Genomic DNA, 288,358 nt, shown 5'->3' with positions numbered 1-288,358 from the left:
ATTTCAATTGTTCAAGTCTTTTTACGAACTTCGATCAAACACAAATCACAAACCGTAAACACTTATGACACGCATTTTATATCGTTGGAAAGTCGGTTATTGCAAATGATGTTTTTGGTTGATGAAATGTGTTTAGTTGTGTTCCTATCTTGTCACTTCCCGAAGGCAACGATGATTTTGTTGTGTATTGCAATGCCTCAAAACATGGTTTTGGGTGTGTGTTGATGCAACGAACGAAAGTCATTTCTTATGCTTCTCGACAACTCAAAATTCATGAACGAAACTACACGACACATGATCTCGAACTCGGAGCCGTTGTCTTTGCACTTAAAATGTGGAGACACTATCTTTATGGAACCAAGAGTACTATCTTTACCGATCACAAAAGTCTCTAACACATCTTCGATCAAAAGCAACTAAACATGAGACAACGAAGGTGGATTGAAACCTTAAACGATTACGATTGCGAGCTTCGTTACCAACCCGAAAAGGCAAATGTAGTAGCCGATGCCTTAAGTCGAAAGGAAAGAGCGGTGCCTCTTCGTGTCCGAGCCTTAAACATCACCATCCACACAAACCTTAATAGCCAAATTCGGGTAGCCCAAGATGAAGCTCTCAAGGATGAAAACGTTTCACGCGAGCTCTTGAACATTCTCGTCTCTCGATTCGAAACTAAAGAAACCGGACTCCGATATTTCGTCGGAAGGATTTGGGTGCCTAGTTATGGGGACCTACGAAGTCTTATTTTAGATGAAGCCCATAAGTCACGATACTCGATTCATCCCGGTGCCAATAAGATGTACCACGACCTTAAACAACAATATTGGTGGCCGAACATCAAAAAGGACGTAGCTACTTATGTTTTCAAGTGTTTGACATGTTCCAAAGTCAAAGCCAAACACCAAAGACCGTCCGGGTTACTTCAACAACCCGAAATCCCGCAATGGAAGTGGGAAAGAATAACGATGGACTTCATCACCAAGTTACTAAAGACAACGGGCGGTTATGATACCATTTGGGTTATTGTTGACCGTCTCACTAAATTCACACACTTTCTCTCCATGAAGGAGACCGACAAAATGGAGAAACTTGCACAACTTTACATCAAGGAGATCGTAGCCCGACACGGTGTACCTTTATCGATTATCTCCGACCGAGATGGCCGTTTTTTTCTAGATTTTGGCGTACCTTATAAGAAGCATTGGGAACGCGTTTAGACATGAGCACCGCATATTATCCTCAAACCGATGGGCAAAGCGAATGCACAATTCAAACCTTAGAGGACATGTTACGGGCTTGTGTTGTTGATTTTGGAAAAGCTTGGGACAAGCACTTACCTCTCGCCGAATTCTCCTACAACAATAGTTATCACGCGAGTATAAAAGCCGCCCTATTCGAAGCGTTATATGGCTGAAAATGTCGTTCTCCTCTTTGTTGGGCCAAAGTAGGCGACGTATAAATCACCGAACCCGAACTCATTCACGAAACCACCGAGAAGATCGTTCAAATCCAAGATAGGCTTCGGACGGCCCGGAGTCGTCAAAAGTGCTATACCGACAAAAGACGCAACGACCTTGAATTTCAAGTCGGTGACCGCGTCATGTTAAAAGTCGCACCTTGGAAAGGTGTCATTCGTTTTGGAAAACGTGGGAAATTAAATCCGCGGTATATTGGTCCTTTCAAAATCTTGGAGCGTATTGGAACCGTTGCGTATCGTTTAGATCTTACGCCCCAATTGAGCTCCGTTCATCCTACCTTCCATGTATCTAACTTGAAAAAGTGTCTTGCCGAACCCGATATCGTCATCCCTCTCAAGGAAATTACTATTGATGACAAACTTCATTTTGTGGAAGAACCGGTTGAAATTGTGGACACCTCTATCAAGACATTGAAACAAAGCCGAATCCTGATTGTCAAAGTTCGTTGGAATGCCAAAAGAGGACCCGAGTTTACTTGGGAAAGGCAAGATCAAATGCAAAAGAAATACCCTCACTTATTCCCGATTCTGGAAACGCAAGATCCCGAGGAAGAAACAACGACTACAACGCCTACTTAAATTTCGGGACGAAATGTCTTTTAAGGAGTAGGTAATGTAACATCCCGCCTTTTTCCGCTTACTTTTCCGTTTAACTATTTAAATTCCATTATATGTTTATAACGTCTCCTGTTGTTACGCATTTTAAAAATATCCCGTTTAGGTAATTCACGCACCGCAACCGAACTCGAGGGACTAGTTTCGCCAAAGAGCCAAAGAGGTGACTAGCATTTGACTAGTCAACCCCACCCCCTTTCTTTTTCATTTTCATTTTCCTTTTCTTTCACTACTTCTCCATTTTCTTTCAATTATCCATTTCAAAGAATCATCATCTAAATCCAAGCTAGCGGGTGTCTTGCAAAACAAATTACATATTTGGAATCCTTGCAACTTCCTCTTCGATTCCATACCGATTTCATTACGTTTGGGTAACTTTCTAAAATCACTAGATTTTGTGTTCTTGATGTTTTTAACTTATAAAGTTGTTAATTAGTATCTATGGCTCAAGTCTAACATGAATATATGATTTATATGTTCGATTTTGTTATTTGAAGTAACAAGCTTGAACATAAACTTTGGTGTGTTTGATTTGGTGATTTGGTTGTGTGGATGATGTTAAATGTTATAAATGCATTTATTAAATGTGTTCCTAACATCACTAGCTTCAATTTGATGCGTAGGTTGTTTTAGAAAACTTCATAAACATGATTAGTGATTTTGATGCTGTTAGTTAGGGTTTGATAGAATTGAATGTGAACATTTAATGTATTGAATGCCATGAATTATGGTTGGTAAGTGGTTAGTTAGATTGTATGCTTGATTACCTACGAAACGGCGTGTCATATGTATGCATTTAATTCCCGAATCCTCTTTTGTGCATTTATGAACTTGAGCATTAAATGTTGGAAAGTTGGTTATTGCAAATGATGTTTTTGGTTGATGAAATGTGTTTAGTTGTGTTCTTTGTCAAATTAGCTTTCCAACGATATAAAATGCATGTCATAAGTGTTTACGGTTTGTGATTTGTGTTTGATCGTAGTTCGGAAAAAGACTTGAACAATTGAAACTAACCAGGCACCAGCACACGTTATGTGCCGCGGCGCGGCCAGCCTATGTCGCGGCGCGACATAAGGCGTGTCCAGGTTCTGACCTCCTTGGTCAAAATAAGAAAAATGTTTCACACGCTATGGACCTCCGATTCACATGAGACTTGTTCTAACATGCTTATATATGAATAAAAACCTCAGAAAAATAGTTCGGGACCCGACCCGAACGTGTTGACTTTTTCGTTGACTTTGACCGACCAAAGTTTGACTTTTTTGTCAAACTTAACCAAATGATTATGCAATCTTTCTAATTTGTTTCTATACTTGTATCTTGCATGAAACTTGACAATTTGATTCACATGCTAGATAATCGAGTCGTAACGAGCCATAGGACTAATTGAACATCTTTGACCTATCGCGTTTATCGTTATTGATACAACCTATTTGTTTAGGTTAAGACTAGCATTGTTCTTTGCACACGTTACTTTGTGAAGTACTTTTCATACGTGCACTCAAGGTGAGATCATATTCCCACTTTTACTCTTTTGAACTTACATTTGGGATGAGAAAACATAAACGTTTCTTTTTACTAAGTGAACACAAGTACAGGAAAACAAACATTCTACATACGAGTTTGAACAAAAATCCTCAATTAGATTATCATTAGTTACACTTGCCGGGTGTAAGCGAGAACTTATGTTATATGGCCATATGGGTTTGACAAACCCTCATTCAAACCGTTCGCTACCGTTTACGAATGAAATATATTTTCGAGAAACAGTATATGTTCTAACACTATTGTGATGAGGTTCTATGGAAGGAATGTTAAGCATTGATAATTGGGTGCTCGTGAAACAAACTTTTGGAATGTATTACTATAATATCAATGTTACGAATCTTGTGGTTCACTTGTACTTACTTACTTAAACCTATGATTTCACCAACGTTTTCGTTGACAGATTTTTATGTTTTTTTCAGGTCCTTGAACGTTTTGTGATACATGCTTCCGCTCATTACTTTTGATACTTGCTTGGATGTCGAGTATAAACATGCATACATGGAGCATCTTTTGGCTACTTTTAAATCGTGTCTCATAGATTTCAATTGTACTTATTACTTTGTAACGTAACTTTTGGATGAACGATTCTTGTAAACTTGGGAACAAATCTTAACTTTTGAAATGAATGCGACATATTTTCGGTCAAACGTCATTTCAAAAGTTAAGATTTGTTCCCAAGTTTACAAGAATTGTTCATCCAAAAGTTACGTTACAAAATTATAAGTACAATTGAAATCTATGCGACACGATTTAAAAGTAGCCAAAAGATGCTCCATGTATGCATGTATATACTCGACATCCAAGAAAGTATCAAAAGTAATGAGCAGAAGCATGTATCATAAAACGTTCAAGGACCTGAGAAAAACATAGAAATCTATCAACGAAAACGTTGGTTAAATCATAGGTTTAAGTAAGTAAGTACAAGTGAACCACAAGATTTGTAACATTGATATTATAGTAATACATTCCAAAAGTTTATTTCACGAGCACCCAATTATCAATGCTTAACATTCCTTCCATAGAACCCCATCACAATAGTGTTAGAACATACACTGTTTCTCGAAAATATATTTCATTCGTAAACGGTAGCGAACCGTTTGAATGAGGGTTTGTCAAACCCATATGGCCATATAACATAAGTTCTCGCTTACACCCGGCAAGTGTAACTAATGATAATCGAATTGAGGATTTTTGTTCAAACTCGTATGTAGAATGTTTGTTTTCATGTACTTGTGTTCACTTAGTAAAAAGAAACGTTTATGTTTTCTCATCCCAAATGTAAGTTCAAAAGAGTAAAAGTGGGACTATGATCTCACCTTGAGTGCACGTATGAAAAGTACTTCACAAAGTAACGTGTGCAAAGAACAATGCTAGTCTTGACCTAAACAAATAGGTTGTATCAATAACGGTAAACGCGATAGGTCAAAGATGTTCCATTAGTCCTATGGCTCGTTACGACTCGATTATGTAGCATGTGAATCAAATTGTCAAGTTTCATGCAAGATACAAGTATAGAAATAAATTAGAAAGATTGCATAATCATTTGGTTAAGTTTGACAAAAAAGTCAAACTTTGGTCGGTCAAAGTCAACGAAAAAGTCAACACGTTCGGGCCGGGTCCCGAACTATTTTTCTGAGGCTTTTATTCATATATAAGCATGTTAGAACAAGTCTCATGTGAATCGGAGGTCCATAGCATGCCAACATTTTTCTTATTTTGACCAAGGAGGTCAGAACCTGGACACGCCGTATGTCGCGCCGCGACATAGGCTGGCCACACCGCGGTACATAACGTGTGCTGGTGCCTGGTTTATTTCAATTGTTCAAGTCTTTTTCCGAACTTCGATCAAACACAAATCACAAACCGTAAACACTTATGACACGTATTTTATATCGTTGGAAAGTCGGTTATTGCAAATGATGTTTTTGGTTGATGAAATGTGTTTAGTTGTGTTCCTATCTTGTCACTTCCCGAAGGCAACGATGATTTTGTTGTGTATTGCAATGCCTCAAAACATGGTTTTGGGTGTGTGTTGATGCAACGAACGAAAGTCATTTCTTATGCTTCTCGACAACTCAAAATTCATGAACGAAACTACACGACACATGATCTCGAACTCGGAGCCGTTGTCTTTGCACTTAAAATGTGGAGACACTATCTTTATGGAACCAAGAGTACTATCTTTACCGATCACAAAAGTCTCTAACACATCTTCGATCAAAAGCAACTAAACATGAGACAACGAAGGTGGATTGAAACCTTAAACGATTACGATTGCGAGCTTCGTTACCAACCCGAAAAGGCAAATGTAGTAGCCGATGCCTTAAGTCGAAAGGAAAGAGCGGTGCTTCTTCGTGTCCGAGCCTTAAACATCACCATCCACACAAACCTTAATAGCCAAATTCGGGTAGCCCAAGATGAAGCTCTCAAGGATGAAAACGTTTCACGCGAGCTCTTGAACATTCTCGTCTCTCGATTCGAAACTAAGGAAACCGGACTCCGATATTTCGTCAGAAGGATTTGGGTGCCTAGTTATGGGGACCTACGAAGTCTTATTTTAGATGAAGCCCATAAGTCACGATACTCGATTCATCCCGGTGCCAATAAGATGTACCACGACCTTAAACAACAATATTGGTGGCCGAACATCAAAAAGGACGTAGCTACTTATGTTTTCAAGTGTTTGACATGTTCCAAAGTCAAAGCCAAACACCAAAGACCGTCCGGGTTACTTCAACAACCCGAAATCCCGCAATGGAAGTGGGAAAGAATAACGATGGACTTCATCACCAAGTTACCAAAGACAACGGGCGGTTATGATACCATTTGGGTTATTGTTGACCGTCTCACCAAATCCGCACACTTTCTCTCCATGAAGGAGACCGACAAAATGGAGAAACTTGCACAACTTTACATCAAGGAGATTGTAGCCCGACACGGTGTACCTTTATCGATTATCTCCGACCGAGATGGCCGTTTTTTTCTAGATTTTGGCGTACCTTGCAAGAAGCATTGGGAACGCGTTTAGACATGAGCACCGCATATTATCCTCAAACCGATGGGCAAAGCGAACGCACAATTCAAACCTTAGAGGACATGTTACGGGCTTGTGTTGTTGATTTTGGAAAAGCTTCGGACAAGCACTTACCTCTCGCCGAATTCTCCTACAACAATAGTTATCACGCGAGTATAAAAGCCGCCCTATTCGAAGCGTTATATGGCTAAAAATGTCGTTCTCCTCTTTGTTGGGCCAAAGTAGGCGACGTATAAATCACCGAACCCGAACTCATTCACGAAACCACCGAGAAGATCGTTCAAATCCAAGATAGGCTTCGGACGGCCCGGAGTCGTCAAAAGTGCTATACCGACAAAAGACGCAACGACCTTGAATTTCAAGTCGGTGACCGCGTCATGTTAAAAGTCGCACCTTGGAAAGGTGTCATTCGTTTTGGAAAACGTGGGAAATTAAATCCGCGGTATATTGGTCCTTTCAAAATCTTGGAGCGTATTGGAACCGTTGCGTATCGTTTAGATCTTACGCCCCAATTGAGCTCCGTTCATCCTACCTTCCATGTATCTAACTTGAAAAAGTGTCTTGCCGAACCCGATATCGTCATCCCTCTCAAGGAAATTACTATTGATGACAAACTTCATTTTGTGGAGGAACCGGTTGAAATTGTGGACACCTCTATCAAGACATTGAAACAAAGCCGAATCCTGATTGTCAAAGTTCGTTGGAATGCCAAAAGAGGACCCGAGTTTACTTGGGAAAGGCAAGATCAAATGCAAAAGAAATACCCTCACTTATTCCCGATTCTGGAAACGCAAGATCCCGAGGAAGAAACAACGACTACAACGCCTACTTAAATTTCGGGACGAAATGTCTTTTAAGGAGTAGGTAATGTAACATCCCGCCTTTTTTCGCTTACTTTTCCATTTAACTATTTAAATTCCGTTATATGTTTATAACGTCTCCTGTTGTTACGCATTTTAAAAATATCTCGTTTAGGTAATTCACGCACCGCAACCAAACTCGAGGGACTAGTTTAGCCAAAGAGGTGACTAGCATTTGACTAGTCAACCCCACCCCCTTTCTTTTTCATTTTCATTTTCCTTTTCTTTCACTACTTCTCCATTTTCTTTCAATTATCCATTTCAAAGAATCATCATCTAAATCCAAGCTAGCGGGTGTCTTGCAAAACAAATTACATATTTGGAATCCTTGCAACTTCCTCTTCGATTCCATACCGATTTTATTACGTTTGGGTAACTTTTTAAAATCACTAGATTTTGTGTTCTTGATGTTTTTAACTTATAAAGTTGTTAATTAGTGTCTATGGCTCAAGTCTAACATGAATATATGATTTATATGTTCGATTTTGTTATTTGAAGTAACAAGCTTGAACATAAACTTTGGTGTGTTTGATTTGGTGATTTGGTTGTGTGGATGATGTTAAATGTTATAAATGCATGTATTAAATGTGTTCCTAACATCACTAGCTTCAATTTGATGTGTAGGTTATTTTAGAAAACTTCATAAACATGATTAGTGATTTTGATGTTGTTGGTTAGGGTTTGATAGAATTGAATATGAACATTTAATGTATTGAATGCCATGAATTGTGGTTGGTAAGTGGTTAGTTAGATTGTATGCTTGATTACCTACGAAACGCCGTGTCATATGTATGCATTTAATTCCCGAATCCTATTTTGTGCATTTATGAACTTGAGCATTAATTGAGCATTAAATGTTGGAAATTCGGTTATTGCAAATGATGTTTTTGGTTGATGAAATGTGTTTAGTTGTGTTCTTTGTCAAATTAGCTTTCCAACGATAAAAAATGCGTGTCATAAGTGTTTACGGTTTGTGATTTGTGTTTGATCGAAGTTCGGAAAAAGACTTGAACAATTGAAACTAACCAGGCACCAGCACACGTTATGTGTCGCGGCGCGGCCAGCCTATGTCGCGGCGCGACATAAGGCGTGTCTAGATTCTGACCTCCTTGGTCAAAATAAGAAAAATGTTTGGCACGCTATGGACCTCCGATTCACATGAGACTTGTTCTAACATGCTTATATATGAATAAAAACCTCAGAAAAATAGTTCGGGACCCGACCCGAACGTGTTGACTTTTTCGTTGACTTTGACCGATCAAAGTTTGACTTTTTTGTCAAACTTAACCAAATGATTATGCAATCTTTCTAATTTGTTTCTATACTTGTATCTTGCATGAAACTTGACAATTTGATTCACATGCTACATAATCGAGTCGTAACGAGCCATAGGAATAATTGAACATCTTTGACCTATCGCGTTTACCGTTATTGATACAACCTATTTGTTTAGGTCAAGACTAGCATTGTTCTTTGCACACGTTACTTTGTGAAGTACTTTTCATACATGCACTCAAGGTGAGATCATAGTCCCACTTTTACTCTTTTGAACTTACATTTGGGATGAGAAAACATAAACGTTTCTTTTTACTAAGTGAACACAAGTACAGGAAAACAAACATTCTACATACGAGTTTGAACAAAAATCCTCAATTCTATTATCATTAGTTACACTTGCCGGGTGTAAGCGAGAACTTATGTTATATGGCCATATGGGTTTGACAAACCCTCATTCAAACGGTTCGCTACCGTTTACGAATGAAATATATTTTCGAGAAACGGTGTATGTTCTAACACTGTTGTGATGGGGTTCTATGGAAAGAATGTTAAGCATTGATAATTGGGTGCTCGTGAACTAAACTTTTGGAATGTATTACTATAATATCAATGTTACAAATCTTGTGGTTCACTTGTACTTACTTACTTAAACCTATGATTTCACAAAGTTTTCGTTGATAGATTTCTATGTTTTTCTCAGGTCCTTGAACGTTTTGTGATACATGCTTCCGCTCATTACTTTTGATACTTGCTTGGATGTCGAGTATATACATGCATACATGGAGCATCTTTTGGCTACTTTTAAATCGTGTCGCATAGATTTCAATTGTACTTATAATTTGTAACGTAACTTTTGGATGAACGATTCTTGTAAACTTGGGAACAAATCTTAACTTTTGAAATGAATGCGACGTATTTTCGGTCAAACGTCATTTTAAAACTTATGACCACGTAATGGGACCTAAGTAGCCGGCGCCGTCAATGGCGATTTTTTCGGGTCGATACAGATTAACCACAACCACCATTTTCAACTTCTAACACCATATGTTTTACCACAACAATAACCCATCGATCATCATCATCATCATCATGTTATTATTTGATCTCTTGCTTGATCATCATCACCAGTCACCACCTTTAACAACCTCGGGTAACTACCACTTTACTTATTTATTTTTTTCTGTTTTGGTTTATTGATCAAAACACCACCACACGAACCATGATGAGACAACCACCATGGACACCACCTAGATAACCCATCACTACATCACCGCCACTTTCATCAACGACAACCATGACCAACAACATTACTTTCTTCTTCTTCCCCATAAAAACGGTCACCACTTTTCTTTTCTCCTTCCTATCACCTTCGTGACCACCTTTCATCACCAATGAAAACCCTACTTCAAACTCCCTCTATTAATTTCTTATAACCAAAGAACCATGATTATCAACACCCTCGTTAACCCATGATCGCCACCTCTGTGAATCTTTCATCACCACTACGGCCATCATGATTTACCATCGTTAACCACTTCATCTCCAATCACCACTTTTCTCCATCTCTCTCCTAATCCTAGCCAAGAACACCACCACCGAATACCTCCTGCTGAGTCTGTTTACGATTATCTGTTTCAACAACATAAACCACCCCTATCTTTATTCTTCTTCGAGACTACTCAAATCAACCAAGAACCACCATCTTTTACTCTTCTCTCTCTTCTCTCTCTCCTCTTTTCAAACGAACACCTATCGCTAGAATTTCTTAATTCGAACCACCTCCATAAACCTGCAACTTTTGATCACTACCATTTCGGTGTTCTTCTGCAACAATTCTGATCACCATCACATTCGATCTCCAAACTGCTGCTGCGTTAAATTGTTCCTGTTTACAAATATTAAACTAAGCTTGATGAAGATATTGATCAAAGATCCTGATCGATAGTATTTTTCTTTTCTGCTTCCTAAATCGAAAACTCTACCATTATATATATTAAAGATTAAAGATACATCCTAGAAAAAGAGATAAGGTTTAAGGCTGCTACGTGATTATATTTTAATTAATATGGCCGACAAGATTACTAAACAAATAGACCACTTGCTTTATTCTATTTTCGATGGCTGTTTCCATATTTTTTTTAAAATCGAACACAACCGACTGCTATATGATCGAGTGCAGCCTTGGGCTTATTAATTGGTCTTGAAGGAAAACTTGTGCATTGGCCTGATTTGATTCTTGTTGGGCTGCCAATATTTCACCTTCTAATGGGCCGTAAATATATTTTATAGTTGGGCTAAAGATGCAGTTTTGGTATTGGACAGAAAAGAATGAGGAGAATACGGTGGTTCTATGCATGATGATGTAGTGATGCGGTATTGATGATGACCGTATAAAAATGATTATGATGATGAAGGAGGATAGGATTAGGTTAATCCAGATAATCACATGATGATAAATACGGTATAATTATTATTATGATTATTAGGATTATGATTAGATAATGATTATGATGATGATAACATGTGGATACCGTATGATAATGATGATATAGAATACTGATGAAGTTATATGATTAATGATGATGATGATGATAATGATATGATATAGTTTAGGAAATGATGTTGATATTAGTTCATGATGATGATGACGAAGTTATAATTTATGATTATGATTATGATTATGAAACGATTATAATTATGATATTGTTATAGAATTATGAGGATACATGGTGAGATGTTTAGATGGTGAAGAGGTTATGGGAAAATATTGGTTAAGATAGAGGAATGGTTTGGACGCGTTTGGGTTAGCGGGACGTCGCGGGTTCAAACCCGGACTTGGGCATTTTTTTAGGACTACTTCTTTAAGGTAGTTTACTTATTACTTATTATTATTATTATTATTATTATTATTATTATTATTATTATTATTATTATTATTATTATTATTATTATTATTATTATTATTATTATTATTATTATTATTATTATTATTATTATTATTATTATTATTATTATAATTTTTACTAATTTAATGTATATTATTATAATTAATATAAATATTATGAGTATTATTATATTTAATATGAACAAATGTATTAGTATTAAAGTTATTGTTATTATTATTATAATTATTACTTTTATATTAACAATATTATTATAACAAATAAATATTTTCCATATAAGAGTATATTTATTACAACTACCCTAATAGTTCATATAATTATATATATTAAGATTATATATATATATAAATATTTACATATTACAAATTATTTATTTTAATATAATATTAAACTATATAAATATTAACTATTTTAAATATATACAAATTTAATATATAATATATTTAATTTAAGATATAATATATAAATTTATTTGATTAAGAATATATGTATTAATATACATATGAATGATATAGGTTCGTGAATCCGAGTTCAATCCTACACTTGTTCAATGATGTTATATGTATTTTTACTACGAAATACAGTATGGTGAGTTCATTTGATTCCCTTTTACTCTTTACATTTTTGGGACTGAGAATACATGCGCTGTTTTTACAACTGCTTTATTAAATGCTTTTGAAATACATTTTGAACTGCGAATACATGAAATGCTTTTATAAATGTTTGACGAGATAGACACAAGTAAAACATTCCTCGAATGAATTATGTGGACGTGATAATTGCCACCATTGAATTATGTGGACGTGATAATTGCCACAATTGATATGAATATTTTTCTCTTGATTATTATTGCTTGGTAACCTAAGAATTAGGGAACATCACTAATTTTGAGAATTAGTGCACGCCTAATTCACGCGAATCCTAAAGGTAGCTACCGGGTTTAACACCCCCACCCAGAATGTTCACTAGACGGAAGAGCTAGTGGGCGTGGTGTTTAGTACTTCGAAGTTTATATGATTATTATACAGACGAGATGTTCTGTTTTAGGGATATTATTATGCGCATTATATGTTAAGGTCGGTTACCAAGCCAAGCTATGACAGAAATGAAAAGTGAATGTTATGTATTGAGAGAATGATTTTATACACAGGTTATGTTTATGTTATTTTTGTGCACGAGATATGTGTAAGGTTACTAAGATTTATGAAAAAGGATTTCGTACACGAGAAATGTGTACTGTATTTAAAAGATATCGCATGTACATTACAGGTGGGTATAGGATTCGGTCCCATTTGTACCATGCAGCATTTAAATCTTGTGGTCTATCAAAATGATGAATTTTATTGTTTACGATAAACTTATGAACTCACCAACCTTTTGGTTAACACTTGAAAGCATGTTTATTCTCAGGTATGAAAGAAATCTTTCGCTGTGCATTTGCTCATTTTAGAGATATTACTTGGAGTCATTCATGATATATTTCAAAAGACATTGCATTCGATTCATTGAGTTCATCAAGATTATTATCAAGTCATTCATAGTTGGGTATATTGGGAAATGGTATGCATGTCGTCAACTTTTGATGTAATGAAAGTTTGTCTTTTAAAGATGAATGCAATGTTTGTAAAATGTATCATATGGAGGTCAAGTACCTCGTGATGTAACCAAATGTAATGTATTCGTCTGGATAGATTAGGACGGGTCCTTTCAGTTAGTATCAGAGCGGTGGTGTTAGCGAACCAGGTCTTGCATTAGTGTGTCTAACTGATAGTTGTTTAGATGCATTAGTAAGTCTGGACTTCGACTGTGACTGCATGTCAAAAGTTTTGCTTATCGTTTCTAGTCGCAAATCATCTGCTTATCATCCTTAGAAAATAACCTGCTTATCATTCTTAGTCTAGACACATCTTACTGCAATGATTGCATGAATAGTGTATAGACAAAATTCGTATCTTAGCGTATCTGCTAATTCATATCTTAGCATATCTGTTACTGTAAACTTTGCCTGACATACTCCGTATACTCCTCTGTAATCTATGAGATCTTCTGTACTATACACAGATATTCTATGTAATTAGAATATCATCCGATATCTAAAAATCATTCCATACCGAAAACCCTTTTATCTAACCGTACCTGATGGAATCTTACAACTAGTTCGAGTCCCTCGAATTTCGACAAGTATTCCGACATGGATGTTCACCTAAGCTCCGAAAGCAGCGTCACCAGAATGAATCAACCAATCATCCATCCCCAATTTATCTGATGGGTTCGTAGCCTTCTCAATAATTGGAAACAAGAAGAAGGTGATCCCTTCCATCCACCACATTGTCCTCCTGGCGAAGAACCTGAAGCACTTACCCGCGAACCTGTTCGTAATACAATCTTCTCTCTCAGTTGCAGAGTAGCTAGACATGATTATATTCTACCCACAATTCTAAACCTTATTCATCTGCTCGTTCCGACAAACAATCATTCCGAAATAATGGAAGAAGTCAACGAGCTTCGCGCTTGAGTAATCAAATTTAGAAAATATGGTGCAAAACTTACTAGCTTCAACAACATCACCGGCACCAACAGTATCACCAATATCAATACCAGTACCACCAACAACCTAAGTTCAACATCTCACACCTCAACATCTCATTATGTACCTCGAGCATAATCATCAATCTGCGAATCGTTCTACATCATTTATCTTCGTCCGACATGGCGATTATGTAATCTCTAATGTTTTAGAGATTATATATTCTTGTTCTAATGGTAAATCAAATGAGTTTGATATCATATTGACTCATTAAATCCATGATTACATTTGAAGAAAATATATATGTATATATATATATATATATATATATATATATATATTTTTTTTTTTTTTTTTTTGTTTCATAAAGACTGTAATTAAAAATTCTTTTGTACAAATTGTTAATGGTGAAAATATTTTAACGGGTAGGTAATACCCGAGGAATATTTAGATTTCACCATAATAAGTTACACTGTACATTCATCGAAGCTGATTCAACAGTCATTTACTATCCTACTTACAACCACCGATATACGTATCCGTTCACCGCAGAATAACCATTTTCATTCAATTTCATATTTGGATTTTGACCTATCAAAATCCAACAAGTGGCATAATTAAGAAAACATATGACAAAATAAAATTTGTTAGAAACAGACAAATTAACTATGAGAAATTTTGTTAAAAATCCACGCTAACTGTTCCTAGCTAACTGTTAATCCCGTATTACCTTTTATTTATCGTAATTTATTTATCGTATTTTATTTATCGCAATTTTAATTCTCGCAATTTTATTTATCTTCATTTAATTTCTGTTATTTATTCTACGCACTTTAAATATCGAGACACGTATACAAAGTTTTGACATATTACCATAGACACTCTATATGCAGTAATGCTGGAGTTAGCTATACAGGGTTGAGGTTGATTCTACAATAATATATATACTTTGAGTTGTGATCGTGTCTGAGACATGTACACGGGTCACGATACGTATTAATTAATTCGAATATTATAAATTAAACTATATATGAATTATTGGACTGTTAACTGTGGACTATCGACTGTGGACTAATATTATTGGACAATTAAAATGAATTAAAATATTGATTATAACATATGAAACTAAACAATTCTTCAAGTTTGCCACTTGATTTCATTTTAAACCTCATTTGTATCTTGACAATTACAATCTGCGTTTAAATTTTTCATGATTCTTGAAAACACCTTAATCGGGAGAATGGACCAACCGCACTTCATCTACGTAAGAAGAGATTGATGCAAATAGTTATGCACTTGGAAACACTCAAAACCTGAGTAAACGTTTAACACGTATCGGTACTAGCTCCTTTGGCATTGTTATTTCCGAAAATAACAATGCAAATCCTTTTCAAATTAGTCAATTTTGTCACAGCTCCAACAAGTCAACTTCGACTTTTCGTTCGAAACCATCTTATTATAACCTTGATGTATACGTCGTCTTTTTGTCACCGTTACCGAAGAACCGTTTATATCTCACCAGGTTAGCAGTAGACTTACCAACAACTTCGTTGATCTTTAACTTTCTGAAAAATCATTATATTCATCGAAACCCTATCATATATTCACACGCACCTTGCAACGAGAATTGCTATACCAATTACCAGTAATCAGCAATCTGTATTTTGAATATCGCAGTGTTTCTACATCAACAGTTATATGTATACATATAACATTTATCTCTTAGAATTATGATCTTCCCTTCTGAAAGTCTGAAAAGCACCCAGTCTATGAATCAATACTATAAATGTTGAAAAAGTTGAATGAAGCAGCAAAAACGGTAAACGACCTTAACCATCAGAAGTTTGATAATAAAGGGTAGTATGTTGGCAACACTCAGAAAATTTGGAACTGAAAAAAAAAAACGGATTGAGCAAACTATAAAGGAGACTGTGGACAAATCACAAGGACTAAACCTATACTTAACGAATTCAGATGATTCTGTACCTGATGAACTCTTCAGCGAATATCATGCTCCTTATTTAATCCAAATCCTTGCGAAAGGATTTTCTTCATCAACCTCCGATCTTAGAAGTTCCAAAATATCGTCATAAATATCTTTGATATTTCTGAAGATATTTTCATAACTATCTTTATCTGAAATCAGTTACCCTTTCACGTTATCTGTATTACTCCATAAAGGAAACTATTAGTTTCTATATTATGTAAACCTTCAAGTTTAATTATGAATATTTTTGAAGTAGTGTTGGGAACTGATGCATGAGTTAGTATAATATAATGACACTTGATCAACGTGATTATATTACAGTAAGTCATGCTGAGTATCTAATGAAACGTGATGATTCACAGACCACAACGTCATCATGTGCCGTGTTACACGACTCTTACATTCAATCTAATCTCTAAACATATCAAGAACATATTATCTTGATAGTTCTATCTTTTCCATTGAATTCAGGAAATCAACCGTGACTACGTCACCGGTTAAGACGAACTTGCATTTAATCATTTCACTCTTTTGTGATAGCTTCACTCGTACGCTTTGAATAATCGAATTGTTTTATCCATATTATTCATTGATAAGAAAAATTATATTTATTAACTCATATTCTTCATGAAAACATTTTTATTGTTAGCCATGACCACCTCACTAAAATTTCGGGACGAAATTTCTTTAACGGGTAGGTACTGTGACGACCCGGGAATTTTCGACTAAATTTAAACTTAATCTTTATATGATTTCGATACGATAAGCAAAGTGTGTAATGTTGAGTCTCAAAAATTTTGAAACTATATTCATATAATCATATACCTTTGACTATGTCCTGACGATTCACGAACCTTTGTGTGTAAGAAAGTATGTAAATAAATATATAAATATAAGATATATACAATTATGATATACAAACCATATATAAATACTGATAAGTATATTTATGTATATGCAGATTTATATGAAACTGACATATACGTATATATGTCCTGATATATATACATAAATCAATATTTTTATTGTATTAATAATTAATAATATAATTGTACGTATTTATGCATAAAAGGATCAAAAATTCAGTTCACATCTCAATCAAATTTTTCTTTTTCTCCTGAATTCCTGTTAGACCTGTGATAGTATAGTCCATAACCATTATTAAAGTATAAACCTATCTCTTTCCATTTTTTTTTATTTTGTTTGATTCTTTTTGTCTGATTGATATCTTGTTCGATTTCTATTATACGTCCCTCTCAAGATTCAAATAGGATTAAAACTAACTTCCATGTCATAATTTAAATTCCATTATATATAACACCACCCTTTTATCCAAACCACTTTCACCTCCTTCTCAAATTATCACTTTTTACTATCTTTTTTGGTGAACCTACATCATCATCAACAATCGGCTTTCACCACCGATTAACCACAACCACCATTTTCAACTTCTAACACCATCGGTTTTACCACAACCATAACCCATAAATCATCATCATCATCATCATGTTATTATTTGATCTCTTGCTTGATCATCATCACCGGTCACCACCTTTAACAACCTCGGGCAACCACCACTTTACTTATTATTATTTTTTCTGTTTTGGTTTATTGATCAAAACACCACCACACGAACCATGATGAGATAACCACCATGGACACCACCTTGATAACCCATCACTACATCACCGCCACTTTCATCAACGACAACCATGACCAACAACATTACTTTCTTCTTCTTCCCCATAAAAACTCTCACCACTTTTCTTTTCTCCTTCCTATCACCTTCGTGACCACCTTTCATCACCAATGAAAACCTTACTTCAAACTCCCTCTATTAATTTCTTATATCCAAAGAACCATGATTATCAACACCCTCGTTAACCCATGATCACCACCTCCGTGAATCTTTCATCACCACTACGGCCATCATGATTTACCATCGTTCACCACTTCATCTCCAATCACCACTTTTCTCCATCTCTCTCCTAATCCTAGCCAAGAACACCACCACCGAATACCTCCTCTTGAGTCTGTTTACGATTATCTATTTCAACAACATAAACTACCCCTATCTTTATTCTTCTTCGAGACTACTCAAATCAACCAAGAACCACCATCTTTTACTCTTCTCTCTCTTCTCTCTCTCCTCTTTTCAAACGAACACCTATCGCTAGAATTTCTTAATTCGAACCACCTCCATAAACCTGCAACTTTTGATCACTACCGTTTCGGTGTTCTTCTGCAACAATTCTGATCACCATCACACTCGATCTCCAAACTGCTGATGCGTTAAATTGTTCCTGTTTACAAATATTAAACCAAGCTTGATGAAGATACTGATCAAAGATCTTGATCGATAGTATTTTTCTTTTCTGCTTCCTAAATTGAAAACCCTACCATTATATATATTAAAGATTAAAGATACATCCTAGAAAAAGAGATAAGGTTTAAGGCTGCTATGTGATTATATTTTAATTAATATGGCCGACAAGATTACTAAACAAATAGACCACTTGCTTTATTCTATTTTCGATGGCTGTTTCCATATTTTTTTTAAAATCGAACACAACCGACTGCTATATGATCGAGTGCAGCCTTGGGCTTATTAATCGGGCTTGAAGGAAAACTTGTGCATTGGCCTGATTTGATTCTTGTTGGGCTGCCAATATTTCACCTTCTAATGGGCCGTAAATATATTTTATAGTTGGGCTAAAGATGCAGTTTTGGTATTGGACAGAAAAGAATGAGGAGAATACGTTGGTTCTATGCATGATGATGTAGTGATGCGGTATTGATGATGACCGTATAAAAATGATTATGATGATGAAGGAGGATAGGATTAGGTTAATGCAGATAATCACATGATGATAAATACGGTATAATTATTATTATGATTATTAGGATTATGATTAGATAATGATTATGATGATGATAACATGTGGATACCGTATGATAATGATGATATAGAATACTGATGAAGTTATAGGATTAATGATGATGATAATGATATGATATAGTTTAGGAAATGATGTTGATATTAGTTCATGATGATGATGACGAAGTTATAATTTATGATTATGATTATGATTATGAAACGATTATAATTATGATATTGTTATAGAATTATGAGGATACATGGTGAGATGTTTAGATGGTGAAGAGGTTATGGGAAAATATTGGTTAAGATAGAGGAATGGTTTGGACGCGTTTGGGTTAGCGGGACGTCGCGGGTTCAAACCCGGACTTGGGCATTTTTTTAGGACTACTTCTTTAAGGTAGTTTACTTATTATTATTATTATTATTATTATTATTATTATTATTATTATTATTATTATTATTATTATTATTATTATTATTATTATTATTATTATTATTATTATTATTATTATTATTATTATTATTATTATTATTACAGTTTAAATTAGAAAGACAGAAGTAGAAGAGTGGTTTGGTGTGGTGTCGGGTTTTCGAGTGGTCTCAGGTTCGATTCCAGGCTGGGACATGTATTTTTTTAAGCTCCTTTCTAAGGTAGTCTAACATTTTATTTATTATTATTATTAATATTATTATTATTATTATTATTATTATTATCATCATAATTTTTACTAATTTAATTTATATTATTATAATTAATATAAATATTATGAGTATTATTATATTTAATATGAACATAAGTATTAGTATTAAATTTATTGTTATTATTATTATCATTATTACTTTTATATTAACAATATTATCATAACAAATAAATATTTTCCATATAAGAGTATATTTGTTGCAACTACCCTAATAGTTCATATAATTATATATAAATATTTACATATTACAAATTATTTATTTTAATATAATATTAAACTATATAAATATTAACTATTTTAAATATATACAAATTTAATATATAATATATTTAATTTAAGATATAATATATAAATTTATTTGATTAAGAATATATGTATTAATATACATATGAATGATATAGGTTCGTGAATCCGAGGTCAACCCTACACTTGTTCAATGATGTTATATGTATTTTTACTACGAAATACAGTATGGTGAGTTCATTTGATTCCCTTTTACTCTTTACATTTTTGGGACTGAGAATACATGCGCTGTTTTTACAACTGCTTTATTAAATGCTTTTGAAATACATTTTGAACTGCGAATACATGAAATGCTTTTATAAATGTTTGACGAGATAGACACAAGCAAAACATTCCTCGAATGAATTATGTGGACGTGATAATTGCCACCATTGAATTATGTGGACGTGATAATTGCCACAATTGATATGAATATTTTCCCCCTGATTATTATTGCTTGGTAACCTAATAATTAGGGAACATCACTAATTTTGAGAATTAGTGCACGCCTAATTCACGCGAATCCTAAAGGTAGCTACCGGGTTTAACATCACCACCCAGAATGTTCACTAGACGGAAGAGCTAGTGGGCGTGGTGTTTAGTACTTTGAAGTTTATATGATTATTATACAGACGAGATGTTCTGTTTTGGGGATATTATTATGCGCATTATATGTTAAGGTCAGTTACCAAGCCAAACTATGACAGAAATGAAAAGTGAATGTTATGTATCGAGAGAATGATTTTATACACATGTTATGTGTATGTTATTTTTGTGCACGAGATATGTGTATGGTTACTAAGATTTATGAAAAATAATTTCGTTCACGAGAAATGTGTACTGTATTTAAAAGATATCGCATGTACATTACAGGTGGGTATAGGATTCGGGCCCATTTGTACCATGCAGCATTTAAATCTTGTGGTCTATCAAAATGATGAATTTTATTATTTACGATAAACTTATGAACTCACCAACCTTTTGGTTGACACTTGAAAGCATGTTTATTCTCAGGTATGAAAGAAATCTTCCGCTGTGCTTTTGCTCATTTTAGAGATATTACTTGGAGTCATTCATGATATATTTCAAAAGACGTTGCATTCGAGTCATTGAGTTCATCAAGATTATTATCAAGTCATTCATAGTTGGGTATATTGGGAAATGGTATGCATGTCGTCAACTTTTGATGTAATGAAAGTTTGTCTTTTAAAAACGAATGCAATGTTTGTAAAATGTATCATATAGAGGTCAAGTACCTCACGATGTAACCAAATGTAATGTATTCGTCCGGATGGATTAGGACGGGTCCTTTCATACGAGTTAGAACAAAAAGCCTTAATTCAATTATCATTAGTTACACTTGTAGGGTGTAAGAGAGAACTTATGTTGTGTGGATCCATACGGGTTTGATAAACCCTCATTCGGACGGTTAGCTACCGTTGGCGGATGAAATGTAATTTTGAGTATAGTGTAGTTCTAACGCTATGATGTCGAGGTTTGTATACAGTCTAGTCTTGATAATTGGGTGCTCGTGATACAACAACTTTTGGAATGGTTTACTATTATTTCTATGTTATGAATCTTGTGGTTCAATATACATACTTACTAAACCTATGATTTCACCAACGTTTTCGTTGACAGATTTTCTCTGTTTTTCTCAGGTCCTTGATTGCTAAGTGGTACATGCTTCCGCACACTATTTTGATACTTGCTTGGATGTCGAGTATAAATGCATACATGGAGTGTCTTTTGACTTTATCTAAATCGTGTCGCATAGGTTTCATTTGTACTTAAACTTTGTAATGTAACTAGTTGTTGAACTACTTTTGTAAACCTTGAAACATCCTTATATTTGAAATGAATGCGACATGTTTTTGGTCAAACTTTGTTTTGAAGACTTATGACCACGTAACAGGACCTAAGTTAACGGCACCGTCAATAGCGATTTTTTCGGGTCGTCACAGATGGTATCAGGGCGTTGGGTGTAGGGATTTAGAGTTCATTGGTGTCAACCCCGAGTCATAGGGTACATTAGTGAGTCTAGACTACAACCGACATATAGACTTGAAGTAGGGCTTGCTTGACTACTTGTACATTTATACTTAAACTCTTCTATTCATATCTAACTCCTATTTCATCTTAATCTCACGTTGTTGGATTTGATTGACACACCATCTTGACTTTATGAGGTAATGTTAAATGAACATGTGAATTAGGGTAATATAATGACCGGGATTATATTAAGGTAACTCATGTGGACATTCCGACATTATAACATAAAGAATTTAGGGCAGGTGAACGAAAATTTTCTCTCTACCTTTATTCCATATCAAGATTAGTATTATTGAGAATACTAATCAACGATATTCTTCCGTTTTGAAGGAACAATGGCTCGCCGAGGTCAACGCAATACTCCTCCCGAAACTCTCGAACAAGCTCTTCAACGAATGATAGCCACTGCCGTAGATGCGGCCATGGCCGGTCACTCCTCCAGCAACAATAACAACAACCACAACAGCAACAACCATGGAGCCAATAGTTCAAATGATGGATGCTCCTACAAAAATTTCATGGGGTGCAAACCTCATACTTTCGATGGGACCAGGGGACCGGTTGCTCTAACCCGATGGTTTGAGAAAACGAAAGCCATTTTTAGCATAAGCGGTTGCCGGGACCAAGACAAAGTCAAGTATTCCACCCACACTATCGCCGGTATCACTCTCACATGGTGGAACATGTATGTGCAATCGGTGGATACCGATGAAGCCCATGCACTCTCTTGGGTCGATTTAAGAGAAAAGATGATCACCGAATACTTCCCACGTGAAAAGGCTCGAAGGCTCGAACACGAGCTAAGAAATTTAAAAGCGGTCTGAAATGACCTTAAAGCTTATGATCAACGGTTTGCCGAGCTAGCCTTAATGTGTCCAAACCTCGTGACTCACGAACCCCTAAGGGTTGAACTTTACATGGATGGCCTTCCTAAGAGCATTAAACACGGGGTAATGTCATCCAAACCCGCTAACCTACAAGAGGCTTTAAAGATGGCCCGACAATTGATGGAAACGGTGGATGAAATTGAAGTGCCGGCACCCAAGGCCGAGGATAAATCGGGTGGCAACAAAAGAAAGTGGGAAGCCCCCCAATCAAGTAACTACAACAACAACAACTTCGCCAAGAAGTCGTTCACCTCCGACGGCAACAAAGGTTATGTCGGAAATCTACCATTTTGTAACAAGTGCCACAAAAATCATTTTGGTGAATGTGGCAAGCCATTTTGCAAAAAGTGTTAAAGAAGTGGCCATGTGGCCAACTATTGTAGAAGTACTGCTCCCGTTACTCAAAAGGGGCCCAATGCATCAAAAACGGGTGTTTGTTACGAATGTGGCTAGCTGGGTCATTTTAAGAATGCATGCCCAAAGAAGAAAGCTAACCCCAATGCACGTGGCTGAGCTTTCAACATTAACACCTAGGAGGCCCGAGATGACAATGAACTAGTCACGGGTACGTTTCTCCTCAACAACTCTTATGTCTCTTATTTATTCGATTCGGGTGCCGATAAGAGCTTTGTATCCAAGACCTTAACTTATGCTTTTTGCGCTCCACCACACCCCCTAGGAACTACTTATACCATTGAAGTGGCCAACAGGAAACTATTGAGTGCCGACAAATTTTATCGGGGGTGTACGTTAAACTTATTGGGTAAAGATTTTGAAATTGACTTGATACCTATAGAACTAGGGAGCTTTGATGTAATAATCGGTATGGATTGGTTAGCCAAAACAAAATCTCACATCCTTTGTGATCTTAAAGCAATCCAAATTCCTATCGAGAATGGTGAACCCTTGATTGTTTATGGCGATAAGAGTTGCACCGGACTCAACCTCGTCTCGTGCCTTAAAGTTGAAAAATATCTTCGTAAGGGTTGTTTTACGATCCTAGCCCACGTTAAGAAAGTCGAGACCGATAAGAAGCATATGGATGATGTACCAATTGTTAGTGACTTTTTCGATGTATTTCCTGAAGAATTACCGGGTCTTACACCTCATAGACAGGTTGAATTCCAAATCGATCTTATCCCGGGATCCGCACCCGTTGCACGTGCACTGTATAGACTTGCTCCATCCGAAATGTAAGAATTATAAAGTCAAATTCAAGAACCAATTGACCGTGGCTTTATCCAACCTAGCCATTCACCATGGGGCGCTCCGATTTTATTCGTTAAGAAGAGAGATGGATCCCTACGAATGTGCATCGATTATCGTGAACTAAATAAATTGACGGTTAAGAACCGATATCCTCTTCCACACATCGATGACCTCTTTGATCAACTACAAGGGTCTTGTGTACATTTAAAAATCGATCTTTGCTCGGGTTATCATCAACTAAGGGTTAAGGGGGAAGATGTCTCCAAAACCGCTTTTCGGCCTCGTTATGGTAGTTATGAATTTCTTGTAATGCCATTCGGTTTAATTAATTCACCGGCAGTGTTCATGGATCTTATGAACCGCGTGTGCAAGCCGTATCTAGACAAATTCTTTATCGTATTCATAGATGATACCTTAATCTATTTAAAAAGCGAAGAAGAACACGAACAACACCTCCGACTCGTGCTTGAACTCTTGAGACAAGAACAACTCTTCACCAAATTCACCAAGTGTGAATTTTGGTTAAAGGAAGTTTAATTTCTTTGTCATGTTGTAAGCGATCAAGGTATTAAAGTCGATCCCGCGAAAATCGAAGCCATTAGTAATTGGGAAACCCCCACTACTCCTACTCATATTCGTCAATTTTTAGGCCTCGCCAGTTATTATCGTAGATTCATCGAAGATTTCTCTTTGGCTACACGCCCTTTAACCTCGTTAACTCACAAGGGAAAGAAGTTCATTTAGGCGGTCGAACATGAGTTGGCGTTTCAAACCTTAAAGAAAAAGTTAACCACCGCTCCTATATTATCTCTTCCCGAAGTCAATGATGATTTTATTGTATATTGCGATGCCTCGAAACATGGTTTTGGGTGTGTATTGATGCAACGAAAGAAAGTTATTGCTTATGCTTCTCGACAATTGAAAATTCACGAATGAAACTACACGACACATGATCTCGAACTTGGAGCCGTTGTCTTTGCACTCAAATTATGGAGACACTATCTTTACGGGACGAAAAGTACCATCTTCACCGACCACAAAAGCCTCCGACATATTTTCGATCAAAAACAACTAAATATGAGACAACGACGGTGGATCTAAACATTGAACGATTACGATTGTGAACTTTGTTACCATCCCGGGAAGGCAAATGTAGTAGCCGATGCCTTGAGCCAAAAGGAAAGGATGGAACCTCTTTGTGTCCGAGCCTTAAACATCACCATCCATACCAATCTCAATAGCCAAATCCGTGTAGCCCAAGATGAGGTTCTCGAAGATGAAAATATTTCTCACGAACACTTGAACGTTCTCGTCTCTCAATTCGAAGTTAAGGAGACCGGACTCTGATGTTTCGCTGGAAAAATTTGGGTGCCTAGTTATGGGGATTTACGAAGCCTTATTCTAGACGAAGCCCATAAGTCAAGGTATTCGATTCATCCCGGGACCAGTAAGATGTACCACGATCTCAAAGAACAATATTGGTGGCTAAAAATTAAAAAAGAACGTTGCTACTTATGTTAGAAAGTGTTTAACTTGTTCCAAGGTCAAAGCCGAACATCAAAGACCATACGGGTTACTTCAATAACCCGAAATCCCGCAGTGGAAGTGTGAAAGAATAACGATGGACTTTATCACAAAACTACTAAAAACGGTAGGCGGTTATGATACCATTTGGGTTATTATTGACCGTCTCACCAAATCCGCTCACTTCCTCGCCATGAAAGAAACTGACAAAATGGACAAACTTGCACAACTATACATAAAGGAAATTGTATCCCGTCACGGTGTACCCTTATCAATTATTTTCGATCGAGATGCTCGTTTCGCTTCTAGATTTTAGGGTGCCTTACAAGAAGCCTTGGGAACACGTTTAGACATGAGTACCGCATATCATCCACAAACTGATGGACAAAGCGAACGCATGATTTAAAACTTGGAAGACATGTTACGAGCTTGTGTAATTGACTTCGGAAAAGCTTCGAAAAAGCATTTGCCTTTAGCTAAATTCTCTTACAATAATAGTTATCACTCGAGTATTAACGTCGCACCTTTCGAAGCTTTATATTGTCACAAATATCGTTCTCCTATTTGTTGGGCCGAAGTAGGTGACAAGAAAATCACCGACCCGAACTCATCCATGAAACAACCGAGAAGATCGTTCAAATCCGAGAAAGGTTCAAGACGGCCCGTAGTCATCAAAAGAGCTATGCCGATGTTAGATGTAAAGATCTCGAATTCCAAGTGGGTGACCGCGTAATGTTAAAAGTCACACCTTGGAAAGGTGTAATCCGTTTCGGGAAACGTGGAAATCTAAATCTGCAATTTATTGGTCCTTTTGAAATCTTGGAGCGTATTGGACCCGTTGCTTACCGTTTAGATCTTTCGAGTCAATTGAGCTCCGTTCATCCAACTTTCCATGTATCAAACTTGAAGAAGTGCCTTGCCGAACCAAAACTCGTCATCCCTCTCGAGGAGCTTATTATTGATAACAAACTTCACTTCGTTAAAGAACCGGTTGAAATTGTGGACCACTCCATCAAGATGCTGAAACAAAGTAAAATCACGATTGTCAAAGTTCGTTAGAATGCCAAAAGAGGACCCGAGTTTACGTGGGAAAGACAAGATCAAATGAAAAGGAAAATTGGAAACACAAGATCCCGGGGAAGAAACAACGACCACTACGTCTACTTAAATTTTGGGACGAAATTTATTTTAAGGAGTAGGTAATGTAACAACCCGTCTTTTTACGTTTACTTTCCGTTAATTATTTTAAAGTCTGTTATTTAATTATAACATCTCCCGTTTACGCTAGCCTATTACAAATAATCGTATGATTTATTCACGCACCCACTTTTAAACTCGAGGGGCTATTGGTGTCAAGTGGGCAAACTAGTGACTAGGTCAACTAGTCAACCCACTCTTCCACCCACCTCCCACCTCACTTTCTCTTTACCCAATTTCTTATCTTCCACTACTTCCATTTTTTTTCATTATTTACAACTTAAAAGATTCATCATCTAAATCAAATCCAGGAAGCTAACATCAAAACAAATTACATATTTGTGATCTACTACTCAAGACCTTTAATTTGGTACCAATTTTATTACTTGGGGTAAGGTTTTCTAAAAACCCAAATTTCTCTAAATTCGATTTATGAACTTAAAAGTGTGTTAGTTAGTGTCTATGGCTCAAGTTTAACATGAATATGTGATTTGTATGCTTGTTCTTGTCATTTTGGTGTAACTTGCATGAATTTGAAAAATGACTAGTTTAATCTTGAGTTTTGGTTGATTAAATGTTGTTATATGTTAAAGTTCATGTATTAAATGTGTTACTAGCATCATTAGCTTCAATTTGATGTATAGGTTGGCTTAGAAAGACTCCATTAACATGATTGTTGAATTTATGATTTTTGGTTAGGGTTTGATAGAATTTAAAATGAACTCTTGATGCATTAAATGCTTTGTAATGTTATTGGTAAGTGTTTAGTTGTATTGTATGCGTAATTACCTACGAAACGGCATATCATATGTGTGCATTTAATTCCTGAATCATCAAATTGCATTTATGAACTTGAAGCGTTAACGATGAACATTCAATGATCATTCGACGAGGATTTAGTTATTGTAAATGATGGATTTGATTGATGATATGTATCTAGTTGTATTCCTTGTTAAAATACCTTTCCAACGATGTATGATATGCATTTTTAGCGTTTTCAGATCATTAATTGTGAATGAATGAAGTTTGGCTCGACACTTAGAAAAATTCAGCATTTCAGCACCTGGAGGACCCAAGTTGTGAGTGTAACCCAGGCCATTGCGAGCGTAACCCAGGCCATTGCGGGTGCAATCCAGGCCATTGCGGGCGCAACATTATTGGCTGTTAAAAGTCTTTTTGTGTTTTCACAATTCCATTCGTGCTTACTAGCAACTCCGATTAACATGAAACTTGGCCAGCATGCTTATATATGACTACGTTTTTATGGACAATAGTCGGATACCCGACCCGACCCCGTTAACTTTGACTTTGAATTTGACCAAGTTTGACTTTTAGTCAAACTTAACCAAAGAACTTATGAAATTGTTCTAACTTTCTTTTATACTTATATCTTGCATGAAACTTGACAATTTGACTCACATGCTATATAATTGAGTCGTAACGAGCCATAGAACTAATTGAACAACTTTGACCGGCCTCGTATTTTACCGGTATTGATACAACCTACTTATTTAGGTCAAGACTAGCATTCGTTCTTGCACACGTTTACTTTGTGAAGTACCTTTTTACTCGTGCACTCAAGGTGAGATCATAGTCCCACTTTTACGCTTTTACACTTATACTTGGGATGAGAAAACATAAACGTTTCGTTTTACAAAGTGAACACAAGTACAAAAACAAACATTCTACGTACGAGTTAGAACAAAAAACCTCAATTCAATTATCATTAGTTACACTTGTAGGGTGTAAGCAAGAACTTATGTTGTATGGATCCATACGGGTTTGACAAACCCTCATTCGGATGGTTAGCTACCGTTGGCGGATGAAATGTAGTTTTGAGTATAGTGTAGTTCTAACACTATGATGTCGAGGTTCGTATATAGTTAAGTCTTGATAATTGGGTGCTCGTGATACAACAACTTTTGGAATGGTTTACTATTATTTCAACGTTATAAATCTTGTAGTTCAATATACATACTTACTAAACCTATGATTTCACCAATGTTTTCGTTGACAGATTTTCTATGTTTTTCTCAGGTCCTTGAATGCTAAGTGGTACATGCTTCTGCACACTATTTTGATACTTGCTTGGATGTCGAGTATACATGCATACATGGAGTGTCTTTTGACTTTATCTAAATCGTGTCGCATAGGTTTCATTTGTACTTAAATATTGTAACGTAATTATTTGTTGAACTACTTTTGTAAACCTTGAAACATCCTTATATTTGAAATGAATGCGACATGTTTTTGGTCAAACTTTGTTTTAAAGACTTATGACCACGTAATGGGACCTAAGTTAACGGCGCCATTAATAGCGATTTTGTCAGGTCGTCACAATAGGTTAGTTGGTTGGTCATCCAAGAAAAAAAACTGTGTTTCTCTGTCAATAGCTGAGTCTGAGTATATTACTGCAGCTCATTGTTGTTCACAAGTTTTGTGGATGCAAACTCAACTTCTAGACTATGACTTTAAGATCACTAAGACCCCGATATACTGTGATTCACAAAATGTAATTTCAATTACTAGCAACCCGGTCCAGCATTCTAAGACCAAACACATAGATATTCGTTATCATTTCATTAAGGACCATGTTGAAAAGGGAGATGTAGAATTATTCTTCGTACCTACCAAAGTGCAATTAATTAGCAGACATGTTCACTAAACCTTTAAATGAAGTTAGGCCAAAGTTCTTGATTCAAGAAATAAGTATGGTTGAGTATAGTGCTTAATTCCTTAGTTCTATGGAGCCTTATACCTGAGATTTTGTGTTTAGGGGGAGTAGATAATTTTTAGTGGGAGCAACTGATTTCTTATGCTTTAGATATTATCATTTAAGGGGGAGCTTTTATTTCAATGTTAACTTTCTGGGCTTATATCAATAGTTACGATAGGGGGAGGTAACTGATTGATATCGTATTTTAAGGGTGAGTCATTAATTTTCTTAAGATAAATCAAGATGGTGATTTACTTAACATTAGATCACATTTTGATGGGGAGAAAAGGGAGAAAATGAAAAGAAAATTGTTTTTCAAAAGTGAATTCATAAATCTTATGGTTTCTGTAAGACCCTAAACCCAAGTGTACAGGTGTACATGTGAAATGTCCCGTTCTTATTGATTAAAAACGTTCCATATTAATTAATTTCATTGCGAGGTTGTGACCTCTATATGAGACGTTTTTCAAAGACTGCATTCATTTTTAAAACAAACCATAACCTTTATTTCATAAATAAAGGTTTAAAAAGCTTTACGTAGATTATCAAATAATGATAATCTAAAATATCCTGTTTACACACGACCATTACATAATGGTTTACAATACAAATATGTTACAACAAAATAAGTTTCTTGAATGCAGTTTTTACTCAATATCATACAAGCATGGACTCCAAATCTCATCCTTATTTAAGTATGCGACAGCGGAATCTCTTAATAATCACCTGAGAATAAACATGCTTAAAACGTCAATAAAAATGTTGGTGAGTTATAGGTTTAACCTATATATATCAAATCATAATAATAGACCACAAGATTTCATATTTCAATACACATCCCATACATAGAGATAAAAATCATTCATATGGTGAACACCTGGTAACCGACATTAACAAGATGCATATATAAGAATATCCCCATCATTCCGGGACACCCTTCGGATATGATATAAATTTTGAAGTACTAAAGCATCCGGTACTTTGGATGGGGTTTGTTAGGCCCAATAGATCTATCTTTAGGATTTGCGTCAATTAGGGTGTCTGTTCCCTAATTCTTAGATTACCAGACTTAATAAAAAGGGGCATATTCGATTTCGATAATTCAACCATAGAATGTAGTTTCACGTACTTGTATCTATTTTGTAAATCATTTATAAAACCTGCATGTATTCTCATCCCAAAAATATTAGATTTTAAAAGTGGGACTATAACTCACTTTCACGGATTTTTACTTCGTCGGGAAGTAAGACTTGGCCACTGGTTGATTCACGAACCTATAACAATATATACATATATATCAAAGTATGTTCAAAATATATTTACAACACTTTTAATATATTTTGATGTTTTAAGTTTATTAAGTCAGCTGTCCTCGTTAGTAACCTACAACTAGTTGTCCACAGTTAGATGTACAAAAATAAATAGATAAATATTATCTTGAATCAATCCACGACCCAGTGTATACGTATCTCAGTATTGATCACAACTCAAACTATATATATTTTGGAATCAACCTCAACCCTGTATAGCTAACTCCAACATTCACATATAGAGTGTCTATGGTTGTTCCGAAATATATATAGATGTGTCGACATGATAGGTCGAAACATTGTATACGTGTCTATGGTATCTCAAGATTACATAATATACAATATAAGTTGATTAAGTTATGGTTGGAATAGATTTGTTACCAATTTTCACGTAGCTAAAATGAGAAAAATTATCCAATCTTGTTTTACCCATAACTTCTTCATTTTAAATCCGTTTTGAGTGAATCAAATTGCCATGGTTTCATATTGAACTCTATTTTATGAATCTAAACAGAAAAGTCATAGGTTTGTAGTCGGAAAAATAAGTTACAAGTCATTTTTGTAAAGGTAGTCATTTTAGTCGAAAGAACGACGTCTAGATGACCATTTTAGAAAACATACTTCCACTTTGAGTTTAACCATAATTTTTGGATATAGTTTCATGTTCATAATAAAAATAATTTTCTCAGAATAACAACTTTTAAATCAAAGTTTATCATAGTTTTTAATTAACTAACCCAAAACAGCCCGCGGTGTTACTACGACGGCGTAAATCCGGTTTTACGGTGTTTTTCGTGTTTCCAGGTTTTAAATCATTAAGTTAGCATATCATATAGATATAGAACATGTGTTTAGTTGATTTTAAAAGTCAAGTTAGAAGGATTAACTTTTGTTTGCGAACAAGTTTAGAATTAACTAAACTATGTTCTAGTGATTACAAGTTTAAACCTTCGAATAAGATAGCTTTATATGTATGAATCGAATGATGTTATGAAAATCATTACTACCTTAAGTTCCTTGGATAAACCTACTGGAAAAGAGAAATATGGATCTAGCTTCAACGGATCCTTGGATGGCTCGAAGTTCTTGAAGCAGAATCATGACACGAAAACAAGTTCAAGTAAGATCATCACTTGAAATAAGATTGTTATAGTTATAGAAATTGAACCAAAGTTTGAATATAATTATTACCTTGTATTAGAATGATAACCTACTGTAAGAAACAAAGATTTCTTGAGGTTGGATGATCACCTTACAAGATTGGAAGTGAGCTAGCAAACTTGAAAGTATTCTTGATTTTATGTAACTAGAACTTGTAGAATTTATGAAGAACACTTAGAAATTGAAGATAGAACTTGAGAGAGATCAATTAGATGAAGAAAATTGAAGAATGAAAGTGTTTGTAGGTGTTTTTGGTCGTTGGTGTATGGATTAGATATAAAGGATATGTAATTTTGTTTTCATGTAAATAAGTCATGAATGATTACTCATATTTTTGTAATTTTATGAGATATTTCATGCTAGTTGCCAAATGATGGTTCCCACATGTGTTAGGTGACTCACATGGGCTGCTAAGAGCTGATCATTGGAGTGTATATACCAATAGTACATACATCTAAAAGCTGTGTATTGTACGAGTACGAATACGGGTGCATACGAGTAAAATTGTTGATGAAACTGAACGAGGATGTAATTGTAAGCATTTTTGTTAAGTAGAAGTATTTTGATAAGTGTATTGAAGTCTTTCAAAAGTGTATAAATACATATTAAAACACTACATGTATATACATTTTAACTGAGTCGTTAAGTCATCGTTAGTCGTTACATGTAAGTGTTGTTTTGAAACCTTTAGGTTAACGATCTTGTTAAATGTTGTTAACCCAACGTTTATAATATCAAATGAGATTTTAAATTATTATATTATCATGATATTATCATGTATGAATATCTCTTAATATGATATATATACATTAAATGTCTTTACAACGATAATCGTTACATATATGTCTCGTTTAAAAATCATTAAGTTAGTAGTCTTGTTTATATGTATATAACTCATTGTTAATATAATTATGGAGATACTTACTTATCATAATATCATGTTAACCATATGTATATCCATATATATATCGTCATGTCGTTTTTACAAGTTTTAATGTTCGTGAATCGCCGGTCAACTTGGGTGGTCAATTTTCTATATGAAACATATTTCAATTAATCAAGTCTTAACAAGTTTGATTGCTTAACATGTTGGAAACATTTAATCATGTAAATATCAATCTCAATTAATATATATAAACATGGAAAAGTTCGGGTCACTACAGTACCTACCCGTTAAATAAATTTTGTCCCGAAATTTTAAGCTGTTGAAGGTGTTGACGAATCTTCTGGAAATAGATGCGGGTATTTCTTCTTCATCTGATCTTCACGCTCCCAGGTGAACTCGGGTCCTCTACGAGCATTCCATAGAACCTTAACAATTGGTATCTTGTTTTTCTTAAATCTTTTAACCTCACGATCCATTATTTCGACGGGTTCTTCGATGAATTGAAGTTTTTCGTTGATTTGGATTTCATCTAACGGAATAGTGAGATCTTCTTTAGCAAAACATTTCTTCAAATTCGAGACGTGGAAAGTGTTATGTACAGCCGCGAGTTGTTGAGGTAACTCAAGTCGGTAAGCTACTGGTCCGACACGATCAATAATCTTGAATGGTCCAATATACCTTGGATTTAATTTCCCTCATTTACCAAATCGAACAACGCCTTTCCAAGGTGCAACTTTAAGCATGACCATCTCTCCAATTTCAAATTCTATATCTTTTCTTTTAATGTCAGCGTAGCTCTTTTGTCGACTTTGGGAGGTTTTCAACCGTTGTTGAATTTGGATGATCTTCTTGGTAGTTTCTTGTATAATCTCCGGACCCGTAATTTGTCTATCCCCCACTTCACTCCAACAAATCGGAGACCTGCACTTTCTACCATAAAGTGCTTCAAACGGCGCCATCTCAATGCTTGAATGGTAGCTGTTGTTGTAGGAAAATTCTGCTAACGGTAGATGTCGATCCCAACTGTTTCCGAAATCAATAACACATGCTCGTAGCATGTATTCAAGCGTTTGTATCGTCCTTTCGCTCTGCCCATCAGTTTGTGGATGATAGGCAGTACTCATGTCTAGACGAGTTCCTAATGCTTGCTGTAATGTCTGCCAGAATCTTGAAATAAACCTGCCATCCCTATCAGAGATAATAGAGATTGGTATTCCATGTCTGGAGACGACTTCCTTCAAATACAGTCGTGCTAACTTCTCCATCTTGTCATCTTCTCTTATTGGTAGGAAGTGTGCTGATTTGGTGAGACGATCAACTATTACCCAAATAGTATCAAAACCACTTGCAGTCCTTGGCAATTTAGTGATGAAATCCATGGTAATGTTTTCCCATTTCCATTCCGGGATTTCGGGTTGTTGAAGTAGACCTGATGGTTTCTGATGCTCAGCTTTGACCTTAGAACATGTCAAACATTCTCCTACGTATTTAGCAACATCGGCTTTCATACCCGGCCACCAAAAATGTTTCTTGAGATCCTTGTACATCTTCCCCGTTCCAGGATGTATTGAGTATCTGGTTTTATGAGCTTCTCTAAGTACCATTTCTCTCATATCTCCAAATTTTGGTACCCAAATCCTTTCAGTCCTATACCGGGTTCCGTCTTCCCGAATATTAAGATGCTTCTCCGATCCCTTGGGTATTTCATCCTTTAAATTTCCCTCTTTTAAAACTCCTTGTTGCGCCTCCTTTATTTGAGTAGTAAGGTTATTATGAATCATTATATTCATAGATTTTACTCGAATGGGTTCTCTGTCCTTCCTGCTCAAGGCATCGGCTACCACATTTGCCTTTCCCGGGTGGTAACGAATCTCAAAGTCGTAATCATTCAACAATTCAATCCACCTACGCTACCTCATATTCAGTTGTTTCTGATTAAATATGTGTTGAAGACTTTTGTGGTCGGTATATATAATACTTTTGACCCCATATAAGTAGTGCCTCCAAGTCTTTAATGCAAAAACAACCGCGCCTAATTCCAAATCATGCGTCGTATAATTTTGTTAGTGAATCTTAAATTGTCTAGACGCATAAGCAATCACCTTCGTTCGTTGCATTAATACACAACCGAGACCTTGCTTTGATGCGTCACAATAAATCACAAAATCATCATTCCCTTCAGGTAATGACAATATAGGTGCCGTAGTTAGCTTTTTCTTCAATAACTGAAACGCTTTCTCTTGTTCATCATTCCATTCAAATTTCTTCCCTTTATGCGTTAATGCAGTCAAGGGTTTTGCTATTCTGGAAAAGTCTTGGATGAACCTTCTGTAGTAACCAGCTAGTCCTAAAAACTGGCGTATGTGTTTCGGAGTTTTCGGGGTTTCCCACTTTTCAACAGTTTCTATCTTTGCCGGATCCACCTTAATACGTTCTTTGTTCACTATGTGACCGAGGAATTGAACTTCTTCCAACCAAAATGCACACTTTGAATACTTAGCGTACAATTCTTCCTTCCTCAATACTTCTAACACCTTTCGCAAATGTTCACCGTGTTCTTGGTCATTCTTTGAGTAAATAAGTATGTCATCAATGAAAACAATGACAAACTTGTCAAGGTATGGTCCACACACTCGGTTCATAAGGTCCATGAACACAGCTGGTGCATTAGTTAAACCAAATGGCATGACCATAAACTCGTAATGACCGTAACGTGTTCTGAAAGCAGTCTTTGGAATATCATCTTCTTTCACCCGCATTTGATGATATCCGGAACGTAAGTCAATCTTTGAATAAACAGACGAGCCTTGTAGTTGATCAAATAAGTCGTCGATTCTTGGTAGTGGGTAGCGGTTCTTGATGGTAAGTTTGTTCAACTCTCGGTAGTCGATACACAACCTGAATGTACCATCTTTCTTCTTGACAAACAAAACAGGAGCTCCCCACGGTGATGTGCTTGGTCGAATGAAACCATGCTCTAAAAGTTCTTGTAATTGGCTTTGCAGTTCTTTCATCTCGCTGGGTGCGAGTCTGTAAGGAGCACGAGCTATTGGTGCAGCTCCTGGTACAAGATCTATTTGAAATTCAACGGATCGATGTGGGGGTAATCCCGGTAATTCTTTCGGAAATACATCGGGAAATTCTTTTGCGGCGGGAACATCATTGATGCTCTTTTCTTCAATTTGTACTTTCTCGACGTGTGCTAGAATAGCATAGCAACCTTTTCTTATTAGTTTTTATGCCTTCAAATTACTAATAAGATGTAGCTTCGTGTTGCCCTTTTCTCCGTACACCATTAAGGGTTTTCCTTTTTCTCGTATAATGCGAATTGCATTTTTGTAACAAACGATCTCTGCTTTCACTTCTTTCAACCAGTCCATACCGATTATCACATCAAAACTCCCTAACTCTACTGGTATCAAGTCAATCTTAAATGTTTCGCTAACCAGTTTAATTTCTCGATTCCGACATATATTATCTGCTGAAATTAATTTACCATTTGCTAATTCGAGTAAAAATTTACTATCCAAAGGCGTCAATGGACAACTTAATTTAGCACAAAAATCTCTACTCATATAGCTTCTATCCGCACCCGAATCAAATAAAACGTAAGCAGATTTATTGTCAATAAGAAACGTACCCGTAACAAGCTTCGGGTCTTCCTGTGCCTCTGCCGCATTAATATTGAAAACTCTTCCGCGGCCTTGTCCATTCGTGTTCTCCTGGTTCGGGCAATTTCTAATAATGTGGCCCGGTTTTCCACATTTATAACAAACTACATTGGCATAACTTGCTCCGACACTACTTGCTCCGCCATTACTCGTTCCGACACCATTTGTTCCTTTCGTTCTATTAACCCCTGGTCCGTAGACCTCACACTTCGCCGCGCTATGACCATTTCTTTTACACTTGTTGCAAAATTTGGTGCAGAACCCCGAGTGATACTTTTCACACCTTTGGCATAGCTGCTTCTGATTGTTGTTGTTGTTGCGGTTATTATTGTTGTTGGGATGATTGTTGTAGTTGCTGTTGTTGTTGTTGTTGTTGTTGTTGTTGTTGTTGTTGTTGTTATTGTTGTTGTTGTTGGGCCGTTTGTTGTAGTTGCGATTGATATTGCGATTGTTGGGATAATTGTTACGATTATTGTTGTAATTGCTGTTGTTGTTGTATTGGTGATTCTTATCACCGTTTTCCTCCCACTTTCTTTTGACTTGCTTCACATTGGCCTCTTCAGCAGTCTGTTCTTTAATTCTTTCTTCAATCTGGTTCACTAGTTTGTGAGCCATTCTACATGCCTGTTGTATGGAGGCGGGCTCGTGTGAACTTATATCTTCTTGGATTCTTTCCGGTAATCCTTTCACAAACGCGTCGATCTTCTCTTCCTCATCTTCGAATACTCTCGGACACAATAGGCACAATTCTGTGAATCGTCTTTCGTACGTGGTAATATCAAATCCTTGGGTTCGTAACCCTCTAAGTTCTGTCTTGAGCTTATTGACCTCGGTTCTGGGACGGTACTTCTCGTTCATCAAGTGCTTGAATGCTGACCACGGTAGTGCGTACGCATCGTCTTGTCCCACTTGCTCTAGATAGGTATTCCACCATGTTAACGCAGAACCTATGAAGGTATGCGTAGCGTACTTTACTTTGTCCTCTTCGGTACACTTACTTATGGCAAACACCGATTCGACCTTCTCAGTCCACCGTTTCAATTCGATCGGTCCTTCGGTTCCATTAAATTCCAAAGGTTTGCAGGCAGTGAATTCTTTGTAGGTGCATCCTACACGATTTCCTGTACTGCTAGATCCAAGGTTATTGTTGGTATGTAGCGCAGCCTGTACTGCGGCTATGTTTGAAGCTAGAAAAGTACGGAATTCCTCTTCATTCATATTCACGGTGTGTCGAGTAGTCGGTGCCATTTCCTTCAAAATAGTCAAATGGAACAAGTTAATCATACAGAATATTAAGAGTAGTTAATAGTATTTCGTAGCATAATATGAACTCATTTATAAACGCTTTTTCTTCATATTAGCGTTTTATAAGTTTAAATTCGGGTAGTACCTACCCGTTAAGTTCATACTTAGTAGCTAATATACAATTCAACTACTACAATTCTATATGAAAAACTGATTATAATAATATTTCGCGTTCAAACTTTTATACAATATTTTACAAACTTACAATACCGCTTATTTTACATAAAGCATGAAATATAGCACACAATAACTTTGATACAAGATAGTTGTGAAGATAATTCTAGCTAGTACACAAGTTATTCAGCAAAGGCAATAAAGACACGTAATTCATACGTCTAGAAACAAGTCATGCATTCTGGTTTTACTAGGACTACTTCCCATCCTTGGTCTTGTGGAACATAACCGTTATGGCCATTGATAAGACAGCGTGTTGTAACGTCGTCAAAGGGACGAGGGTTACGTAATGCCCAACAGTCCCATAACAATCTAAAAACCTCATTTCTTACCCCAATTACCGACTCCGTCACTTGTGGGAACGTTTTGTTTAATAGTTGTAGCCCGATGTTCTTGTTCTCACTTTGGTGAGAAGCGAACATTACTAATCCGTAAGCATAACATGCTTCTTTATGTTGCATGTTAGCCGCTTTTTCTAAATCACGAAGTCCAATATTCGGATATATTGAGTCAAAATAATTTCTTAACCCATTGCGTAAAATAGCATTTGGGTTCCCCGCAATATATGCGTCAAAGTAAACACATCGTAACTTATGGATTTCCCAATGTGATATCCCCCATCTTTCGAACGAAAACCTTTTATAAACCAAGGCATTCTTGGAACGTTCTTCGAATGTCTTACAAACTGATCTCGCCTTAAATAGTTGTGCCGAAGAATTCTGACCGACTCTAGACAAGATTTCATCAATCATGTCTCCGGGTAGGTCTCTTAAAATATTGGGTTGTCTATCCATTTTGTGTTTTTATACTGTAAAATAGACAAGAGTTAGATTCATAAAAAAAAAATACTTATTAATACAAGCAATTTTTACATATATCATAAAGCATAAGCACACTATATTACATATATTACACCACACGAATACAACTATCTTATTCCGACTCGCTTGTTTCTTCTTCTTCAGTTTTGGTTCGTTTTGCCAAGTTTCTAGGGATATATGATGTTCCCCTAATACGAGCCGTAATTTTCCACATTGGTTTAGAAAAACCTGGTGGTTTAGAGGTTCCCGGGTCATTGTTACAACTTAAGGACTTCGGGGGTTGACGATACATATAAAGTTCATCGGGGTTGAAATTAGATTTCTCTATTTTTATGCCCTTTCCCTTATTATTTTCTTTTGCCTTTTTAAATTCAATTGGGGTAATTTCTATAACATCATCGGAATTCTTGTCGGAATCCGATTCATCGGAGAATTGGCAATCCTCCCAATATTTTGCTTCCTTGGCAGAAACACCATTGACCATAATTAACCTTGGTCGGTTGGTTGAGGATTTTCTTTTACTTAACCGTTTTATTATTTCCCCCACCGGTTCTATTTCTTCATCTGGTTCCGATTCTTCTTCCGGTTCCGATTCTTCTTCCGGTTCCGACTCTTCTTCCGGTTCCTCTTCGGGAACTTGTGAATCAGTCCACGAATCATTCCAATTTACATTTGACTCTTCATTATTATTAGGTGAGTCAATGGGACTTGTTCTAGAGGTAGACATCTATCACATAATATCAAACGCGTTAAGATATTAATATATCACATAATATTCACATGTTAAAAATATATAGTTTCCAACAAAATTTGTTAAGCAATCATTTTTCAAGTAAACACGGTCGAAGTCCAGACTCACTAATGCATCCTAACAAACTCGATAAGACACACTAATGCAAAATTCTGGTTCTCTAAGACCAACGCTCGGATACCAACTGAAATGTCCCGTTCTTATTGATTAAAAACGTTCCATATTAATTGATTTCGTTGCGAGGTTGTGACCTCTATATGAGACGTTTTTCAAAGACTGCATTCATTTTTAAAACAAACCATAACCTTTATTTCATAAATAAAGGTTTAAAAAGCTTTACGTAGATTATCAAATAATGATAATCTAAAATATCCTGTTTACACACGACCATTACATAATGGTTTACAATACAAATATGTTACAACAAAATAAGTTTCTTGAATGCAGTTTTTACACAATATCATACAAGCATGGACTCCAAATCTCGTCCTTATTTAAGTATGCAACAGCAGAATCTCTTAATAATCACCTGAGAATAAACATGCTTAAAACGTCAACAAAAATGTTGGTGAGTTATAAGTTTAACCTATATATATCAAATCATAATAATAGACCACAAGATTTCATATTTCAATACACATCCCATACATAGAGATAAAAATCAATCATATGGTGAACACCTGGTAACCGACATTAACAAGATGCATATATAAGAATATCCCCATCATTCCGGGACACCCTTCGGATATGATATAAATTTTGAAGTACTAAAGCATCCGGTACTTTGGATGGGGTTTGTTAGGCCCAATAGATCTATCTTTAGGATTCGCGTCAATTAGGGTGTCTGTTCCCTAATTCTTAGATTACCAGACTTAATAAAAAGGGGCATATTCGATTTCGATAATTCAACCATAGAATGTAGTTTCACGTACTTGTGTCTATTTTGTAAATCATTTATAAAACCTGCATGTATTCTCATCCCAAAAATATTAGATTTTAAAAGTGGGACTATAACTCACTTTCACGGATTTTTACTTCGTCGGGAAGTAAGACTTGGCCACTGGTTGATTCACGAACCTATAACAATATATACATATATATCAAAGTATGTTCAAAATATATTTACAACACTTTTAATATATTTTGATGTTTTAAGTTTATTAAGTCAGCTGTCCTCGTTAGTAACCTACAACTAGTTGGCCACAGTTAGATGTACAGAAATAAATCGATAAATATTATCTTGAATCAATCCACGACCCAGTGTATACGTATCTCAGTATTGATCACAACTCAAACTATATATATTTTGGAATCAACCTCAACCGTGTATAGCTAACTCCAACATTCACATATAGAGTGTCTATGGTTGTTCCGAAATATATATAGATGTGTCGACATGATAGGTCGAAACATTGTATAAGTGTCTATGGTATCTCAAGATTACATAATATACAATACAAGTTGATTAAGTTATGGTTGGAATAGATTTGTTACCAATTTTCACGTAGCTAAAATGAGAAAAATTATCCAATCTTGTTTTACCCATAACTTCTTCATTTTAAATCCGTTTTGAGTGAATCAAATTGCTATGGTTTCATACTGAACTATATTTTATGAATCTAAACAGAAAAGGTATAGGTTTGTTGTCAGAAAAATAAGTTACAAGTCGTTTTTGTAAAGGTAGTCATTTCAGTCGAAAGAACGACGTCTAGATGACCATTTTAGAAAACATACTTCCACTTTGAGTTTAACCATAATTTTTGGATATAGTTTCATGTTCATAATAAAAATCATTTTCTCAGAATAACAACTTTTAAATCAAAGTTTATCATAGTTTTTAATTAACTAACCCAAAACAGCCCGCGGTGTTACTACGACGGCGTAAATCCGGTTTTACGGTGTTTTTCGTGTTTCCAGGTTTTAAATCATTAAGTTAGCATATCATATAGATATAGAACATGTGTTTAGTTGATTTTAAAAGTCAAGTTAGAAGGATTAACTTTTGTTTGCGAACAAGTTTATAATTAACTAAACTATGTTCTAGTGATTACAAGTTTAAACCTTCGAATAAGATAGCTTTATATGTATGAATCGAATGATGTTATGAACATCATTACTACCTTAAGTTCCTTGGATAAACCTACTGGAAGAGAGAAAAATGGATCTAGCTTCAACGGATCCTTGGATGGCTCGAAGTTCTTGAAGCAGAATCATGACACGAAAACAAGTTCAAGTAAGATCATCACTTGAAATAAGATTGTTATAGTTATAGAAATTGAACCAAAGTTTGAATATGATTATTACCTTATATTAGAATGATAACCTACTGTAAGAAAAAAAGATTTCTTGAGGTTGGATGATCACCTTACAAGATTGGAAGTGAGCTAGCAAACTTGAAAGTATTCTTGATTTTATGTAACTAGAACTTGTAGAATTTATGAAGAACACTTAGAACTTGAAGATAGAACTTGAGAGAGATCAATTAGATGAAGAAAATTGAAGAATGAAAGTGTTTGTAGGTGTTTTTGGTCGTTGGTGTATGGATTAGATATAAAGGATATGTAATTTTGTTTTCATGTAAATAAGTCATGAATGATTACTCATATTTTTGTAATTTTATGAGATATTTCATGCTATTTGCCAAATGATGGTTCCCACATGTGTTAGGTGACTCACATGGGCTGCTAATAGCTGATCATTGGAGTGTATATACCAATAGTACATACATCTAAAAGCTGTGTATTGTACGAGTACGAATACGGGTGCATACGAGTAGAATTGTTGATGAAACTGAACGAGGATGTAATTGTAATAATTTTTGTTAAGTAGAAGTATTTTGATAAGTGTATTGAAGTCTTTAAAAAGTGTATAAATACATATTAAAATACTACATGTATATACATTTTAACTGAGTCGTTAAGTCATCGTTAGTCGTTACATGTAAGTGTTGTTTTGAAACCTTTAGGTTAACGATCTTGTTAAATGTTGTTAACCCAACATTTATAATATCAAATGAGTTTTTAAATTATTATATTATCATGATATTATCATGTATGAATATCTCTTAATATGATATATACATTAAATGTCTTTACAACGATAATCGTTACATATATGTCTCGTTTAAAAATCATTAAGTTAGTAGTCTTGTTTATATGTATATAACTCATTGTTAATATACTTATGGAGATACTTACTTATCATAATCTCATGTTAACCATATGTATATCCATATATATATATATCGTCATGTCGTTTTTACAAGTTTTAATGTTCGTGAATCGCCGGTCAACTTGGGTGGTCAATTTTCTATATGAAACATATTTCAATTAATCAAGTCTTAACAAGTTTGATTGCTTAACATGTTGGAAACATTTAATCATGTAAATATCAATCTCAATTAATATATATAAACATGGAAAAGTTCGGGTCACTACAACATGAACGTCGAATAATCATACTGAAACTGACAACTGAGATGGAGCTTGTGCGCGCCGCGCACATATAGTGGTGCGCTCAGCGCACCTAGTCTGCGACAGAATTCTGTTTTTTGATGTTTTGAGTTAAATGAAGGGCATTTTGATCTTTCACTTGAGGCCGGATGTGTGGCCATATTATCAGTTTTGGATCTAGTTTTGGACCACATTTCAAATCCACAAACACTCTCATTTCATTCTTAGAGAGAGAGAGAGAGATTTCTAGAGAGAGATTTGGAGATTTGGAGAAGAAAGAGTTTGAATTGATCAAAAGCTCAAGTGTTAAGGTTGTTTATCTCACTCTTGGCTACGTTGTGGTAGTATTGGTAAGTTCTAACTCCGAGTTTTCATAGTTTGATTTAGTCTTCATAATTGAGGTTTTGATTTGGGTGTTCTTGAGTAAACTCACTAGTTGATAATTGGGTGATTGAGTTAGTAAATGGTGTTGATAACCATTGTTGGTGGGTTTTGGATTGGATGATGAAATTGATTAGTTGATAATCATGTTTGGATGTGAAATCACTTGTTAACTTAGGTTATAAGTGATTATTAGTATAAACTTGCAAATGGGTGTTTTGACTTGAGATTAGGTCAAAATGGGTTTTGTGTAAATTTATGCAAGTAATGTGTTTTGATGATGAAACCTTGAGTAAATGGGTTGTTGGAACATAATCACTAGTCGATTGTGATTATGGGTATTTCGGGTGAGATTTTGACTTAGTCAAATTGGAAGTAAGTGCAATTGGGTTAATATTGCACTTATTGGTATTTTGGTTATAAGCTAGATTGTTTGGCTTATTTGTTGTGAATTACTTAGGTGATTTGCATTTGGACGATTAGGAGCTCAAGTGGGATTTCTTTTTAAGTAATCGAGGTGAGTGGAATATTTATACACTTATGTATATAATTTGGTTGCTTGCGTGCGAAGTGGTAAGTTACATCCGTTAGGATTCACTTTTCGTGGGCCACAATTGAGTTGGGAAAATATAGTGAGTGATATCCGTGTGGATAGCTCTTTGTTGGCTATATTCGGTTTGTGTATGTGGCGAGCGATTAACGTTTGACCTATCGCTCTTTGTCGGCCATGTGTGTATGTGTGTGTTTGGAATGTGGTGAGTGATATCCGAAAGGAATGACTCTTTGTCGACCATAATTGGAGGTGAGCATGTGACGAGTGATTAACGTTTGACCTATCGCTCTTCGTCAGTTACATGTGAGTATTTGGTTATGTGACGAGTGATTAATGTTTGACCTATCGCTCTTCGTCGGCCATATGTGTGTTTGGGTAAGTGGTGAGCGTTATCCGTTTGGGGATTCGCTCTTCGTTGGCCACTTATCGTGGGATGGTAAGCGGTTCCGCTTTTCGTCAGCCATCCTTGTGATTGAGGTAAGTGTTAACATTTCGGTTGCACTTTTTGTCGGCCTCATGGTGCGTAGTGGTGAGTGGTTAACGTATTTGACCTACCGCTCTTTGTCGGCCACGTACGCGTTGCGATGGGTGGTGAGTGGTTAACGATTTTGACCTACCGCTCTTCGTCGGCCACCATCGAGTCAAATGTGAACATTGTGTATGTTGGGGTGTGTATGTTTCGCTGGTATTGTACGTATTATTATTGAGATCTCTATGCTAATGTTGTTGACTTGTTATACGTACGATTATACGTTTATTGCGGTTTGCTAATGATTATTGTGTTGTTTGTGTAGGTGTATGCAAGTAATTGGATTATGTATGTATGCGTATAAGTATTGCATTCACTAAGCATTAGCTTACCCTCTCGTTGTTTACATTTTTAGGTTCGGAGGTGGACGTGACAAGGGTATGCTGGGGATTAGATGATTTCCCCTTTTGATGCTTGCTTGGATTACTTTTGGTTTTGACTTAGGATTGGGTAGTTTATCCCCAAACATCATGCTCGTGGTTGTGTTTGGAACTTAAACTCATGTAGTTGAAAACTTGTATTTTGTACGAAAGTCGTATTACGGCCGATGTGGGCCCGGTGTTGTAAATCTTTTTTTATTATTGAAACGTATTAGTTTTACATATTATAAAATGTTGGGAAAAGCATTTTGTCTAAAAGTGTCGGGAAGTGGGAGATCTTTAATCGAAAAATGATAAAACCGGACAGAACTGATCAGGCCTTGTGCACGCCGCGCACAATGGGTGGTGCGCGTCGCGCACCTTATCTGTAAAAAAATAAAAAAAAAAATTCGCGTTTAAGGTTGGATAACGGGTTGGGTTATTACAAGTGGTATCAGAGCATGGTCTAAGAGATTTAGGTGACTTGATATAGGCGCCTAGACTTAGACTTTTTGTGTGTACTTATTTGTTGCGAGACTTGTAGGATTACGTGTCGGTTCGGGTTTTAGCTAGTGCCTTAGCTTGTAGGTGAACTAGCTATGTATTGATTATGTGTTACTAATCATGTTGTTTTTGTGTTGAACATCTAGCGAGATGGTTGTTGTATTCATGAGCTCGGCATGGCGTGTGAGCGTAATAATGCTTCGCGACCATTATTACGGTTGCAAGCCAAGTCAAGTAAGTGATGTACAACAAGTATTGAACTAGATGTGATGTGAGAACGGTGTTGTATTTACTTGATTGTGATTATTGTTCGTGACGGTGTATATAAGTTATTCGTGTTGCGTTCCTAACCGAGTTCATTTCTTAGAATGAAGACGAGGAACGGACATGATAATGGTGATCAAGGAGAGGACTCCGAGTTCACGGCCAAGGTTGAGGCCATCTTTGAGCGTCAAAAGGCGGAGTTTACAGAGGACGTTAAAAAGATGTTCTTAGATATGATTGATGAGCAAGTTGTAGTGACCCGAACTTTTCCATGTTTATATATATTAATTGAGATTGATATTTACATGATTAAATGTTTCCAACATGTTAAGCAATCAAACTTGTTAAGACTTGATTAATTGAAATATGTTTCATATAGACAATTGACCACCCAAGTTGACCGGCGATTCACGAACGTTAAAACTTGTAAAAATGACATGACGATATATATATGGATATACATATGGTTAACATGAGATTATGATAAGTAAGTATCTCCATAAGTATATTAACAATGAGTTATATACATATAAACAAGACTACTAACTTAAGGATTTCGAAACGAGACATATATGTAACGATTATCGTTGTAACGATATTTAAATGTATATATATCATATTAAGATATATTAATATATCATAATATCATGATAATATAATAATTTAACATCTCATTAGATATAATAAACAATGGGTTAACAACATTAATTGAGATCGTTAACTTAAAGGTTTCAAAACAACACTTACATGTAACGACTAACGATGACTTAACGACTCAGTTAAAATGTATATACATGTAGTGTATTTAGATGTATTAAAATACTTTTGGAAGACTTCAAGACATATATCAAAACACTCATACTTAACGAAAATGGTTATAGTTACTTTCCCATTCTTTTCTTTCATCAAGAATTCTAGTCGTATTCTTACCCGTATTATACACTGCTTCAAAACGTACTTACTATGGGTATATACCAATAGGAACTAGCATGGGATTCCACTCTTGATTATGTCATGTATGACTAATCAATTTTAACTTCTACCATGAGCTAGTCAACTAACTAGAACTCCTTTTAACCCCACTCACCACTCACCAATTACCACTCATCATTCACTCCATTTCACTTCCAATTCTCTTTCTAATTCTCTCTCAACACACACACACTATTATGAACGTATTTTTCTAGTAGTTAATCATCATCTTCATCAAAAATCACTTCAAGAATCAAGCTATAATCATCATAGGAAGAACACTTCAAGAACACTTCAAAAATCCCTTCAAGTTTACTAATTTACTTCCAAGCTTTCTAATCCATTCCAAGTAATCATCTAAGATCAAGAAACCTTTGTTATATACAGTAGGTTATCTTTCTTATTCAAGGTAATATTCATATTCAAACTTTGATTCAATTTATATAACTATAAACTATCTTAATTCGAGTAAAAATCTTACTTGAACTTGTTTTTGTGTCATGATCTTACTTCAAGAACTTTCAAGCCATCCAAGATCCTTTGAAGCTAGATCATTTCTTGTCACTTCCAGTAGGTTTACCTACTAAACTTGAGGTAGTAATGATGTTCATAACATCATTCGATTCATATATATAAAACTATCTTATTCGAAGGTTTAAACTCGTAATCACTAGAACATAGTTTAGTTAATTCTAAACTTGTTCGCAAACAAAAGTTAATCCTTCTAACTTGACTTTTAAAATTAACTAAACACATGTTCTATATCTATATGATATGCTAACTTAATGATTTAAAACCTGGAAACACGAAAAACACCGTAAAACCGGATTTACGCCGTCGTAGTAACACCGCGGGCTGTTTTGGGTTAGTTAATTAAAAACTATGATAAACTTTGATTTAAAAGTTGTTATTCTGAGAAAAAGATTTTTATTATGAACATGAAACTATATCCAAAAATTATGGTTAAACTCAAAGTGGAAGTATGTTTTCTAAAATGGTCATCTAGACGTCGTTCTTTCGACTGAAATGACTACCTTTAAAAAAATGACTTGTAACTTATTTTTCCGACAATAAACCTATACTTTTTCTGTTTAGATTCATAAAATAGAGTTCAATATGAAACCATAGCAATTTGATTCACTCAAAACGGATTTAAAATGAAGAAGTTATGGGTAAAACAAGATTGGATAATTTTTCTCATTTTAGCTACGTGAAAATTGGTAACAAATCTATTCCAAACCATAACTTAATCAACTTGTATTGTATATTATGTAATCTTGAGATACCATAGACACGTATACAATGTTTCGACCTATCATGTCGACACATCTATATATATTTCGGAACAACCATAGACACTCTATATGTGAATGTTGGAGTTAGCTATACAGGGTTGAGGTTGATTCCAAAATATATATAGTTTGAGTTGTGATCAATACTGAGATACGTATACACTAGGTCGTGGATTGATTCAAGATAATATTTATCGATTTATTTCTGTACATCTAACTGTGGACAACTAGTTGTAGGTTACTAACGAGGACAGCTGACTTAATAAACTTAAAACATCAAAATATATTAAAAGTGTTGTAAATATATTTTGAACATACTTTAATATATATGTATATATTGTTATAGGTTCGTGAATCAACCAGTGGCCAAGTCTTACTTCCCGACGAAGTAAAAATCTGTGAAAGTGAGTTATAGTCCCACTTTTAAAATCTAATATTTTTGGGATGAGAATACATGCAGGTTTTATAAATAATTTACAAAATAGACACAAGTACGTGAAACTACATTCTATGGTTGAATTATCGAAATTGAATATGCCCCTTTTTATTAAGTCTTGTAATCTAAGAATTAGGGAACAGACACTCTAATTGACGCGAATCCTAAAGATAGATCTATTGGGCCTAACAAACCCCATCCAAAGTACCGGATGCTTTAGTACTTCGAAATTTATATCATATCCGAAGGGTGTCCCGGAATGATGGGGATATTCTTATATATGCATCTTGTTAATGTCGGTTACCAGGTGTTCACCATATGAATGATTTTTATCTCTATGTATGGGATGTGTATTGAAATATGAAATCTTGTGGTCTATTGTTACGATTTGATATATATAGGTTAAACATATAACTCACCAACATTTTTGTTGACGTTTAAAGCATGTTTATTCTCAGGTAAATATTAAGAGCTTCCGCTGTTGCATACTAAAATAAGGACAAGATTTGGAGTCCATGTTTGTATGATATTGTGTAAAACTGCATTCAAGAAACTTATTTTGTTGTAACATATTTGTATTGTAAACCATTATGTAATGGTCGTGTGTAAACAGGATATTTTAGATTATCATTATTTGATAATCTACGTAAAGCTTTTTAAACCTTTATTTATGAAATAATGGTTATGGTTTGTTTTAAAAATGAATGCAGTCTTTGAAAAACGTCTCATATAGAGGTCAAAACCTCGCAACGAAATCAATTAATATGGAACGTTTTTAATCAATAAGAACGGGACATTTCAGTTGGTATCCGAGCGTTGGTCTTAGAGAACCAGAATTTTGCATTAGTGTATCTTATCGAGTTTGTTAGGATGCATTAGTGAGTCTGGACTTCGACCGTGTTTACTTGAAAAATGATTGCTTAACAAATTTTGTTGGAAACTATATATTTTTAACATGTGAATATTATGTGATATATTAATCTCTTAACGCGTTTGATATTATGTGATAGATGTCTACCTCTAGAACAAGTCCCATTGACTCACCTAATAATAATGAAGAGTCAAATGTAAATTGGAATGATTCATGGACTGATTCACAAGTTCCCGAAGAGGAACCGGAAGAAGAGTCGGAACCGGAAGAAGAATCGGAACCGGAAGAAGAATCGGAAGCGGATGAAGAAATAGAACCGGTGGGGGAAATAATAAAACGGTTAAGTAAAAGAAAATCCTCAACCAACCGACAAAGGTTAATTATGGTCAATGGTGTTTCTGCCAAGGAAGCAAAATATTGGGAGGATTACCAATTCTCCGATGAATCGGATTTCGACGAGAATTCTGATGATGTTATAGAAATTACCCCAACTAAATTTAAAAAGGCAAAAGAAAATAATAAGGGAAAGGGCATAAAAATAGAGAAATCTAATTCCAACCCCGATGAACTTTATATGTATCGTCGACCCCCGAAGTCCTTAAGTTGTAATAATGACCCGGGAACCTCTAAACCACCAGGTTTTTCTAAACCAATGTGGAAAACGACGGCTCGTATTAGGGGAACATCATATATCCCTAGAAACTTGGCAAAACGAACCAAAACCGAAGAAGAAGAAACAAGCGAGTCGGAATAAGATAGTTGTATTCGTGTGGTGTAATATATGTAATATAGTGTGCTTATGCTTTATGATATATGTAAAAATTGCTTGTATTAATAAGTATTTTTTTTTATGAATCTAACTCTTGTCTATTTTACAGTATAAAAAAACAAAAATGGATAGACAACCTAATATTTTAAGAGACCTACCCGGAGACATGATTGATGAAATCTTGTCTAGAGTCGGTCAGAATTCTTCGGCACAACTATTTAAGGCGAGATCAGTTTGTAAGACATTCGAAGAACGTTCCAAGAATGCCTTGGTTTATAAAAGGCTTTCGTTCGAAAGATGGGGGATATCACATTGGGAAATCCATAAGTTACGATGTGTTTACTTTGACGAATATATTGCGGGGAACCCAAATGCTATTTTACGCAATGGGTTAAGAAATTATTTTGACTCAATATATCCGAATATTGGACTTCGTGATTTAGAAAAAGCGGCTAACATGCAACATAAAGAAGCAAGTTATGCTTACGGATTAGTAATGTTCGCTTCTCACCAAAGTGAGAACAAGAACATCGGCCTACAACTATTAAACAAAACGTTCCCACAAGTGACGGAGTCGGTAATTGGGGTAAGAAATGAGGTTTTTAGATTGTTACGGGACTGTTGGACATTACGTAACCCTCGTCCCTTTGACGACATTACAACACGCTGTCTTATCAATGGCCATAACGGTTATGTTCCACAAGACCAAGGATGGGAAGTAGTCCTAGTAAAACCAGAATGCATGACTTGTTTCTGGATGTATGAATTACGTGTCTTTATTGCCTTTGCTGAACGACTTGTGTACTAGCTAGAATTATCTTCACAACCATCTTGTATCAAAGTTATTGTGTGCTATATTTCATGCTTTATGTAAAATAAGCGGTATTGTAAGTTTGTAAAACATTGTATAAAAGTTTGAACGCGAAATATTATTATAATCAGTTTTTCATATAGAATTGTAGTAGTTGAATTGTATATTAGCTACTAAGTATGAACTTAACGGGTAGGTACTACCCGAATTTAAACTTATAAAACGCTAATATGAAGAAAAAGCTTTTATAAATGAGTTCATATTATGCTACGAAATACTATTAACTACTCTTAATATTCTATATGATTAACTTGTTCCATTTGACTATTTTGAAGGAAATGGCACCGACTACTTGACACACCGTGAATATGAATGAAGAGGAATTCCGTACTTTTCTAGCTTCAAACATAGCCTCAGTACAGGCTGCGCTACATACCAACAATAACCTTGGATCTAGCAGTACAGGAAATCGTGTAGGATGCACCTACAAAGAATTCACTGCCTGCAAACCTTTGGAATTATTGGAACCGAAGGACCGATCGGATTGAAACGGTGGACCGAGAAGGTCGAATCGGTGTTTGCCATAAGTAAGTGTACTGAAGAGGACAAAGTGAAGTACGCTACGCATACCTTCACAGGTTCTGCGTTAACATGGTGGAATACCTATCTAGAGCAAGTGGGACAAGACGATGCGTACGCACTACCGTGGTCAGCATTCAAGCACTTGATGAACGAGAAGCACCGTCCCAGAACCGAGGTCAATAAGCTCAAGACAGAACTTAGAGGGTTACGAACCCAAGGATTTGATATTACCACGTACGAAAGACGATTCACAGAATTGTGCCTATTGTGTCCGGGAGCATTCAAAGATGAGGAAGAGAAGATCGACGCGTTTGTGAAAGGATTACCGAAAAGAATCCAAGAAGATATAAGTTCACACGAGCCCGCCTCCATACAACAGGCATGTAGAATGGCTCACAAACTAGTGAACCAGATTGAAGAAAGAATTAAAGAACAGACTGCTGAAGAGGCCAATGTGAAGCAAGTCAAAAGAAAGTGGGAGGAAAACGGTGATAAGAATCACCAATACAACAACAACAGCAATTACAACAATAATCGCAACAATTATCCCAACAATCGCAACATCAATCGCAACTACAACAAACGGCCCAACAACAACAACAACAACAACAACAACAACAACAACAACAACAACAACAACAACAACAACAACAACAACAACTACAACAATCATCCCAACAACAATAATAACCGCAACAACAACAACAATCAGAAGCAGCTATGCCAAAGGTGTGAAAAGTATCACTCGGGGTTCTGCACCAAATTTTGCAACAAGTGTAAAAGAAATGGTCATAGCGCGGCGAAGTGTGAGGTCTACGGACCAGGGGTTAATAGAACGAAAGGAACAAATGGTGTCGGAACGAGAAATGGCGGAGCAAGTAGTGTCGGAGCAAGTTATGCCAATGTAGTTTGTTATAAATGTGGAAAACCGGGCCACATTATTAGAAATTGCCCGAACCAGGAGAACACGAATGGACAAGGTCGCGGAAGAGTTTTCAATATTAATGCGGCAGAGGCACAAGAAGACCCGGAGCTTGTTACGGGTACGTTTCTTATTGACAATAAATCTGCTTACGTTTTATTTGATTCGGGTGCGGATAGAAGCTATATGAGTAGAGATTTTTGTGCTAAATTAAGTTGTCCATTGACGCCTTTGGATAGTAAATTTTTACTCGAATTAGCAAATGGTAAATTAATTTCAGCAGATAATATATGTCGGAATCGAGAAATTAAACAGGTTAGCGAAACATTTAAGATTGATTTGATACCAGTAGAGTTAGGGAGTTTTGATGTGATAATCGGTATGGACTGGTTGAAAGAAGTGAAAGCAGAGATCGTTTGTTACAAAAATACAATTCGCATTATACGAGAAAAAGGAAAACCCTTATTGGTGTACGGAGAAAAGGGCAACAGGAAGCTACATCTTATTAGTAATTTGAAGGCACAAAAACTAATAAGAAAAGGTTGCTATGCTGTTCTAGCACACGTCAAAAAAGTACAAACTGAAGAAAAGAGCATCAATGATGTTCCCATTGAAAAAGAATTTCCCGATGTATTTCCGAAAGAATTACCGGGATTACCCCCACATCGATCCGTTGAATTTCAAATAGATCTTGTACCAGGAGCTGCACCAATAGCTCGTGCTCCTTACAGACTCGCACCTAGCGAGATGAAAGAACTGCAAAGCCAATTACAAGAACTTTTAGAGCGTGGTTTCATTCGACCAAGCACATCACCGTGGGGAGCTCCTGTTTTGTTTGTCAAGAAGAAAGATGGTACATTCAGGTTGTGTATCGACTACCGAGAGTTGAACAAACTTACCATCAAGAACCGCTACCCACTACCGAGAATCGATGACTTATTTGATCAACTACAAGGCTCGTCTGTTTATTCAAAGATTGACTTACGTTCCGGGTATCATCAAATGCGGGTGAAAGAAGATGATATTCCAAAGACTGCTTTCAGAACACGTTACGGTCATTATGAGTTTATGGTCATGCCATTTGGTTTGACTAATGCACCAGCTGTGTTCATGGACCTTATGAACCGAGTGTGTGGACCATACCTTGACAAGTTTGTCATTGTTTTCAATTATGACATACTTATTTACTCAAAGAATGACCAAGAACATGGTGAACATTTGAGAAAGGTGTTAGAAGTATTGAGGAAGGAAAAATTGTACGCTAAATTTTCAAAGTGTGCATTTTGGTTGGAAGAAGTTCAATTCCTCGGTCACATAGTGAACAAAGAAGGTATTAAGGTGGATCCGGCAAAGATAGAAACTGTTGAAAAGTGGGAAACCCCAAAAACTCCGAAACACATACGCTAGTTTTTAGGACTAGCTGGTTACTACAGAAGGTTCATCCAAGACTTTTCCAGAATAGCAAAACCCTTGACTGCATTAACGCATAAAGGGAAGAAATTTGAATGGAATGATGAACAAGAGAAAGCATTTCAGTTATTGAAGAAAAAGCTAACTACGGCACCTATATTGTCATTGCCTGAAGGGAATGATGATTTTGTGATTTATTGTGATGCATCAAAGCAAGGTCTCGGTTGTGTATTAATGCAACGAACGAAGGTGATTGCTTATGCGTCTAGACAATTGAAGATTCACGAACAAAATTATACAACGCATGATTTGGAATTAGGCGCGGTTGTTTTTGCATTAAAGACTTGGAGACACTACTTATATGGGGTCAAAAGTATTATATATACCGACCACAAAAGTCTTCAACACATATTTAATCAGAAACAACTGAATATGAGGCAGCGTAGGTGGATTGAATTATTGAATGATTACGACTTTGAGATTTGTTACCACCCGGGGAAGGCAAATGTGGTAGCCGATGCCTTGAGCAGGAAGGACAGAGAACCCATTCGAGTAAAATCTATGAATATAATGATTCATAATAACATTACTACTCAAATAAAGGAGGCACAACAAGGAGTTTTAAAAGAGGAAAATTTAAAGGATGAAATACCCAAAGGATCGGAGAAGCATCTTAATATTCGGGAAGACGGAACCCGGTATAGGGCTGAAAGGATTTGGGTACCAAAATTTGGAGATATGAGAGAAATGGTACTTAGAGAAGCTCATAAAACCAGATACTCAATACATCCTGGAACGGGGAAGATGTACAAGGATCTCAAGAAACATTTTTGGTGGCCGGGTATGAAAGCCGATGTTGCTAAATACGTAGGAGAATGTTTGACGTGTTCTAAGGTCAAAGCTGAGCATCAGAAACCATCAGGTCTACTTCAACAACCCGAAATCCCAGAATGGAAATGGGAAAACATTACCATAGATTTCATCACTAAATTGCCAAGGACTGCAAGTGGTTTTGATACTATTTGGGTAATAGTTGATCGTCTCACCAAATCAGCACATTTCCTGCCAATAAGAGAAGATGACAAGATGGAGAAGTTAGCACGACTGTATTTGAAGGAAGTCTTCTCCAGACATGGAATACCAATCTCTATTATCTCTGATAGGGATGACAGATTTATTTCAAGATTCTGGCAGACATTACAGCAAGCATTAGGAACTCGTCTAGACATGAGTACTGCCTATCATCCACAAACTGATGGGCAGAGCGAAAGGACGATACAAACGCTTGAAGACATGCTACGAGCATGTGTTATTGATTTCAGAAACAGTTGGGATCGACATCTACCATTAGCAGAATTTTCCTACAACAACAGCTACCATTCAAGCATTGAGATGGCGCCGTTTGAAGCACTTTATGGTAGAAAGTGCAGGTCTCCGATTTGTTGGAGTAAAGTGGGGGATAGACAGATTACGGGTCCGGAGATTATACAAGAAACTACCGAGAAGATCATCCAAATTAAACAACGGTTGAAAACCGCCCAAAGTCGACAAAAGAGCTACGCTGACATTAAAAGAAAAGATATAGAATTTGAAATTGGAGAGATGGTCATGCTTAAAGTTGTACCTTGGAAAGGCGTTGTTCGATTTGGTAAACGAGGGAAATTAAATTTAAGGTATATTGGACCATTCAAGATTATTGATCGTGTCGGACCAGTAGCTTACCGACTTGAGTTACCTCAACAACTCGCGGCTGTACATAACACTTTCCACGTCTTGAATTTGAAGAAATGTTTTGCTAAAGAAGATCTCACTATTCCGTTAGATGAAATCCAAATCAACGAAAAACTCCAATTCATCGAAGAACCCGTCGAAATAATGGATCGTGAGGTTAAAAGACTTAAGCAAAACAAGATACCAATTGTTAAGGTTCGATGGAATGCTCTTAGAGGACCCGAGTTCACCTGGGAGCATGAAGATCAGATAAAGAAGAAATACCCGCATCTATTTCCAGAAGATTCGTCAACACCTTCAACAGCTTAAAATTTCGGGACGAAATTTATTTAACGGGTAGGTACTGTAGTGACCCGAACTTTTTCATGTTTATATATATTAATTGAGATTGATATTTACATGATTAAATGTTTCCAACATGTTAAGCAATCAAACTTGTTAAGACTTGATTAATTGAAATATGTTTCATATAGACAATTGACCACCCAAGTTGACTGGCTATTCACGAACGTTAAAACTTGTAAAAACGACATGACGATATATATATGGATATACATATGGTTAACATGAGATTATGATAAGTAAGTATCTCCATAAGTATATTAACAATGAGTTATATACATATAAACAAGACTACTAACTTAAGGATTTCGAAACGAGACATATATGTAACGATTATCGTTGTAACGACATTTAAATGTATATATATCATATTAAGATATATTAATATATCATAATATCATGATAATATAATAATTTAACATCTCATTAGATATAATAAACAATGGGTTAACAACATTAATTGAGATCGTTAACTTAAAGGTTTCAAAACAACACTTACATGTAACGACTAACGATGACTTAACGACTCAGTTAAAATGTATATACATGTAGTGTATTTAGATGTATTAAAATACTTTTGGAAGACTTCAAGACATATATCAAAACACTCATACTTAACGAAAATGGTTACAGTTACTTTCCCATTCTTTTCTTTCATCAAGAATTCTAGTCGTATTCTTACCCGTATTATACACAGCTTCAAAACGTACTTACTATGGGTATATACCAATAGGAACTAGCATGGGATTCCACTCTTGATTATGTCATGTATGACTAATCAATTTTAACTTCTACCATGAGCTAGTCAACTAACTAGAACTCCTTTTAACCCCACTCACCACTCACCAATTACCACTCATCATTCACTCTATTTCACTTCCAATTCTCTTTCTAATTCTCTCTCAACACACACACACTATTATGAACGTATTTTTCCAGTAGTTAATCATCATCTTCATCAAAAATCACTTCAAGAATCAAGCTATAATCATCATAGGAAGAACACTTCAAGAACACTTCAAAAATCCCTTCAAGTTTACTAATTTACTTCCAAGCTTTCTAATCCATTCCAAGTAATCATCTAAGATCAAGAAACCTTTGTTATATACAGTAGGTTATCTTTCTTATTCAAGGTAATATTCATATTCAAACTTTGATTCAATTTCTATAACTATAAACTATCTTAATTCGAGTAAAAATCTTACTTGAACTTGTTTTTGTGTCATGATCTTACTTCAAGAACTTTCAAGCAATCCAAGATCCTTTAAAGCTAGATCATTTCTTGTCACTTCCAGTAGGTTTACCTACTAAACTTGAGGTAGTAATGATGTTCATAACATCATTCGATTCATATATATAAAACTATCTTATTCGAAGGTTTAAACTCGTAATTACTAGAACATAGTTTAGTTAATTCTAAACTTGTTCGCAAACAAAAGTTAATCCTTCTAACTTGACTTTTAAAATTAACTAAAAATATGTTCTATATCTATATGATATGCTAACTTAATGATTTAAAACCTGGAAACACGAAAAACACCGTAAAACTGGATTTACGCCGTCGTAGTAACACCGCGGGCTGTTTTGGGTTAGTTAATTAAAAACTATGATAAACTTTGATTTAAAAGTTGTTATTCTGAGAAAATGATTTTTATTATGAACATGAAACTATATCCAAAAATTATGGTTAAACTCAAAGTGGAAGTATGTTTTCTAAAATGGTCATCTAGACGTCGTTGTTTCGACTGAAATGACTACCTTTACAAAAACGACTTGTAACTTATTTTTCCGACTATAAACCTATACTTTTTCTGTTTAGATTCATAAAATAGAGTTCAATATGAAACCATAGCAATTTGATTCACTCAAAACGGATTTAAAATGAAGAAGTTATGGGTAAAACAAGATTGGATAATTTTTCTCATTTTAGCTACGTGAAAATTGGTAACAAATCTATTCCAACCATAACTTAATCAACTTGTATTGTATATTATGTAATCTTGAGATACCATAGACACGTATACAATGTTTCGACCTATCATGTCGACACATCTATATATATTTCGGAACAACCATAGACACTCTATATGTGAATGTTGGAGTTAGCTATATAGGGTTGAGGTTGATTCCAAAATATATATAGTTTGAGTTGTGATCAATACTGAGATACGTATACACTAGGTCGTGGATTGATTCAAGATAATATTTATCGATTTATTTCTTTACATCTAACTGTGGACAACTAGTTGTAGGTTACTAACGAGGACAGCTGACTTAATAAACTTAAAACATCAAAATATATTAAAAGTGTTGTAAATATATTTTGAACATACTTTAATATATATGTATATATTGTTATAGGTTCGTGAATCAACCAGTGGCCAAGTCTTACTTCCTGACGAAATAAAAATCTGTGAAAGTGAGTTATAGTTCCACTTTTAAAATCTAATATTTTTAGGATGAGAATACATGCAGGTTTTATAAATGATTTACAAAATAGACACAAGTACGTGAAACTACATTCTATGGTTGAATTATCTAAATCGAATATGCCCTTTTTATTAAGTCTTGTAATCTAAGAATTAGGGAACAGACACCCTAATTGACGCGAATCCTAAAGATAGATCTATTGGGCCTAACAAACCCCATCCAAAGTACCGGATGCTTTAGTACTTCGAAATTTATATCATATCCGAAGGGTGTCCCGGAATGATGGGGATATTCTTATATATGCATCTTGTTAATGTCGGTTACCAGGTGTTCACCATATGAATGATTTTTATCTCTATGTATGGGATGTGTATTGAAATATGAAATCTTGTGGTCTATTGTTACGATTTGATATATATAGGTTAAACCTATAACTCACCAACATTTTTGTTGACGTTTAAAGCATGTTTATTCTCAGGTGAATATTTAGAGCTTCCGCTGTTGCATACTAAAATAAGGACAAGATTTGGAGTCCATGTTTGTATGATATTGTGTAAAAACTGCATTCAAGAAACTTATTTTGTTGTAACATATTTGTATTGTAAACCATTATGTAATGGTTGTGTGTAAACAGGATATTTTAGATTATCATTATTTGATAATCTACGTAAAGCTTTTTAAACCTTTATTTATGAAATAATGGTTATGGTTTGTTTTAAAAATGAATGCAGTCTTAGAAAAACGTCTCATATAGAGGTCAAAACCTCGCAACGAAATCAATTAATATGGAACGTTTTTAATCAATAAGAACGGGACATTTCACAAGTAGTCAATCTAGTCAAGGAACAAGTTAAGGTTGTTCTCCGCGAAGATAATATAAGAAGGCGAGACTTCTACTACAAAAACTTCAAGGATGCTCAACCTCCCACTTTTGATGGCGAACGAGATCCGCTAAAGAGCAATCGTTATATCTCCGATATGGAGGGGGCCTTTCGTACTAGTGAGTGCCCTCTCGATAAGAAGACGAGGTATGGTAGTAGTATGCTAAGGGGTGACGCCAAGTTGTGGTGGGATGCGAAAATCCAACTCTATGGTGATGAACAATGTATGGAGTTCACATGGGATGAGTTTAAGAAGAAATTTTTCAAGGAGTACCGAACTTCGGCAGATCTTTCTAAGCTTAAAGACGAGTTGCGTGCTTTGAGGCAAGGGTCGATGGATTTAAACACTCTCAAATCCGTTTTCTTATCGAAGACCCAATTTTGCTCGGAGTATGTCGGGAATGATCATATGTTGAAGGAAGACTTTTACCGAACTTTAAATGACCACTACCAAGAGAAAATTAGTAGGAACGCGGTGAAAACTTTTGACGAATTGTTTGACATGGCGAAGGGTTTTGAGACGCTTGTCCTGAAGAGGAGTGGTTCTGATGTTAGTAAGCGAAAGTTCGAAACTACCGTGCATTCGAACAAGAAGGGTAAGAGTACTTCTGAGGGAAATGAAAGCGTGAAGAAGAGTGGTACCGGTGGTTTTATACCCACGTGTTATAATTGCGGACAACGGGGTCATTTGTCGCGCGGATGTACGAATGCGAAGTCTAACAAGGTCACATGTTTTAATTGTCGAAAGGAGGGACACCGAAAGTCGGCGTGTCCGGAACTAGTTGGTGATGCATGAGAACCTAACGATGATGTTTAGGTACTTTTCGATATTTCTTTCGAAATGTGCTTATGATTTTGTTTGATGCATTTTGTGTTAGTGCGTAGTGTAATGAGGGGTAGCGTTCCTTATGGAATTACCCTATGATGATGGTCGGATTGACGTGTGAGGGGCGTAAGACTTGGTGTTTCCAAGCATTCCTTAGTGTTGGGCGAAAGATTTTACTATAACAACCCTCATTTTTCCATCATGAAATGACCAAAATGCCCTTTGGGTTTTTCATTTGTTCCCCCGTGTAATCGATTTAGGGTTGTTATCCGTTACGACCAATGAACTAAAAATTTATACTTTCATTAAATGATCGTAATTATTATTAAAACCCTAATATGATATAAAACCCTAAACTTAACCTTACCTATTAACTACAAAACCCTAATACCATTTAATATTAAATAATAAACCCTAACCCTAATATTAAATTAATAATATAAAGCTACATGTATTATTAAAAGTGATATTATATAACCTTTAAGAATCAATATAAACTAATTGGAACCAAATAAAATTTATAAAAGTTAGGGGTTAATAATTAAATAAAATGTAACTCTAATATAAATAATATTAATAATAATAGTAATAAAAAATATATATAAAACACATAATCAATAAATAATGCCGTTAAAAAATATATATAAATTCTATAAATGATATGTAAATGCCGAGTAAAAAAAAGAAAATAAATATGTAATGCATTATATGGATCGGCTGTTTTAGATAAATTAGGGGAATATTAAACTTGATCACTAAGTCTTCTTAGTCCTAGTTAAACTCTAATTGTGACCTTAATCACCAAGCCATCCTAGTTTAATTAGGAAACAAACAACACCTATATAAACCCTCATGTATTCCTCATAAAATCACTACAAAATAACATGCAGAAAATTAGTCGATAGTTTCTGTTTCCTACCAGCTTTTCTGTCGACTATTATCCTCTTGTTTCCCTCCAAATCAAGTCGACTAAAACCCTTCCCTAAACCACCTGCTTCATCGATCAATAACCTTTCACCTGCAGTCTTCTGCAGTATATAAAACCCATCAAAACATACCTCTATTCAGCCTTCATTCGATCACCATTCAGTCTACTGTATCTGCTGCTTGTTCCTACTGTTTCTGTTCAACGAAAACAACCCTGAAATCAAGTAAGTTTGCTTCTGTTCCTGTTGTATTATTCGACCCACAACAGCCCATCGAAGTTTGATTATTTGTTGCTTCTTTTCTGTCTTTCTGTCGTGATCAAACAGCCAAGGATCCATTCTTGCTGCGTGTTTTTCTGTTTTCTTGCTGCTGAAATTCGCCTTGTACCTACTGCTGTGTTTCTGCTGTTGTTTGCTGTTTTTTGCGAGTTAGATCAGACCCAAGAAACCCTTTTGGGTCGTTGATTGTTGCTGCAGCTGCTTGGTTTCTGTTTCTGCATCGTATCATCATCATCCTAGGTCTCAATCTTAGTAAGGTATCCTAATAACCCTAGTCTAATTGTGCGTTTAAATCAATTACTTTTAAGATGATTAAAAAGTATTATGTTAAGTAATATGTTATGTATAAAGAGTACGTAATGAATAAGTATGAATAAGTCATGATGTTAGTTATTTAGTTTGATGTTATGATAAAAGTGTAATTATAAGATCTTGATTATGATAAAGATTTATGAATAAAGGATTGTGATTTTATGTAAGTGAATAACTAGGAGATTAATTAGTTATAATGAAAGATTAGTGTTTTGATTAATAAGCTAGATAATGATAATAGTTGTAAGATTATGATGATTAGTAATAAAGATAATGGTGATGATAAAAAGGTATGAACTAGTTTTATGATTATGATTTTATGTAGGTGAAGGTTATGATTAATAAGATTGTAAAGATTAAAAAGTGTGATGGTTGTTAATAAACTAGGTTAAAAGATTAAAAGATTATAAATTATGATTATGTATTATATAAGTAAAGAGTTGGAAGATTTAGTTAAGTATGATTTAAAAGGATTAGGGTTATAAGTTGGATAATACATATGGATAATAAGGATTAGAGTTAATGAATATGATTAGTTATTATCTTAATTAAAAAGTTATGATTTTATGTGATGATTAGGTTAAGATTATGATAAAAGGTTATGAATATCGATTAGTTAAGTAATTGTGATCATGGTATACGTGCATGCATGCATGCATACGTACGTATGTGCATGTATACATTATAGGTATATGTGTGTGTGTGTATATGTAAATATATACATACGTATATATGTATGTGTACATATGTATGTATATGTACGTGTGTATGTATGTGTGAATGTGTATTGTGTGAGTTATATAAGTTAGTAAATATAATAATAAAAAGTAATAAGTATATATCATCTTACACTTATGTATATGTAACACCTACACCTAATATATATATATATATATATATATATATATATATATATATATCATATAGTTATGAACACATACATGTATAATAATAAATAAAGAATATATATGTATGTATCATATAGGTATATTTATACATGTATACATAATAGTTGATTAAAGTAAATAATAATACTATTATTAGTATAACTTATACACTTATTTATAAAGTTACACTTAATAACACTAAGTATATTATCATTTATATAAATACAACTTTTCTCGAAAATGGTCACTGTTAATATAGTTTACTATATTAATAAACAAACTATATGTCTATTAGTCATTACCTAATCGAACATTATATCTCTAGGTTGAGATCTCCAATTACACTCCGATCATATAACTTGCGTGGAATATCTATCTGCTATTAAGGTGAACTTCATAGCCCTGCTTTTTAACTGTTTCTATTACTTATTTTGAACTTTGGGGTGAGACACATGCTTGCTTTTAAACTGTTTTACGCTTAGACACGAGTACATGAAAACTTTATTTTGATTAGTTCAAACTGTGCTAACATGCTTTGATTCATGCTAAATCCCTACCATGATATCGTTAATTGCTACGTATAAAGGCAAGCTTAGTTATTGTGAATAGCGCTATTGAGAGTGACGTCTCTATCCGGATGACCGTTGGTCAATGGATACATAATAATGATTCACGACACGAACGTGATGTGTTTAGGGTAACTTACGGTTAGTATCGATATCATATACACCAGCAATACTACCGAACTGATTAAACTTTATAATTAAATCTTACGGTCTAAAAACTTGGTTATTATTGATAAACCTATGTTGTTCACTCAACCATTTTTGGTTGACACTTTAAGCATGTTTTGTCTCAGGTGAAGATTGCTAAAGATTGTTTGCTATTTGGACTTTGCTGCTTTTGGAGTCAGCATATCATCATTCAAATTATTGCATTAGAACATTTTAGATTACATTTAAATTTTAAGGAGTCATTTGTAATGACTTAATACTTTCCACTGCTTATATTACATTGGTTTTTAATTAAGACGTCTCATATAGAGTCGTTCTCGTTTATACATACTTGTGTTGTGATATTGTGAAGTCAAATTTCCCCAACCCTATTTGGGGGAATGACAGATGGTATCAGAGCTAGGTTGTTATAGAGAACCAGAATTGCATTCTATGTGTGCCTTATGTGTTAGTTAGGTACCTTTGCAATCTATAGGACTATAACCTTTCCTGTTTTAGTTCTAGTGCATTTTCCCCTTACATTGTATTCGTGCTTTTGCATCATCCTTGGAACCTACCTAATCATCTCTCTTTCTATTCATTTAGGATGTCTCGCCTTAACCTGATCATCATTTCTGACTCCGAGGAATCCTACTCCGAAATATCTGTCCGCACACCGTCTTATGGACCCGTTTCCCCGCCATTTTCACCATCTCACCCAAACTATGTCCCTGCTAGTCCACCACACTCCCCTCATTTGGAAGAATCCCACACTAATGATAACTATGATGGGGATGACGAGGAGGAAGAGTTTATGGAGGAGATGATTGAAGAAGAAGAAGTTGAGGAAGAATCCAAGTTCGAGTCCTCTGTTCAAGGCAATGGCAACAATGGCGTACCGTGAAACCTTTCGACTATTCGTTCTCATCAAAGTTTTATAAGCTACCCGCCCCTACATACAAGAGTACTGAAAAACCTGGGCTCAGTAATATAGAAATGGTGAATGCTGATCTCATGAGCTACACCAACAGATTTCAAGAGTTTGCTCTCATGACTACTCCTGAGTATCTAGGGATCCAATGCTACATCAATGGATTGTCTAATGAAGTCCAAAGAGATGTTATCTTGGAGAACCTTAGCACCATATAAGAAGCTGCTTGCATGGCAAGCTATTTCATCGACAAACATAAGGAGAAAAAAGGTGCAAAAAGGAAGAGAGAAGGAATGGAGCAAGAAAATTCAAAAAGCAAATTCAACAAGCTTTATAAGGGAAAATTCAACAAGCTGTATAAGGGAAAACATCCTTATTGCAAAAGAAATGAGAGACATCATGAAGGATAGTGTAAGGCCAAGTGCACCAAGTGCAAGAAGGTGGGTCACATAGCCAAGAACTGTAGAGTTGTTATTCCATCAACCAAAACTCCAGTCACAAAAACAAATGCAACCATTCCTACTTGCTATAACTGCGGAGGAGCAGGGCATTTTCAAAAATCAATGTTCGGATAAGAAGAAGAATGAAGAGCCACAATGAAGAGTTGTTGGAAACCACTAGACATTTAAATTTTTCATTTTTATAGTGTTCTTTATGTTAGCATTTAGTACTTTTACATTCTGGAAGATTTCATTAATTTTCTGTAATACTCTGGTTATTTTCTTTTAAATGAATGAATGATGTTATTTTCTTTATTTTCTTTCATTTTTCATTGAATCATTCACCTCGAAGAAGAGGAATATTGACTAGATGACATAGTAGTAACCTTATGGAGTGATAAAAGTATGATTTAGAATAATATAATGACACTTGATCAACGTAATTATATTATGATAAATCATGCAGAAATCCTAATGGATCATGATGGAAATAAGATTTGATCAACCTTAGGACCATTGTGAGCCGTTACCTACTCCTTATCACTATATTGTCAACTAAAAATATTAACCCTAGATATCATATTATCCTTCACTTGTAAAATTATCCACGCCCGGTGCTGCACCTATTGCATAGGTACTGTACCGCTTAGCTCCATCCGAAATGAAGGAATCATCCAATCAACTCCAAGAGTTTTTGGAGAAAGGTTTCATTCGTCTTAGCTTGCCTCCATGAGGAGCACCCGTTCTATTTGTCAAGAAGAAAGATGGCACATTGGGAATGTGTATTGATTACCGAGAACTCAACAAGCTAACCATCAAAAATTGTTATCCATTCATGCATATTGATGACCTGTTTGACCAACTGCAAGGATCAAGTCTCAATTCGAAGATTGATCTTAGGTTGGGTTATCATCAATTGAGAGTCAATGAAGTTGACGTTTCTAAGACTGCTTTCCGAATCCGTTATGAGCATTATGAGTTTCTTGTCATGCCTTTTGGTTTAACCAATGCTCCTGCTGTATTCATGGATCTTATGAACCGTGTATGCAAACCTTATCTTGATAAATTCGTAACCACTTTCATTGATGACATCTTAATCTATTCCAAGAGCGAGAAGGAAGAACTGTATGCCAAGTTTTCCAAGAGTGAACTTTGACTGCGAACCCTACAAATTCTTAGACATGAAGTCAATAGTGAAGGAATACATGTCGATCCTATAAAAATCACCATTAATCAGAAATTTTTAAGAACTAGTCATGGAGGAAGTCCATAAGACTAGATATTCTAATCACCTAGGCTCTTTTAGCTAAAATTTCATGCAACATCAGCCCTTACTCAAATAGATCCCCACTATAATTAAGTGTAAATTTTGTTTTAACAAAACGTTGACCAAATGGTAATATTTAGTCAACACTTCCTGTTAATTAAAGTTCATACATTTCGCATCTCAAATCTTAAAATTTTCGTGCGGTTAAACGTTTAAAACAAAGCTCTATTCTTGTTGTTAAGATCCGTTGGAATTCACGTAGAGGCCCCGAGTATACCTGGGAACGTGAAGACCAAATGATACGGAAATGTCCACATCTACTCTCACCTGCTGATGCATCCAAGAAGTCTTCTTGAAACTTCAGGACGAAGTTTAAATTAACGGGGAGGTACTATAACAACCCTCATTTTTCCATCATGAAATGACCAAAATGCCCTTGGGGTTTTTCATTTGTTCCTCCGTGTAATCGATTTAGGGTTGTTATCCGTTACGACCAATGAACTAAAAATTTATACTTTCATTAAATGATCGTAATTATTATTAAAACCCTAATATGATATAAAACCCTAAACTTAACCTTACCTATTAACTACAAAACCCTAATACCATTTAATATTAAATAATAAACCCTAACCCTAATATTAAATTAATAATATAAAGCTACATGTATTATTAAAAGTGATATTATATAACCTTTAAGAATCAATATAAACTAATTGGAACCAAATAAAATTTATAAAAGTTAGGGGTTAATAATTAAATAAAATGTAACTCTAATATAAATAATATTAATAATAATAGTAATAAAAAAATATATATAACATATAATCAATAAATAATGCCGTTAAAAAAATATATATAAATTCTATAAATGATATGTAAATGCAGAGTAAAAAAAAATAAAATAAATATGTAATGCATTTATGGATCGGCTGTTTTAGATAAATTAGGGGAATAATAAACTTGATCACTAAGTCTTCTTGGTCCTAGTTAAACTCTAATTGTGACCTTAATCACCAAGCCATCCTAGTTTAATTAGGAAACAAACAACACCTATATAAACCCTCATGTATTCCTCATAAAATCACCACAAAATAACCTGCAGAAAATTAGTCGATAGTTTCTGTTTCCTTCCAGCTTTTCTGTCGACTATTATCCTCTTATTGAAATGTCCCGTTCTTATTGATTAAAAACGTTCCATATTAATTGATTTCGTTGCGAGGTTTTGACCTCTATATGAGACGTTTTTCAAAGACTGCATTCATTTTAAAACAAACCATAACCTTTATTTCATCAATAAAGGTTTAAAAAGCTTTACGTAGATTATCAAATAATGATAATCTAAAATATCCTGTTTACACACGACCATTACATAATGGTTTACAATACAAATATGTTACAACAAAATAAGTTTCTTGAATGCAGTTTTTACACAATATCATACAAGCATGGACTCCAAATCTCGTCCTTATTTAAGTATGCGACAGCGGAAGATCTTAATAATCACCTGAGAATAAACATGCTTAAAACGTCAACAAAAATGTTGGTGAGTTATAGGTTTAACCTATATATATCAAATCATAATAATAGACCACAAGATTTCATATTTCAATACACATCCCATACATAGAGATAAAAATCATTCATATGGTGAACACCTGGTAACCGACATTAACAAGATGCATATATAAGAATATCCCCATCATTCCGGGACACCCTTCGGATATGATATAAATTTCGAAGTACTAAAGCATCCGGTACTTTGGATGGGGTTTGTTAGGCCCAATAGATCTATCTTTAGGATTCGCGTCAATTAGGGTGTATGTTTCCTAATTCTTAGATTACCAGACTTAATAAAAAGGGGCATATTCGATTTCGATAATTCAACCATAGAATGTAGTTTCATTTACTTGTGTCTATTTTGTAAATCATTTATAAAACTGCATGTATTCTCATCCCAAAATATTAGATTTTAAAAGTGGGACTATAACTCACTTTCACAGATTTTTACTTCGTCGGGAAGTAAGACTTGGCCACTGGTTGATTCACGAACCTATAACAATATATACATATATATCAAAGTATGTTCAAAATATATTTACAACACTTTTAATATATTTTGATGTTTTAAGTTTATTAAGTCAGCTGTCCTCGTTAGTAACCTACAACTAGTTGTCCACAATTAGATGTACAGAAATAAATCGATAAATATTATCTTGAATCCATCCACGACCCAGTGTATACGTATCTCAGTATTGATCACAACTCAAACTATATATATTTTGGAATCAACCTCAACCCTGTATAGCTAACTCCAACATTCACATATAGAGTGTCTATGGTTGTTCCGAAATATATATAGATGTGTCGACATGATAGGTCGAAACATTGTATATGTGTCTATGGTATCTCAAGATTACATAATATATAATACAAGTTGATTAAGTTATGGTTGGAATAGATTTGTTACCAATTTTCACGTAGCTAAAATGAGAAAAATTATTCAATCTTGTTTTACCCATAACTTCTTCATTTTAAATTCGTTTTGAGTGAATCAAATTGCTATGGTTTCATATTGAACTCTATTTTATGAATCTAAACAGAAAAAGTATAGGTTTATAGTCGTAAAAATAAGTTACAAGTCATTTTTGTAAAGGTAGTCATTTCAGTCGAAAGAACGACGTCTAGATGACCATTTTAGAAAACATACTTCCACTTTGAGTTTAACCATAATTTTTGGATATAGTTTCATGTTCATAATAAAAATCATTTTCTCAGAATAACAACTTTTAAATCAAAGTTTATCATAGTTTTTAATTAACTAACCCAAAACAGCCCGCGGTGTTACTACGACAGCGTAAATCCGGTTTTACGGTGTTTTTCGTGTTTTCAGGTTTTAAATCATTAAGTTAGCATATCATATAGATATAGAACATGTGTTTAGTTGATTTTAAAAGTCAAGTTAGAAGGATTAACTTTTGTTTGCGAACAAGTTTAGAATTAACTAAACTATGTTCTAGTGATTACAAGTTTAAACCTTCGAATAAGATAGCTTTATATGTATGAATCGAATGATATTATGAAAATCATTACTACCTTAAGTTCCTTGGATAAACCTACTGGAAAAGAGAAAAATGGATCTAGCTTCAACGGATCCTTGGATGGCTCGAAGTTCTTGAAGCAGAATCATGACACGAAAACAAGTTCAAGTAAGATCATCACTTGAAATAAGATTGTTATAGTTATAGAAATTGAACCAAAGTTTGAATATGATTATTACCTTGTATTAGAATGATAACCTACTGTAAGAAACAAAGATTTCTTGAGGTTGGATGATCACCTTACAAGATTGGAAGTGAGCTAGCAAACTTGAAAGTATTCTTGATTTTATGTAACTAGAACTTGTAGAATATATGAAGAACACTTAGAACTTGAAGATAGAACTTGAGAGAGATCAATTAGATGAATAAAATTGAAGAATGAAAGTGTTTGTAGGTGTTTTTGGTCGTTGGTGTATGGATTAGATATAAAGGATATGTAATTTTGTTTTCATGTAAATAAGTCATGAATGATTACTCATATTTTTGTAATTTTATGAGATATTTCATGCTAGTTGCCAAATGATGGTTCCCACATGTGTTAGGTGACTCACATGGGCTGCTAAGAGCTGATCATTGGAGTATATATACCAATAGTACATACATCTAAAAGCTGTGTATTGTACGAGTACGAATACGGGTGCATACGAGTAGAATTATTGATGAAACTGAACGAGGATGTAATTGTAAGCATTTTTGTTAAGTAGAAGTATTTTGATAAGTGTATTGAAGTCTTTCAAAAGTGTATAAATACATCTAAATACACTACATGTATATACATTTTAACTGAGTCGTTAAGTCATCGTTAGTCGTTACATGTAAGTGTTGTTTTGAAACCTTTAAGTTAACGATCTCAATTAATGTTGTTAACCCATTGTTTATTATATCTAATGAGATGTTAAATTATTATATTATCATGATATTATGATATATTAATATATCTTAATATGATATATATACATTTAAATGTCGTTACAACGATAATCGTTACATATATGTCTCGTTTCGAAATCCTTAAGTTAGTAGTCTTGTTTATATGTATATAACTCATTGTTAATATACTTACGGAGATACTTACTTATCATAATCTCATGTTAACCATATGTATATCCATATATATATCGTCATGTCGTTTTTACAAGTTTTAACGTTCGTGAATCGCCGGTCAACTTGGGTGGTCAATTGTCTATATGAAACATATTTCAATTAATCAAGTCTTAACAAGTTTGATTGCTTAACATGTTGGAAACATTTAATCATGTAAATATCAATCTCAATTAATATATATAAACATGGAAAATTTTGGGTCACTACAGTACCTACCCGTTAAATAAATTTCGTCCCGAAATTTTAAGCTGTTGAAGGTGTTGACGAATCTTCTGGAAATAGATGCGGGTATTTCTTCTTCATCTGATCTTCACGCTCCCGGGTGAACTCGGGTCCTCTATGAGCATTCCATCGAACCTTAACAATTGGTATCTTGTTTTGCTAAAGTCTTTTAACCTCACGATCCATTATTTCGACGGGTTCTTCGATGAATTGAAGTTTTTCGTTGATTTGGATTTCATCTAACGGAATAGTGAGATCTTCTTTAGTAAAACATTTCTTCAAATTCTAGACGTGGAAAGTTTTATGTACAGCCGCGAGTTGTTGAGGTAACTCAAGTCGGTAAGCTACTGGTCCGACACGATCAATAATCTTGAATGGTCCAATATACCTTGGATTTAATTTCCCTCGTTTACCAAATCGAACAACGCCTTTCCAAGGTGCAACTTTAAGCATGACCATCTCTCCAATTTCAAATTCTATATCTTTTCTTTTAATGTCAGCGTAGCTCTTTTGTCAACTTTGGGCGGTTTTCAACCGTTGTTGAATTTGGATGATCTTCTCGGTAGTTACTTGTATAATCTCCGGACCCGTAATTTGTCTATCCCCCACTTCACTCCAACAAATCGGAGACCTGCACTTTCTACTATAAAGTGCTTCAAACGGCGCCATCTCAATGCTTGAATGGTAGCTGTTGTTGTAGGAAAATTCTGCTAACGGTAGATGTCGATCCCAACTGTTTCTGAAATCAATAACACATGCTCGTAGCATGTCTTCAAGCGTTTGTATCATCCTTTCGCTCTGCCCATCAGTTTGTGGATGATAGGCAGTACTCATGTCTAGACGAGTTCCTAATGCTTGCTGTAATGTCTGCCAGAATCTTGAAATAAATCTGCCATCCCTATCAGATATAATAGAGATTGGTATTCCATGTATGGAGATGACTTCCTTCAAATACAGTCGTGCTAACTTCTCCATCTTGTCATCTTCTCTTATTGGCAGGAAGTGTGCTGATTTGGTGAGACGATCAACTATTACCCAAATAGTATCAAAACCACTTGCAGTCCTTGGCAATTTAGTGATGAAATCCATGGTAATGTTTTCCCATTTCCATTCCGGGATTTCGGGTTGTTGAAGTAGACCTGATGGTTTCTGATGCTCAGCTTTGACCTTAGAACACGTCAAACATTCTCCTACGTATTTAGCAACATCGGCTTTCATACCCGGCCACCAAAAATGTTTCTTGAGATCCTTGTACATCTTCCCCATTCCAGGATGTATTGAGTATCTGGTTTTATGAGCTTCTCTAAGTACCATTTCTCTCATATCTCCAAATTTTGGTACCCAAATCCTTTCAGCCCTATACCGGGTTCCGTCTTCCCGAATATTAAGATGCTTCTCCGATCCTTTGGGTATTTCATCCTTTAAATTTCCCTCTTTGAAAACTCCTTGTTGCACCTCCTTTATTTGAGTAGTAAGGTTATTATGAATCATTATATTCATAGATTTTACTCGAATGGGTTCCCTGTCCTTCCTGCTCAAGGCATCGGCTACCACATTTGCCTTCCCCGGGTGGTAACGAATCTCAAAGTCGTAATCATTCAATAATTCAATCCACCTACGCTGCCTCATATTCAGTTGTTTCTGATTAAATATGTGTTGAAGACTTTTGTGGTCGGTATATATAATACTTTTGACCCCATATAAGTAGTGCCTCCAAGTCTTTAATGCAAAAACAATCGCGCCTAATTCCAAATCATGCGTCGTATAATTTTGTTCGTGAATCTTCAATTGTCTAGACGCATAAGCAATCACCTTCGTTCGTTGCATTAATACACAACCGAGACCTTGCTTTGATGCGTCACAATAAATCACAAAATCATCATTCCCTTTAGGCAATGACAATATAGGTGCCGTAGTTAGCTTTTTCTTCAATAACTGAAACGCTTTCTCTTGTTCATCATTCCATTCAAATTTCTTCCCTTTATGCGTTAATGCAGTCAAGGGTTTTGCTATTCTGGAAAAGTCTTGGATGAACCTTCTGTAGTAACCAGCTAGTCCTAAAAACTGGCGTATGTGTTTCGGAGTTTTCGGGGTTTCCCACTTTTCAACAGTTTCTATCTTTGCCGGATCCACCTTAATACCTTCTTTGTTCACTATGTGACCGAGGAATTGAACTTCTTCCAACCAAAATACACACTTTGAAAACTTAGCGTACAATTCTTCCTTCCTCAATACTTCTAACACCTTTCTCAAATGTTCACCGTGTTCTTGGTCATTCTTTGAGTAAATAAGTATGTCATCAATGAAAACAATGACAAACTTGTCAAGGTATGGTCCACACACTCGGTTCATAAGGTCCATGAACACAGCTGGTGCATTAGTTAAACCAAACGGCATGACCATAAACTCGTAATGACCGTAACGTGTTCTGAAAGTAGTCTTTGGAATATCATCTTCTTTCACCCGCATTTGATGATACCCGGAACGTAAGTCAATCTTTGAATAAACAGACGAGCCTTGTAGTTGATCAAATAAGTCGTCGATTCTCGGTAGTGGGTAGCGGTTCTTGATGGTAAGTTTGTTCAACTCTCGATTGTCGATACACAACCTGAATGTACCATCTTTCTTCTTGACAAACAAAACAGGAGCTCCCCACGGTGATGTGCTTGGTCGAATGAAACCACGCTCTAAAAGTTCTTGTAAATGGCTTTGCAGTTCTTTCATCTCGCTGGGTGCGAGTCTGTAAGGAGCACGAGCTATTGGTGCAGCTCCTGGTACAAGATCTATTTGAAATTCAACGGATCGATGTGGGGGTAATCCCGGTAATTCTTTCGGAAATACATCGGGAAATTCTTTTGCAATGGGAACATCATTGATGCTCTTTTCTTCAGTTTGTACTTTCTCGACGTGTGCTAGAACAGCATAGCAACCTTTTCTTATTAGTTTTTGTGCCTTCAAATTACTAATAAGATGTAGCTTCATGTTGCCCTTTTCTCCGTACACCATTAAGGGTTTTCCTTTTTCTCGTATAATGCGAATTGCATTTTTGTAACAAACGATCTCTGCTTTCACTTCTTTCAACCAGTCCATACCGATTATCACATCAAAACTCCCTAACTCTACTGGTATCAAATCAATCTTAAATGTTTCGCTAACCAGTTTAATTTCTCGATTCCGACATATATTATCTGCTGAAATTAATTTACCATTTGCTAATTTGAGTAAAAATTTACTATCCAAAGGCGTCAATGGACAACTTAATTTACCACAAAAATCTCTACTCATATAGCTTCTATCCGCACCCGAATCAAATAAAACGTAAGCAGATTTATTGTCAATAAGAAACGTACCCGTAACAAGCTCCGGGTCTTCCTGTGCCTCTGCCGCATTAATATTGAAAACTCTTCCGCGGCCTTGTCCATTCGTGTTCTCCTGGTTCGGGCAATTTCTAATAATGTGGCCCGGTTTTCCACATTTATAACAAACTACATTGGCATAACTTGCTCCGACACTACTTGCTCCGCCATTACTCATTCCGACACTATTTGTTCCTTTCATTCTATTAACCCCTGGTCCATAGACCTCACACTTCGCAGCGCTATGACCATTTCTTTTACACTTGTTGCAAAATTTGGTGCAGAACCCCGAGTGATACTTTTCACACCTTTGGCATAGCTGCTTCTGATTGTTGTTGTTGTTGCGGTTATTATTGTTATTGGGATGATTGTTGTAGTTGCTGTTGTTGTTGCTGTTGTTGTTGTTGTTGTTGTTGTTGGGCCGTTTGTTGTAGTTGCGATTGATGTTGCGATTGTTGGGATAATTGTTGCGATTATTGTTGTAATTGCTGTTGTTGTTGTATTAGTGATTCTTATCACCGTTTTCCTCCCACTTTCTTTTGACTTGCTTCACATTTGCCTCTTCAGCAGTCTGTTCTTTAATTCTTTCTTCAATCTGGTTCACTAGTTTGTGAGCCATTCTACATGCCTGTTGTATGGAGGCGCGCTCGTGTGAACTTATATCTTCTTGGATTCTTTCCGGTAATCCATTCACAAACGCGTCGATCTTCTCTTCCTCATCTTCGAATGCTCCCGGACACAATAGGCACAATTCTGTGAATCGTCTTTCGTACGTGGTAATATCAAATCCTTGGGTTCGTAACCCTCTAAGTTCTGTCTTGAGCTTATTGACCTCGGTTCTGGGACGGTACTTCTCGTTCATCAAGTGCTTGAATGCTGACCACGGTAGTGCGTATGCATCGTCTTGTCCCACTTGTTCTAGATAGGTATTCCACCATGTTAACGCAGAACCTGTGAAGGTATGCGTAGCGTACTTTACTTTGTCCTCTTCAGTACACTTACTTATGGCAAACACCGATTCGACCTTCTCGGTCCACCATTTCAATCCGATCGGTCCTTCGGTTCCATCAAATTCCAAAGGTTTGCAAGCAGTGAATTCTTTGTAGGTGCATCCTACACGATTTCCTGTACTGCTAGATCCAAGGTTATTGTTGGTATGTAGCGCAGCCTGTACTGCGGCTATGTTTGAAGCTAGAAAAGTACGGAATTCCTCTTCATTCATATTCACGGTGTGTCGAGTAGTCGGTGCCATTTCCTTCAAAATAGTCAAATGGAACAAGTTAATCATACAGAATATTAAGAGTAGTTAATAGTATTTCGTAGCATAATATGAACTCATTTATAAAAGCTTTTTCTTCATATTAGCGTTTTATAAGTTTAAATTCGGGTAGTACCTACCCGTTAAGTTCATACTTAGTAGCTAATATACAATTCAACTACTACAATTCTATATGAAAAACTGATTATAATAATATTTCGCGTTCAAACTTTTATACAATATTTTACAAACTTACAATACCGCTTATTTTACATATAGCAAGAAATATAGCACACAATAAATTTGATACAAGATGGTTGTGAAGATAATTCTAGCTAGTACACAAGTCGTTCAGCAAAGGCAATAAAGACACGTAATTCATACGTCCAGAAACAAGTCATGCATTCTGGTTTTACTAGGATTACTTCCCATCCTTGGTCTTGTGGAACATAACCGTTATGGCCGTTGATAAGACAGCGTGTTGTAACGTCGTCAAAGGGACGAGGGTTACGTAATGTCCAACAGTCCCGTAACAATCTAAAAACCTCATTTCTTACCCCAATTAGCGACTCCGTCACTTGTGGGAACGTTTTGTTTAATAGTTGTAGCCCAATGTTCTTGTTCTCACTTTGGTGAGAAGCGAACATTACTAATCCGTAAGCATAACATGCTTCTTTATGTTGCATGTTAGCCGCTTTTTCTAAATCACGAAGTCCAATATTCGGATATATTGAGTCAAAATAATTTCTTAACCCATTGCGTAAAATAGCATTTGGGTTCCCCGCAATATATGCGTCAAAGTAAACACATCGTAACTTATGGATTTCCCAATGTGATATCCCCCATCTTTCGAACCAAAGCCTTTTATAAACCAAGGCATTCTTGGAACGTTCTTCGAATGTCTTACAAACTGATCTCGCCTTAAATAGTTGTGCCGAAGAATTCTGACCGAATCTAGACAAGATTTCATCAATCATGTCTCCGAGTAGGTCTCTTAAAATATTGGGTTGTCTATCCATTTTGTATTTTTATACTGTAAAATAGACAAGAGTTAGATTCATAAAAAAAATACTTATTAATACAAGCTATTTTTACATATATCATAAAGCATAAGCACACTATATTACTTATATTACACCACACGAATACAACTATCTTATTCCGACTCGCTTGTTTCTTCTTCTTCGGTTTTGGTTCGTTATGCCAAGTTTCTAGGGATATATGATGTTCCCCTAATACGAGCCGTCGTTATCCACATTGGTTTAGAAAAACCTGGTGGTTTAGAGGTTCCCGGGTCATTGTTACAACTTAAGTACTTCGGGGGTTGACGATACATATAAAGTTCATCGGGGTTGGAATTAGATTTCTCTATTTTTATGCCCTTTCCCTTATTATTTTCTTTTGCCTTTTTAAATTCAGTTGGGGTAATTTCTATAACATCATCGGAATTCTCCTCGGAATCCGATTCATCGGAGAATTGGTAATCCTCCCAATATTTTGCTTCCTTGGCGGAAACACCATTGACCATAATTAACCTTGGTCGGTTGGTTGAGGATTTTCTTTTACTTAACCGTTTTATTATTTCCCCCACCGGTTCTATTTCTTCATCCGGTTCCGATTCTTCTTCCGGTTCCGATTCTTCTTCCGGTTCCGACTCTTCTTCCGGTTCCTCTTCGGGAACTTGTGAATCAGTCCACGAATCATTCCAATTTACATTTGACTCTTCATTATTATTAGGTGAGTCAATGGGACTTGTTCTAGAGGTAGACATCTATCACATAATATCAAACGCGTTAAGAGATTAATATATCACATAATATTCACATGTTAAAAATATATAGTTTCCAACAAAATTTGTTAAGCAATCATTTTTCAAGTAAACACGGTCGAAGTCCAGACTCACTAATGCATCCTAACAAACTAGATAAGACACACTAATGCAAAATTCTGGTTCTCTAAGACCAACGCTCGGATACCAACTGAAATGTCCCGTTCTTATTGATTAAAAACGTTCCATATTAATTGATTTCGTTGCGAGGTTTTTGAAGGTTCTTCGTATGCCCGACAGACATATTAAATTAATGTGGCTAATGTGTTATGATCCAAGTCGGGTCATACCCAATAACAAGCTTACCGACACCTTATATGTATTTAATCTTAGCGATTGGATCGTTGATTAAATACGCGACACTTGAACTTTAAGAAAATGGCTTTCTTAAATTATTACTTGATGTATATTTATATGAATCATGGAATAATTTATATGATATGGATTTAATTATTTATAAGTTAAATAATTAATTAATTATGTTACATTTTATAAAATAGGTTTTATAAATGATGTAAACATAATAAATAAAATGGAAGTTTTATAAAATGTATTTTATAAATTAAGTTTTATAAAATGTAATTTTATAAAATAAATCCATTTTATTTAATATTAGTAGTGACCTTGGAGTTGTGCATACACATGCTAGAGATGCCATTCCTTTGGTCATGCTTTTCCATATATCCATATACATGTTCCTTGACTTCTTGGAACAACATACATGCAATATACTTAAAAAAAACTGCACCAAACTCCTCAAAAATGCTGCTGTCCAGCAGTGACTTTTAGGGAAGAAAAGAGGGTTCAAAGTTTGGTTTTTGCAAGTATAATTCAAGTGTTTATAAATCCTAACTAAGGCTAGGTGTTGGTGCATAAGTTTGGGGTATAACTACTTGAGGTTTCATCCATTTGAAGCTCTATTCTTCATCATCAACTACATAGCTTGGAGAAGGTATAATCTCTTATCTATCTTGTAGTTTGTAAGTATGTTTCACAACTTGATCCTAATTGGGATTTAACTTTAATTGGTTAAAGTTTAACAAGTCTAAAATTGGTAATTAACATGCTTCCGCTTTCTTAATTCTTAAAATGGTTTAAGTATATTATGAACTTGTTAAATCCCAACAATGGTATCTAGAGCCGAATTTGATGGAATATGCTTCGAGATGATTTATTAAACCCACTATAATTTTGCATTCTATGAACATGCATGAAGTAGAATGTAAAATTTTCGGTTTTGGGTGGTTTGTCTTTTTGGCCAAAATCACTTGTGATTCTGCATTCTGTATTGCCAAGCACTTGTAATTCTGTACTGCCGATCACTTGTGATTCTGTACTGCCAATCACTTGTGATTCTGTACTGCCGATCACTTGTGATTCTGTACTGCCAATCACTTGTGATTCTGTATTGCCTATCTCTTATGTAGTTAAAGTTCACAATCTAAGCCTTGACCTTGTGTTTGGTTGCATGCATGGTTGATTGATATTTATTCAATTGGTTTGTAATAATATTTATTCATTTGGCATGTAATAATTCATTTGGTTATGTAATTTATTTTATAGTTGGTATGTAAAATAGATTAGGTTGTAATTTCATTTTTTAGACAAAATGTATTAGGATATATTTTGTAAAATGATGAAGAATGATGAAGACTTGAAGAACACATGAAGAAGCATTTGGATGCAAGGTTAAGTGGCAGATTCCTACTTTGTGTAATTACCCCTTACCCGGTGGCGTTTTGTTTTCGGCTAAACAAAATGCTTACAAAAGGCTTGATTGTGAACATGTTGTTTTGCATGCTTGGTTGTTTTGTATGATTATGTGGATTGTATGTTTGTATGCTACAAGTTAATCACACAAGTCGACAACTAGAAAATGGCAATTTAATTGGTTAAATTATAACATTATTAACGACATGCAAAACGTCAATTTAAATGGTTAAATTAAAAATGGCTAAAAGGACATTAATAATCGGTTATTAAGAACATGATAAGGATCATATATATATAAAATGGTTTATATCAAGTAATTGGCTAAAATTACAAGACTTGAAAATGGATTTCAAATGAACCATACACTAAATGCATGTTGGTGTATGGCATAAATGTTTTCTTAAACTAGAATTAACGAAAACTTAAAATCCCTTAATCGACAAGGTAAACAAGTTTAACGCCATCCTTTTGTGGGACACTTAAACATAGTAGGGAACTCATAAATGGGATAAAGGTCACCTAACCGTTATGAGCTAACTAATATGGTTAAGGTAAAATTCGCATGCTTGTGGGATAAAGGTCACCTAACCACTTGTATGTTAATTTTACATGTTTACACAAGTAGGACGACTTGATTTGGGAATCATGAACTTAGGGTCACCGAAGCATGAGGAACAAATAGGCGTTGATGGGATAAATATGCCATGCAAAAGGATTGCATGATCCCATAATTTAGAAGTTGCAAAAGGATTGCAATTGTCATATAATGACTACCTAGCTAAATCAAATGACGGGATAAAGGTCACCTAACCGAAATTTGGTTTACCGTTGGATTCTAAAATTTAATATATATATCAATTGGATTTAAAGGGTATTGATTGTTAAATTTAAAATCGATACTTAAATGAACTTTGTTAAATTTTGTAGATGGCCGCCAATAACAACAACATGCAAAACGCACCTATTAACTTGAACAACCTATCGTTAAGGTCTCTCCTCGAGAAAGACAAACTCAACCATACGAACTTTATGGATTGGTTCCGCAATCTTAGGATTGTCCTCAAACTTGAGGATAAGGCGTATGTGTTGGAAGACCCCATTCCCGATCAGCCCGATGAGGATGATACGGAAGGCATGGCTTATTGGGATAAGTATTGCGCCGATTCGGTGCAAGTCGCTTGTCTAATGCTTGGGACTATGATACCCGAACTCCAAAAGGATTTCGAGCATCATACTGCATACGACATGATCACGCAATTGAAGGAGATGTTCCTTCAACAAGCTCGTGTCGAGCGCTTTGAAATGGTCCGAGCGCTTCATGCATGTCGTATGGACGACTCCCAATCCATTTCATCTTATGTCCTTATGATGAAAAGCCTCATTGATCGCGCAAACCGTCTTAATCTAAACATATCTAATGAGCTTGCCACGGATCTTATCCTAAACTCCTTGTCAAAGAGGTTTGACCAATTTGTAATTAATTACAATATGAATGGGATGGATAAGACCATTGGCGAACTTCATGGCATGCTTAGAACGGCGGAAACTAGCATGGGTAAGAGGGCTTTACCCGTGCTAATGGTCAATGATGGTGGGTCCAAAGGTAATAACACCTCTAAGCCAAAGGTGGCTAAGAGGAAAGGACCCGCCCATCAAGGCAAGGGAAAGGGGAGGATGGTTACCCCAACCAAAAACAAGAACAAGAAGCAAAAGGTTGCCGGACAAGCAAACCCCAAGGAAGACCCGTGCTTCGGTTGCGGTGAAATGGGTCACTGGAAACGCAACTGCCCGGTCTACCTTAAGGAGTTGAAGGAAAAGAGGGATGCGGGGCAAACCTCAGGTAATATATATATGGTATATATAAAGCTTAGTATTACTTCTTCTAATACATGGGTATTAGACACTGGATGTGGAACTCACATTTGCAATTCTTTGCAGGGGTTCAAAAGAAGTAGCAAGCAAGCGGGAACATCAAGTCTCTTTATGGGTAATGGAGCCAAAGTGCAAGTGAAGGCTCAAGGAGACTTTGTATTAAAGCTTCCAAGTGGTTTGGAACTTATTTTGAACAATGTTTTGTATGCACCGGATTTATGTCGAAACATTATTTCAGTTTCCCGTTTAAAACAATGTGGTTTTTATCTTAATTTTGTTAATGATGATATCCACGTTTATTTAGATAATGTATTCTATTTTAAGGCTTCACCTTCAAATGGAATTTATGAATTGGTTCGTGATAACACATCATCTAGTAGCTCAATATACCATACTAGCACCAAGAAACTCAAAAGGGATTTGAGTGATTCCTACTTATGGCATTGTCGCCTTGGTCATATAAACAAGAACCGAATGCATACAATTCAAAAGAATGGACTTTTGAAATCAAATGAACTAGACTCGTTTGATGTATGTGAGTCTTGTTTACAAGGCAAAATGACTAAATCACCTTTCAAAGGGACCTATGAAAGGGCTAAGGACTTATTGGGATTAATACATTCGGATGTATGTGGACCCTTTAAGCCCATAACTAGGAATGGTGAAAGATACTTCGTTACTTTCATTGATGACTTCAGCCATTTCGGATATGTCTACTTGTTAAAACATAAGGACGAAACTTTTGAAGCATTCAAAGAGTATCAAAATGAAGTACAAAATCAACTCAATAAGACAATCAAGGTACTTCGTACCGATAGAGGAGGTGAATACCTAAGCGATGCTTTCCAAGATCATCTTAGAAGTTGTGGGATTATCTCACAACTCACTCCTCCTGGAACACCTCAACTGAATGGAGTTTCCGAAAGGAGGAACCGAACCCTAATGGATATGGTTCGATCTATGATGACTAGAAGCTCGTTACCTCTATCATTTTGGGGTTATTGTCTATGCTCTGCGGCTCATATTTTAAATATGGCCCCAACCAAGAAAGTGGAACGAACACCTCATGAGATGTGGTTTGGAAAACCTCCATCTCTATCATACTTAAAGGTATGGGGATGTGAAGCTTACCCTAAGCGTTACGTCCCTAATAAGTTGAATGCTCGATCCACGAAGTGTATCTTCATAGGATATCCCAAGGATGATATGGGATATTATTTCTATGATCCATCCGAGCAGAATGTATTTGTTGCTCGGAAGGCGGAATTCCTTGAAACTAAGTTCCTAATGGAAGGAAATAGTGAAAGGAAGATAGATCTTGAGGAGGTTCAAGATCAAGTAGATGATACACAATTGGCTGACACTAGCACTCAACATGAAAATGTTGAGAGTGATCAAATGGATGATCAAAATACACAAGACGTTCGCAGATCTGGTAGGATTAGTAATCCTCCTGAGAGATATGGGTTTCTCATGGATGGTTGCTATGTGGTTGATTTGGATGAGCCAACAAACTACCATGATGCTTTATCAAGGATTGATAAGGATAAATGGCAGGAAGCCATGAACGCTGAGATGCAATCCATGTATGACAACCAAGTTTGGGAACTTGTTGAACAACCTACTGGCTCAAGGCTAGTTGATTGTAAATGGCTTTTCAAAATGAAAACTGACATACATGGAAACTTGGATACATATAAAGCTAGACTTGTAGTAAAAGGTTTCACTCAAACTCAAGGGGTTGACTATGATGAAACTTTTTCGCCTGTGGCAATGCTAAAGTCTATTAGGATATTACTTGCCATTGCTGCTCATTATGATTATGAAATATGGCAAATGGATGTCAAGAACGCTTTCCTAAATGGACATCTTGAGGAAGATGTCTATATGGTTCAGCCTGAAGGTTTTGTTGATCCGAAGTGTCCTAAAAGGGTATGCAAGTTAAAGAAGTCAATCTACGGATTGAAACAAGCATCTAGAATGTGGAATCATCGTTTTAATGAGGAAGTCAAGAAATTTGGCTTCATTAAAAATGGTGATGAAGCTTGTGTATACAAGAAGGCTAGTGGGAGCACAATCATGTTCCTTGTACTATATGTGGATGATATATTGTTATTTGGAAATGATATTCCGGAAATGCAAAGTGTTAAAACTTGGCTAAGTAAATGCTTCTCCATTAAGGATCTTGGAGAAGCACAATATGTCTTGGGGATTGGGATCTACAGGGATAGATCTAAGAAATTGATAGGTTTGAATCAAAGTGCATACATTGAAAACATCTTGAAAAGGTTCAAGATGGAGAACTCTAAGAAAGGTTTAGTACCTATTCAAAGAGGAACACTCCTTAGTTCATCTTAGTGTCCTACCACGAAAGATGAACAGGAGAGAATGAAGAAAGTCCCATATGCGTCTGCTATTGGGTCAATCATGTATGCAATAATATGCACTAGACCGGATGTGTCATGCGCTCTTAGCCTGACAAGTAGATACCAGAATAACCCAGGAAACAGTCATTGGATTGCGGTTAAAAGTATATTGAAATACCTTAGGAGGACTAAAGATATGTTTCTTATATACGGGTCTGGTGAGGAGGAACTCGCTGTAAAAGGTTACGTGAACGCGAGTTTCCAAACTGATCGAGATGATTCTCGATCACAATCCGGTTATGTCTTCACATTAAATGGAGGTGCAGTCTCTTGGAAGAGTTCAAAACAGGATGTTGTTGCTTTATCCACTACAGAGTCGGAGTACATCGCCGCATCATTGGCAGCTCAGGAAGCTGCATGGATGAAGAAATTCATCGACGACTTAGGAGTAGTCCCTTCCATTCAGGACCCTCTTGAGATCTTTTGTGACAACGAGGGTGCGATTGCTCAAATCAAGGAACCTCGTGCTCACCAAAAGACCCGTCACATTGAGCGGAGATTCAACTACATAAGGGATGAAGTTGAAAAAGGAAAGATATGTATTCGTAAAGTTCACACAGATCTTAATATAGCGGATCCTCTCACGAAGCTCTAACATGGAGCAAAACATACTGGACATGTTTGTGCATTAGGGCTTCGATATTCTAGTGATTGGTCATGATCTGTTTAAGTATTGTAACGGAACGAAATTGTTCAAACTCATTAATATAATTATGGTATTAATTTATTTTGAGTCATGTTCCTATTTTGCATATTTTATCCATGAATAAGTAATTATTCTAAAATTCCATAGTCGATCACATTCGTGGGAACAAGTGTGAGGTTTAGACTATTATGAACTTGGATTGGTATACATTCACGGGATGAATGTGGGGGCAAGGTTGCAACCAAGGTTCATAGATATTTGTGGGACACAAATATTGGAAGACCCGCTCTCAAGACTTACTAAATAGAGCCTTTGTGGTTGATCACTTGTAATCTTGAGTAAAGGCGAATATCATTGTATCCTCTGACCTGAGATACATATTGGGTTCGGATATTTACCAAGTATTGTGCCTTGATTCTTTCCTTCGCTATTCTGAAATATGGTATCTCACAAGGAAGAGCTCAGGTATAATGCAAGGTACATATTTAGGACGTATGTAGTCAAGATGGAATTTGTCCCTCTTATTCATTGAGAGTCAGATGTCTAAGGCCTGATAAAGTTAAATCTAAAAGAGAGTGATCACTCTGTATCTCTTGGATTTAACATGACATCTAGGACGAAAGGAAATAATGAAAGATTCACCTATTCATATTCGAGGTGGGAACTCGAAAGGGATGATGTTATTGAATGGCACAAAGTCATAGCATATTGGGGGTGATGGACGGTCGTTAGGTGGTATCCATCACTTGCATTAATTTCTTATGTTTCTCGTGCAAGTGGGAGATTGAAGGTTCTTCGTATGCCCGACAGACATATTAAATTAATGTGGCTAATGTGTTATGATCCAAGTCGGGTCATACCCAATAACAAGCTTACCGACACCTTATATGTATTTAATCTTAGCGATTGGATCGTTGATTAAATACGCGACACTTGAACTTTAAGAAAATGGCTTTCTTAAATTATTACTTGATGTATATTTATATGAATCATTGAATAATTTATATGATATGGATTTAATTATTTATAGGTTAAATAATTAATTAATTATGTTACATTTTATAAAATAGGTTTTATAAATGATGTAAACATAATAAATAAAATGGAAGTTTTATAAAATGTATTTTATAAATTAAGTTTTATAAAATGTAATTTTATAAAATAAATCCATTTTATTTAATATTAGTAGTGGCCTTGGAGTTGTGCATACACATGCTAGAGATGCCATTCCTTTGGTCATGCTTTTCCATATATCCATATACATGTTCCTTGACTTCTTGGAACAACATACATGCAATATACTTAAAAAAAAACTGCACCAAACTCCTTAAAAATGCTGCTGTCCAGCAGTGACTTTTAGGGAAGAAAAGAGGGTTCAAAGTTTGGTTTTTGCAAGTATAATTCAAGTGTTTATAAATCCTAACTAAGGCTAGGTGTTGGTGCATAAGTTTGGGGTATAACTACTTGAGGTTTCATCCATTTGAAGCTCTATTCTTCATCATCAACTACATAGCTTGGAGAAGGTATAATCTCTTATCTATCTTGTAGTTTGTAAGTATGTTTCACAACTTGATCCTAATTGGGATTTAACTTTAATTGGTTAAAGTTTAACAAGTCTAAAATTGGTAATTAACATGCTTCCGCTTTCTTAATTCTTAAAATGGTTTAAGTATATTATGAACTTGTTAAATCCCAACAGTTTTGACCTCTATATGAGACGTTTTTCAAAGACTGCATTCATTTTAAAACAAACCATAACCTTTATTTCATCAATAAAGGTTTAAAAAGCTTTACGTAGATTATCAAATAATGATAATCTAAAATAACCTGTTTACACACGACCATTACATAATGGTTTACAATACAAATATGTTACAACAAAATAAGTTTCTTGAATGCAGTTTTTACACAATATCATACAAGCATGGACTCCAAATCTCGTCCTTATTTAAGTATGCGACAGCGGAAGCTCTTAATAATCACCTGAGAATAAACATGCTTAAAACGTCAACAAAAATGTTGGTGAGTTATAGGTTTAACCTATATATATCAAATCATAATAATAGACCACAAGATTTCATATTTCAATACACATCCCATACATAGAGATAAAAATCATTCATATGGTGAACACCTGGTAACCGACATTAACAAGATGCATATATAAGAATATCCCCATCATTCCGGGACACCCTTCGGATATGATATAAAATTCGAAGTACTAAAGCATCCGGTACTTTGGATGGGGTTTGTTAGGCCCAATAGATCTATCTTTAGGATTCGCGTCAATTAGGGTGTTATTCCCTAATTCTTAGATTACCAGACTTAATAAAAAGGGGCATATTCGATTTCGATAATTCAACCATAGAATGTAGTTTCATGTACTTGTGTCTATTTTGTAAATCATTTATAAAACCGCATGTATTCTCATCCCAAAATATTAGATTTTAAAAGTGGGACTATAACTCACTTTCACAGATTTTTACTTCGTCGGGAAGTAAGACTTGGCCACTGGTTGATTCACGAACCTATAACAATATATACATATATATCAAAGTATGTTCAAAATATATTTACAACACTTTTAATATATTTTGATGTTTTAAGTTTATTAAGTCAGCTGTCCTCGTTAGTAACCTACAACTAGTTGTCCACAGTTAGATGTACAGAAATAAATCGATAAATATTATCTTGAATCAATCCACGACCCAGTGTATATGTATCTCAGTATTGATCACAACTCAAACTATATATATTTTGGAATCAACCTCAACCCTGTATAGCTAACTCCAACATTCACATATAGAGTGTCTATGGTTGTTCCGAAATATATATAGATGTGTCGACATGATAGGTCAAAACATTGTATACGTGTCTATGGTATCTCAAGATTACATAATATATAATACAAGTTGATTAAGTTATGGTTGGAATAGATTTGTTACCAATTTTCACGTAGCTAAAATGAGAAAAATTATCCAATCTTGTTTTACCCATAACTTCTTCATTTTAAATCCGTTTTGAGTGAATCAAATTGCTATGGTTTTATATTGAACTCTATTTTATGAATCTAAACAGAAAAAGTATAGGTTTATAGTCGCAAAAATAAGTTACAAGTCATTTTTGTAAAGGTAGTCATTTCAGTCGAAAGAACGACGTCTAGATGACCATTTTAGAAAACATACTTCCACTTTGAGTTTAACCATAATTTTTGGATATAGTTTCATGTTCATAATAAAAATCATTTTCTCTGAATAAAAACTTTTAAATCAAAGTTTATCATAGTTTTTAATTAACTAACCCAAAACAGCCCGCGGTGTTACTACGACGGCGTAAATCCGGTTTTACGGTGTTTTTCGTGTTTCCAGGTTTTAAATCATTAAGTTAGTATATCATATAGATATAGAACATGTGTTTAGTTGATTTTAAAAGTCAAGTTAGAAGGATTAACTTTTGTTTGCGAACAAGTTTAGAATTAACTAAACTATGTTCTAGTGATTACAAGTTTAAACCTTCGAATAAGATAGCTTTATATGTATGAATCGAATGATATTATGAACATCATTACTACCTTAAGTTCCTTGGATAAACCTACTGGAAAAAGGAAAAATGGATCTAGCTTCAACGGATCCTTGGATGGCTCGAAGTTCTTGAAGCAGAATCATGACACGAAAATAAGTTCAAGTAAGATCATCACTTGAAATAAGATTGTTATAGTTATAGAAATTGAACCAAAGTTTGAATATGATTATTACCTTGTATTAGAATGATAACCTACTGTAAGAAACAAAGATTTCTTGAGGTTGGATGATCACCTTACAAGATTGGAAGTGAGCTAGTAAACTTGAAAGTATTCTTGATTTTATGTAACTAGAACTTGTAGAATATATGAAGAACACTTAGAACTTGAAGATAGAACTTGAGAGAGATCAATTAGATGAAGAAAATTGAAGAATGAAAGTGTTTGTAGGTGTTTTTGGTCATTGGTGTATGGATTAGATATAAAGGATATGTAATTTTGTTTTCATGTAAATAAGTCATGAATGATTACTCATATTTTTGTAATTTTATGAGATATTTCATGCTAGTTGCCAAATGATGGTTCCCACATGTGTTAGGTGACTCACATGGGCTGATAAGAGCTGATCATTGGAGTGTATATACCAATAGTACATACATCTAAAAGCTGTGTATTGTACGAGTACGAATACGGGTGCATACGAGTAGAATTGTTGATGAAACTGAACGAGGATGTAATTGTAAGCATTTTTGTTAAGTAGAAGTATTTTGATAAGTGTATTGAAGTCTTTCAAAAGTGTATAAATACATCTAAATACACTACATGTATATACATTTTAACTGAGTCGTTAAGTCATCGTTAGTCGTTACATGTAAGTGTTGTTTTGAAACCTTTAAGTTAACGATCTCAATTATTGTTGTTAACCCATTGTTTATTATATCTAATGAGATGTTAAATTATTATATTATCATGATATTATGATATATTAATATATCTTAATATGATATATATACATTTAAATGTCGTTACAACGATAATCGTTACATATATGTCTCGTTTCGAAATCCTTAAGTTAGTAGTCTTGTTTATATGTATATAACTCATTGTTAATATACTTACGGAGATACTTACTTATCATAATCTCATGTTAACCATATGTATATCCATATATATATTGTCATGTCGTTTTTACAAGTTTTAACGTTCGTGAATCGCCGGTCAACTTGGGTGGTCAATTGTCTATATGAAACCTATTTTAATTAATCAAGTCTTAACAAGTTTGATTGCTTAACATGTTGGAAACATTTAATCATGTAAATATCAATCTCAATTAATATATATAAACATGGAAAAGTTCGGGTCACTACACTTGTTTCCCTCCAAATCAAGTCGACTAAAACCCTTCCCTAAACCACCTGCTGCATCGATCAATAACCTTTCACCTGCAGTCTTCCGCAGTCCATAAAACCCATCAAAGCAACTCTCTATTCAGCCTTCATTCGATCACCATTCAGTCTGCTGTATCTGCTGCTTGTTCCTGCTGTTTCTGTGCAACGAAAACAACCCTGAAATCAAGTAAGTTTGCTTCTGTTCCGGCTATATTATTCGACCCACAATAGCCCATCGAAGTTTGATTATTTGTTGCTTGTTTTCTGTCTTTCTATCATGATCAAACAGCCAATGATCCATTCTTGCTGCGTGTTTTTCTGTTTTCTTGCTGCTGAAATTTTCCTTGTACCTACTGCTGTGTTGCTGCTGTTGTTTTTCTGCGAGTTAGATCAGACCCAAGAAACCCTTTTGGGTCGTTGATTATTGCTGCAGCTGCTTGGTTTCTGTTTTTGCATCGTATCATCATCATCATCCTAGGTCTCAATCTTAGTAAGGTATCCTAATAACCCTAGTCTAATTGTGTGTTTAAATCAATTACTTTTAAGATGATCAAAAAGTATTATGTTAAGTAATATGTTATGTAAAAAGAGTACATAATGAATAAGTATGAATAAGTCATGATGTTAGTTATTTAGTTTGATGTTATGATAAAAGTGTAATTATAAGATCTTGATTATGATAAAGATTTATGAATAAAGGATTGTGATTTTATTTAAGTGAATAACTAGGAGATTAATTAGTTATAATGAAAGATTAGTGTTTTGATTAATAAGCTAGATAATGATAATAGTTGTAAGATTATGATGATTAGTAATAAAGATAATGGTGATGATAAAAAGGTATGAACTAGTTTTATGATTATGATTTTATGTAGGTGAAGGTTATGATTAATAAGATTGTAAAGATTAAAAAGTGTGATGGTTGTTAATAAACTAGGTTAAAAGATTAAAAGATTATAAATTATGATTATGTATTGTATAATAAAGAGTTGGAAGATTTAGTTAAGTAGATTTAAAAGGATTAGGGTTATAAGTTGGATAATACATATGGATAATAAGGAATAGAGTTAATGAATATGATTAGTTATTATGTTAATTTAAAAGTTATGATTTTATGTGATGATTAGGTTAAGATTATGATAAAAGGTTATGAATATGGATTAGTTAAGTAACTGTGATCATGGTATATGTACGTATGTGCATGTATACATTATAGGTATATGTGTGTGTGTATATGTAAATATATACATACGTATATATGTATGTGTACATATGTATGTATATATACTTATTACTTTTTATTATTATGTTTACTAACTTATATAACTCACACAATACACATTCACACGTACTATATATATATATATATATATATATATATATATATATATATATATATATATATATATATATATATATATATATATATATCATATAGTTATGAACACATACATGTATAATAATAAATAAAGAATATATATGTATGTATCATATAGGTATATTTATACATCTATACATAATAGTTGATTAAAGTAAATAATAATACTATTATTTGTATAACTTATACACTTATTTATATAGTAACACTTAATAACACTAAGTATATTATCATTTATATAAATACAACTTTTCTCGAAAATGGTCACTGTTAATATAGTTTACTATATTAATAAACAAACTATATGTCTATTAGACATTACCTAATCGAACATTTTATCTCTAGGTTGAGATCTCCGATTACACTCCGATCATATAACTTGCGTGGAATATCTATCTGCTATTAAGGTGAACTTCATAGCCCCGCTTTTTAACTGTTTCTATTACTTATTTTGAACTTTGGGGTGAGACACATGCTTGCTTTTAAACTGTTTTACGCTTAGACACGAGTACATGAAAACTTTATTTTGATTAGTTCAAACTCGGATAACATGCTTTGATTCATGCTAAATCCCTACCATGATATCGTTAATTGCTACGTATAAAGGCAAGCTTAGTTATTGTGAATAGCGCTATTGAGAGTGACGTCGCTATCCGGATGACCGTTGGTCAATGGATACATAATAATGATTCACGACACGAACGTGATGTGTTTAAGGTAACTTATGGTTAGTATCGATATCATATACACTAGCACTACTACCGAACTGATTAAACTTTATAATTAAATCTTGCAGTCTAAAAACTTGGTTATTATTGATAAACCTATGTTGTTCACTCAAACATTTTTGGTTGACACTTTAAGCATGTTTTGTCTCAAGATTGCTAAAGATTGTTTGCTATTTGGACTTTGCTGCTTTTGAAGTCCGCATATCATCATTCAAATTATTGCATTAGAACATTTTAGATTACATTTAAATTTTAAGGAGTCATTTGTAATGACTTACTACTTTCCGCTACTTATATTACATTCATTTTTAATTAAAACGTCTCATATAGAGTCGTACTCGTTTATACATACTTGTGTTGTGATATTGTGAAGTCATATTTCCCCGACCCTATTTGGGGGTATGACATTTACCAAGCCATGAGAATGGGCTTTGGTGTTGTTTTGGTAGCGCGTAGTCGCTTTTGTGACGTAATTGATGAAACATAAGTTTCGTCGGGTACGGATGACTTAAGGACACTTTAGTGTTGTGATGGGTGACATCAGATGAATGAAACCCTCAAGGTCGAGCTTTTCGATCTCAATGAATGTTGATAGTGGAGTCTATGTGATGCGATGTCAGGTGCCTCTTTCATACCTGCAAGCGTAATGTCCGACTCCTGCGATGTTGTGGTTACATTGTACTTAGGGTACCAGAGAGAAACCCTTAAGTACATGAGTGACTAGGTGGAACTTTGACAAGCTATGGCAATCGGAGGATTGTAAGAATAAAGTATGTGTAATTGTGATGAACTCTTCGTTCGAAGTGATTATGGATAGGTAAAGATCCTTTGTATGCTCAAGGTTGGAGCAAGACGTGGTGATGGGTCGTGTGTCTAACGACCCGTTCTAATCCATCAAGACGAATACATTACATTTGGTTACATCGCAAGGTACTTGACCTCTATATGATACAATTTTACAAACATTGCATTCATTTTTAAAAGACAAACTTTCATTACATCGAAAGTTGACGGCATGCATACCATTTCATAATATATCCAACTATAATTGACTTAATAATAATCTTGATGAACTCAATGACTCGAATGCAACGTCTTTTGAAATATGTCATGAACGACTCCAAGTAATATCTCTAAAATGAGCAAATGCACAGCGGAAGATTTCTTTCATACCTGAGAATAAACATGCTTTAAAGTGTCAACCAAAAGGTTGGTGAGTTCATTAGTTTATCATAAACATTCATTTCCATTATTTTAATAGACCACAAGATTTTCATTTTCAGTTCTCATAAATATACGTCCCATGCATAGAGACAAAAATATCATTCATATAGATTGAATACCTGGTAACCGACATTAACAAGATGCATATAAGAATATCCCCTATCATTCCGGGAAATCCATCGGACATGATAAAAAAACGAATTCGAAGTACTAAAGCATCCGGTACTTTGGATGGGGTTCGTTAGGCCCAATAGATCTATCTTTAGGATTCGCGTCAATTAGGCGTGCACTAATTATCAAAATTAGTGATGTTCCCTAATTCTTAGGTTACCAAGTGAAAAGGGACATATTCGGCTTCGATCATTTAACCATATAATGTAGTTTCGATTACTTGTGTCTATTTCGTAAAACATTTATTAAAATTTCGCATGTATTCTCAGCCCAAAAACATAAAGGGTAAAAAGGCAAATGAAACTCAACAAATGTATTTTATAGTAAAAATACATATGACTACATTGAACAATGCAGGGTTGGCCTCGGATTCACGAACCTATATCATTTGTATATATTAATATATATAATCGTAATTAAACAAATTTATATATTATGTCTTAATTTACATATCTTACATAGTTAATTTGTATATATATATATATATATATATATATATATATATATATATATATATATATATATATATATATATATATATTTAAAATAGTTAACATTTATATAGTTTTATATATATATATATATATATATATATATATATATATATATATATATACATATGATTAATATTATATTAAAAATCATTAATTTGTTATATGTAAATATTTATATAAATAATCCTAATATATATAATTATATGAAATATTATGATAGTTGTAATAAACATACTCTTATATAGAAAATATTTATTTATTATAATAATTTTGTTAATATGAATGTAATAATGATATTAATAATAATAATTTTGATAAAAATGATAAGTTTTCTAATAATGATAATAATACTAATACTAATAATAATGAAAATAATATATCATACTAGTGATAATAATAATTATATCTTTAATATTAATAATAATAATATTTATCATAACAACAATAATAATAATAATCATAATAATAGCAACAATAATAATAAAATTAATAGAAAGGCTACCTTATTGTAATAAGCCCTTAAAAAAAAAAATGTTTCTGCCCAGGCTCGAACCCTAGACCTCTTTCTAATTAGAAAACTCCTTAGACCATTCCTCCATCCCAGATTTCTTGTTTTAATACACCATATAATTATATATGAACCGTTTTTAATCTGTTTCCTTCTTCAAAACTAACAACCCAATTAACATATCAATTAATGATTGCACCGATGTTTAACAAAAAGGGAGTAGGTCTCGGTTGTTCCTAGTAACCCTACACCCACCTCTCATGCTTGTTTTTATCATCATCATTCTTTAATATTTTTGAATCAACTTTATCCAATATCACATAAAACCATAATCGTGACTTTATCTCCCTCATCATAATCTTTCCATGTCATCATCATTTCTTTACACTGTCACCATGAATCATAATCATCATCTTGCAACATCATCTTTATACATCTTCATTTGTTTATCAGAAAATCATATCACGATCATTATCATGTACATCCCATCATGCCATCAATCACCGGAACCATCATCATCTCAGTCGTGTATCACCATTGACAACTATTCATCATCTTCTAAATATCTTCATCATCAATATTATCACTATGTATCAAAATCATTACCCTTCATATCTTCTCAACCCACCAGACCGAAACGTACCACAATTAAAATCTCGACTACAAGACGAAGCTTCAACTGATTTGTTTACATAGTTGATGACCCACTACTGCTACGAAATGAAAACCGAAGGTAATGGTCTGAAACAGTATCGAGTAGGTGAATTTTTATGGGTTTATCATGGTGATACCAGTTACATGTGACCAACGTCGGTGGCCGCCATCATCCACCACCGCAGTTAATATTAACATCCGTCGAGATAAATTCGTGCACCATTATTTGGAAAACAACCAGTCATCTTATATCGATACAAAATAGTAGTCGATGCCTAGAGGAAGAAAAAAAAATAATAATAATAAATAAATAATAATGGTGTCATCGGATCAGTCGGTGTAAAAAAATAAAAGAAATGGCAGCAACAAAATGGGTGGATTTTGGAATGGTTTAAGTGCAGTAGGATAATGGTTGTGTCGATCTGACAAGAAGAGAAGGAACAATAGAAGTTGTAATACAAGATAACGAGATGGTTTTGTGTTGGTTGGCCGAAGGTGTAGTGACCCGAACTTTTCCATGTTTATATATATTAATTGAGATTGATATTTACATGATTAAATGTTTCCAACATGTTAAGCAATCAAACTTGTTAAGACTTGATTAATTGAAATATGTTTCATATAGACAATTGACCACCCAAGTTGACCGGTGATTCACGAACGTTAAAACTTGTAAAAACTATATGATGACATATATGTGGATATATATATAGTTAACATGATACTAAGATAAGTAAACATATCATTAAGTATATTAACAATGAACTACATATGTAAAAACAAGACTACTAACTTAATGATTTTTAAACGAGACATATATGTAACGATTATCGTTGTAAAGACATTTAATGTATATATATCATATTAAGAGATATTCATACATGATAATATCATGATAATATAATAATTTAAAATCTCATTTGATATTATAAACATTGGGTTAACAACATTTAACAAGATCGTTAACCTAAAGGTTTCAAAACAACACTTACATGTAACGACTAACGATGACTTAACGACTCAGTTAAAATGTATATACATGTAGTGTTTTAATATGTATTTATACACTTTTGAAAGACTTCAATACACTTATCAAAATACTTCTACTTAACAAAAATTCTTACAATTACATCCTCGTTCAGTTTCATCAACAATTCTACTCGTATGCACCCGTATTCGTACTCGTACAATACACAGCTTTTAGATGTATGTACTATTGGTATATACATTCCAATGATCAGCTCTTAGCAGCCCATGTGAGTCACCTAACACATGTGGGAACCATCATTTGGCAACTAGCATGAAATATCTCATAAAATTACAAAAATATGAGTAATCATTCATGACTTATTTACATGAAAACAAAATTACATATCCTTTATATCTAATCCATACACCAACGACCAAAAACACCTACAAACACTTTCATTCTTCAATTTTATTCATCTAATTGATCTCTCTCAAGTTCTATCTTCAAGTTCTAAGTGTTCTTCATAAATTCTACAAGTTCTAGTTACATAAAATCAAGAATACTTTCAAGTTTGCTAGCTCACTTCCAATCTTGTAAGGTGATCATCCAACCTCAAGAAATCTTTGTTTCTTACAGTAGGTTATCATTCTAATACAAGTTAATAATCATATTCAAACTTTGGTTCAATTTCTATAACTATAACAATCTTATTTCAAGTGATGATCTTACTTAAACTTGTTTTCGTGTCATGATTCTGCTTCAAGAACTTCGAGCCATCCAAGGATCCGTTGAAGCTAGATCCATTTTTATCTTTTCCAGTAGGTTTATCCAAGGAACTTAAGGTAGTAATGATGTTCATAACATCATTCGATTAATACATATAAAGCTATCTTATTCGAAGGTTTAAACTTGTAATTACTAGAACATAGTTTAGTTAATTCTAAACTTGTTCGCAAACAAAAGTTAATCCTTCTAACTTTACTTTTAAAATCAACTAAACACATGTTCTATATCTATATGATATGCTAACTTAATGATTTAAAACCTGGAAACACGAAAAACACCGTAAAACCGGATTTACGCCGTCGTAGTAACACCGCGGGCTGTTTTGGGTTAGTTAATTAAAAACTATGATAAACTTTGATTTAAAAGTTGTTATTCTGAGAAAATGATTTTTATTATGAACATGAAACTATATCCAAAAATTATGGTTAAACTCAAAGTGGAAGTATGTTTTCTAAAATGGTCATCTAGACGTCGTTCTTTCGACTGAAATGACTACCTTTACAAAAAAAGACTTGTAACTTATTTTTCCAACTATAAACCTATACTTTTTCTGTTTAGATTCATAAAATATATCTCAATATGAAACCATAGCAATTTGATTCACTCAAAACGGATTTAAAATGAAGAAGTTATGGGTAAAACAAGATTGCATAATTTTTCTCATTTTAGCTACGTGAAAATTGGTAACAAATCTATTCCAACCATAACTTAATCAACTTGTATTGTATATTATGTAATCTTGAGATACCATAGACACGTATACAATGTTTCGACCTATCATGTCGACACATCTATATATATTTCGGAACAACCATAGACACTCTATATGTGAATGTTGGAGTTAGCTATACAGGGTTGAGGTTGATTCCAAAATATATATAGTTTGAGTTGTGATCAATACTGAGATACGTATACATTGGGTCGTGGATTGATTCAAGATAATATTTATCGATTTATTTCTGTACATCTAACTGTGGACAACTAGTTGTAGGTTACTAACGAGGACAGCTGACTTAATAAACTTAAAACATCAAAATATTTTAAAAGTGTTGCAAATATATTTTGAACATACTTTGATATATATGTATATATTGTTATAGGTTCGTGAATCAACCAGTAGCCAAGTCTTACTTCCCGACGAAGTAAAAATCTGTGAAAGTGAGTTATAGTCCCACTTTTAAAATCTAATATTTTTGGGATGAGAATACATGCAGGTTTTATAAATGATTTACAAAATAGACACAAGTACGTGAAACTACATTCTATGGTTGAATTATCGAAATCGAATATGCCCCTTTTTATTAAGTCTGGTAATCTAAGAATTAGGGAACAGACACCCTAATTGACGCGAATCCTAAAGATAGATCTATTGGGCCTAACAAACCCCATCCAAAGTACCGGATGCTTTAGTACTTCGAAATTTATATCATATCCGAAGGGTGTCCCAGAATGATGGGGATATTCTTATATATGCATCTTGTTAATGTCGGTTACCAGGTGTTCACCATATGAATGATTTTTATCTATATGTATGGGATGTGTATTGAAATATGAAATCTTGTGGTCTATTATTATGATTTGATATATATAGGTTAAACCTATAACTCACCAACATTTTTGTTGACGTTTTAAGCATGTTTATTCTCAGGTGATTATTAAGAGCTTCCGCTGTCGCATACTTAAATAAGGACGAGATTTTTCCATGCTTGTATGATATTGTGTAAAAACTGCATTCAAGAAACTTATTTTGTTGTAACATATTTGTATTGTAAACCATTATGTAATGGTCGTGTGTAAACAGGATATTTTAGATTATCATTATTTGATAATCTACGTAAAGCTTTTTAAACCTTTATTGATGAAATAAAGGTTATGGTTTGTTTTAAAATGAATGCAGTCTTTGAAAAACGTCTCATATAGAGGTCAAAACCTCGCAACGAAATCAATTAATATGGAACGTTTTTAATCAATAAGAACGGGACATTTCAGTTGGTATCCGAGCGTTGGTCTTAGAGAACCAGAATTTTGCATTAGTGTGTCTTATCTAGTTTGTTAGGATGCATTAGTGAGTCTGGACTTCGACCGTGTTTACTTGAAAAATGATTGCTTAACAAATTTTGTTGGAAACTATATATTTTTAACATGTGAATATTATGTGATATATTAATCTCTTAACGCGTTTGATATTATGTGATAGATGTCTACCTCTAGAACAAGTCCCATTGACTCACCTAATAATAATGAAGAGTCAAATGTAAATTGGAATGATTCGTGGACTGATTCACAAGTTCCCGAAGAGGAACCGGAAGAAGAGTCGGAACCGGAAGAAGAATCGGAACCGGATGAAGAAATAGAACCGGTGGGGGAAATAATAAAACGGTTAAGTAAAAGAAAATCCTCAACCAACCGACCAAAGTTAATTATGGTCAATGGTGTTTCCGCCAAGGAAGCAAAATATTGGGAGGATTACCAATTCTCCGATGAATCGGATTCCGACGAGAATTCCGATGATGTTATAGAAATTACCCCAACTGAATTTAAAAAGGCAAAAGAAAATAATAAGGGAAAGGGCATAAAAATAGAGAAATCTAATTCCAACCCCGATGAACTTTATATGTATCGTCAACCCCCGAAGTCCTTAAGTTGTAACAATGACCCGGGAACCTCTAAACCACCAGGCTTTTCTAAACCGTTGTGGAAAACGACAGTTAGTATTAGGGGAACATCATATATCCCTAGAAACTTGGGAAAACGAACCAAAACCGAAGAAGAAGAAACGAGCGAGTCGGAATAAGATAGTTGTATTCGTGTGGTGTAATATATGTAATATAGTGTGCTTATGCTTTATGATATATGTAAAAATTGCTTGTATTAATAAGTATTTTTTTTTCTATGAATCTAACTCTTGTCTATTTTACAGTATAAAAACATAAAATGAATAGACAACCCAATATTTTAAGAGATCTACCCGGAGACATGATTGATGAAATCTTGTCTAGAGTCGGTCAGAATTCTTCAGCACAACTATTTAAGGCGAGATCAGTTTGTAAGACATTCGAAGAACGTTCCAAGAATGTCTTGGTTTATAAGAGACTTTCGTTTGAAAGATGGGGGATATCACATTGGGAAACCCATAAGTTACGATGTGTTTACTTTGACGCATATATTGCGGGGAACCCAAACGCTATTTTACGCAACGGGTTAAGAAATTATTTTGACTCAATGTATCCGAATATAGGACTTCATGATTTAGAAAAATCGGCTAACATGCAACATAAAGAAGCATGCTATGCTTACGGGTTAGTAATGTTCGCTTCTCACCAAAGTGAGAAAAGGAACATCGGGCTACAGCTATTAAACAAAACGTTCCCACAAGTGACGGAGTCGGTAATTGGGGTAAGAAATGAGGTTTTTAGATTGTTACGGGACTGTTGGACATTACGTAACCCTCGTCCCTTTGACGACGTTACAACACGATGTCTTATCAACGGCCATAACGGTTATGTTCCACACGACCAAGGATGGGAAGTAGTCCTAGTAAAACCAGAATGCATGACTTGTTTCTGGACGTATGAATTACGTGTCTTTATTGCCTTTGCTGAACGACTTGTGTACTAGCTAGAATTATCTTCACAACTATCTTGTATCAAAGTTATTGTGTGTTATATTTCATGCTTTATGTAAAATAAGCGGTATTCTAAGTTTGTAAAATATTGTATAAAAGTTTGAACGCGAAATATTATTATAATCAGTTTTTCATATAGAATTGTAGTAGTTGAATTGTATATTAGCTACTAAGTATGAACTTAACGGGTAGGTACTACCCGAATTTAAACTTATAAAACGCTAATATGAAGAAAAAGCTTTTATAAATGAATTCATATTATGCTATGAAATACTATTAACTACTCTTAATATTCTGTATGATTAACTGGTTCCATTTGACTATTTTGAAGGAAATGGCACCGACTACTCGACACACCGTGAATATGAATGAAGAGGAATTCCGTACTTTTATAGCTTCAAACATAGCCGCAGTACAGGCTGGGCTACATACCAACAATAACATTGGATCTAGCAGTACAGGAAATCGTGTAGGATGCACCTACAAAGAATTCACTGCCTGCAAACCTTTGGAATTTGATGGAACCGAAGGACCGATCGGATTGAAACGGTGGACCGAGAAGGTCGAATCGGTGTTTGCCATAAGTAAGTGTACTGAAGAGGACAAAGTGAAGTACGCTACGCATACCTTCACAGGTTCTGCGTTAACATGGTGGAATACCTATCTAGAGCAAGTGGGACAAGATGATGCGTACGCACTACCGTGGTCAGCATTCAAGCACTTGATGAACGAGAAGTACCGTCCCAGAACTGAGGTCAATAAGCTCAAGACAGAACTTAGAGGGTTACGAACCCAAGGATTTGATATTACCACGTACGAAAGACGATTCACAGAATTGTGCCTATTGTGTCCGGGAGCATTCGAAGATGAGGAAGAGAAGATTGACGCGTTCGTGAAAGGATTACCAGAAAGAATCCAAGAAGATATAAGTTCACACGAGCCCGCCTCCGTACAACAGGCATGTAGAATGGCTCACAAACTAGTGAACCAGATTGAAGAAAGAATTAAAGAACAGACTGCTGAAGAGGCCAATGTGAAGCAAGTCAAAAGAAAGTGGGAGGAAAACGGTGATAAGAATCACCAATACAACAACAACAGCAATTACAACAATAATCGCAACAATTATCCCAGCAATCGCAACATCAATCGCAACAACAACAAATGGCCCAACAACAACAACAACAACAACAACAACAACAACAACAGCAACTACAACAATCATCCCAATAACAATAATAACCGCAACAACAACAACAATCAGAAGCAGCTATGCCAAAGGTGTGAAAAGTATCACTCGGGGTTCTGCACCAAATTTTGTAACAAGTGTAAAAGAAATGGTCATAGCGCGGCGAAGTGTGAGGTCTACGGACCAGGGGTTAATAGAACAAAAGGAACAAATGGTGTCGGAACGAGTAATGGCGGAGCAAGTAGTGTCGGAGCAAGTTATGCAAATGTAGTTTGCTATAAATGTGGAAAACCGGGCCACATCATTAGAAATTGCCCGAACCAGGAGAACACGAATGGACAAGGCCGCGGAAGAGTTTTCAATATTAATGCGGCAGAGGCACAGGAAGACCCGGAGCTTGTTACGGGTACGTTTCTTATTGACAATAAATCTGCTTACGTATTATTTGATTCGGGTGCGGATAGAAGCTATATGAGTAGAGATTTTTGTGCTAAATTAAGTTGTCCATTGACGCCTTTGGATAGTAAATTTTTACTCGAATTAGCAAATGGTAAATTAATTTCAGCAGATAATATATGTCGGAATCGAGAAATTAAACTGGTTAGCGAAATATTTAAGATTGACTTGATACCAGTAGAGTTAGGGAGTTTTGATGTGATAATCGGTATGGACTGGTTGAAAGAAGTGAAAGCAGAGATCGTTTGTTACAAAAATGCAATTCGCATTATACGAGAAAAAGGAAAACCCTTAATGGTGTACGGAGAAAAGGGCAACACGAAGCTACATCTTATTAGTAATTTGAAGGCACAAAAACTAATAAGAAAAGGTTGCTATGCTGTTCTAGCACACGTCGAGAAAGTACAAACTGAAGAAAAGAGCATCAATGATGTTTCCATTGCAAAAGAATTTCCCGATGTATTTCCGAAAGAATTACCGGGATTACCCCCACATCGATCCGTTGAATTTCAAATAGATCTTGTACCAGGAGCTGCACCAATAGCTCGTGCTCCTTACAGACTCGCACCCAGCGAGATGAAAGAACTGCAAAGTCAATTACAAGAACTTTTAGAGCGTGGTTTCATTCGACCAAGCACATCACCGTGGGGAGCTCCTGTTTTGTTTATCAAGAAGAAAGATGGTACATTCAGGTTGTGTATCGACTACCGAGAGTTGAACAAACTTACCATCAAGAACCGCTACCCACTACCGAGAATTGATGACTTATTCGATCAACTACAAGGCTCGTCTGTTTATTCAAAGATTGACTTACGTTCCGGGTATCATCAAATGCAGGTGAAAGAAGATGATATTCCAAAGACTGCTTTCAGAACACGTTACGGTCATTACGAGTTTATGGTCATGCCGTTTGGTTTAACTAATGCACCAGCTGTGTTCATGGACCTTATGAACCGAGTGTGTGGACCATACCTTGACAAGTTTGTCATTGTTTTCATTGATGACATACTTATTTACTCAAAGAATGACCAAGAACACGGTGAACATTTGAGAAAGGTGTTAGAAGTATTGAGGAAGGAAGAATTGTACGCTAAGTTTTCAAAGTGTGCATTTTGGTTGGAAGAAGTTCAATTCCTCGGTCACATAGTGAACAAAGAAGGTATTAAGGTGGATCCGGCAAAGATAGAAACTGTTGAAAAGTGGGAAACCCCGAAAACTCCGAAACACATACGCCAGTTTTTAGGACTAGCTGGTTACTACAGAAGGTTCATCCAAGAATTTTCCAGAATAGCAAAACCCTTGACTGCATTAACGCATAAAGGGAAGAAATTAGAATGGAATGATGAACAAGAGAAAGCGTTTCAGTTATTGAAGAAAAAGCTAACTACGACACCTATATTGTCATTGCCTGAAGGGAATGATGATTTTGTGATTTATTGTGACGCATCAAAGCAAGGTATCGGTTGTGTATTAATGCAACGAACGAAGGTGATTGCTTATGCGTCTAGACAATTGAAGATTCACGAACAAAATTATACGACGCATGATTTGGAATTAGGCGCGGTTGTTTTTGCATTAATGACTTGGAGGCACTACTTATATGGGGTCAAAAGTATTATATATACCGACCACAAAAGTCTTCAACACATATTTAATCAGAAACAAATGAATATGAGGCAGCGTAGGTGGATTGAATTGTTGAATGATTACGACTTTGAGATTCGTTACCACCCGGGGAAGGCAAATGTGGTAGCCGATGCCTTGAGCAGGAAGGACAGAGAACCCATTCGAGTAAAATCTATGAATATAATGATTCATAATAACCTTACTACTCAAATAAAGGAGGCGCAACAAGGAGTTTTAAAAGAGGGAAATTTAAAGGATGAAATACCCAAAGGATCGGAGAAGCATCTTAATATTCAGGAAGACGGAACCCGGTATAGGTCTGAAAGGATTTGGGTACCAAAATTTGGAGATATGAGAGAAATGGTACTTAGAGAAGCTCATAAAACCATATATTCAATACATCCTGGAACGGGGAAGATGTACAAGGATCTCAAGAAACATTTTTGGTGGCTGGGTATGAAAGCCGATGTTGCTAAATACGTAGGAGAATGTTTGACGTGTTCTAAGGTCAAAGCTGAGCATCAGAAACCATCAGGTCTACTTCAACAACCCGAAATCCCGAAATGGAAATGGGAAAACATTACCATGGATTTCATCACTAAATTGCCAAGGACTGCAAGTGGTTTTGATACTATTTGGGTAATAGTTGATCGTCTCACCAAATCAGCACACTTCCTGCCAATAAGAGAAGATGACAAGATGGAGAAGTTAGCACGACTGTATTTGAAGGAAGTCGTCTCCAGATATGGAATACCAATCTCTATTATCTCTGATAGGGATGGCAGATTTATTTCAAGATTCTGGCAGACATTACAGCAAGCATTAGGAACTCGTCTAGACATGAGTACTGCCTATCATCCACAAACTGATGGGCAGAGCGAAAGGACGATACAAACGCTTGAAGACATGCTACGAGCATGTGTTATTGATTTCGAAAACAGTTGGGATCGACATCTACCGTTAGCAGAATTTTCCTACAACAACAGCTACCATTCAAGCATTGAGATGGCGCCGTTTGAAGCACTTTATGGTAGAAAGTGCAGGTCTCCGATTTGTTGGAGTGAAGTAGGGGATAGACAGATTACGGGTCCGGAGATTATACAAGAAACTACCGAGAAGATCATCCAAATTCAACAACGGTTGAAAACCGCCCAAAGTCGACAAAAGAGCTACGCTGACATTAAAAGAAAAGATATAGAATTTGAAATTGGAGAGATGGTCATGCTTAAAGTTGCACCTTGGAAAGGCGTTGTTCGATTTGGTAAACGAGGGAAATTAAATCCAAGGTTTATTGGACCATTCAAGATTATTGATCGTGTCGGACCAGTAGCTTACCGACTTGAGTTACCTCAACAACTCGCAGCTGTACATAATACTTTCCACGTCTCGAATTTGAAGAAATGTTTTGCTAAAGAAGATCTCACTATTCCGTTAGATGAAATCCAAATCAACGAAAAACTTCAATTCATCGAAGAACCCGTAGAAATAATGGATCGTGAGGTTAAAAGACTTAAGCAAAACAAGATACCAATTATTAAGGTTCGATGGAATGCTTGTAGAGGACCCGAGTTCACCTGGGAGCGTGAAGATCAGATGAAGAAGAAATACCCGCATCTATTTCCAGAAGATTCGTCAACACCTTCAACAGCTTAAAATTTCGGGACGAAATTTATTTAACGGGTAGGTACTGTAGTGACCCGAACTTTTCCATGTTTATATATATTAATTGAGATTGATATTTACATGATTAAATGTTTCCAACATGTTAAGCAATCAAACTTGTTAAGACTTGATTAATTGAAATATGTTTCATATAGACAATTGACCACCCAAGTTGACCGGTGATTCACGAACGTTAAAACTTGTAAAAACTATATGATGACATATATGTGGATATATATATAGTTAACATGATACTATGATAAGTAAACATATCATTAAGTATATTAACAATGAACTACATATGTAAAAACAAGACTACTAACTTAATGATTTTTAAACGAGACATATATGTAACGATTATCGTTGTAAAGACATTTAATGTATATATATCATATTAAGAGATATTTATACATGATAATATCATGATAATATAATAATTTAAAATCTCATTTGATATTATAAACATTGAGTTAACAACATTTAACAAGATCGTTAACCTAAAGGTTTCAAAACAACACTTACATGTAACGACTAACGATGACTTAACGACTCAGTTAAAATGTATATACCTGTAGTGTTTTAATATGTATTTATACACTTTTGAAAGACTTCAATACACTTATCAAAATACTTCTACTTAACAAAAATGCTTACAATTACATCCTCGTTCAGTTTCATCAACAATTCTACTCGTATGCACCCGTATTCGTACTCGTACAATACACAGCTTTTAGATGTATGTACTATTGGTATATACACTCCAATGATCAGCTCTTAGCAGCCCATGTGAGTCACCTAACACATGTGGGAACCATCATTTGGCAACTAGCATGAAATATCTCATAAAATTACAAAAATATGAGTAATCATTCATGACTTATTTACACGAAAACAAAATTACATATCCTTTATATATAATCCATACACCAACGACCAAAAACACCTACAAACACTTTCATTCTTCAATTTTATTCATCTAATTGATCTCTCTCAAGTTCTATCTTCAAGTTCTAAGTGTTCTTCATAAATTCTACAAGTTCTAGTTACATAAAATCAAGAATACTTTCAAGTTTGCTAGCTCACTTCCAATCTTGTAAGGTGATCATCCAACCTCAAGAAATCTTTGTTTCTTACAGTAGGTTATCATTCTAATACAAGGTAATAATCATATTCTAACTTTGGTTCAATTTCTATAACTATAACAATCTTATTTCAAGTGATGATCTTACTTAAACTTGTTTTCGTGTCATGATTCTGCTTCAAGAACTTCGAGCCATCCAAGGATCCGTTGAAGCTAGATCCATTTTTCCCTTTTCCAGTAGGTTTATCCAAGGAACTTAAGGTAGTAATGATGTTCATAACATCATTTGATTCATACATATAAAGCTATCTTATTCGAAGGTTTAAACTTGTAATCACTAGAACATAGTTTAGTTAATTCTAAACTTGTTCGCAAATAAAAGTTAATCCTTCTAACTTGACTTCTAAAATCAACTAAACACATGTTCTATATCTATATGATATGCTAACTTAATGATTTAAAACCTGGAAACACGAAAAACAACGTAAAACCGGATTTACGCCGTCGTAGTAACACCGCGGGCTGTTTTGGGTTAGTTAATTAAAAACTATGATAAACTTTGATTTAAAAGTTGTTATTCTAAGAAAATGATTTTTATTATGAACATGAAACTATATCCAAAAATTATGGTTAAACTCAAAGTGGAATTATGTTTTCTAAAATGGTCATCTAGACGTCGTTCTTTCGACTGAAATGACTACCTTTACAAAAAAAGACTTGTAACTTATTTTTCCGACTATAAACCTATACTTTTTCTGTTTAGATTCATAAAATAGATCTCAATATGAAACCATAGCAATTTTATTCACTCAAAACGGATTTAAAATGAAGAAGTTATGGGTAAAACAAGATTGGATAATTTTTCTCATTTTAGCTACGTGAAAATTGGTAACAAATCTATTCCAACCATAACTTAATCAACTTGTATTGTATATTATGTAATCTTGAGATACCATAGACACGTATACAATGTTTCGACCTATCATGTCGACACATCTATATATATTTCGGAACAACCATAGACACTCTATATGTGAATGTTGGAGTTAGCTATACAGGGTTGAGGTTGATTCCAAAATATATATAGTTTGAGTTGTGATCAATACTGAGATACGTATACACTGGGTCGTGGATTGATTCAAGATAATATTTATCAATTTATTTCTGTACATCTAACTGTGGACAACTAGTTGTAGGTTACTAACGAGGACAGCTGACTTAATAAACTTAAAACATCAAAATATATTAAAAGTGTTGCAAATATATTTTGAACATACTTTGATATATATGTATATATTGTTATAGGTTCGTGAATCAACCAGTGGCCAAGTCTTACTTCCCGACGAAGTAAAAATCTGTGAAAGTGAGTTATAGTCCCACTTTTAAAATCTAATATTTTTGGGATGAGAATACATGCAGGTTTTATAAATGATTTACAAAATAGACACAAGTACGTGAAACTACATTCTATGGTTGAATTATCGAAATCGAATATGCCCCTTTTTATTAAGTCTGGTAATCTAAGAATTAGGGAACAGACACCCTAATTGACGCGAATCCTAAAGATAGATCTATTGGGCCTAACAAACCCCATCCAAAGTACCGGATGCTTTAGTACTTCGAAATTTATATCATATCCGAAGGGTGTCCCGGAATGATGGGGATATTCTTATATATGCATCTTGTTAATGTCGGTTACCAGGTGTTCATCATATGAATGATTTTTATCTCTATGTATGGGATGTGTATTGAAATATGAAATCTTGTGGTCTATTATTATGATTTGATATATATAGGTTAAACCTATAACTCACCAACATTTTTGTTAACGTTTTAAGCATGTTTATTCTCAGGTGATTATTAAGAGCTTCCGCTGTCGCATACTTAAATAAGGACGAGATTTGGAGTCCATGCTTGTATGATATTGTGTAAAAACTGCATTCAAGAAACTTATTTTGTTGTAACATATTTGTATTGTAAACCATTATGTAATGGTCGTGTGTAAACAGGATATTTTAGATTATCATTATTTGATAATCTACGTAAAGCTTTTTAAACCCTTATTGATGAAATAAAGGTTATGGTTTGTTTTAAAATGAATGCAGTCTTTGAAAAACGTCTCATATAGAGGTCAAAACCTCGCAACGAAATCAATTAATATGGAACGTTTTTAATCAATAAGAACGGGACATTTCAGAAGGTGGTGTCGATTTTATCATGGTAGTGATGGAGGTGGTATTGGGAGATATTAGTGATCATGGTTGGTTATGGGAGTGTGTGGTTGTTTTTTCAATTTAGCAATGGCAAAAAAAAAAAAATATAACTCATTTGGTGTAGTGATACTCGACAAAAAGAGGATAACAGAAAGATAGTCATAGTTCAACTATATGCAGGGAAAAGAATAATAATTCAAAGGTGGTTAGTTGTGCTCCAAGTTGATAGATGGTTATATATAAATATATAAATCAAGATGTAGGGATCAAACAAAGAAAATAAAGAATACAGTAATATTTCATTTGATAATTCAGTTCACGGATACTCAATAGTTAACAGAAATATATAATATAATAATAATAAATATGAATCATAGAGTGAATTGAAAGGTAACAGAAAGTAGTCATCAATAATTAGAATTTTAATCTACCGACAGTTTTCACGGACTTTGTATTGTGCACTATTTGAAATCAGTGGCGGATAAAAGTCTTCAGAAAAATCCCATATTTTTAAATTAACTATATTTATTTATTTCGGTCATTATGGTATAAAATTCGATCATTAATTTATTAAATAAAAATTACATCAACTGTCCCTCTCATTTATGGGTGAAATATAAAAATTGTTAAAATTAAATATTTAGATCCTAAATATACTTTTAATAAGCCTATAACTTATATAACTCATTTTCGTATCACCGTTTATTTTAAAATTACATAAGTTCAAATTAAACTTCTCTAAATAATAATCTAAACGTCCAACAAGTATTACGATCATTTAATATTTATTTTTAATATACTTTATTTATATATAGTTATTTTTAATTAATAAATTATTATAATATCTTATTTTTATTTTATTTTATATGATTAATTTTAAATACAACAACAAATAATGTTTCAAATTATTTTTCCAATTTTCATTATATATATATATATATATATATATATATATATATATATATATATATATATATATATATATATATATATGTACATATACACACATAACTATTTACAATTAATGGTTCGTGAATCGTCGAGAATGGTCGAAGGTCAATTGAATATCATATCGAAATCATATAAAGATTAGGTTTAAATTTAGTCAGAAATTTCCGGGTCCTCACAGTACCTACCCGTTAAAGAAATTTCGTCCCTAAATTTGAGTGAGGTGGTCATGGCTAACAATAGAAATGTTTTCATGACGAATATGAGTTGATAAATAGAATTTTATCATCATTGGGTAATATGGATAAAACAATTCGATTATTCGAAGAGCACGAATGAAGCTACCACAAAATAGTGAAATGAGAAAATAATATTTCGTCATATCCTTTGACGTAGATATGGTTGATTTCCGGAGTTCGAGGGATTTAAAGAAAATCTTCGAAATCTAAAAGATTTGATTCTTCGGCGAGTAAGAAAATTAAGATATCTATAATTAAATATGGTGATCTGTCTCGATTACTCTGTCTGATATTTCCATTATAAATTAAACTCTTCCGTTCCATTATTCTCACCATTCCTATACTTTCTTTCTTAGTTCATATATCCAAAAGATTGTGAAAATGCTTAATTTTGTTCTAATCCTTGATATTTTTCTAATTATCACTTCTGTCATCCTTCTTTTCAATCTTCCACCAGAAAAATCTTTTTACTTCTACTATTACCTTGGGGTGATACTATTCTTAATTATACCGTATCTTTATATTGCTATTCGTATTAATATCCACAGTTTGTGACTTCCGTGTTTTTATTGGACTTTATATTTTCTCTTATATTTTGGAGCTCTTTGCCTTTTTATTATCCTCCCGACCTCTAGTAAAGCGAGTAACGGTCTAGAATTCGTAAGTATGGAATTTCAGATAAACATCGTGTTCTAAATAAGAACTAATGTATTAGCACGATTTGATTTATCAAATTACCAGAATCACTGAGAATAGAACTATCAAGAATATACGTTCTTGATATGTTCAGAAGTTAAGCAGAATGAAAGAGTTATGTAACATGGCACATGATGACGTTATGATCTGTGAATCATCACGTTCCATTAGAAACTCAACATGACATACTGTAATATAATCACGTTGATCAAGTGTCATTATATTATACTAACTCATGCATCAGTTCCCAACATTACTTCAATAACATTCATATTTAAGCGCGAAAGTTTACAGAATATAGAAACTAACAGTTTCTATATGATGTAACACTGATAGCACTAAGAGATTAATGATTTCAGATAAGAATAGTTATGAAAATATCTTCAGAAATATGGAGGATATTTATAATGAAAGATACGATGATATCTTGGAATTTCTAATATCGAAGGATGGTGAAGAAAATTTGTCCGCAAGAGTTTGGAGTCAGAAGCAAGGTATTCGCTAAAGATTTCATCAGAAACAGAATCATCAGGGTTCTTAATGTACAAGTTTAGTCCTTGTGATTTGTTTAGAGACTCCTTCGTAGTTTGCTCAATCAGTTTTTCAGTTTTAAACTTTTTCTGAGATTTGCCAACATACAATTCTTTATCATCAACTTTCGGCTGTTGAGGTTGTTTACAGTTTTTGTTACTTCATTCAACTTTTTAAATATTCAGAGTATTGATTCGTAGACTGGGTGCTTTTTAAAATTTCAGAATTGAAGATCACAATTTCCAGGAGTTACACGTTATATATATATATATATATATATATATATATATATATATATATATATATATATATATATATATATATATATATATATATATATATATATATATATATATATATATATATATATATATAACTGTTGAAGTGAAAACGCTTGCGAGATTCGAGATTGATGATTGATGATTTCTGGTTGTTGGTATGGCATTTATTGATACAAGATATAGATGGATATATGATAGGGTTTTGATAAATATAATGATTTTTCGAAAAGTCAAAGATCAATGAAGTTGTTAGTAAGTTTACTGCTAATGTGGTGAGATATAAAAGGTTCCCCGGTAACGATGATGAAAGGCAAACTTATATATCGAGGTTATAATAAGGCTACTTCGAATGAAATTCGAAGTTGATTTGCTGAAGCTGTGACAAAATTGGCTACTTTGAAGAAGGATTGTAAAGTTATTTTTGGTAATAACAACGCCAAAGGAGCTAGCACAGATACGTGTTAAACATTTATTCAGATTCTGAGTGTTTTCAGGTGCATAACTATATGCATAAATCTTTTCTTCTGTAAGTGAAGTGTGGTTGGTTCATCCTCTCGTTTGAGGTGTTTTCCAGAATCATGAAAGGTTTGAACACAGATTGTAATCGGCAAGATACAAATAAAATCAAGTGGCAAACTTGAAGAAATGTTTAGTTCCATATGTTATAATCAATATTTTAATTCATATTAATTGTCCAATGTTATTAATCCACAGTCGATAGTCCACAGTTAACAGTCCAATAATTCATATATAGTTTAATATATAATATTCGAATTAATTAATACGTATCGTGACCCGTGTACATGTCTCAGACTCGATCACAACTCAAAGTATATATATTATTGTAGAATCAACCTCAACCCTGTATAGCTAACTCCAGCATTACTGGATATAGAGTGTCTATGGTTATTCCAAATAATATATATAGATGCGTCGATATGATATGTCAAAAACTTGTATACGTGTCCCGATATTTAAAGTGCGTTAAATAAATAACAGAAATTAAATGACGATAAATAAAATTGCGAGAATATAAATTGCGATAAATAAATTGCGATAAATAAATTGCGATAAATAAAATGTGATACGGAATTAACAGTTAGCTAGGAACAGTTAGCGTGGATTCTTACCAAAATTTCTCATTGTTAAATTGTTTGTTTCTAACAAATTTTATTTTGTCCAATGTTTTCTTCATTATGCCACTTGTTGAATTCTGATAAATCAAAATTCAAATATGAAATTGAATGAAAATGATTATTCTGTGGTGAACAGTTACGTATATCTGTGGATGTAAGTAGGATAGTAAATGACTGTTGAATCAGATTTAAAGAATGTACATTGTAACTTATTAATGAGAAATCTAAATATTCCTCGGGTATTACCTACCCGTTAAAATATTTTCACCATTAACAGTTTGTACAATAAAAATTTTAATTACAATCTTTATGAAAACATATATAAATATATATTTTCTTCAGACGTAATCATGGATTTAATGAGTCAATGTGATATTAAACTCATCAGATTTACGGCTAGAACTAGAGTACATAATCTCTAAAATATTAGAGCTTACATAATCGTTATGTCGAACGAAGATAATTGAGGTAGAATGATACGTAGAACGATGATTATACTCGAGGTACAGAATAAGATGTTGAGGCATGGTTTGTCGATGGTACTGGTGATGTTACTGATGGTACTGTTGATGACGGTAATGTTGCTGAAGCTGGTATGTTTTGCACCATATTTTCCAAGGCTACAACTCAGGCGCGTAGTTCGTTGACTTATTACTCCGGGATTATTGTCTGTAAGAACAGGCGAATGAATAAGGTTTAGAATCTGAGTTATGATATAGTCGTGGCGAGATATTCGGGAAATGAGGGTGAAAATGGTGTTACGAACAGGTTCGCCGGTAAGTGCTTCAGGTTCTTCATCAAGAGGTGAATTCGATTAGTGGAAGGGATCACCTTCTGCGCATCTCTATTGATTAAGTCAACTACGAACCCATCAGATGAATTGGGAATGGATAATTGGTTGATTCATTCTGGTGACACTGCTTTCGGAGCTTAGGTGAAACTCCATATCGGAATAGCGGTCAGAATCCGAGGAATTCGAACTGGTTGAGGGATTCATCTCGTACGATCAGATGAAGGATTTTCGATAAGAAATAGATTATATGATGTAGATTAGTACCCTGCAATACATAGTTTACATATGCATATATAATACTAAAATTCCATAAGTTACGGAGGAATCTATGGAATCTGTCAGGCAAAGGTAACAATAACAGATACGCTAAGATATGAATTAGCAGATATGCTAAGATATGAATTTTGTCTATACACTATTCATACAATCCTTGCAGTATGATGTGTCTAGATTAAGAATGATAAACAGATAATTTTCTAAGGATGATAAACGGTTGAGTTCCGACTAGAAATGATAAGCAAAACTTTTGACATGCAGACACGGTCGAAGTCCAGACTCACTAATGCATCCTAACAACTATCAGTTAGACACACTAATGCAGGACCTGGTTCGCTAAGACCACCGCTCTGATACCAACTCTAATGACCCGTCCTAATCCATCAGGACGAATACATTATATTTGGTTACATCACGAGGTACTTGACCTCTATATGATACAATTTTACAAACATTGCATTCGTTTTTAAAAGAAAAACTTTCATTACATCGAAAGTTGACGGCATGCATACCATTTCATAATATATCCAACTATAATTGACTTAATAATAATCTTGATGAACTCAATGACTCGAATGCAACGTCTTTTGAAATATGTCATGAACGACTCCAAGTAATATCTCTAAAATGAGCAAATGCACAGCGGAAGATTTCTTTCATACCTGAGAATAAACATGCTTTAAAGTGTCAACCAAAAGGTTGGTGAGTTCATTAGTTTATCATAAACATTCATTTCCATTATTTTAATAGACCACAAGATTTTCATTTTCAATTCTCATAAATATACGTCCCATGCATAGAGACAAAAATATCATTCATATGGATTGAACACCTGGTAACCGACATTAACAAGATGCATATAAGAATATCCCCTATCATTCCGGGAAATCCATCGGACATGATAAAAAACGAATTCGAAGTACTAAAGCATCCGGTACTTTGGATGGGGTTCGTTAGGCCCAATAGATCTATCTTTAGGATTCGCGTCAATTAGGCGTGCACTAATTCTCAAAATTAGTGATGTTCCCAAATTCTTAGGTTACCAAGTAAAAATGGGCTTATTCGGCTTCGATCATTCAACCATATAATGTAGTTTCGATTACTTGTGTCTATTTCGTAAAACATTTATTAAAATTTCGCATGTATTCTCAGCCCAAAAACATAAAGGGTAAAAAGGCAAATGAAACTCACCAAATGTATTTTGTAGTAAAAATACATATGACTACATTGAACGATGCAGGGTTGGCCTCGGATTCATGAACCTATATCATTTGTATATATTAATATATATAATTTTAATTAAATAAATTTATATATTATGTCTTAATTTACATATCTTACATAGTTAATATATATATATATATATATATTTAAAATAGTTAACATTTATATAGTTTTATATATATATATATATATATATATATATATATATATATATATATATATACACATATGATTAATATTATATTAAAAATCATTAATTTGTTATATGTAAATATTTATATAAATAATCCTAATATATATAATTATATGAAATATTATGATAGTTGTAATAAATATACTCTTATATAGAAAATATTTATTTGTTATAATAATTTTGTTAATATGAATGTAATAATGATATTAATAATAATAATTTTGATAAAAATGATAAGTTTTCTAATAATGATAATAATACTAATACTAATAATAATGAAAATAATATATCATACTAGTGATAATAATAATTATATCTTTAATATTAATAATAATAATAATATTTATCATAACAACAATAATCATAATAATCATAATAATAGCAATAATAATAATAATAAAAATAATAGAAAGGCTACCTTATTGTAATAAGCCCTTAAAAAAAATGTTTCTGCCCAGGCTCGAACCCTAGACCTCTTGCTAATTAGAAAACTCCTTAGACCATTCCTCCATCCCAGCTTTCTTGTTTTAATACACCATATAATTATATATGAACCGTTTTTAATCTGTTTCCTTCTTCAAAACTAACAACCCAATTAACATATCAATTAATGATTGCGTTGATGTTTAACAAAAAGGGAGTGGGTCTCGGTTGTTCCTAGTAACCCTACACCCACCTATCATGCTTGTTTTATCATCATCAATCTTTAATATTTTTGAATCAACTTTATCCAATATCACATAAAACCATAATCGTGACTTTATCTCCCTCATCATAATCGTTCCATGTCCTCATCATTTCTTTACAGTGTCACCGTGAATCATAATCATCATCTTACAACATCATCTTTATACATCTTCGTTCGTTTATCAGAAAATCATATCACCATCATTATCATGTACATCCCATCGTGCCATCAATCACCGGAACCATCATCATCTCAGTCGCGTATCACCATTGACAACTATTCATCATTTTCTAAATATCTTCATCATCAATATTATCACTATGTATCAAAATCGTTACCCTTCATATCTTCTCGATCCACCAGACCGAAACGTACAACAATTAAAAGCTCGACTACAAGACGAAGCTTCAACTGATTTGTTTACATAGTTGATGACCCACTACTGCTACGAAATGAAAACCGAAGGTAATGGTCTGAAACAGTATCGAGTAGGTGAATTATTATGGGTTTATCATGGTGATACCGGTTACATGTGACCAACGTCGGTGGCCACCATCATCCACCACCGCAGTTAATATTAACAACCGTCGAGATAAATTCGTGCACCATTATTTGGAAAACAACCAGTCATCTTATATCGATACAAAATAGTAGTCGATGTCTAAAGGAAGAAAAAATAATAATAATAATAATAATAATAAATAAATAATAATGGTGTCATTGGATCAGCAGGTGTAAAAAAAATAAAAGAAATGGCAGCGACAAAATGGGTGGGTTTTGGAACGGTTTAAGTGCAACAGGATAATGGCTGTGTCGATCCGACAAGAAGAGAAGGAACAATAGAAGTTGTAATACAAGATAACGAGATGGTTTTGTGTTGGTTGACCAAAGGTGGTGTCGATTTTATCATGGTAGTGATGGAGGTGGTATTAGGAGATATTAGTGATCATGGTTGGTTGCGGGAGTGTGTGGTTGTTTTCAGTTTAGCAATAGTAAAAAAAAATATAACTCATTTGGTGTAGTGATACTCGACAAAAAGAGGATAACAGAAAGATAGTCATAGTTCGACTATATGCAGGGAAAAGAATAATAATTCAAAGGTGGTTAGTTGTGCTCCAAGTTGATAGATGGTTATATATAAATATATAAATCAAGATGTAGGGATCAAACAAAGAAAAATAAAGAATACAGTAACATTTCGTTTGATAATTCAGTTCACGGATACTCAATAGTTAACAGAAATATATAAGATAATAATAATAAATATGAATCATAGAGTGAATTGAAAGGTAACAGAAAGTAGTCATCATTAATTAGAATTTTAATCTACCGACAGTTTTCACGTACTTTGTATTGTGCACTATTTGAAATCAGTTGCGGATAAAAGTCTTCAGAAAAATCTCATATTTTTAAATTAACTATATTTATTTATTTCGGTCATTATGGTATAAAATTTGATCATTAATTTATTAAATAAAAATTACATCAACTGTCCCTCTCATTTATGGGTGAAATATAAAAATTGTTAAAATTAAATATTTAGATCCTAAATATACTTTAATAAGCCTATAACTTATATAACTCATTTTCGTATCACCGTTTATTTTAAAATTACATAAGTTCGAATTAAACTTCTCTAAATAATAATCTAAACGTCCAACAAGTATTACGATCATTTAATATTTATTTTTAATATACTTTATTTATATATAGTTATTTTTAATTAATAAATTATTATAATATCTTATTTTTATTTTATTTTATATAATTAATTTTAAATACAACAACAAATAATGTTTCAAATTATTTTTCCAATTTCCATTTATATATATATATATATATATATATATATATATATATATATATATATATATATATATATATATATATATATATATATATATATATATGCACATATACACACATAACTATTTACAATTAATGGTTCGTGAATCGTCGAGAATGGTTGAAGGTCAATTGAATATATGAACATCGTTTTCAAAATTTTCTAAACTCAACATTACATACATTGCTTATCATATCGAAATCATATAAAGATTAGGTTTAAATTTAGTCAGAAATTCTCGAATCGTCACAGTGTGAACCCAATGGTTGGTAAAGTCTACATTTGGTAGCATTGTACGGTTGTATAAATGCGGTTATGGGACGTAGTTCCAAGTGGGGAAGTTACACTTCCACGCGAGGAGGTTTTAGTGCGAGATTTCGGATGATGCTCATAGTGGATCCGAAATTTGAGTCGGGGCCTAGATTTGGTCGATTTGTGGTAGAATACAATTTTGGTTAAATTGTAATTATGATTTTGGATTTAAATTATCACCGAGGTGGTAATGTGGTAAATCTCGTTGGGAGATAATGAACGTGTTTGACGGGCAAGGTGAAATCCCTCGGTTAAGGGTGTGCGTGTCGAATTCTTTGCTAGAGAATGGTTGTCTTGTACCTGTGTGCAATATAGGTGGTTCTTGCTCGATTACGTTAGCATTGTGTGCGCTTACGTATGATGCGTACATGTGTATAATGGATTTTACTTGGGTGGATTAGTTGCGGTGTTTAAGACTCCACTCATTAGTTTGATTGACATGTGGAATTGTCACGGTGTTTAAGACACCACATGGTCATTGGGGGTGAGTTATTCGCGGTGTTTAAGACATCACCCGGGGAATTAGTGATTACGCGGTGTTAAGTACACTAATGGATTTTGTGGTGAAATGCAATTTCGGTTAAATTGTATGTATTGTGGGAAGTGCTATCCAAGTGCGAGGATTCACTTTTCGTTGGCCACGGTTGCAGTGTGATAAGTAGTAAGTGTTATCCGTTAGGATTCGCTTTTCTTCGGCTACTTATTGGTGTGTGGAATGCGTTTTCCGTTAGGAATCGCTTTTGTTTGGCCATGTGTGAGGAGAGGTAAGTGTGATCCGTAAGGATGCGCTTTTTGTCGGCCTCTTGTTGCGTAGTGGTAAGTGGTTAATGTTTGATCTACCGCTTTTCGTCGGCCATGTACGCGTGAGGATGTGGGACAAGTGGTATCCATTTATGAGGATTCACTTTTCGTCGGCTCCATTGTATTGTTTGTTGGCCATATTATTGGTGTGTTGTTACTTTAGCAATGTACATGGTAAGGTACGCTAAAGGGATTGCTAACTTGGTACAAGGTTTGGGAATGTTAGCTTGTTTTGTCATGCGGTTGAGGCGTGAGTTCATTCCGGTTCGGAGACGAAGCAAGATTTAGTGCTCGGTTTGGTAGATTTAGTAAATCACGGGTGATGATTTAAATCTGAAGGGTAACTTTGAGTAAAGTCACCTAAGGGAGTTGTGTGAAATCTTCGGATTTAATGGGATTATTGAGGATATCGTGTTTTAGAAGTGTGTCGGAGGACCATGGAGCATGGGTCCTGTTAGTTAAGTAGCGAGAATCACGGGGACGTGATCCAATCTAAGTTGGGGAGAGTTGTCAAACCCTAAACCCAAGTGTACAGGTGTACATGAACGTCAAATAATCAAACTGAAACTGACATCTGAGATGGAGCTTGTGCGCACCGTGCACATATAGTGGTGCGCTCAGCGCACCTAGTCTGCGACAGAATTCTGTTTTTGATGTTTTGAGTTAAATAAAGGGCATTTTGGTCTTTTCACTTGAGGCCAGATGTGTGGCCATATTATCAGTTTTAGATCTAGTTTTGGACCACATTTCAAATCCACAAACACTCTCATTTCATTCTTAGCGAGAGAGAGATTTCTAGAGAGAGATTTGGAGATTTGGAGAAGAATGAGCTTGAATCGATCAAAAGCTCAAGTGTTAAGGTTGTTCTTCTCGCTCTTGGCTACGTTGTGGTAGTATTGGTAAGTTCTAACTCCGAGTTTTCATAGTTTTATTTAGTGTTCATAATTGTGGTTTTGATTTGGGTGTTCTTGAGTAAACCCATGTAAAGACCCGTCCTTATCCACCTGGACGAAGTCTTCAACATTTGGTCCCATTGCGATGATCGATTCCAAATAATGTCCTTAAAATGAGCAAATGCACAGCGGAAGACTTAATTCGTACCTGAGAATAAACATGCTTAAAAGTGTTAACCAAAAGGTTGGTGAGTTCATAGGTTTATCATAATAATCATTTCAATATATTAATAGACCACAAGATTTCATATACATAAATATAATACACTCGCAAGTGTATGTAAAGCATTCTAAGTGGTTGAGCACTTGGTAACCATACTTAACATTTAATCAACGTCGCATATTCCCTTTATTATGAATTCTCACTACACCGTACCAAGTCTAGTCACCAAAACGAAGTAATGTGCAACCGTTGAATACTGGTCGTCCAGTCCGGTTGGGGTTGTCAGGCCCGATAGATCTATCAACAGGATTCGCGTTTACAATACCACATGTAAATAGTAGTTACCAAGCTACAGGGAAGTATGCCAGTGGTACAACTCAACGTAGAATATATTTTTAAGTACTTGTGTCTATTTTGTAAACATTTTTAAAAGCAGCGCATGTATTCTCAGCCCAAAATATATATTGCAAAAGCAATTAAAAAGGGAGCAAATGAAACTCACCAAATGTATTTTGTAGTAAAAATACATATGACTATATTGAACAATGCAGGGTTGGCCTCGGATTCACGAACCTATATCAAGTATGTATATTAACACATATAATAATATTCAAATAAATATATATTTTGATATTAGTAATATACTCGTGATATAAAATTTAATATTAATAATTACTTAAATATATTTATTTTATGTATATTCTATTAAATTATCATGATAATATATTGTGTACTTTATTAGATTATTTTAAATAAGTACTTAGTATTAATATTTTTAAATACTCAAAATTTTTAATATGATAACATTTTTAATGAATTCGAGTTATATTAAAACGTAAATGAACAAAAGTATTTTGTTAGTAAAAGTAGTATTTGTTATATACTTCTATATATCTAATATTTGTATCTAATCTATAATATCTAACTTTTTAGTTAAAAAAATCATAAAAATGTAGTTATATTTTATATACATAACATATTTAAAAACTAAAGTTATAGTTTGTAATAATAATAATAATAATGATAAAAATAATACTAACCTTAATAAAAAGATAAATTTAAAAAAAATAATGATACTTTTAGTAATAATGATAATAATATTAATAATTAAATGAATAGATAAGTAACTACCTCAAAGGAGTAGCCCTTAAAAAAAAATTCCCAAGTCCGGGTTTGAACCCGCGACGTCCCGCTAACCCAACATAACCTACACCATTATGCTACTCTTCCATTTCTATTTTAATTCACACACCATATCGATTGAACTAATGTATTCGTCTGTCTCCGTTACCATCCTCGTTCTTAGAACATCACCATCATCACATCATTAAGATTATTTTAAACTATCATCATCTTATTATCCTTTCATCATCAAAATAATCATATCATTTACCATGATTATCATGTAACAACCTCATCATCATACTTATCATTGCCATCACCAACATCATTATCATAACACTTAATTCATCATCATTGTGATCATTATTATGATTCACGCATCATAACTTCCATCTTGTATTATACTATTATACGTAAGTCGACTTTTATTCTCCTCATCATTATCTAAATTAAAACAAGTGTGTGTGATGGGTTTTGGCCCAACAAGATTTGGGACATGACCCAAAAGAAGAATACGGTGGCCCAACTAGAAAAACTGAAATATAGCAGTCCAATAAAGATTCAGCCCACAAAAATACATCAGCCCAATTTAAGAGCAAGTTCTCAGCCTAGTTGTCTAACAAAGTAGTGGTATTCAACCAAAAAAAATAAAGTAAAAGGAGGTGGCCAAATAGGAATTTTGCACAGCTCGCTTTCCCTTTTTTCTTTAATACATAAGTGGAGTTGAATGTCTAGTACATGTCTGCCACAAAACTATAATAAGTCATTGTAGATCCCACTGTATCATCATATTTTAATAGCAATCGATGACTTTTCTTGTTGTGGTTGTGATCTTGTTCATTGGAAACAGAAAAAAGAAATAGCGGTTTGATCGTGATGGTTTATGGTTGAACAAAACCGACCGTATCTAAGTGAGTTTCAATGAGTGATGGTTTGGTCGTGATTGAACATAACAGAATAACAGAAAGATAGTGCAACAACAGCCTTGTAATGGTGATCGATATAATAAACATAAACAAACAGCAACTTCGTGAGTTGGAAGTCGTGGCAATAGAAAACAGTAAGCTGCAGCAGAAATGGGTTACAGGAGGTGGTGGCTAGTAGTTTTTATGGTGGTTGTGGTGTTCGAAGTGGTGGCGGTTTCAACGGAAAATAGACACAATGTGCAACAGCAGTAGGTTCCATGGTGAAGGTGTTGATTTAGTGGTTTAATTTGTTAGCCGACTAGAATAGAAACATACAATAGAGTTATCGAGCAGGTGATGGTGTTGTGTGTGGATCACGAAAGAAGAAGAAGAAGGTGGTTCGTGGTGGTTGCTCGATGATATTGTTCATTTATAAATTGAAACGTAGGGTGGCGGTTACAAAGGGTTTCGATAATAGCAAGCTAATTTGAGATGACGTCAATTGTTCATCTAAACTTTTGAGATCAATTTGATATGTTCTTATTGTTATTGTTATTGGTCTCTTTCATTATGTCGAATCATACAAATTCAACCGAAATGAAAAATGGGTTTTTGTGTCTAACTCAACTCTCAGCATACATATATATATATATATATATATATATAATTATAATATTATTAATAATTAATAATAATAAATAGACAACCTTCAATCAGAGGATGTAACTTTTAAAAAGTAATGAACTCTCGTGATAATTTCAATTGTATGTAATTCTTTATCCCAAAATCGTAGGGCCCACCAACTAGTTACAAACAAATATGATAAACTTGGAATAATACGTTAAATATTTAATGAGCCACATCACTGTCTTTCTAAATTATTAACTGAAAACGGAGTAATTAATATAAATGGTTGGCCACCGACACTGTTGAGTGGTTATTTGAAGGCAAGAATTCTACTAAACATGGTTTTAGGCTCAAATCAATCGTTGGTTAATTACTTGTTTGGTGATAGTCACCTCTACATCCTTTAATCCCCTACTCACGGCTCATTGGTTGGGTCCTACTCATGCATAATGCAAATACTATCAATTTCTACTTGCAAATTTACAACAAATATTTAAAAAAAATAAGATAAAACACACACAGTGTTTGTTTTGTGAGTGCAAATATATTTTATATATATATAATGATATAAGTCAAGAAGTGAATCAGTAATAGATATTATGATTGAAATATTTTAGCCACCGGGTATATGGATCCTTCTGTGTCGACATCTAACATCACAGATATTATTATTTTTATTTTTAATTTTTAATTTTTAATTTATTTATTTATTTTTTTAGCTCCTATCGATAATAAGTGTCGGATAAAAGTACACAGAAAAATCTCATATTTTTAGATTAAATATATTTATTTTTATTTTTATATGTATACACATTTATTTACAAATAATAGTTCGTGAATCGCCGAGAACAGCCGAAGGTCAATTGAATATATGAATCAGTTCAAACTTTTTGAGACTTAACCTTACAGACTTTGCTTATCGTGTTAAAGATATTAAATCGTATCGAGAGTTTGTTTCAAAATCAGTCGAAATTTTCCGGGTCGTGACAGTACCTACCCGTCAAAGAAATTTCGTCCCGAAATTTGATCGAGGTCGTCATGGCTAACAATAAAAATGTTTTCATGACAAATATGAATTGATAAATAGAGTTTTATCATCATTGAGTAATATGAATAAAACAATTCGATTACTTGAAGCGTATTAGTGGTGCTATCACAAAAGAGTAAAAAGTTTCGTCTCAACTTTTGACGTAGTCATGGTGGATTTTCGGAATTCAAGGATTTTAAAGAAATCTTCTAATCATAAATAAAATGTAATAACACGATTTATTAGCAACTGTTGGAATTACGGAAGAACATAAATATCAAAGAAAATATTTCTGTGATATGCTTAGAGCTTAAGTAGAATGAAAGAGTCGTGTAACATGACACATGATGAGGATAAGGTCTGTGAATCATCATCACGCTACATTAGAAATTTAGCATGACTTACTGTAATATAATTACGTTGGCCAAGCGCCATTATATTATACTAATTCATGCTTCAATTCCCTACACTTCTCCAAAATTCATTCATAATTTATACTTAGATTTTACAGAAGTTTTCAATATAATGGAATACGGAAAGCATGAAGAGATATAATTTCGGACAAGAATATTTTTGAAAATATCTTCAGAAATATCGAAGATATTTATGACGATATTTTTGGAATTTCTAAGTTCGAAAGTTGATGAAGAAAATTTTTTTTTTTTTTCGCAAGATTTTAACATGAGTTCGAAGCAAGATATTCTCTAAAGATTTTATCGAATTCAGAATTATCTGGGTTCTTTGAATACAGAGTTTGATCCTTGTATTTGTCCTCGATCTCCTTCATGGTTTGCTCAATCCGATTTTTCAGTACCAAATTTTCTATCGAGCGTTCCTAACACTTCCTTCTTTATCATCAACTTTTGGCCATTAAGACCATCTACAACATGCTGCTTCGGCAGCATTTTCAAAGTTAACGGATCTGGGTCATCGGTTTTCAAACCGAGGTGGTTTCAAGTGAATTGTGTTTTTAGATGATTAAACGCTGATGGTAGTAGGATGGAATAAAAAAAAGTTCTCCGGTAATGATGATGAAGGGTAACTTATATATCAAAGTTATAATATGGTTTGTTCGAATGAAAATTCGAAGTTGATTTGCTGAAGCTGTGACAAAATTGGCTACTTTGGAAAGGGATTGCAAAGTGATTTTCGGTAGTAACATCGCCAAAGGAGCTAGCGCAAATACGTGTTAAATCTTTACTCAGATTTCAAGAGTTTTTCAGGTGCATAACTATATGCATAAATATTTTCTTCCGTAGATGAAGTGTGATTGGTTCATCTTCTCGATTGAGGTGTTTTCAAAAATGATGAATGATTTGAACATGGATTGGAATCGTCAAGATACGAATGAGGTTTAAGATGAAAATCAAGTGGCAAACTTGAAGAATTATCTAGTTTCATATATTATAATCAATATTTTAATTCATTTTAATTGTCCAAAGTTAATAGTCCAATAGTCTAATAGTCCAATAGTTCATATATAGTTTAATATATAACATTCGAATTAATTAATACGTATCGTGACCCGTGTACCGGTCTCAGTATTTATCACAATTCAAACTATATATATATTTTGGAATCAACCTCAACCCTGTATAGCTAACTCCGTCATTTGCATATAGAGTGTCTATGGTTGTTCTAAGATAATTATATAGATGGGTCAATATGATATGTCGAAACCTTGTATACGTGTCCCGTTATTTAAAGTGCGTAAAATAAATACAGAAATTAAATGACGATAAATAAAATTGCGAGAATGTAAATTGCGAGAATGTAAATTGTGATAATTAAATTGCGATAAATAAAATGTAACCAGTTAGCTAGGAACAGTTAGCTAGGAACACTTAGCGTGGATTCTTAACAATATTTCAATTAGTTAGTTCGTTTGTTTCTAACAAATTTTACTTTGTCCGATGTTTTCTTCATTATGCCACTTGTTGGATTCTGATAGGTCAAAATCCAAATATGAAATTGAATGAAAATGATTATTCTGCGGTGAACGGATACGTATATCGGTGGTGGTAAGTAGGATAGTAAATGATTGTTGAATCAGATTCGAAGAATGTACAATGTAACTTATTAATGTGAAATCTAAATATTCCTCGGATATTACCTACCCGTTAAAATATTTTCATCATTAACAGTTTGTACGAAAGAATTTTTAATTACAATCTTTATGAAAATATACTTGCATATATATTTTCTTCAGATGTAATCATGGATTTAATGAGTTAATATGATATTAAGCTCTTATGATTTTCGTTAGAACTAGAATACATAATCTCTAAAACATTAGAGATTACATAAGTGTCAGATAAATGATATAGAACGATATGTAGAACAAAGATAATCGATGTAGAACGATACATAGAACGAACATTATGCTCGAGGTACAGAATGAGATGTTGAGGCTTGTGTTGTTGATGGTACAACTGTTGATACTGGTGATACTGTTGTGCCGGTGATGCTGCTGAAGCTGGTAAGTTTTGCATCATATTCTCCAAAGCTACTACTCGGGCACGAAGTTCGTTGACTTCTTCTATTAACCCTGGCTGGTTATTAGTGTGAGGTGGAGGTTGGATATCTCCTCTAGTTCCATTAATGGTAGTCTCAAGACGAAAAATTCTCGCAAAAAGGGTATAAACGGTGTTGCGGACAGGTTCGCCGGTTAGCGGGTCGAGTACTCCAAGATTAGGTGGTAGATTCGGTTCATGATATGGAGTACCTTCTTCCCTTCTCCATAGGGTGAGTATGTCGCGAACCCACCCCCATTTTCTCCAGTAATCACGGTAGTTGATTGGTTGGTGTGCTCCTGTCACGCTGTCTTCGGAGTCAGAGGAACTTGGTCGATTCGTAGAGGCCATCTTATGCGATCTCAGAAAAGATTTTTGGTATGAAGAGTTTAGTGACAGCAATTGATAGTTGAATGGTATTCTCAATGCATCATATGCATATATATTATATATATATATATATATATATATATATATATATATATATATATATATATATATATATATATATATATATATAGTACCAGATTCCCCTAAATTACGGAGAAATTTACGGAAGATATCAGGCAAAGTCTATCGTAATAGATACGCTAAGATATCATTTAGCAGATACGCTAAGATATGAGTTTTGTCTATACACTAATCATGCAGTCAACGCAGTAAGATGTGTCTAGACTAAGAATAATGAGCAGGTAATTTCCTAAAGATGATAAGCAGATGATTTCCGACAAAAATGATAAGCAAAACTTTTGACATGCAGACACGGTCGAAGTCTAGATCCACTAATGCATCTAAACAACTATCAGTTAGACACACTAATGCAAGACTTGGTTCGCTAAGACCACCGCTCTGATACCACCTGTAAAGACCTATCCTTATCCACCTGGACGAAGTCTTCAACATTTGGTCCCATTGCGATGATCGATTCCAAATAATGTCCTTAAAATGAGCAAATGCACAGCGGGAGAGTTAATTCGTACCTGAGAATAAACATGCTTAAAAGTGTTAACCAAAAGGTTGGTGAGTTCATAGGTTTATCATAATAATCATTTCAATATATTAATAGACCACAAGATTTCATATACATAAATATAATACACTCGCAAGTGTATGTAAAGCATTCTAAGTGGTTGAGCACTTGGTAACCATACTTAACATTTAATCAACGTCGCATATTCCCTTTATTATGAATTCTCACTACACCGTACCAAGTGTAGTCACCAAAACGAAGTACTGTACAACCGTTGAATACTGGTAGTCCAGTCCGGTTGGGGTTGTCAGGCCCGATAGATCTATCAACAGGATTCGCGTTTACAATACCACATGTAAATAGTAGTTACCAAGCTACAGTGAAGTATGCCAGTGGTACAACTCAACGTAGAATATATTTTTAAGTACTTGTGTCTATTTCGTAAACATTTATAAAAGCAGCGCATGTATTCTCAGCCCAAAATATATATTGCAAAAGCAATTAAAAAGGGAGCAAATGAAACTCACCAAATGTATTTTGTAGTAAAAATACATATGACTATATTGAACAATGCAGGGTTGGCCTCGGATTCACGAACCTATATCAAGTATGTATATTAACACATATAATAATATTCAAATAAATATATATTTTGATATTAGTAATATACTCGTGATATAAAATTTAATATTAATAATTACTTAAATATATTTATTTTATGTATATTTAATTAAATTATCATGATAATATATTGTGTACTTTATTAGAATATTTTAAATAAGTACTTAGTATTAATATTTTTAAATACTCAAAAATTTTAATATGATAACATTTTTAATGAATTCGAGTTATATTAAAACGTAAATGAACAAAAGTATTTTGTTAGTAAAAGTAGTATTTGTTATATACTTCTATATATCTAATATTTGTATCTAATCTATAATATCTAACTTTTTAGTTAAAAAAAAATCATAAAAATGTAGTTATATTTTATATACATAACATATTTAAAAACTAAAGTTATAGTTTGTAATTATAATAATAATAATGATAAAAATAATACTAACCTTAATAAAAAGATAAATTTAAAAAAAATAATGATACTTTTAGTAATAATGATAATAATATTAATAATTAAAATAGATAAGTAACTACCTCAAAGGAGTAGCCCTTAAAAAAAATGCCCAAGTCCGGGTTTGAACCCGCGACATCCCGCTAACCCAACATAACCTACACCATTACACTACTCTTCCATTTCTGTTTTAATTCACACACCACATCGATTGAACTAATGTATTCGTCTGTCTCCGTTACCATCCTTGTTCTTAGAACATCACCATCATCACATCATTAAGATTATTTTAAACTATCATCATCTTATTATCCTTTCATCATCAAAATAATCATATCATTTACCATGATTATCATGTAACAACCTCATCATCATACTTATCATCGCCATCACCAACATCATTATCATAACACTTAATTCATCATCATTGTGATCATTATTATGATTCACGCATCATAACTTCCATCTTGTATTATACTATTATACGTAAGTCGACTTTTATTCTCCTCATCATTATCTAAATTAAAACAAGTGTGTGTGATGGGTTTTGGCCCAACAAGATTTGGGACATGACCCAATAGAAGAATACGGCGGCCCAACTAGAAAAACTGAAATATAGCAGTCCAATAAAGATTCAGCCCACAAAAATACATCGGCCCAATTTAAGAGAAAGTTCTCAGCCTAGTTGTCTAACAAAGTAGTGGTGTAAAGCCAAAAAAAATAAAGTAAAAGGAGGTGGCCAAATAGGAATTTTGCACAGCTCGCTTTCCCTTCTTTCTTTAATACATAAGTGGAGTTGAATATCTAGTACATGTCTGCCACAAAACTATAATAAGTCATTGTAGATCCCACTGTATCATCATATTTTAATAGCAATTGATGACTTTTCTTGTTGTGGTTGTGATCTTGTTCATTGGAAACAGAAAAACGAAATAGCGGTTTGATCGTGATGGTTTGTGGTTGAACGAAACCGACCGTATCTAAGTGAGTTTCAATGAGTGATGGTTTGGTCAAGATTGAACATAACAGAATAACAGAAAGATAGTGCAACAACAGCCTTGTGATGGTGATCGATATAATAAACAGAAACAAACAGCAACTTCGTCAGTTGGAAGTCGTGGCAGCAGAAAACAGTAAGCTGCAGCAGAAATGGGTTACAGGAGGTGGTGGCTAGTAGTTTTTATGGTGGTTGTGGTGTTCGAAGTGGTGGCGGTTTCAACGGAAAACGGACACAATGTGCAACAGCAGTAGGTTCCATGGTGAAGGTGTTGATTTAGTGGTTTAATTTGTTAGTCGACTAGAATAGAAACATACAATAGAGTTATCGAGAAGGTGATGGTGTTGTGTGTGGATCACGAAAGAAGAAGAAGAAGGTGGTTCGTGGTGGTTGCTCGATGATCTTGTTTATTTATAAATTGAAACGTAGGGTTGCGGTTACAAAGGGTTTCGATAATAGCAAGCTAATTTGAGATGACGTCAATTGTTCATCTAAACTTTTGAGATCAATTTGATATGTTCTTATTGTTATTGTTATTAGTCTCTTTCATTATGTCGAATCATACAAATTCAACCAAAATGAAAATGGGTTTTTGTGTCTAACTCAACTCTCTGCATACATATATATATATATATATATATATATATATATATATATATATATATATATATATATATATATATATATATATATATATATATATATATATATATATATATATATAATTATAATATTATTAATAATTAATAATAATAAATAGATAACCTTCAATCAGAGGATGTAACTTTTAAAAAGTAATGAACTCTCGTGATAATTTCAATTGTATGTAATTCTTTATCCCAGCATCGTAGGGCCCACCAACTAGTTACAATCAAATATGATAAACTTGGAATAATACGTTAAATATTTAATGAGCCACATCACAGTCTTTCTAAATTATTAACTGAAAACGGAGTAATTAATTATTAATTAATTAAGATGCTATAAATGGTTGGCCACCGACACTGTTGAGTGGTTATTTGAAGGCAAGAATTCTACTAAACATGGTTTTAGGCTAAAATCAATCGTTGGTTAATTACTTATTTGGTGATAGTCACCTCTACATCCATTAATCCCCTACTCACAGCTCATTGGTTGGGTCCTACTCATGCATAATGCAAATACTATCAATTTCTACTTGCAAATTTACAACAAATATATAAAAAAATAAGATACAACACACACAGTGTTTGTTTTGTGAGTGCAAATATATTATATATATATATAAAATGATATAAGTCAAGAAGTGAATCAGTAATAGATATTATGATTGAAATATTTTAGCCACCGGGTATATGGATCCTTCTGTGTCGACATCTAACATCACAGATATTATTATTTTTATTTTTAATTTTTAATTTTTAATTTATTTATTTATATATTTATTTTTTTAGCTCCTATCGATAATAAGTGGCGGATAAAAGTACACAGAAAAATCTCATATTTTTAGATTAAATATATTTATTTTTATTTTTATATGTATACACATTTATTTACAAATAATAGTTCGTGAATCGCCGAGAACAGCCGAAGGTCAATTGAATATATGAATCAGTTCAAACTTTTTGAGACTTAACCTTACAGACTTTGCTTATCGTGTTAAAGTTATTAAATCGTATCGAGAGTTTGTTTTAAAATCAGTCGAAATTTTTCGGGTCGTGACAACCCACTAGTTGATAATTGGGTGATTGAGTTAGTAAATGGTGTTGATAACCATTGTTGGTGGGTTTTGGATTGGATGATGAAATTGATTAGTTGATAATCATGTTTGGATGTGAAATCACTTGTTAACTTAGGTTATAAGTGATTATTAGTGTAAACTTGCAAATGGGTGTTTTGACTTGAGATTAGGTCAAAATGGGTTTTGTGTAAATTGATGCAAGTAATGTGTTTTGATGATGAAATCTTGAGTAAATGGGTTGTTGGAACATAATCACTAGTCGATTATGATTATGGGTATTTCCGGTGAGATTTTGACTTAGCCAAATTGGAAGTAAATGCAATTGGGTTAATATTGCACTTATTGGTATTTTGGTTATAAGCTAGATTGTTTGTCTTATTTGTTGTGAATTACTTAGGTGATTTGCATTTAAATGATTAGGAGCTCAAGCGGGATTGCTTTTCAAGTAATCGAGGTGAGTGGAATATTTATACGCTTATGTATATAATTTGGTTGCTTGCGTGCGAAGTGGTAAGTGACATCCGTTAGGATTCACTTTTCGTGAGCCACAATTGAGTTGGGAAAATATAGTGAGTGATATCCATGTGGATAGCTCTTCGTTGGCTATATTTGGTTTGTGCATGTGGCGAGCGATTAACGTTTGACCTATCGCTCTTTGTTGGCTACGTGTGTATGTGTGTGTTTGGAATGTGGTGAGTGATATCCGAAAGGAATGACTCTTTGTCAACCACAATTGGAGGTAAGCATGTGACGAGTGATTAAAGTTTGACCTATCGCTCTTCGTCGGTCACATGTGAGTATTTGGTTATGTGGCGAGTGATTAATGTTTGACCTATCGCTCTTCGTCGGCCACATGTGTGTTTGCGTAAGTGGTGAGCGTTATCCGTTTGGGGATCCGCTCTTCGTTGGCCACTTATCGTGGGATGGTAAGCAGTTCCGCTTTTCGTCGGCCATCCTTGTGATTGAGGTAAGTGTTAACGTTTCGGTTGCACTTTTCGTCAGCCTCATGGTGCGTAGTGGTGACTGGTTAACGTATTTGACCTACCGCTCTTCGTCGGCCACGTACGCGTTGTGATGGGTGGTGAGTGGTTAACGATTTTGACCTACCACTCTTCGTTGACCACCATCGAGTCGAATTTAGACATTGTGTATGTTGGGGTGTGTATGTTTCGCTGGTATTGTACGTATTATTGTTGAGATCTCTATGTTAATGTTGTTGACTTGTTGTACGTACGATTATACGTTTATTGCGATTTGCTAATGATTATTGTGTTGTTTGTGTAGGTGTATGCAAGTAATTGGATTATGTATGTATGCGTATAAGTATTGAATTCACTAAGCATTAGCTTACCCTCTCGTTGTTTACATTTTTAGGTTCGGATGCGGATGTGGCAAGGGTATGCTCGGGATTAGATGATTTCCCCTTTTGATGCTTGCTTGGATTACTTTTGGTTTCGACTTAGGATTGGGTAGTTTATCCCCAAACATCATGCTCGTGGTTGTGTTTGGAACTTAAACTCATGTAGTCGAAACTTGTATTTTGTACGAAAGTCGTAAAACGGTCGATGTGGGCCCGGTGTCGTAAATCTTGTTTCATTATTGAAACGTGTTAGTTTTACATATTATAAAATGTTGTGAAAAACATTTTGTCTAAAAGTGTCGGGAAGTGGGAGATCTTTAATCGAAAAATGACAAAACGGGACAGAACTGATCAGGCCTTATACGCGCCGCGCACAATGGGTGGTGTGCGCCGCACACCTTATCTGTAAAAAAAAAAACAAAAAAAAAATATTTCGCGTTTAAGGTTGGATAACGGGTTGGGTTGTTACAGTTTCATTAGTTAAAATTCACTTTGGCTTGTATACATCTCAGTATACAACCCGTTTCAACAATTGGTATCACTGAATATTTGTGCTTTGTACATAATTCAAAGATTTTCTAAGTACAAATCTTTATTTTGGAAAATTCATAAAAAATTTTGAAAAGTTAAAATCCAAAAAGATTTGAATTTTTCATGAATAAATGTTATTTTTAGCATCATACCAAATTTGACAACCAAACAGTGCAGATTCGGTAAGTTTCAAAACTTTCAAATATCACTCGGTCTTGATGTTTAATGAAAAGAAAATATAAACTTGTGAATTTCTGATATTGAATTGTCAAAGTTTGAAGTCAAATTGTTTTAATTTGAAATTGGACTGCATTTGGTATCTTAGGCCCATTCGGTAAGGCCCAATTTTTACCTAATCTCGACATCTATAAATAGAAGAGTCAAAGTCAAAGACTCCCACGCTTTCTTAATTGCATACCGAATCTTATTAAGCATACCGAGTATGTGCTAACTTACCGAGTCCGTCCTTTAATCCTTCATATCTATGGTAATTTCTAATTTTAATCAAGTTTATGATATAATTGTTATAGATATGAGTTAAATGAAAGGATATAAACCAGAAAAGATAAAATCTAACAGGAATAGGACAATTAATTTGAAAAAATTGTTGAAAAACCGAATGTGAGTTTCAAACCTTAAATCTTCGATTAAATCTGATTGATTTGGTTTATTGACAAGAAATAAAGTCTATTCAGTGTTAAATTGGTTGATCTATCAAAGAAATGACTCAGATTACATGATTAATTCATGTTTAATGGATTCTGTACATACCGAATGTGTTTTTGCTACAGTTACCGAGTCTGTTCAACATGATGACATGTTAGGTTTTAAATGATATTTGACTAGATATGCATGTTTAAGTGATAATATGTAATTTTTGAAGACACCGAATCTGAATTTTGGTTTGATACCGAGTCTGACATTTGGTACTTTAAAATTTCTTGATATGATCTTGAAATACTTTCCTGCTTAATCTAGTGCATTTAAATGAAAAGAAAAGCATATTTGGTTACTGATTTTGTAACATTTCATGGTTACCGAATCTGCAAAAGAGTTTGAAAATTGACTAAGTGTTGGTGGATTTTTGGTTGTTCATATTTGATTATTCATGATGCTTGTTTAAATTGTACTTTATTTGAATATCATGATTATCAAATACTTGTGAATAATTTTTGAATAAATGATTTTTATAACTTAGAAAATCCATAAAAATCACAAAATTGAAAAAAATACAAAGGGCTTCAAAGGAAAATAAGAATAGAGATATGTGCTTTGTGATAAGATATTGTGGTCTTCTATTTCTTATTCAAACAGCTAAATGGCAAACAATCACTTCATCAACTCTGAAACTAACATTCCCGGCAATTTTTGGATTGTTATTCTGGAAAGGCATACATTATGGCCTGCTTTAAGCTTGACTGTCAGTGTACCAGTTAAAGACTTGAGACTTCTCAATAGAACCATCAAGTTTTTTGAGGCTCCATAACCCACTGCTGCTAATCCACAGGGAGAACCTGCAAGATTCGAGTTTGAGCTGAGAGGGGTAAATGGATTGAGCAGAATAACAATGGCTGATTTCAGGAGGATCTTTCAGCTTCCTCTTGTGCAAAATGCTGCTGCATTTCAATCTACTCAAGAGATGATGAATTCTGTGTTCCAGCTTGGATATAGTGGAGACACAAATGTTACCTCGACCAAGTTTCAGAAGAAGTATCTACACTTCCGGTGGTATGTGATCTTCTCTATCATCAACAAGTGTCTACTAAAGACGAGGAGTAGATCTGATAGCTTGACGGTCCCAATGCTGAAGCTTTTCTACTCATTCACTAGAGTAGAAAACCCAGATTATGCAGAGCTTTTGTGGAATCTGGTACAAGCTCAAGTGGATAAGACAAGGAATTCCTATGTTCCTTGTGAAAGGTTTTTATTTATCTTTATTCACGATGCTATAACTGCTTGCAGAAATGCAAATATATTTATTCTAGGTATACAGGGAATGCAGATGGTTTACTTTGGGGAGGTAAAGATGAATACCCCGGTGATCTATGACAATCAATTCACTGCGCCTATCCCAAATTGATTAGTGAGGCTAGTTGAACCCCTAGATGCTAGAATACGCTCTTACTTTGAGGCGGTAGGTATACCTCTTCTGTACAATACTGTTTTCCTCGAATATGACTTAAGGTGCGTAATTAACCTCGGGTACATTTATTATTGCATCTATGATCGTTTATTTTAGTTTAATGTGTGAAAATTAATGGAAAATGGTTTGATCAGGTCTTCTGTCGCGTCTGAATGGGTTTCATCGCATCCTGGTACGTCGCGATACGCGACAAAGTAGGCTGAAACGTGACAGATTCAGAAACCCAGTTCTGTCAAGGTTATCATGTTCTATTGTGGTTTGTCGCATTTGTTCATCGCGTTACGCGACAGGTTGTCGCGAAACGCGACAGATGTCGCTGTTTGACAAATTTGACCCAATTTAAATGGCATCTTTGGGGGTGTTTAAGTCTTTTCACTTGTGGACGGTTTTAGATCTAGAAAACTGATAAATGAGTTATCCTAACTCATTTAACACATCTTCACCTACACCACATTCAATTTAGAGAGAGAGAGTTAGGGTTTAGTGAGAGAAAGCTCACTCGGAGAAGAAGGAGACCAAATCTCACCCGAATCCAAGTTTTAAAGTTGCTCCTACGTCTCTAGCTACGTTGTGATTGTATTGGTAAGTCTTAACTCTATGTTTTGAGTTTTATTTTGTTTAAGCTAGGGTTTGGTTCATGTGGGGTTTGTATGACGCATTTGAGGGATAAATGGGTGGATCTTGGGTTAGATTGTTGAAAGGAAACCCTAATTATCATAATCTAGGGTTTTGGTCTAATGTAATGAGGTTTGTAAGTATCAAAGGTGTTGTAAGCATTAAAACACTTGTTCAAAGTTGAAAGAGATGTTAAATGGGTCATGTTTGACCAAAATTATGTGTTTAAGTGTTAGATGGGTCACATGAGTCAAAGTTGACCTAATTTGGGTAAAATGGGTGAGAAATACCCTAGGTTGTGCTAGTTGAAGAGTAATGGATTTTAATTCACTAGCTTTAGTGATTATAATGAGTCTTGACCAATTTTGGGTGGTTGGTGTAGATGAGTCATTTAATGCTCGGGCCATTAAATGCTCGGGTGTTAGAAGTTGACATTTAATTCAACTTGATGGTGTGTTAATTATATGCATAATGTAATAGGTTCTTTACTTTGAAGTTTACGAGCTTACTTCCTAATTCACCGAAGACGATAAGGTGAGTGGAATAATTATATATGCATGTATATAATTTATTTACTTGTGAGGTATGGGTTAAAGTTCGTTGTTGACGATACCATACCCTAGAGTATATTGTTGTTGATGAGGGTTTAAAGTTCGTTGTTGACGATACCTCATACGTATGGAATTAAAGTTCGATGTTGACGATGCCATACGATTATTTAGTGACGTTGATGAGGGTTTAAAGTTCGTTGTTGACGATACCTCATATGTGGGTTTAAAGTTCGTTGTTGACGATACCACATTAATGTAGGCGAATGGGATTTAAGTTCGATGTTGACGATACCATTCGTTGGGCTAGCTTTGGGATCTTGAGTACTATGGATGTTGTGAACATCATCGTTATACTTATGTTTTAGCATATTGTATTGTTGTGTTATATGCTATTATTATACTAGCCTTGTAATCGTGGTACTTAGCGTTATACATGTGAAAGGTATGCTAATTATGTAACTAGTATGTATGCGGATTTGGTGAGTGTTTGCAAGTAAGTAGATTATATATATGTATGTATAATTCTTGCACTCACTAAGCCTTGCTTACCCTCTCGTTGTTTACCATTTTATAGGTTCCGGCTTGGACAAGGGTAAGGGCATATGGTTGGATTAGTGGTCTCCCGTTTATGTTGACAGGGGGTGCTTTTGGGATAGCTTTTGAAGTTGGCCTGCCGTTTTGGGTAGTTTAGCCCCAAACCATGCTCGAGTGTCGTTTGGATTATAAACTATCGTTGTAGTGGGTCAAACTTGTATTGAACTTAATTAATGGCCTTTGTGCCTTTTGTAAACATTTAAATTGATGTACGTTTAAATGGGATTGTGGAATGGTTTACATATTTAATTGGCGCGTAAATGTGTATTATAAAAAAAAATTTATCGTATAGAAATACGGGTTGGGTTGTTACAAGTGGTATCAGAGCATGGTCTAAGGGATTTAGGCGACTTGAGATAGGTGCCTAGACTTGGGCTTTATTGGTGAGCGCTTTATGCGGGACTTGTAGGACTTTGGGTCTAATCGGGAATTGTTAGTGCCTTGGTTTATGTGAACTAACCTTGTGCTAATTGTTTTGTGTTGGGTTTAGCAATCATCAAGCAAGACGGACGTTGTACTAGCGAGTTAATGCGACGTGCTCGCGTAACAACGATTAGCTACCGTTGTTACGGGTGCAAATCATGTCAAACGAGTAATGTACGACGACTGTTGAGCAAGATGGGGTAGTGTGGTACGTATGTTTATACTTACGTGTTGTGCCTTTTTGTTCATGGTTTAACCTTTTCCGTTTTATAGAATGAAGATGAGAAACGGACACGATAACGATATCGGTGGTACAAGCGAGGACCCCGAATTCACGATCAAGGTCGAGGCCATCTTTAAAAGACTAAAAAAAGACTTTCTTGACGACGTTCGAAAGGTTTTCCAAGAGTCGGTTGATGGACAAGTGACCGAAATGATAAATGAACGAATGAAAGCCGCAATAGAGGAGGCTTTGGAAACTAGAAACATTTATCCTCGAGGCGAAGGGGGTGAAGGTAATGTTGGGGGTGGAAGGCGGGACTTCCACTATAAGAATTTCAAGGATACTCAACCTCCGATGTTTAATGGGGTGAGGGATCTATTGAAAAGCACTTGTTGGATTTCTGATATCGAGGGAGCTTTCAGTACCGTGGAATGTCCTCCCGAAAAGAAGACGAGATATGGGTCTAGCATGCTACGTGAGGAAGGCAAGTTGTGGTGGGACGATAAAATCAATTTATATGGTGAAGAGCAATGCATGAGCTTGACATGGGAGGAGTTTAAGAAGGAATTCTTCCAAGAATACTGAACTCCTTCCGACCTTGATAGAATCCGGGACGAGTTGCATCATTTGCAACAAGGTTCAATGGATTTGGTTACTCTCAAGTCTACCTTTTTGGCAAAGACTCGCTTTTGAAGATTTCTACCGTACTTTGAACGACGGGTTCAAGGGTAAGATTAGTCGGGGTATGGCTAAGACTTTTGAAGAACTATTCGAGTTAGCTCGGGGTTTTGAGCTGGAGGTTCCAAGAAAAAGCGATTTCACTTTTTCAAAAAGAAAGTTTGAAGGTTCGAGTCATTCGAACTTTTCAAATAAAAAGAACAAGAACAAAAAGGGTTCCGAAAGCGTCAATAGTGTGAAGAAGGGTGCTACCGGTGGTTTTGGGAACTTTGTCCCTACTTGCTACAATTGTGGGGTACGTGGACATATGGCTCGAGATTTTCCGAAGCCAAATTCAACAAACAAGCTCACTTGTTTTAATTGCAACAAAGAATGACACCGAAAGTCAGAGTGTCCCGATTTGAACAACGATAATGTTAAAAGGCTAGAGAAGGCGGTGGGTACGGCTCGAGGGCGAAACTATTTGATGACTAACGACGAAGCCAAGCAATCCAACGAAGTTGTCTCAAGTACCTACTTGGTTAATTCTAATCCGGCAAGGATTCTTTTTGATAGTGGTGCAAATTTGTCGTTTGTGTCTCCAAAATTTGTGCCTAAACTTGATAGACCGTTAGCTAAGTTAAGTCGTCCGGTAGAAGTTGAAATAGCGGACGACAAGACGGTGCTAGTGGTCAATGTGTGTAAGAATTGTGACGTTGTTTTTGGTGCCGAAAACTTTAAAATTGATCTCATCCCTATGACTTTGGGCGATTTTGACATCGTTGTTGGTATGGATTGGCTCGATCGTAATAGAGCCAATATCGCGTGCCATGAGAAATCTATTCGTGTAAAGACCCCAAGTGGGGGAGAGATAATTATTCACGGTGATAAACGGAGGAGACTTGTGCCGATATGTTCTTTTGCACGGGCACACCGTTTTCTTGTTAGTGGTGGCATGGCTTTTCTTACCCATGTTGTTGATACTAGTAATGAGCCACCACCCATTCGTGAAATTCCAGTAGTTAGTGAATTCGAAGACGTTTTTCTGGATGAGTTACCGGGTGTTCCGGCGGAAAGACAAGTTGAATTTCGTATTGAGTTGGTTCCGGGAGCTACTCCCATTGCTAAAACTCCTTATCGTTTAGCACCAACGGAAATGCAAGAGTTGTTAAATCAAACCCAAGAGTTGATTGAGAAGGGTTTTATTCGACTGAGTGCTTCGCCGTGGGGCGCTCCAGTTTTATTCGTGAAAAAGAAGGATGGTAGTATGCGGATGTGCATCGATTATCGGGAGTTAAATAAGGTGACAATCAAAAATCGTTATCCATTGCCTCGGATTGACAATTTGTTTGACCAACTCCAAGGTGCGACATATTTCTCAAAGATTGACCTATGGTCCGGCTATCACCAAATGCGCGTCCGTGAGGAAGATATTGAGAAAACGGCTTTTGGAATGCGTTATGGGCATTTTGAGTTCGTGGTAATGCCTTTTGGTCTTACGAATGCACCGGCGGCATTCATGGATCTTATGAACCGGGTGTGCCAACCCATGTTGGACAAGTCAGTGATTGTGTTCATTGACGACATACTAGTCTACTCGAAGAGTATGGACGAACATGAACGTCAATTGCGTGAAGTATTGAAGACGTTACGAAAGGAGAAGTTGTATGCTAAGCTCTCCAAATGTGAATTTTGGCTAAGGGAGGTTCAATTCCTTGGTCACATTGTGAACAAAGACGGCATTCAAATAGATCCGGGGAAGATAGAGACGGTGAAGAGTTGGAGACAACCAACTACGCCTACGGAAATCCGGAGTTTTCTCGGATTGGCCGGTTATTATCGTCGATTTATCCAAGACTTTTCTAAGATTGCTTCTCCATTGACGAAGTTGACAAGAAAGAATGCTAGGTTTAATTGGGAGAACGAGCAAGAAATTTCTTTTCAATTGTTGAAGGAGAAGTTGTGTCAAGCTCTGGTGTTAGTATTGCCGGAAGGTGTGGAAGATATGACGGTCTATTGTGATGCATCTCTCAATGGGCTCGGGTGTGTTCTTATGCAAAGAGGTAAATGTGACAACCCGGAAATTTCCAACCAAATTTAAACTTTAATCTTTATATGTTTCCGACACAATAAGCAATATTTGTTCAGTTAAATTTTAAGAATTTTAAACTATGTTCATACATTCATTCAACCTCGACCAAGTTCCAATGATTCACGAACCATTAAACGAATATGATTATATATGTATATGTGTATATATATTATAACTTGAAACGTAAACAAAATATTAGATTAAATACTTTATATGATTGTATCTGTTTCAAAATGTTTATCAATGGAATTAGAAGATAAGATCAAATGATTGAATTATCAGATATATTGAATTATGATTACAAGTCTCTGTTGAAAGGCCCACGTTGATTTGAGAAATCTTTCCATTTTAACAATATTCGAAAAATGGTAAAGTGATTTATAAATAAGAACAAATTGTCAATCATTGAGAACTAGACAAAGGATAGTGGAAGATTGAATCTCATTAAGACTCGATTGATCTATTTAGTTTCAAACGTACAAAAACGTTTTCAGTTTAAAAAGAACTGTATTATTAAAACGTATATAACTTTTATAAATATATAGAACCACTTTTGACAACTCATTACTTAACTAGTATGATAAAGATAACGATATTTATATTTTATTTTATTAAATATATATAACGATTTAAATTAATATTATATATATTTATACGCGTATTATACGTACATAATTTTATACTTTTACTATACTTAAACTTTACCTTTACTTTATTTTTACTTTACTTTAACTTTAATAATTCACTTTAATAATTCATACTTTAATAATTCATACTTTAATAATTCACTTTAATAATTCATACTTTAATAATTCACTTTAATAATCCATACTTTAATAATTCACTTTAATAATTCATACTTTAATAATTCACTTTAATAATTCAAAAATCTATTATAAATAGAATTCAATAGGTTTCATTATTTCATAGAAACTTGAAAATATTTTTCTCTAAACTCTCTCAATCGATTTACATATATATATTTACTCCGTATTATTTCAAGATATTATTAGTATACATAAAATATTACGACGGAGTGCTGTCCGAGTGATTTCGAAATTGTTTTTCGAGTGGGATAGGATTAAGGAAATTATGGGTTATAGCTATGGAGGTGATTGAGTATGGTTCATGGGTATGCTCGTGAGGTCAATATAGTGTTTATCATTTCCGTTGCGTCTACGTACCTTTTCTGCAATATTGAATCTCAATATTGATACGTGAGTACTCATAATTTAACTTTTACATACTAATAGTGTATCCCTGACTAGTGCTCGAGTATTTAGGATTATGCATGCTTGTACTTTTGATATTGCCCTTAGACAGGTTAGGTTGAATCTTGATTTAGTTACACTTTCGGTTGAGATAAGGTATAAGATATGCATGTCCTTGGAAAGCTAGCGAAAAATTAAGAACTTTTCCTTTAGATATCGAATAGTTTCGATGAACGGATTAGAAGTTATAATCAATTGAATTTTCGATATTTTTATTAAAAATGATTATTATTATCGTCGTTTTTATCGTCGTTCTAGTTTTATCTTATTATTATCATTATTATTATCTTTATCAATAAAAGGGATTTATCATTAAAAATTGTTATTTTTTTTATTACTATCGTTATTATCGTTAAAGTTATAATTAGTATTATTATTATTATCCAATTATTATTATTATTATTATTATTATTATTATTATTATTATTATTATTATTATTGGTATTATTATGATTATTATCATTATTAATATATATATATCATTATTTAAAAATAGTTATTGTTATTGTTATTATTATTATTACTATATTATCATTAAGATAATTATTAGTATTATAGTTAATAATGTTATAGTAACTATCATTATTAATATTAGTGTAATTAAAACAAATATTTGTAACACCTAATTATTTTGATTACTATTATTATCATTATTATGAACACGATATAAAAGACGATTAAAAACTATTAAACGAAAAGATTAGGAAATAATGGGTAAGAGTATCATGATGAAATTCAAATATTATAAGATATTGATTTAGATAAAATTATCATTCTTATTATTTTTATCATTACTATTATTATTAAAAGTATCGTTAGTATTAAAACTATCATTTTAACAAAAATTATCATTTTAATAGAAATGTCATTGTTACTATAAAATATCATTATTATTATTATTATTATTTTTGATGGAATACCACATGTAAACAAAGTCACAAAACCCATTTTTTATATGTATATATTCGTGTATATATGTGTATGTCAAGCGGAAGCAAAATTTACCTCAAGAACATGTGTATTTTAACCTTTTAAAATGTATTCCATTTTATAGATCTAGTCTTGAAAATATACTAAAATGTAAATAGAACTAGTTAGGGTTTTATACCTTCTCCTTGAAGGAGGTTGAAGTAGCAAGATGAAGATGATGAAGATGAAGCTAGTTTCTAACTTGAAACCTCAAATCTTGTATACCCACAAGCTATGTAATCAACACCACCTTTGGTTAGGATTTGCAAGACACCAAAATACAAGCAAAAATCAATGGAAGAACCCTCTTCCTAGCTCCAAAATTTCGGCCAAAAAGGGAGAAAAAGGAGAGCTTTTGCTAATTTGAAAATGCTAGTGAATGTACCAAGTAACTTGTGCAAGATGCATGCTTTGATATATGTACAAAAGTAATTGTAACAAGCAAGCATGGGGCTTCCTTGGAACCCACCAAAACCGCCACCCATGTGGCCCCCCCCTTTTTTTTTATTTATTTTTCTTTTATAAAACAAAAGGGTGCATTTTGTTACTTGTGATGTACATATATATATTTATAAGCCTTTTCTAAATAATATGTACATGTAATAGTTTAATAAAATAATTAAACTTATGTATATAATTATCCAAATAATTATTACAAGCATTTTAATCTTTTAGAAAACCAATTTCTAAAGTCTAAGTGTCAAGTATCAGTTTTAATGAACCAATCCTTAAAACAAATACATTAAAAGTGTTGATAGCTTGTTATTGGGTATGACCCGACTTGGATCATAACATATTAGCCACATTAATCAATTATGTCTCTCGGGCATACGAATTACCTTCAATCTCCCACTTGCACGAGAAACATAAGAAATTAATGCAAGTGACGGATACCACCTAACGACCGTCCATCACCCCCAATATGTTATGACTTAGTGCCATTCAATAACATCATCCCTTTCGAGTTCCCATCTCGAATATGATTAGGTGAATTTTCAATATATCCTTTTGTCCTAGATGTCATGTCAAATCCAAGAGACATAGAATGATCACTCTCTTATAGATCTAACTTTATCAGTCCTTAGGCATCTGACTCTCAACGAATAAGAGGGACAAATTCCATCTTGACTACATACGTCCTAGACACTACACTTCGTACCATACCTGAAGCCTCCCTAATGTACTACCATGTTTCAGAATAGCGAAGGAAAGAATCAAGGCACAATATTCGGTGAATGTCTGAACCCAATATGTGTCTCAGGTCAGAGGATATAATGATATTCTCCTTTACTCAAGATTACATGTGATCAACCACAAAGGCTCCATATAGTAAATCTTGAGAGCGGGTCTTCCAATATTTGTGTCCCACAAATATCTATGAACCTTGGTCGCAACCTTGCCCCACATTCACCATTTGAATGCTAACCAATCCAAGTTCATAATAGTCTAGACCTCACACTTGTTCCTACAAATGTGATCAACTACGGAATTCAGAATAATAGCTTATTCATGGATAAAATATGCAAAATTGGAACATGACTCATAAATAAATTAATACCATAATTATATTAATGAGTTTGAACTAATTCGTTCCGTTACAATACATAAAATAGATCAATTCCAATCACTAGAATATCGAAGCCCTAATGCACAAACATGTCCCTCATGTTTTGGCCCATGTAAAAGCTTCGTGAGTGGATCCGCAACATTTTGATCTGTGTGAACTTTGTGAATACATATCTTTCCCTTTTCAACCTCATCCCTGATGTAGTTGAATCTCCGCTCAATGTGACGAGTCTTTTGATGAGCACGAGGTTCCTTGATTTGAGCAATCGCACCCTCGTTGTCACAAAAGATCTCAAGAGGGTCCTGAATGGAAGGGACCACTCCTAAGTCGTCGATGAATTTCTTCATCCATGCAGCTTCCTGAGCTACCAATGAGGCGGTAATGTACTCCGACTCTGTAGTGGATAACGCAACAACTTCCTGTTTCGCACTCTTCCAAGAGACCGCACCACCATTTAACATGAATACATAACCGGATTGTGATCGAGAGTCATCTCGATCAGTTTGGAAACTCGCGTCCACGTAACCTTTTACAGCGAGTTCCTCCTCACCAGACCCATATATTAGAAACATATCCTTAGTCCTTCTAAGGTATTTCAATATACATTTAATCGCAGTCCAATGACTATTTTCTGGGTTATTCTGGTATCTACTTGTCAAGCTTAGAGTGCATGACACATCCGTTCTAGTACATATCATTGCATACATGATAGACCCAATAGCAGATGCGTATGGGACTTTCTTCATTCTCTCTTGTTCATCTTTGGTGGTAAGACACTGAGATGAACTAAGAACGGTTCCCTTTTGAATAGGTACCAAACCTTTCTTAGAGTTTTCCATCTTGAACCTTTTCAAGATTTTATCAATGTATGTACTTTGACTTAAACCTATCAACTTCTTGGATCTATTCCTATAGATACCAATCCCCAATATGTATTGTGCTTCTCCAAGATCCTTAATGGAGAAGCAACCTTTTAACCAAGTTTTGACCTCTTGCATTGTGGTTATATCATTCCCAAATAATAATATATCATCCACATATAGCACAAGGAACATTATGGAGCTCCCACTAGCCTTCTTGTATACACAAGCTTCATCGCCATTTTTAATGAAGCCAAATTTCTTTGCCTCTTCATTAAAACGATGATTCCACATCCTAGATGCTTGTTTCAATCCGTAGATTGATTTCTTTAACTTGCATACCTTTTTAGGATTTTTCGGATCAACAAAACCTTCGGGCTGTACCATATAGACATCTTCCTCAAGATACCCATTTAGGAAAGCGGTTTTGACATCCATTTGCCAAATTTCGTAATCATAATGAGCAGCGATGGTAAATAATATCCTAATAGACTTTAGCATTGCCACAGGCGAAAAAGTTTCATCATAGTCAACCCCTTGAGTTTGAGTGAAACCTTTTGCTACAAGTCTAGCTTTGTATGTATCCAAGTTTCCATGTATGTCGGTTTTCTTCTTGAAAAGCCACTTGCAATCAACTAGCTTAGAGCTAGGAGGTTGCTCAACAAGTTCCCAAACTTGATTTTCATACATGGATTGCATCTCGGCGTTCATGGCTTCCTGCCATTTATCTTTATCAATCCTTGATAAAGCATCTTTGTAGTTTGTCGGTTCATCCAAATCAACCGTATAACAACCATCCACGAGAAACCCATATCTCTCGGGAGGATTACTAATCCTACTAGATCTTCGAACGTCTTGTGTACTTTGATCATCCACATGATCATTTTCAACATCCTCATGTTGAGTGCTAGTGTCAACCAATTATGTATCATCGGCTTGATCTTGTACCTCTACAAGATCTATTTTCTTTTCACCATTACCTTCCACAAGGAACTTGGTTTCAAGAAATTCCGCTTTCCGAGCTACAAATACCGTTTGCTTGGATGGATCATAGAAGTAATATCCCATGTCATCTTTGGGATATCCTATGAAGATACACTTTGTGGATCGAGCATGTAGCTTATTTGCTACATAACGCTTAGGATAAGCTTCACATCCCCATACTTTCAAGTATGAAAGAGAAGGAGGTTTTCCAAACCACATCTCATGAGGAGTTCGTTCCACTTTCTTGGTTAGGGCCATATTTAAAATACGAGCCGCGGAGCTTAGACAATAACCCCAAAATGATAGAGGTAACGAGCTTCTTGCCATCATAGATCGAACCATATCCATTAGGGTTCGGTTCCTCCTTTCGGAAACTCCATTAAGTTGGGGTGTTCTGGGTGGAGTAAGTTGTGAGATAATCCCACAACTCTTAAGATGATCTTGGAAAGCATCGCTTAGGTATTCACCTCCTCTATCGGTACGAAGTACCTTGATTGTCTTATTGAGTTGATTTTGTACTTCATTTTGGTATTCTTTGAATGCTTCAAACGTTTCGTCCTTGTGTCTTAATAAGTAGACATATCCAAAACGACTAAAGTCATCAATGAAAGTAACAAAGTATCTTTCACCATTCCTAGTCATGGGTTTAAAGGGTCCACATACATCCGAATGTATTAATCCCAATAAATCTTTAGCCCTTTCATAAGTCCCTTTGAAAGGTGCTTTAGTCATCTTGCCTTGTAAACAAGATTCACATACATCAAACGAATCCATTTCATTTGATTTCAAAAGTCCATTCTTTTGAAGTGTATGCATTCGGTTCTTGTTTATATGACCAAGGCGACAATGCCATAAATAGGAATCACTCAAATCCCTTTTGAGTTTCTTGGTGCTAGCATGGTATATAGAGCTCGATGATGCGTCATTATGAACCAATTCATAAATTCCATTTGAAGGCGAAGCCTTGAAATAGAATACATTATCTAAACAAAAATGGATATCATCATTAATAAAATTAACATTAAATCCACATTGTCTCAAACGGGAAATAGAAATAATGTTTCGACATAAGTCGGGTGCATACAAAACATCATTCAAAATAAGTTCCAAGCCACTTGGAAGTTTCAACACAAAGTCTCCTTGATCTTTCACTTGCACTTTAGCTCCATTTCCCATGAAGAGACTTGATGTTCCCGTTTGCTTGTCACTTCTTTTGAACCCCTGCAAGGAATTGCAAATGTGAGTTCCACATCCAGTGTCTAATACCCATGTATTAGAAGAAGTAATACTAAGCTCTATATATACCATATATATATTACCTGAGGTTTGCCCTGCATCCCTCTTGTCCTTCAACTCCTTAAGATAGACCGGGCAATTTCGCTTCCAGTGACCCATTTCACCGCAACCGAAACACGGGTCTTCTTTGGGGTTTGCCTTCTCGGCTACCTTTTGCTTCTTAGCCTTGTTGATGGTTGGGGTAACCATCTTCCCCTTCCCTTTGCCTTGATAGGCGGGTCCCTTTCTCTTAGCCACCTTTGGCTTAGAGGTGTTACCTTTAGACCCACCTTGATCGATCGCTAACACGGGTAAAGCCCTTTTACCCATGCTAGTTTCCGCCGTTCTTAGCATACCGTGAAGCTCACCTATGCTCTTATCCATCCCATTCATATTGTAATTAATTACAAATTGATCAAACCTTTTTGATAGGGAGTTAAGGATAAGATCGGTGGCTAACTCATTAGATATGTTTAGGTTAAGACGGTTAGCACGATCGATAAGGCTTTTCATCTTAAGTACATAAGATGAAACCGATTGGGTATCGTCCATACGACAAGCATGTAGCGCCCGAACCGTTTCGAAACGCTCAACACGCGCTTGTTGGAGGAACATCTCCTTCAATTGCGTTATCATGTCGTATGCACTATGATGCTCGAAATCCTTTTGGAGTTCGGGTATCATAGTCCCAAGCATTAAGCATGAGACTTGAAGGGAGTCGTGGCAATACTTATCGTAAGAGGCCATTGCCTCCACATCATTCTCATCCGGTTGATCGGGAATGGGGTCCTCAAGCACATACATTTTATCCTCTTGTTTGAGGACAATCCGAAGATTGCGGAACCAATCCATAAAGTTTGTATGGTTGAGTTTGTCTTTCTCGAGGAGAGACCGTAACGATAGGTTGTTCATGTTAAGTGGTGCGTTTTGCATGTTGTTGTTGTTATTAGCGGCCATCTACAAAATTCAACAAAGTCCTTTTAAGTATCGATTTTAAATTTAATAAACAATACCCTTTAAATTTGTTTTATTAAATATTAGAATCCAACGGTAAATCAAATTTTGGTTAGGTGACCTTTATCCCGTCATTTGATTTAGCTAGGTAGTCTTAATGACAATTGCAATCCTTTTGCAACTTCTAAGTTATGGGATCATGCAATCCTTTTGCATGGCATATTAATCCCATCAACGCCTATTTGTTCCTCATGCTTCGGTGACCCTAAGTTCATGATTCCCAAATCAAGTCGTCCTTCTTGCGTAAACATGTAGACTTAACATACAAGTGGTTAGGTGACCTTTATCCCATATGTATGCGAAGTGTACCTTATTCACATTAGTTCACTCATGACGGTTAGGTGACCTTTATCCCATCAAGAGATTCCTAATATGTCCAAGTGTTTCCACAAAAGGATGGCGTTTAACTTGTTTACCTTGTTTTAGTTAAAGGGATTTTATGTTTTCTACATTCTAGTTTTAGAAAACAAAATGCTATACACCAACATGCATTTGGTGTGTAGTGTTTTTTTTTTTTTTTTTTTTTTATGAAAAACCCATTTTCATGTCCTTATTAGTAAACCAATTACTAGTTATAACCATTTCATCACCTTTTAAATAAACCGTTTTATTTAAGTCTAATAACCAATTATTAGTGTCATTTTGTTATGTTTTTATTATAACCATTTTATAATGTATTATGCAAGTGTTAACATGTGATGATCTTGTAGCAACCAAACATACAAACATACACAAGCATGCATAACAAAGTGTTCACAATCAAGAGCCATTTGGTGGACATTTGTTTAGCCAAAACAAATGTCACCTCAGAGGGTTAACCAAAGTAAGAGATTTTTACCAAAATCTCCCACTTAATCTTGTAATCTTCAAAGCTCCATCTTGTAATCTTCATCATGAGTCTTCACTTTCATTTTACAAAATTATATCCTAATACAATTTTTCTAGAAAATGAAATAACAACCTATTCTATTTTTACAAACCAAATAGAATAAATTACATCAACAAATTACAAGATTAATTACAACTTTTACAAACCAAAATTACCAAAATTATTACAACCATATGAATGAATATTACAACCAAGAATAATAACCAAATCATCCAAACATTCAACCACACGGTCTAGGCTCGATTGTGAACAACAACATAAAAATAATCTTGGCCAAACTTGAAGTCCAAACCCACTTTTGGAACCCCAAAAATTCGGCCAACACCATAAACCCACCAAAACTCAAAATTTTTACATTCTACTTTCATGCATGTTGGTAGATTGTAAAATAAATGAGTTTACTAGCCAAAAACAAGAAGCATATTAACAAGACTTTGGCTCTAGATACCATTGATGGAATACCACATGTAAACAAAGTCACAAAACCCATTTTTTATATGTATATATTCGTGTATATATGTGTATGTCAAGCGGAAGCAAAATTTACTTCAAGAACATGTGTATTTTAACCTTTTAAAATGTATTCCATTTTATAGATCTAGTCTTGAAAATATACTAAAATGTAAATAGAACTAGTTAGGGTTTTATACCTTCTCCTTGAAGGAGGTTGAAGTAGCAAGATGAAGATGATGAAGATGAAGCTAGTTTCTAACTTGAAACCTCAAATCTTGTATACCCACAAGCTATGTAATCAACACCACCTTTGGTTAGGATTTGCAAGACACCAAAATACAAGCAAAAATCAATGGAAGAACCCTCTTCCTAGCTCCAAAATTCCGGCCAAAAAGGGAGAAAAAGGAGAGCTTTTGCTAATTTGAAAATGCTAGTGAATGTACCAAGTAACTTGTGCAAGATGCATGCTTTGATATATGTACAAAAGTAATTGTAACAAGCAAGCATGGGGCTTCCTTGGAACCCACCAAAACCGCCACCCATGTGGCCCCCCCTTTTTTATTTATTTATTTTTCTTTTATAAAACAAAAGGGTGCATTTTGTTACTTGTGATGTACATATATATATTTATAAGCCTTTTCTAAATAATATGTACATGTAATAGTTTAATAAAATAATTAAACTTATGTATATAATTATCCAAATAATTATTACAAGCATTTTAATCTTTTAGAAAACCAATTTCTAAAGTCTAAGTGTCAAGTATCAGTTTTAATGAACCAATCCTTAAAACAAATACATTAAAAGTGTTGATAGCTTGTTATTGGGTATGACCCGACTTGGATCATAACATATTAGCCACATTAATCAATTATGTCTCTCGGGCATACGAATTACCTTCAATTTTAAATAGAATTATTATTTTAAAGATAATATTAAAAATTATCGTAAATATTAAAGTTATCATAATTAGAATTATCGTTTTATCATAATGTCATCTTAGTAATTATAAATATTGATATTTTTATAATAATAATTATTATTACAAAATAATATAACTTTTACTTACTATCATTATAGATATTATTTTATCAAATTAAATATGTGATACAAACATATTTTACTACGTGTAATAACTTACTTTAATAATACCTATCATATTATCTTTATAATATTAAATGAACCCTATAAAATTTTATTACTTAATATATATAAAAGTATATTTTATTATATAAATTTAATATAAAATTTTATTTATTAATAAATAAATTATATTATTTACTCTAATAAATCTTTTAAAAATATTTAAAAATGTAAAACGACGATATTTAAACTATATATTAATCATGTATAGATTTTTGGAAATTATTTTGAGTCAAATTTACTTTTGTTGACTTTTGCATATTAGTCTCGAGCATTAGGATTGTGGTACACTATGACTTGACCTAATTTGTTAGACAAATATTGACCAACACATAAATATATATAATTAATTTAGGTTCGTGAATCCGAGGCCAACCTTGCACTTGTTCAATGACGTTATATGTATTTTTACTACGAAATACAGTATGATGAGTTTCATTACTCCCTTTTTAAATGCTTTTGCAATATATATTTTTGGGACTGGGAATGCATGCGATTTTATAAATGTTTTACGAAATAGACACAAGTAATTGAAACTACATTCTATGGTTGAATTATCGAAATTGAATATGCCCCTTTTTATTAAAGTCTGGTAATCTAAGAATTAGGGAACAGACACCCTAATTGACGTGAATCCTAAAGATAGATCTATTGGGCCTAACAAACCCCATCCAAAGTACTGGATGCTTTAGTACTTCGAAATTTATATCATGTCCGAAGGAGGATCCCGGAATGATAGGGGATATTCTTATATGTATCTAGTTAATGTCGGTTACCAGGTGTTCACCATATGAATGATTATTTTTGTCTCTATGCATGGGACGTATATTTATGAGAACTGGAAATGAAATTCTTGTGGTCTATTAAACTGATGGAAATAAATGATTATGATAAACTAATGAACTCACCAACCTTTTGGTTGACACTTTAAAGCATGTTTATTCTCAGGTGTTAAAGAAATCTTCCGCTGTGCATTTGCTCATTTTAAAGATATTACTTGGAGTCTTTCATAGCATATTTCGAAGAACGTTGCATTCGAGTCATTGAGTTCATCAAAGATTATTATTAAATCAATTTATAGTTGAATAGTGGATATTATGAAATGGTATGCATGCCTGTCAATTTTCGATGTAAAGAAAGATTGTCTTTTAAAAACGAATGCAATGTTTGTAAAATGTATCATATAGAGGTCAAATACCTCGCAATGTAATCAACTATTGTGAATCGTTTATAATGTATATGAACGGGTCCTTTCAGTTGGTATCAGAGCGGTGGTCTTAGCGAACCAGGTCTGCATTAGTGTGTCTAACTGATAAGTCGATAGGATGCATTAGTGAGTCTGGACTTCGACCGTGTCTGCATGTCAAAAGTTTTGCTTATCATTTTGTGTCGAAAATTAACTACTTATCATCCTCATGAAATTACCTGCTTATCATTTTTAGTCTAAGACACGTCTTGCTGCATTGATTGCATGAATAGTGTATAGACAAAAATTCATATCTTAGCATATCAGCTAAATCATATCTTATTGTATCTGTTACTTTAAACTTTGCCTGACATATCCCGCAAAGTCCTCCGTAATCTACGAAATCTTTTGATCTATATATATATATATATATATATATATATATATATATATATATATATATATATATATATATATATATATATATATATATATATATATATATTATATGTAATTAGAATACCATCCGTTAGCCAAAATCATTTCATATCGAAAAAAAAATCCTTTATCCAATCGTATGAAATGGAATTCGTCATCAGTTCAAGTCACTCAGATTTTGAAATGGAATCCCATTCAAGCTCCGAAAGCAGTGTGACCGGAATAGATCGACCAATCAGTCATCACCTATTCTGAATGAATTGGGGATGGGTTCGTAGCCTCCTCAATCATTGGAGACAAGAAGAAGGTGATCCCTTCCATCCACCACATTGCCCACTTGACGAAGAACCTAATGCACTTACCGGCGAACCTGTCCGAAATACCATATTCTCGCTCATTTTCAGAGTATCTCGTCACGATTATATATTACATCAAATTTTAGATTTTATTTATCCGCTCGTCCAAACCGAAAATCACACCCGGTGTAATAGAAGAAGTCAACGAGCTTCGCACTCGGGTAGTGGCTTTGGAGAATATGGTGCAGACATTACAAACACCAGCAGCAACATCAGCAGCATAACCAGTACCACCATCATCAACGCCAATAGTACCATTACCACCTCCAACCACAACCGCGTCGTAAACCTCAACTTCACAATCTGTCCCATGAGCATCAACATCATACGCACCATAGATACCAAGGAGTACCAACAACAATAACTGACGAAGTATTAATTCATAACTTCATTAGAGAAACATTCCGCGGCGATTATGTAATCTCTAAAGTCTTAGAGATTATCTAATCTAGCCCTAACCATAAATCAGTTAAGCGAACCAAAATGATAAAAGGAAGAGTAGAAACCCTGACAAAAATGGTGTGTGATTAACAAGCTAAACTTGCTTTACCAACAGCATCAATAGTACCGTCAGCGTTACCAGCATCGTCAGTACAGTCAACATCCGAATCAACAACACCGATAACATCACAAACTCCATCAGTTCAAGAATCACTGTGGACATCATTACAAATCAATAACGTGTATATTGTATCAACGAGTTATGAAGAATTAACTCATTCCCTCTAAAGAAATTATATGTATATTATATATATATATATATATATATATATATATATATATATATATATATATATATATATATTTTGAAATAAATCTTTCCGTGCTAAGCTATTGTGTGTGAATCTTAACTACTCGGTTAATTCATATTACAAATATGCAATAATGTACGTCCTTCGGCCGCAACTTAACCAGCGTTAACTACAATCTCTGTCGCAATTCAACAAATTCCGATTCATAATAAATCAAGTATATATTTGATTTTACACTTTCATCATCGATGTACCCGAAACTTTTCAGATAACATCATTCGTACTTTGCGAAATTCACAAGAATTCCACGAACCGAACATCATACATCAACAAATAATGAAGTATTGATTCATAATTTCAATGTCATTAAAGAAATACTGCGTAAAAGTTATGTAATTTTTAAAGCCTTTAGGGATTATTCAATTCTAGTTTCAACCATAAATCAAATGAGTTTAATTTAACATTAACTCATTAAATCTATGTTACATCTGAAGAAAATATACATATATATATATATATATATATATATATATATATATATATATATATATTCATAAAGACTGTAATAAAATTCTTTTGTACAAAATATTAATTGTGAAATTTTTTTTTAACGGGTAGGTAATACCCGAGAGATATATAAATTCACAAATAATATGTTACATTCTTCTAATCTGATTCAGCAAATCATCCATTATACTCCCTACTTTCACAATAATATACATTCTTTTATAGAAATCAAAACAACCATACTCATTCAAAATTTAATTACATATTCTGATTTTGAAATCTCAAAATTCAACTCGAGATATGACCAAAATCATCATTCTTAGATCCTTACATCTTTCACAAGCTATATTTTGACTTCAAAACTGTGTTAGAACATCAAATGTGTGTTAACGATTACAATCTGTGTTCAAACCCTTCGAAAATTTCTGAAGACACTTCGAATGATGAGCAATCGAGATGATGATCCAACCACATGTTACCCACAGTTATGTACTCGAAAAACTTTTGAAACCAAAGTAAAAGTTTAAACAACGTATCCTCGTCAGATTCTTTGGCATTTATTAGCAAAAATAACTTTGCGACTCCTATTCAAAGTAGCCAGTTTTGTCACAGCTCCAGCAAGTCAACTTCGACTTTTCAGTCAGACTAACCTTATTATAACCTTGAGATATATACCATCGTTACCAGGGAACCGTTTACATTCCACCACATTATTAGCAGATGTACCAACAACTTCATTACCCTTTGACTTTAGCCTCTCCAAAAAGTCATTATAATTATTTATTGAAACCCCATCATTTACTCATTCGCATCTTGTAATGAGAATTGCCATACGAATCATTGGGAATTAGCAATTAGTATTTTGAAATCTCGCAGCATGTCTACGCCAACAGTTATATGTGTATATATAACGTCTATCTTCTGGACTTAATTTGAATGTGAAGTTTCTGAAAAACACTCCGAACTACGAATTGGTTCTCCGAAAATGGAAAAAATACTGATGAAGCAGCAAAAACTATAAACGACTTTAAACGGTAAAAGCTAGATGATAATGATGAAGTGTGCTGGCAAAGCGCAGAAAGAAAGAAGTTTTGGAACTGGAAAACGGATTGAGCAAAGTAGGAAGGAGGCTGTGGACAAATTACAAAGACTGAACCTGACTTCAAAGGATCCAAATGATTCAGTACCTGCTGAAGTCATTAACGAATACCTTGCTCCTGACTCTAAACCCCTGCGAACAATATTCTTCATCATCTTCTGATATTAGAAATTCTAAAATATCATCATATCTTTCATTATAAATATCCTCCATATTTCTGAAGATATTTTCTTATTTTTTCTTATTTGAAATCATTTACCTCTTCGCGCTATCTGTATTACATCATAAAAGAAACTATTTTAGTTTCTAAATTCTGAAACATTCAAGTTTAAAATAGGAATATTTTGAAGTAGTGTTGGGAACTGAAGCATGAATTAGTATAATATATTAACACTTGATCAACGTGATTATATTACAGTAAGTCATACTGAGTTTCTAAATGGAACGTGATGATTCACAGATTATAAGATCATCATGTGCCATGCTATACGACTCTTGTATTCTATTTAACCTTTAAAATATCAAGAAAATATTTCTTGATGATTCGGCCTTTTCCAAGGTATTCTAGTAATTTGACAAGTCAAGATCGTGCCATCACAATTTCCTTCCTAGAACATTAACAATGTTCATTCCAAAATTCATATCTGTGAATTCTGGACCATTACAAGCGGTGCTTAATCACAAGAAGAAGAAACGAAAGGACAAAACTCCGAAATAGAAATTGGGGTATAAATTGCCACAAATAAAAGAGAGCATTAACTGTGAATGATAGTGATTATAGAAGACAGAAGCAGAGACTTTGAAATATAAGGGAACATATAAAGCCCAACGATAAACCAGAAATTATAAACCATATATATCGATGCATATAGCAATATAAAGACACGGGAGAACTAGAAACACTATAAACCCAAGAGTATAGTAGAAGTAAATAGATTCTTCCGGCGGTAGATGAAAAAGAAGAATGACCGATATGAAAGTTAGAAGTATATCGAGAATCAGAACTGGATGGAGCATATTGATGAATACTTTAAAATATGAGTTGAGGGGGAAAGATGAAAGGTGATGAAACATGAATAGGAACTTAGAAATCAACAGATTTAACTCACACAATGGCGGAATAAGTGAATCAAACCCTCTAGTGAATAGATTAAGTTTTTTTTTTGTTAATTTAGTCAAACCACAACTAAATCAAGTGTAATTAGATCAACACCTAGAGCTATTTTTCACCACCTGGGTGATTTGGACTGAGAGAGAATCGGAGGAGCTCACTAGATCTGAGTGTGTGTAACAAATGAGAGGCTTAACCTAAAATGAAGAACATAAGATTTTAAATAACCCTGCTGTTGACTCACCCATACGATTCATTCATCACACGTACGAGTTGGCTTCATCAGCCGTACGGTGATCACTCACTCGTGTCTTCTCATTTAGGTTGTAATTGTGACTTAGCTCAGCATCAACCGTGCATATGAGCCTGTCAGCCGTACTAGTGAGGCTTCACTCGTACGTCTGACTAAGTCTAACATAGTCAAACATCTAAATCTCGTTCCTACAGTTCCTGTAACCACATACAAACACGGATAGGATAATAACGAGCAATCATGGTGGCCTGTAAACTGTTGTACCTACAATGGACGTGGGTAGATGTCTAGGGACTTGCATAAAATGCATCAACAGAAGGTGTGAGTTTTAAGGAAATGAAGGAGGTGAATTTATAAGAAAATCTCTGACAGAACAATTTAAATGGACGATCGCATTTAAAGCGGATCCTAATTCCCTTGATTACCGGAGAGTCAAATCTTATTAAGAAGATTTTCTTCAAATCCCTTGAAATCTAGGAATCAATCATATCTACGTCAAATGATAAGAAGAATCTACACTTACTCATTTCACTCTTCTGTGTTAGCTTCATTGGTACTCTTCATATAAATGGATTGTTTATCCAAATTATTCGCTGATGATAAAACTCTACTTTTCAGCCCGTATGCATCATGAAAACATACTTATTATCATTCACGACCTTTCCACTCAAATTTCGGGACGAAATTTCTTTAACGGGCAGGTACTGTGACAACCCGGAAATTTCCAACCAAATTTAAACTTTAATCTTTATATGTTTCCGACACAATAAGCAATATTTGTTAAGTTAAATTTCAAGAATTTTAAACTATGTTCATACATTCATTCAACCTCGACCAAGTACCAATGATTCACGAACCATTAAACGAATATGATTATATATGTATATGTGTATATATATTATAACTTGAAACGTAAACAAAATATTAGATTAAATACTTTATATGATTGTATCTGTTTAAAAATGTTTATCAATGGAATTAGAAGATAAGATCAAATGATTGAATTATCAGATATATTGAATTATGATTACAAGTCTCTGTTGAAAGGCCCACGTTGATTTGAGAAATCTTTCCATTTTAACAATATTCGAAAAATGGTAAAGTGATTTATAAATAAGAACAAATTGTCAATCATTGAGAACTAGACAAAGGATAGTGGAAGATTGAATCTCAAAAAGACTCGATTGTTCTATTTAGTTTTAAACGTACAAAAACGTTGAGTTTAAAAAGAACTGTATTATTAAAACGTATATAACTTTTATAAATATATAGAACCACTTTTGACAACTCATTACTTAACTAGTATGATAAAGATAACGATATTTACATTTTATTATATTAAATATATATAACGATTTAAATTAATATTATATATATTTATACACGTATTATACGTACATAGTTTTATACTTTTACTATACTTAAACTTTACCTTTACTTTATTTTTACTTTACTTTAACTTTAATAATTCACTTTAATAATTCATACTTTAATAATTCATACTTTAATAATTCACTTTAATAATTCATACTTTAATAATTTACTTTAATAATTCATACTTTAATAATTCACTTTAATAATTCAAAAATCTATTATAAATAGAATTCAATAGGTTTCATTATTTCATAAAAACTTGAAAATATTTTTCTCTAAACTCTCTCAATCGATTTACATATATATATTTACTCCGTATTATTTCAAGATATTATTAGTATACATAAAATATTACGACGGAGTGCTGTCCGAGTGATTTCGAAATTGTTTTTCGAGTGGGATAGGATTAAGGAAATTATGGGTTATAGCTATGGAGGTGATTGAGCATGGTTCATGGGTATGCTCATGAGGTCAATATAGTGTTTATCATTTCCGTTGCGTCTACGTACCTTTCCTGTAATATTGAATCTCAATATTGATACGTGAGTACTCATAATTTAACTTTTACATACTAATAGTGTATCCCTGACTAGTGCTCGAGTATTTAGGATTATGCATACTTGTACTTTTGATATTGCCCTTAGACAGGTTAGGTTGAATCTTGATTTAGTTACACTTGCGGTTGAGATAGGTATAAGATATGCATGTCCTTGGAAAGCTAGCGAAAAATTAAGAACTTTTCCTTTAGATATCGAATGGTTTCGATGAACGGATTAGAAGTTATAATCAATTGAATTTTCGATATTTTTATTAAAAATGATTATTATTATCGTCGTTTTTATCGTTGTTCTAGTTTTATCTTATTATTATCATTATTATTATCTTTATCAATAAAAGGGATTTATCATTAAAAATTGTTATTTTTTTATTATTATCGTTAAAGTTATAATTAGTATTATTATTATTATCCAATTATTATTATTATTATTGGTATTATTAATATATATATCATTATTTAAAAATGGTTATGGTTATTGTTATTGTTATTATTATTATTACTATATTATCATTAAGATAATTATTAATATTATCGTTAATAATGTTATAGTAACTATCATTATAAATATTAGTGTAATTAAAACAAATATTTGTAACACCTAATTATTTTGATTACTATTATTATCATTATTATGAACACGATATAAAAGACGATTAAAAGCTATTAAACGAAACGATTAGGAAATAATGGGTAAGAGTATCATGATGAAATTAAAATATTATAAGATATTGATTTAGATAAAATTATCGTTCTTATTATTTTTATCATTACTATTATTATTAAAAGTATCGTTAGTATTAAAACTATCATTTTAACAAAAATTATCATTTTAATAGAAATGTCATTGTTACTATAAAATATCATTATTATTATTATTATTTTAAATAGAATTATTATTTTAAAGATAATATTAAAAATTATCGTAAATATTAAAGTTATCATAATTAGAATTATCGTTTTATCATAATGTCATCTTAGTAATTATAAATATTGATATTTTTATAATAATAATTATTATTACAAAATAATACAACTTTTACTTACTATCATTATAGATATTATTTTATCAAATAAATATGTGATACAAACATATTTTACTACGTGTAATAACTTACTTTAATAATACCTATCATATTATCTTTATAATATTAAATGAGCCCTATAAAATTTTATTACTTAATATATATATAAGTATATTTTATTATATAAATTTAATATAAAATTTTATTTATTAATAAATAAATTATATTATTTACTCTAATAAATCTTTTAAAAATATTTAAAAATGTAAAACGACGATATTTAAACTATATATTAATCATGTATAGATTTTTGGAAATTTTTTTGAGTCAAATTTACTTTTGTTGACTTTTGCATATTAGTCTCGAGCATTAGGATTGTGGTACACTATGACTTGACCTAATTTGTTAGATAAATATTGACCAACACATAAATATATATAATTAATTTAGGTTCGTGAATCTGAGGCCAACCTTGCACTTGTTCAATGACGTTATATGTATTTTTACTACGAAATATAGTATGGTGAGTTTCATTACTCCCTTTTTAAATGCTTTTGCAATATATATTTTTGGGACTGAGAATGCATGCGCTTTTATAAATGTTTTACGAAATACACACAAGTAATTGAAACTACATTCTATGGTTGAATTATCGAAATTGAATATGCCCCTTTTTATTAAAGTCTGGTAATCTAAGAATTAGGGAACAGACACCCTAATTGACGCGAATCCTAAAGATAGATCTATTGGGCCTAACAAACCCCATCCAAAGTACCGGATGCTTTAGTACTTCGAAATTTATATCATGTTCGAAGGAGGATCCCGGAATGATAGGGGATATTCTTATATGTATCTAGTTAATGTCGGTTACCAGATGTTCACCATATGAATGATTATTTTTGTCTCTATGCATGGGACGTATATTTATGAGAACTGGAAATGAAATTCTTGTGGTCTATTAAAATGATGGAAATAAATGATTATGATAAACTAATGAACTCACCAACCTTTTGGTTGACACTTTAAAGCATGTTTATTCTCAGGTGTTAAAGAAATCTTCCGCTGTGCATTTGCTCATTTTAAAGATATTACTTGGAGTCTTTCATAGCATATTTCGAAGAACGTTGCATTCGAGTCATTGAGTTCATCAAAGATTATTATTAAATCAATTTATAGTTGGATAGTGGATATTATGAAATGGTATGCATGCCTGTCAATTTTCGATGTAAAGAAAGATTGTCTTTTAAAAACGAATGCAATGTTTGTAAAATGTATCATATAGAGGTCAAATACCTCGCAATGTAATCAACTATTGTGAATCGTTTATAATGTATATGAACGGGTCCTTTCAGTTGGTATCAGAGCGGTGGTCTTAGCGAACCAGGTCTGCATTAGTGTGTCTAACTGATAAGTCGATAGGATGAATTAGTGAGTCTGGACTTCGATCGTGTCTGCATGTCAAAAGTTTTGCTTGTCATTTTGTGTTGAAAATTAACTACTTATCATCCTCAGGAAATTACCTGCTTATCATTTTTAGTCTAAGACACGTCTTGCTGCATTGATTGCATGAATAGTGTATAGACAAAAATTCATATCTTAGCATATCAGCTAAATCATATCTTATTGTATCTGTTACTTTAAACTTTGCCTGACATATCCCGCAAAGTCCTCCGTAATCTACGAAATCTTTTGATCTATATATATGTAGTGACCCAAACTTTTCCATGTTTATATATATATTAAACGAAATTGTTATTTACATGATTAATTGAAATAGGTTTTATATAGACAATTGACCACCCAAGTTGACCGGTGATTCACGAACGTTAAAACTTGTAAAAACTATACGATGACATATATATGGTTATATATATAGTTAACATGATTTTATTATAAGTATGTATTTCATTAGGTATTTTAACAATGAGTTATATACATAAAAATAAGACTATTAATTTAAGAAACTCGAAAACGATATATATAACGATTATCGTTATAACAACGTCTTACTAGGTACATATGAATCATATTAAGATATTGATACACTTGGTTAATTATGTTAAATGATAAGTAAATATATTATTAAGTGTATTAACAATTAAATACATATGTAAAAATAAGACTACTAACTTAATGATTTCGAAACGAGACATATATGTAACGATTATGGTTGTAACGACATTTAACTGTATATATATCATACTAAGATATATTATATATCATAATATCATGATAATATAACAATTTAACATCTCATTTGTTATAATAAACAATAGGTTAACAACATTCAACAAGATCGTTAACCTAAAGGTTTCAAAACAACATTTACATGTAACGACTAACGATGACTTAACGACTCAGTTAAAATGTATATACATGTAGTGTTTTAATATGTATTCATACACTTTTGAAAGACTTCAATACACTTATCAAAATACTTCTACTTAACAAAAAATGCTTACAATTACATCCTCGTTCAGTTTCATCAACAATTCTACTCGTATGCACCCGTATTCGTACTCGTACAATACACAGCTTTTAGATGTATGTACTATTGGTATATACACTCCAATGATCAGCTCTTAGCAGCCCATGTGAGTCACCTAACACATGTAGGAACCATCATTTGGCAACTAGCATGAAATATCTCATAAAATTACAAAAATATGAGTAATCATTCATGACTTATTTACATGAAAACAAAATTACATATCCTTTATATCTAATCCATACACCAACGACCAAAAACACCTACAAAAACTTTCATTCTTCAATTTTCTTCATCTAATTGATCTCTCTCAAGTTCTATCTTCAAGTTCTAAGTGTTCTTCATAAATTCCAAAAGTTCTAGTTTCATAAAATCAAGAATACTTCCAAGATTGCAAGTTTACTTCCAAGTTTTCTAAATCCATTCCAAGTAATCATCCAAGATCAATAAACCTTTGTTACTTACAGTAGGTTATCTTTCTAATACAAGGTAATAATCATATTCAAACTTTAATTCAGTTTCTATAACTATAACAATCTTATTTCGAGTGGAAATCTTACTTGAAATTGTTTTCGTGTCATGATTCTGCTTCAAGAACTTTCAAGCCATCCAAGGATCTTTTGAAGCTAGATCTATTTTTTTCATTTCCAGTAGGTTTATCCAAGGAACTTGAGGTAGTAATGATGTTCATAACATCATTCGATTCATACATATAAAGCTATCTTAATCCTTCTAACTTGACTTTTAAAATCAACTAAACACATGTTCTATATCTATATGATATACTAACTTAATGATTTAAAACCTGGAAACACGAAAAACACCGTAAAATCGGATTTACGCCGTCGTAGTAACACCGCGGGCTGTTTTGGGTTAGTTAATTAAAAACTATGATAAACTTTGATTTAAAAGTTGTTATTCTGGAAAAATAATTTTTATTATGAACATGAAACTATATTCAAAAATTATGGTTAAACTCAAAGTAGAAGTATGTTTTCTAAAATGGTCATCTAGACGTCGTTCTTTCAACTGAAATGACTACCTTTACAAAAACGACTTGTAACTTATTTTTCCGACTATAAACCTATACTTTTTCTGTTTAGATTCATAAAATAGACTTCAATATGAAACCATAGTAATTTGATTCACTCAAAACGGATTTAAAATGAAGAAGTTATGGGTAAAACAAGATTGGATAATTTTTCTCATTTTAGCTACGTGAAAATTGGTAACAAATCTATTCCAACCATAACTTAATCAACTTGTATTGTATATTATGTAATCTTGAGATACCATAGACACGTATACAATGTTTCGACCTATCATGTCGACACATCTATATATATTTCGGAACAACCATAGACACTCTATATGTGAATGTTGGAGTTAGCTATACAGGGTTGAGGTTGATTCCAAAATATATATAGTTTGAGTTGTGATCAATACTGAGATATGTATACACTGGGTCGTGGATTGATTCAAGATAATATTTATCGATTTATTTCTGTACATCTAACTGTAGACAACTAGTTGTAGGTTACTAACGAGGACATCTGACTTAATAAACTTAAAACATCAAAATATATTAAAAGTGTTGTAAATATATTTTGAACATACTTTGATATATATGTATATATTGTTATAGGTTCGTGAATCAACTAGTGGCCAAGTCTTACTTCCCGACGAAGTAAAAATCTGTAAAAGTGAGTTATAGTCCCACTTTTAAAATCTAATATTTTTGGGATGAGAATACATGCAGGTTTTATAAATGATTTACAAAATAGACACAAGTACGTGAAACTACATTCTATGGTTGAATTATCGAAATCGAATATGCCCCTTTTTATTAAGTCTGGTAATCTAAGAATTAGGGAACAGACACCCTAATTGACGTGAATCCTAAAGATAGATCTATTGGGCCTAACAAACCCCATCCAAAGTACCGGATGCTTTAGTACTTCGAAATTTATATCATATCCGAAGGCTGTCCCGGAATGATGGGGATATTCTTATATATGCATCTTGTTAATGTCGATTACCAGGTGTTCACCATATGAATGATTTTTATCTCTATGTATGGGATGTGTATTGAAATATGAAATCTTGTGGTCTATTGTTACGATTTGATATATATAGGTTAAACATATAACTCACCAACATTTTTGTTGACGTTTAAAGCATGTTTATTCTCAGGTGAATACTAAGAGCTTCCGCTGTTGTCTACTAAAATAAGGACAAGATTTGGAGTCCATGTTTGTATGATATTGTGTAAAAAATGCATTCAAGAAACTGATTTCGATGTAACATATTTGTATTGTAAACCATTATGTAATGGTCGTGTGTAAACAGGATATTTTAGATTATCATTATTTGATAATCTACGTAAAGCTTTTTAAACCTTTATTTATGAAATAAAGGTTATGGTTTGTTTTAAAAATGAATGCAGTCTTTGAAAAACGTCTCATATAGAGGTCAAAACCTCACAACGAAATCAATTAATATGGAACATTTTTAATCAATATGAACGGGACATTTCAGTTGGTATCCGAGCGTTGGTCTTAGAGAACCAGAAAATTTGCATTAGTGTGTCTTATCGAGTTTGTTAGGATGTATTAGTGAGTCTGGACTTCGACCGTGTTTTCTTTAAAAATGATTGCTTAACATTTTTGTTGGAAACTATATATTATTAACATGTATATATTATGTGATATATTAATCTCTTAACATGTTTGATATTGTGTAGCACAAATCCCATTGACTCACCTAATAATAACGAAGAGTCGAATATATATTGGACTGATTCACAAGTTCCCGAAGAAGAACCGGAAGAAGAATCAGAACCGGAAGAAGAATCAGAACCGGAAGGGGAGGAACCGGAGGAGGAAATAGAACCGGTGGGGGAAATAATAAAACGGTTAAGTAAAAGAAAATCCTCAACCAACCGACCAAGGTTAATTATGGTCAATGGTGTTTCCGCCAAGGAAGCAAAATATTGGGAGGATTACCAATTCTCCGATGAATCGGATTTCGATGAGAATTCCGATGATGTTATAGAAATTACCCTAACTGAATTTAAAAAGGCAAAAGAAAATAATAAGGGAAAGGGCATAAAAATAGAGAAATCTAATTCCAACCCCGATGAACTTTATATGTATCGTCAACCCCCGAAGCCCTTAAGTTGTAACAATGACTCGAGAACCTCTAAATCACCAGGTTTTTCTAAACCGTTGTGGAAAACGACAGCTCGTATTAGGGGAACATCATATATCCCTAGAAACTTGGCAAAACGAACCAAAACCGAAGAAGAAGAAACGAGCGAGTCGGAATAAGATCGTTGTATTCGTGTGGTGTAATATATGTAATATAGTGTGCTTATGCTTTATGATATATGTAAAAATTTCTTGTATTAATAAGTATTTTTTTTACGAATCTAACTCTTGTCTATTTTACAGTATAAAAACACAAAATGGATAGACAACCCAATATTTTAAGAGACCTACCCGGAGACATGATTGATGAAATCTTGTCTAGAGTCGGTCAGAATTCTTCGGCACAACTATTTACGGCGAAATCAGTTTGTAAGACATTCGAAGAACGTTCCAAGAATGTCTTGGTTTATAAGAGACTTTCGTTTGAAAGATGGGGGATATCACATTGGGAAACCCATAAGTTACGATGTGTTTACTTTGACGCATATATTGCGGGGAACCCAAATGCTATTTTACGCAACGGGTTAAGAATTATTTTGACTCAATGTATCCGAATATAGGATTTCATGATTTAGAAAAAGCGGCTAACATGCAACATAAAGAAGCATGATATGCTTACGGGTTAGTAATGTTCGCTTCTCACCAAAGTGAGAAAAAGAACATCAGGCTACAACTATTAAACAAAACGTTCACACAAGTGACGGAGTCGGTAATTGGGGTAAGAAATGAGGTTTTTAGGTTATTACAAGACTGTTGGTCATTACGTAACCCTCGTCCCTTTGACGACGTTACAACACTATGTCTTATCAACGGCCATAACGGTTATGTTCCACAAAACCAAGGATGGGAAGTAGTCCTAGTAAAACCAGAATGCATGACTTGTTTCTGGACGTATGAATTACGTGTCTTTATTGCCTTTGCTGAACGACTTGTGTACTAGCTAGAATTATCTTCACAACTATCTTGTATCAAAGTTATTGTGTGCTATATTTCATGCTTTATGTAAAATAAGCGGTATTGTAAGTTTGTAAAATATTGTATAAAAGTTTGAACGCGAAATATTATTATAATCAGTTTTTCATATAGAATTGTAGTAGTTGAATTGTATATTAGCTACTAAGTATGAACTTAACGGGTAGGTACTACCCGAATTTAAACTTATAAAACGCTAATATGAAGAAAAAGCTTTTATAAATGAGTTCATATTATGCTACGAAATACTATTAACTACTCTTAATATTCTGTATGATTAACTTGTTCCATTTGACTATTTTGAAGGAAATGGCACCGACTACTCGACACACCGTGAATATGAATGAAGAGGAATTCCAAACTTTTCTAGCTTCAAACATAGCCGCAGTACAGGCTGCGCTACATACCAACAATAACCTTGGATCTAGCAGTACAGGAAATCGTGTAGGATGCACCTACAAAGAATTCACTGCCTGCAAACCTTTGGAATTTGATGGAACCAAAGGACCGATCGGATTGAAACGGTGGACCGAGAAGGTCGAATAGGTGTTTGCCAAAAGTAAGTGTACTGAAGAGGACAAAGTGAAGTACGCTACGCATAACTTCACAGGTTCTGCGTTAACATGGTGGAATACCTATCCAGAGCAAGTGGGACAAGATGATGCGTACGCACTACCATGGTCAGCATTCAAGCACTTGATGAACGAGAAGTACCGTCCGAGAACCGAGGTCAATAAGCTCAAGACAGAACTTAGAGGGTTACGAACCCAAGGATTTGATATTACCACGTATGAAAGACGATTCACAGAATTGTGCCTATTGTGTCCAGGAGCGTTCGAAGATGAGGAAGAGAAGATCGACGCGTTTGTGAAAGGATTACCGGAAAGAATCCAAGAAGATATAAGTTCACACGAGCCCGCCTCCATACAACCGGCATGTAGAATGGCTCACAAACTAGTGAACTAGATTGAGGAAAGAATTAAAGAACAGACGGCTGAAGAGGCCAATATGAAGCAAGTCAAAAGAAAGTGGGAGGAAAACGGTGATAAGAATCACCAATACAATAACAACAGCAATTACAATAATAATCGCAACAATTATCCCAACAATCGCAACATCAATCGTAACTACAACAAACGGCCCAACAACAACAACAACAACAACAACAACAACAGCAACTACAATAATCATCCCAACAACAATAACAACCGCAACAACAACAATAATCAAAATCAGCTATGCTAAAGGTGTGAAAAGTATCACTCGGGGTTCTGCACCAAATTTTGCAACAAGTGTAAAAGAAATGGTCATAGCGTGGCGAAGTGTGAGGTCTACGGACCAGGGGTTAACAGAACGAAAGGAACAAATGGTGTCGGAACGAGTAATGGCGGAGCAAGTAGTGTCGGAGCAAGTTATGCCAATGTAGTTTGTTATAAATGTGGAAAACTGGGCCACATTATTAGAAATTGCCCGAACCAGGAGAACACGAATGGACAAGGCCGCGGAAGAGTTTTCAATATTAATGCGGCAGAGGCACAGGAAGACCCGGAGCTTGTTACGGGTACGTTTCTTATTGACAATAAATCTGCTTACGTTTTATTTGATTCGGGTGCGGATAGAAGCTATATGAGTAGAGATTTTTGTGCTAAATTAAGTTGTTCATTGACGCCGTTGGATAGTAAATTTTTACTCGAATTAGGAAACGGTAAATTAATTTCAGCAGATAATATATGCCGGAATCGAGAAATTAAACTGGGTAGCGAAATATTTAAGATTTATTTGATACCAGTAGAGTTATGGAGTTTTGATGTAATAGTTGGCATGGACTGGCTGAAGAAGGTGAAAGCAGAGATCGTATGTTATAAAAATGCAATTCGCATTGTATGAGAAGAAGGAGAACCCTTAATGGTGTACGGAGAAAAGGGCAACATGAAGCTACATCTTATTAGTAATTTGAAGGCACAAAAACTAATAAGAAAAGGTTGCTATGCTGTTCTAGCACACGTCGAGAAAGTACAAACTGAAGAAAAGAGCATCAATGATGTTCCCGTCGCAAAAGAATTTCCCAATGTATTTCCGAAAGAATTACCGGGACTACCTCCACATCGATCTGTTGAATTTCAAATAGATCTTGTACCAGGAGCTGCACCAATAGCTCGTGCTCCTTATAGACTCACACCCAGCGAGATAAAAGAACTGCAAAGCCAACTGCAAGAACTATTAGAACGTGGTTTCATTCGACCAAGCACATCACTATAGGGAGCTCCTCTTTTGTTTGTCAAGAAGAAGGATGGTACATTTAGGTTGTGTATTGACTATAGAGAGTTGAACAAACTTACCATCAAAAAAACCGTTATCCACTGCCGAGAATTGACGACTTATTTGATCAACTAGAAGGCTCGTCAGTTTATTCGAAGATCGATTTACGTTCTGGATATCATCAAATGCGAGTAAAGGAGGATGATATTCCAAAAACTGCTTTTAGGACGCGTTATGGTCATTACGAGTTTATGGTTATGCCGTTTGGATTGACTAACGCACCAGCTGTGTTCATGGACCTTATGAACTGAGTGTGTGGGCCATATCTTGACAAGTTTCTCATTGTTTTCATCGATGACATACTTATTTACTCAAAGAATGATCAAGAGCACGAAGAACATTTGAGAAAAGTGCTAAAAGTATTGAGGAAAGAAAAACTGTACGCTAAGTTTTCAAAGTGTGCATTTTGGTTGGAAGAAGTTCAATTCCTCGGTCACATAGTGAACAAAGAAGGTATCCAGGTGGACCCGGAAAAGATCGAAACCGTTGAAAATTGGGAAACCCCAAAAACTCCGAAGCATATACGTCAATTTTTAGGATTGGCTGGATACTACAGAAGATTCATCCAAGATTTCTCCAAAATAGCAAAACCCTTGACGGCATTAACGCATAAAGGGAAGAAATTTGAATGGAAGGATGAACAAGAGAAGGCGTTTCAATTATTGAAGAAAAAGCTAACTACGACACCTATATTGTCATTGCCTGAAGGGAATGATGATTTTGTGATTTATTGTGATGCAGCAAAGCACGGTCTACGTTGTTTATTAATGCAACAGACGAAGGTGATTGCTTATGCGTCTAGACAATTGAAGATTCACGAGTAAAATTATACGACGCATGATTTAGAATTAGGCGCGGTTGTTTTTGCATTAAAGACTTGGAGGCACTACTTATATGGGGTCAAAAGTATTATATATACCGACCACAAAAGTCTTCAACACATATTTAATCAGAAACAACTGAATATGAGGCAGCGTAGGTGGATTGAATTGTTGAATGATTACGACTTTGAGATTCGTTACCACCCGGGGAAGGCAAATGTGGTAGCCGACGCCTTGAGCAGAAAGGACAGAGAACCCATTCGAGTAAAATCTATGAATATAATGATTCACACTAACCTTACTACTCAAATAAAGGAGGCGCAACAAGGAGTTTTAAAAGAGGGAAATTTAAAGGATGAAATACCCAAAGGATCGGAGAAGCATCTTAATATTCGGGAAGACGGAACTCGGTATAAGGCTGGAAGAATTTGGGTACCAAAATTTGGAGATATGAGAGAAATGGTACTTAGAGAAGCTCATAAAACCAGATACTCAATACATCCTGGAACGGGGAAGATGTACAAGGATCTTAAGAAACATTTTTGGTGGCCAGGTATGAAAGCCGATATTGCTAAATATGTAGGAGAATGTTTGACTTGTTCTGAGGTCAAAGCTGAACATCAGAAACCATCAGGTCTACTACAACAACCTAAAATCCCGGAATGGAAATGGGAAAACATTACCATGGATTTCATTACTAAATTGCCAAGGACTGCAAGTGGTTATGATACTATTTGGATAATAGTTGATCGTCTCACCAAGTCAGCACACTTCCTGCCAATAAGAGAAGATGACAAGATGGAGAAGTTAGCACGACTGTATTTGAAGGAAGTCGTCTCCAGACATGGAATACCAATCTCAATTATCTCTGATAGGGATGGCAGATTTATTTCAAGATTCTGGCAGACATTACAGCAAGCATTGGGAACTCGTCTAGACATGAGTACTGCCTATCATCCACAAACTGATGGGCAGAGCGAAAGGACGATACAAACACTTGAAGACATGCTACGAGCTTGTGTTATTGATTTCGGAAACAGTTGGGATCGACATCTACCGTTAGCAGAATTTTTCTACAACAATAGCTACCATTCAAGCATTGAGATGGCGCCGTTTGAAGCACTTTATGGTAGAAAGTGCAGGTCTCCAATTTTTTGGAGTGAAGTGGGGGATAGACAGATTACGAGTCCGGAGATAATACAAGAAACTACCGAGAAAATCATCCAAATTCAACAAAGATTGAAAATCGTCCAGAGTCGACAAAAGAGCTACGCGGACAGTAAAAGAAAAGATATAGATTTTGAAATTGGAGAAATGGTCATGCTTAATCTTTCACCTTGGAAAGGCGTTGTTCGATTTGGTAAACGGGGGAAACTAAATCCAAGGTACATTGGACCATTCAAGATTATAGATCGTATCGGACCAGTAGCTTACCAACTGGAGCTACCTCAATAACTCGCGGCTGTACATAACACTTTCCACGTCTCAAATTTGAAGAAATGTTTTGCTAAAGAAGATCTCACTATTCCGTTGGAAGAAATCCAAATCAATGAAAAACTTCAATTCATTGAAGAACCCGTCGAAATAATGGATCGTGAGGTTAAGAGACTTAAACAAAAGAAGATACCGATTGTTAAGGTTCGATGGAATGCTTGTAGAGGACCCAAGTTCACCTGGGAGCGTGAAGATCAGATGAAGAAGAAATACCCGCATTTATTTCCAGAAGATACGTCAACACCTCCAACCGCTTAAAATTTCGGGACAAAATTTATTTAACGGGTAGGTACTGTAGTGACCCGAACTTTTCCATGTTTATATATATATTAAATGAAATTTTTATTTACATGATTAAGTGTTTCCAACATGTTAAGCAATCAAACTTGTTAAGACTTGATTAATTGAAATAGGTTTCATATAGACAATTGACCACCCAAGTTGATCGGTGATTCACGAACGTTAAAACTTGTAAAAACTATACGATGACATATATATGTATATAGTTAACATGATTTTATTATAAGTATGTATCTCATTAGGTATTTTAACAATGAGTTATATACATAAAAATGAGACTATTAATTTAAGAAACTCGAAAACGATATATATAACGATTATCGTTATAACAACGTCTTACTAGGTACATATGAATCATATTAATATCTTGATACACTTGGTTAATTATGTTAAATGATAAGTAAATATATTATTAAGTGTATTAACAATGAAATACATATGTAAAAATAAGACTACTAACTTAATGATTTTGAAACGAGACATATATGTAACGATTATCGTTGTAATGACATTTAACTGTTTATATATCATACTAAGATATATTATATATCATAATATCATGATAATATAACAATTTAACATCTCATTTGTTATAATAAACAATGGGTTAACAACATTCAACAAGATCGTTAACCTAAAGGTTTCAAAACAACGTTTACATGTAACGACTAACGATGACTTAACGACTCAGTTAAAATGTATATACATGTAGTGTTTTAATATGTATTCATACACTTTTGAAAGACTTCAAGACACTTATAAAAATACTTCTACTTAACAAAAATTCTTACAATTACATCCTCGTTCAGTTTCATCAACAATTATACTCGTATGCACCCGTATTCGTACTCGTACAATACACAGCTTTTAGATGTATGTACTATTGGTATATACACTCCAATGATCAGCTCTTAGCAGCCCATGTGAGTCACCTAACACATGTGGGAGCCATCATTTGGCAACTAGCATGAAATATCTCATAAAATTACAAAAATATGAGCAATCATTCATGACTTATTTACATGAAAACAAAATTACATATCCTTTATATCTAATCCATACACCAACGACCAAAAACACCTAAAAACACTTTCATTATTCAATTTTCTTCATCTAATTGATCTCTCTCAAGTTCTATCTTCAAGTTCCAAGTGTTCTTCATAAATTCCAAAAGTTCTAGTTTCATAAAATCAAGAATACTTCCAAGATTGCAAGTTTACTTCCAAGTTTTCTAAATCCATTCCAAATAATCATCCAAGATCAAGAAACCTTTGTTACTTACAGTAGGTTATCTTTCTAATACAAGGTAATAATCATATTCAAACTTTAATTCAATTTCTATAACTATAACAATCTTATTTCGAGTGGAAATCTTACTTGAAATTGTTTTCGTGTCATGATTCTGCTTCAAGAACTTTCAAGCCATCCAAGGATCCTTTGAAGCTAGATCTATTTTTATCATTTTCAGTAGGTTTATCCAAGGAACTTGAGGTAGTAATGATGTTCATAACATCATTCGATTCATACATATAAAGCTATCTTATTCGAAGGTTTAAACTTGTAATCACTAGAACATAGTTTAGTTAATTCTAAACTTGTTCGCAAATAAAAGTTAATCCTTCTAACTTGACTTTTAAAATCAACTAAACACATGTTCTATATCTATATGATATGCTAACTTAATGATTTAAAACCTGGAAACACGAAAAACACCGTAAAACCGAATTTACGCCGTCGTAGTAACACCGCGGGCTGTTTTGGGTTAGTTAATTAAAAACTATGATAAACTTTGATTTAAAAGTTGTTATTCTGGGAAAATGATTTTTATTATGAACATGAAACTCTATCCAAAAATTATGGTTAAACTCAAAGTGGAAGTATATTTTCTAAAATGGTCATCTAGACGTCGTTCTTTCGACTGAAATGACTACCTTTACAAAAACGACTTGTAACTTATTTTTCCGACTATAAATCTATACTTTTTATGTTTAGATTCATAAAATAGAGTTCAATATGAAACCATAGCAATTTGATTCACTCAAAACGGATTTAAAATGAAGAAGTTATGGGTAAAACAAGATTGGATAATTTTTCTCATTTTAGCTATGTGAAAATTGGTAACAAATCTATTCCAACCATAACTTAATCAACTTGTATTGTATATTATGTAATCTTGAGATACCATAGACACGTATACAATGTTTCGACCTATCATGTCGACACATCTATATATATTTCGGAACAACCATAGACACTCTATATGTGAATGTTGGAGTTAGCTATACAGGGTTGAGGTTGATTCCAAAATATATATAGTTTGAGTTGTGATCAATACTGAGATACGTATACACTGAGTCGTGGATTGATTCAAGATAATATTTATCGATTTATTTCTGTACATCTAACTGTGGACAACTAGTTGTAGGTTACTAACGAGGACAGCTGACTTAATAAACTTAAAACATCAAAATATATTAAAAGTGTTGTAAATATATTTTGAACATACTTTGATATATATGTATATATTGTTATAGGTTCGTGAATCAACCAGTGGCCAAGTCTTACTTCCCGACGAAGTAAAAATCTGTGAAAGTGAGTTATAGTCCCACTTTTAAAATCTAATATTTTTGGGATGAGAATACATGCAGGTTTTATAAATGATTTACAAAATAGGCACAAGTACGTGAAACTACATTCTATGGTTGAATTATCGAAATCGAATATGCCCCTTTTTATTAAGTCTGGTAATCTAAGAATTAGGGAACAGACACCCTAATTGACGCGAATCCTAAAGATAGATCTATTGGGCCTAACAAACCCCATCCAAAGTACCGGATGCTTTAGTACTTCAAAATTTATATCATATCCGAAGGGTGTCCCGGAATGATGGGGATATTCTTATATATGCATCTTGTTAATGTCGGTTTCCAGGTGTTCACCATATGAATGATTTTTATCTCTATGTATGGGATGTGTATTGAAATATGAAATCTTGTGGTCTATTGTTTCGATTTGATATATATAGGTTAAACCTATAACTCACCAACATTTTTGTTGACGTTTAAAGCATGTTTATTCTCAGGTGAATACTAAGAGCTTCCGCTGTTGCATACTAAAATAAGGACAAGATTTGGAGTCCATGTTTGTATGATATTATGTAAAAACTGCATTCAAGAAACTGAGTTCGATGTAACATATTTGTATTGTAAACCATTATGTAATGGTCATGTGTAAACAGGATATTTTAGATTATCATTATTTGATAATCTACGTAAAGCTTTTTGAACCTTTATTTATGAAATAAAGGTTATGGTTTGTTTTAAAAATGAATGCAGTCTTTGAAAAACGTCTCATATAGAGGTCAAAACCTCGCAACGAAATCAATTAATATGGAACGCTTTTAATCAATAAGAACGGGACATTTCAATATCGACTCATCTATATAATATATTTTGGAACAACCATAGACACTCTATATGCAATAATGTTGGAGTTAGCTATACAGGGTTGAGGTTGATTCCAAAATAATATATATAGTTTGAGTTGTGATCTAGCCTGAGGCTTGTATACACTGGGTCGTGGATTGATCCAAGATAATTTATATTTATTTCTGTACATCTAACTATGGACAACTAGTTGTAGGTTATTAATGAGGACAGCTGACTTAATAAGCTTAAAACATTATAACGTATTAAAAAATATTGTAAATATATTTTGAGCATACTTTGATATATATGTACATATTTGTATAGGTTCGTGAATCGATATGAACGTCTCATATAAATGACCTTAATGAAATGTCCCGTTCATATTGATTATAAACGTTCCATATTAATTGATTTTGTCGTGAGGTTTTGACCTCTATATGAGACGTTTTTCAAAGACTGCATTCATTTTTAAAACAACCATAACTTTTATTTTATCGATAAAGGTTTAAAAAGCATTTCGTAGATTATCAAATAATGATAATCTAAAATATACCGATTACACACGACCATTACATAATGGTTTACAATAAGAATATATTACATCAAAAATAAGTTTCTTGAATGCAGTTTTTACATAATATCATATAAGCATGGACTCCAAATCTTGTCCTTATTTTAGTATGCAACAGCGGAAGCTCTTAATAATCACCTGAGAATAAACATGCTTAAAACATCAACAAAAATATTGGTGAGTTATAGGTTTAACCTATATATTATCAAATCATAATAATAGACCACAAGATTTCATATTTCAATACATCCCATACATAGAGATAAAAATCATTCATACGGTGAACACCTGGTAACCGACATTAACAAGATGCATATAGAATATCTCCATCATTCTGGGACACCCATCGGACATGATAAAATCGAATGACTAAAGCATTCCAAATTCCAGAATGGGGCTTGTTGGGCCCGATAGATCTATGATGTCAAAGCAGAGGTGTATATAAAATAGCTTATATTTTACAAGGAAATACTATTAAATATTATACAATTTTACACAAGATATTTATTTATTTATAGAATGGATATACTTAAACCTTGCTACAACACTTATAGGCAGTGTACCTAATCGTACAGTAGTGTAGTTTTTAGTAAGTCCGGTTCGTTCCACAGGGAAAATCTTTAAACAAAGCTTAACGCTATATTAGTTTACTTTTATAAAAATACAAATATATATATATATAAGTAATATTATTATTATAAAGGGGGATTTTTACCGTTTAATGACCGGTTTGTCGATTTTAAAACTTTAGTCGCAGTTAAAACCAAATGTAAAAAAAAAATACAAGACTTAATTTAAAGCGTAAAGTAAATAACGATAATGAAATTGCGATAAATAAAAGTGCGATAAAATAAACTTGTGATAATTAAAAGTACGATAATTAAAAGTGCAATTAAATATAATAACAATAAAATAAAATGCGATAATTAGAAGTGCAATTAAATATAAAATAAAGGAAATTAAATATGAAATAAAATAATTATGCTTATTTAAACTTCCGTAATCATGATGTTTGACGTGTTGATTTTAGTTTTATGCCCATGGGTTAATTGTCCTTTGTCCTGGATTATTTAATATGTCCGTCTGGTTTTTGTCCATAACAGTCCATCAGTCATAAATATAAAGTGCGAGTGTCCTCGTCAAATTATTCGTATACCCGAAGTTAAATATTCCAACTAATTAGGGACTTAAACTGTAACAAGATTTTAATACTTTGTTTAATAATTACACCAGGATGTCGACTGAGTGTAACCCAAGGTTTTAATACTTTGTTATCAATTATACCAAGTGTCCTTGTACATAATTTCACCCCTGTTTTAATTATTCTAGTGGCTATTAATCCATTCCCGTGTCCGGTTAAATGAACGATTATTCGTACATATAAATACCTCGCCCATCGTGTCCGATCGAGTGTATATGGTAATTTATGGGTACGTCCAATTATAAATCTTTATATTAACATTAACAAACTATCATTTAGTTAAACAAATATAAAGCCCATTAATAGCCCATAGTCTAATTTCCACAAGTATCGTTCTTTTGTCCAAACCCCAATTATGGTACAAAGCCCAATTACCCAATTTTAGTAATTAGCCCAACATCATAATTACTTCGGATTAAATAAGCATAATAATAACTTAGCTACGAGACATTAATGTAAAAAGGTTGAACATAACTTACAATGATTAAAAATAGCGTAGTGTTACACGGACAGAATTTCGACTTATACCCTTACAACATTCGCTAACATACCCTTATTATTAGAATTTAAAATTGAAATTAAAATTAAAATATAAATTATATATATATTTACGTATATATTGAGAGAGAGATTGAATTATGGATATTAAAATTCGTCGAACTGCGTTGGCTTTTATAGGGAATTGGGTCCAGGGGAACTCCGCGAGTCGCGGCCATTTCTTCCTTCAAACTCCGCGAGTTGCGGAGTTTGAAATTCCAGCTCACAACTTTGGCTTCTTTCTTTGCCGACGGTTTATTTTATAAATATAATATATATATAATTAATATAATTAATTATATATTATATTATATTTATATACATAGTTAACTTGTAATTTTTAGTCCATTGCGTCGAGCGTTGAGAGTTGACTCATGTCCCGGTTCCGGATTTTCGAACGTCCTTGCGTACAATTTAATATCTTGTACTTTGCGTTTTGAATCTTATACTCTTGTAATTTTGAGACGTTTCTTATCAATAATTGGAACCTCTTTGATTGTATTTTGTACTTTTGAGCTTTTTGGTCGTTTGTGTCTTCAATTCGTCGAATCTGTCTTTTGTCTTCACCTTTTAATATTTAAACGAATATCACTTGTAAATAGAACAATTGCAACTAAAAGCTTGTCTTTCTTGGGGAATAATGCTATGAAATATATGTTCGTTTTTAGCATTATCAAATATTCCCACACTTGAGCGTTGCTTGTCCTCAAGCAATATAGTCTTGAAATACTAGAATCACTTCTTTATTCTTCACACTTTGTACATCAGTGATTTCTTTATGGCGGTATAAACAATGGTAGTAACGTTGTGGTTTACAGTCCCATATGACTATAAAAATTTAGATCCTTTAAGGAAATTGGATCTTTATGAAAATATTTGATCTTTTGAAAATTAAATCTAGCTTTTACCCTAGATAAGTTTTCCGGAATAACCCTTCACCGGTGTTTGCAAGTTCTTTTTGTGGGTTTGGTAGGTTTCAGATTTGAAAATTTTAGCTCAAAACTTGCGGTTTTGTGTCACCCACTTGCTAACCTTGTATTAGGAAAGCAACACGTCCAGTTTATTTGCTCCGTATATTACCTTTCGATAAACTACCGTCTGGTTATAAAGGAAAGCGTTGAACAAGCAACTGTTAAGGCAATGTCCTCTGACATGCTTTTAATTATAGTCTTTTAACGTGTCAGACGCAATTACTATCCTTTGTAGGAGCAATAGTGATGTGCAACGGAGTAGTATATAAAATAGCTTATATTTTTACAGGAAAAACTATTAAATACGATACAATTTTACACAAGATATTTATTTATTTAGAGAATGGATATACTTAAACCTTGCTACAACACTTATAGGCAGTGTACCTAATCGTACAGTAGTGTAGTTTTTAGTAAGTCCGGTTCGTTCCACAGGGAATCTTTTTAAACAAAGCTTAATGCTATATTAGTTTACTTTTATAAAAATACAAATATATATACAAGTAATATTATTATTATAAAGGGGGGTTTTTACCGTTTAATGACCGGTTTGTCGATTTTAAAACTTTAGTCGCAGTTAAAACCAAATGTAAAATAATAAATATAAATACAAGACTTAAATTAAAGCGTAAAGTAAATAACAATAATGAAATTGCGATTAATAAAAATGCGATAAAATAAACTTGCGATAATTAAAAAGTACGATAATTAAAAGTGCAATTAAATAAAATAACAATAAAAATGCGATAATTAGAAGTGCAATTAAATATAAAATAAAGGAAATTAAATATGAAATAAAAGAATTATGCTTATTTAAACTTCCGTAATCATGATGTTTGACGTGTTGATTTTAATTTTATGCCCATGGGTTAATTGTCCTTTGTCCTGGATTATTTAATATGTTCGTCTGGTTTTTGTCCATAACAGTCCATCAGTCATAAATATAAAGTGCGAGTGTCCTCGTCAAATTATTCTTATACCCGAAGTCAAATATTCCAACTAATTGGGGATTCGAATTGTAACAAGATTTTAATACTTTGTTTAATGAATACACCAGGTTATCGACTGCGTGTAAACCAAGGTTTTACTACTTTGTTAACAATTACACCAATTACCCTTGAATGTAATTCACCCATGTTTTAACAAGTCTATTAACTATTAATCTAGTTCCGTGTCCGGTAAAATGAATAATTATTGGTATTTATAGATATCCCGCCCACCGTACCCAGTCAAGCGTATGTGGTTATATATAAATACGTCGAATTATAAGTTTGTATATTAATTTAACAAGGTATTGTTTAGTTAATATAAAACCCATTAATAGCCTATAGTCTAATTTCCACAAGTGTCGTTCTTTTATCCAAACCCCAATTATGGTACAAAGCCCAATTACCCAATTTTAGTAATTAGCCCAACATCATGATTACTTCATTTTAAATAAGCATAATAATAACTTAGCTACGAGACATTAATGTAAAAAGGTTGAACATAACTTACAATGATTAAAAATAGCGTAGCGTTACACGGACAGAATTTCGACTTACACCCTTACAAATTCGCTAACATACCCTTATTATTAGAATTAAAATTAAAATTAAAATTAAAATATAAATATAAATATATACGATATAGATAGAGAGATGGATATATGATGGATGATAAATGATCAGAATTCGGTTGGCTTTATAGGGAGTTTCAAATTTTGGGGCTCCGCGACTCGCGGCCTATTTTGCCTTCAAACTCCGCGAGTCGCGGAGTTTGTAAATACAGCTCACCAGCTTTTGGAGTCTTTCTTGCCGACGATTTATTTATAAATATAATATATATATAATTAATATAATTAATTATATATTATATTATATTTATATACATAGTTAACTTGTAATTTTTAGTCCGTTGCGTCGAGCGTTGAGAGTTGACTCTGGTCCCGGTTCCGGATTTTCGAACGTCCTTGCGTACAATTTAATATCTTGTACTTTGCGTTTTGAATCTTGTACTCTTGTAATTTCGAGACGTTTCTTATCAATAATTGGAACCTCTTTGATTGTATTTTGTACTTTTGAGCTTTTTGGTCGTTTGCGTCTTCAATTCGTCGAATCTGTCTTTTGTCTTCACCTTTTATTATTTAAACGAATATCACTTGTAAATAGAACAATTGCAACTAATAGCTTATCTTTCTTGAGGAATAATGCTATGAAATATATGTTCGTTTTTAGCATTATCAAATATTCCCACACTTGAGCGTTGCTTGTCCTCAAGCAATATCGTCTTGAAATACTAGAATCACTTCTTTATTCTTCACACTTTGTACATCAGTGATTTCTATACGGCGGTATAAACAATGGTAGTAACGATATGGTTTACAGTCCCACATGACTATAAAAATTTAGATCCATTAAGGAAATTGGATCTTTATGAAAACATTTGATCTTTTGAAAATTAAATCTAGTTTTTACCCTAGATAAGTTTTCCGAAATAACCCTTTACCGGTGTTTGCAGAATATTTTTGTGGTTTTGGTGGGTTTCAGATTTGAAAATTTTAGCTCAAAACTTGCGGTTTTGTGTCACCCACTTGCTAACCTTGTATTTGGAAAGCAACACGTCCAGTTTACTTGTCCCGTATATTATCTTTCGGTAAACTACCATCCAGTTGTAAAGGAAAGCGTTGAACAAGCAACTGTTAAGGCAATGTCCCCTGACATGCTTTTAATTATGGTCTATAACGTGTCGGACGCAATTACTATCCTTGGTAGGAGAAATAGTAAAGCTCACCCTTATGATTTTTTGGTCTGGCACAAGGTCCTGTCTTTGACCACTATGCAACCACCGTTATTACGGTTGACACCCGATTTGGTTCAGGTGACCTAATGAATTCCAGGTGAATTCCTAGGATTTTACGTTCAATGGTAATGAACGCATTGAAAATAGGGTTTTCAGAAAACAAATCGGTTTGTAATTTTGATCAAAATATTTTCTCGTTCAAGCTCGAGTTTAGATATCATTGAATTCCATGAGTTTGTAATTCTCAATCTTTAAGGTCAATCTCAAGGATTGAGTAATATCAGGCTTAAAAGCTGATTTTTGATCTTTTAAGGAGATTATCCTTTCTGGGGATCTGATTCATTAGTCTTATCCAGCTAATTTGCATAGTGCCCCCCCCATTTTACGAGATAAATCCTTCTCATGGTTAGGATAAATCTGACCACTTGGCGACCCTGTTTAATGCTGAGGTCCGTGGATTTCCTGCTGAATTTAGTGATGACTTTTCTAGATTTTTCGTCAACCTACAGCTGTTCTGGACGACAACTTCTTGACCTAAATCAAGAAGCGCGTGTCTTTTTCAGAAGACTTTACTTCCTTTTAATGATGGAATTGATTCATCGTGTAGATCCATCTCTTCTTTTCTTTCATCGGGTAAAACAGTTTAGTTTAGTCCGAAGCAAAAGTATTTTCAGTTTATTTGTACAAAAATATGTGACATATGTTTTGAATAACTTGGAGAATTTTCCCACACTTGGCTTTTATTTTCCTTTTTATCATCCTCTATTCCATTTTAAATGAATTTTAACATTTTGGTTTGTTTCTCAATTTATGTCCTTTCTGAGGTAACAATAATTTCGGTGTTAAAACCTAGTTTTATCGTTCATAAATATGTATAAACATGAATTTGAGTTCATTTAATTGAAAATTTTGAAAAATTTTACTAGAATTGGGTAGTCAGTATATAAGACTAGGGCTGTTCTTTATTATCAGAGAGCACTAGATTCTAATACAACTACTGCTTTACTAGTATTTTTAATGGTAACCCAGTGTTTAAGATAAAAATTTTAAAATCCGAAAGAATTTAACCCCTTCCCACACTTAAGATCTTGCAATGCCCTCATTTGCAAGAAATCAGTAACAATTTAAATTATTGAGGGTGATTTGTGTGAAAATGATTAAATTTTTACCAAAGTTTCCAAATATATTGGCGTTTGTTTGCTGAATGATAAATGGTGCACATCATTTGTTCATTCCGTCTTGTTGTTATTTCACATATATTTTGCATCTTGTCGTCAAAATTAGTTGCTTTTGCTGAACTTAATGCCAGTCTTTAAAAATGCGTTGTTTTACCCTGTTGTGTACATAAGATAAACTTGCAAACATATTAAAATCTAAGAATAAAAGTTAGAAAATTATAAAAACTATTACAATATTAACATAAGTATTAAACGTATCAACATTACAAATTACAAAATAAATAAAACTAAGTAGACTAGGGATGATACTGGTACCAATAGGGGTTCTAAGCATAACCATAGGTGCTATAGAATGTTTCGGCAGGGTTATACGTAGGATACGGTGGTTGCATCTCTATAGACCAGGGAGGGAAGATGGGTTTTGGTGTAGGAATATAGTTTCTACCTATATATTGGCAATGAGCTATAATTTGGTTTTGATGAACTTGCCAATCTTCAAATGCTCTTTGTCTAGCATTTTCGTACTCCTGTGAAGCTATAAACCTTTGCATTTCTTGCATCTCATTTCCCCCTCCTACATTACCTTGCTGTTGGTTTCTCTCAACCTGTGGATGTCTACCATGGTATTGTACTGCGGCGTTATTTCACCTCTTCAAAACTTTCGCACCATGGTATACATTTAAACCTATAGTATCGCGGGGTTCTGGTTCTTCTACTAATAATCCCCCCCGACTTATATCCACACCGAGATATTCAGCAATCAAAGTAATAAAAATACCACCTCCTATTATGCTATGCGGTCTCATCCCCCTAACCATAGCTGATAAATAATAACCCACACAATAAGGTATACTTACAGTGCTTTGTGGGTCTCGAATACACATATGGTAAAACAAATCCTGTTCATTTACCTTTTCCTTGTTCTTACCTCTTTGTGTAATCGAATTAGCTAAAAACCTATGAATTACTCTTAATTCAGCTCTATCTATATCCAAATAAGAGTAATTTCCCCCTTTGAATCGGTGATGGCTTGTCATTTGACTCCATACACCGTGTGTATCAAAATTTTCATCTATCTTTCTACCATTTTGTATCAACCCTCTACAATCAGCAGATGCTAACTCCTCAGGCGTATATATACGTAAAGCCTGAGCCATGTCTAGTAAAGACATGTGGCGCATCGAACCTCCTAACAAAAATCTAATAAAAGATCGATCGGTTAAACTAGCTACCCGATCATTTAATTCTATACTACATAACAATTCTTCACACCATACTTTATATACAGGTCTACGCATGGTGAATAAACGTACCCAGTCATTAAAAGTAGAATTACCATACCTCTGTACAAGTAATTCCCTAATTGGTCCGGCCAATTCTATAGCTTCTAATGGTCCCCATTCTATGACCCTAGGTACCTCAACAACTTTAGAATGAAGCGTATGCAACCCCCTTTGATACTTTGGATAATCTATTCAAAGTCTGTCAAATCTCAGGTTCGGATGCAAATCTTCCAAGTGCATATCAGAAAATGTCATGACTGGATGAGGTATATCTTGCTTGTAGTAGTTATCCACCTCCTGTTGTTCCGCATTCTCAGCAGGAGCATTGCGAGCTTGGGATGAAGATTCACCCATTTCAGTCTGCAAAACACATCAAACACAATTTTTGTGCATCCAAATATGCATTAGTGTCAGCAAAATCATCAATCAAAATAATTACAATGACATGATCAATTTATATCAAACTTAAGCTCATTTTCACATTTTTATCAAATCTACACTTTTTCAAATAAGCATATACGAAAATGTTCGCCAAGTTCATAAGCATTCAACTCAAATAACATGTCAAAATAATCATTACTAGCAATTAAACAAGTTTCAAATGGCATTATATCTCAAAAATCAAGTTCATGAATTTTAGACTTGAAAAAGTCCACTTTAATTCTCAAAATCATGTTTAGGCTCGAAGTTTGGATCATTTAACTACCTAAATATGTTACACTACTTAATTTAGCAACAATTCATGAAAAAAATCGGCCATAACCTGTTTATATCAAAAAGCCCCAAATTTGCTCAAGAACACAAACCCTAGATTACTCAAAATTTGAAGTTTAAGACTTCTAATCATGTTAAATAGCATCAATCTAGGTTATACAAGCATAATACAAAAACAATTTAAGCATAATTACACTAAAAAGCATCAAAATCAAATTGGGGAAAAAATTGCTCAAGAACACTAATTTTCGGATTAAATGGTGTTTAGGTGTAGAAATTTACCGTTTTTCTTGAGTAATTCCTTGATAGCATCCTTCTCAACATGATTTTAGTAAAAGATTTGATGATTAACGGTTAAAAATTGTGATTTTAGGGTGTATTTTTCGTGTATTTTCGGCAGTTTGTTCGCAGGTTTTTTTTTTTTTTTTTTTTGTTGTGTGGTTTGAGCTGTTTCAGCTCTTTTTATTTTTTATGTAATCCGATCCCTCTGCGACTCGCGGTGAATTACCCTTCAAACTCCGCGAGTCGCGGAGTTTGTTTTTGTTTTTTTTAACATAATCTTTAACTTATAAAATAATTAAGTAATTAATTTTTAAAATTTTGTTTCCCTTGTTATTTAGGACGAGGTCGTTTCGGATCGATGTCCTAGTCCGTTCCTCGACAAAATTTTAAAATTTTTCTTTTTGTAGCGATTGTTTTAAAAGCTAAGATTTTTGGTTTTTTTAATGTTTTTGGCATACTTTAATTCAATAAGATTAAAAATAATGATAATAAAAGTTCTCGTCCCTCCCTTGGGTAAAGCAATTTAGGTTCAAAGACCTAGTCTTCAACTTACGACGAATTTTAAAAATCATATTTTTAACTTAATGAGATAAAGTAAATTTTTGTTTTTAAATATACACAATTTAAATATAAAATTCAAAATTAATATTAAAATTCACACCAAACTTAAAATTTAAAATTCATATTTTAAAAAATTCACACCAAACTTATATTAATTTTTCAAATATTTACAATTTTAAATATATTGTTTTTACAAAATTTACAATATTAATTTAAGATTTATATATTAATTTTAAAAACATGGTAAAAATAAAATTAAAAATCTTTTTGGCTTTTTATCCCACTTTAATCAATCAAATATTATCAAAAATATGCGCCCCTCTTTTCGGTAAAGTAATTTCGGTTCCAAGACCTAATTTAACTCATGACAAATTTTTGAAATATTTTGGGTTGATTGATTAAAGATATTTATACCTTAAGAATAAACGTTAAATTTCGCAGTGATGTAATAAATTTTTGAATGATATCAATAATTTCGGTCGCCAAACCTAATTTTATTCAATACCAATTTAATACTTTTTAGCGAACAAATTAGCATTTATTATCAAAAGGTTAAAAATAAAAAAAAATAAAAATAAAAACTGTACAGACATACCTGTGAAATAGATTTCTTAGTTATATGATCTATCCCATTCATAAGATAGTCGGTTTAATTGGTTTTCCATAGCTACATAGGCGTAACCTCGAGCATTCAGTTTCTTTTCTTCTAAACATATGAACGGTCCGTCTCTGCATAAAGTAACAAATTCGGTGTTTGAATAGGTTTGATTATTTTGAACATTTACCTCCATGTGACCATTTTCCGCATTTGTGACATCTTTCTAGGTGTCGTGCTCTTCTTTTCGCTGCGGATTTTGATTTTCCTTTACCAAATTGTAACTTATTATCTTCGCATCTGGATTCTTTTCTAACTCCGTCCATTCTTTCTCTGATTACTGATACTATTTCACTCGAAAGTGTGTCATTATTACGTTTAGTGATCAAAGCGTGTAGCATTAGACCATGGTTTAGTTCACAGGCAGTCTTCATTTCCTAAAAAAATAAAAATTCAGAATGGGGGGAGAAGACTAGTTCTTTAGGGTCTGCTAGGGAAAGACCATTCGGGTTCCATTTTCGAGAACTACACGAAAACAGACAATCTAACTCTAACAGAAATACATATTATCCTTTAAAGACTTGATTCTCCCCACACTTAGTTAGCTGTGGTATCGAAATTGTGATTAACTTCATTGTCAACTTCCATCGGACCATGTATGTAATGTTTAACTCTGTGACCATTAACTTTAAATTCAATCCCATTTGAATTTATTAATTCTATCGTTCCGTATGGGAAAAATCTTTTGACTATGAATGGTCCAGACCATCTTGATTTCAATTTTCCAGGAAATAGCTTGAATCGTGAATTGAAAAGAAGAACTCTGTCTCCTTCTTTAAAATCTTTTGAACTTCTGATTCTTTTATCATGCCATTTCTTCGTTCTTTCTTTATAGATTAACGAATTATCGTATGCTTCATGTCTTAATTCTTCTAATTCGTTTAGTTGACTTAATCGTAGACGTCCGGCTTCATGTAAATCAAGATTACATGTCTTCAAAGCCCAAAATGCTTTGTGTTCAATTTCTACTGGAAGATGACATGCTTTTCCATAAACAAGTCTAAAAGGTGTGGTTCCAATTGGAGTTTTGTAGGCTGTTCTAAAAGCCCAGAGTGCATCCTCCAATTTAATAGACCATTCCTTCGGATTTGATCCTACGGTTTCTCTAGAATACGTTTTAAAGCTCGGTTGGTATTTTCAACTTGTCCACTTGTTTGTGGATGATATGCGGTGGAGATTTTATGAGTTACTCCATATCTTTTAAGAACTTTCTCAAGTTGATTATTACAGAAATGAGTACCCCGATCACTTATTAAAGCTTTCGGTGTTCCAAACCTTGCAAAAAGACGTTTTAAAAAGTTGACTACAACTCGTGCATTGTTAGTTGGGAGAGCTTGTGCTTCCGCCCATTTAGATACATAATCAATGGCTACGAGTATATATAGATTATTATGAGATTTTAGAAATGGACCCATAAAGTCAATACCCCAAATGTCAAATACTTCACATACTTGGATGACATTTTGTGGCATTTCATCACGTTGACTTATTTTTCCGGCCCTTTGACATGCATCACAGGATTTGCAAAGAAGGTGTGCGTCTTTGTAAATTGTAGGCCAATAGAATCCAGCATCATAAACTTTTCTTGCTGTTAGTTGAGGCCCATAATGCCCTCCTGTTGGTCCTGTGTGACAATGGTTTAAAATTTTACTAGCTTCATCTCCAAATACACATCGGCGTATTATTCCATCTGGACAACTTTTAAACAGATGTGGATCTTCCCAAAAATAGTGTTTTATATCACTGAAGAATTTCTTTCGTCTTTGGTACGATAATCCTTTTTCAAGGAATCCACAAACTAAGTAGTTTGCATAGTCTGCAAACCATGGAATTTCTTTATAATCTATCTTCAATAGATATTCATCAGGAAAGTTGTCTTGTATGGCCGATTCATTTAGAACTTCTAATTCGGGATTTTCAAGACGAGAAAGATGATCAGCGGCGAGATTTTCTGCTCCTCTTTTATCTCGGATTTCAATATCAAACTCTTGTAAGAGTAAGATCCAACGGATTAATCTTGGTTTAGCATCTTGTTTTGAAAATAGGTATCTAAGTGCAGAATGGTCGGTATAGACCACCGTTTTTGCTAGAACGAGATATGATCGAAATTTGTCAAAAGCAAAGACAATAGCAAGGAGTTCTTTTTCAATAGTTGTATAGTTCGTTTGTGCTCCTTGTAACGTCTTACTAGCATAATATATAGGTTGAAATCGTTTTTCAATCCTTTGTCCTAAAACGGCTCCCATTGCAAAATCACTTGCATCGCACATTAGTTCAAATGGTAGATTCCAATTTGGTATTATCATGATCGGCGCATTAGTGAGTTTTTCTTTAAGAATATTAAAAGATTTGATACATTCATCTGAAAATATGAATGGAGCATCTTTTTCTAGGAGTTTATTCATAGGAGTGGCAATTTTAGAAAAATCTTTTATGAAACGTCGTTAAAAACCGGCATGCCCTAGAAAACTCCTAACTCCTCTAACATTGGTGAGATGTGGAAGTTTAGCAATTACATCTACTTTAACTCTATCCACTTCAATGCCTTCTTTTGAAATTTTATGTCCAAGCACGATGCCTTCTTTAACCATGAAATGGCATTTCTCCCAATTAAGTACTAGATTTGATTGTTCGCATCTAATAAGCATTCGTTCCAGATTAACTAGACATGATTCAAATGTATCACCGAAGACTGAAAAGTCATCCATGAAAACTTCCATGCATTCTTCTATCATGTCGTGAAAAATCGCCATCATACACCTTTGAAAGGTTGCAGGGGCGTTGCAAAGTCCAAAAGTACCATAAGGGCACGTGAATGTGGTTTTCTCTTGGTCTTCGGGTGCTATTGGAATTTGAAAATATCCGGAAAATCCATCTAGAAAACAATAGTAACTATTTCCGGCTAATCTTTCCAACATTTGATCAATGAAAGGTAAGGGAAAGTGATCTTTTCTGGTGGCGTCATTTAATTTTCTATAATCAATACATACACGCCATCCTGTTACAGTCCTAGTAGGAATAAGCTCATTTTTCTCATTTGTAATGACAGTCATGCAACCCTTCTTAGGCACGCATTGAACTGGGCTTACCCATGGACTATCAGAGATTGGATATATCAAACCTGCATCTAGTAGTTTAATAATCTCTTTCTTAACTACATCTTGCATATTAGGATTTAGTCTTCGTTGGCGTTACACATACGTTTTATGACCTTCTTCCATAAGGATTTTATGTGTGCAATACGAAGGACTTATTCCTTTAATATCATGAATCTTCCATGCAATGGCTGGTTTATGAGCTTTCAACACAGAAATGAGTTGTGATTTCTCATTTTCAGTAAGAGAAGACGATATTATTACAGGTAATTCAGATTCACCATGTAAATAAGCGTATTCCAAATGGTTTGGAAGTGGCTTTAACTCTAATTTCGGAGGTTCTTCTATCGATGATTTGTATCGATATCTGTCTTCTTCTTTTAGCATTTGGATTTCTTCTGTTGTTGGTTCATATCCATTAGCTATAAGTGTAGCTAACATTTCAGCTTCATCAATTGGTTCATTACCTTCTCCTAAAGAACATTCTCCTGTTCCTTGTAATTCTGGAAATTCTTCTAATAATTCTGCATGTGCATCTATAGTTTGAATTTAATAACATGTATCATCTGCAGATTGTGGTTGTTGCATTGCTCTATCAACTGAAAAGGTAGCACTCTCGTCCTCTATACTTAGGGTCAGTTTCTTACCGAACACGTCTATCATTGCTTTAGCCGTGTTTAAGAATGGTCTTCCTAATATGAGAGGAACTTGGGAATCTTCTTCCATGTCCAAAACAACAAAATCTACTGGAAATACTAAAGTACCAACTTTAACTAGCATGTTCTCCATTATCCCTCTAGGATATTTTATTGATCTATCGGCTAGTTGTATGCTTATTCTGGTTGGTTTCAATTCTCCAAGGTCTAGTTTAGCGTATAGTGAATACGGCATTAGATTTATACTAGCACCTAAGTCTGCCAATGCTTCTATTGAACTAAGACTACCCAGAAAACATAGAATTGTGAAACTTCCTGGATCCGATAATTTTTCTGGTATCTTATTCAACAGCACTGCTGAACAATTAGCATTCATGGTAACAGCCGAGAGTTCTACCATTTTCTTTCTATTTGAGATTAGATCTTTCAAGAATTTAGCATATCTAGGCATTCCTGAAATCACATCAATGAAAGGAAGATTTACATTTATCTGTTTAAACATATCCAAGAATTTAGATTGCTCGGCTTCAAGTTTCTCTTTCTTCATTTTACTCGGGTAAGAAAGTGGTGGTTGGTATGGTTTAACATAAGGTTTAGCCTTAACTTTGTTATCTTCATTAACCTTTTCAACTACCGGTTCTTTTTCCTTATCTTGATCAGGTTGTGGTTCTTGTGGAGTAGGAATAGCTTCATCAGAAGTTACAGGTATTTCAGGTGGTTTAAGTGTTGTACCACTTCTTGTGGTAATGGCTTTAGCTGTTTCATTCCGGGGGTTAGCATTTGTATCACTAGGTAGACTTCCCGGTTTTCTTTCACCTATTAACCTTGCTAGGTTACTTACTTCGTGTTCCAGATTTTGAATAGAAGCTTGTTGATTTCTAAATGCTTGAGCATTTTGTTCATTAGTTTGTTTCTGAGATGTGAAAAACTGAGTTTGAGTTTCAACTAGCTTTGTCATCATATCTTCTAAATTCGGCTTTTTATCATCGGTTTGTTGTGGTGGTTTGTTTTGAAAAATAGGTCTTTGCTGATTGTAAGTATTATTGGATACTTGTTGATTGCTAGGACCTTGTTGGTTGTTGTATGGAATATTTCGGTTATAATTCTGGTTTTGATTGTAAATTGTTCTTGGCGGTTGATAATTATTCTCATAATTATTTCCAGGCCTTTGGTTTATGTATGAAATATTCTCTCTTTGTTCCATTGTTAATTCAATACTGAGACAATCTTTTGTCAAATGTGGTCCTCCACACTGCTCACAACTAATTCGTATTGAGTGAATATCTTTAGTCATCTTTTCCATTCGTCTCTCGACAGCATCTATCTTTGCGGAAATGGAATCTAAGTCATGACTAGAATCGGCTCTAGCTGCTTTAGATGATCTAACGATATCTTTTTCTTGGTGCCACTCATGTGAGTGGGAAGCAGTGTTATCAATAATTTTGTAAGCATCAGTTTCGGTTTTCTTCATAATAGAACCACCAGCTGCTATATCTATGTCTTTTCTTGTAGTGATGTCGCATCCTTGGTAGAATATTTGTACTATTTGACAGGTATCTAAACCATGTTGCGGACATCCTCTTAATAACTTTCCATATCTTGTCCACGCCTCATATAGAGTTTCATTTGGCTTCTGTGTGAACGTAACAATTTCTGCTTGAAGTCTTACGGCTTTAGATGCAGGAAAGAATTGTTTAAGAAATTTTTCAACTAAAACGTCCCATGTATCAATCGCCCCTTCAGGTAACGATTCCAACCAATCTTTGGCTTCTCCCTTTAAAGTCCAGGGAAATAACATGAGATATATCTGTTCATCCTCCACTTCTCGGATTTTAAATAGTGTGCAGATCCTATTAAAGGTACGTAAATGTTCATTTGGATCTTCCTTCGGCGCACCACTAAATTGGCATTGATTAGTCACCATGTGTAGAATTTGTCCTTTGATTTCATAATCTGGCGCATTAATGTCTGGATGAGTAATTGCGTGACCTTGGCCAGTGCGTTTAGCTCTCATTCGGTCTTCCATACTTAAAGGTTCCAGATTCTCCATAATTGAACTTGTTGAATCGGAATCACTAGAGGATTCTGATTTAATGGTTCGTTCCTCAACAATCTCTGTTTGAATGATTGGTGGTTCCGAAGGAAAGTTTAGTGGTTCAGGATCTACGAATCGTTCCTGAATATTCTCCGGATTCTCAATTGTGAGGTCGGGTTCAAAAAATGGATTATCGGAAATTTGAACTGAAGTACTTGGTCGACTGGATGACGATTCTAAAGAAAAATCAACGGCGGTAATATTTGCTAGATCTCTTGATCTAGTTACAGGTGGTGAACGTACAAAAGGTGGTGAACGTCTTGCTCGGTGCATTCACTGAATATCCTATTAGTTTTTAAAAGGAAAGAAAAATTATAATAAGTTATCCAATCAATAGACTTTTTCTGATTTTGCCCACGTTTCGAATAGTCAAAAGATGCAGCAGAGGGGCAGGAATCGTTTGGTCTCAATATAATTGAGGACTGTTTGGCTCCAATAACCCGGTCCACGTACAAATCCAACTATTACTACGAACCAGAAAATTTTGATGTCTATTAATTTAACCACTTAAAATAAATTTTCGTAATTTTAAGAAATTTAGATAAGAAGTAGAATAAAAATCTATGTCCTAAAACTAGAATAGCGAGAAATAAGAAAGAAAAAGAGTTCGTCGGAAAAAGGTCGAAAAAGAAAAATGGTTGAAAAATAAAAGGTGACGGAAAAATAAAAGAAACTTATAAAACTTAAAAATACTTGACTAACCTAACCTTATTACTACAACTAACTTAAAATTATAATCGCAAATTGAGATTACTAATTGGAATGATAATTGATACATAGGTAAAAGGTGTCTAAAAATATTAAAGCTTACAAGAAAAACTAAATCCCAAATGGAAATAACTTAAAAAGAAACTAAAACTTAAAAAGGCGTCGCAAAATTCTAAAGCACCTAAATCTTAGTCTAAAGAAAAAGCACTTAAGGAATTCTACGGCAAAGCCTAAAAATCTAGAAGTAAAAATAACTATGGCAAAAATTAAGTTTAAAACTAAATATGAGCGAAAAATACAAATATTACGCTAAAACAATTAAAAAGGGATAAAATATAAAAATATATAAAAAGTTGTAAAAAGTACAATTTTTTATAAAAATATTATTTTTATATTATTTATTTATTAAAACTATTAATTTTACAATTTAATTAAACTAATTAAACAAAATATTAATAAAAACTAAAATAAATAAAAAGTAAAACTTAAAATAAAACTAATTATAATAATAATAATAATTAGGGTTAAATAATAATAATAATAATTAATTACCCGTAATTAATTGCAGTTAGGGTTTCTGTCTGTGTCAGGTCCCCTCCGCGAGTCGCGGTATTCGATGCAGCAAACCCCGCGAGTCGCGGGGTTCCAGTTTTCAACTCTGGTACAGTTTAAATGGACGCATCTTTTTTTTTCTGTTTATAAAATCTAAATATTTGTATAATAAAAACTTATATTTAAAAAAAAACTAGAATAAAAAATAGAACTACTTTATAATTTTATAAATAAAAATCTTAAAGCTAGATATATATATATATATATATATATATATATATATATATATATATATATATATATATATATATATATATATATATATATATATATATATATATATATATATATATATATATTTTTTCGGTTTTTTATATTTAAAAAATATATTTATAAAATAAATTAAATAAAACTTATATTTTTACAAACTAAAGAAACTTTATAAAACTTAAATATTTAACAAAATCTTAAAAATACTTATATTTTTGTTTTTTTTATATTTTTGAATATTTAAAACGTATTTTTATAAAAACGAATTTTAATAAAAGTAAACTAAAAAAAAAAAAAAAATTTTATATTAGCGTTGCGCTTCCGGCTTTTAAGAGTTCTCCTCGGCAGCGGCGCTAAAAATACTTGATGTTTTAGCAGAGTAGTATATAAAATAGCTTATATTTTTACAGGAAAAACTATTAAATACGATACAATTTTACACAAGATATTTATTTATTTAGAGAATGGATATACTTAAACCTTGCTACAACACTTATAGGCAGTGTACCTAATCGTACAGTAGTGTAGTTTTTAGTAAGTCCGGTTCGTTCCACAGGGAATCTTTTTAAACAAAGCTTAACGCTATATTAGTTTACTTTCATAAAAATACAAATATATATACAAGTAATATTATTATTATAAAGGGGGGTTTTTACCGTTTAATGACCGGTTTGTCGATTTTAAAACTTTAGTCGCAGTTAAAACCAAATGTAAAATAATAAATATAAATACAAGACTTAAATTAAAGCGTAAAGTAAATAACAATAATGAAATTGCGATTAATAAAAATGCGATAAAATAAACTTGCGATAATTAAAAAGTACGATAATTAAAAGTGCAATTAAATAAAATAACAATAAAAATGCGATAATTAGAAGTGCAATTAAATATAAAATAAAGGAAATTAAATATGAAATAAAAGAATTATGCTTATTTAAACTTCCGTAATAATGATGTTTGACGTGTTGATTTTAATTTTATGCCCATGGGTTAATTGTCCTTTATCCTGGATTATTTAATATGTCCGTCTGGTTTTTGTCCATAACAGTCCATCAGTCATAAATATAAAGTGCGAGTGTCCTCGTCAAATTATTCTTATACCCGAAGTCAAATATTCCAACTAATTGGGGATTCGAATTGTAACAAGGTTTTAATACTTTGTTTAATGAATACACCAGGTTATCGACTGCGTGTAAACCAAGGTTTTACTACTTTGTTAACAATTACACCAATTACCCTTGAATGTAATTCACCCCTGTTTCAACAAGTCTATTAACTATTAATCCAGTTCCGTGTCCGGTAAAATGAATAATTATTGGTATTTATAGATATCCCGCCCACCGTACCCAGTCAAGCGTATGTGGTTATATATAAATACGTCGAATTATAAGTTTGTATATTAATTTAACAAGGTATTGTTTAGTTAATATAAAACCCATTAATAGCCCATAGTCTAATTTCCACAAGTGTCGTTCTTTTATCCAAACCCCAATTATGGTACAAAGCCCAATTACCCAATTTTAGTAATTAGCCCAACATCATGATTACTTCGTTTTAAATAAGCATAATAATAACTTAGCTACGAGACATTAATGTAAAAAGGTTGAACATAACTTACAATGATTAAAAATAGCGTAGCGTTACACGGACAGAATTTTGACTTACACCCTTACAACATTAGCTAACATACCCTTATTATTAAAATTAAAATTAAAATTAAAATTAAAATTAAAATTAAAATTAAAATATAAATATAAATATATACGATATAGATAGAGAGATGGATATATGATGGATGATAAATGATCAGAATTCGGTTGGCTTTATAGGGAGTTTCAAATTTTGGGGCTCCGCGACTCGCGGCCTATTTTGCCTTCAAACTCCGCGAGTCGCGGAGTTTGTAAATACAGCTCACCAGCTTTTGGAGTCTTTCTTGCCGATGATTTATTTATAAATATAATATATATATAATTAATATAATTAATTATATATTATATTATATTTATATACATAGTTAACTTGTAATTTTTAGTCCGTTGCGTCGAGCGTTGAGAGTTGACTCTGGTCCCGGTTCCGAATTTTCGAACGTCCTTGCGTACAATTTAATATCTTGTACTTTGCATTTTGAATCTTGTACTCTTGTACTTTTGAGACGTTTCTTATCAATAATTGGAACCTCTTTGATTGTATTTTGTACTTTTGAGCTTTTTGGTCGTTTGCGTCTTCAATTCGTCGAATCTGTCTTTTGTCTTCACCTTTTATTATTTAAACGAATATCACTTGTAAATAGAACAATTGCAACTAAAAGCTTGTCTTTCTTGAGGAATAATGCTATGAAATATATGTTCGTTTTTAGCATTATCAAATAGTAAAGCTCACCCTTATAATTTTTCTGGTCTGGCACAAGGTCCTGTCTTCGACCATGCTATGCAACCACCGTTCTTACGGTTGACACCCGATTTGGTTCAGGCGACCTAATGAATTCCAGGTGAATTCCTAGGATTTTACGTTCAATGGTAATGAACGCATTGAAAATGGGTTTTCAGAAAACAAATCGGTTTATAATTTGATCAAAATATTTTCTCGTTCAAGCTCGAGTTTAGATATCATCGAATTCCATGAGTTTGTAATTCTCAATCTTTAAGGTCAATCTCTAGGATTGAGTAATATTAGTCTTAAAAGCTGATTTTTGATCTTTAAGGAGATTATCCTTTCTGGGGATCTGATTCATTAGTCTTATCAAGCTAATTTGCACGGTGCCCCCCCATTGTACGAGATAAATCCTTCTCATGGTTAGGATAAATCTGACCACTTGGCGACCCTGTTTAATGCTGAGGTCCGTGGATTTCCTGCTGATTTTTGTGATGACTTTTCTAGGTTTTTCATCAACCTACAGCTGGTCTGGACGACAACTTCATGACCTAAATCAAGAAGCGCGTTTCTTTTTCGAAAGACTTTACTTCCTTTTAACGATGGAATTGATTCATCGTGTAAATCCATATCTTCTTTTCTTTCATCGGGTAAAACAGTTAATTATCATCCAAAACAAAAGTATTTTCAATTATTTGTACCAAAAAATGTGATATGTATTTTGAATAACTCGGTGAAAATTTCCCACACTTGGCTTTTATTTTCCTTTTTATTGTCCTTTATTCCATTTTAAATGAATTTTAACATTTTAGTTTGTTTTTCAATTTATGTCCTTTCCGAGGTAACAATAATTTCGGTGTTAACACCTAGTTTTATCATTCATAAATATGTATAAACATGATTTTGAGTTCATTTAGTTGAAAATTTTGAAAAATTTTACTAGAAGTGGGTAGTCAGTATATAAGACTAGGGATGTTCTTTATTATCAGAGAGCACTAGATTCTAATACAACTACTGCTTTACTAGTATTTTTAATGGTAACCAACTGTATGAAGTAAAAAATATTAAAAATCCGAAAGAATTTAACCCCTTCCCACACTTAAGATCTTGCAATGCCCTCATTTGTAAGAAATCAGTAACAATTTAAATTATTGAGGGTAATTAGCGTAGAAATGATTAAATTTTACCAAAGTTTCCAAACATATTTGTGTTTGCTTGCTGAATGATAAATGGTTCATATCATTTGTTCATTCCGTCTTGTTGTTATTTCACATATATTTTGCATCTTGTCGTCAAAATTAGTTGCTTTTGCTGAACTTAATGCCACTCTTTGAAAATGCATTGTTTTACCCTGTTGTGTACATAAGATAAACTGTAAACATATATACATATTTTTGAAGTTTGGTATATTACCCCACATTCAAAAATTATTAAAATCTAATAATAAAATTTAGAAAATTATAAAACTATTACAAATCCAACATAAGTATTAAATGTATCAACATTACAAATAATAAAATAAAATAAAAGACTAAGTAGACTAGGGATGATACTGATACCAGAAGGGGTTCCATGCATAACCATATGTGCTAAAAATGCTTCTCCTGGGTTATACGTAGGATACGGTGGTTGCATCTCTATAGACCAGGGAGGGAATATGGGCGTTGGGGTAGGAATATAGTTTCTACCTATATGTTGGCAATAAGCTATGATTTGGTTTTGATGAACTTGCCAATCTTCAAATGCTCTATGTCTAGCATTTTCATACTCTTGTGAAGCTATAAACCTTTGCATTTCTGCCATTTCATTTCCCCCTCCTACATTACCTTGCTGTTGGTTTCTCTCAACCTGTGGATGTCTACCAGTATATCGTACTGCGGCGTTATTTCGCCTCTTCAAAACTTTAGCACCATGGTATAGATTTAAACCTATTGTATCTTGGGGTTCTGGTTCTTCGATTAATAATCCCCCTCCCCCCGACTTATATCCACATTGAGATATTCAGCAATCAAAGTAATAAATATACCACCTCCTATTATGCTATGTGGTCTCATCCCCCTAACCATAGCTGATAAATAATAACCCACACAATATGGTATACGTACAGCGCTTTGTGGGTCTCGAATACACATGTGGTAAAATAAATCCTGTTCATTTACCTTTTCCTTATTCTTACCTCTTTGTGTAATCGAATTAGCTAAAAACCTATGAATTACTCTTAATTCAGCTCTATCTATATCCAAATAAGAGTAATTTCCCCCTTTAAATCGGTGATGGCTAGTCATTTGACTCCATACACCATGTGTATCAAAATTTTCGTCTATCTTTCTACCATTTAGTATCAACCCTCTACAATTGACAGATGCTAACTCCTCAGGCGTATATATACGTAAGGCCTGAGCCATGTCTAGTAAAGACATGTGTCGCATCGAACCTCCTAACAAAAATCTAATAAAAGATCGATCGGTTAAACTAGCTACCCGATCATTTAACTCTATACTACACAACAATTCTTCACACCATACTTTATATACAGGTCTACGCATGTTGAATAACCGTACCCAATCGTTGAAAGTAGAATTACCATACCTCTGTGCAAGTAATTCCCTAATTGGTCCGGCCAATTCTACAGCTTCTAATGGTCCCCATTCTATGACCCTAGGTACCTCAACAGGTTTAGAATGAAGAGTATGCAATCCTCTTTGGTATTTTGGACAATCTATTAAACGTCTGTCAAATCTCAAGTTCGGGTGCAAATCTTCTAAGTGCATATCAGAAAATGTCATTACTGGATGAGGTATATCTTGCTTGTAGTAGTTATCCACCTCTTGTTGGTCCGCATTCTCAGGAGGAGCATTGCGAGCTTGGGATGAAGATTCACCCCTTTCAGTCTGCAAAACACATCAAACACAATTTTTGTGCATCCAAATATGCATTAATGTCAGCAAAATCATCAATCAAAATAATTACAATAACATGTCCAATTTATATCAAACTTAAGCTCATTTTCATATTTTTATCAAATCTACACTTTTTCAAATAAGCATATACGAAAATGTTCGCCAAGTTCATAAGCATTCAACTCAAATAACATGTCAAAATAATCATTACTAGCAATTAAACAAGTCTCAATTGGCATTATCTCTCAAAAATCAAGTTCATGAATTTTAGACTTGAAAAAGTCCACTTTAATTCTCAAAATCATGTTTAGGCTCAAAGTTTGGATCATTTAACTACCTAAACATGTTACACTACTTAATTTAGCAACAATTCATGACAAAAATCGGCCATAACCTGTTTATATCAAAAAGCCCCAAATTGCTCAAGAACACAAACCCTAGATTACTCAAAATTTGAAGTTTAAGGCTTCTAATCATGTTAAATAGCATCAATCTAGGTTATACAAGCATAATACATAAGCAATTTAAGCATAATTACACTAAAAAGCATCAAAATTAAATTGGGTATAAAATTGTTGAAGAACACCAATTTTCGGATTAAATGGTGTTTAGGTGTAGAAATTTACCTTTTTTTTTTAGTAATTCCTTGATAGCATCCTTCTTAACATGATTTTAGTAAAAGATTTGATGATTAACGGTAAAAAATTGTGAATTTGGGAGGTCTTTTTCGGGTTTTTTCGGGTTTTATTTCGCAGTTTTTTTTGTGGTGTGGTGTGTGGACTGATCAGTTTACGTTTTTATTTTTTTCTGGGTTTTGGTCCCTCCGCGAGTCGCGGTGTTTGACTCTTCAAACTCCGCGAGTCGCGGGGTTTAATATTTTTTTTTTAAATAAAATCTTAACTTATAAAACAAATATAAAATAAATTTAAAATTTTGTTTTCCTTTGTTATTTAGGACGAGGTCGTTTCGGATCGATGTCCTAGTCCGTCCTTCGACAAAATTTTAAAATTTGTCTTTTTGTAGCGATTGTTTTAAAAGCTTAGATTTTTGGGTTTTTTAATGTTTTTGGCATACTTTAATTCAATAAGATTAAAAATAATGGTAATAAAAGTTCTCGTCCCTTCCTCGGGTAAAGCAATTTCGGTTCAAAGACCTAGTCTTCAACTTACGACGAATTTTAAAAATCATATTTTTAACTTAGCGAAATAAAGTAAATCTTTGTTTTTAAATTCACACCAAACTTAAATTTAAAATGCATAAAATTCAAAATTCATATAATAAAAATTAAAAATTCACACCAAACTTATATTATATTTTTGTTTAAAACATACAAACTTATATTGAAAAGATTAATTTTTCAAATATTTACAATTTTAAATATATTAATTTTAAAAAGTTTACAATATTATTTTAATTTTTATATATTAATTTTAAAACATTGTAAAAATAAAATTAAAATTTTTTTTGGCTTTTATCCCACTTTAATCAATCAAATATTATCAAAAACATGCGCCCCCTTTTCGGTAAAGTAATTTCGGTTCCATGACCTAATTTAACTCATGACGAATTTTTGAAATATTTTAAGTTGATTGATTAAAAATATTTATACCTTAAGAATAAACGTTAAATTTCGCAGTGATGTAATAAATTTTTGTATGATATCAATAATTTCGGTCGCCAAACCTAATTTTATTCAATACCAATTTAATACTTTATAGCGAACAAATTAGCGTTTATTATCAAAAGGTTAAAAATAAAAATAAAAATAAAAACAAAAAACTGTACAGACTTACCTGTGAGATAGTATTCTTAGTTATACGATCTATCTCATTCATAAGATAGTCGGTTTAATTGGTTTTCTATGGCTACATAGGCGTAACCTCGAGCATTCAGTGTTTTTTCTTCTAAACATATGAACGGTCCGTCTCTGCATAAAGTAACAAATTCGGTATTTGAATAGGTTTGATTATTTGAACATTTACCTCCATGTGACCATTTTCCGCATTTGTGACATCTTTCTAGGTGTCGTGCTCTTCTTTTCGCTGCAGATTTTGATTTTCCTTTACCAAATTGTAACTTATTATCTTCACATCTGGATTCTTTTCTTACTCCGTCCAATCTTTCTCTGATTACTGATAATATTTTACTCGGAAGTGTGTCATTATTACGTTTAGTGATCAAAGCGTGTAGCATTAGATCATGGTTTAGTTCACAGGCAGTCTTCATTTCGTAAAAACCTAAAAAAAAAATAAAAATTCAGAATGGGGGGAGAAGACTAGTTCTTTAGGGTCTGCTAGGGAAAGACCATTCGGGTTCCATTTTCGAGAACTACACGAAAACAGAAAATCTAACTCTAACAGAAATACATAAAATCCTTAAAAGACTTGATTCTCCCCACACTTAGTTAGCTGTGGTATCAAAATTGTGATTAACTTCGTTGTTGACTTCCATCGGACTATCTATGTAATGTTTAACTCTGTGACCATTAACTTTAAATTCAATTCCATTTGAATTTATTAATTCTATCGTTCCGTATGGGAAAACTCTTTTGACTATGAATGGTCCAGACCATCTTGATTTCAATTTTCCAGGAAATAGCTTGAATCGTGAATTGAAAAGAAGAACTCTGTCTCCTTTTTTAAATTCTTAATTCTTCTAATTCGTTTAGTTGACTTAATCGTAGACGTCCGGATTTATGTAAATCAAGATTACATGTCTTCAAAGCCCAAAATGCTTTGTGTTCAATTTCTACTGGAAGATGACATGCTTTTCCGTAAACGAGTTTAAAAGGTGTGGTTCCAATTGAGTTTTGTAGGCTGTTCTAAAAGCCCAGAGTGCATCCTCCAATTTAATGGACCATTCCTTCGGATTTGATCCTACGGTTTTCTCTAGAATACGTTTTAAAGCTCGGTTGGTATTTTCAACTTGTCCACTTGTTTGTGGATGATATGCAGTGGAGATTTTATGAGTTACTCCATATCTTTTGAGAACTTTCTCAAGCTGATTATTACAGAAATGAGTACCCCGATCACTTATTAAAGCTTTCGGTGTTCCAAACCTTGCAAAAAGACGTTTTAAAAAGTTGACTACAACTCGTGCATCGTTAGTTGGGAGAGCTTGTGCTTCCGCCCATTTAGATACATAATCAATGGCTACGAGAATATAGAGATTATTATGAGATTTTGGAAATGGACCCATAAAGTCAATACCCCAAATGTCAAATACTTCACATATTTGGATGACATTTTGTGTCATTTCATCACGTTGACTTATTTTTCCGGCCCTTTGACAAGCATCACAGGATTTGCAAAGAAGGTGTGCATCTTTGTATATTGTAGGCCAATAGAATCCAACTTCATACACTTTTCTTGCTGTTAGTTGAGGCCCATAATGCCCTCCTGTTGGTCCTGTGTGACAATGGTTTAAGATTTTACTAGCTTCATTTCCAAATACACATCGGCGTATTATTCCATTGGGACAACTTTTAAACAAATGTGGATCTTCCCAGAAATAGTGTTTTATATCACTGAAGAATTTCTTTCGTTTTTGGTACGACAATCCTTTTTCAAGGAATCCACAAACTAAGTAGTTTGCATAGTCAGCAAACCATGGGATTTCATTATAATCTATCTTCAATAGATATTCATCAGGAAAGTTGTCTTGTATGGCCGATTCATTTAGAACTTCTAATTTGGGATTTTCAAGACGAGAAAGATGATCAGCGGTGAGATTTTCTGCTCCTTTTTTATCTCGGATTTCAATATCGAACTCTTGTAAGAGTAAGATCCAACGGATTAATCTTGGTTTAGCATCTTGTTTCGAAAATAGGTATCTAAGAGCAGAATGGTCGGTATAGACCACCGTTTTAGCTAGAACGAGATATGATCGAAATTTGTCAAAAGCAAAGACAATAGCAAGGAGTTCTTTTTCAGTAGTTGTGTAATTTGTTTGTGCTCCTTGTAACGTCTTACTAGCATAATATATAGGTTAAAATCTTTTTTCAATCCTTTGTCCTAAAACGGCTCCCATTGCAAAATCACTTGCATCGCACATTAATTCAAACGGCAGATTCCAATTTGGTGTTATCATGATCGGCTTAGTGAGTTTCTCTTTAAGAATATTAAAAGATTTGATACATTCATCTGAAAAGATGAATGGAGCATCCTTTTCTAGGAGTTTATTCATAGGAGTGGCAATTTTAGAAAAATCTTTTATGAAACGTCGGTAAAAACCGGCATGCCCTAGAAAACTCCTAACTCCTCTAACATTGGTTGGATGTGGAAGTTTAGCAATTACATCTACTTTAGCTCTATCCACTTCAATTCCTTCCTTTAAAATTTTATGACCAAGAACGATGCCTTCTTTAACCATGAAATGGCATTTCTCCCAATTAAGTACTAGATTTGATTGTTCGCATCTAATAAGCATTCGTTCCAGATTAACTAGACATGATTCAAATGTATCACCGAAGACTGAAAATTCATCCATGAAAACTTCCATGCATTCTTCTATCATGTCATGAAAAATCGCCATCATACACCTTTGAAAGGTTGCAGGGGCGTTGCAAAGTCCAAATGGCATGCGTTTGTAAGTAAAAGTACCATAAGGGCACGTGAACGTGGTTTTCTCTTGGTCCTCGGGTGCTATTGGAATTTGAAAATATCCGGAAAATCCATCTAGAAAACAATAGTAACTATTTCCGGCTAATCTTTCCAACATTTGATCAATGAAAGGTAAGGGAAAGTGATCTTTTCTGGTGGTGTCATTTAATTTTCTATAATCAATACATACACGCCATCCTGTTACAGTCCTAGTAGGAATAAGCTCATTTTTCTCATTTGTAATGACAGTCATGCCACCCTTCTTAGGCACGCATTGAACTGGGCTTACCCATGGACTATCAAAAATTGGATATATTAAACCTGCATCTAGCAGTTTAATAATTTCTTTCTTAACTACATCTTGCATATTAGGATTTAGTCTTCGTTGGCGTTGCACATTCGTTTTATGACCTTCTTCCATAAGGATTTTATGTGTGCAATACGAAGGACTTATTCCTTTAATATCATGAATCTTCCATGCAATGGCTGGTTTATGAGCTTTCAACACAAAAATGAGTTGTGATTTCTCATTTTCATTAAGAGAAGACGATATTATTACAGGTAATTCAGATTCACCATGTAAATAAGCGTATTCCAAATGGTTTGGAAGTGGCTTTAACTCTAATTTCGGAGGTTCTTCTATCGATGATTTATATCGATATCTGTCTTCTTCTTTTATCATTTGAATTTCTTCTGTTGTTGGTTCATATCCATTAGCTATAAGTGTAGCTAACATTTCAGCTTCATCAATTGGTTCATTACCTTCTCCTAAAGAACATTCTCCGGTTCCTTGTAATTCTGGAAATTCTTCTAACAATTCTGCATGTGAGTCTATAGTTTGAATATAATAACATGTATCATCTGCAGATTGCAGTTGTTACATTGCTCTATCAACTGAAAAGGTAACACTCTCATCCTCTATACTTAGGGTCATTTTTTTACCAAACACATCTATCATTGCTTTAGCCGTGTTTAAGAATGGTCTTCCTAATATGAGAGGAACTTGAGAATCTTCTTCCATGTCCAGAACAACAAAATCTACTGGAAATACTAAAGTACCAACTTTAACTAGCATATTCTCCATTATCCCTCTAGGATATTTTATTGATCTATCGGCTAGTTGTATGCTTATTCTTGTTGGTTTCAATTGTCCAAGGTCTAGTTTAGCGTATAGTGAATACGGCATTAAATTTATACTATCACCTAAGTCTGCCAATGCTTCTATTGAACTAAGACTACCCAGAAAATATGGAATTGTGAAACTTCCTGGATCAGATAGTTTTTCTGGTATCTTATTCAACAGCACTGCTGAACAATTAGCATTCATAGTAACGGCCGAGAGTTCTTCCATTTTCTTTCTATTCGAGATTAGATCTTTCAGAAATTTAGCATATCTAGGCATTCCTGAAATCACATCAATGAAAGGAAGATTTACATTTATCTGTTTAAACATATCCAAGAATTTGGATTGCTCGGCTTCAAGTTTCTCTTTTTTCATTTTACTTGGGTAAGGAAGTGGTGGTTGGTATGGTTTAACATAAGGTTTAGCCTTAACTGTGTTATCTTCATTAACCTTCTCAACTACCGGTTCTTTTTCCTTATCTTGTTCAGGTTGTGGTTCTTGTGGAGTAGGAATAGCTTCATCAGAAGTTACAGGTATTTCAGGTGGTTTAAGTGTTGTACCACTTCTTGTGGTAATGGCTTTAGCTGTTTCATTCCGGGGGTTAGCATTTGTATCACTAGGTAGACTTCCCGGTTTTCTTTCACCTATTAACCTTGCTAGGTTACTTACTTCTTGTTCCAAGTTTTGAATAGAAGCTTGTTGATTTCTAAATGCTTGAGCATTTTGTTCATTAGTTTGTTTCTGAGATGTGAAAAACTGCGTTTGAGTTTCAACTAGCTTCGTCATCATATCTTCTAAATTTGGCTTTTTATCATCGGTTTGTTGTGGTGGTTTGTTTTGAAAATTAGGTCTTTGCTGATTGTAAGTATTGTTGGATACTTGTTGATTGCTAGGACCTTGTTGGTTGTTGTATGGAATATTTCGGTTATAGTTCTGGTTTTGATTGTAAATCGGTCTTGGCGGTTGATAATTATTCTGATAATTATTTCCATTCCTTTGGTTTATGTATGAAATATTCTCTCTTTGTTCCATTGTTAATTCAATACTGAGACAATCTTTTATCAAATGTGGTCCTCCACACTGCTCACAACTAATTCGTATTGAGTGAATATCCTTAGTCATCTTTTCCATTCGTCTCTCGACAGCATCTATCTTTGCGGAAATGGAATCTAACGATATCTTTTTCTTGGTGCCACTCATGTGAGTGGGAAGCAGTGTTATCAATAATTTTATAAGCATCAGTTTCGGTTTTCTTCATAATGGAACCACCAGCTGCTATATCGATGTCTTTTCTTGTAGTGATGTCGCATCCTTGGTAGAATATTTGTACTATTTGACAGGTGTCTAAACCATGTTGCGGACATCCTCTTAATAATTTTCCAAATCTGGTCCACGCCTCATATAGAGTTTCATTCGGTTTCTGTGTGAACGTAACAATTTCTGCTTGAAGTCTTACGGCTTTAGATGCCGGAAAGAATTGTTTAAGAAATTTTTCAACTAAAACGTCCCATGTATCGATCGCCCCTTCAGGTAACGATTCCAACCAATCTTTGGCTTCTCCCTTTAAAGTCCAGGGAAATAACATGAGATATATTTGTTCATCTTCTACTTCTCTTATTTTAAATAGTGTGCAGATCCTATTAAAGGTACGAAGATGTTCATTTGGATCTTCCTTGGGCGCACCACTAAATTGGCATTGATTAGTCACCATGTGTAGAATTTGTCCTTTGATTTCATAATCTGGCGCTTTAATATCTGGATGAGTAATTGCGTGACCTTGGCCAGTGCGTTTAGCTCTCATTCGGTCTTCCATACTTAAAGGTTCTGTTACTTTCATAATTGAATTTGTAGAATAGGAATCACTAGAGGATTCTGATTTAATGGTTCGTTCCTCAACAATCTCTGTTTGAATAATTGGTGGTTCCGGAGGAAAATTTAATGGTTCGGGATCTATGAATTGTCCCTGAATATTCTCCGGATTCTCAATTGTGAGGTCGGGTTCAAAAAAAGGATTATCAACGGCGACAATATTAGCTAGATGTCTTGATCTAGTTACAGGTGGTGAACGTACAAAAGGTGGTGAACGTCTTGCTCGGTGCATTCACTGAATATCCTATTAGTTTTTTAAAAGGAAAGAAAAATTATTTAAGTTATCCAATTAATAGACTTTTTTAATTTTACCCATGTTTCGAATAGCCAAAAGATGCAGCAGAGGGGCAGGATTTGTTTGCTCTCAATATAATTGAGGACTGTTTGGCTCCAATAACCCGGTCCACGTACAAATCCAACTATTACTACGAACCAGAAAATTTTGATGTCTATCAATTTAACCACTTAAAATAAATTTTCGTAATTTTAATAAATTTAGATAAGAAGTAGAATAAAAATCTATGTCCTAAAACTAGAATAGCGAGAAATAAGAAAGAAAAAGAGCGTGTCGGAAAAAGATTGAAAAATAAAAATAAGAAAGAAAAAGAGTAACTTATAGAACTTAAAAACACTCGACTAACCCAACCTTATTACTATTACTAACTTAAAATTATAATCGCAAATTGAGATTACTAATTGGAATGATAATTGATACATAGGTAAAAGGCGTCTAAAAATATTAAAGCTTACAAGTAAAACTATATCCCAAATGGCAATAACTTAAAAAAAACTAAAACTTAAAAAGGCGTCGCAGAATTCTAAAGCACTTAAATCTTAGTCTAAAGAAAAAGCACTTAAGGGATTTTACGGCAAAGCCTAAAAATCTAGAAATAAAAATATAACTATTGCAAAAACTAAGTTTAACACTAAAAACTAGCGAAAAACACAAATATTACGCTAAAACAATTAAAAAGGGATAAAATATAAAAATATACAAAAAGTTGTAAAAAGTACAATTTTTATAAAAAAATTATTTTTATAATATTTATTTATTAAAACTATTAATTTTACATTAATTAAACTAATTTAACTAAATATATAAATTAAATAAAAAGTAAAACTAATTAATATATTAAAATTAAACCTAATTAGGGTTAAAAAGTTAACTAATAAATATAAAACCCGTAATTAATGTTGATTAGGGTTTCTGTCACGTGTGTCAGGGCTGCTCCGCGAGTTGCGGTGCCCGAAGCAGGAAAACTCCGCGAGTCGCGGGGTTCTAAAATTCAACTCTGGTACAGTTTTTAATTCGACACGTTTTTTTTTATATTTTCTGTATTATGCTTTATATTTTCTGTTTTAAATAAAAATATTTATATAATAAAAACTTATATTTAAAAACTAAAATAAAAATAGAACTACTTTATAATTTTATAAATAAAAATCTTAAAACTAGATTTATATATATATATATAATTTTTTTTCTTTTTCGGTTTTTGATTTTATATTTTAAATAAACACAAAATATTTAAATAAAACTTATAATTTTTATAAAATAAAAATAAAGAAACTTTATAAAACTTAAATATTTAACAAAATCTTAAAAATATTTATATTTTTGTTTTCTTTTTATGTTTTCGAATAATTAAAAACGTATTTTTACAAAAGCGTATTTTAATAAAAGTAAACTAAAAATAAATTTTTTTTTTTATATTTAGCGTTGCGCTTCCGGCTTTTAAGCTAGATTTTCCCCGGCAGCGGCGCTAAAAATAACTTGATGTCAAAGCAGAGGTGTATATAAAATAGCTTATATTTTACAAGGAAATACTATTAAATATTATACAATTTTACACAAGATATTTATTTATTTATAGAATGGATATACTTAAACCTTGCTACAACACTTATAGGCAGTGTACCTAATCGTACAGTAGTGTAGTTTTTAGTAAGTCCGGTTCGTTCCACAGGGAAAATCTTTAAACAAAGCTTAACGCTATATTAGTTTACTTTTATAAAAATACAAATATATATATAAGTAATATTATTATTATAAAGGGGTATTTTTACCGTTTAATGTCTGGTTTGTCGATTTTTAAAACTTTAGTCGCAGTTAAAACCAAATGTAAAAAAAAAATAAATATAAGACTTAATTTAAAGCGTAAAGTAAATAACGATAATGAAATTGCGATAAATAAAAGTGCGATAAAATAAACTTGCGATAATTAAAAGTATGATAATTAAAAGTGCAATTAAATATAATAACAATAAAATAAAATGCGATAATTAGAAGTGCAATTAAATATAAAATAAAGGAAATTAAATATGAAATAAAATAATTATGCTTATTTAAACTTCCGTAATCATGATGTTTGACGTGTTGATTTTAGTTTTATGCCCATGGGTTAATTGTCCTTTGTCCTGGATTATTTAATATGTCCGTCTGGTTTTTGTCCATAACAGTCCATCAGTCATAAATATAAAGTGCGAGTGTCCTCGTCAAATTATTCTTATATCCGAAGTTAAATATTCCAACAAATTGGGGACTTAAACTGTAACAAGATTTTAATACTTTGTTTAATAATTACACCAGGATGTCGACTGAGTGTAACCCAAGGTTTTAATACTTTGTTATCAATTATACCAAGTGTCCTTGTACATAATTTCACCCCTGTTTTAATTATTCTAGTGGCTATTAATCCATTCTCGTGTCCGGTTAAATGAACGATTATTCGTACATATAAATACCCCGTCCATCGTGTCCGATCGAGTGTATATGGTAATTTATGGGTACGTCCAATTATAAATCTTTATATTAACATTAACAAACTATCATTTAGTTAAACAAATATAAAGCCCATTAATAGCCCATAGTCTAATTTCCACAAGTATCGTTCTTTTGTCCAAACCCCAATTATGGTACAAAGCCCAATTACCCAATTTTAGTAATTAGCCCAACATCATGATTACTTCGGATTAAATAAGCATAATAATAACTTAGCTACGAGACATTAATGTAAAAAGGTTGAACATAACTTACAATGATTAAAAATAGCGTAGTGTTACACGGACAGAATTTCGACTTACACCCTTACAACATTCGCTAACATACCCTTATTATTAGGATTTAAAATTAAAATTAAAATTAAAATATAAATTATATATATATTTACGTATATATTGAGAGAGAGATTGAATTATGGATATTAAAATTCTTCGAACTGCGTTGGCTTTTATAGGGAATTGAGTCCAGGGGAACTCCGCGAGTCTCGGCCATTTCCTCCTTCAAACTCCGCGAGTCACGGAGTTTGAAATTCCAGCTCACAACTTTGGCTTCTTTCTTTGCCGACGGTTTATTTTATAAATATAATATATATATAATTAATATAATAAATTATATATTATATTATATTTATATACATAGTTAACTTGTAATTTTTAGTCCATTGCATCGAGCGTTGAGAGTTGACTCATGTCCCGGTTCCGGATTTTCGAACGTCCTTGCGTACAATTTAATATCTTGTACTTTGCGTTTTGAATCTTGTACTCTTGTAATTTTGAGACGTTTCTTATCAATAATTGGAACCTCTTTGATTGTATTTTGTACTTTTAGCTTTTTGGTCGTTTGTGTCTTCAATTCGTAGAATCTGTCTTTTGTCTTCACCTTTTAATATTTAAACGAATATCACTTGTAAATAGAACAATTGCAACTAAAAGCTTGTCTTTCTTGGGGAATAATGCTATGAAACATATGTTCGTTTTTAGCATTATCAATCTATCTTTAGGATTCGCGTCAATTTGGGGGTCTGTTCCCAAATTCTTAGGCTACCAAGCTAAAAAGGGGCATATTCGGCTTCGATCATTCACCCGTATAAAGTAGTTTCATTTACTTGTGTCTATTTCGTAAAATATTTATAAAATTACATGTATTCTCATCCCAAAATATTAGATTTTAAAAGTGGGACTATAACTCACTTTCACATATTTTTACTTCATCGGGAAGTAAGACTTGGCCACTGGTCGATTCACGAACCTATAACAAATATGTACATATATATCAAAGTATGTTCAAAATATATTTACTTCATTTTTAATATGTTTTACTATTTTAAGTTTATTAAGTCAGCTGTCCTCGTTAGTAACCTACATCTAGTTGTCCATAGTTAGATGTACAGAAATAAATCAATATATATTATCTTGAATCAATCCACGACCCAGTGTATAAACGTCTCAGGCTAGATCACAACTCAAAGTATATATATTTTTGGAATCAACCTCAACCCTGTATAGCTAACTCCAACATTACTGCATATAGAGTGTCTATGGTTGTTCCAAATAACATATATACATGGGTTGATATGATATGTCAAAACATTTGCATACGTGTCTATTGAAATGTCTCGTTCATATTGATTATAAACGTTCCATATTAATTGATTTCGTTGCGAGGTTTTGACCTCTATATGAGACGTTTTTCAAAGACTGCATTCATTTTTAAAACAACCATAACCTTTATTTTATCAATAAAGGTTTTAAAAGCATTACGTAGATTATCAAATAATGATAATCTAAAATATACTGTTTACACATGACCATTACATAATGGTTTACAATAGAAAAATATTACATCGACATATGTTTCTTGAATGCAGTTTTTACACAATATCATACAAACATGGACTCCAAATCTTGTCTTTATTTTAGTATGCAACAGCGGAAGCTCTTAGTATTCACCTGAGAATAAACATGCTTTAAACGTCAACAAAAATGTTGGTGAGTTATAGGTTTAACATATATATATCAAATCGTAACAATAGACCACAAGATTTCATATTTCAATACACATCCCATACATAGAGATAAAAATCATTCATATGGTGAATACCTGGTAACCGACATTAACAAGATGCATATATAAGAATATCCCCATCATTCCGGGACACCCTTCAGATATGATATAAATTTCGAAGTACTAAAGCATCCGGTACTTTGGATGGGGTTTGTTAGGCCCAATAGATCTATCTTTAGGATTCGCGTCAATTAGGGTGTCTGTTCCCTAATTCTTAGATTACCAGACTTAATAAAAAGGGGCATATTCGATTTTGATAATTTAACCATAGAATGTAGTTTCACGTACTTGTGTCTATTTTGTAAATCATTTATAAAACCTGCATGTATTCTCATCCCAAAAATATTAGATTTTAAAAGTGGGACTATAACTCACTTTCACAGATATTTCCTTCCTCGGAAATAAGACTTGGCCACGGATCGATTCACGAACCTATACAAATATGTACATATATATCAAAGTATGATCAAAATATAATTACAACCATTTTTATTATGTTTTAAAGATTTGAGTGTATTAAGTCAGCTGTCCTCGTTAATAACCTACAACTAGTTGTCCACAGTTAGATGTACAGAAATAAATCGATATATATTATCTTGAATCAATCCATGACCCAGTGTATACACGTCTCAGGCTAGATCACAACTCAAAGTATATATATTTTTGGAATCAACCTCAACCCTGTATAGCTAACTCCAACATTACTGCATATAGAGTGTCTATGGTTGTTCCAAATAATATATATACATGGTTCGATATGATATGTCAAAATATTTGTATACGTGTCTATGGTATCCCAAGATTACATAATATATTAGAATACATGTATAATACAATATAAGTTAGCTAGGATATGATTTGTATAGATTTGTTAAACATTTCCCGTAGCTAAAAAGATCAAAAATATCCAATCTTGTTTTACCCATAACTTCTTCATTTTAAATCCGTTTTGAGTGAATCAAATTGCTATGGTTTCATATTGAACTCTAATTTAAGAATCCAAACAGAAAAAGTATAGGTTTATTGTCAAAAATTTAAGTTACATGTCAATTACTAAAGAGGTAGTCATTTCCGTCGAAAGAACGACATCTTGATGACCATTTTGAAAAACATACTTTCACTTTGAGTTTAACCAAGATTTTTGGATATAGTTTCATGTTTATATGAAAAATCATTTTCCCAGAAGAACAACTTTTAAATCAAAGTTTATCATGGTTTTTAATTATCCAAACCAAAACAGCCCCCGGTTTCACTACGACGGCGTATATCCGATTTTATGGTGTTCATCGTGTTTCCAGGTTTTAAATCATTAAGTTAGCATATCATATAGATATAGAAAATGTGTTTAGTTGATTTTAAAAGTCAAGTTAGAAGGATTAACTTTTTTTTGCAAACAAGTATAGAATTAACTAAACTATGTTCTAGTGATTACAAGTTTAAACCTTCGAATAAGATAGCTTTATATGTATGAATCGAATGATGTTATGAACATCATTACTACCTCAAGTTTTCTGAATAAAACTACTTGAAATGAGAAAAATGGATCTAGCTTCAAAGGATCCTTGGATGGCTTGAAAGTTCTTGAAGCAGAATCATGACACGAAAACAGTTCAAGTAAGATTTTCACTCGAAATAAGATTGTTATAGTTGTAGAAATTGAATGAAAGTTTAAATATGAATATTATCTTGAATTAGAAAGATAACCTACTGTAAATAACCAAGATTCCTTGATCTTAGATGATTACTTGGAATGGATTAGAAAGCTTGGAAGTAGACTTGCAAACTTGAAAGTATTCTTGATTTTTATGAAACTATACTTATGGAATTTATGAAGAACACTTAGAACTTGAAGATGGAACTTGAGAGAGATCATTAGATGAAGAAAATTGAAGAATGCAAGTGTTTGTAGGTGTTTTTGGTCGTTGGTATATGGATTAGATATAAAGGATATGTAATTTTGTTTTCATGTAAATAAGTCATGAATGATTACTAATATTTTTGTAATTTTATGAGATATTTCATAGTAGTTACCAAATGATGGTTCCCACATGTGTTAGGTGACTCACATGGGCTGCTAAGAGCTGATCATTGGAGTGTATATACTGTAACATCCCAGGTAAACGTTCCCCGTAGCATGATATTGTCCGCTTTGCCCGTAGGCACACGGATTTTTCTTGGCAACCACACACGATGAGCACTTTCCCAGGAGGTCACCCATCCTGGTAGTGCTCTCGCCTGAGCACGCTTAACTGCAGAGTTCTCATGAGATCTGCTGCGCTTGTGGTCCCAAAACGCGTCATGCTAGGAAAGGTCTCCACACCCTTATAAGGCATGCTTCGTTCCCCTCTCCAACCGATGTGGGACGGATGTAACACGGGTGTTACAATCCTCCCCCCTAATGGGACACAGCATCCTCGATGTGCACGTTTGGTCCGGGGCCTGGCTCTAATACCATCTGTAACATCCCAGGTAAACGTTCCCCGTAGCATGATATTGTCCGCTTTGCCTGTAGGCACACGGATTTTTCTTGGCAACCACACACGACGAGTACTTTCCCAGGAGGTCACCCATCCTGGTAGTGCTCTCGCCTGAGCACGCTTAACTGCAGAGTTCTCATGAGATCTGTTGCGCTTGTGGTCCCAAAACGCGTCATGCTAGGAAAGGTCTCCACACCCTTATAAGGCATGCTTCGTTCCCCTCTCCAACCGATGTAGGACAGATGTAACACGGGTGTTACAATACGTACCTACCCGTTAAAGAAATTTTGTCCCGAAATTTGAGTGATGTGGTCATGGCTAACAATAAAAATGTTTTCATGACGAATATGAGTTGATAAATAGAGTTTTATCATCATTGAGTAATATGAATGAAACAATTCGATTACTCGAAACGTACGAGTGAAGTTATCACAAAAGAGTGAAATGAAGAAATAAAGATTCGTCTTAACTTTTGACATAATCATGGTTGAATTTAGAAAATAAGGTGCGTCTTAACTTTATACGTAGAGGGTTGAATTCCGGAATCCAAGGAATTAAAGAAAACCTTCGAAATCTAAAAGATTTGATTCTTCAGCGAATAAGGAAATTAAGATCTCTATAGTTAAATGAGGTGATCTGCCTCGATTCCTCTGTCTGATATTTTTCATAATAAATTAAACTCTTTTGTTCCATTATTCTCACCATTCCTATACTTTCTTTCTTAGTTCATATATCAAAAGATTATAATAATGCTTAATCCGGTTCTAATCATTGTTCTCATGCTGACTGTCGCAATGATCGTCCTTCTTTTCCAACTCCCACCGGAAGAATCTGTTTATTTCTACTATGCTCTAGTGATTATTGTATTTATAATCCTCCCGTGTCTTTATATTGCTATACGCACTGATATCCACAGTTTGTAATTTCAGTGTTGTTGTTGGGCTTTGTATTTTTCCTTATATTTCAGAGTTTCATGCTCTTGTCTTCTTTTCCTGACTTTAAGTCAACCGAATAATGGTCCATAATTCGTAGATATAGAGTTTCGAATGATTATAATGTTCTAAGCAGGAAGGAACGTGATAGCACAATTTGATTATCAAATTTATCAACATCACGGAAGATAAAACCATCAAGAATACCTTTTCTTGATATGTTCAGAAGTTAAGCGGAATGTAAGAGTTATGTAACATGACACATGATGATGGTATAATCTACTGTGAACCATCATCACGTTTCATTAGAAACTCAGCATTACTTACTGTAATATAATCACGTTGATCAAGTGTCATTATATTATACTAACTCATGCATCAGTTCTCAACATTACTTCAATAACATTCATATTTTACGCTCAAAATTTTACAGAATATAGAAACTAACAGTTTCTATATGATGTAACACTGATAACACGAAGAGATTAATGATTTCAGATAAGAATAGTTATGAAAATATCTTCAGAAATATGGAGGATATTTATAATGAAAGATACGATGATATCTTGGAATTTCTAATATCGAAGGATGATGAAGAAAATTTGTCCGCAAGAGTTTGGAGTCAGAAGCAAGGTATTCGCTAACGATTTCCTCAGAAACAGAATCATCAGGATTCTTAATGTACAAGTTTAGTTCTTGTGATTTGTTCAGAGACTCCTTCGTAGTTTGCTCAATCAGTTTTTCAGTTTTAAACTTTTTCTGAGCTTTGCCCACATACAATTCTTTATCATCAACTTTTGGCTGTTGAGGTCGTTTACAGTTTTTGTTGCTTCATTCAACTTTTCAAAATTCAGAGTATTAATTCGCAGACTGGGTACTTTTCAGAATTTCAGAATGGAAGATCATAATTCTAAGAGATAAATGTTATATGTATACATATAACTGTTGATGTAGACATGCTGCGAGATTTCAAGATACTGATTACTAAATTCTGATGATTCATATGGCAATTCTCGTTACAAGATGCGAATGAGTAAATGATGGGATTTCGATAAATATAATGATTTTTCCGAAAGTCAAAGATAATTAAAGTTGTTGGTAAGTTTATTGCTAATGTGGTGGAACATGAAAGGTTCCCCAGTAACCATGATGAAAGGGCAATGTATATATCAAGGTTATAATAAGGCTGTTTCGACTGAAGAATCGAAGTTGACTTGTTGGAGCTGTGACAAAATTAACTACTTTGAAAAAGAACTGCAAAGTTATTTTGGGTTATAATAACGCTAAAGAAGATTGCACAGCTACGTGTTAAATGTTTACTTAGTTTTCGAGAGTTTTTTTTTTAAGTGCATATCTATATGCATCAATCTTTTCTTCCTTAGATGAAGTACGGTTGGTCCCTCCTCTCGATTGAGGTGTTTTTCAAAATGATGAAAGGTTTGAACGCAGAATGTAATCGTGATGATACAAATGGGGTTTAAAATGATATCAAGTGGCAAACTTGAAGAATTGTTTAGTTTCATAAGTTATAATCAATATTTTAATTCATTTTAATTGTCCAATGTTGGTCCTCAGTTGATAATCCACAATTAGAAATTCAATAATTCATATATAGTTTATAATATTCGAATTAAATAATACGTTGCGTGACCCGTGTACATGTCTCAGACTCGATCACAACTCAAAGTATATATATTATTGTAGAATCAACCTCAACCCTGTATAGAGAACTCGATCATTACTGCATATAGAGTGTCTATGGTTATTCCAAATAATATATATATATATATATATATATATATATATATATATATATATATATATATATATATATATATATATATATATATATATATATATATATATATATATATATATATATATATATATGTCGATATGATATGTCAAAACTTTATATACGTGTCCCAGTATTTAAAGTGCGTAAAATAAATAACAGAAATTAAATGACGATAAATAAAATTGCGAGAATATAAATTGCGATAATTAAATTGAAGTAAATAAAATGTAACCAGTTAGCTAGGAACAGTTAGCATGGATTCTTAACAATATTTCAATTAGTTAATTCGTTTGTTCCTAACAAATTTTATTTTGTTCAATATTTTCTTCATTATGCCACTTGTTGGATTCTGAGAAGTCAAAATCCAAATATGAAATTGAATAAAAATGGTTATTCTGTGGTGAATGGATTTGTATATCGATGAATGTAAATAGGATAGTAAATAACTGTTGAATCATATTCGAGGAATGTACAGTGTAACTTACTAATGTGAAATCTAAATATTTCTCGGGTATGTAGCGACCCGACAAAATCGTCATTGACGGCGCCGTCTACTTAGGTCCCGTTACGTGGTCATAAGTCTTTTAAACAACGTTTGACCAAAAGATATGTCGCATTCATTTCAAATGTAAAGATTGTTCAAAGTTTATAAGAATTGTTCCACCACAAGTTACGTTACAAAGTTATAAGTACAAATGAAACTTATGCGACATAATTTAAAAGTAGCCAAAAGACGCTCCATGTATGCATATATACTCGACATCCAATGCAAGTATCAAAATAATGAGCGGAAGCATGTATCACAAAACGTTCAGGGACCTGAGAAAAACATAGAAATCTGTCAACGGAAACGTTGGTGAAATCATAGGTTTAAGTAAGTAAGTGAGTAAAAGTAAGTCGAACCAAAAGATTTACATCAAAGATAAAATAGTAATACATTCTAAAAGTTAATATTCACGAGCACCCAATTATCAAGGCTTAACATTCCGTCCGTTGATACCCCATTTATAGTGCTAGAACAACACTGTTTCTCGAAAATATATTTCATCTGTGGACGGTAGCGAACCGTCCGAGATGACGGTTTGTCAAACCCATATGGCCATACAACATAAGTTCACGCCTACACTTACACCCTGCAAGTGTAACTAATGATAATCGAATTGAGGATTTCGTTCTAAACTCGTATGTAGAATGTTTGTTTTCCTGTACTTGTGTTCACTTAGTAAAAGAAATGTTTATGTTTTCTCATCCCAAATATAAGTTCAAAAAGAGTAAAAGTGGGACTATGATCTCACCTTGAGTGCATGAGTAGTAAAGTACTTCAACAAGTAAACATGTGCAAAGAACAATGCTAGTCTTGACCTAAACAATAGGTTGTATCAATAACGGTACACACGATAGGTCAAAGATGTTCAATTAGTCCTATGGCTCGTTAAGACTCGATCATAATAGCATGTGAATCAAATTGTCATGTTTCATGCAAGGTACAAGTATAAAAGCATGTTAGAACGATTGCACAAACAATTGGTTAAGTTTGATTAAAAGTCAACTTGATCGGGTCAAAGTCAACGAAAAAGTCAACACGTTCGGGTCGGGTCCCGAACTATTTTTCTGAGGTTTTAATCATATATGAGCATGTTAGAACAAGTTACATGTGAATCGGAGGTCCATAGCATAGCAAACATTTTTTGTAAAATGACCAACCAAGACAGTGGCCTGCCAGGGTATCTGGACGGCGTCCAGATAGTCTGGACGGCGTCCAGCTTTGAAGGCTGGGACGGCGTCCAAATAGCTGGACGGCGTCCAGCTTTGAAGACTGGGACGGCGTCCAAGGGTCTGGACGGCGTCCAGATTGGTATTCCAGTCTGGTGCAGTAAGCTTCTAAGTACACGAACCAAAAACCAAATAAACACAATTTATGATCCGCAAACAATCAAGTCAAGTATTTTATACCGTTGGGAAGGAAATTTGACGAGGAAGACAACTAAACACATTTCACCAATCAATCTACCTATTATAACAACCAAAACCGCATCTAATGCTCAACATTAATCGTATACAAGTTCATAAATGCAATTCAATGATTCGGGCAACCAATTTACATGAATGATATGCCGTTTCGAAGATAATCAAGCATACAATCCAACTAAACACTTACCAATAACATTTCATAGCATTTGATGCATCAAAAGTTCATATTAAGCCTATCAAACCCTAACCAAAATCTCAAAACCAATAATCATGTTAATGTAAGGTTTTCATGGCAATCAACACACCAAAACAGAGCTAATGAAGTAATTAACATTTTGAACATACAAACATTAACATCTAAACACATTTCATCATCCAAAATCAAAGATTTAACAAACACTTTTTCATGTTCATGCTAGTTATGTCAAATCACAAGATCGAGCATACAAATTACATATACGACATAAAAATGAGCCATAGACACTAATTAACACACTTTTAAGTCAAGAACACTAAGTTTATGAAATTTAGAGTTTTTAGAAAGTTACCCAATCGAGATGAAATTAGTATCAAAACGTAGAGAATGAAGAGAGGATTCCAAATATGTAATTTGTTTTGATGTTAGCCTCCAAAATCGGATTTAGATGATGATTGAATGAATTTGGTAAATGGGTGTGTGTTCTTGCTAGAGAGAAAGAGAGAGATGGAGATGGTTGAATGGTGGTGATTGGGGTGGACTAGTTGACCTAGTCAACTAGTTTGCCCCGTGTCAATTTTAGTCCCTCAAGTTTGAATCGGGTGCGTGAATTACCTAATCGAGATAATTTAAAACGCGTATTAACGAAAGATGTTATAAATACATAACGGACTTTAAAATAGTTAAACGGAAAGTAACCGGAAAAAGGCGGGATGTTACATTACCTACTCCTTAAAAGAAATTTCGTCCCGAAATTTAAGTAGGCGTAGTAGTCGTTGTTCCTTCTTCGAGATCTTGCGTTTCCGAATTTATGAATAGATGAGGATACTTCCTTTGCATTTGATCTTGTCTTTCCCAAGTAAACTCGGGTCCCCTTTTGGCATTCCAACGGAACTTGACAATTAGAATTCGGCTTTATTTTAACGTTTTGACGGAGGTGTCCACAATTTCAACCGGTTCCTCCACAAAATGAAGTTTGTCATCGATAGTAAGCTCCTCGAGAGGGATGACGAGTTCGGGTTTGGCTAAACACTTTTTCAAGTTAGATATATGGAAAGTAGGATGAACGGAACTCAGTTGAGGCAGAAGATCTAAACGATAAGCAACGGTTCCAACACGCTCCAAGATTTCGAAAGGACCAATATACCGCGGATTTAGCTTCCCGCGTTTCCCGAAACGAATTACACCCTTCCAAGGTGCGACTTTTAACATGACGCGGTCACCGACTTGAAATTCAAGGTCGTTGCGTCTTTTATCGGTATAGCACTTTTGACGACTCCGGGCCGTCCGAAGCCTATCTCGGATTTGAACGATCTTCTCGGTGGTTTCGTGAATGAGTTCGGGTCCGGTGATTTGTTTGTCGCCTACTTCGGCCCAACAAAGAGGAGAACGACATTTTCGGCCATATAATGCTTCGAATGGTGCGGCGTTAATACTCGCGTGATAACTATTATTGTAAGAGAACTCGGAGAGAGGTAAGTGCTTGTCCCAAGCTTTTCCGAAATCAACCACGCAAGCTCGTAGCATGTCTTCCAAGGTTTGAATTGTGCGTTCGCTTTGTCCGTCGATTTGTGGATGATATGCGGTGCTCATGTCTAAACGCGTTCCCAATGCTTCTTGCAAAGTACGCCAAAATCTAGAAACAAAACGGCCATCTCGGTCGGAGATAATCGATAAGGGTACACCGTGTCGGGCTACGATTTCTTTGATGTAGAGTTGTGCGAGTTTCTCCATGTTGTCGGTTTCCTTCATGGCTAGGAAGTGTGCGGATTTGGTGAGTCGGTCAACAATGACCCAAATAGTATCATAACCGCCAACCGTCTTTGGTAGTTTGGTGATAAAATCCATCGTTATCCTTTCCCATTTCCATTGCGGGATTTCGGGTTGTTGAAGTAGTCCGGACGGTCTTTGATGTTCGGCTTTGACTTTGGAGCAAGTTAGGCACTTTCCAACATAAGTAGCGACGTCCCTTTTAATGTTCGGCCACCAATATTGTTCTTTGAGGTCGTGGTACATCTTATTGGCACCGGGGTGAATCGAATACCTTGACTTATGGGCTTCGTCTAAAATAAGGCTTCGCATGTCCCCATAACTAGGTACCCAAATTCTTCCGGCGAAATATCGGAGTCCGGTTTCTTTAACTTCGAATCGAGAGGTGAGGACGTTCAAGTGTTCGAGAGAGATGTTTTCGTCCTTGAGAGCTTCATCTTGGGCTACCCGAATTTGGCTATTAAGGTTTGTGTGGATGGTGATGTTTAAGGCTCGGACACGAAGAGGCACCGCTCTTTCTTTTCGACTTAAGGCATCGGCTACTACATTTGCCTTCCCGGGATGGTAACGAAGCTCGCAATCTTAATCATTCAAAGTTTCAATTCACCGTCGTTGTCTCATGTTTAGTTGCTTTTGATCGAAGATGTGTTGAAGGCTTTTGTGATCGGTGAAGATAGTACTCTTGGTTCCATAAAGATAGTGTCTCCACATTTTACGTGCAAAGACAACGGCTCCAAGTTCGAGATCATGAGTCGTGTAATTCCGTTCATGAATTTTTAGTTGTCGAGAGGCATAAGCAATGACTTTCTTCCGTTGCATCAATACACACCCAAAACCATGTTTCGAGGCATCGCAATATACAACAAAATCATCATTGCCTTCAGGAAGTGACAAGATAGGAGCGGTGGTTAGCTTGGTTTTCAAGATTTTGAATGCGGATTCATGTTCGGTCGCCCAAATGAATTTCTTTCCCTTGTGAGTTAATGCGGTTAGAGGACGTGCAACTAAAGAGAAGTTTTCGATGAATCTACGATAGTACCCGGTGAGACCCAAGAATTGACGAATGTGAGTAGGAGTAGTAGGAGTCTCCCATTTACTAATGGCTTCGATTTTCGTTGGATCGACTTTAATACCTTGGTCACTTACAACATGACCAAGAAATTGAACTTCCTTTAACCAAAATTCACACTTGGAGAATTTGGCATAGAGTTGTTCTTGTCTTAAAAGTTCAAGCACAAGTCGGAGGTGTTCCTCGTGTTCTTCTTCGCTTTTTGAATAGACTAAAATATCATCGATGAACACGATAACGAATTTGTCAAGATACGGTTTGCACACGCGGTTCATAAGATCCATGAACACCACCGGTGCGTTAGTGAGACCAAATGGCATTACAAGAAATTTATAACTACCATAACGAGTTCGGAAAGCGGTTTTGGAGACATCTTCCCCCTTAACCCTTAATTGATGATAACCCGAGCGGAGATCGATTTTTGAATATACACAAGACCCTTGTAATTGATCAAAGAGGTCATCGATGCGAGGAAGAGGATATCGGTTCTTAACCGTCAATTTTTTTAGTTCACGATAGTCAATGCACATTCGTAGGGATCCGTCTTTCTTTTTAACAAACAAAATCGGAGCGCCCCAAGGTGAATGGCTAGGTTGGATAAAACCACGATCAAGTAGTTCTTGGATTTGCTTTGCAATTCTTGCATTTCGAATGGAGCGAGTCTATATGGTGCACGTGCTACGGGTGCGGCTCCCGGAATAAGATCGATTTGGAATTCAACCGGTCGATGAGGTGGAAGACCCGGCAATTCGTCGGGAAATACATCGGAATAGTCACTAACAATAGGCACATCATCGATGTGCTTCTCATCGGACTCGACTTTCTTAACGTGTGCAAGGATCGCAAAACAACCCTTACGGAGTAGTTTTCTAACTTTAATACACGAAATGAGGTTGAGTCCGGTGCAACTCTTATCGCCATAGACGATCAAAGGTTCACCATTCTCGATAGGGATTCGGATTGCGTTAAGATCACAAAGGATGTGAGATTTTGTTTTGGCTAGCCAATTCATACCGATTATTACATCGAAGCTACCTAGTTCCATGGGTATCAAGTCAATTTCAAACTCATTATCCAAAATGTTTAACGTACACCCCCGGTAATATGTGTAGGCACTCAATAGTTTTCCGTTGGCCACTTCAATGGTATAAGTGGTATCTAGTGGACGTGGTGGAGTATTAAAAGAATGAGTCAAGGTCTTGGATACAAAACTCTTATCGGCACCCGAATCGAATAAACAAGTAACATAAGTGTTGTTGAGAAGAAACGTACCCGTGACCAATTCATTATCATCTCGGGCTTCCTCGGTGTTGATGTTGAAAGCTCGGCCGCGCGTATTGGGGTTATCTTTCCTCTTCGGGCATGCATTTCTATAATGGCCCGTTTAGCCACATTCGTAACAAGTGACCGTTTTTGGAGTATTGGGCCCCTTTCGAGCGATGGGGACGGCGCTTGTGCAATTGTTGGCCTTATGACCAACTCCTTGGCACCGGTGGCAAATTAGCTTGCCGCATTCACCCGAGTGGTGCTTGTGACATTTGTTGCAAAAAGGTTGAGTTCCGGCATAACCTTTCTTGCCGTCGTTGTTGAAAGGCTTTTTGGTGAAGGTATTGTTGTTGTAGTTGCTTGATGGAGTGGCTTCCCATTTTCTTTTGTTGTTACCCGACTTGTCCTCGGCTTTAGGTGCCGGTACTACGATTTCGTCCACCGTCTCTATCAATTTGCGGGCCATGTTCAAAGCTTCTTGATGATTAGGGGGTTTGGATGACATTACTCCGTGTTTGATGCTCTTTGGAAGACCATCCATGTAAAGTTCAACCCTTAAAGACTCGGGGTTCACAAGGTTTGGGCACATCAAGGCTAGTTCAGAAAATCGTTGATTATAGGCCTTGAGATCGTTTCCGACCGCTTTTAGAGTTCTTAGCTCTTGTTCGAGCTTTCGGGTTTCTTCACGAGGGAAATATTCGACAATCATCTTTTCCCTCAAGTCGGCCCAAGAGAGGGCGTGGGCTTCATCGGTACCCACCGATTGTACATAGGTGTTCCACCAAGTGAGAGTGACGCCGGAGAAAGTGTGAGTGGAGTACTTGACCTTGTCTTGGTCCCGACAACCGCTTATGCTAAAAACGGCTTCCGTTTGCTCAAACCATCGAGTGAGAGCAACCGGTCCTCCGGTTCCATCGAAAGTGTGAGGTTTGCACCCCATGAAAGCTTTATAGGAGCATCCCTCGTTTGAATTACCGGCTCCATTGTTGTTGTTGTTGTTGTGGTTGTTATTATTATTGTTGTAGGATGAGTGACCGGCCATGGCCGCATCTACGGCGGTGGCTATCATGCGTTGTAGAGCTTGTTCGGGAGTTTCACGGCGTGGCGCACGGCGAAGAGGCATTGTTCCTTCAAAACAAAAGAATACCGTTGGTTAGTATTCTAAATAATACTAACCGTGATATGGAATAATGATAGAGAGAAAAAAAAATTTCCTTGACTCGCCTTAAATTCTTTATGCCACAATGTCGGAACGTTCATATGAGTCACCATAATATAATCCCGAAAATTATATTACCCTGATTCATATGTGCATTCGACATCATTTCATATAGTCAAGGTGGCGTGTCAATCAAATTAAACAACGTGAGACTAAGATGAACTAAGAGTAGATATGAGTAGAAGCGTTCGAGTATAAATGCACAAGTAGTCAAGTAATTCCTACTTCAAGTCTATATGCCGGTTGTAGTCTAGACTCACCAATGTACCCTATGACTCAAGGTTGACACCAATGAACTCTAAATCCCTACAACCAACTCTCTGATACCATCTGTAGTGACCCGACAAAATCGTCATTGACGGCGCCGTCTACTTAGGTCCCGTTACGTGGTCATAAGTCTTTTAAACAACGTTTGACCAAAAGATATGTCGCATTCATTTCAAATGTAAAGATTGTTCAAAGTTTATAAGAATTGTTCCACCACAAGTTACGTTACAAAGTTATAAGTACAAATGAAACTTATGCGACATAATTTAAAAGTAGCCAAAAGACGCTCCATGTATGCATATATACTCAACATCCAATGCAAGTATCAAAATAATGAGCGGAAGCATGTATCACAAAACGTTCAGGGACCTGAGAAAAACATAGAAATCTGTCAACGAAAACGTTGGTGAAATCATAGGTTTAAGTAAGTAAGTGAGTAAAAGTAAGTCGAACCACAAGATTTACATCAAAGATAAAATAGTAATACATTCTAAAAGTTAATATTCACGACCACCCAATTATCAAGGCTTAACATTCCGTCCGTTGATACCCCATTTATAGTGCTAGAACAACACTGTTTCTCGAAAATATATTTCATCTGTGGACGGTAGCGAACCGTCCGAGATGAGGGTTTGTCAAACCCATATGTCCATACAACATAAGTTCACGCCTACACTTACACCCTGCAAGTGTAACTAATGATAATCGAATTAAGGATTTCGTTCTAAACTCGTATGTAGAATGTTTTTTTTCCTGTACTTGTGTTCACTTAGTAAAAGAAATGTTTATGTTTTCTCATCCCAAATATAAGTTCAAAAAGAGTAAAAGTTGAACTATGATCTCACCTTGAGTGCACGAGTAGTAAAGTACTTCCACAAGTAAACGTGTGCAAAGAACAATGCTAGTCTTGACCTAAACAATAGGTTGTATCAATAACGGTACACACGATAGGTCAAAGATGTTCAATTAGTCCTATGGCTCGTTAAGACTCGATCATAATAGCATGTGAATCAAATTGTCATGTTTCATGCAAGGTACAAGTATAAAAGCATGTTAGAACGATTGCACAAACAATTGGTTAAGTTTGATTAAAAGTCAACTTGATCGGGTCAAAGTCAACGAAAAAGTCAACACGTTCGGGTCGGGTCCCGAACTATTTTTCTGAGGTTTTAATCATATATGAGCATGTTAGAACAAGTTACATGTGAATCGGAGGTCCATAGCATAGCAAACATTTTTTGTAAAATGACCAACCAAGACAGTGGCCTGCCAGGGTATCTGGACGGCGTCCAGATAGTCTGGACGGCGTCCAGCTTTGAAGGCTGGGACGGCGTCCAAATAGCTGGACGGCGTCCAGCTTTGAAGACTGGGACGGCGTCCAAGGGTCTGGACGGCGTCCAGATTGGTATTCCAGTCTGGTGCAGTAAGCTTCTAAGTACACGAACCAAAAACCAAATAAACACAATTTATGATCCGCAAACAATCAAGTCAAGTATTTTATACCGTTGGGAAGGAAATTTGACGAGGAAGACAACTAAACACATTTCACCAATCAATCTACCTATTATAACAACCAAAACCGCATCTAATGCTCAACATTAATCGTATACAAGTTCATAAATGCAATTCAATGATTCGGGCAACCAATTTACATGAATGATATGCCGTTTCGAAGGTAATCAAGCATACAATCCAACTAAACACTTACCAATAACATTTCATAGCATTTGATGCATCAAAAGTTCATATTAAGCCTATCAAACCCTAACCAAAATCTCAAAACCAATAATCATGTTAATGTAAGGTTTTCATGTCAATCAACACACCAAAACGGAGCTAATGAAGTAATTAACATTTTGAACATACAAACATTAACATCTAAACACATTTCATCATTCAAAATCAAAGAGTTAACAAACACTTTTTCAAGTTCATGCTAGTTATGTCAAATCACAAGATCGAGCATACAAATTACATATACGACATCAAAATGAGCCATAGACACTAATTAACACACTTTTAAGTCAAGAACACTAAGATTATGAAATTTAGAGTTTTTAGAAAGTTACCCAATCGAGATGAAATTAGTATCAAAACGTATAGAATGAAGAGAGGATTCCAAATATGTAATTTGTTTTGATGTTAGCCTCCAAAATCGGATTTAGATGATGATTGAATGAATTTGGTAAATGGGTGTGTGTTCTTGCTAGAGAGAAAGAGAGAGATGGAGATGGTTGAATGGTGGTGATTGGGGTGGACTAGTTGGCCTAGTCAACTAGTTTGCCCCGTGTCAATTTTAGTCCCTCAAGTTTGAATCGGGTGCGTGAATTACCTAATCGAGATAATTTAAAATGCGTATTAACGAAAGATGTTATATATATATAACGGACTTTAAAATAGTTAAACGGAAAGTAACCGGAAAAAGGCAGGATGTTACAGGGTATTACCTACCCGTTAAAAAAAATTTCAATTAATATTTTGTACAAAAGAATTTTATTACAGTCTTCATGAAAATATATATGTGTATATTTTCTTCAGATGTAACATAGATTTAATGAGCTAATATTAAATTAGACTCATTTGATTTACGTTTGAAACTAGAATTGAATAATCCCTAAAACTTTAGAAATTACATAACTTTTACGGAGTATTTCTTCAATGTATTTGAAATTATGAATCAATACTTCATTATTTATTGATGCATGATGTTAGTGTTCGTGGAATCCTTGTGAACTTCGCAAGGTACGAATGATGTCATCTGAAAAGTTTCGAGTACATCGATGATGAAAGTGTAAAATCAACATATATTTGAATAATATATTTGATTTATTATGAGATAGAATTCGTTGAATTTAAAACAGAGATTGTAGTTAACGATGGTTAAGTTTGCTCACAAAGGATGTAATCATAGCATATTATTAATATGAATTAACCAAGTAGTTAAAATTCACACATAATAGCTTAGTACGGAAAGATTTATGATGGTTTCAAAATTTATATATATGTAAGATATACATATAAATTCTTCGGAGGGCTTGAGTTAATTCTTCATAACTCATTGATACAATATTCTCGTTGTTGATTCGTAATGATGTCCACGGTGATTATTGAACTGACGGAGTTTGTGATGTTTAGGTGTTGCTGATTCTGACGATGTTGACGGCACTGACTGTGCTGATGATGCTAACGGTACTGTTGATGCTGTTGGTAAAACAAGTCTAGCTTGTAAATCACGCGCCATTCTTGTCAAAATTTCTATTCTTCCTTCTATCATTTTGGATCATTCATCTGATTTATGGTTAGGGCTAGAATAGATAATCTCTAAGACTTTAGAGATTACATAATTGCCGTAGAACATTTCTCAAATGAAGTTATGAATCAATACTTCATCGTTTGTGATTGTTGGTATTCCTTGGTATCTACAGGGCATAAGACATCGATGCTCGTGGGACAGATTGTGAAGTTAAGGTTTACGACACGGTTGTGGTTGGAGGTGGTAATGGTACTGTTGGTGTTGATGATGGTGGTACTGATTATGCTGCTGGTGCTGATGCTGGTGTTTGTAATCTCTGCACCATATTCTCCAAAGCCACTACCCGAGCGCGAGGCTGGTTGACTTCTTCTATTACTCCGGGGTGATTGTCGGTTCAGACGAGTGGATAAATAAAATCTAGAATTTAATGTAGTATATAATCGTGACGAGATACTCTGGAAATGAGAGAGAAAATGGTGTCTCGAACAGGTTCGCCGGTAAGTGCTTCAGGCTCTTCGCCAAGAGGGAAATGTGGTAGATGGAAAGGATCGCCTTCTTCTTGTTTCCAATGATTGAGGAGGCTACGAACCCATCCCCAATTCATCCAGAATAGGTGATGACTGATTGGTTGATCCATTCCGGTCACACTGTTTTCGGAGCTTGAGTGAGATTCCATTTCGGAATCCGAGTGACTTGAACTGATGACAAATTCCATTTCGTACGATTGGATAAAGGATTTTTCGATATAAAATGATTTTCCGACTATCGGGTGATATTCTATTTACATAGGATATATATATATATATATATATATATATATATATATATATATATATATATCAAAAGATTTCATAGATTACGGAGGAATTTGCGGGATATGTCAGGCAAAGTTTAAAGTAACAGATACGATAAGATATGAGTTAGCAGATATGCTAAGATATGAATTTTGTCTATACACTACTCATGCAATTAATGTAGCATGACATGTCTAGACTAATAATGATAAGCAGGTAATTTCCTAAGGATGATAAGCAGATGATTTCTGACTATAAATGATGAGCAAAACTTTTGACATGCAGACACGGTCGAAGTCCAGACTCACTAATGCACCCTAACGACTTATCAGTTAGACACACTAATGCAGACCTGGTTCGCTAAGACCACCGCTCTGATACCAACTGAAAGGACCCGTTCATATACATTATAAACGATTCACAATAGTTGATTACATCGCGAGGTATTTGACCTCTATATGATACATTTTACAAACATTGCATTCGTTTTTTAAAAGACTAACTTTCTTTACATCAAAAATTGACAGGCATGCATACCATTTCATAATATCCACTATCCAACTATAAATTGACTTAATAATAATCTTTGATGAACTCAATGACTCGAATGCAACGTTCTTTGAAATATGCCATGAAAGACTCCAAATAATATCTTTAAAATGAGCAAATGCACAGCGGAAGATTTCTTTAACACCTGAGAATAAACATGCTTTAAAGTGTCAACCAAAAGGTTGGTGAGTTCATTAATTTATCATAATCGATAATTTTCATCATTTTAATAGACCACAAGATTTCATATGTCAATATACATCCCATACATAGAGATAAAAATCATTCATATGGTGAACACCTGGTAACCGACATTAACAAGATGCATATAAGAATATCCCCTATCATTCCGGGAAATTTTTTGGACATGATAAAAACAACATCAAAGTACTAAAGCATCCGGTACTTTGGTTGGGGTTCGTTAGGCCCAATAGATCTATCTTTAGGATTCGCGTCAATTAGTAGATCGGTTTACTAATTCTTAGGTTACCAAGCAAAAAGGGGCATATTCGGCTTCGATCATTCAACCATATAATGTAGTTTCGATTACTTGTGTCTATTTCATAAAACATTTATAAAAGTGCATGTATTCTCAGTCCCAAAAATATATATTGCAAAAGCATTTAAAAAGGGAGTAATGAAACTCACCATACTGTATTTCGTAGTAAAAATACATATAACGTCATTGAACAAGTGCAAGGTTGGCCTCGGATTCACGAACCTAAATTAATTATATATATTTATATGTTGGTTAATATTTGTCTAACAAATTAAGTCAACTCATAGTGTACCACAATCCTAATGCTCGAGACTAATATGCCAAAGTCAACAAAAGTCAATTTGACTCAAAAATGATTTCCAAATTTATACATGATTATTATATAGTTTACATATCGTCGTTTTATATTTTTAAATATTTTTAAAAGATTTTATTAAAGTAAATAATATAATTCATTTGTTAATAAATAAAATTTTATATAGAAATATACCTTTATATATCTTAAGTAATAAAATTTATGATAGGTTTTTATTAAGGTAATTATATTATTTGTGTTACATATTTATTTGATATAATAACATTGATAACAATAATAAGTAAAAGTTGTATTATTTTATAATAATAATTATTATTATCTTATTAATAAAAATAGTAATTTTTATATTTACCAAAAATGATATTATGATAAAACGATAATAATAATAATAAAATTTTTGATTAACAATGATATTCCTCTTAAAAATAATAATTTTCGTAAAAATGATATTTTTAATATTAATAATACTTTTAATAATAATAGTGATAAAAATAATGAAAAAACGATAATTTTATCTAAATCAATGTCTTACAATATTTTAAATTTCATCATGATACTCATACTAATTATTTCCTAATCGATTTGTTAGTAGCTTTTAAATCTTCTTTTATATCGTGTTCATTTTAATGATAATAATAATAATCATAATAATTAAGAGTTACTAATATTAGTTTTAATTATAATCATACTAATAATAATAAATATTATGATAAGGATAATACTAATAACTATTTTAATGATAATAATAATAATAATACTAATTATAACTTTAACGATAATAACGATAGTAATAATAATAAAAATAACAATTTTTAATGATAATACTTTTTATTGATAACAATAATAATAATAATAATAATAATAATAATAATAATAATAATAATAATAATAATAATAATAATAATAATAATAATAATAATAATAATAATAATAATAATAATAATAATAATAATAATAATAGTAATTTGATAAAAACTAGAACGACGATAATAACGATGATAATAATAATCATTTTTACAAAAAATTCCATTGACTATAACTTCTAATCCGTTCATCGAAACCATTCGACATCTAAATGAAAAGTTCTTAATTTTTCGCTAAATTTCCAACGACATGCATATCTTATACCTTATCTCAACCGCATAGGTAACTAATTTAAGATTCAACATAACCTATCAAAGGGCAATATCAAAAGTACAAGCATGCATAATCCTAAATACTCGAGCACTAGTCAGGGATACACTATTAATAAATAAAAGTTAATTTACGAGTACTCACGTATCAATATTGAGATTTAATTGAAATGTCCCGTTCTTATTGATTAAAAACGTTCCATATTAATTGATTTCGTTGCGAGGTTTTGACCTCTATATGAGACGTTTTTCAAAGACTGCATTCATTTTTAAAACAAACCATAACCTTTATTTCATAAATAAAGGTTTAAAAAGCTTTACGTAGATTATCAAATAATGATAATCTAAAATATCCTGTTTACACACGACCATTACATAATGGTTTACAATACAAATATGTTACATCGAAATCAGTTTCTTGAATGCAGTTTTTACACAATATCATACAAACATGGACTCCAAATCTTGTCCTTATTTTAGTATGCAACAGCGGAAGCTCTTAATATTCACCTGAGAATAAACATGCTTTAAACGTCAACAAAAATGTTGGTGAGTTATAGGTTTAACCTATATATATCAAATCGTAACAATAGACCACAAGATTTCATATTTCAATACACATCCCATACATAGAGATAAAAATCATTCATATGGTGAACACCTGGTAACCGACAATAACAAGATGCATATATAAGAATATCCCCATCATTCCGGGACACCCTTCGGATATGATATAAATTTCGAAGTACTAAAGCATCCGGTACTTTGGATGGGGTTTGTTAGGCCCAATAGATCTATCTTTAGGATTCGCGTCAATTAGGGTGTCTGTTCCCTAATTCTTAGATTACCAGACTTAATAAAAAGGGGCATATTCGATTTCGATAATTCAACCATAGAATGTAGTTTCACGTACTTGTGTCTATTTTGTAAATCATTTATAAAACCTGCATGTATTCTCATCCCAAAAATATTAGATTTTAAAAATGGGACTATAACTCACTTTCACAGATTTTTACTTCGTCGGGAAGTAAGACTTGGCCACTGTTGATTCACGAACCTATAACAATATATACATATATATTAAAGTATGTTCAAAATATATTTACAACACTTTTAATATATTTTGATGTTTTAAGTTTATTAAGTCAGCTGTCCTCGTTAGTAACCTATAACTAGTTGTCCATAGTTAGATGTACAGAAATAAATCGATAAATATTATCTTGAATCAATCCACGACCCAGTGTATACGTATCTCAGTATTGATCACAACTCAAACTATATATATTTTGGAATCAACCTCAACCCTGTATAGCTAACTCCAACATTCACATATAGAGTGTCTATGGTTGTTCCGAAATATATATAGATGTATCGACATGATAGGTTGAAACATTGTATACGTGTCTATGGTATCTCAAGATTACATAATATACAATACAAGTTGATTAAGTTATGGTTGGAATAGATTTGTTACCAATTTTCACGTAGCTAAAATGAGAAAAATTATCCAATCTTGTTTTACCCATAACTTCTTCATTTTAAATCCGTTTTGAGTGAATCAAATTGCTATGATTTCATATTGAACTCTATTTTATGAATCTAAACAGAAAAAGTATAGGTTTATTGTCGGAAAAATAAGTTACAAGTCGTTTTTGTAAAGGTAGTCATTTCAGTCGAAAGAACGACGTCTAGATGACCATTTTAGAAAACATACTTCCACTTTGAGTTTAACCATAATTTTTGGATATAGTTTCATGTTCATAATAAAAATCATTTTCTCGGAATAACAACTTTTAAATCAAAGTTTATCATAGTTTTTAATTAACTAACCCAAAACAGCCCGCGGTGTTACTACGACGGCGTAAATCCGGTTTTACGGTGTTTTTCGTGTTTCCAGATTTTAAATCATTAAGTTAGCATATCATATAGATATAGAACATGTGTTTAGTTGATTTTAAAAGTCAAGTTAGAAGGATTAACTTTTGTTTGTGAACAAGTTTAGAATTAACTAAACTATGTTCTAGTGATTACAAGTTTAAACCTTCGAATAAGATAGCTTTATATGTATGAATCGAATGATGTTATGAACATCATTACTACCTTAATTTCCTTGGATAAACCTACTGGAAAAGAGAAAAATGGATCTAGCTTCAATGGATCCTTGGATGGCTCGAAGTTCTTGAAGCAGAATCATGACACGAAAACAAGTTCAAGTAAGATCATCACTTGAAATAAGATTGTTATAGTTATAGAAATTGAACCAAAGTTTGAATATGATTATTACCTTGTATTAGAATGATAACCTACTATAAGAAACAAAGATTTATTGAGGTTGGATGATCACCTTACAAGATTGGAAGTGAGCTAGCAAACTTGAAAGTATTCTTGATTTTATGAAACTAGAACTTTTGGAATTTATGAAGAACACTTAGAACTTGAAGATAGAACTTGAGAGAGATCAATTAGATGAAGAAAATTGAAGAATGAAAGTGTTTGTAGGTGTTTTTGGTCGTTGGTGTATGGATTAGATATAAAGGATATGTAATTTTGTTTTCATGTAAATAAGTCATGAATGATTACTCATATTTTTGTAATTTTATGAGATATTTCATGCTAGTTGCCAAATTATGGTTCCCACATGTGTTAGGTGACTCACATGGGCTGCTAAGAGCTGATCATTGGAGTGTATATACCAATAGTACATACATCTAAAAGCTGTGTATTGTACGAGTACGAATACGGGTGCATACGAGTAGAATTGTTGATGAAACTGAACGAGGATGTAATTGTAAGCATTTTTGTTAAGTAGAAGTATTTTGATAAGTGTATTGAAGTCTTTCAAAAGTGTATAAATACATATTAAAACACTACATGTATATACATTTTAACTGAGTCGTTAAGTCATCGTTAGTCGTTACATGTAAGTGTTGTTTTGAAACCTTTAGGTTAACGATCTTGTTAAATGTTGTTAACCCAATGTTTATAATATCAAATGAGATTTTAAATTATTATATTATCATGATATTATCATGTATGAATATCTCTTAATATGATATATATACATTAAATGTCTTTACAACGATAATCGTTACATATATGTCTCGTTTAAAAATCATTAAGTTAGTAGTCTTGTTTTTACATATGTAGTTCATTGTTAATATACTTTATGATATGTTTTCTTATCATAGTATCATGTTAACTATATATATATATATATATATATATATATATATATATATATATATCCATATATATGTCATCATATAGTTTTTACAAGTTTTAACGTTCGTGAATCACCGATCAACTTGGGTGGTCAATTGTCTATATGAAACATATTTCAATTAATCAAGTCTTAACAAGTTTGATTGCTTAACATGTTGGAAACATTTAATCATGTAAATATCAATCTCAATTAATATATATAAACATGGAAAAGTTCGGGTCACTACAGTACCTACCCGTTAAATAAATTTCGTCCCGAAATTTTAAGCTGTTGAAGGTGTTGACGAATCTTCTGGAAATAGATGCGGGTATTTCTTCTTCATCTGATCTTCACGCTCCCAGGTGAACTCGGGTCCTCTACGAGCATTCCATCGAACCTTAACAATTGGTATCTTGTTTTGCTTAAGTCTTTTAACCTCACGATCCATTATTTCGACGGGTTCTTCGATGAATTGAAGTTTTTCGTTGATTTGGATTTCATCTAATGGAATAGTGAGATCTTCTTTAGCAAAACATTTCTTTAAATTCGAGACGTGGAAAGTGTTATGTACAGCCGCGAGTTGTTGAGGTAACTCTAGTCGGTAAGCTACTGGTCCGACACGATCAATAATCTTGAATGGTCCAATATACCTTGGATTTAATTTCCCTCGTTTACCAAATCGAACAACGCCTTTCCAAGGTGCAACTTTAAGCATGACCATCTCTCCAATTTCAAATTCTATATCTTTTCTTTTAATGTCAGCGTAGCTCTTTTGTCGACTTTGGGCGGTTTTCAACCGTTGTTGAATTTGGATGATCTTCTCGGTAGTTTCTTGTATAATCTCCGGACCCGTAATCTGTCTATCCCCCACTTCACTCCAACAAATAGGAGACCTGCACTTTCTACCATAAAGTGCTTCAAACGGCGCCATCTCAATGCTTGAATGGTAGCTGTTGTTGTAGGAAAATTCTGCTAACGGTAGATGTCGATCCCAACTGTTTCCGAAATCAATAACACATGCTCGTAGCATGTCTTCAAGCGTTTGTATCGTCCTTTCGCTCTGCCCATCAGTTTGTGGATGATAGGCAGTACTCATGTCTAGACGAGTTCCTAATGCTTGCTGTAATGTTTGCCAGAATCTTGAAATAAATCTGCCATCCCTATCAGAGATAATAGAGATTGGTATTCCATGTCTGGAGACGACTTCCTTCAAATACAGTCGTGCTAACTTCTCCATCTTGTCATCTTCTCTTATTGGTAGAAAGTGTGCTGATTTGGTGAGACGATCAACTATTACCCAAATAGTATCAAAACCACTTGCAGTCCTTGGCAATTTAGTGATGAAATCCATGGTAATGTTTTCCCATTTCCATTCCGGGATTTCGGGTTGTTGAAGTAGACCTGATGGTTTCTGATGCTCAGCTTTGACCTTAGAACACGTCAAACATTCTCCTACGTATTTAGCAACATCGGCTTTCATACCCGGCCACCAAAAATGTTTCTTGAGATCCTTGTACATCTTCCCCGTTCCAGGATGTATTGAGTATCTGGTTTTATGAGCTTCTCTAAGTACCATTTCTCTCATATCTCCAAATTTTGGTACCCAAATCCTTTCAGCCCTATACCGGGTTCCGTCTTCCCGAATATTAAGATGCTTCTCCGATCCTTTGGGTATTTCATCCTTTAAATTTCCCTCTTTTAAAACTCCTTGTTGCGCCTCCTTTATTTGAGTAGTAATGTTATTATGAATCATTATATTCATAGATTTTACTCGAATGGGTTCTCTGTCCTTCCTGCTCAAGGCATCGGCTACCACATTTGCCTTCCCCGGGTGGTAACGAATCTCAAAGTCGTAATCATTCAATAATTCAATCCACCTACGCTGCCTCATATTCAGTTGTTTCTGATTAAATATGTGTTGAAGACTTTTGCGGTCGGTATATATAATACTTTTGACCCCATATAAGTAGTGCCTCCAAGTCTTTAATGCAAAAACAACCGCTCCTAATTCCAAATCATGCGTCGTATAATTTTGTTCGTGAATCTTCAATTGTCTAGACGCATAAGCAATCACCTTCGTTCTTTGCATTAATACACAACCGAGACCTTGCTTTGATGCGTCACAATAAATCACAAAATCATCATTCCCTTCAGGCAATGACAATATAGGTGCCGTAGTTAGCTTTTTCTTCAATAACTGAAACGCTTTCTCTTGTTCATCATTCCATTCAAATTTCTTCCCTTTATGCGTTAATGCAGTCAAGGGTTTTGCTATTCTAGAAAAGTCTTGGATGAACCTTCTGTAGTAACCAGCTAGTCCTAAAAACTGGCGTATGTGTTTCGGAGTTTTCGGGGTTTCCCACTTTTCAACAGTTTCTATCTTTGCCGGATCCACCTTAATACCTTCTTTGTTCACTATGTGACCGAGGAATTGAACTTCTTCCAACCAAAATGCACACTTTGAAAACTTAGCGTACAATTCTTCCTTCCTCAATACTTCTAACACCTTTCTCAAATGTTCACCGTGTTCTTGGTCATTCTTTGAGTAAATAAGTATGTCATCAATGAAAACAATGACAAACTTGTCAAGGTATGGTCCACACACTCGGTTCATAAGGTCCATGAACACAGCTGGTGCATTAGTTAAACCAAACGGCATGACCATAAACTCGTAATGACCGTAACGTGTTCTGAAAGCAGTCTTTGGAATATCATCTTCTTTCACCCGCATTTGATGATACCCGGAACGTAAGTCAATCTTTGAATAAACAGACGAGCCTTGTAGTTGATCAAATAAGTCGTCGATTCTCGGTAGTGGGTAGCGGTTCTTGATGGTAAGTTTGTTCAATTCTCGGTAGTCGATACACAACCTGAATGTACCATCTTTCTTCTTGACAAACAAAACAGGAGCTCCCCACGGTGATGTGCTTGGTCGAATGAAACCACGCTCCAAAAGTTCTTGTAATTGGCTTTGCAGTTCTTTCATCTCGCTGGGTGCGAGTCTGTAAGGAGCACGAGCTATTGGTGCAGCTCCTGGTACAAGATCTATTTGAAATTCAACGGATCGATGTGGGGGTAATCCCGGTAATTCTTTCGGAAATACATCGGGAAATTCTTTTGCAATGAGAACATCATTGATGCTCTTTTCTTCAGTTTGTACTTTCTCGACGTGTGCTAGAACAGCATAGCAACCTTTTCTTATTAGTTTTTGTGCCTTCAAATTACTAATAAGATGTAGCTTCGTGTTGCCCTTTTCTCCGTACACCATTAAGGGTTTTCCTTTTTCTCGTATAATGCGAATTGCATTTTTGTAACAAACGATCTCCGCTTTCACTTCTTTCAACCAGTCCATACCGATTATCACATCAAAACTCCCTAACTCTACTGGTATCAAATCAATCTTAAATGTTTCGCTAACCAGTTTAATTTCTCGATTCCGACATATATTATCTGCTGAAATTAATTTACCATTTGCTAATTCGAGTAAAAATTTACTATCCAAAGGCGTCAATGGACAACTTAATTTAGCACAAAAATCTCTACTCATATAGCTTCTATACGCACCCGAATCAAATAAAACGTAAGCAGATTTATTGTCAATAAGAAACGTACCCGTAACAAGCTCCGGGTCTTCCTGTGCCTCTACCGCATTAATATTGAAAACTCTTCCACGGCCTTGTCCATTTGTGTTCTCCTGGTTCGGGCAATTTCTAATAATGTGGCCTGGTTTTCCACATTTATAACAAACTACATTGGCATAACTTGCTCCGACACTACTTGCTCCGCCATTACTCGTTCCGACACCATTTGTTCCTTTCGTTCTATTAACCCCTGGTCCGTAGACCTCACACTTCGCCGCGCTATGACCATTTCTTTTACACTTGTTGCAAAATTTTGTGCAGAACCCCGAGTGATTCTTTTCACACCTTTGGCATAGCTGCTTCTGATTGTTGTTGTTGTTGCGGTTATTATTGTTGTTGGGATGATTGTTGTAGTTGCTGTTGTTGTTGTTGTTGTTGTTGTTGTTGGGCCGTTTGTTGTAGTTGCGATTGATGTTGCGATTGTTGGGATAATTGTTGCGATTATTGTTGTAATTGCTGTTGTTGTTGTATTGGTGATTCTTATCACCGTTTTCCTCCCACTTTCTTTTGACTTGCTTCACATTGGCCTCTTCAGCAGTGTGTTCTTTAATTCTTTCTTCAATCTGGTTCACTAGTTTGTGAGCCATTCTACATGCCTGTTGTATGGAGGCGGGCTCGTGTGAACTTATATCTTCTTGGATTCTTTCCGGTAATCCTTTCACAAATGCGTCGATCTTCTCTTCCTCATCTTCGAATGCTCCCGGACACAATAGGCACAATTCTGTGAATCGTCTTTCGTACGTGGTAATATCAAATCCTTGGGTTCGTAACCCTCTAAGTTCTGTCTTGAGATTATTGACCTCGGTTCTGGGATGGTACTTCTCGTTCATCAAGTGCTTGAATGCTGACCACGGTAGTGCGTACGCATCATCTTGTCCCACTTGCTCTAGATAGGTATTCCACCATGTTAACGCAGAACCTGTGAAGGTATGCGTAGCGTACTTCACTTTGTCCTCTTCAGTACACTTACTTATGGCAAACACCGATTCAACCTTCTCGGTCCACCGTTTCAATCCGATCGGTCCTTCGGTTCCATCAAATTCCAAAGGTTTGCAGGCAGTGAATTCTTTGTAGGTGCATCCTACACGATTTCCTGTACTGCTAGATCCAAGGTTATTGTTGGTATGTAGCGCAGCCTGTACTGCGGCTATGTTTGAAGCTAGAAAAGTACGGAATTCCTCTTCATTCATATTCACGGTGTGTCGAGTAGTCGGTGCCATTTCCTTCAAAATAGTTAAATGGAACAAGTTAATCATACAGAATATTAAGAGTAGTTAATAGTATTTCGTAGCATAATATGAACTCATTTATAAAAGCTTTTTCTTCATATTAGCGTTTTATAAGTTTAAATTCGGGTAGTACCTACCCGTTAAGTTCATACTTAGTAGCTAATATACAATTCAACTACTACAATTCTATATGAAAAACTGATTGTAATAATATTTCGCGTTCAAACTTTTATACAATATTTTACAAACTTACAATACCGCTTATTTTACATAAAGCATGAAATATAGCACACAATAACTTTGATACAAGATAGTTGTGAAGACAATTCTAGCTAGTACACAAGTCGTTCGGCAAAGGCAATAAAGACACGTAATTCATACGTCCAGAAACAAGTCATGCATTCTGGTTTTACTAGGACTACTTCCCATCCTTGGTCTTGTGCAACATAACCGTTATGGCCGTTGATAAGACAGCGTGTTGTAACGTCATCAAAGGGACGAGGGTTACGTAATGTCCAACAGTCCCGTAATAATCTAAAAACCTCATTTCTTACCCCAATTACCGACTCCGTCACTTGTGGAAACGTTTTGTTTAATAGTTGTAGCCCGATGTTCTTGTTCTCACTTTGGTGAGAAGCGAACATTACTAATCCGTAAGCATAACATGCTTCTTTATGTTGCATGTTAGCCGCTTTTTCTAAATCACGAAGTCCAATATTCGGATATATTGAGTCAAAATAATTTCTTAACCCGTTGCGTAAAATAGCATTTGGGTTCCCCGCAATATATGCGTCAAAGTAAACACATCGTAACTTATGGGTTTCCCAATGTGATATCCCCCATCTTTCAAATGAAAGTCTCTTATAAACCAAGACATTCTTGGAACGTTCTTCGAATGTCTTACAAACTGATCTCGCCTTAAATAGTTGTGCCGAAGAATTCTGGCCGACTCTAGACAAGATTTCATCAATCATGTCTCCGGGTAGGTCTCTTAAAATATTGGGTTGTCTATCCATTTTGTGTTTTTAAACTGTAAAATAGACAAGAGTTAGTTTCATAAAAAAATACTTATTAATACAAGCAATTTTTACATATATCATAAAGCATAAGAACACTATATTACATATATTACACCACACGAATACAACTATCTTATTCCGACTCGCTCGTTTCTTCTTCTTCAGTTTTGGTTCGTTATGCCAAGTTTCTAGGGATATATGATGTTCCCCTAATACGAGCCGTCGTTGTCCACATTGGTTTAGAAAAACCTGGTGGTTTAGAGGTTCCCGGGTCATTGTTACAACTTAAGGACTTCGGGGGTTGACGATACATATAAAGTTCATCGGGGTTGGAATTAGATTTCTCTATTTTTATGCCCTTTCCCTTATTATTTTCTTTTGCCTTTTTAAATTCAGTTGGGGTAATTTCTATAACATCATCGGAATTCTCGTCGGAATCCGATTCATCGGAGAATTGGTAATCCTCCCAATATTTTGCTTCCTTGGCCGAAACACCATTGACCATAATTAACTTTGGTCGGTTGGTTGAGGATTTTCTTTTACTTAACCGTTTTATTATTTCCCCCACCGGTTCTATTTCTTCATCCGGTTCCGATTCTTCTTCCGATTCCGATTCTTCTTCCGGTTCCGACTCTTCTTCCGGTTCCTCTTCGGGAACTTGTGAATCAGTCCACAAATCATTCCAATTTACATTTGACTCTTCATTATTATTAGGTGAGTCAATGGGACTTGTTCTAGAGGTAGACATCTATCACATAATATCAAACACGTTAAGAGATTAATATATCACATAATATTCATATGTTAAAAATATATAGTTTCCAACAAAAATGTTAAGCAATCATTTTTAAAGAAAACACGGTCGAAGTCCAGACTCACTAATGCATCCTAAAAAACTCGATAAGACACACTAATGCAAATTTTCTGGTTCTCTAAGACCAACGCTCGGATACCAACTGAAATGTCCCGTTCTTATTGATTAAAAACGTTCCATATTAATTGATTTCGTTGCGAGGTTTTGACCTCTATATGAGACGTTTTTCAAAGACTGCATTCATTTTTAAAACAAACCATAACCTTTATTTCATAAATAAAGGTTTAAAAAGCTTTACGTAGATTATCAAATAATGATAATCTAAAATATCCTGTTTACACACGACCATTACATAATGGTTTACAATACAAATATGTTACATCGAAATCAGTTTCTTGAATGCAGTTTTTACACAATATCATACAAACATGGACTCCAAATCTTGTCCTTATTTTACTATGCAACAGCGGAAGCTCTTAATATTCACCTGAGAATAAACATGCTTTAAACGTCAACAAAAATGTTGGTGAGTTATAGGTTTAACCTATATATATCAAATCGTAACAATAGACCACAAGATTTCATATTTCAATACACATCCCATACATAGAGATAAAAATCATTCATATGGTGAACACCTGGTAACCGACAATAACAAGATGCATATATAAGAATATCCCCATCATTCCGGGACACCCTTCGGATATGATATAAATTTCGAAGTACTAAAGCATCCGGTACTTTGGATGGGGTTTGTTAGGCCCAATAGATCTATCTTTAGGATTCGCGTCAATTAGGGTGTCTGTTCCCTAATTCTTAGATTACCAGACTTAATAAAAAGGGGCATATTCGATTTCGATAATTCAACCATAGAATGTAGTTTCACGTACTTGTGTCTATTTTGTAAATCATTTATAAAACCTGCATGTATTCTCATCCCAAAAATATTAGATTTTAAAAATGGGACTATAACTCACTTTCACAGATTTTTACTTCGTCGGGAAGTAAGACTTGGCCACTGTTGATTCACGAACCTATAACAATATATACATATATATTAAAGTATGTTCAAAATATATTTACAACACTTTTAATATATTTTGATGTTTTAAGTTTATTAAGTCAGCTGTCCTCGTTAGTAACCTATAACTAGTTGTCCATAGTTAGATGTACAGAAATAAATCGATAAATATTATCTTGAATCAATCCACGACCCAGTGTATACGTATCTCAGTATTGATCACAACTCAAACTATATATATTTTGGAATCAACCTCAACCCTGTATAGCTAACTCCAACATTCACATATAGAGTGTCTATGGTTGTTCCGAAATATATATAGATGTGTCGACATGATAGGTCGAAACATTGTATACGTGTCTATGGTATCTCAAGATTACATAATATACAATACAAGTTGATTAAGTTATGGTTGGAATAGATTTGTTACCAATTTTCACGTAGCTAAAATGAGAAAAATTATCCAATCTTGTTTTACCCATAACTTCTTCATTTTAAATCCGTTTTGAGTGAATCAAATTGCTATGATTTCATATTGAACTCTATTTTATGAATCTAAACAGAAAAAGTATAGGTTTATAGTCGGAAAAATAAGTTACAAGTCGTTTTTGTAAAGGTAGTCATTTCAGTCGAAAGAACGACGTCTAGATGACCATTTTAGAAAACATACTTCCACTTTGAGTTTAACCATAATTTTTGGATATAGTTTCATGTTCATAATAAAAATCATTTTCTCAGAATAACAACTTTTAAATCAAAGTTTATCATAGTTTTTAATTAACTAACCCAAAACAGCCCGCGGTGTTACTACGACGGCGTAAATCCGGTTTTACGGTGTTTTTCGTGTTTCCAGATTTTAAATCATTAAGTTAGCATATCATATAGATATAGAACATGTGTTTAGTTGATTTTAAAAGTCAAGTTAGAAGGATTAACTTTTGTTTGTGAACAAGTTTAGAATTAACTAAACTATGTTCTAGTGATTACAAGTTTAAACCTTCGAATAAGATAGCTTTATATGTATGAATCGAATGATGTTATGAACATCATTACTACCTTAATTTCCTTGGATAAACCTACTGGAAAAGAGAAAAATGGATCTAGCTTCAATGGATCCTTGGATGGCTCGAAGTTCTTGAAGCAGAATCATGACACGAAAACAAGTTCAAGTAAGATCATCACTTGAAATAAGATTGTTATAGTTATAGAAATTGAACCAAAGTTTGAATATGATTATTACCTTGTATTAGAATGATAACCTACTGTAAGAAACAAAGATTTCTTGAGGTTGGATGATCACCTTACAAGATTGGAAGTGAGCTAGCAAACTTGAAAGTATTCTTGATTTTATGAAACTAGAACTTTTGGAATTTATGAAGAACACTTAGAACTTGAAGATAGAACTTGAGAGAGATCAATTAGATGAAGAAAATTGAAGAATGAAAGTGTTTGTAGGTGTTTTTGGTCGTTGGTGTATGGATTAGATATAAAGGATATGTAATTTTGTTTTCATGTAAATAAGTCATGAATGATTACTCATATTTTTGTAATTTTATGAGATATTTCATGCTAGTTGCCAAATGATGGTTCCCACATGTGTTAGGTGACTCACATGGGCTGCTAAGAGCTGATCATTGGAGTGTATATACCAATAGTACATACATCTAAAAGCTGTGTATTGTACGAGTACGAATACGGGTGCATACGAGTAGAATTGTTGATGAAACTGAACGAGGATGTAATTGTAAGCATTTTTGTTAAGTAGAAGTATTTTGATAAGTGTATTGAAGTCTTTCAAAAGTGTATAAATACATATTAAAACACTACATGTATATACATTTTAACTGAGTCGTTAAGTCATCGTTAGTCGTTACATGTAAGTGTTGTTTTGAAACCTTTAGGTTAACGATCTTGTTAAATGTTGTTAACCCAATGTTTATAATATCAAATGAGATTTTAAATTATTATATTATCATGATATTATCATGTATGAATATCTCTTAATATGATATATATACATTAAATGTCTTTACAACGATAATCGTTACATATATGTCTCGTTTAAAAATCATTAAGTTAGTAGTCTTGTTTTTACATATGTAGTTCATTGTTAATATACTTTATGATATGTTTTCTTATCATAGTATCATGTTAACTATATATATATATATATATATATATATATCCATATATATGTCATCATATAGTTTTTACAAGTTTTAACGTTCGTGAATCACCGATCAACTTGGGTGGTCAATTGTCTATATGAAACATATTTCAATTAATCAAGTCTTAACAAGTTTGATTGCTTAACATGTTGGAAACATTTAATCATGTAAATATCAATCTCAATTAATATATATAAACATGGAAAAGTTCGGGTCACTACATTAATATTGCAGGAAAGGTACGTAGATGCAATGGAGATGATAAACACTAGATTGACCTCACGAGCATACCCTCGACCCATACACATAACCTCCATAGCTATAGCCCATAATTTCCATAGCTTTATCCCGCTCATAAAAATTTGTTTTGAAAATAATGCACTCATGACCTCGTCGTAATATTTTATGTATAATACTAATTATAATAATACTAGTACTATTAATAATAAGTTTAATGATAATAATCTTTATAATATTAATAATAATAATATATATATATATATATATATATATATATATATATATATATATATATATATATAACGAGAGAGATAGAAGGTAGATTAAAGAATGATTCGGCAGTTTAATAGTCCCAAATCTTGGAATCCCCACCTCCGCAATCTCGGAGAGTTGGTGAATAAAAGGTACGTAATTTAAGGAACTAATTTTCAAACTTCATTCTTCATTCGTATTACCATTTTTTTATGCTTTATTAATTATTATTATATATATATAATATATTTAATTTATATAATTAATTAAATATTATATTTACGTGCATAGTTGATCTGTAATTTTTACACCGATGTGTTGTACGTTGGCTCTCGACTAAAGTACCAGTTCTGGTTTTTCGAACGCATTTTCATACGCTTAGAAAACTGGTACTTTACGTTTCGTGTAATGTACCTTTATCAATAACAAGACTCAAATCAATGAAAAATTATCCGACTCAAAGTGTAACTTATTCATTTGAGTGTTTTAGTCATTTGCTTCTATAAATCAGGGGCTCGCTGTTTATTAGAATGTATTATTTTAAATCAGGACGTTTTATGACTAAGTTATATATATTTATATTTTCATTTCGAAATATAAGTTTGAACTATTTTCTTAATATAGTTTTTCAAAGCTAATGTCATTCAAAACTTATATATTTAGAACTCGTTTAAATATTAAGAATTACTATTTCGTAACATTTGTATTTTAAGGTTTAGAAATTGATATAGTTCGTTTATATACAAACGTTCATAAAACATTTTAATAATCAAACTATTTTATATCAAAAAATCATTTTATTACAAAGGTTACAATAATAGAAGTTGTTACGTCATAATACGTTCTTACTAATAAAAGTCTATTATATCAAAAAAACGTTTTCGTTTAAGGAACACTATATATATACCTTTATAATATAAAGCTTAACTGTGATGACCCGTCCTAATCCATTCGGACGAAGTCCATATGGATTATAAACGATTCACAACAGTTGATTACATCGCGAGGTACTTGACCTATATATGATACATTTTACAAACATTGCATTCGTTTTGAAAAGACAATCTTTCATTACATCTAAAGTTGACGACATGCATACCATTTTATAACATATCTTACTATATTGATTAAATAACAATCTTGATGAACTCAACGACTCGAATGCAACGTCTTTTGAAATATGCCATGAATGACTCCAAGTAATATCTCTAATATGAGTAAATGCACAGCGGAAGATTTCTTTCGTACCTGAGAATAAACATGCTTTCAAGTGTCAACCAAAAGGTTGGTGAGTTCATTAGTTTAACATAAATAAACATTTCATAATTTTAATAGACCACAAGATTTCATATTTCCATTTCTCATAAACATACGTCCCATGCATAGAGACAAAAATCATTCATATGGATTGAACACCTGGTAACCGACATTCACAAGATGCATATAAGAATATCCTCATCATTCCGGGATCCTTCTTCGGACATGATATAAATTTCGAAGTACTAAAGCATCCGATACTTTGGATGGGGCTTGTTGGGCCCGATAGATCTATCTTTAGAGTTCGCGTCAATTAGGGTGTCTGTTCCCTAATTCTTAGATTACCAGACTTAATAAAAAGGGGCATATTCGATTTCGATCATTCAACCATATAATGTAGTTTCAATTACTTGTGTCTATTTCGTAAAACAATTATAAAAATAGCGCATGTATTCTCAGTCCCAAAAATATATATTGCAAAAGCATTTAAAAAAAAAGGGATTAATGAAACTCACGCATATAAATATTGTAAAACAGTTAATAAAGCATTTGCATGTATTCTCAGCTCAAAAATGTAAAGAGTAAAAGGGAGCAAATGAAACTCACTATACTGTATTTTGTAGTAAAAATACATATGACGACATTGAACAATTCAGGGTTGGCCTCGGATTCACGAACCTCAATGAAGTAGCTCTTAAAAAAATGCCCAAGTCCGGGTTTGAACCCGCGAAGTCCCGCTAACCCGATTATACTCCTAAAAATAAAACGCCATTGCCAAGGCTCGAACCCGAGACCTCTTGTTTAACTAGAAACACCCTCAACCATCCTTCTCTCCACGCTTTTCAGATTTATACTTCGTATACATCATATTCATCCTATTTCAGTTTTTTTTTTTTTTAATCTTTTAGGATCAAGCACCAACAGGTTCTTCTAGTTTCATTATTATCTTTAATATACGTTTTTGATTATTGTTACTATGCTTGTACATCCCCATAACATCATCATATTACTATCATCATTATCACGGTTACTTAATAAAAACGGGAACAAACTTGGTTATCTAATAATCTTGGCTTAATAGTAATTTGGATCACAGCCCAACCTATTAAAAGCCCGTCCCAAACATTGATAGCCTAGTTAAATTCTTTGAAAAGCCCATCATTGACTTATTAATAGATATAGCAATCAGTTCCTTCTTCTTTGTATTTATTATATATTTTTTTTAAACATGCAAAGTAGAGAAAAGTTAAAGAGCACTAGTAATTGTCGGCCATCTTGGCATTTTCCAATATCATTTTATCAACTTCTACTAGACTCTTTTTCTTTGAGAAACAGTAGCTATCGAACAAAAGGAAGAAGAAATTGTAGCACCGAAACAGTGATATTGCAGCAGATTTTCGATTGTAATGGAGTTAGTGGTTGTTTTAATGGTGATGGGTGGCGGTTATCAAAGGTGGTTGGTTTGGTGATCGGTCAAAAGAAACTGAAACCAAAAGTAAAACCAGAAGGAAATTGGAGTTAGTAGAGTAGGAGTACTAGTTATTTTCGATGGGTAGGTTATGGTGTGGTTCTGTGATGATTTTCTGGAAGTTAAATTCGGTACAACAGCACAAATAATAGTAGGGATGGTGGCGATGAAGTGATTTGAAGATGAGAGAGAGTAAGAGAGAGAGAAGGTTCTTGTCGATGGTAGTGCAATGATTTTACAAAATAGAAACAAAACAGATGGTATGTGGCAGCCTGTAATAACCATAGTGGTGGTTTAATGTTGTTCTCGGTTGTAGATGGTTAATAAAACATAAGTATGTATATATCGAGAGAGAGAATGATATGAAAGTTGTGGTTGCTAGTGGTGTATGGTTGAGAGGTGGTGAAGGTTGTATCCGTAAAGGAATAAGAACCAAGTAAGATGGTGGGGATGATATTTGGTCGTAGTAGCCGAAGATGTACCGGTGGATGGTGTTCTCGATCATGAAGAAGAAGATTACTTAGGGTTTTTGTGTTGGTTAGTGAATGGCTTAGTGAATGAAGCCATGTAAGTTAATATGTATGTATATGCAGATAAAGTCAAGTAATAATAATAATGGTACATTCACTCTAACACTCAATTATAGAAACAATCTTTACAGCTCACAAAGAAATTAATAATTCATAAGATTCTAACACTAATAATATGTTAAACTAAATGAAACAAAATGTTTAACAGAAGGATCATGACACTACCTGTAATTATATCTGTCGACATTTATTTAGTTTACGGATACATATCGTGCTCCATTGATAATTAGTGGCGGATTAAAAGTCTTCGAAAAAATCCCAAATTTTTAAATTAACTTCCTTTATTTATTTTGGTCATTATGGTATCAAATTCGATCATTAATTATTAAATAAAAATTACATTAATTATTCCCTCCCAACCCCAAGTAAAATATAAAAAATTTTAAAATTAAACAAATAGTCCCTAAATATATTTTTAATAAGTCTATAATTTATAGAACTCATTTTCGGATCACCGTTTATTTTAAAATCATATAGGTTTGAATTAAACTTCTCTAAATAATAATCGAAACGTCCAACGAGTATTACAATCATTAAATAATTATATTTAATATACTCTATACATATATTTATATTTATTTTTATATGTATACACATTTATTTACAAATAATGGTTCGTGAATCGTCGAGAATGGTCGAAGGTCAATTAAATATATGAAACAGTTCAAAAATTTTGAGACTCAACCTACAGACTTTGCTTATCGTGTCTAAATCATATAAAGATTAAGTTTAAATTTGGTCGAAAATTTCCGGGTCATCACAGTACCTACTCGTTAAAGAAATTTCGTCCCGAAATTTGAGTGAGGTCGTCATGGCTAACAATAAATATGTTTTCCTGACGAATATGAGCTGATAAATAGAGTTTTATCATTATTGAATATTTTGAATAAAACGATTCGATTACTCGAAGCGTACAAGTGAAGCTATCACAAAAGAGTGAAATGAATAAATGAAGTTTCGTTTTAACTTCTGACGTTGCCTTGGTTGAATTCCGGAATTCAAGGGATTTAGAGAAAATCTTCGAAATCTAAAAGATTTGATTCTTCGGCGAGTAAGGAAATTAAGATCTCTATAATTAAATACGGTGATCTGCCTCGATTACTCTGTCTGATATTTCTATTATAAGTTAAGCTCTTCCGTTCCATTATTCCCACCATTCCCATACTCTCTTCCTTAGTTCATACATCCAAAAGATTGTGGAAATGCGTAATCCAGTTCTAATCCTTATCCTTATCCTTACTATCGTAACAATCATTCTCCTTTTCCAACTTCCACCCGAGGAATCTGCATTCTTCTACTTCGCCCTTGGGATTATAATATTTTTAATTCTCCTGTGTTTTTATGTTGCGATAAACATTGATATACACGGTTTGTAATTTATGTGTTGTTTTCGGGCTTTATATTCTTCCTTATTTTTTAAAGCTCTATGCTTTTGTTTTCTCTTCCCGACTTCAAGTCAAGCGAATAATGGTCCAGAATTTGTAGATATAGAGTTTCGAATGATTATAATGTTCTAAGCAGGAAGGAACGTGATAGCACGATTTGATTTTCAAATTTATCAACATCACGGAAGATAGAACCATCAAGAATACATTTTCTTGATTTGTTCAGGAGTTAAGTAGGATGAAAGAGTTATGTAACATGGCACATGATGACGTTATGATCTGTGAATCATCTCATCCCATTAGAACTCAGCATGACTTACTGTAATATAATCACGTTGATCAAGTGTCATTATATTATACTAACTCATACTTCAGTTCCCAACATTACTTCAATAACATTCCTATTTTAAGCTCGAAAGTTTACAGAATATAGAAACTAACAATTTCTATATGATGTAACACTGATATCACGAAGATTAATGAATTCAGATAAGAATAGTTATGAAATTATCTTCAGAAATATGGAGGATATTTATAATGAAAGATACGGTGATATCTTGGAATATATAAGATCAGAGGATGATAGAAACTATTGTCTGCAAGGGTTTAGAGTAAGGAGCAAGATATTCACTAAAGACTTTAGCAGACATTGAATCATTTAGATTCTTTGAAGTCAAACTTATTCTTTGTGATTTGTCCATGGCTTTCTTCATAGTCTCGCATAATCTGCTTTTCGGTACTAAATTTTCTGTTGAATGTTTCCAATATAATGATACACAGGAAGCACGAAGAGGTATATAATTTTGGACGAGAATATTTATGAAAATATCCTCAGAAATATCGAAGATATTGATGATGATATTTTGGAATTTCTAAGTTCGATGGGTGATGGAGAAAGATTTTTCGCAGGATTTTAACATGACTTCGGAGCAAGATGTTCTCTAAAGATTTCAACGGATCCAGAATTATCTGGATTCTTTGAATATAGGGTATAGTTCTTGTATTTGTCCTTGGCCTCCTTCAATGGTTAGCTCAATCCGTTTTTCAGTTCCAACTTTTCTAAGCTTTTCCAACATACTATTCTTTATCATCAAACTTTCGAGGATTAAGGTCGTTTTACGGTTGTCCATGGTTTCGGCTACTTCATTCAGCTTTTTCAATATTCAGAGTATTGATTTGTGACTGAGTGCTTTTCAGAATTTCAGAATAAGAGATCATAATTCTAGGAGATAAATGTCATACATATAACTGTTGATGTAGATATGCTGTGAGTTTTCAAAGTACTGATTCCTGATTCTTGGTAACTGTTATGGCAGTTCTCGTTACAAGATGCGGATGAGTATATGATAAGGTTTCAATGAATAAATATAATGATTTGTCAGGGAGATTTAAGCCAAGAAGCAACGAGGTTGCTGGTACGTCTACTGGTAATATGGTGAAATATAAAAGAATTCTCCGGTATCAAAAGGGTAATCGTATATATCAGGATTATAGTAAGGCTATTTCGAATGAAAAGTCGAAGTTGACTTGCTGAAGCTGTGACAAAATTGGCTACCTTGAAAAGGGATCGCAAAGTTATTTTTGCTAATAAATGTCAAAGGATCTGATGCGGCTACGTGTTAAACTTTTACTCAGTTGCCGAGAGTTTCTCAGGTGCATAACTATATGCATAAATCTTTCCTTCCGTAGATGAAGTGCGGTTGTTTCATCCTATCGATTGAGGTGTTTTCAAGAATCATGAAAGGTTTGAACGCAGAATATAATCGTGAAGATATAAATGATGTTTAAGATGAAATCAAGTGGCAACTTGAAGAATTGTTTAGTTTCATATATTATAATCAATATTTTAATTCATTTTAATTATCCAATGTTATTAGTCCACAGTCGATAGTTCACAATTGACAGTCCAATAATTCATATATAGTTTAATATATAACATTCGAATTAATTAATACGTGTCGTGACCCGTATACGTCTCAGACTCGATCACAACTCAAAGTATATATATTATTATAGAATCAACCTCAACCCTGTATAGAGAACTCGATCATTACTGCATATAGAGTGTCTATGGTGATTCCAAATAATATATATAGATGCGTCGATATGATATGTCAAAACCTTGTATACGTGTCCCGATATTTAAAGTGCGTAAAATAAATAACAGAAATTTAAATGACGAATAATAAAGTGCGTATAGTGAATAACAGAAATTAAATGACAATAAATAAAATTGCGAGAATATAAATTGCGATAAAATAAATTGCGATTATTAAATTGCGATAAATAAAATGTAATACGGAATTAACAGTTAGCTAGGAACAGTTAGCTAGGATTTTGTTAGCGTGGTTTCTTAATAAAATTTAATATTGTTAATTAGTCTATTTCTAATCAATTTTTATCGTGTCCATTATTTCTTCATTATGCCACTTGTTGGATTCTGATAGGTCAAAATCCAAATATGAAATTGGATGAAAATGGTTATTCTGTGGTGAACGAATTTGTATATCGGTGGATGTAAGTAAGATAGTAAAGGACTGTTGAATCAGATTCGAAGAATGTACAGTGTAACTTATTAATGTGAAATCTAAATATTTCCTCGGGTATTACCTACCCGTTAAAATATTTTCACCATTAACAGTTTGTACGAAAGAATTTTTAATTACAATCTTTATGAAAATATATATACATATATATTTTCTTCAGATGTAATCATCGATTTAATGAGTCAATGTGATATTAAACTCATCGGATTTATGGCTAGAACTAGAGTACATAATCTCTAAAACATTAGAGATTACATAATAGTCATGAAGAACGAAGATAATAGATATAGAACGATACGTAGAATGATGATTATACTCGAAGTCCAGATAGTGATATTGAAGCATGGATTGTTGATGGTACTGGTGCTGTTACTGATGGTATTGTTGGTGTCGGTGATGTTGCTGAAGCTGGTACATTTTGCACCATATTCTCCGAATTGATTATTCGAGCGCGAAGTTCGTTGACTCATTACTCCAGGACGATTGTCGATCGGAACGAGCGGATGAATAAGGTTCAGAATTGTGGATAGAATAAAATCTTGTAGAGTTACCCTGGAAATGAGACTGAAAATGGTGTCTCGAACAGGTTCGCCGGTAAACGCTTCAGGTTCATTGTCAAAAGGTGAATTCGGTTGGTGGAAGGGATTGCCTTCTTCTCGTCTCCATTAATTAAGTCGACTACGAACTCATCATATGAATTGAGGATGGTTGGTTGGTTGATTCATTCTGGTGACGCATGCTTTCGGAGCTAAGGTGGATATCCATATCGGAATAGCTGTCAGAATAACTATCGGAATAGCTATCGGAATCTGAGGAATTCGAACTGGTTGAGGGACTCATCTCGTACGATCAGATGAAGGATTTTCGATAAGGAATCGAATAGGATGTAGATTAGTACCCTGCAATACATAATTTACATATGTATATGTAATACTAAAATCCCATAAATTACAGAGGAATCTACGGAAGCTGTCAGGCAAAGGTAACAATAACAAATACACTAAGATATGAATTTATCTATACACTGTCTATGCAATAGAGGCAGTAAGACGTGTCTAGACTAAGAATGATAAGCAAGTGATTCCCTAAGAATGATAAGCAGATGATTCTCGACATAAATGATAAGCAAAACTTTTGACATGCAGACACGGTCGAAGTCCAGACTCACTAATGCATCCTAACGACTATCAGTTAGACTCACTAATGCAAGACCTGGTTCGCTAAGACCACCGCTCTGATACCAACTGTGATGACCCGTCCTAATCCATCCGGACGAAGTCCATATGGATTATAAACGATTCACAACAGTTGATTACATCGCGAGGTACTTGACCTCTATATGATACATTTTACAAACATTGCATTCGTTTTGAAAAGACAATCTTTCATTACATCTAAAGTTGACGACATGCATACCATTTTATAACATATCTTACTATATTGATTAAATAACAATCTTGATGAACTCAACGACTCGAATGCAACGTCTTTTGAAATATGCCATGAATGACTCCAAGTAATATCTCTAATATGAGCAAATACACAGAGGAAGATTTCTTTCGTACCTGAGAATAAACATGCTTTCAAGTGTCAACCAAAAGGTTGGTGAGTTCATTAGTTTAACATAAATAAACATTTCATAATTTTAATAGACCACAAGATTTCATATTTCCATTTCTCATAAACATACGTCCCATGCATAGAGACAAAAATCATTCATATGGATTGAACACCTGGTAACCGACATTCACAAGATGCATATAAGAATATCCTCATCATTCCGGGATCCTCCTTCGGACATGATATAAATTTCGAAGTACTAAAGCATCCGATACTTTGGATGGGGCTTGTTGGGCCCGATAGATCTATCTTTAGAGTTCGCGTCAATTAGGGTGTCTGTTCCCTAATTCTTAGATTACCAGACTTAATAAAAAGGGGCATATTCGATTTCGATCATTCAACCATATAATGTAGTTTCAATTACTTGTGTCTATTTCGTAAAACAATTATAAAAATAGCGCATGTATTCTCAGTCCCAAAAATATATATTGCAAAAGCATTTAAAAAAAAAAGGGATTAATGAAACTCACGCATATAAATATTGTAAAACAGTTAATAAAGCATTTGCATGTATTCTCAGCCCAAAAATGTAAAGAGTAAAAGGGAGCAAATGAAACTCACTATACTGTATTTTGTAGTAAAAATACATATGACGACATTGAACAATTCAGGGTTGGCCTCGGATTCACGAACCTCAATGAAGTAGCTCTTAAAAAAATGCCCAAGTCTGGGTTTGAACCCGCGAAGTCCCGCTAACCCGATTATAATCCTAAAAATAAAACGCCATTGCCAAGGCTCGAACCCGAGACCTCTTGTTTAACTAGAAACACCCACAACCATCCTTCTCTCCACGCTTTTCAGATTTATACTTCGTATACATCATATTCATCCTATTTCAGTTTTTTTTTTTTTTAATCTTTTAGGATCAAGCACCAACAGGTTCTTCTAGTTTCATTATTATCTTTAATATACGTTTTTTATTATTGTTACTATGCTTGTACATCCCCATAACATCATCATATTACTATCATCATTATCACGGTTACTTAATAAAAACGGGAACAAACTTGGTTATCTAATAATCTTGGCTTAATAGTAATTTGGATCACAGCCCAACCTATTAAAAGCCCGTCCCAAACATTGATAGCCTAGTTAAATTCTTTGACAAGCCCATCATTGACTTATTAATAGATATAGCAATCAGTTCCTTCTTCTTTGTATTTATTATATATTTTTTTTAAACATGCAAAGTAGAGAAAAGTTAAAGAGCACTAGTAATTGTCGGCCATCTTGGCATTTTCCAATATCATTTTATCAACTTCTACTAGACTCTTTTTCTTTGAGAAACAGTAGCTATCGAACAAAAGGAAGAAGAAATTGTAGCACCGAAACAGTGATATTGCAGCAGATTTTCGATTGTAATGGAGTTAGTGGTTGTTTTAATGGTGATGGGTGGCGGTTATCAAAGGTGGTTGGTTTGGTGATCGGTCAAAAGAAACTGAAACCAAAAGTAAAACCAGAAGGCAATTGGAGTTAGTAGAGTAGGAGTACTAGTTATTTTCGATGGGTAGGTTATGGTGTGGTTCTGTGATGGTTTTCTGGAAGTTAAATTCGGTACAGCAGCACAAATAATAGTAGGGATGGTGGCGATGAAGTGATTTGAAGATGAGAGAGAGTAAGAGAGAGAGAAGGTTCTTGTCGATGGTAGTGCAATGATTTTACAAAATAGAAACAAAACAGATGGTATGTGGCAGCCTGTAATAACCATAGTGGTGGTTTAATGTTGTTCTCGGTTGTAGATGGTTAATAAAACATAAGTATGTATATATCGAGAGAGAGAATGATATGAAAGTTGTGGTTACTAGTGGTGGATGGTTGAGAGGTGGTGAAGGTTGTATCCGTAAAGGAATAAGAACCAAGTAAGATGGTGGGGATGATATTTGGTCGTAGTAGCCAAAGATGTACCGGTGGATGGTGTTCTCGATCATGAAGAAGAAGATTACTTAGGGTTTTTGTGTTGGTTAGTGAATGGCTTAGTGAATGAAGCCATGTAAGTTAATATGTATGTATATGCAGATAAAGTCAAGTAATAATAATAATGGTACATTCACTCTAACACTCAATTATAGAAACAATCTTTACAGCTCACAAAGAAATTAATAATTCATAAGATTCTAACACTAATAATATGTTAAACTAAATGAAACAAAATGTTTAACAGAAGGATCATGACACTACCTGTAATTATATCTATCGACATTTATTTAGTTTACGGATACATATCGTGCTCCATTAATAATTAGTGGCGGATTAAAAGTCTTCGAAAAAATCCCAAATTTTTAAATTAACTTCCTTTATTTGTTTTGGTCATTATGGTATCAAATTCGATCATTAATTATTAAATAAAAATTACATTAATTATTCCCTCCCAACCCCAAGTAAAATATAAAAAATTTTAAAATTAAACAAATAGTCCCTAAATATATTTTTAATAAGTCTATAATTTATAGAACACATTTTCGGATCACCGTTTATTTTAAAATCATATAGGTTTGAATTAAACTTCTCTAAATAATAATCGAAACGTCCAACGAGTATTACAATCATTAAATAATTATATTTAATATACTCTATACATATATTTATATTTATTTTTATATGTATACACATTTATTTACAAATAATGGTTCGTGAATCGTCGAGAATGGTCGAAGGTCAATTAAATATATGAAACAGTTCAAAAATTTTGAGACTCAACCTACAGACTATGCTTATCGTGTCTAAATCATATAAAGATTAAGTTTAAATTTGGTCGAAAATTTCTGGGTCATCACATTAACTCCTGCTAATTATATATAATCAATTTACCTCTATAAATAATAGATTACAATAACTCAGTTTTTGAAATCGTTTTCTTATGTTTGAAAAATATGCCAGGCGAATATTATGAAATCCAGTTCTTCACTAACTTTTGTCTAACCTTTGTCAATTGACACATTTGTTCTTACATGTAAATTACTTTACCAAATATTCCGAATACTGTTAAAGAAAGTTTTCCTAAAGTGGACCTCTCAACAGAGACTCGTAATCATAATTCAATGTATCCAATAATTCAACCATTTAATATTATCTTCTAATTCCGTCGATAAACATATTTGAATATATATTTCGAAACAAATACGTTTATGTAAAGTATTATACGTCTAATACTTTGTTAATGTTTTCAAGTTATAATATATACATATATACATATATAATCATATCCGTTCCTATAATGGTTCGTGAATCTTTGGAATTTGGCCGAGGTTAAATGAATGTATGAACACAGTTTAAAATTCTTGAGATTCAACTTACAAACTTTGTTTATCGTGTCGGGAATATATAAAGACTAAAGTTTAAATTTGGTTGGAAATTTTTGGGTTGTCACAGTACCTACCCGTTAAAGAAATTTCGTCCCAAAATTTGAGTGGAAAGGTCGTGAATAATAATAAGTATGTTTTCATGATGCATACGAGCTAAAAATTAGAGTTTTATCATCAGCGAATAATTTGGATAAACAATCCATTTATATGAAGAGTACGAATGAAGCTAACATAGAAGAGTGAAATGAGTAAGTGTAGAATCATCTTATCATTTGACGTAGATATGATTGATTTCCAAATTTCAAGGGATTTGAAGAAAATCTTCGTAATAAGATTTGATTCTCCGGTAACCAAGGGAATTAGGATCCGCTTTAAATGCGATCGTCCATTTTAATTGTTCTGTCAGAGATTTTCTTATAAATTCACCTCTTTCGTTTCCTTACAACTCACACCTTCTGTTGATGCATTTTATGCAAGTCCCTAGACATCTACCCACGTCCATTGAAGGTACAACAGTTTACAGGCCACCATGATCGCTTGTTATTATCCTATCCGTGTTTGTATGTGGTTACAGGAACTGCAGGAATGAGATTTGGATGCTTGACTATGTTAGACTTAGTCAGACGTACGAGTGATGCCTCACTCGTACAGCTTACAGGCTCATAGGCACTGTTGATGCTGAGCTAAGTCACAATTACAACCTAAATGAGAAGACACGAGTGAGTGATCACCCGTACGGCTGATGAAGCCAACTCATACGTGTGATGGATGAATCATACGGGTGAGTTAACAGCAGGGGTATATAAAGTCTTATGTTCTTCATTTTAGGTTAATCCTCTCATTTGTTACACACACTCAGATCTGGTGAGCTCCTCCGATTCTCTCTCAACCCAAATCACTCAGGTGGTGAATAATAGCTCTAGGTGTTGATCTAATCACACTTGATTTAGTTATGGTTTGACTAAATTAATCCCAAAAAGGTTAACCTATTCACTACAGGGTTTGATTCACTTATTTTATCATTGTGTGAGTTAAATCTGTTGATTTCTAAGTTCCTAGTCATGTTTCATCACCTTCTATTCTTTCCCCCTCAACTCATATTTTAAAGTATTCATCAATATGCTCCGTCCAGTTCTGATTCTCGATATACTTCAAACTTTCATATCGGTCATTCTTCTTTTTCATCTACCACCGGAAGAATCTATTTACTTCTACTATACTCTTGGGTTTATAGTGTTTCTAGTTCTCCCGTGTCTTTATATTGCTATATGCATCGATATATATGGTTTATAATTTCTGGTTTGTCGTTGGGCTTTATATCTTCCCTTATATTTCAAAGTCTCTGCTTCTATCTTCTATAATCATTGTTATCCACAGTTAATGCTCTCTTTTATTTGCTGTAATTTATACCCCAATTTCTATTTCGGAGTTTTATCCTTTCGTTTCTTCTTATTGCGATTAAGCACCGTTTGTAATGGTCCAGAATTCACAGATATGAATTTCGGAATGAACATTGTTAATGTTCTAGGAAGGAAATTGTAATGGCATGATCTTAACTTGTCAAATTACCAGAATACCTCGGAAAAGACCAAATCTTCTAGGAATATTTTCTTGATATTTTAGAGATTAAATAGAATACAAGAGTCGTATAACATGGCACATGATGATGTATGATCTGTGAATCATCACATTCCATTTAGAAACTCAGCATGACTTATTATAATATAATCACGTTGATCAAGTGTCATTATATTATACTAACTCATGCTTCAGATTCCAACACTACTTCAAAAATGTTCCTATTTTAAACTCGAATGTTTCAGAACTTAGAAACTAAAATAGTTTCTTTTATGATGTAATACAGATAGCGCGAAGAGATAAATAATTTCAGATAAGAATAATTATGAAAATATCTTCAAAAATATGGAGGATATTTATAATGAAAGATATGATGCTATCTTAGAATTTCTAATATCAGAGGATGATGAAAGATATTGTCCGCAGGGGTTTAGAGTCAGGAGCAAGGTATTTGTTAATGTCTTCAGCAGATACTGAATCATTTGGATTCTTTGAAGGTAGTTTCAGTCTTTGTGATTTGTCCACAGCCTCCTTCATACTTTGCTCAATCCGTTTTCCAGTTCCAAAACTTCTCTTTTTTTCTGCGCTTTGCCAGCACAATATTCATTATCATCAAACTTTTTACTGTTAAGGTCGTTTTATAGTTTTTGCTGCTTCATCAATATTTCGAGAACTATCCCGCAGTTCAGGGTGTTTTTCAGAAACTTCACATTCAAGTATGTAAGTCCAGGAGATAGACGTTATATGTAAACATATAACTGTTGGCGTAGACATGCTGCGAGATTTCAAAATACTGATTGCTAATTCCCGATGATTCGTATAGCAATTCTCGTTACAAGATGCGAATGAGTAAATGATGAGGTTTCGATAAATATACTGATTCTTCGGAATGCCCAAGATCAGTGAAGTTGTTGGTAAGTTTATTGCTAATGGGGTGGAATATGAAAAGTTCTATGGTAACAAAAGGGTAATCATATATATCAAGGTTATGATAAGGCTACTCCGAATGAAAAATCGAAGTTGTCTTGCTGGAGCTGTGATATAATTTGCTAATTTGCAAAGGAATTACAAAGTTATTTTTGCTAATAAATGCCAAAGGATCTGACACAGATCTGTGTTGAATTATGACTTTGGTTTCGAGAGATTTTTAAGTACATAACTGTGGGTAATATGTGGTTGAATCATCATCTCGATTGCTCATTATTTGAAGTGTCTTCAGAAATTTTCGAAGGGTTTGAACACAGATTGTAATCGTTAATATACATTTGATGTTCTAACACATTTTGAAGTCAGTATAGCTTTGAAAGATGTAAGAATCTAAAAGTGATGGTACCGGTTATATTTCGTATTGAATTCTGAGGTTTCAAATTCAGAATATGTAATTGGGTTTGAATGAGTATTGTTGTTTTGATTGCTATAAAAGAATGTATATTATTGAGAAAGTATGAAGTATAGTTGATAATTTGCTTAATCAGATTCGAAGAATGTAACATATTAATTGTGAATATATATATCTCTCAGGTATTACCTACCCGTTAAAAAAATTCACAATTAATATTTTGTATAAAAGAATTTTATTACAGTCTTTATGAAAATATATATGTATATATTCTCTTCAGATGTAACATAGGTTTTAACGAGTCAATACTAAATTAAACTAATTCGATTTATGGTTGAAACAAGAATTGAATAATCCCTTGAAGGCTTTAGAGATTACCTAAGTATTTCTTCAATAATATTGAAATTATGAATCAATACTTCGTTATTTGTTGAGATGTGATGTTGGTTTTCATTAAATTCTTGTGAACTTCGCAGAGTACGAATGATGTTATCTGAAAAGTTTCGGGTACATCGATGATGAAAGTGTAAAATTAGATATATACTTGATTTATTATGAATTGGAATTTGTTGAATTGCGACAGAGATTGTAGTTAACGCTGGTTAAGTTGCGGCCGGAGGACGTACATTATTGCATATTTGTAATATGAATTAACCGAGTAGTTAAGATTCACACACAATAGCTTAGCACGGAAAGATTTATTTTTATTTCAATATATATATATATATATATATATATATATATATATATATATATATATATATATATATATATATATATATATATATATATATATATATAATATACATATAATTTCTTCAGAGGGAATGAGTTAATGTAACGACCCGGAAATTTCCGACCAAATTTAAACTCTAATCTCTATATGGTTCCGACACGATAAGCAAAAACCCTAAAGTTGACCCGCACTTTTTCGATCGTTCTATACTCATAAGATTAATATTTACATAAATTAAACCTTACCAACATGATAAGCAATCCAAATTGTTGAGACTTATGTTTTCGAAAAGAGTTTTACACAACGTTTGACCGTCTAGTTTGACCGATGATATCACGAACTATACAATATATGATAATTATACGTTTGTGTATATATATGTATATATACATATTTAACATGATCTAAGAATGTTTTAATATCTCATTTTGTATTAATAACAATAAGTTATAAGTATATTTTGAAACTACTAACTTAAGTTTTCAAAACGATAACCATACGTAACGTTATTTGACTTAAATACTTATGACCTATAATGTTTATACATATATCGTATAAGTAATGTATTTAATCACTTTTAAAGACTTAAATACATAAAACAATATAAGTATATTTACAAAAGATAGCTATATTTGAATCCTCGTTCCGTTTTCTCAAAGATTTCTATACGTATACCTAGGGTATATGTACCCGTATCATACGCAGCTTCTAGATGTATTTACTATTGGTATATACCAATAAAAATCTGCTCCTTAGCAGCCTTAAATGATTAAGAAACATGTGGAACCAACCATTTGTCAAGTAGCATGAATTATTTAGCAAGAAAACAAAGTTAGGTATTTTTTTCCTTTATAACCTAAAAACGTTTTTATGCATGCACACCATTTCTTCACCCCATTTTCTCATACTTACACTTCCATTTCTCTTTCAAAATACTCTTAACTTCATACTTGATCATCTCCAAGCATTTTCCCCATCATTTAGCTTCAAAAACCTTACTTAAACACCATAAGAAAACCATACAAAAACACTTCAAGAAATCCTTCCAAGAACACAAACTTACTTCCAATCTTTCATCCAATTCCATCACCCTTTTGGTTCTAGCTTTTTACTCCTATTTTACAGAAACCTTGTCCAAGGAACTTGAGGTAGTATCTATGTTCATAACCTTATTCGATTCATATATATATAGCTATCATATTTTGTGGTATACAATTTTAACAACAAGAACATAGTTTGAAAGTTTTCAAACTTGTTTGCAAACTAAATAGATCCTTCTAACTTAACTTTTAAAATACTTCAAGACCTGTAATATAACTTAAATATATGCTAACTTAACAAGGTATAACTTGGTTTTTCAAAGAATATCTTAAAAACTGTTTTTACGACGTCGGAGTGTAACCGGGGACTGTTTTGGGTTGGATAATTAAAAACTATCTTAAACTTTGAATTGGAGGTTTATGTTCTGGAAAAATGATTTTTACTATAAATATGTTAACACATAAAAATTTCATGATTTAATTCAAAGTATAAGTATTTTTAGAAAAATGGTCATTAAGTGTTATTTTTTGTAACAAAAATGTTTAACTTCATAAGTTTCACTAAAGTTTCACCTATGCCGTGTGATTTTGAATACAAACCAAGGTATTTTCAGTTCATAGTCTTAAAGAGGGACTCGATCCAAGGAGATGGCAAGTTGAATCAACGAAAACGGATTTGTAACGAAGAAACTATGACCGAAACAAAATTGGTTATCCTAGACTTGTTTAACTTCGGGATTAATTGGGAAAAATTAAATAAATCACATATTTCTAAGATAACATGATATTTTATATATATGTACTTATAATTCAATTTTATATGGTTCAGGATCACCCGTAAACAACAGGAGAAGATTAATCATAAGATCCCATGTTTGTACGCAACACGTCATTTGACAACACCGGTACTTTATGTACGCAACACGTCATTTGACAACACCGGTACCGTGGGTCAAGATTAATCTCGACCAATACATATACGATGGGGTTTTATTTATTTCGTTGGGGGTTTTATTTATTTCATTGCGGGTATATTAAACATCTAAAAATGAACCATTAAAATTGAATTACTAACAACGAGCTGCTAACTACGGACTAAGGAATTATTCAAAGTATTAAAAGTATAACAAGTATATATATGTGACGTTTGTTTAAAAAGAAAAGGTATTGATATATTATATATGGATAGGTTCGTGATATCAACCGGAGACCAAGTCAAATTATATATATCTTCAAGACGAAAGTGAGTATATAGTCCCACTTTTAAACTCTAAATATTTCGGGATGAGAATACATGTATTTTATGTTTTACGATATGGACACAAGTAACTGAAAAATATATTCTACGTTGAGTTGTACCACTGGCATACTTCCCTGTAGCTTGGTAACTAATATTTACAGCGGTATTGTAAACGCGAATCCTGTTGATAGATCTATCAGGCCTGACAACCCCAACCGGACTGGACGACCAGTATTCAACGGTTGCACAGTACTTCGTTTCGTGACTACACTTGGTACAGTGTAGTAAGATTTCATATTAAAGGGAATATGCGACGTGATTAATTGTTAAGTATGGTTACCAAGTGCTCAACCACTTAGAATATTTTTATTAAAATGTTTATATATGAAATCTTGTGGTCTATATTTATATCGCTGTCGACATTAAACCTATATCTTACCAACTTTATGTTGATATTTTAAAGCATGTTATTCTCAGGTATGAATTAAGTCTTCCGCTGTGCATTATCTCGTACTAAGGATACTACTTGAGGCCATTAAGGACTTATATCATAAGGCGTTGCATTCGAGTCATTGAAGTTCATAGAGACTATTATTAAGTAAATGGCGGTTTAGGTCATTTGAATATTATGAAATGTCAGGCGAATATGTCAATTATGGATGTAACTATAGATTGCCTTTTAAGAATAAATGCAACGTTTGTAAGATGTATCATATAGAGGGCAAGTACCTCGCAATGTTATCAACTATTGTAATTCGTTTGTAATCAATATGGACAACGTCCGGATGATTAGTTTCGGATCCTTTCAGTTGGTATCAGAGCGTTGGTCTTAGCGAACCAGGCCTTGCATTAGTGTGTCTAACTAGTAGTTGTTAGGATACATTAAGTGAGTCTGGACTTTGACCGTGTCTGCCTGTCAAAAGTTTTGCTTATCAATCCTAGTCGGAAATCATCTGCTTATCATCCTTAAGGAACTGCCTGCTTATCATTCTTAAGTCTAGACACGTCTTACTGCATTTAGTGCATCGATAGTGTATAGACAAAATTCATATCCTAGCGTATCTGTTACGATAGACATTGCCTGACGTATTTCAAAGATTCTCCGTAATTCATGGGATTTTGATATTATATATACATATGTAAATTATGTATTGAAGAGTACCAAAACCAACTCCTATAATCTATTCCAAACCAAAAATTCATTTCTCCGACCATACAAGATGGATTCTTCATCCAACTCAAATTCCTCCGACTTCGATAGCTTCGCCGATATGGATTTCCATTCGAGCTCCGAGAACAGCGTTACCGGAATGGATCAACCAATTTCCCATCATCTATTCTGGATGAATTGGGGATGGGTTCGTAATATACTAAATTTTTGGAGGCAAGAAGAAGGTGATCCATTCCATCCACCAAATTGTCCTCTTAACGATGAACCTGAAGCACTTACCGGCGAACCTATTCGAAACACCATTTTCTCGCTCATTTCTAGAGTATCTCGTCATGATTACATACTATCCCATATTTCAAATCTTGTTCATTCGCTCGTTCCAACCGTCAATCATCCCGGTATAATAGAAGAAGTCAACGAACTCCGTGCTCGGGTAGTGGTTTTGGAGAATATGGTGCGAAGGTTACAAACACCAACAGCAGCACCAGCAGCATAATCCGTACTACCATCGTCAACGCCGACAGTACCTTTATCACCCCAATCACAACCGCGCCTTAAATCTCAACATCATAATCTGTATCTCGAATATCAACATCACACGACTCAATATCTGTACTTCGAGTATGATCTTCGTTCTATATATCGTTCTACATCGATTATCTTCGCTTTACGTATCGTATGACGATTATGTAATTTCTAAAGTCTTAGAGATTATGTAACCTAGAATTAACGATAAATCAAATGAGTTTAATATCTTATTGACTCATTAAATCTATGATTATCTCTGAAGAAAATATATATGCGAATATATTTTCATAAAGATAGTAATTAAAAATTCCTTCGTACAAACTATTAATGATGAAAATATTTTAACGGGTGGGTAGTACCCGAGGAATATTTAGAATTCACATTAATAAGTTATATTGTACATTCTTGAATCTGATTCAACGGTTATCTATTATCTTACTTACAACCACCGATATTCGTATCCGCTCACCCCAGAATAACCATTTTCAATCAAATTTCATATTCGGATTTTGACCTACCAGAATCCAACAAGTGGCATAAAGAAGAAAACATTGGACAAAATAAAATAAAAATTGTTAGAAACACACGATTTAACTAATTAAAAATCTATTAAGGATTCCACGCTAACTGTTCCGGCTAACTCTGGACAATTAAAATGAATTAAAATGTTGATTGTAACATATGAAGCTAAACAATTCTTCAAGCTTGCCACTTGATTTTATCTTAAACCTCATTCGTAACTTGACGATTACAATTCGCATTCAAATCCTTGCATGATTCCTGAAAACACCTCGACCGAGAAGTTGAACCCGCCGCACCTCGCCTACGGAATGAAGATTTATACATACAGTTATACACCTGAAGAACTCTCGAACCCAAATTCATAATTTAACACATAACGTATTGAATCCTTTGCCATTTATTAGCAAGAACAACCCTACAATTCCTTTTCAAGAAGTTAATTTTGTCACAGCTCCACTTCGACTTTTCAGTGAGATTATTTCTATTATAATCATGATATTTATACCTTGTCCTTTCGCCGTCATTACCGGAAAACCTTTTATATCCCTCGACAACATCAACAGGTGCACCAGCAGATCGTTATCCTTTTGGCGAAATCAACAATCAGTATTTTGAAAATCTCGCGGAACTTCTTCCATCATATCTATAATGTCTATCCCTAAGAATTTCATAATCTGAACGTGAAGTTTCTGAAAAACACCCGGGACTATGAAATAGTTCTTGAAATGCTAACGAAGCAGCAAAAACTGTAAACGACTTTAACGGTCAAAAGTTTGATGACAAAGAATAGTAAGGTGGTAAAGCTGAAAAAAAAAAAAAAAAGTTTGGAACTAGAAAACGGATGAAGCAAAGTATGAAAGAGGCTGTGGATAAATCACAGGGACAGAACCTGCTCTCAAAGAATACAAACGATTTCGTACCTGCTGAAACCGTCAGTAAGAACCCTACTCTTTATTCAAAACCTTGCCCGGATGATATTTTTCATCATCATCTTATCTTAGATATTATAAGATATCTTCATATCATTCGTTATACATATTTTTCATATTTCTGGAGATATTTTTACAACTATTCCTATCTGCGATCATTTATCTCTCCGTAACATCTGCATTACAATATAAAAGAAACTGTGTTAATTTCTAAATTCTGAAACCTCCGAGATTAAAATATAAATGATTTGAAGTAGTGTTGGGAACTGATGCATGAATTAGTATAATATAATGAAACTTGATCAACTTCATTATATTACAGTAAGTCATGTTAAGTTTCTAATGGAATGTGATGATTCACAGTACCGTCATCATGTGCCATGTTACATGGCTCTTACATTCTATCAAGTCTCCAAACATATTAGAACGTATCACCTTGATAGTTCTATTTTTCTGGAATATTCGAGTAATTTAACGAATCAAGATCGTGCCATTACAATTTCATTCTAAAACCAATAGCTAGGTTCATTCCAAATTTCCTACCTACGAATTTCGGACCATTGTTCGCTTGGCTCGAGGACGGGAAGAAGAAACGAAGGGACAAAACCTCAGAATAGAAATAGGAACATAAACCACAGCAAATAAGAGAGAGCATTAACTGTGGATGACAATGATTTTAAGGGACGGGAGTAGGAACATCGAAATATAAGGGAAGGTATAAAACCTAACAACAACCCCAAAACTACAAACCGTGCATATCAATACGTATTGCAACGTAAAGGCACGGGAGAATTAAAAACATTATAATTCCAAGGAAAGGATAAAAGAGAATAGATTCTTCTGGTGATAGATGAAAAAGAAGAATGAAAGATATGAAAGTTAGAAATATAACAAGGATTAGCATGGGATGGAGCATATTAGCGAATGTCTTAAAGTAGGAACTAAAGAGAAAGAATAGAAGATGTGGGAAGAAAGAAAGGGAAGGAGGTAAATTTATAGTGAAATATTCGACAAAGAAATCAAAACAGATTGCCGCGTTAAATCAAAGAAGATCCTGATCGCCGCAAAACTAAATCTTATTACATAAGATTTTCTTTAAAACCCTTAAATCCCGGAAATCGATCATAATCACGTCATCGGTTACAACAATTCTATATTTACTCATTTCACTCTTTTGTGATAGCTTCGCTCGTGCGTCTCACATAACCGAATCGTTTTATCTAAATCTTTCAATAATGATAAAATTTCATTATTACCTCATATTCGTCATGAAAACATTCCTATTGTTATTTATGACAACCTCTACCAAATTTCGAGGACGAAATTTCTTTAACGGGTGGGTACTGTAACGACCCGGAAATTTCCGACCAAATTTAAACTCTAATCTCTATATGGTTCCGACACGATAAGCAAAAACCCTAAAGTTGACCCGCACTTTTTCGATCGTTCTATACTCATAAGATTAATATTTACATAAATTAAACCTTACCAACATGATAAGCAATCCAAATTGTTGAGACTTATGTTTTCGAAAAGAGTTTTACACAACGTTTGACCGTCTAGTTTGACCGATGATATCACGAACTATACAATATATGATAATTATACGTTTGTGTATATATATGTATATATACATATTTAACATGATCTAAGAATGTTTTAATATCTCATTTTGTATTAATAACAATAAGTTATAAGTATATTTTGAAACTACTAACTTAAGTTTTCAAAACGATAACCATACGTAACGTTATTTGACTTAAATACTTATGACCTATAATGTTTATACATATATCGTATAAGTAATGTATTTAATCACTTTTAAAGACTTAAATACATAAAACAATATAAGTATATTTACAAAAGATAGCTATATTTGAATCCTCGTTCCGTTTTCTCAAAGATTTCTATACGTATACCTAGGGTATATGTACCCGTATCATACGCAGCTTCTAGATGTATTTACTATTGGTATATACCAATAAAAATCTGCTCCTTAGCAGCCTTAAATGATTAAGAAACATGTGGAACCAACCATTTGTCAAGTAGCATGAATTATTTAGCAAGAAAACAAAGTTAGGTATTTTTTTCCTTTATAACCTAAAAACGTTTTTATGCATGCACACCATTTCTTCACCCCATTTTCTCATACTTACACTTCCATTTCTCTTTCAAAATACTCTTAACTTCATACTTGATCATCTCCAAGCATTTTCCCCATCATTTAGCTTCAAAAACCTTACTTAAACACCATAAGAAAACCATACAAAAACACTTCAAGAAATCCTTCCAAGAACACAAACTTACTTCCAATCTTTCATCCAATTCCATCACCCTTTTGGTTCTAGCTTTTTACTCCTATTTTACAGAAACCTTGTCCAAGGAACTTGAGGTAGTATCTATGTTCATAACCTTATTCGATTCATATATATATAGCTATCATATTTTGTGGTATACAATTTTAACAACAAGAACATAGTTTGAAAGTTTTCAAACTTGTTTGCAAACTAAATAGATCCTTCTAACTTAACTTTTAAAATACTTCAAGACCTGTAATATAACTTAAATATATGCTAACTTAACAAGGTATAACTTGGTTTTTCAAAGAATATCTTAAAAACTGTTTTTACGACGTCGGAGTGTAACCGGGGACTGTTTTGGGTTGGATAATTAAAAACTATCTTAAACTTTGAATTGGAGGTTTATGTTCTGGAAAAATGATTTTTACTATAAATATGTTAACACATAAAAATTTCATGATTTAATTCAAAGTATAAGTATTTTTAGAAAAATGGTCATTAAGTGTTATTTTTTGTAACAAAAATGTTTAACTTCATAAGTTTCACTAAAGTTTCACCTATGCCGTGTGATTTTGAATACAAACCAAGGTATTTTCAGTTCATAGTCTTAAAGAGGGACTCGATCCAAGGAGATGGCAAGTTGAATCAACGAAAACGGATTTGTAACGAAGAAACTATGACCGAAACAAAATTGGTTATCCTAGACTTGTTTAACTTCGGGATTAATTGGGAAAAATTAAATAAATCACATATTTCTAAGATAACATGATATTTTATATATATGTACTTATAATTCAATTTTATATGGTTCAGGATCACCCGTAAACAACAGGAGAAGATTAATCATAAGATCCCATGTTTGTACGCAACACGTCATTTGACAACACCGGTACTTTATGTACGCAACACGTCATTTGACAACACCGGTACCGTGGGTCAAGATTAATCTCGACCAATACATATACGATGGGGTTTTATTTATTTCGTTGGGGGTTTTATTTATTTCATTGCGGGTATATTAAACATCTAAAAATGAACCATTAAAATTGAATTACTAACAACGAGCTGCTAACTACGGACTAAGGAATTATTCAAAGTATTAAAAGTATAACAAGTATATATATGTGACGTTTGTTTAAAAAGAAAAGGTATTGATATATTATATATGGATAGGTTCGTGATATCAACCGGAGACCAAGTCAAATTATATATATCTTCAAGACGAAAGTGAGTATATAGTCCCACTTTTAAACTCTAAATATTTCGGGATGAGAATACATGTATTTTATGTTTTACGATATGGACACAAGTAACTGAAAAATATATTCTACGTTGAGTTGTACCACTGGCATACTTCCCTGTAGCTTGGTAACTAATATTTACAGCGGTATTGTAAACGCGAATCCTGTTGATAGATCTATCAGGCCTGACAACCCCAACCGGACTGGACGACCAGTATTCAACGGTTGCACAGTACTTCGTTCCGTGACTACACTTGGTACAGTGTAGTAAGATTTCATATTAAAGGGAATATGCGACGTGATTAATTGTTAAGTATGGTTACCAAGTGCTCAACCACTTAGAATATTTTTATTAAAATGTTTATATATGAAATCTTGTGGTCTATATTTATATCGCTGTCGACATTAAACCTATATCTTACCAACTTTATGTTGATATTTTAAAGCATGTTATTCTCAGGTATGAATTAAGTCTTCCGCTGTGCATTATCTCGTACTAAGGATACTACTTGAGGCCATTAAGGACTTATATCATAAGGCGTTGCATTCGAGTCATTGAAGTTCATAGAGACTATTATTAAGTAAATGGCGGTTTAGGTCATTTGAATATTATGAAATGTCAGGCGAATATGTCAATTATGGATGTAACTATAGATTGCCTTTTAAGAATAAATGCAACGTTTGTAAGATGTATCATATAGAGGGCAAGTACCTCGCAATGTTATCAACTATTGTAATTCGTTTGTAATCAATATGGACAACGTCCGGATGATTAGTTTCGGATCCTTTCAGTTAATTCTTCATAACTCGTCGATACAATATACGTGTTATTGATTCGTAATGATGTCAATAGTGATTCTTGAACTGGCGGAGCTTTTGATGTTATAGGTGCTGCTGATTCTGACGATGAGGATGGCACTGACTGTGCTGGTGATGTTAACGGTACTGTTGATGCTGTTGGTAAAACAAGTCTAGCTTGTGAATCACGCATCATTCTTGTCAGGGTTTCTACTCTTCCTTCTATCATTTTGGTTCACTCATCTGATTTCTGGTTGGGGTTAGAATAGATAATCTCTAAGACTTTAGAGACTACATAATCATCGCAGAATGTTTCTCCAATGAAGTTATGAATCAACACTTCATTGTTTGTTGTTGTTGGTATTCCTTGGTATTTACAGGATTGGTGCTCGTGGGACAGATTGTAAAGTTGAAGTTTACGATGCGATTGTGTTTGGGGGTGGTAATGGTACTGTTGGCGTTGATGATGGTGGTACTGGTTATGCTGCTGGTGCTGGTGCTGGTATTTGTAATCTTTGCACCATATTCTCCAAAGCCACTACCCGAGCGCGAAGCTCGTTGACTTCTTCTATTACACCGGGGTGATTGTCGGTTCGGACGAGCAGATAAATAAAATCTAGAATTTGATGTAGTATATAATCGTGATGAGATACTCTGGAAATGAGAGAGAAAATGGTGTTTCGGACAGGTTCTCCGGTAAGTGCTTCACGTTCTTCGCTAAGAGGGCAATGTGGTGGATGGAAGGGATCACCTTCTTCTTGTCTCCAATGATTAAGGAGGCTACGAACCCATCCCCAATTCATCCAGAATAGATGATGACTAATTGGTTGATCCATTCCGGTCACACTGCTTTCGGAGCTGGAGTGGGATTCCATTTCGGAATCCGAGTGACTTGAACTGATGACAAATTCCATTTCGTACGATTGAATAAAGGATTTTTCGATATAAAATGATTTTCCGACTATTGGGTGATATTCTATTTACATAGGATATCTATATATATAGATCAAAAGATTTCGTAGATTACGGAGGAATTTGCGGGATATGTCAGGCAAAGTTTAAAGTAACAGATACGATAAGATATGAGTTAGCAGATACGCTAAGATATGAATTTTGTCTATACACTACTCATGCAATTAATGTAGCATGACGTGTCTAGACTAATAATGATAAGTAGGTAATTTCCTAAGGATGATAAGCAGATGATTTCTGACTATAAATGATAAGCAAAACTTTTGACATGCAGACACGGCCGAAGTCCAGACTCACTAATGCACCCTAACGACTTATCAGTTAGACACATTAATGCAGACCTGGTTCGCTAAGACCACCGCTCTGATACCAACTGAAAGGACCCGTTCATATACATTATAAACGATTCACAATAGTTGATTACATCGCGAGGTATTTGACCTCTATATGATACATTTTACAAACATTGCATTCGTTTTTTAAAAGACTAACTTTCTTTACATCAAAAATTGATAAGCATGCATACCATTTCATAATATCCACTATCCAACTATAAATTGACTTAATAATAATCTTTGATGAACTCAATGACTCGAATGCAACGTTCTTCGAAATATGCCATGAAAGACTCCAAATAATATCATTAAAATGAGCAAATGCACAGCGGAAGATTTCTTTAACACCTGAGAATAAACATGCTTTAAAGTGTCAACCAAAAGGTTGGTGAGTTCATTAATTTATCATAATCGATCATTTTCATCATTTTAATAGACCACAAGATTTCATATTTCAATATACATCCCATACATAGAGATAAAAATCATTCATATGGTGAACACCTGGTAACCGACATTAACAAGATGCATATAAGAATATCCCCTATCATTCCGGGAAATTTTTTGGAACATGATAAAAACAACATCGAAGTACTAAAGCATCTGGTACTTTGGATGGGGTTCGTTAGGCCCAATAGATCTATCTTTAGGATTCGCGTCAATTAGTAGATCGGTTTACTAATTCTTAGGTTACCAAGCAAAAAGGGGCATATTCGGCTTCGATCATTCAACCATATAATGTAGTTTCGATTACTTGTGTCTATTTCGTAAAACATTTATAAAAGCGCATGTATTCTCAGTCCCAAAAATATATATTGCAAAAGCATTTAAAAGGGGATTAATGAAACTCACCATACTGTATTTCGTAGTAAAAATAAATATAACATTATTGAACAAGTGCAAGGTTGGCCTCGGATTCACGAACCTAAATTAATTATATATATTTATATGTTGGTTAATATTTGTCTAACAAATTAAGTCAACTCATAGTGTACCACAATCCTAATGCTCGAGACTAATATGCCAAAGTCAACAAAAGTCAATTTGACTCAAAAATAATTTCCAAATTTATACATGATTATTATATAGTTTACATATCGTCGTTTTATATTTTTAAATATTTTTAAAAGATTTTATTAAAGTAAATAATATAATTCATTTGTTAATAAATAAAATTTTATATAGAAATATACCTTTATATATCTTAAGTAATAAAATTTATGATAGTTTTTATTAAGGTAATTATATTATTTGTGTTACATATTTATTTGATATAATAACATTGATAACAATAATAAGTAAAAGTTGTATTATTTTATAATAATAATTATTATTATCTTATTAATAAAAATATTAATTTTTATATTTACCAAAAATGATATTATGATAAAACGATAATAATAATAATAAAATTTTTGATTAACAATGATATTCCTCTTAAAAATAATAATTTTCGTAAAAATGATATTTTTAATATTAATAATACTTTTAATAATAATAGTGATAAAAATAATGAAAAAACGATAATTTTATCTAAATCAATGTCTTACAATATTTTAAATTTCATCATGATACTCATACTCATTATTTCCTAATCGATTTGTTAGTAGCTTTTAAATCCTCTTTTATATCGCGTTCATTTTAATGATAATAATAATAATCATAATAATTAAGAGTTACTAATATTAGTTTTAATTATAATCATACTAATAATAATAAATATTATGATAAGGATAATACTAATAACTATTTTAATGATAATAATAATAATAATACTAATTATAACTTTAACGATAATAACGATAGTAATAATAATAAAAATAACAATTTTTAATGATAATACTTTTTATTGATAACAATAATAATAATAATAATAATAATAATAATAATAATAATAATAATAATAATAATAATAATAATAATAATAATAATAATAATAATAATAATAATAATAATAATAATAATAATAATAATAATAATTTGATAAAAACTAGAACGACGATAATAACGATGATAATAATAATCATTTTTACAAAAAATTCCATTGACTATAACTTCTAATCCGTTCATCGAAACCATTCGACATCTAAATGAAAAGTTCTTAATTTTTCGCTAGCTTTTTAACGACATGCATATCTTATACCTTATCTCAACCACATAGGTAACTAATTTAAGATTCAACATAACCTATCAAAGGGGAATATCAAAAGTACAAGCATGCATAATCCTAAATACTCAAGCACTAGTCAGGGATACACTATTAATAAATAAAAGTTAATTTACGAGTACTCACATATCAATATTGAGATTCAATATTGCAGGAAAGGTACGTAGATGCAATGAAGATGATAAACACTAGATTGACCTCACGAGCATACCCTCGACCCATACCCATAACCTCCATAGCTATTGCCCATAATTTCCATAGCTTTATCCCGCTCATAAAAATCCGTTTTGAAAATAATGCACTCATGACCTCGTCTTAATATTTTATGTATAATACTAATTATAATAATACTAGTACTATTAATAATAAGTTTAATGATAATAATCTTTATAATATTAATAATATATATATATATATATATATATATATATATATATATATATATATATATATATATATATATATATATATATATATATATATATATATATATATATATATATATATATATATAACGAGAGAGATAGAAGGTAGATTAAAGAATGATTCGACAGTTTTATAGTCCCAAATCTTGGAATCCCCACCTCCGCAATCTCGGAGAGTTGGTGAATAAAAGGTACGTAATTTAAGGAACTAATTTTCAAACTTCATTCTTCATTCGTATTACCATTTTTTTATGCTTTATTAATTATTATTTTATATAATATATTTAATTTATATAATTAATTAAATATTATATTATATTTACGTGCATAGTTGATCTGTAATTTTTACACCGATGTGTTCTACGTTGACCCTCGACTTAAGTACCAGTTCCGGTTTTTCGAAGGCATTTTCATACGCTTAGAAAACTGGTACTTTACGTTTCGTGTAATGTACCTTTATCAATAACAAGACTCAAATCAATGAAAAATTATCCCACTCAAAGTGTAACTTATTCATTTGAGTGTTTTCGTCATTTGCTTCTATAAATCAGGGGCTCTCTGTTTATCAGAACATATTATTTTAAATTAGGACGTTTTATGACTAAGTTATATATATTTATATTTTCATTTCGAAATATAAGTTTGAACTATTTTCTTAATATAGTTTTTCAAAGCTAATGTCATTCAAAACTTATATATTTAGAACTCGTTTAAATATTAAGAATTACTATTTCGTAACATTTGTATTTTAAGGTTTAGAAATTGATATAGTTCATTTATATACAAACGTTCATAAACATTTTAATAATCAAACTATTTTATATTAAAAAATCATTTTATTACAAAGGTTACAATAATAGAAGTTGTTACGTCATAATACGTTCTTACTAATAGAAGTCTATTATATCGAAAAACGTTTTCGTTTAAGGAACACTATATATATACCTTTATAATATAAAGCTTAACTCCTGCTAATTATATATAATCAATTTACCTCTATAAATAATAGATTACAATAACTCATATTTTGAAATCGTTTTCTTATGTTTGAAAAATATGTCAGGCGAATATTATGAAATCCAGTTCTTCACTAACTTTTGTCTAACCTTTGTCAATTGACACATTTATTCTTACATGTAAATTACTTTACTAAATATTCCGAATACCGTTAAAGAAAGGTTTCCTAAAGTGGACCTCTCAACAGAGACTCGTAATCATAATTCAATGTATCCAATAATTTAACCATTTAATATTATCTTCTAATTCCGTCGATAAACATATTTGAATATATATTTCGAAACAAATACGTTTATGTAAAGTATTGTACGTCTAATACTTTGTTAATGTTTTCAAGTTATAATATATACATATATACATATATAATCATATCCGTTCCTATAATGGTTCGTGAATCTTTGGAATTTGGTCGAGGTTAAATGAATGTATGAACACAGTTTAAAATTCTTGAGATTCAACTTACAAACTTTGCTTATCGTGTCGGGAATATATAAAGACTAAAGTTTAAATTTGGTTGGAAATTTCTGGGTTGTCACAATGCATACCATTTCATAATATATCTAACTATAATTGACTTAATAATAATCTTGATGAACTCGACGACTCGAATGCAACGTCTTTTGAAATATGTCATGTATGACTCCAAGTAATGTCTCTAAAAAGAGCAAATGCACAGCGGAAGATTTCTTTCGTACCTGAGAATAAACATGCTTTAAAGTGTCAACCAAAAGGTTGGTGAGTTCATTAGTTTATCATAAATAATCATTTCATAATTTTAATAGACCACAAGATTCTCATTTCTCATAAACATACGTCCCATGCATAGAGACAAAAATCATTCATATGGATTGAACACCTGGTAACCGACGTTAACTTAATGCATAGAATATCCCCAAACAGAACCTCTCGTCTGTATAATAATAATCTCGAAGTACTAAAGCATTCGAACCCCGAATGGGACTTGTCAAGGTCCGTAGATCTATCTTTAGGATTCGCGTCAATCAGGGGCCATTTCCCTTAATTCTTAGGTTACCAGACTTGAAGGGCGATATTCGGTTAATAATCCAACCATATAATGTAGTTTAATTACTTGTGTCTTGTAACGACCCGACCAAAACCGTTATTGACGGCGCCGTTAACTTAGGTCCCGTTGCGTGGTCGTAGTCCCTATATGAGACTCGTTTGACCAAAATTATGTCGCATTCATTTGAAAGGTACAAGACTTGCAAGTTTAGTTTACAAAACCGTTCGACAACAAGTCTAAGTTTACAAAAGTCATAAAGTATAAATGAAATAACTTGCGACATAATTAGTTTAAAAACACAGTTGCTATAAATAGCGTAAGTATGTAAACAAAAGTTTGAATCCAAAAGTGCTATCCCTAGCGTATGCATGCATGGTTGACTCCAATCAAGTAATCAAAGAGTGCGGAAGCATGTATCAAGTAGCCAAGTATGAACCTGAGAAAACATGTAGAAAACTGTCAACGAAAGACGTTGGTGAGATCATAAATGTATTTGTAAAAGTATATTTTGAACCACAATAGTTTGTATAGATGATTATCCAAATCGTATTTATTCCGAAGAATGTAGTTTGTATTGCGAGCACCCAATTACCAAAGCTTAACTGAATCTTCCCTCTGAATTTTGAATATAGTGTTAGAACATACACTATGCACGTTGAAATTATATTTCATCCACTAACGGTAGCGAACCGTCTGAATGAGGGTTCGTTAAACCCGTATGGCCACACAACATAATCACTCGCTTACACTTACACCCTGCAAGTGGAACTAATGATAATTGGATTGAGGACTTTTGTTCTAACTCGTCTGTATCTTTGTATTCGTATTTGTGTTCAAAGTATAAAAGTATGAAAAGTATATATACATGTGAAATGTATATAAGTATGTAATGTATATGTTTCTCAGCCCACGATTTAAAAGAATAAAAGTTGTTGAAAAGGTGGGACTATGATCTCACCTCGAGTGCACGAGTATAAAAGTACTTCACAAAGTAACGTATGCATGAAAGTTGCTTAGCCTTGACCTAAACAAGTAAGTTGTGTCAATTAACCGGTTACGATACAAGGTCGGGTGAAATGTGTTCAATTAGTCCTATGGCTCGTTACGACTCGATTAATATAGCATGTGAATCAATTTGTCAAGTTTCATGCACGATACAAGTAGTTAAGTATGTTAGAACGATTGTATAATCGTTTGGTTAAGTTTGACTAAAAGTCAAACTTGGTCAAAGTCAAAGTCAACGGGGTCGGGTCGGGTATCCGACAATTTTCCCATGATGAGAAATCATTTATGAGCAGAATGGCCAAGTTTCATGTTAATTGGAGTTACGGTTAAGCGGGAAACATTTTGTGAAAGGAAAAATAAAAACAAAAATGAGCTGGGCATATGCGCGGCGCGCAATGGGTTGCGCGGCGCGCACCCAAGTGTAAATCCTGGTCAGAACTTAACCACGAAGGCAAACATCTGGGATTTCTAATTCTGCGCGGCGCGCAGGTATATGCGCGGCGCGCAATACCTGGGAAACATGCAGTTTGCAGAAAAATGGTCCAAGTCACGAACCAAAACTCAAATTAACATATTTCATGATCCGCAAACAATTAGAACATGTATCTTATATCATCGGAAAGGTATTTTGACAAGGAATACAACTAACCACTTTTCATCAAGCAAAAACATTATTTACAATAACCGAAAACTCGTCAATTGATCAAGAAAGGTTTATTTTCAAAGTTTCAAGTTCGTAAAACGTATTTTATGATTCGGGAATCCAATTTACACATACGATATGCCGTTTTGAAGGTAATGAAGCATACATTACTACTAAACACTAACAATTAACATTTCATGGCATTCAAGCATCAAAAGTTCATGTCAAGAACTATCAAACCCTAGTCAAACATCACAAAATCATTAATCGGATTTTTGAAGTTTTCTTAATCAACCTACACATCAAAATGTGGCTAATGATACTAGTAACACAATTAAAACATGCACTTTAACAATTAAACAACATTTAATCATCCAAAATCAAAGATTAAGCACACCCATTTCAAAATTCATACTAGTTACTCTAAATCAACAAATCGAGCAAACAAAACATATATTCATATTATACACGAGCCATAGACACTAACTAACACAATTTCAAGTCAAAAACACGAATTTAAAGAAAATTAGAGTTTTAGAAATGTTACCCAAACGAGATGAAGTTGGTATCAAATTGTAGAGGATGAAGAGAGGATTCCAAATATGTAATTTGTTTTGTTGCTAGCTCCCTAAACCGAATTTAGATGATGATTTTGTGTTTGAGGTTTTGAGAGAATAAAAATGGAAGTAATGAAATGGGGAGGTTGAAATGAATGGAGGAGGGTGAAGGTTGACTAGTTGACCTAGTCATCTCTTTGCCCTCTTGGCAAGTTTAGTCCCTCAAGTTTCAAAGCGGGTGCGGGAATTAACCAAACGAATATTTTAAAAACGCTCGTGTAAACGAGTGATGTTATAATTAAATAACGAGAATATTATGAACGTTTGTTAACGGAATCTACGAATATAAATAACGAAAGATATTATAAAAAAAAAGACAGTGTTAAAATAATTTTAACGGAAAAACGCGGGATGTTACATTACCTACACCTTAAAAGAAATTTCGTCCCGAAATTTAGTTGGAAGTAGTTGTTGTTGTTTCTTCCTCGAGATCTTGCGTTGTAAATTATACGGATAAGTGAAGGTACGTCCTTGGGCATTTCAACGAACTTCGACGGTCGGGATTTTTACGTTGGATTGAAGTTTGGTTTCACGATTCATGGTTTCAACCGGTCCTCCTAGGAATGAAGTTTATCGTCGATAGTAAGCTTATCGAAAAGGAATGACAAGTTCTTGTTTCGCAAAATACGTCTTTGAGTTGATACATCGAATGTAGGATAAACGGAGACCCAAAATGAGTCGGAAAAGTCTAAACGGCTAGCGACGGGTCCAAAACACCCCAAGAATTTAAAGGATCAAAATATCGCGGATTTAGCTTCCTACGTTTTCCCGAAACGGATTGCACTTTTCCAAGGTGCGACTCTTAACGTGACGCGGTTTCCCACGTGGAATTTGAAATGTTTACGTCTAACATCGGCGTAGCTCTTGGTGATTACGAGTCGCGTAGGGTTTTACCTGAATATGAATAAATTTTCTCGGTTGCTCATGAATAACCTCGGCCCCGGTGAATTGATCATCGTTTACTTGGTTCGACAAAGGAGAATGACGTTTCCAGTCACATGTGGTTTCAAAAGGAGTGACGTTAAAACTCGAATGAAAATCATTGTAGTACGAGGATTCGGTTAAAGGAAAATACTTTTCTCAAGTAAATTTGAAGTTGGTAATACAAACCTGTAATTATGGTTTCCAAGGTTTAAATCGCATGTTTGTTCGGTCCGTCGGGTTGTGGATGGTACGCGGTACTCATGTCTAAACGCGGTCCCGAGGCTTTTTGTAAGGTACTCCAAAATCTAGAAGTGAAACGAGGATCTCGATCCGAAATGGGGTACATTTCCCTAAGGCATATTGAACAAGTTTGCTAGGAATTGAAAACGTTAGCTAGGACAAGTTTCTCAAGAAAATTCGCGTCGCGGAAGATTTATCGGTTTCCAAAAACGTTCGTCGGGGCAAGTTCTTATCGGGTTTTGAAAACAATTGTTAGGACTATCCACCCTCGCGGCGAATACTTGTATGACGTGAAGAGTCGCTCTCCATTGAGAATTTAGAATAAGGACCTCCTGAACCGGAAGTACGAGGGTGATGCAAGAGAAGTTTCCGCCCCGATGTGAGCATAACGAGTAAATTGTAGTTAGTCAATAAGGCTGCGCGAGGACGAGCTAGTATACCCGTGTGACATACGGTTGAAGTCGAATGGAATCGGTAATTCATTCGGAAGCATAAATATAATTTGACAATAATTGAAGGTGTGTCCCCGGTATGGTTGTTATAAATATTCTCGGAGTTTTCGGATGTCCAAACCTGAAAAGATGAAGTCATGTACATGGCACATGGTGGTGTTTAGGTTGATCGAGTCTAACCACCATCACGTGTCACTAGAACTTTGGTATGTCTTACCGTAATATAACCACGTTGATCGAGTGTCGTTATATTACGCTAACTCATACCTCCATTCCCACATCACTCCATAGATTCAAGTTCGTGTCATCGTGAAGACCTAAAATGAACAAAATGTAACGACGTCTCAAACGTGACTCATATTATATCGAAAGAATTTCTACAACTCTAAAGAAGCGTTTCCCCGTGGGAAGTGTATAAATGATTGTTCACGTCAAATCGGTTCGATTCAAACAATAATGTATTTAGGTACGAAAAGAGTAACGAGTCATGATAACGAGTAGTACGCAACCGTAGCGATAAACAGTGATGACGATACTCATCTAGAGTAGTGACGGTGACTTTACAATATTCATGGATAGTAAGATGAGACGGGGGGAATAACAACCAAGGAGTCAGAGTTCCCGAACTAAAGTGGCAGGATACGAGTTCGTATAATGAAGGTTGGGTACCATTAAAAAGTTTTCCTAAGAATGATTCAAGTATAATGCACAAGTAGTCAAGTAAGTGCTATCTATAGCAAATGTATGTCAGAATGCAAATGCTAACTATCTGGTTGTAGTCTAGACTCACTAATGCGTCCTAACGACTCTGTTAGACACACTAATGCACGTCCTAGTTCCCTACAACCAACGCTCTGATACCACTTGTAACGACCCGACCAAAACCGTTATTGACGGCGCCGTTAACTTAGGTCCCGTTGCGTGGTCGTAGTCCCTATATGAGACTCGTTTGACCAAAATTATGTCGCATTCATTTGAAAGGTACAAGACTTGCAAGTTTAGTTTACAAAACCGTTCGACAACAAGTCTAAGTTTACAAAAGTCATAAAGTATAAATGAAATAACTTGCGACATAATTAGTTTAAAAACACAGTTGCTATAAATAGCGTAAGTATGTAAACAAAAGTTTGAATCCAAAAGTGCTATCCCTAGCGTATGCATGCATGGTTGACTCCAATCAAGTAATCAAAGAGTGCGGAAGCATGTATCAAGTAGCCAAGTATGAACCTGAGAAAACATGTAGAAAACTGTCAACGAAAGACGTTGGTGAGATCATAAATGTATTTGTAAAAGTATATTTTGAACCACAATAGTTTGTATAGATGATTATCCAAATCGTATTTATTCCGAAGAATGTAGTTTGTATTGCGAGCACCCAATTACCAAAGCTTAACTGAATCTTCCCTCTGAATTTTGAATATAGTGTTAGAACATACACTATGCACGTTGAAATTATATTTCATCCACTAACGGTAGCGAACCGTCTGAATGAGGGTTCGTTAAACCCGTATGGCCACACAACATAATCACTCGCTTACACTTACACCCTGCAAGTGGAACTAATGATAATTGGATTGAGGACTTTTGTTCTAACTCGTCTGTATCTTTGTATTCGTATTTGTGTTCAAAGTATAAAAGTATGAAAAGTATATATACATGTGAAATGTATATAAGTATGTAATGTATATGTTTCTCAGCCCACGATTTAAAAGAATAAAAGTTGTTGAAAAGGTGGGACTATGATCTCACCTCGAGTGCACGAGTATAAAAGTACTTCACAAAGTAACGTATGCATGAAAGTTGCTTAGCCTTGACCTAAACAAGTAAGTTGTGTCAATTAACCGGTTACGATACAAGGTCGGGTGAAATGTGTTCAATTAGTCCTATGGCTCGTTACGACTCGATTAATATAGCATGTGAATCAATTTGTCAAGTTTCATGCACGATACAAGTAGTTAAGTATGTTAGAACGATTGTATAATCGTTTGGTTAAGTTTGACTAAAAGTCAAACTTGGTCAAAGTCAAAGTCAACGGGGTCGGGTCGGGTATCCGACAATTTTCCCATGATGAGAAATCATTTATGAGCAGAATGGCCAAGTTTCATGTTAATCGGAGTTACGGTTAAGCGGGAAACATTTTGTGAAAGGAAAAATAAAAACAAAAATGAGCTGGGCATATGCGCGGCGCGCAATGGGTTGCGCGGCGCGCACCCAAGTGTAAATCCTGGTCAGAACTTAACCACGAAGGCAAACATCTGGGATTTCTAATTCTGCGCGGCGCGCGGGTATATGCGCGGCGCGCAATACCTGGGAAACATGCAGTTTGCAGAAAAATGGTCCAAGTCACGAACCAAAACTCAAATTAACATATTTCATGATCCGCAAACAATTAGAACATGTATCTTATATCATCGGAAAGGTATTTTGACAAGGAATACAACTAATCACTTTTCATCAAGCAAAAACATTATTTACAATAACCAAAAACTCATCAATTGATCAAGAAAGGTTTATTTTCAAAGTTTCAAGTTCGTAAAACGTATTTTATGATTCGGGAATCCAATTTACACATACGATATGCCGTTTTGAAGGTAATGAAGCATACATTACTACTAAACACTAACAATTAACATTTCATGGCATTCAAGCATCAAAAGTTCATGTCAAGAACTATCAAACCCTAGTCAAACATCACAAAATCATTAATCGGGTTTTTGAAGTTTTCTTAATCAACCTACACATCAAAATGTGGCTAATGATACTAGTAACACAATTAAAACATGCACTTTAACAATTAAACAACATTTAATCATCCAAAATCAAAGATTAAGCACACCCATTTCAAAGTTCATACTAGTTACTCTAAATCAACAAATCGAGCAAACAAAACATATATTCATATTATACACGAGCCATAGACACTAACTAACACAATTTCAAGTCAAAAACACGAATTTAAAGAAAATTAGAGTTTTAGAAATGTTACCCAAACGAGATGAAGTTGGTATCAAATTGTAGAGGATGAAGAGAGGATTCCAAATATGTAATTTGTTTTGTTGCTAGCTCCCTAAACCGAATTTAGATGATGATTTTGTGTTTGAGGTTTTGAGAGAATAAAAATGGAAGTAATGAAATGGGGAGGTTGAAATGAATGGAGGAGGGTGAAGGTTGACTAGTTGACCTAGTCATCTCTTTGCCCTCTTGGCAAGTTTAGTCCCTCAAGTTTCAAAGCGGGTGCTGGAATTAACCAAACGAATATTTTAAAAACGCTCGTGTAAACGAGTGATGTTATAATTAAATAATGAGAATATTATGAACGTTTGTTAACGGAATCTACGAATATAAATAACGAAAGATATTATAAAAAAAAAGACAGTGTTAAAATAATTTTAACGGAAAAACGCGGGATGTTACATGTCTATTCCGTAAAACATTTATAAAACCAGCGCATGTATTCTCAGTCCCAAAAATATATATTGCAAAAGCATTTAAAAAGGGAGCAAATGAAACTCACAATACTGTATTTTGTAGTAAAAATACATATGACGACATTGAACACTGAACAATGCAGCGTTGTCCTTGGATTCACGAACCTATATCATTTGTATATTCATTAATACATATTCTTGTAATCGAATTTATATATCTTTAATTTTGTATTAAGATTAATATTTATATATATATATATATATATATATATATATATATATATATATATATATATATATATATATATATATATATATATATATATATATATATAATTTTATTAATACTTATAATGTATTATAATGTTCATTTGACATATAATTTAATTAACGTTATTTTAATATAGATGACATTATATTTGTTAAAACGTAATATTATGTAATATTAATATACTTATATAATAAATATATCCTTATATAATTTTCTTTGGTTTGAAAAGTATTTATGATAATAGTACTATAATAAGGATATTAATAGTTATAATAATTAATGATAATGATAATGATAATAATAATAATAACTTCAGTAAAGATGACAATTTTTAACAATAATGAGAGGATAAAATGATAGTTTTCATAAAGATAATGTTTTTAACAATAATAGTACCTTTAGTAAACATGATACTTTTTAATAGAAGTTTAACTAATCGTATTACTACTAATATTAATATTAATGTTAAATGATAACCCTAATACTAACTATTAATAATAACGGTACTTAGTACTAGGACTAATTTTAATGATAACCAGTGGATAATTTTTTAAAAAAAAATGACAATAGTAATAATAATTTGTAATAATAACAATGCTAATAACGATAATATTACTAACAACAATACTATAATAATAATACTAATAATAATAATAATATTAGAAATGATAATACTACTAGTTTTTCTTTCCAAAATGATAATACTAATAATAATAATGATAATATCATAATTTACATTAATGAAGTTAATGATATCAATAATAATAACTAATAAAAATATCATAATTAATAATATAACAACAATAATAACAATTAATAATAATAATAGCAAAAAAAAATTATAATAATAATAACAAAAATGAAAATGGTAATAAAACTACCTTCCAAGAGTTTTAGTAAAAAGAATGCCACGAACCGGGCTCGAACCCACAACCCCTCGCCCACCGGCAATCACTCTTAACCACTACACCGTATTCATTTTTCTGATTAAACCCACAAACAAATATCTATAACCCGTCTTCCTTGGTTTTACTTCATCTTCCTCTTTAATCAAAAATCCAAACGATTACACTAAAATTTCCACTCGAATTCAGTTAATAGTTTTTGGTTTTAAAAATTTCAAACGAGATAAAATGATCATTTGTGGTGATTGGAATAAAAAAAATTAAAAGCAGCAGTAGCAGTAAGCTTCGCGAAAAAAAAATGAACTCATAAATTGATTTTAAAATCTGGACACAATTAAGTTATGATTACAACATAGAATATGTGTTAAACCGTTCATAGAATCTTCGGAACTCGTTAATTGATCCAGAAACAACAACAAGAAATCGAATTTCATGAAAAACAAATTGTTTGACTTTTTGAAATATAATTTTGACTCAAAAATTCGAGTTCGATATTACGAATTGAGGGATGAAACTTTGCAGAAAGATTGAGCGTGAGAATCCTAACAAAACTGTATTTATACATTTTGCAAAATTGTTTGATTTCATGTTTTGGTTAATATGAATCAAGAACATGGACTATCGCCTATTTTTTTCTATATAATTTTGTTTTTTCCCATTTAATTTACAGAAGGTAACTTAATATAGGTGTTTGTACAATTAAGGGTTGTCTGTATTTAATCCATGACATCGACTCCTAACAGAAATCCGACAGAATCCAGCTTGAAGAATAGTTTGATGGTTAGTTTCAACAAATTGAAACGATTTTTGACTTAATTAGTATCCAGCAATATTCAAATAAGGATCGATGTGGACAGCAAAGAAAAATAAAGAGAAGTAAACAAAAAAAAGCGGGATCGTGTTTGGTAACAGAATCAAGTAATGTTGTCTCTAAGATTTGCATATATATATACATATATATATATATATATATATATATATATATATATATATATATATATATATATATATATATATATATATATATATATATACTTATATGAATAAATAATATATTTATTAATAATATTAAACTTAATAATATATATTTCGTAATATTTATTAAAAAATTTGTTACTATTATTAATTTTAATATGTATACTATAATAATAATAATAATAATAATAATAATAATAATAATAATAATAATAATAATAATAATAATAATAATAATATTAATGATAACTCTATTAAAATTATACTAATAATAAAAGTAATTATAAAAATGTTAATAATAGTATTATTAATGTTAACCATAACATGTTGTATAATAATATTGGTATTTATAATAAAAATGATGATTATTAATAGTAATAGTAAAAATTATAATAATATTAACAATGATGCTAATAATAATATAAATTACAAAATTCTTAGTAATAATAATATAACCATATATATATATATATATATATATATATATATATATATATATATATATCCTTTTTCATAATTATATTAATAATACTAATGTAGATGTTAAAATTGAAAGTAATAATAATATTATGATAACAATTATAATTTAACTTATAATTAACCTTATTATATTAGATATTAATATTACATACTAGTAATTATTTGATATATATAATATCATACATTGAATATTCCATAATCAAACATTATAATATAGGAATCATATTTCAATAACAACTTAATAATTTTATGTATTACATTAACTATTCAATTAAATTCAAATGATTAAATTGTATTTTATTATTTCAAATTATTATATATATTATTATTATTTATATTTACATATATCTATATATACATATTTATTTACAACAATTGTTCGTGAATCAGCTAGCAAGGTCAAAGGTTAACTGAATTCATAAAACAGTTCAAAATTTCGAGACTCGTCATTACAGACTTTGCTTATCGTCTTGGAAACATATAGAGATTAAGTTTAAATTTGGTCGGAAATTCTCGGATCGTCACATATACCAACAGTACATACATCTAAAAGCTGTGTATTGTACGAGTACGAATACGGGTGCATACGAGTAGAATTATTGATGAAACTGAACGAGGATGTAATTGTAAGCATTTTTGTTAAGTAGAAGTACTTTGATATGTGTCTTGAAGTCTTTCAAAAGTGTAAGAATACATATCAAAACACAACATGTATATACATTCTAATGGAATCGTTAAGTCTTCGTTAGTCGTTACATGTAAGTGTTGTTTTGAAACCTTTAAGTTAACGATCTCAATTAATGTTGTTAACCCAATGTTTACTATATCAAATGAGATGTTAAAATATTATATTATCATGATATTATGATGTATGAATATCTCTTAATATGATATATACATTAAAATATCGTTACAACGATAATCGTTACATATAAGTCTCGTTTCGTAATTCTTGGGTTAGTAGTCTTGTTTTTACATATGTAGTTCATTGTTAACACACTTAATGATATATTTAAATATCATTTTATCATGTTAAATATAGTGTATCAATATCTTAATATGATACATATGTATTTAGTAGACGTTATCATAACGATAATCGTTATATATATCATTTCGAGTTCCTTAACTTAGTAATCTCATTTCTTATGTATATCACACATTGTTAATATACTTAGTGTGATACTTACTCATCATAATCTTATGTCAACCATATATATGTCTATATATACCAAAACATGTAGTTTTTACAAATTTGTAACGTTCGTGAATCGCCGGTCAACTTGGGTGATCAATTGTCTATATGAAACTTATTTCATTTAATCAAGTCTTAACAAGTTTGATTGCTTAACACATTGAAAACATTTAGTCATGTAAATATCAATCTCAATTAATATATATAAACATGGAAAAGTTTGGGTTACTACAGTACCTATCCGTTAAATAAATTTCGTCCCGAAATTTTAAGCTGTTGAAGGTGTTGACGAATCTTCTGAAAATAGATGTGGGTATTTCTTCTTCATCTGATCTTCACGCTCCCAGGTGAACTCAGGTCCTCTACTAGCATTCCATCGAACCTTAACAATCGGTATCTTGTTTTGCTTAAGTCTCTTAACCTCACGATCCATTATTTCGACGGGTTCTTCAATGAATTAAAGTTTTTCATTGATTTGGATTTCGTCCAACGGAATAGTGAGATCTTATTTAGCAAAATATTTCTTCAAATTCGAGACGTGGAAAGTGTTATGTACAGCAGCGAGTTGTTGAGGTAGCTCCAGTTGGTAAGCTACTGGTCCGACACGATCTATAATCTTGAATGGTCCAATGTATCTTGGATTTAGTTTCCCCCGTTTACCAAATCGAACAACGCCTTTCCAAGGTGAAACCTTAAGCATGACCATTTCTCCAATTTCAAACTCTATATCTTTTCTTTTACTGTCCGCGTAGCTCTTTTGTCGACTCTCGGCGATTTTCAATCGTTGTTGAATTTGGATGATTTTCTCGGTAGTTTCTTATATTATCTCCGGACTCGTAATCTATCTATCCCCCACTTCATTCCAACAAATCGGAGACCTGCACTTTCTACCATAAAGTGCCTCAAACGGCACCATCTCAATACTAGAATGATAACTGTTGTTGTAGGAAAATTCTGCTAACGGTAGGTGTCGATCCCAACTATTTCCGAAATCAATAACACATGCTCGTAGCATGTCTTCAAGCGTTTGTATCGTCCTTTCAATCTACCCATCAGTTTGTGGATGATAGGCAGTACTCATGTCTAGACGAGTCCCCAATGCTTGTTGCAATGTCTGCCAGAACCTTGAAACAAATCTACCATCCCTATCAGAGATAATAGAGACGGGTATTCCATGTCTGGAGACAACCTCCTTCAAATACAATCGCGCTAACTTCTCTATTTTGTCAACTCCTCTCATTGGCAGGAAGTGTGCTGACTTGGCGAGACGGTCAACTATTACTCAAATAGTATCATAACCACTTGCAGTCCTTGGCAATTTAGTAATGAAATCCATGGTAATGTTTTCCCATTTCCATTCCGAGATTTTAGGTTGTTGTAGTAGACCTGATGGTTTCTGATGTTCAGCTTTGACCTTAGAACACGTCAAACATTCTCCTACATATTTAGAAATATCGGCTTTCATACTCGGCCACCAAAAGTGTTTCTTGAGATCTTTATACATCTTCCCCGCTCCAGGATGTATTGAATATCTGGTTTTATGTGCTTCTTTAAGTACCATTTCTCTCACATCTCCAAACCTTGGTACCCAAATTCTATCAGCCCTATATCGGGTTCTGTCTTCCCAAATATTAAGATGTTTCTCTGATCCTTTGGGTATCTCATTCTTCAACTTTCCTTCTTTTACAACCCCCTGTTGCGCCTCCTTTATTTGAGTAGTAAGGTTAGTACGAATAATTATATTCATAGCTTTTACCCGTATAGGTTCTCTGTCCTTTCTACTCAAAGCGTCAGCTACCACATTCGCCTTCCCCGGGTGGTATCGAATCTCAAAATCATAATCATTCAACAGTTCAATCCACCTGCGTTGTCTCATATTCAGTTACTTCTGATTAAATATATGTTGGAGAATTTTGTGGTCGGTATATATAATACTTTTGACCCCATATAAATAATGCCTCCAAGTCTTTGATGCAAAAACAACAGCACCCAATTCCAAATCGTGAGTTGTATAATTTTGCTCGTGAATCTTCAATTGTCTAGACGCATAAGCAATCACCTTCGTTCGTTGCATTAATAAACAACCGAGACCTTGCTTTGATGCGTTACAATAAATCACAAAATCATCATTCCCTTCAGGCAATGACAATATAGGTGCCGTAGTTAGCTTTTTCTTCAATAACTGAAACGCCTTCTCTTGTTCATCCTTCCATTTAAATTTCTTCCCTTTATGCATTAATGCAGTCAAGGGTTTTGCTATTTTGGAGAAATCTTGGATGAATCTTCTGTAGTAACCAGCCAATCCTAAAAATTGACGTATATGCTTCGGAGTTTTTGGGGTTTCCCACTTTTCAACGGTTTCGATCTTTGCCGGGTCCACCTGGATACCTTCTTTGTTCACTATGTGACCGAGGAATTGAACTTCTTCCAACCAAAATGCACACTTTGAAAACTTAACGTACAGTTTTTCTTTCCTCAATACTTCTAGCACTTTTCTCAAATGTTCTTCGTGCTCTTGATCATTCTTTGAGTAAATAAGTATGTCATCGATGAAAACAATGACAAACTTATCAAGATATAGCCCACACACTCGGTTCATAAGGTCCATGAACACAGCTGGTGCGTTAGTCAATCCAAACGGCATAACCATAAACTCGTAATGACCATAACGCGTCCTAAAAGCAGTTTTTGGAATATCATCCTCCTTTACTCGCATTTGATGATATCCAGAACGTAAATCGATTTTCGAATAAACCGACGAGCCTTGTAATTGATCAAATAAGTCATCAATTCTCGGCAGTGGATAACGGTTTTTGATGGTAAGTTTATTCAACTCTCTGTAGTCAATACACAACCTAAATGTACCATCCTTCTTCTTGACAAACAAAACAGGAGCTCCCCATGGTGATGTGCTTGGTCGAATGAAACCATGTTCTAATAGTTCTTGCAGTTGGCTTTGCAGTTCTTTCATCTCGCTGGGTGCGAGTCTGTAAGGAGCACGAGCTATTGGTGCAGCTCCTGGTACAGGATCTATTTGAAATTCAACAGATCGATGTGGAGGTAGTCCCGGTAATTCTTTCGAAAATACATCGGGAAATTATTTTGCGACGGGAACATCATTGATGCTCTTTTCTTCAGTTTTTACTTTCTCGACGTGTGCTAGAACAGCATAGCAACCTTTTCTTATTAGTTTTTGTGCCTTCAAATTACTAATAAGATGTAGCTTCATGTTGCCCTTTTCTTCGTACACCATTAAGGGTTCTCCTTCTTCTCGTACAATGCGAATTGCATTTTTGTAACATACGATCTCTGCTTTCTTCTCCTTCAGCTAGTCCATGCCAACTATTACATCAAAACTCCCTAACTCTACTAGTATCAAATCAATCTTAAATATTTCGCTACCCAGTTTAATTTCTCGATTCCGGCATATATAATCTGCTGAAATTAATTTACCGTTTGCTAATTCGAGCAAAAATTTACTATCCAACGGCGTCAATGGACAACTTAATTTAGCACAAAAATCTCTACTCATATAGCTTCTATCCGCACCCGAATCAAATAAAACGTAAGCAGATTTATTGTCAATAAGAAACGTACCTGTAACAAGCTTTGGGTCTTCCTGTGCCTCTGCCGCATTAATATTGAAAATTCTTCCGCGGTCTTGTCCATTCGTGTTCTCCTGGTTCGGGCAATTTCTAATAATGTGGCCCGGTTTTCCACATTTATAACAAAAAACATTGGCATAACTTGCTCCGACACTACTTGCTCCGCCATTACTTGTTCTGACACCATTTGTTGCTGTCGTGCTGTTAACCCCTGGTTCGTAGACCTCACACTTCCCCGCGCTATGACCATTTCTTTTACACTTGTTGTAAAATTTGGTGCAAAACCCCGAGTGATACTTTTCACACCTTTGGCATAGCTGCTTCTGATTGTTGTTGTTGTTGCGGTTGTTATTGTTGTTGGGATGATTGTTGTAGTTGTTGTTGTTGTTGTTGTTATTGTTGTTGTTGTTGTTGTTGTTGTTGTTGTTGTTGTTGTTGTTGTTGTTGTTGTTGTTGTTGTTGTTGTTGTTGTTGTTGTTGTTGTTGTTGTTGTTGTTGTTGTTGTGCCGTTTGTTGATGTTGCGATTGTTGGGATAGTTGTTGTTGTTTTGGTGACTCTTATCACCGTTTTCCTCCCACTTTCTTTTGACTAACTTCACGTTGGCCTCTTCGGCAGCCTGTTCTTTAATTCTTCCCTCAATCTGGTTCACTAGTTTATGAGCCATTCTACATGCCTTTTGTATGGAGGCAGGCTCGTGTGAACTTATATCTTCTTTGATTCTCTCCGGTAACCCTTTCACAAACGCGTCGATCTTCTCTTCCTCATCTTCGAATGCTCTCGGACACAATAGGCACAATTCTGTGAATCGTCTTT

The sequence above is a fragment of the Rutidosis leptorrhynchoides genome, chromosome 8 (assembly GCF_046630445.1).
Source record: "Rutidosis leptorrhynchoides isolate AG116_Rl617_1_P2 chromosome 8, CSIRO_AGI_Rlap_v1, whole genome shotgun sequence".
In the NCBI taxonomy this organism is placed as follows: domain Eukaryota; kingdom Viridiplantae; phylum Streptophyta; class Magnoliopsida; order Asterales; family Asteraceae; genus Rutidosis; species Rutidosis leptorrhynchoides.
Note: the sequence above shows the minus strand (reverse complement) of the source record.